Source organism: Lepidochelys olivacea (genome assembly GCF_965140295.1).
Source record: "Lepidochelys olivacea isolate rLepOli2 genome assembly, chromosome: 2".
Taxonomy (NCBI): Eukaryota; Metazoa; Chordata; order Testudines; family Cheloniidae; genus Lepidochelys; species Lepidochelys olivacea.
This window is the reverse complement of record NC_140412.1, coordinates 122,047,423-122,285,137: the sequence shown is the minus strand read 5'-3', so window position 1 is coordinate 122,285,137 and position 237,715 is coordinate 122,047,423. Positions and strand designations below refer to the sequence as shown.

At 41.7% G+C, this 237,715-nt stretch overlaps 6 protein-coding genes and 1 long non-coding RNA gene across 17 annotated transcripts; 5 read left to right on the top strand and 2 right to left on the bottom strand.

Annotated features, from left to right (window-relative positions):
• Positions 1 to 2,239: 2,239 nt before the first annotated feature.
• Positions 2,240 to 15,854, top strand: LOC311516987 (heterochromatin-associated protein MENT-like). Of its 2 annotated transcripts, none has more exons than XM_084621426.1 (8): positions 2,240 to 2,352; positions 3,195 to 3,371; positions 4,887 to 4,976; positions 6,338 to 6,475; positions 7,659 to 7,776; positions 8,572 to 8,714; positions 12,208 to 12,375; positions 13,686 to 15,854. In XM_084621426.1, exons 2-8 carry the CDS (start codon positions 3,204 to 3,206, stop codon positions 14,088 to 14,090), a joined length of 1,230 nt encoding a protein of 409 aa, XP_084477552.1. In that variant the 5' UTR covers positions 2,240 to 2,352; positions 3,195 to 3,203; the 3' UTR covers positions 14,091 to 15,854. The 2 variants fall into 2 exon arrangements, with proteins under 2 accessions (XP_084477552.1, XP_084477553.1); XM_084621427.1 differs by having other exon boundaries at positions 2,241 to 2,352; positions 4,887 to 4,934.
• Positions 11,623 to 17,846, bottom strand: LOC311516992. Its single transcript, XR_014710549.1, has 3 exons — positions 17,572 to 17,846; positions 13,155 to 13,301; positions 11,623 to 12,004 (listed from the first exon to the last, which is right to left on the bottom strand). It is a non-coding gene; the product is annotated as an uncharacterized lncRNA (long non-coding RNA).
• Positions 17,012 to 40,697, top strand: LOC311516988 (serpin B6-like). 4 transcript variants are annotated; one of them, XM_084621428.1, is made up of 7 exons: positions 17,012 to 17,614; positions 29,665 to 29,842; positions 32,540 to 32,677; positions 33,993 to 34,110; positions 34,317 to 34,459; positions 37,417 to 37,584; positions 39,274 to 40,697. In XM_084621428.1, exons 2-7 carry the CDS (start codon positions 29,675 to 29,677, stop codon positions 39,673 to 39,675), a joined length of 1,137 nt encoding a protein of 378 aa, XP_084477554.1. In that variant the 5' UTR covers positions 17,012 to 17,614; positions 29,665 to 29,674; the 3' UTR covers positions 39,676 to 40,697. The 4 variants fall into 4 exon arrangements, with proteins under 4 accessions (XP_084477554.1, XP_084477557.1, XP_084477555.1 ...); XM_084621431.1 differs by lacking the exon at positions 17,012 to 17,614 and adding an exon at positions 17,918 to 17,935; XM_084621429.1 differs by lacking the exon at positions 17,012 to 17,614 and adding an exon at positions 17,936 to 18,002.
• A 6,239-nt stretch (positions 40,698 to 46,936) lies between these two features.
• Positions 46,937 to 59,945, top strand: LOC311516990 (leukocyte elastase inhibitor-like). Of its 2 annotated transcripts, XM_084621440.1 has the most exons (8): positions 46,937 to 47,145; positions 48,226 to 48,368; positions 49,522 to 49,698; positions 53,189 to 53,326; positions 54,653 to 54,770; positions 55,426 to 55,568; positions 56,663 to 56,830; positions 58,272 to 59,945. In XM_084621440.1, exons 3-8 carry the CDS (start codon positions 49,531 to 49,533, stop codon positions 58,671 to 58,673), a joined length of 1,137 nt encoding a protein of 378 aa, XP_084477566.1. In that variant the 5' UTR covers positions 46,937 to 47,145; positions 48,226 to 48,368; positions 49,522 to 49,530; the 3' UTR covers positions 58,674 to 59,945. The 2 variants fall into 2 exon arrangements, with proteins under 2 accessions (XP_084477566.1, XP_084477565.1); XM_084621439.1 differs by lacking the exon at positions 48,226 to 48,368 and having other exon boundaries at positions 46,940 to 47,145.
• A 16,856-nt stretch (positions 59,946 to 76,801) lies between these two features.
• WRNIP1 (WRN helicase interacting protein 1) lies at positions 76,802 to 112,170 on the bottom strand. Of its 6 annotated transcripts, none has more exons than XM_084619192.1 (10): positions 112,015 to 112,170; positions 110,708 to 111,683; positions 106,723 to 106,870; positions 103,390 to 104,264; positions 93,357 to 93,548; positions 91,895 to 92,139; positions 83,040 to 83,269; positions 78,247 to 78,402; positions 77,455 to 77,534; positions 76,802 to 77,122 (listed from the first exon to the last, which is right to left on the bottom strand). In XM_084619192.1, exons 4-10 carry the CDS (start codon positions 103,987 to 103,989, stop codon positions 76,847 to 76,849), a joined length of 1,779 nt encoding a protein of 592 aa, XP_084475318.1. In that variant the 5' UTR covers positions 103,990 to 104,264; positions 106,723 to 106,870; positions 110,708 to 111,683; positions 112,015 to 112,170; the 3' UTR covers positions 76,802 to 76,846. The 6 variants fall into 6 exon arrangements, with proteins under 6 accessions (XP_084475318.1, XP_084475317.1, XP_084475320.1 ...); XM_084619191.1 differs by having other exon boundaries at positions 106,770 to 106,870; XM_084619194.1 differs by having other exon boundaries at positions 106,770 to 106,870; positions 111,411 to 111,683.
• A 1,037-nt stretch (positions 112,171 to 113,207) lies between these two features.
• MYLK4 (myosin light chain kinase family member 4) lies at positions 113,208 to 214,676 on the top strand. The gene is made up of 14 exons (XM_084620342.1): positions 113,208 to 113,357; positions 192,099 to 192,189; positions 192,739 to 193,219; positions 194,015 to 194,109; positions 196,517 to 196,622; positions 197,941 to 198,034; positions 198,874 to 198,983; positions 200,873 to 201,014; positions 203,247 to 203,317; positions 204,772 to 204,900; positions 205,796 to 205,948; positions 206,300 to 206,378; positions 208,206 to 208,281; positions 210,346 to 214,676. Exons 1-13 carry the CDS (start codon positions 113,217 to 113,219, stop codon positions 208,251 to 208,253), a joined length of 1,740 nt encoding a protein of 579 aa, XP_084476468.1. The 5' UTR covers positions 113,208 to 113,216; the 3' UTR covers positions 208,254 to 208,281; positions 210,346 to 214,676.
• LOC311515645 (myosin light chain kinase 3-like) lies at positions 176,267 to 177,844 on the top strand (the record flags this gene model as incomplete). The annotated part of the gene is made up of 2 exons (XM_084618881.1): positions 176,267 to 176,929; positions 177,839 to 177,844. 2 exons carry the CDS (start codon positions 176,267 to 176,269, stop codon positions 177,842 to 177,844), a joined length of 669 nt encoding a protein of 222 aa, XP_084475007.1.
• Positions 214,677 to 237,715: the final 23,039 nt, after the last annotated feature.

Genomic DNA, 237,715 nt, shown 5'->3' with positions numbered 1-237,715 from the left:
GGAGCCTGCACCCCTCAGCCTCTCCCCACGCCCCAACACCCTGCCGCAGCCCTGATCCCCCTCCCACCCTCTGAACCCCTCAATCCCAGCCTGGAGCAACCTCCTGCACCCCCAGCCGGAGCCCTCACCCTCCTCCCCGTACCTCTGCCCCAACCCTGATCCCCCTCCTGCAGACTGAACCTCTTGATCCCAGCCCAGAGTACCCTCCTGAACCCCAAACCTCTCATCCTCAGAGTCTGCACCCCCAGCTGGAGCCCTCACCCCGCACCCTACTCCCCCAGCCCGGAGCCCCTTCCCATACCCTGAACTCCTCATTTCTGGCCCCACCCTGGAGCCTGCACACCCAACCAGAGCCCTCACCTCCTCACGCACCCCAACCTCAGTTTTGTGAGCATTCATGGCCCACCATACAATTTCTATTCCCAGATTTAGCCCTTGGGCCAAAAAGTTTGCCCACCCCTGTACTAGGGACTAATTCTCCACTGGCTTCTTCTCGTTTTGTGGCAGAGTAACCTCACTGAAAGCAATGGAGTCACACTGGTGTAAACTAGGGCAATGGAGAATCAGGCCCTAAATATTTATCTGTAACTACCATGCAGTATATTTATGCAGAACCCATACTGTCATACATTTTGGTGTTGGAGCTCTTTGTTCAAATTCAGCAATCAGTGACAGTGGAGTAAAATACTAGAAGCACAGAGTTTTTTGAGTAATTTCCTCCCTTTTCTGGGACTGCATCTAACTCTTTGATTTCAGGGTAGAGATTAAATAAGCTGGGTACATGAGCGAACCTCCAGATATATTGAAAATATTCCCACCAGCCTGCAAGCACTTTGGAAGTCCACGCTTCTAGGAAGCAGCACACACCTTTCTTCATGGTTCTGCTTCCTGAATAGGAAAAGAACATGAAATAACATTACATAAGGGTTTATTTTATTATACTCACTATGACTGCACACACACATCCCCTCTAAATACTGTCCTGTTGAATATAACAAGATAAAGCTGTGTGCTAAAATGTAACCCCAAAGAAGTCCCTATTATGGTATAGGTCTGCACAGACACACTTTCTAGAAAAGCACTCCTTCATACAGCTAACCGCCTTAGATTTTCAAAACACAAGGCAGGGTGACGGTACCTGTGCCTTTCAGAATTCTTTTTCTGCTATCTCAGAGAGAGGGAACTCTTGGCTGCACATGAGCTATTAATTTTCATGCTGGGTCTTAGCATGAAACAAACAAACAAGCCTCTGAAGTTTAAAAAAAAATGTTTCAACATTTCAGCATCCACTTCACTGAGCATGGACCAGGGATGTTCTTTAGTCCAGCCTTTAAATTAAAAAGGGATACTAGCCCTCATCCTTCAGTACACACAGCACCCACAACTGCCTTGAATTAGAGAGAAACTTCCAACATGGGAATATTTTAGTGCGCATTCCAGGCATTCTTTGAGAAGCCCATTTTGGGAGTCTTACATCCTCCACTTAAACATCAGGTATTGGTCACTGCTGAAGGCCAAATACCAGGCCAGTTGGATGGTTAGTCTGATTTGGTGGCATGGCAGTATCTATATTCCTAAAGGTTTTAAATGAGGATGGTGGAGTCACAAGGTCTAACTGATCCCTGCCTTACTCCAGTTTTACACTGATATGCCTCAGTTGAAATCTATAGAGTTAAACTGGTTTAAAACGGGAATAATGCAGTGAAGAATCAGACCACACAGAACACCCATCCAGCAGAAAGACAGACATTTGTGGTGTTTGGTGTAAGTTAAACATTGACTGCACTTATTTTAAACAAAAGTCTCACCACTACCAAAAAGAGAGTCGCAATGGACAACATCACCAGCCATTCTTACTGTAGGCCACTCTGTGATATTTTTGCTTATCCTATGCCTAAAATAGCAGATCTTATAAGATCATTGTATTCCTCTTCTAAATCTCTAAGATTTGATGTTTAAAATACAATGGATCAATAATCAACTACAACAAAAATTTCTGGAAAGTGGTGAGGAGTAAGGGTAGGTTTAGGTGGGGAAACATATTGGGGACTAGGAGTGAAGGCTAGAAGGAGAGTGAGCCGCAATCTCATTTTTTTTCTATACGTATTTATTGCCAAAGTAATATAGGGTATGTCAACAATCGGGGCAAGCTTTACAACAGAAAGTTCTGGAAACTGGTGAGGAGGAGGGGTAAACATAGGTGGCGAAACACATAGGGCAGTAAGAGTGGAGGATGTAGGTCAGAAGGAAGCACAACTGTTTTATATTTCTAAACATGTTTATTGCCTAACAAACAGACCCAGAACCCAGCCGACGACACAAGTAATTCCTTCTCTCTCACAGAAATCTGAGGTAATGTAAATATTCATATAGACATAATTAGCTTTCTTTGAAACTTCTTCTTAACTACTTAAACCATGCCTGACAGGGCAGATTAAATTATAATAAATTAAATGTCATGCAGTAAAACAGGGATTGCACATTTGCACTGTAAATTTAATTTAGATTTCAGTTCTTAGAAAACAGAGTATAGGTATTATATATTTCAGAGTTTAAGAAAAGATGCTGATACAGGGCAAGTTAACCAATCAAAGGAAGAATTTTCTTGAGTAGATGACGATCCTGTTCCTTAAAATCTTAGATTAGATAAGTAAGGATAAATATATTCAGGTGGTAGTTCTTGCTGTGAGATGGTACAACACAGCAAATTAATGGGCCAAGCACTAAATTGTTGTTCCCCTCAGGGGGAAGAAAAAGATTTTTATTCTGTCATCCTCTTGTTAGTCTTCTCATAACAAAAGAATCCATGATTTACTATGCGTTTGGATACTCCATAATGCACCTTGTTGACAGCCTCAGAAACCAAAGAGGCCAAGGACTGAGACCCAGATGATCAAAGGTATTTAGGCACCTAAAGATGCAGAGAGGAGCCTACTGGTATTTTCAAAAGCACCAAAGCAGGTTAGGTGCCTAAGTCATTTTGAAATCTTTATATAACAGTAAAGAGAGTGCATGATATGATTTGTGTGTCATACAAGTACCTAGGGATTGATTTACAGCAGAAACTATAGGTCAGATATTCTAAGGAAGTTTGGAAAGTTAGTTTGTTATGATACAGAGAAAACAACGCATGCTAAAATCTTGGTTCCAATGAAGTCAAACTGTTACACTCTGTCTTCATATATCTGTCTTAGGTTTCAGCAATGGACTCTCTCTCAGCATCAAATGGTAGCTTTACTCTCAGCCTTTTCAAAAAGCTGAATGAATCTTTTAAAGGCAAAAACATTTTCTTTTCCCCTTGGAGTATCTCATCTGCTCTGGCCATGACTTATGTGGGTGCAAAAGGTAACACTGCAACCCAGATGGCTGAGGTAGGTTGTGAAATTTGACTATGTACTGTATATGTCTCGATATGACAAATGGTTCCTACACATGCTACAACAACCTGATATACTACAGTATTAAACACAATATCTTTGAAGGAATGGTGACTGGAAACGCTGGGTAGATTACAGGGAAGAACAAATTCACTGCAATTTTAACTAATTTCAGAGTTTCCCATCCAATTCTACCAGGAGAAAACATCTTGCTGGTAACTCTCTGTACCCCACACTGTTCAGGTACTCTGGGCCAGATCCAGTGTTCTGCTCAAAGGGAAAGCTAAAATGAAAGGTCAGGTTCTAAACTACTGGGGCAGCTCCCTGTAAAGGGGAGTTACAGGTGGCAGCTCCTGGCCCTATTGGCTTGGGAGCTTTCCTGAGGTGAATGGGGGCTTGGTTGATCCTGGGTAGTTGAGTGGCTTCTAGTAACTTTTCCAGGTGTCTCCTTACCTTCCCTAGGCAGAGATCTCCTTTATTTACCTCAGTTTGCCAGAATTCTCTTTGGATTGAGGTTCTCTGAATCCAACAGGTAACCCACTGAGGGGGAAAAGTCTTCTCCTCACACTGAGGACCCATCATTTCTCAACACCTTCACTAGCCCCTGCAACTCACTTGCTCCCATACTTCCCAGAGTGGTGCTGCTGGTTTGCCAGATAGGAGCTGCCCCAATAGTTTAGAACCTGATCTTCCATTTTAGCTTTCCCTTAAAACTCAATTTAACATGATTTTAAACATGTTTCTAAGATGTGAATATCAGCGTTCTGTACATAAATAAATGCCAATACTGAAAATGTGGCTTGGTTCGTCCATAGCTCTTCCATGACAGTTGTCTTACATGCACAACTGAAACCTTTTCTGTTTAGTCCTATTTCAGTCTATTTACATTTACCTGAATTTTGTTAATAAAAATGATAACGTTGCATAACCATTGTAATTTGCAGGGATCATACCTTGAATTGTGTTTTGTTGTTGCTGCTACCTATGTTTTGAGCGTAAATGTATCTGATCATTACCATTTGATGGCTCTGTGACTACACCTTTATATGGCCATTCCGTGTATTATGTAACTAAACTGCATTTGTATTTTTAATATAGGTTGTAAACCCTTGGGGCAGCACTGAGCCTTTATATATCATACTGCATCTAGCACAACAATGATGCCCAATAATAAACAGAGTATAATAATACATGGCTGAAGCCATCATGAATTTCACATGGTCTCACCGTATGTTTAAGTTAATTTCCACCTGATTCATAATGATGATCTGTCATTAAGCCAGCAATATGGCTGTGTGGTTATGACCTGGGTCTCAGTTACATTCAAATCGTCATTGAAAATCATAGATATAGTGTCCTTAGCAGGCTAAGTAGCAACCATCTTTGCTGACTAATTATAATAAATTTGAGGTTTTGACAATTAGGTCACTAGAAATCAATTTGTGTGTACATTTGTCTTAGATAGCTGTCTTCAAATATATTTACTATCTTTACAAACTCTGCTTGCAGGTGCTTCATTTTAAGAAAACTACAGGAACCGGAGGAGGCTGTTTGCAGGTGACAAGAACTTCTTGTGGGAGGCCAAAGAAAAGGAGGATGGTATTCTTTAGAACAAAAATATCAGAGAAACAAATCCGCTGTTCTTTGGGAATAGGAAAGTTCAACAGCAGCATCAGTTTGAATCATGCTATTGGTTGTTTGTTTTCAGCTTACATCTATATTGACTCCCCCTCCCCCAAATTGTAGTTAATAACCAATTAAGGTTGCTTAAGTGCAAAACACACACACTCAAACCTTCAAAGGCAGGAAAGGCACCTTGATTCACACTCCTGAACAGCAACGCAATACACCACTGACTCTGCACCTCCCCAGGGTGCCCTTCCACCTCACACATGTACAGATGGACAACACACACAGACAATTCCTCTAACCCACATTGCAATGCAAAACCTGAACTCTGACCTCAGAGACTGGATAGCTACAGACATATCCTGCAGGAGTATGTGCAGTTGTAAAGGGTATGATGTGTTGATATAAAGAGGGAAAGCATGATGTGGAAGTTAAGGCAGGAGAGGGATATGTGACAATATATAGGGAGTATAGGGAAGATTTGGAAAGTGCTTGTGGAAAGGTAGGAGAATGGCCAGGTGCATGTAGTGTTGGAGAGATGGGGCGGAGGAGACGATACCCTTATTTCCCCAGCAGATGCATTCTGATGGATCTGCCTTGGTTCATTAGACCAGAGTGGGGAGCTGCCTGAGGTGTTCTGCTCCTCAGACAGCCCTAAGGACAAGCCCCTTTCCTCTCATCATTTTGGGAGTGGGTCAGGGATAGGGGTGAATGTTCTTCCTGAAGATGTCTCAAAAGCCTCTGTGCCAGCATTTTCTGCAGATGAACCAGCTGTAATTCGTCAGCAGGGAATCCCTGGCTGCTGAACTAAGGATGGTTTGTTAGACAAAGTCTTCTGCTTTTTAAGAGAAACAGAAGCCTCTATCTCTCACCTTCTAAGTTCCCTAACTTGCTCCCCTTTAATAATCCCTCAGTAATAGCACTCCGTTGCTGCTTCTCATGCTGAGGGAAAGCTATTCCTCATCTCCAACACAGGTGTGCTCCATCAGAGATGTGATCTCCACCAGAGCTGGGTGACCCTGTGTTGAATATCACAGTCTTCATGGTGCAGGAGTAGAGCTCAAATTTTGAGTCCCACCTAAACTGCAGCTCTAAGTACTCACCTGATGATGTTTGTAAAGGTCTTTGCAGCAAGGGAGAAACTGATCTGCTCACTGTCCAGTAGAAACAATAAATCTGATTACAGACAATTCAGTCAAATGCACAGAGTCAATAAACAGAAAAAATAGAGTAATCCCTTCCCCCCAGTAACTTCTGACAACTGTAGTAATCTTAGTACAATACTTTAATAAAGAAATGTGATTTCCAAGTTCATTGTGTCCCTTTTAAAGGAACCTGAGGACTGCAAAACTGAAGACATTCATTCTGAGTTCCAGGAATTAATCTCTTTAATCAACAAACCCCAAACTTCTTACTCGCTTAAAACTGCCAACAGACAGTATGGGGAACAGACTTACCAATTCCTTAGTGTAAGTTGAATATTTTTATTAAGCTGAAGAGAAAGTTTTGAAAGATATTTATGACACTCAATACTGATCAAAATCCAAGATTATTAATAGAGCGGATTGAAAATTTTCCAAAGGAACAATTTGCTAATGGGAAATGCTGATGTGCTAAAACTGAAATGTTTTGTGGGAACGTATAGATTTTGTCTACATTTCTGATGAAAAATTATCAAAACTCTTAATTTCGATAAAGTCGAAGTGCTTTGTTTTGACATTATCAGTTCAACTCTTATATTAGATAATATACATTTATATTATTACTTATAGTTCATATTATATACAGTTGAAACAATAAAGCATTTCAACCATATTAAAATGGAAAATGTTCATGCATTCTAAGGCCAGAAGGGACCACAGTCATCATCTAGTTTGACTTCCATAGAACATCCCCAAAGTAATTCCTAGATCAGATCTTTTAGAAAAACATTCAGTCCTGATTTTAAAATTGTCAGGGATGGAGAATCCACCATAAGCCTTGGTAAATTGTTCCAATGGTTAATTCCTCTCACTGTTAAAAATGTACATTTTATTTCAAATCTGAATCTGTCTAGCTTCAACTTTCAGCCATTGGATTGTGTTATATCTTTCTCTGCTAGTCTGAGGAGCTCACTGTTATACATTTATTCCCTGTGTAGGTACTTATAGAATGTAATCAAGTAATCTCTTAACCTTCTCTTTGTTAAACTAAGTAGATTGAGCTCCTTGGGTCTATCACTACGTTTTCTAATCCTTTAACCCTTTTTGTGACTCTTCTCTGAACCCTCTCCAGTTTATCAACATCCTTCTTGAATTGTGGGCTCCAGAACTAGACACACAGTATTCCAGTTATTCTTATCATTACATCATTTTGATATTTCATAAAAGAATGTTTTCAGAATTATCCTTTCACAGGAAATTTCAAAATTTTAACTTTTTGTTCTGATTTGGGATGAAAGGAAATTTCCCATGGAATTGAAATAGAGATTCAATCAGTTCTAATTATCAAATATACGGTACCATAGATCTTACTTTTAAATTTTATCTAGCTTCAGTTGAATTATACTCTCTTTAGTATTGTAGCAGTTATGTTGTACAGCAATCTGAATTTTTTTTAAGTGATGCCAATTTGAATTTATTTTAATAGCAAATTTTCTCTCCTACTTTTCAGGGATACGTAGAATTTGTTAAAAAATATTACCATGCAGAGCCACAAGCGGTTAACTTTGGAAACGCTGCAGAACAAGCCAGAAAAGAAATCAATTCCTGGGTTGAAAGCCAAACTGAGGGTAAGCTAAGGATAAACCACAGCTTTGCTCTTCTCCCACTATAGTTGCTGATTCCTTTTGGGTAGGTGGCTGCATTTCTACATGTGTTCCTCCTGTAGTCAGGCACTAGTGGAGCTAATGTGGAAACTGAAGAGAGAGGTGGACAAATGAACAGTTGAACAGCTTCTAGTGCCTGATCCAGAATTTTTTGAATTCAATGGAAAGACTCCCATTGGCTTCAATGAGTTTTGGATAAAATCAAGAAAGAACGAAAGAAAGGGAGCAGCCTGTAGAACCTGATTTCCTCTAAAAAAATCAATAGCTCCCGCAGGGCCTCTGGTCTCATGGGCCACCATCACTACTGGAACTACAGGAGCAGGATTTATGATCATGGACTCCCTATTCCATGAGCCTGATTCTTCACAGCCTAGCCCCTTGTTTTATTTACTCCTGTGCAAAAGGAGGATGCAATGGGTATAAAATGCTACCATTCTGATTTGGCAGAGTTTTACACCCACTATCAACGAGTATAAATGACTTCACAAGGGGAAAAGTGGTGGAGATTCAGGCTTTATATTTTTAAGATGCTGCATAATTTTTATTTCTTTCCAACATGTCACCTTGTGCCACAATAACAAAGATTGGTTTTAGAAATGGGTTTAAAGGCCAAATTAATTAAGTTTGAAAACTCACTCAGGGATCAGAGATTCTGAGGCACATACATTCTCAATGGATAACTAAAGAGAAAGCAAGATTAGAAATAGCCACTTGCTGTACTACACTGGAATAAAAACACCACTCTTCTCCTTCTGAAAGAGAAAATCCATAATCTGTTGCCCAGAGGTGCTGTTGATGGAAATACCACACTGATCCTGGTTAATGCCATTTACTTCAAAGGAAAGTGGGAAAAGAGATTTCTGAATGAAAACACGTCTGAGAATCCTTTCAGATTGAGCAAGGTATGTCCCACCAATGCTAATGTTGTTGAGCAGTAAGAAACCTCCATATAGCATGAAAATCTTTCACCCACAGTTCATCTTCCATTGTAAAACTATTGTTAGCTCAAAGCATGGCCTAAAATAAATAGCTGTGACAATTTTAATATTTAGTTAGTACATCTACTGCATTGTTTAAGAAAAGGTTTGAAAAATGGCGTTTAGCTTCAAGAGGAGACTGTTGTTTGTTCATATAATGTTATATGAACCTAGGGCCCATATAACATAGAAACATTAGTGAATATCCTGACTGCACGTTAATGTGACAGCTGTGCAGCTCTATAGACTATGGTAACCTTTTCAAAAGCACCTACAGGACTTAGGAGCCTAAATCCCATTTTCAAAAGTGACTTAGGAGCCTAACACTCATTTAAAGTCAGTGGGACTTAGATTAAGGCTAGAAAGCACCGTTGTGATAGTCTAATCTGACTCTTGCCTAACATAGGCCACAGGACTTCTCTGTACTAAATTCCTGCTGCAAGTCCAATAACTGTACTTGAACTACTGCATATCTTTTAGAAAAATAGCCAATCTTGATTTTTTAAATTTCCAGTGATGGAGAATCCAACACAACCCTGGCAAGTTGTTCCTATGGTTAACTACTCCCGCTGTTAAATATTTGTGCCTTTATTTCTAGTCTGAATTTATCTAGCTTCAACTTCCAGCCATTGGTTCTTGTTATACCTTTATTTGCTAGGTTGAAGAGCCCTATATTATCAGTTTCTGTTCCCCATGTAGGTACCTATAATCTATGATCAAGTCACCCCTTAAAGTTCTCTATGATAAATAAATAGACTGAACTCCTAAGGTCTTTCACTATGAGACATGGTTTCCAATCTTTTAATGATTCTTGTGACTCTTTTCTGAACCCTCTCTAATTTGTCAACATCTTCTTGAAGTGTGGACACCAGGACTACACACAGAATTCCAGTAGTGGGTTGCAGCAGCACCAAATAAAGAGATAATATAACCTCTATATTCCTACTTAATAGTCTTTTGTTGATACATCCAAGTATCACTGAAGCCCTTTTGGCCACAGCATCACACTGGGAGCTCATGATCCACTATGATCCCTAAATTCTTTTTCACCATAAGGCCCCATCCTGCAAGTATGGCCTACATTCTTTGTTCTCAGATGTATGACTTTGCATTGGCCTGATTGAAATGCATATTGTTTGTCTGTGCCCAGTTTCCAAGCAATCCAGATAGGTCTGTATCAATGACCTGTCCTCTCTGTTATATACCATTCCCCCAATCTTTGTGTCATCTGCTAACTTCATCAGAAATTATTTATGTTTTTTTCCAGTCATTGATATAAATGTTTAATACCATAGAGCCAAGAACCAATCCCTGTGGGACCCCACTAGAAACACAACTGCTCATTGATGATTCAGTTTATACTTCCATTTTGAGACCTATCATTTAAAGAGTTTTAATCCATTTAATGAGGGCCATGTTGATTTTATATTGTTCTAGTTTATTAATCAAGGTGTCATGCAGTATTACTTAAACGTGTACAGAAATCTATTGTATCAACTCCATTATTTTATCCACCACACTTGTAATCTCATCAAAAAAAGATAGTAAGTTAGTTTGACAGGATCTATTTCCCACAAACCCATGTTGATTGGCATTAGTTGTATTTCCCTCCTTTGCTTCTTTCTTAATCAAGTCCAATATCAGCCCTTCCATTACTTTGCCCAGTATTGAGGTCAAGCTGACAAGCCTATAGTTACTCAGGGTCATCCTATTTACTCTTTTTTAATATCAGCACAACATTTGCTTTCTTCCAGTCCTCTGTGTTCCAAAATTTATTAAAAATCAACATTAATGGTCCACAATCTTCCCAGACAGCTCTTTTAAAATTTTTGGGTTCTATGGACCCCCTGATTTATAAATGTCTAGCTTTAGTGGCTGCTGTTTAACATTGTCCTTAGTTACTGTTGGAGTAGAAAGTATTTCATCATCATTTGATATGAATATATGTTTTTTTCCCAAATACAAAACAGAAGTATTTAACACTTCTGTCTGTTCCGCATTACTACTGACAATTCTACCATGTCCATATAGTAAAGGGCATATACCATTGCAAGAATTCCTTTTTTTCTTAATATACTTAAACTCCTTTTTTATTGTCTTTAACTCTGATGGTCATAGTTTTCTTTGTGCCCTTTGCCTTCCTTTATCAATTTTCTACACTCTATAGCTTCTAATATATATTCATTGTCCCAACTTTCTCTTCATTTGTTTTATATATTTATATATACATATATATAGGTGCTTTCACTTTTATACTAAGTCAAACTGGTTTTCTAACAAACGCACCCATATTATTTGACTGTAGGGTTGTGACTTTTCAGTATATAGAAAAATGTTCTCCAACAGTTCCCTAAGTCACTTCTGAAAATGAGATTCAGGCTTCTAAGTAAGTTAGGCATTGAAACGCTGAATGGAGCAACACCTAAATACTTTAAAAACTGGTCCTCAAATACTATAGTGATGGGTGAAGTCTATAGATCTGGATATATCAATGATACAGTTTTAAACAAATGTGGGCTTAATTTCAACCATCATGGAGGGATTTAAAAGTTTGTGTGGGAACCAAGCAAAATGTCAGGAAAAACCTGACAGTCCTGTCTGGCTTTCACAGTAAGATTCTGGGTTCCTTCACACCTAAAACTCAAACTGGAACTCAGGAGTTGCAAACACATAGGAAGTGAAATTGTAAAGGACTTCATGAAACTCCTGCAAACCAAAATTACTGACTTTCTCATGCAGCTAAATATAGCACACACACACACACCTTTTGCACAGCACTGCTCCATAACTGAAACTAAGTGATCTTCCTGCATCCATGAAACTTCACAAACACTGAGTTTTTGTATTTATTATCCATGGGGCATCATCAATATCTGTAGAATCCACTTTACAACTGCTACTACTAAGCCACCAGAGAGTCAGTCAAAGGCAATGTTTTCTGTTCTGCCGGGGTGGAGAAGAGACCAAAGTAGCCCCTGCATGCAGTGACCTTTCTCCTTGTACTTAGAAGTTCCCCAGAATTTTCAGTGTTGGGAGCTGTGAGCCTCCCCCTGCTCTGTCTCCTCAAAAGTCTTCCCTGTAATAGGAACACTTGTCAGGAAACTCATTGAGGTGATCCTTGCAGAATTTTCCGGTTCCTTTGTCCCATCTTCTGTGAGTTATTACGCATGTACTGGGGAAGAGTGGAAGATGAGTCCAGGTCACAGAAAACAGTGCTTTGAGAGAAACAACAGGACAATTAATATTTTCTCATGAAAGGAACCCTGTTAAACCATGCAATCAACTTTGGTTCATAAAACTGTATTCAAAATTTTATTCTTTTTTCATCTGAAGCAAGTCATAAAAATTTACTGCTAACCTGTATGTTTCAAAGAAAGAAGTAATATTTATTTTCTTATGGAGATATACAATTTCACAGACCAAGACTAAACCAGTGCAGATGATGTTTCTGAAAGATACATTTCCAATATGCTATTTGGAAACAATGAAGGTCAAAATTGCTGAACTTCCATATGTCAATAATGACCTCAGCATGCTCATCCTATTACCAGATGATATTGAGGATAAATCTACTGGTCTGGAACAGGTAAAACCATTATATCATATTTCTGGTCGACAAAAGTGGAATTCAATGTTTCTTCAGTGTGAGACAGCTACGGGATAATGCTCAGCATAAGTTTAGCCAACATCCTATACATTAATGCATACGGCTATAGACAAATGTATGGCATACAAGTGCCTTTTTGTGAGCAGGATAAGAACTGGGATGTGAAACTGAGCAGTTCTGATGACGATACCATCTAAGGTACAACGTTAAGAAGTATCATTGGCATAATGTATTATTATCTAGATGAAGCCCAAAAGAGTGCAAGGAATTTTCCAGAACAAACAGACCAGGTCTGTGTCCTAGAATAGCTTACAGCCTAGTTTCAGATGTGATACAATGAGAGAATAACAAATCATAAGGAAGTAGGGTGAGGAAGGAGAAAGCTTGTAGCAGGGGGATAATTGGTTTCGTTATGTGCATGTTTTGTGGATTCCATAAAGTTATATGTGTATTTAGGGAATACATGATTCTCTAGTGTGATATGCAGGATTTTCAGAATTCTGTTGAGATACCTGCATTACTCTTGAGTGGGAAGTGTAGTACTTGTTATACATTATGTGGTGATTCCCCTAAACAAGAATTCCATACTGGTTATTGAAGCCAGTTCTTTTGTCCAGTTTCTGTTGCCTGGGTAGCACAAAGTAGACCACAATCTGACTCTCTGGCCCCTTGCAGTTAATACTCTTCCAAGAGCTGTACTCCCTTTCTCTGTTTTCTGTGCTCTCTTTTTCTAGTGAAATAATTAATTAGTAACCCACCTCACAAGGGACTAAGCTCCTCACCGCAGATGCTGAGTGCCTCCAATGCAATGGGAACCGAGAGATCTTAACAACATGAAAAATCAGATGCTCCGTTTGCAAACACATCAGGGCAAGGACCATATCCTCTTACTTGTCTGCAAGACCCTGTGAACACCAATCATATATAGTTGCAATGGGAGAAGACTTCCTTGCACGCACATGTAGATGTTCTATTAACATTAACAAGAGCTCTATATGTGCATAAGGGAACATTCCCATGTATGTTTACATAGAAAAAACAAGGAACCCTTGCTCTATGGACTCAATCCTGCACGTAAGGTCACCTCCAATTTAGATAAATGGGAGTGTACATCGCTGAGCACCTTGCAGGATCAAACCGTATTTGCATGTAGCACATCCTATAATAATGGCAATAACCATAGGGGCAGCTATGTATGTTTCATGCCTTTATCAGCTTTTCTCATTTACTCATGATTTCATTTTTGCCCTTTAATTGCCTAATTCCCTCTCTTTCTTAACTCACTGTAGCTAGAGAGGGAATTGACATATGAGAAATTATCCAAGTGGACAAGCGCAGAAATGATGAAGACAACTGAAGTGGAGTTGTTTCTGCCCAGGATCAAGCTGGAAGAAAGCTATAACCTCAAGTCCACTTTGAGCAGCATGGGGATGAAAGATGCCTTCATTCTGGACAAAGCTGACTTCACAGGGATGTCTGAGCATAAGGATCTGTTTTTGTCACAAGTTTTTCACAAGTCCTTTGTTGAGGTCAATGAAGAAGGTACTGAGGCTGCAGCTTCCGGTGCAGTCGTTGTAGTAGTGAGAGCATCTGTAAATGCCGTAAGATTTAAGGCAGATCACCCTTTCCTCTTCTTCATAAGGCACAACAAAACCAAGAGCATCCTTTTCTTTGGCAGATTCTGCTCCCCCTAGAATGTGTTACTTTCCGCTACCACACAGCATCATGTGTTCACCATGCAACTGGGAAATACATATTGAAGCCTGAAATTCAAAGCATAGGTCTAGTTTGCGCTTTTAGTTAGAGCCCTGAGCATGAGCTGCCTCTGTCAGGAGTAGCCCCAGAAGTAATTGTGCCTCAGACACACACTGAGGCACATTTTCTCCTGTGCTCCTCTGCTGCACTGAGGGGACAGTAATCTACTGCAGCCCATTACAGAGTGCAGCATACTACCCACAGCACTGAGCCTGCTCTCCTGGCTAGTGTTATGGGGGCCAGTCATGGTTCTGTAGCCTCTGTCCCTCCCCACCCACTTGTTCACAAGACAGGAGAATGCACCTGGGCGTTCAGGCCATGACCTCATCCCCATGCCTGCAGACAAGATGGGGACAGGTCTAAAGCAGTCATGCAGAATGATTTTGGTGGGTGGGAGGCTCTTAATCTCTGCTACTGTTGCCCATGGACACATTAAACCCTACTACAGTCAAGTGCTTAATAATTAACTCTCTTATTCACAGGTATTGCAGGTCTGTATACAAAGGGTAATTGAAAACACAGTAAGTCTTGTTTGCAAATCCCAGGCACAAGGCCAGTTAATGATAGAGAGTCAGCATTAACTCTGAATTTCATATTTGCCTTGAGTTGTATTTATGAAGTTTCTTCCACCCAAAATATATTTTCTTTTCTTCTTTCAGAGTGTTAAAATAGAAATTTAACCTCCACACATTCTGTCCACAACATTCCATTTGGAACTAGGCCATTCTGTCTACATGACAGATGCTGGACCATTTAAGAGTCAGTCTGCTGGACAAACACTGTACATTCATAAGTGCTAAAAGAGTTGTTAAATCAGTAACAACACTGCTCATAGAAGCACAGGAAAATCAACATTAGGCCAAATCTTCCCCCCATTGATTTCATTAGGAGTGTGATCTTGCTGACTGAAATGTTATCACATAGACCGTGATGAGTTTGTTAGAGATCTTATTGTCTGACATGTAATAAACTTGGAAGTGTACAAAAATGTTAACGATCTTCAGTCTAAATTTTCACTTTGAAAATTAACATTTTGGAAATTATTGTAATTTCATAAAATCTAAGGCAAAAGCATGTGAAATTCAGTGCTCCCTAGAGGCTCTTTAAACTAAACATTTATATTTACTAAGACCATACTTTACCTCCCTAAGGGCCCAATTCAGTTTTTACTGATGTCAAAGGAAGGACTCTGGATGAGGCACTAAACATTCTGACAATGCTCTCTGACAATGTTGGCACACAGTCAGTGAACTGGCCTAGCCTCCCCAGGCAGTGAACTTATCAACTTACTGTTTCTAGAGGGCTATGTAGGTGTGTCATGTTGCTCATACTAATATTTGTTCCTGTGCCTGATCTTTGGAAAATGTTTGTAAATTAGATTGTCCAACAGATCTGATGAGGACAACTGATGAACTTTCACCAGCATGCCTCCTATCTGACTATAATGGTTATCAACATATGATCTAACACCTGCAGCATTCAAACAATAGTAACGTTAATGTAATTACTGGTTGTAATTTGCACCCATTCCTAGATACCTGTATCAATAATAAAGTAGAAAAATAGGCTTTCATTTCAAGAATGCAGTTTAGCAAAGATATCCCTGTTATTTACACAAATTGCAATGTGCTTTTAGCTGATATTTTACTCCATAACTGTAGTGTATGACTTGCAGTTAGAGCAATAAAAAAACACTGAGATTACGTTTCTACAATTCAAATTGATGATTTAGCTGATTATAGACAGTTGGGTTTTTTTTGGGGGGGGGGGGAGTTGTCAGTATTGTTTTGTTAAGCTATAATATTCTAAGCACTCTTAATAGTCACAGTATGTTTTCATTGTTACCATTCCAAAATGATAGTCACTTAACTAGGGTTGATTATGCCCAGTGCTTAATTTGTAATGAAAGAGGTGCCAGGGTTCATGCAATTTTTTATTTATTTATTTTTTTGCATACGTAATGGATGCAGTAAGCCTAGAGATGCCAGAGCGATGAACTGTCAAGCCTAGAGGTGCCGGGCTCAGCCCTGGCAAGACCTGGCATAAATTAAGCACTGATTACACTTAGCTGAGACTTTTAAAAATACCATTATCTTTGTATGCATTAGGCTGCACAATGGTATTTAAAATCATGTTATTTGAAATGTTCGCTAACACACTTGGCAAACACATCTCCTTTTCCTAGTCTAGACAGGGCCTTAGTGACTTGCTTCTATGAATCTGCCGGGAGCAGCATGTATTAAATTTAACCCTAACAGAACTCAAACCAGCAGAGAAGGCAGTGTGTGCAAGCTTCCCTGAACATAAGTAGCTCACTAATACAAAGAAAAATTCTTAAAAACTTTTTTTCTATATGTACCCAAATACATATATATAAATATAGATTCAGTACTAATTCATGTACACTGAAGTCAGTGAATTTGAATTCTATTACTGCAGGGTTCAGTTTGGCCCAGATTAAATGCTGAAAATTGTTTGTTTTGTGCCAGCTGCTTGTGACACCACTGGACCTGAGTTTTATTTGTTCAGCTGCTTAACAAGCCTGTTTTCACAGGACAGCTGTACTAGAGTCACAGATGCTGACCAGAACTATCTGTCTAAGCCGGCAGGGTTTATGCTGCCTGAAAGAAATACTGTAAAACTGATTATACCCAAACAAAAAAAAAAAATCTTACTTTTCTAGACGAGTGTACACGTCCACATAAAATATCATAATGAACCAGTTGTGCACCTCCCTCACAAGTGAAAAATACTCTGAATGTACAGTTTACACAATAAGAAAAGGAGGACTTGTGGCACCTTAGAGACTAACCAATTTATTAGAGCATAAATTGGTTAGTCTCTAAGGTGCCACAAGTCCTCCTTTTCTTTTTGCGAATACAGACTAACACGGCTGCTACTCTGAAGTTTACACAATGTACATTTGCAGCCAAACCTGACCGTACAGTACATTCCCTTTCCGCCCCTCGTCTATACAAACGAAAATAGATTTTCTTTTCCACCCGCATCACTCTCCTTCAGTTTTAAGGCGTAAAACATTATTATTATTATGGGCTTAGATCTTAGAAAGTGGGGCCGCGTTGAAACTCAATAGGCAAAAGGCAGAGAAAGGGCCCCAAGCGTCTCTCTCAGCGCGAGCAATGAGGGTGTGCGCCCGCTCGGTAGTAGGGCAGCCTCGGGCAACGCGCTGGCACCTAACTCTGCCGCATAAACATCGCTCCTGCACACCGGGCCCTGCCGCGCCCTCCGCAGATAGTGCAGGAAACCAGCGACGGGCGGAGGCTGAGGGATGAAACGCCCCGTGGGGGGCTCCGGGCGCTTCCGGGGACAGGAGGGCGGGACGCCGGGGCTCAGCGGAGCTAACACAAGCCCGAGGCCACCTCCCCTTTGCCCAGCGCCACCGGAGCCGCTTCACTCGACCTGCGCTCAGCACCGATCGACGCCGCCAGCCGCTCCCGCGCCGGTACCGCAGCCGCCGCCCCTGGTTCCAGCCCCGGCCTGGCGCCCCCTGCCGCGGTGCCCGGGGGCCGCCCGCGTGTGGGGCGGGAGCTGCCGCGCTCGCTGCCTGGGGCGCGGTGGGAACCCGGAGCCGGCCGGGGCCGGGGCTGCGACTTGTGTTTAGTTTCCAGCCTGGGGCTCGGGGTCGCTCGGGTCTGGCGGGCGGGCGGGCAGGAGACGCTGGGAGGCGGAGTCGGGCCCGGGCAGCGGCCCCAACGGGGTTGGCTCAAGCAGCCGAGGGCGGCGGCGGCGGCGGCGGCGGGGGGGAGGGTCCGGCTGGTGTCCGGTGAGTTTCGTTTCTCTTGCAGTGAGCGCTCCTGCTCGGGGCGCTGGGAGAGCGTGTGCGGTGCGGGGTGAGAGCCAGGAACCGAACCGTGAGCCCCGCGTGTGATGGAAGCCGCCAGGCCGGGGGGTGCGGCACCCTGTGCTCCTGGTGGGATGGGCGGGAGCGAGGGGGCAGCGTATGGGGGGGACAGGGGAGGAGTCAGGCTCCTAGGAGACCGGCCCCCGGAATCTTGACTCCACCACTCACAATAGGCACCTGGGGGCCTTTCCTGCCTTGAGAAGGTGGCTCAGCCTGTGGTTTCCTCCTCCCAGTAAGACCAGGTGGAGGAGGGGGGTTATTTAGCCTTATGGTTCCTCCTAACCCTGTGATTCTGTGCGCCTGGCGCTGGGTTTCTTAGTGCCAGCCAAGGACCCTTCCCTGGTTCCCTTGCCGGTGGGCTAGGGCAGACCTGGTGGGTGTGGTACACGCAGCACAGGTTGCTGGTACTTGGGATTTATTAAATCCGTTGCACATACAGGAGCCCTGCCTGGGCTGCTGACTCTTGGGGGAGAGGCTCTGGTGATGGAGGTGCCTGGCACTGCCATTCACTGAGGCAGTAAAACAGGGCAGGTGTCTCTAAATGAATCCCTGCAGCCCTGGAGTGAAGGAGGCAATAAAGCTTGCAATGAACATACTACGGTTATTTTCATAACCTCTGTATCATGGCATAAATCCGCACTACCCATGACAAAACTGAGCCTGAAGATTTTACGATCCACTGCAAGGCCTGCATGTTGTTTTGGCTGGTATTTCAATAAGTATATAATGTTGTAGCCCTGCTAGTCCCAAGATATAAGAGACAAGGTGGGTGAGGTAATAGCTTTTATTAGACCAACTTCTGTTGGTGAGAGAGACAAGCTTTCCAGCTATACAGAGCTCTTCAATACCTTTCTGAGACCTGAAGAAGTTTTAAAACTTGTCTGTCTCACCAACGGAACTTGCTCCAATAAAAGCTGTTGCCTTCCCCACCTTGTCTCTCTAATAAGTCTCTAAAACAGACAGTACAAACTCACTGGAAGGTTAGACTGTGAACCTGAATTAAATTTTAATCGAAATGTGGGGATTAATTTTTTCTGACTCATTGCTTGTATTATGCACATTCTGGGTTCCTCACTTTCTTTTCCTCGCTTTACAGATAGAGCTAACTGTATTTCTAAAGTTATGTGACATTGTGGTCACCAGATAGTCTTATGTATTAGTGTAAAACAAGCTTTTTCTTTTTGAGGGGTGGGGATAGCCACTTCTGGCTACACCCTTTAGGCCCCAGTCCTCAAGCAAACCCTGCAAAAAGGCCCACTCACTGTTTCATGGAGTCCTACCAGGCTGCAGAGGTCCAGACATGCAGACAGACTTACTGCAAGATTGTGGCCTTAGTTTTTAAGATAACTGTATATCTGCACAAACATTACAACTTGTTAAATACTGCCTTGGCTCCCATTACACTCCCACACAAGGGGAGATAGATATAGGTATGCATACGCAATATTTTATGAGATGAATTTTTAAAATTCAAAACTATTCACAGTATTCAGAGAGCAGAGAAGAGATTTTTGACATTGATTTGACAAAAACTAATCAATTGGCTGCCTTGTAGATGTCACATTTGGAATGGGCCTTAAGGAAGGATTTAAATATGGGGATTGAAGTTGCTTTGGAGACTAGTTCAAGAAGGGAGTTTCATGCATGGGAGAAGTGTCGATGTGGAGAGAAGATATTTGGTAGTAGAGATTCTTTAATTTAGCAGACAGAGGTATAACGAGATCCTATAGCTGGAAGTTGAAGCTTGACAAAATCAAATGGAAAGTAAAGTGCAAATTTTGAACAGGGAGGATAATTAATCATTGAAATAACTTACCAAAAGACTTGATGGTGTCTCAATCACTTCACATTTTTAAATTAAGATTGGCTGTATTTCTAAAAGAGATGCTGTAGTTCAACCACAAGTTATGGGGTTGATGTTGCCCTAATGAGCGTGTCTGAAGTACCTTCACATGCTCATAAGGAGAGTGAAACTCTTAGAGTTATGCGGATGGTCATGAGGGACCACTGTAATCCTTAAAATCTGAGTCCTGTACAAACTTGATGTTTGCTAGCAGGGGTAGAGTGGAGGGACTGGGGGAGTGTTGGAATGAACAGACAAAGAAGGTAGACCAGTTATGCAGGGCCTTGAAGTCAAGAACAAGAAGCTTGAACGTAATGCAGTTTGGAGGGGGAGCAAGCCCTTTGATAAACAAATCCCTCACATCTCCTAGTTTCCCATTTCTACTCCATAACTTTTTGTTTCATTCAACTGGATTTATTGAATATGTATACGTTAAGTACAGTATTTAAACAGAGATGGGCAACATGATACACACTGCTACCTGACACGTGCCTCGGATGCACTGTGAGGAACAATATGAAATTAAGTGCTCTTTTATTATTATAGCCTCTTAATATCTCTGTGATAGTTTTTAAATGTTATGTCAATTCTAAAAAAGGTAGCTCTTATTCTCCTGTATATGCAGGTTAGCAGTTATCAAATACATTGGATTTTTTCCCCTAATTTTGACTCTTTTCCCTCTTTCAGCTTCAGTAACTAGAGGAGAAATGCACTGCAAATTTGCAAGCCTGTAAAGCCTGTGGCAGCTGTCATGATTGCAGGAGTGGTTCTTTTTAGAGTGTGTTGACCATAGATCTAGAAATTTTTCTATATTACAAAAGAATTATCTGTTGTGGCATGGAAACTCACACTGTAATGCAGGGAGTTATCCTACACAGCACAGAGCAAAGGGGAAATACGAGAAATGCCATTGTCTGAGATCCCAGAATTTTATTCCCTCTGACATGTAGCCATCTTTACCAGCGCACATACAGAGTCCACTGTTTGGTAAACTAAAAAAACAGCTCCATTATCATAGTCATGAAAGGAATCTGATTGGCTAGGCCTAATAATAGGGCCCGTGATATACATAGACCTGTATACAACAGAGAGATGCTTTCCTCTAAGGGAGAGGGAGAAGAATGTTCTTTTTCCTAATAGGATTACTGTAAAATGGAAAAGGGCAGATGATTGAGTTACTCGGTAATATTGCCATCAAACCAGATGGTCAATTAATATTCTAAATCAAACAGAGTCCAAATGTATTCCTGTTATTTCCAAGTTAGCACTATCTCGGAAACAGAGTGAGTGCCCCTTTGTACGTTGATTATCTGTTTTAGGGTTTGGATAAACTTCTGTCTTCAGTAATAAGACAGCATGATCACAATAGATCAGTCTTGCAATATTTGGTCAGAGGTGTTTAGGAGCTAGCAGGTCTGCGATTTGCTTTCTTGTCTCCTAGTTTGGAGTCAAATGCCAATACAAAGAACAAATGCCAGTACTGAGTCTGTTGTTTTTCTAGAACATAATCAATTTAATTTCAATCAACTTGCAACTTAAGTTCAAGGTGCTTTTAATAGTGCCAAAAAGGTACATGATGCAAAAAGCAAATAAGCAAAAAACACCACGGGAATTAAAACTATAAAACCTGTATCACATCTACACAAGAGAGAGGGAGATCCAATTCTAGTACAGGGAGGGGGCAAATTGGCTTACACCTCATCTGTATCCTCTGGCCCTTCAGTGTGGGTTAGAGTATCCCACAGAGCTTCCCTAATTTGTTCCCTGTCTGTCTTGGATTGATAGGCCTTGTGGCAGCTGAGGAATAGCCAGTGCATAGGAATGCACTAGTCAAGCCTTCCTCCCCCAGCACACCATCAAAATTGAAAAATATGGAAAACAAAAATAAGATTGTCCATTCTCTCTCACTCTCTATGATATAAAATAGAAGAGATCTGTCTTCCCACTCCCACCCCTCAATTTTCTTGACAAGTGGGATGTGAGCAGGCCATTCCAAAGAGTGTAGTTCTTGTCCAGTGGATGCATTACTGTAAGATTACTTATCAACTGCTGATCATGAGGGCTGGAAAAAGGGAATCAGAGCGGTTACAGTGTGCAGTTTGGCACAAATGACAAGTTATAAAGGTGCAGATCAGTCATGCTGAGCTTGTATTGGTGACTTCACTCGAATTATGTGGTTTGCCTCACAGCACACAATAGATCATGAACTCTAATTTTGCAATCTTTAACTAAACCGCTCGTATTCTAGGCGGATCCATTCAGCTGTAAGTGACATGAATAAAAAAACCAGCAGGTTGGGGCAAAAGGTCTGTGTTGCAGACTCCATGCAAACTTTGAATCAGGAATTAAGCACCCCTAAGCACTGAGATTGCCCCCAACAGAGTGGTTCCTTTGAAACTTTCCATTTTAAACAGAACAACCTTTCTCACAGTGAACAACTCCTAAAAGAGACACATCCATTGATGAGAATGCATACCCTAAATTCAAAATGTTATGTCCCGATAGGAGGCATGTGGATACAATGGTCCTGGGTGACCACGTAACAACCTAGATGGATCATCTTTGCATCGCTGTTAACGTAAATGTGGTCTACAAGTTTGGACATTTGATGAGTCTGACAATTTTCTCTTCTGCCTCTTCCCAAACCCATTCACTGCACTTAGCTCTCAGACCTGTGTATTAATGGAACTATCTTGCTGGCAAATCAGAAGTCTTATCTGTATGACAGCTGTCAGGACCATGATATTCTGTAACCTAGAAACCCAACACAAATAGTAACACTGGGAATAGATAATCCAGTCCAGTGTTTCTCAAATGTGACCACCAGGGGCTTTTTGTGGGGCCACAGACCACCTGGGTGGTGATGGGGGAGAGGGAGCAAAGCATTATCTCCCCCCCCTTCCCTTCCTGTTGTTCCCTTCCAGGATGCACCATCCTGCACCGCCTCTGGAGACAGGTGAGGCACAACCCTGAAGAAGCAAGGTGAATTCTGGACCTATGGGGCAGGGGCACAGCGGGGGTTGGGCTTCAGTCTTGGGGTGGTTGGGTGGTGGGATTTAGGGAGCCGGGCTGTGTGGACCAGGGCTTCAACCACGGGGCTTTGTGCGCCAACACCTGGCTGCAGCCGCGATGTTTTGGGTGCTGACCCCTCGCTCTAGCCACGTGGCCCCAGCCTGCGGCCAGGCCCACAGGGCTTCAGGCTCCAACCCCTAGCTGTGCGGCGGCAGGCTCTGATTCCTGGCTCTGGCTCTGCGGCACCAACCCCTGGCTCCATGTTCTGACTCCCAGCCCTGATCATGAGCCCTCAATGCCAACCCCTAACCCCAGCTGTGCAACAGCAGACACCACCCTGGGTTCTGGTGGGTGCTGGTCCTGGGCGTCAATCCCTGTCAGTGATTGCCAATTCCTGATGCCAGCCCCAGCTGCGGGTCTCCAGCCCTGGCTGCTGATCACAGGAGCTGGACTGGCCACTGACCCCTAGCCCTGGCTGTGCATCAATGGATGCCAACCCCGGGCTCTAGGAGTGCAGATCTAGCCCTGGGTGCAGATTCCTGGTGGCGGGCACCAACCCCCGTCTGCGTGGTGGCAGGCTCCAACTCCAAGCCCTGGCTGCCGACCCCTAGCTCTGGACTTGCAGCAACGGCCACTGGTCCCAGGTACTGACTCCCCAGCCCCTGCCATGAGTGCCGACCTGAGCTCTGGCAGGAGCTGGCCCTGGGTGCCGATCCCCTGCCCTGGCCATGCAGCAGCGGGTGCCAACTTGGGCTCCAGCAGGTGCTGGCCCTGGGGCTGAGCCACAGCTCCAGGCACACAGCAGCAGGTTCTGACTCCGGCTCCTGACTCTGATTGAGCAGCTCCTGCCCCCGTGCTCTTGCCACTGGCACTGACCCCCTGCTACATGGCCACTGACCCCCGGGTCTGGTCACGGGGCTCACCGTCCACCCCCATCACTCCTGATCCCTGCTGCCTCACCTGGCCCTGCATCCAACCCCCCACCCCCATTGCCCCTGGACTCCACTGCCTTCCTGGTCCCACATCCATCCCCCCATTACTCCTGACCCCTGCTGATTCCCCCTCCATCCAGGGCTTAATTTGTCCTGGGGCTTGCTGCGAAAAGTGGTATTAACAAATGTGCAAATATCACTTTTCACAGCATTATTTTTATTATTGAGTCTGCAAAAAAACAAACAAACCTACATAAATAAATTACAATGATTTGGATGTCTATATGTGCATATATATTTATTTTTCCTAAAGTGAATAAAGTAATTTAGGAAATAGTGTCAGTGCGACCACCAGCAAGAGTTGGTGGCCATACTCTGAGGCCACCAAAAATTTTTTTGTGAGAACCCCTGAATTCTAGTCTCTGATAAAGGCCCAGTCGCTACATGTAGTCAATTAGACCAATGGCAGAAAAATAATCGAAGTGTAGCTGACTACAATAAGCATACTGCAAAGTATGTCTGAAAGTGGAAACTTAGGAAATTTGCAAGGGCATGATGGTATTTTTCTTCCAATACTTTAAAAATAATTGTTTAGATGTTAGCTGGATGGAATCAAAACTGAAAACTTTGTCACAAAAAATAATTTTTAAATAGCATTTTTTTTATTTCAAAATTCTGGTAGTACTAGGTTATCCCTTTCTGACAGCTCAGAGGAATAAGATGTGGAGTTACTTATCTTAGACCACAGAGAAAGTCCATTTCAGAACCAGGAAAAGAGCTTCTGGTTCCCAGTCTTTTGCTTGGATTGCTGGAACAATAAAACTTTTCGATGGAATTACATAGAAAATCTGCTGTGTTACAACAGTTCAACTGGCTAGCGTGTGTGTCTAGTAGGATTTTTGCTACTGCAGTTGTAACATACAATGTGGTTGGAGTGTGTTTTCCAGTAAGATGGCTACAAAAATTTGCATGAGTAAACTTAACTGCATTCTGTGCAGGGCAAAATTTTTTATTTTTTGTAAGTCCCACAAAGTGACATCACTAAATATTATTGTTGCTGGCACAGAGTACCCGAGGCAGGCAACAGCAAGGTTTGTTGCCCGGTGTGCGTCACCCAATAATCACAACGGGGTGGAGAAGCGGAAAAGTTTATTTGAAGCTTCAAGTGGTACAGGGAGACAGTAACCTCAAATCCTGTACACAGAGCAGGAAGTTACACAGACTTTTATACATCCTTTCTTCAACATACTTCTCCAATAGCAAGCTGCCCCAAGTATCCATATAGCCAGCCAATCCAGATACCAGCTAGTTCCCTTTTTCTTTGTACCATCTGTTAAACCATATATAAAGCTGCTTTGTTCAGCATTGTTCTGCCATATGTGCCCTGTCTGGCCTTGTTTAGTTTCAGACAGTCTGATTTTGCAACATATTGTTGCAAAATCCCCAGCATGACTGTTGTGAGTGCCTCCGGGCGGGGGGGCCAAAGACACTTGGGCCTAGTGCGAGGGGGCTTCATGGACGCTCGTGGTCTTCCATACCGTCGAGTTACCTAGTGGCCATGCCCAGTGTCCCCAACATTATCCTTAATTCAGTGTTGTAGAGTAAATGCCCTTCTTATTGCTTGAGCTCTGATAATTTTCAGAGTACACCTCAAATATCTAAAGATCAATCAGATGATAATGTAGTGTAGAAAACCCATCCTGGTTAATCTCAAATTTAAATTTTAGTTAATCATTCTCAGTGAAACAGAAAAAAAAAATCTCCAACTAAATGTTTTTCTCTTTGTGAGGGCTGGAGGGCTGTGGAGATTGGTGCTCTTATTTTTAATTTAAATGCAGTTCTTTTGCACTCTTTCCTGAGTTTAACAAAGCCTCTGTCTTGAGTCAGTTACAGTTACGTACAATATCAGACAAATATACTTGATAGTTTGGCAGGCGTGTTGAATAATGCCTTAGTTAACAGCAAAGCTGCCAGCAAGCATTTTTCTTTTGTTGAAACAAGAAGTTGGTAGGATGTGGGTTTTTTCCTCTGTGTTAGACATTGTGAGTTGGGAATGTGAATTTGGTGGAGGTTTGTGTTTTGTAGCAATAAACATACCAGTGTTAGTTGCTGCCTTAGGATAAAAGATTTGAGACATTTTGAAGTTTTTGTTACTGGCTGAGACCATAAAATGGCTGTAAATTGTTATCTGTAGTTAATCCACTATTATCATCTCAGCTGATCATGTTGTAGGTGGCTGGATCTGTAACCTCAGGTTAACATTTAACCCTCCCCCACTTCCTCCAGGTGGACTGTTCACACTTATTTTCTAACAACCTCAGAAGTGCAAGTGTTTACCTGTGTGGTGTAAAATTCTCTGTGGATTCTTTTTTTAAATTCAGTCTAAGCTTTACAGTGCACAAGTGTTTCATGTTCCAGTGGTACTTAGGGTAACCAAACATGAACTAAATCAGACTTCGAGTTTCTGGTAACAGTGCAACAGGTACCAGTTTGTAACCTCTGGATGTCATCATGACCAACAGTACTTCCTCTCCCCTCTTTTTTTTTTTTTCTTTTTCTTTCAAGAGTCAATGGGGCAATAGGATGGAGTCTGGGCTCTGGGACCCTCCCCCCTCATGGGGTCTCAGTGGCTAGACTTCAGCTTGTGCCTGAATTTTATACTGAAGTTTTATAGCCCTGCAGCCCTGAGTCAGCTGACCCATGCTAGAGACATCTGTGCCTCAGGTCTTTCACTGCAGTGTAGACATAGCCTGTGTGTCTTGCCCAAGGCCACACAGGAAGCCTGTAGCAGACCAGGGAGTTGATACTGGGTCTCCTGAGTCCCAAAATAGCACTGTAATCAACAGTCCATCCTTCTACAAAAATGATTTCTTTGCTACTGTGCTGTAACTGTGCACTTGAGAAATCCCCTAAATAGCTGAATAGTTTTAGAATATTTTTATTAGAAAGTTGCCTTGACAGTTTTGTATAGACTCTCCAGTTTCTTTTAGCTCTTTATTGCCATATCACTAACCAAATAAATCCCGCCCCCCTCCCCCGCAACAATTAATTTAAATTAGTATTGCCTGCTGGTTATAGGTTCTGAAAATACAAAACATATCAATCAGCTCTAATTCATAGAATCATAGAATAATAAGACTGGAAGGGACCTTGAGAGGTCATCTAGTCCAGTCCCCTGCACTCCTGGTAGGACTAAGTATTATCTAGGCCATTTCTGACAGAGGTTTTTATAACCTGCTGTCATTAAAAATAAAGGGAAGGGCAACTACCTTTCTGTATACAGTGCTATAAAATCCCTCCTGGCCAGAGGCAAAACCCTTTCACCTGTAAAGGGTTAAGTGAAGGTAACCTCGCTGACACCTGACCAAAATGACCAATGAGGAGACAAGATACTTTCAAATCGGGAGGAGGGGAAACAAAGGGTCTGTCTGTGTGATGCTTTTGCCGGGAACAGATCAGGAATGCAGTCTCAGAAACTCTGTAAAGTTAGTAAGTAATCTAGCTAGAAATGCGTTAGATTTCCTTTTGTTTAATGGGTGGTAAAATACACTGTACTGAATGGAATGTATATTCCTGTTTTTGTTTTTTTGTAACTTAAGGTTTTGCCTAGAGGGATTCTCTATATGTTTTGAATCTGTTTTCCCTGTAAGGTATTTACCATCCTGATTTTACAGAGGTGATTCTTTTACTTTTTCTTTAATTAAAATTCTTCTTTGAAGAACCTGATTGCTTTTTCATTGTTCTTAAGATCCAAGGGTTTGGGTCTGTGTTCACCTGTACAAATTGGTGAGGATTTTTATCAAGCCTTCCCCAGGAAAGGGGGTGTAGGGCTTGGGGGGATATTTTGGGGGAAGACATCTCCAAGTGGGTTCTTTCGCTGTTCTTTGTTTAACACGCTTGGTGGTGGCAGCATACGGTTCAAGGACAAGGCAAAGTTTGTACCTTGGGGAAGTTTTTAACCTGAGCTGGTAAAAATAAGCTTAGGGGGTCTTTCATGCAGGTCCCCACATCTGTACCCTAGAGTTCAGAGTGGGGAAGAAACCTTGATACCTGCTCTTAAAAATCTCCAATGATGGAGATTCCACAACCCCCCTAGGCAATTTATTCCAGTGCTTAACCTGACAGTTAGGAAGTTTTTCCTAATGTCCAACCTAAACGTCCCTTGCTGCAATTTAAGCCCATTGCTTCTTGTCCTATCCTCAGAGGTTAAGAAAAACTATTTTTCTCCCTCTTCCTTGTAACAACTTTTGCGTACTTGAAAACTGTTATCATGTCTTCTCTCAATCTTCTCTTTTCTAGACTAAACAAACCCAGATTTTTCAATCTTTCCTCATAAGTCATGTTTTCTAGACCTTTATTCGTTTTTGTTGCTCTTCTCTGGATTCTCTCCAATCTGTCCACCTTTCCTGAAATGTGGCACCCAGATTGGGAGCTTTCCAGTAATTTCTTTATGCATAAGTGTATTTGTAATGAGCAACTACCGGGCGGCAGCATAAAAATAAAGCCATTATGTTATGGAGATTAGTAAACAGACTGCAATGTGGGCTCCTTTTCACTGGCTGTTGGATGGAGACAACCAAATTAACTTCATATAAGCTACAGAACAGTCATCAGATGCCAACACAAACTTTTTTATTACTAGTATGTGTTCTTGGATGGGCACATATGTTTACTACTCATCTTCATTAGACTTTCTTTAATCCTAAAGAGTCTGTCATATTACAATGTGAATTAAGGATAATATTCCTTTTAAAATCCTCTTGTCATGATTGCTCCCAATTGGTTGAGTGAAAAATGCTGGAAGCAGAATCTCCTGTTGGTCACTGACACAGGAATAGATGGGCTGAGAGTATAAAACAAACCCAGTGCTGAACAATTGCCCTCTAATTGAGGTGTCAGGAAGGGAAGAGGAAAGGAAGTTAAAAATGACTGAAACATTAAAGAGAAAAGACTATTATAAAGAGCTCTTTTCTTACCTGTGTTTCCCTCCCCATCATAACCTCTCTCTCTTCCTACTGTGCCCATTATATTTTCCTATTTCTCTTCCCATTTTGCCTCAATCTCCCTATCTCTGCAGAAGGGGCACTCCACCCCTCTTAGGACATATAGTCGCAGGATCCACTTTCCATAACTCTGCTGTGAATAGAAGACAAACACTATCCTAGTGGGCTAGAAACAACCAAGTAATATGTGGATTTACCACTAATGAGTGAATAAGGCAGATGTTTATAGAACTTTAAACCCAAAATCACTTTTTAGTTGACTAAGAAAGTTACCAACCCAGATCATAAAGTACATGCAGTGAATATTCTACACCAGAGAATGTAATATAAATTCAAATACTTAGGTACTGCAGGTTGAATTAAAGTAAATTTGAGGTATTAAGTATTGCACAACTGTGACTTAAACAACGTGCCTCCAATAATGACCATTAAATATAAAACAAATTCAACATCTGCTGATAAATTTGGATCACCTGTATAAATATGAAATATAAATTGTATTCGTGTGGCTAAACAGTTCTGTAAGCTAGGTACTGAATTCCTGAAAAACTGTGTATAATGTTCTTGAAAATCGACACGAATCTTAGAGAATTGGAAAACTTTGCAATTTTTGTGAGTTTGTCCCACTTGTTATCTGAAGGCTCTTATATAAACTTGGATTTTGAGAGAGAGAGAGACAGAACACATGGTCCTTAAACTTATTTGACACTGTGCTAGATCCTGAGGTGATGTAAAACCAGTGTGGTTCCACTGACTTCAGTGGAGTTATGGTGCTTTATACCAGCTGAGAATCTGGCACATTAAATACTCCATTATATTTTAAATCTGTATCTTATATGATCTTTCCTTTGTGTTTTATAGGTTCTGAACCATGGATAACCTCAGTAAAGCAAACACCACCTTTGCACTCAACCTATTCAAAAAGCTGAGTGAAAATACCAATACACAGAACTTATTCTTTTCTCCGTTGAGTATCTCCTCTGCTTTGTCCATGGTTTTTTTGGGTGCAAAAGGTACCACTGCAGCCCAGATGGCAAAGGTATGTCTGGATAAACTTGGACCACTTAACACAACTTTGCTCTAGAAGCTGAACTACAGATCTCTATTGAATGTTCTGTACCTATGGAAAACTCCCATTATCATCCTTGTGAGCCTGAGAGTAGAATTTTGGTGGCACCATACAGCTGAGGTGCCTTGAAAAAGAGAGAGCTGTCTAGCTGCCTCAAGAGTTAGAAAAGAACTTCTTCAATTACATTCTCTGCTATTAATATCAGATTATACTAGTAACCTAAATATGTCTTAAAAACATAGCCAGGAGCATTTTCTTAAAATCAGGCCCCCTGTAAGGTGTCAAGTTGGGCAACCAAAAAAAATCACTAGTCGCTTTTGAAAATGTAGGCCTCGTTCATTTAAATTCTTAATGCCAAATCCTGCTCCAATGAGCACTCAGAACCTCGAGAGAGAAAGAGGGCCTAGGGAAGAAGAGTTGGGTGCCAAGTATGGAGCCCTGAGGTCCCACTGAAAGCTCAAGCAAAGACCTAAGAGGAGAACCAGGAGATGGAGTCACAAATGCTAAGGGAGAACAAGATTTAGAAAAGGAGAGTGATCAATAGTGGCAAAATTGGCAGGAGTCAGGGAAGATGAGCATGGAGTTGAGGCCCTGAGATCTGGCTGAAAAGAGGTTGTTAGAGGGAAGGACTTCTGTGTGGCATCTACATCCTTTTAGGTTCTCTTAGCTTGTACTTCTCTTATATTTTTAGTATAGTCTACTTGGAGTCTTGGGGTGAGAATTACAAATTTCGAAACTAGATTTATAGCTGTCCACTTAGAGCCTTATACAATATTTGGCTTGGGGAGGGGAAGAGTATGTCTAAACGTGCAGCTTCAACAGTAAAATAGGGTGGAGTTAAAACTGATTCCTTATAATCTGTAAGGACTTTTAGAATTGGCATGTATATGTCTTTTTGTTTAGAATAATGTTGCTAAAAATTACATGCACTAGTGGGTGTGCCGAAGTGGCATGACCTGTGAGTCCATGACAGTGGGTGTGAACATTCCCTTGTTCTGTGTCAGTAAAATCTGTTGCTCAAAATATCAAGCAGTACAACAGCTCTGCAATTGTCCTGGAATTCATATCATGACATTTTTTAGCAGTTATTACTTTGAAGCAAACCCAACATTTGGGAGGTAGTTTTTTTGTAAAAATTCAATCTTTTTAGTGTCACTTTAACTCAAACCAAGGATGAATTTTAAGCTTTGATACTAGGGATATTTATTTAAACTACAATGTTTAAATAAACATTAAGACAAATTCTTCTGTTGCATTGGTGTAAAACTGGAGTAACTATTAGATTTCAATGGAATTGTGTCCGATTTACATCTATGTAAATGAAAGCAAAGTTTTGCTTGATCTTGATTTTCAAAACGTTGACCTACTAGATGTGACATCAATGAATTTAGCCCAGAGACTTACCATGGGTCTCCCTCAGAGTTATCCCAGACTGCATTTGGTTGAATTGGGCCTGTTGTGTCTGATGGGGACTGTGCCTTCGATGAGCTGCCCGTCTCCCCTGTTGTCTGTTTGGTCCTTTGGGAAGCCTCTGAGGTCTTGGGCTATTTTTGTCACTTTGGGCATTTGCCTCCCCACATGCAATGAAGCACTGTAGAGCTAATGTTTTCCCTTAGAAAGGGATGTTCAGGGTGTCTTACTTCACTACAGTGTTTCCTAGTATAAGAGCCATTCTTGATCTCTAGTAAATAAATCTTGTTCATATTAAAGCAAAGGACTAATGTACTGGAGCACTAAGTCATTCCATAACATTTCTTCATTCCACTAATGTTTAAGCTCAAATAAAAGCCAGATCTGTTCTTGAATGTATTCCCAAGAGAACCTGTGCTAACTATTGTACTATAAGGTGCTTCATCTTAGTGAAGAAGGAAAAGAATGAGGAATGGAACAATGCAAACATAAAATGATGCAAGAAAAATCCATTATGGAAGGCAAAATGGAGACCCTGTTCAAAGACAGCAGCATCCTATGGTAGTGCTTGAATTGAAGGCATAGTTCCAAAACATTGCTAGAAGCTTTGGGAAAAGGACTGTTGAAAGGGATACCATCAATATAAATCTTACCTTGTCTGAATTTTTTTTAACCTCTTAGTGTTGCAAGTAACAGTTAAGATTAGGGAAAAATAAGGGACATTTCCCCCAGTTTGTATACTTGTGCATTTGACAGCACTTGGTGCTTCACTGTTTCTTCCATAGAGACATTTTCCCTGTTTGTCAGGCTCTTTTGCACAATGAAACAAATTAAAAGAAAGTAATTATAAAGCTACAAAAATCGACATGGGGATATAGAGACAAGTATAGGACCTAAAGCTACTTTAAATTCATGTATGTTTTGAAACTGAGTAGATTTCAAGTTGATGGTTTTCCTTTAAACTCTCCAGAACTGTTCATTTTATGTGCCCTAAAGCTAGGACTGAGTGAGGGGTCTCTTCAAAACAGCTATGTTTATTCCCACGGTAAAAATTTGTATGCAGTTTCTCTCTCCTCACCTGCACAATGAGTCCAAATGTGTTGGGTTTTGGGAAATCCTTTCCCTTTTAGGGCTGTCTTGGGTGTTCAGGCTGCAGCTTTCATCTCTAAGCTGCTGAAAGGCATTGTACTAACCTGTTCCAAAGTGCATGTTTCAGCACGTGTGTCATGCTGAGTGTATTTCTCTCTTTTTCTATAGGTGCTTTCTCTGGACGAAACTGAAGACATTCATGATAGATACCAGTCCCTTATTTCTGAAATTAACAAGCCAGGCACTAATTATTTGCTTAGGATTGCCAACCGGCTCTATGGGGAAAAGACGTTTACATTTCTTGCAGTAAGTCAAACGTTCAGTTTGCTTTTCTGTTATAACACATTTGCTATGCTTCCATTTCTGAGTGCAAATAAAGGTGTTGGCTTTAATCTGCAGGCAGTATGTAGTTCAGGACCTGACTAACCAAAGCCAGTCTCCTTGTAAAATCCATTCATGTGTTCAGCTGACTGTTTGACAGTCCCTAGCTCTGAACTCTAGAGAACTGGAGCAGAGCGTTGTCAATGGAAGGTCCGTCAAACCCCAACTCTTCAGCATTCCATTAATCACTCAAGTATTTTTGGCCAGGAGCTAAGATAAAGGATTTCCTTCAAATGGTGGACAGGGAGGGTAATAGGCATTATTGTGTGACTTTTTGCGGTGTCTTCCTTCCCCCTAAATTGGACAGTGCATTCAAAGGACACAGCAATGGCCACATAATTATTTTTTTAAATCAGACAGAAGAATGATTAAAAATTCTCCAAAGACTTATCTGAGAGTAACAGCTACTGGGGTATACATTTCCCTTTTAAAATGTGTCCAAAAACGTGTACCCCTAATTTTAACCTTACTCTTTCCGATACCCTTCCTTCATCTCAAAAAATTAAGAGATAACTGAAAATCTCTCAAGTTTTAGATTCTAAAAAACAAACTTGCATTTTCAGTAAGGTAATCAACCTTACCTGCCCCATTTTACAGTAATTCTATTACTAAAAGGATTGCCAGTATAAACTGGCTCCGATCAAGAGTTCCTCTTCTCAATTAAAGTTAAAACCACTGTGATTACATATTTAAACTTTGCATCTTTGGCATTTGGTCCATAAAATAGAAGACGCCAAAATACAAATTGGAGAGAGAGGGCATGATTTTGACCTAACCACATAATTACTGACCTATTGATATTTGCACAGCAGGCCTTTTATAAGGCTGAAGAGCTTGTGGTTATGGTCCACACATACTGTAGAAAAAGATATAGAAATAACCCCCCTGAGGTTTCACTTCTGAACTAGATCAGGTTTGGGTTACTCTGGGAGGGTTACAAAAAACTTTATCTAGAGATTGATTTACAAAGCCTTGTACTCTCAAACCGAAGCAAATTGATTGCATTACTCTCAGCATGCAGTCTTGTTGATCTGTCAGTAAGCCAGCTGCTTGGACTAATGTAATAATAGAAAATAAAACATTCAGTTTGAAAAGAAGTGACAACAAGTGGGTGTTAAAGACTATTTTATGACCCCTTCTAAAGGGGTGGGAGAGGAAGAGGTAGATTCTATGTTTGAGTCTTCTACAACTGCACATCAAAAAAATATATTGTTAAGACATCCTGCTTTGTTTGTCCTAGACATTTATAGATTCCTGCCAGAAATTCTACCATGCAGAGCTAGAACAACTTGACTTCTCTAGAGCTGCAGAAGATTCCAGAAAACATATAAATGCCTGGGTAGAAGAAAAAACTGAAGGTAAGTAGCTTGCAGAGTTCCAGTGTCTTTCTGAACAGCCAAAGCCTGCTTAAAAAGCATATGGTCTTAGGAGAGATACAATAAGGGAAGGAGAGGAAAAACAGAACTGAATCCTTCAGATTAAGATGTAGTTCTTGTCTTGTGCAGTAGGTAGAAGATAGATGCGTACCAGCTAAAATCTATTCTTCCTTTAATGTGTCCTAAAGGTAAAATCCAGAATCTGTTGGCTCAGGGCGTTGTTGATTCAGTGACCAGACTGGTCTTGGTGAATGCCATCTACTTCAAAGGCAACTGGGAAACCCAATTCAACAAGGATTGCACAGTGGAAAGGCAGTTTAAAATTAACAAGGTATGAAGTAGGGAAATGTCACTAATTTTGCAGTACTCTTCGCCCAGAGAAAACAAAAAATGCTTTTAATCAGGATTGCCCTAAATACACTTTACTACAATCCTCTATTCTATTCTATCCCATCCCATCCCCTCAACACAACCCCTTTGGTTAGTTTATTGCAAACATCTTTGAAACTACATTTTCAATTAAATACATTAACTTAGATGTATCCCTTGTTTTGCTTTCTGCTGCACCTCTCACTGTATCTTTTCAGTGTTGGAGGGAGGTAGCCTTTAACATAAAATTTTAACATGGAAGGGAAGAATGTGGATAAACGAGTGTCGGACTCCATAAATTGGGATCCCATAAATTGTTCAGTGGTTAGAGAACCTGGAAGTCATTTAATCTCCTCGTCCTCTAATGTGCTGCAGTTTTGTGTGCAGAACTACCACAGAATTAAGGTTACTTACAGAAACTGGTCCCTTCTGCTTCAGTTTTTACCCAGTGATAAAATTGGAACACAAATAATGCTCAAGTACCTCACGTCTTGTAAGGTTTGATTTGTGGCGATGGCTAATTCTCCTCACATCAGTGTAAATCAGGAGCAACTCTACTGCAGTCCGTGGAGGTAAATGAGTATATGCTCTTTGGGACAGGGACGGTCTTCTTGCTGGGACAGTGGTGTCCTGATCCATGGCTGGGATTCCAAGGGGTACAACAGTATAAAAAGTGTGAGAAGAATTGGGTCCTAGGGAACATACATGCGTTCAGATGCTTTGGCACATGGAACACTTCTCTTTACAACAAGCTTTAATCAAAACAAGATCATTTTTGCTTTAAAATGGATTCCACAATTAAATTGATACAAATTAGATCAGGTTTCTTTTTTTTAGCTACTCACATCATAGTGTGAAAATCTCATCTTAAAGTGCATCCATACTACCCCAAGGCATAATACAGTAATTCTCATTGTGGCAATAGGCCAGCCCTCCTCCTTGCAGAAGCTCATCCATCCTCATGGGACTGTCTCAAAATAGCACAAACAGGGACTGGTAACATGATTCTGGAGAGCTAAATCTATTTGCATACCAAGAAACTGAATGAAATGTGAGCCATCCTGTGTGACTTGTACCCATCCCTTCCTGGATGGTGAAAGACATTCAGGAGTGTCTGGAAGCATTACTGTCTCTTAATGCCATCTTTTAGAGAGAGAATTTTATCGCCCAGCCCAACACATGTTATAGTCAGGCCAGCACTCCAGAAGCCATGAATGAAACCAGACTTTACTGCTTGAGGGTCTAACTTCTTTCCCATTTGTGAATAATGTAATGAAAATGCAAGTGGATACACCTGCTTACTATCTGTATAGTTTACCTCCCCAAATCTGGGCTTCAGATCTTGATAGGTAACAGACAGCACAAGTAGTGTTGATGGATGACCTGCTCTTGTCCATGGATGAGAGACATACATTCACACTACTGGATCTCTCTGAAGCATTTGATAGAATGCTATTGTCCTGCCTTAGACCTACTGGGGAGTTCGTGCCAATCTTTACTACCAGGCCCTCCCCAGAAAGAGCCCTAACTTGTGAAGTTGCTTAGTTCTCCCTTTTCTTCTTTGGGGGTAGAGGGGAATCAGTACTATGCTGACTCTCCATTGAATACAGGGTCATATTAAGGTTTTGACCCTAATCTTCAAAGCGGTCTCTGAAACTGGGCTGAGCTACCAGAGGACTGCATTTTCTTCTTGACAAGGAATATAACATTTAAAGGAATTCATTAGGAACTACAGAACTGTCAGTCACCAAAACTCAAGTGGAAGACAGCAGATGATCCACAACTATGAAATTCACTTTATAAGGCACAGGAATGACCACAAATCTCAGTGCTTCCAGAACAAACTGTAAAACTTACTCTTTTATCCTCAGCCTGCTTACACTTACTAGTCATAATGAACTGTCAGAAATGGAGTTCAGATAAGCACTCAGAAATCCAGATGCTACCTGAGCTTTTAGGCTCCTCTCTGGTATCAACCGTGAACACTCCCAACAGCCTTTCCAGCATACTAATAGCCATTCTCTTTAATCTACTTACAGGATCACTGTTTGTTTTTGCTGCCTGCTCCTTCCCTAAAATGCGGCAAGATCCTTAAGAAAATCTGACTTTGTGCCCCTGTCCACTCAACCCGTCCTTTTCTGTATTAACAGGCAATAACAGCGATGGCCATATTTGCCATTTAGCAGTCAGAGGTTTGAAATCTCCTGCCTACTAATCTTTTAGATTTAAGTTTTGGAAAAGTTGGATTAATGGCCTTACAGTTTCAGGCTAATTCCTATTTTCTCATCTTGTTACTCATCTTGAATGAAAAGAAAATAATGAAAAAGCCTCACAAGCTTGTGCTCCATAAGAAAAAGGGTAGGAGATAGTGGATTTCAAAATGGTCATTTCAAACCATTAGTGGCTTTATAATTTTAGGATTTAATTATTTGTATAATGTCAGTAAAATATTTTATATTTCTTTTGAGATTGCATTCCGGGACCAGTAACCTAAAAGAACTAAATATTTAAGTTGAAGATGTTCCCTGTCCATTTGAAGCCAAGATTAAAATATGTTTTTAAATTAAAAGGCTTGAATCCAGGTGTGAAACTCTTTAGGCACAGAGGTCCAGTGTTTTTACAATTTTGTTGATAGGAAGCTATGCACTAAGCAACTAAAATACCTCTGTTGTTTTCCTGAAAATAAATCTCAAGGGACTGGGCATTACAAATGGGAAAAACCTGATGAAATTCTAGTTCATTCCCTCCCAACCCAATGGGCAATGGTAGGACCCTTCCCTACAGTATTTTCTAGTGCTCTGTCCAGCCTAGTTTCAGATGTCATAAGTGATTTGAATCCCAGTTCTTCTAGGTTAGTACCAACATGCTGGCTCTGTATTACTTGTTGACACTGATACTTTTTTTTTTTTTTTTTTAAAGAATGAGACCAAACCAGTGCAGATGATGTTCCAGAAAGCTAAATTTAACATGAGCTACATGGCAGATTTTCGGACCAAAATCCTTGATCTCCCTTATGTTGATAACGAGACTAGTATGATCATCCTACTTCCTGATGAAATCCAAGATAATTCCACTGGCCTGGAACAGGTAAGGCATTTGTACTGAATACAAAGGCAGCTCAAATCCTGCCAGAGAAGAGCATTTGACTAAATCTCATTTGGAGCTTGGGACTTGAATTCACAAATCTAAACTCACCAGTATTAACACAAGGTGGGAGAGCTGAGAACACATTGCATCTGTCCTCCAAGGGATGGGAATACCATGTGTTACTGTCAAGTAAACCCAACTCTCTCTGATGTCCAGGGAAATGTTAAGTTCTGAAAAGAGAGATTTCTTGACTAGAGGAGGGGTCACCAGGGAGTGGGATGAAGCCAGAATGTAGTGAGCGACAGACTGAAGGAGATCCTGCAGAGCTTCCATTCTCACAAAAATCACTTCCTGTTTGACAGATTTTCCCCATATTCCTTTCTAACTGTTGTGGGTTGGGCTCTCCCTCACTGTACCTAACAGTTGCTTCATATGGGAGTCTTCAAGTGCTCCTCCATTCAAGAGCTGATTTCTTTTCTGTACTATATTGTTACTGAGCTGGCAAGGGATGGTGAAATAGCAATGCCTCTCCCACAGTAGCCATGTGTCATAAATATAAAGGGAAGGGTAATCACCTTTCTGTATACACTGCTATAAAATCCCTTCTGGCCAGAGGCAACATCCTGTTACCTGTAAGACGCTCAGGCTAACCTGGCTGGCACCTGACCCAAAAGACCAATAAGGGGACAAGATACTTTCAAATCTTGGGGGCGAGGGGAGCCTTTTGTTTTGTGCTCTTTGTTTATGTGGTTGTTCTCTCTTGGGACTGAGAGAGACCAGACAGAAATCCATCTTCTCCAACCCATCCTAATCCAAGCCTCCAATATTGCAACCAATATAAGTCAGTCAGTCAAGGCGGATTAGTTTCTTTTGTTTTATGTGAATTTCCCCTCTGTTAAGAGGGAGGTTTATTCCTGTTTTCTGTAACTTTAAGGGTTTGCCCAGAGGGGGATCCTCTGTGTTTTGAATCCGAATACCCTGTAAAATATTCTCCATCCTGATTTTACAGATTTGATTTTCACCTTTCTTTTAAGAACCTGACTGATTTTTCCATTGTTCAAAGATCCAGTGGTTTGGGTCTTCGATGATTTTGTAACCGATTGGTTAAGATATTATTCTCAGGCCTCCCCGGGAAAGGGGGTGTGTAGGGCTTCGGGTGGGGGGGGCTGGGAAAGACGTCTCCAAGTGGTCTCTTCCTCTTTGTTTGAAACGGTTGGTGGTGGCAGCATACTGTTCAAGGACAAGGCAAAGTTTGTACCTTGGAAGTTTTTTTTTTTTAACTTAAGCTAGTAAGAATAAGCTCAGGGGGTCTTTCATGCGGGTCCCCACATCTGTACCCTAGAGTTCAGAGTGGGGAAGGAACCTTGACACCATGTCTTCCAAGTACACTTCATTACTAGTGACAACATGCAATTGTATTAACTTGTCACCACAAAAGATGGATTTGTGACAGTACTTGCATATAGTACAGTGGGGCTCTGATCCTAATTAGAGGATCTTTTGAATATACGGATATAAGAATGTATCTGAATGCCATTTATTTTTTGCTTCTGACCTCAGCAGTAGCATTCACTCCAGACCAGGAAAGGATGCTAATCCCTGCTGTGTAAACACACACAGTCGTCATTGTTTCATTAGTATAAATTCCTGGCTTTTCTTCCTCTTTAATTTTGACTCTTTTTCTTATAGCTGGAAAGAGACCTTACCTATGAGAAACTTATAGAGTGGATAAATGCAGAAATGGACTATAGTGAAGTGGAGGTATTTTTACCCAGATTTAAGCTGGAGCAAGCTTATGATCTGAAGCCTGTTCTGAAGAGCATGGGAATGGCTGATGCATTTGACAGAAAAAAGGTGGATTTATCTGGAATGTCAGCCAGCAATGACCTAGTTCTGTCTGAAGTTGTTCACAAGTCCTTTGTGGAGGTAAACGAAGAAGGCACTGAGGCAGCAGCTGCTACTGCAGCAGTGATGAATTTGCGATGTGCACTGATTGTACCACGGTTCACTGCTGACCATCCTTTCCTCTTCTTTATCCGGCACAACAAAACTGGCAACATTCTGTTCTATGGCAGATTTTGTTCCCCCTAAAAAGAAAAAATGCAGCCATTAACACAGTAAAGTTATTTCCATTGTACTATCTTGGGATTTTTTTTTTTTTGCACTCTAAGCAACAAGATTTGTACAGATGCTGTACGTTACATGGTACAACCCTACACACCCTTCTCTCTTGTGCCTGAAACCGCTTTTTGTAATCCTCTATTCAAATTTAAGCAACAGTTTTAAATAATAGGATCATTTAAGAATGTCTGTTCCAAGTGGTAAGACTTAAAATGGCATTTACCATAGTTCATTGGAAAACACCCCTTGTATCCTGTATATCTAAATAAATGCAGATTTCTTTAGCTTGAGTCCTGGCTCATCTTTAGCCATAACTACTTGCTTAATGCATCCCTCCATCTCTGTACATATTCCCCTAGAAATCTGGTTCTCATACTTGGGGTTGCTTAGCAACAAGTGGTAAGATCTTATGGGGAGAGGAAGGAAGAAAGAAAGACGACTGGCTTCTGACTGACCTCCAAATGCTTTTTGCAAATTTCCCTTCTCCCTGTCTTATTTTCCAGACTGGTTCCTTCCATGTCTAGCTGTGCAGCCATCTAACAGATTTTTATGAACACTATTAACACAACTGTCATTGGGGAATAATTGATCAAGTACTTATTCAAGACAAGGAATGAAGTCAACTCCACTGAAGTCAACGGTAAAACTTGTTATTGACTTCAGTGGGGTCAGAATTTCACTCTGCATGTATCTTATCACTCGTTAACCTGGGTTACATTAATGTTTAACACTTGTGAAATAGGACAGACATTTCTATAGATAGCAAAGATTATAATAAACTTCCAGGACACATACAGTAACTTAAATGTGAGAGCTCTCATTTGTATCTAATGTAACAAACCACAAAGGCAATATGTAACTCAGCAGTTTGTATACCTTTTTTGCTCAGACGAATAATGCTAAACTCTCCAGCCATAGTGGCTTTATACAGTGATTTTGGTCTTGCTGTTTCTGCTCCTTGAACAAAAAATAAAGGAACTGATGTGAAGTGCTATGTGGTCAGGTTTTGTTTGGTTTTAATTGTGTAATTCTTCAGCTGTAGTGTGATCAAAACAAATGTGTGAATTTTTGCCATCGATAACTACCAGGGACAGGCTCTGCCATTTTAAGACTGCACTAGCAGGGCTCCCACTCCCGTGAAGTCCAGTATGTATTGCCTCCTTTATAATACTTGGCTGCCAAGAACATGTGTAAATAGAGTCAATAGAGTGGTTAACTTGGAACACAGAATTTAGTGCTGTTCTGAGTGTTGAAGCTAATTCAGTTTCAGCGTCCGATTAGGTTTGCCAACAGCACCTCTTAACCTGGCAGAGTGAAGTCTGAGTAGGTAAGGAATAGTGTCAATGAAAACCTTGTTGCTGAAAATAACCTTTCACTGTATTATAAATTGCAATAAGATACCAGTCCTGGGTTGTATGCAAGGTTTTCATTCCCTCTGCCAACTACAAATCCTGACCCTTCACAATCTTTGCCCCTACAGGCACTGGTACAGAGTTTGGCATTATCCACAAAACTGTAAGGAAGTAGAAACACTGACTTGACTTTAAAGGAGGTGAAAAGGAACAATCCCTGTGGGCAGAGCTAGGGCATTCTAAGCTGCCCTGGGATTTGACAGTGGGCATGCACCACAGCAGTTCCTTAACTCTGGAGAAATTTAGGGAAACCCTCCTACCAGCTGAAGCAGTTCACTATTAAAACATATTTCATTATGTGTATTTCAGTAGTGCCTAGAGCTCCAACCATTACTGGGGGCCTATTGCGTTTGTACACCGCCTACTACAGAGAGACAAAATAGTCAAAACAGAAGAAGGGAGAAGTAAAGTGACTCGTCCAAAGTCACAGCAGGTCACTGGCAGAGCTGGGAGTAGCACCCACATTTCCTAACTTCCAGTCCAGTGCCCTGTATCTTAGATCTACGCTGCCTTATTGTCACCACGGAGCCAAAAATCATTGGTGGCAGGAACAACACAACTGACTTCAGATGAGTTGCTCGTGCTTCCATCAGCAATGATTTTTGGCCCATAATTCTTTCACTTGGCAGGAAAGAAATGGGAGACTGTTAGTTTCATTTATACTATTGCCTGCAACTTGTGTATTTTTTTTTTTAAATTGTCATCCATTACTCAAATGCAGTAGAAATTCTGTGCGAAAAAGTAAATGCAAGCTTAGAATTTAAGTTGCTCCATATGACTAAATTAAACTGAGTGATATTACTGCTTTACTTCCATAGTTTTGGGATTTTAAAATCCCGGAGTCACATGCTTCAGTGTCAAGTTCCAAGACCATGAAAAGAGAAAATAAAAGCAAGGGCTGTTTGCAGTGGTGTCCTGACCAAATCCCAAATTAGGTTAAGGCATTCTGAAACCTATATTAACCACTTCCTCAGTCTGTTCTAAACTAACGCTCCTATGCAATACTGAAAATCTGCTTCAGTTCAGAGGTGACTGCATTTCTATGGTAGGTAAAGTAATACCATAGACTTGCTAATTGTACCCTTTAAGATAATTTACTTCACCTCAATCTTTGGTGTATTCTAGGTGTTCCCCATAGTAAGTAAGGGAAAGTTTGGAGAATACCGAGGTAATCGTTTATAAAAGACAAAGCTGACAAATTTAAGGGGGACCACTGCCTCGGAATCACTTAATCCATCACTGAAGCATACCCACCTCTGAGGTAGAATGCTGCAGCTACTACCAGCACGTCATTCACCACATGCATCTTAAGAGCGGACCAAAAGAATTAGATACATTACAGGCTCGATTAATGTTTATGAAGTTCTCTGACACCTCCTGGATGAAAGGCAGAGTTGGCAGTGAGATTTCTCACCCAACAGAAAATCAATATCAATCTCATCTCTTATAGCATAAAGTCCTATCAACTTGTTTAGTTCTACAAATCTGTTTGAGGTCATAATGTGCAATATTGTTACCAGGAATGTTGGCCTGAAGCTTACATGAACTTTTGGCATTTTTTAATACTTCTGTAAGAACATTTCTTCATAGGGATCAAGGAGAGTAAATTTCCTCTCTCTATCTTTGGTAAGTAAGGGAAGTATTGTCCTCTTTAGGTGGTAATATTTGGACAGATTTATCCATCACTTGTCTTTTAAATAAAAAACTCCACTATTAACACCCTCTACTGCACTGACATTAATGCAAGCTGTAGAGCTTGTTTTGGACCAGTAGTTAAGTATTTATGAGAGTGAGGTCTGCACTCATGGTTACTATTTCATAGAATCATAGAATATCAGGGTTGGAAGGGACCTCAGGAGGTCATCTAGTCCAACCCCCTGCTCAAAGCAGGACCCATCCCCAATTAAATCATCCCAGCCAGGGCTTTGTCAAGCCTGACCTTAAAAACTTCTAAGGAAGGAGATTCCACCACCTCCCTAGGTAACGCATTCCAGTGTTTCACCAACCTCCTAGTGAAAAATTTTTTCCTAATATCCAACCTAAACCTCCCCCACTGCAACTTGAGACCATTACTCCTTGTCCTGTCCTCTTCTACCACTGAGAATAGTCTAGAACCATCCTCTCTGGAACCACCTCTCAGGTAGTTGAAAGCAGCTATCAAATCCCCCCTCATTCTTCTCTTCTGCAGACTAAACAATCCCAGTTCCCTCAGCCTCTCCTCATAAGTCATGTGTTCCAGACCCCTAATCGTTTTTGTTGCCCTTCGCTGGACTCTCTCCAATTTATCCACATCCTTCTTGTAGTGTGGGGCCCAAAACTGGACACAGTACTCCAGATGAGGTCTCACCAATGTCGAATAGAGGGGGATGATCACATCCCTCGATCTGCTCACTATGCCCCTACTTATACATCCCAAAATGCCATTGGCCTTCTTGGCAACAAGGGCACACTGCTGACTCATAGCCAGCTTCTCGTCCACTGTCACCCATAGGTCCTTTTCCGCAGAACTGCTGCCTAGCCATTCGGTCCCTAGTCTGTAGCTGTGCATTGGGTTCATCCGTCCTTAATGCAGGACCCTGCACTTATCCTTATTGAACCTCATCAGATTTCTTTTGGCCCAATCCTCCAATTTGTCTAGGTCCCTCTGTATCCTATCCCTGCCCTCCAGCATATCTACCACTCCTCCTAGTTTAGTATCATCCGCAAATTTGCTGAGAGTGCAATCCACACCATCCTCCAGATCATTTATGAAGATATTGAACAAAACTGGCCCCAGGACCGACCCCGGGGCACTCCACTTGACACCGGCTGCCAACTAGACATGGAGCCATTGATCACTACCTGTTGAGCCCAACAATCTAGCCAACTTTCTACCCACCTTATAGTGCATTCATCCAGCCCATACTTCTTTAACTTGCTGACAAGAATACTGTGGGAGACAGTGTCAAAAGCTTTGCTAAAAGCTTTATACTGTGACAACACCCAATGGTTCTAAGCAGAACGGGAGCCCCATTGGTAGGCACTGTACAAACTCAAGAAAGAAAGTCTCTGCCCTGAAGAGTTCAGTCAAAACAAACAAGATCTACGCAGGGAGGGGAAATGGGCTATGCTGTGCAAGCACAGTGATTGGCTGGTAGGCATGCATCTTATTAATTCCGTGGGGGCATTTGTTTTTAATGTAAACTTTCATTAATTAATCTTCCATGTAACCATAGTTAATCACTTAAAAAAAAAAAGCCTCCCCAGCTGGTGGTTTCATTACCTTTCTGAGGACAACCATCCTATACCAACACGTAAGCTGGGCTGCTTCACTATTTGCCTTCTGCTTTCCTACTTTGGACTGACTAAAATATCACTGCAGCCAGTCAGAAGAACCCTTCAACAACTATGCTGATTACACAGTCCCTGGAGCTCATCTCACCAGCTGGAAGAGAAGGGAAGATTTCCCATCTGGCTGTTGAGCAAACACACAACTATTGTCTCCAATTACATTACTCTACCTACTTTAAAAAGTGGAGGTTGTTATTGCAACAGAGAGGGGAAGGGTGCTCATCACCTGAACATCAGTGGTGTCTCCCCTATAAGACTAGACTCATGAAGGCCTGGGTAACATTTGTTGTTTCCTTAGTGTATTTCCTTTACCTGATGATGTCACAGCCAGCAGTACCCAGTGTGATTCTGCACGCTCAGAGAGGCAAAGGAAGCACTGTGGCTGGAAAAAGGCAGGTAGCTCCAGGGGTCAGGTACTTTCTGCCTTTCAGTCATGTAGCCCCATGAATTCTTCCAATGTTGTAACTACCAGATAAATAAACTAAATGAACTTGAACAAAGTTTACCATACTATATCTATGTACACATGGGCTTACCAATCTGAGCAAAAAAAAAAAAAAATTAAGAATAGAAGACTACGTTACTGGACCCCATATTATGTCATGCTAGAGTACAGCAACAAAGAAAAGGCAATGGCTGAAAAGGTGTTTCTGTGGGGGACAGCCTGCTCCCTCACTCGAGGCAGTAAAAATTGTCCACATGATTGAAGCGTGGATAATACCAGCAGTCTAGGTCTGTCCGCCTTTTTCCAGCCTACATACTGCCTCCTGCAGAGTTCATAAAATCTCACTAGCAAGAGCTCCTCTCTATTCCTCTGAAAAGGCAAACAAAAATTTCGCATGACAGTTACATATCAGGATAAGGGGCTTAGAGATCTTTCCTGCAAATGTCAGTCTCATGCATCTGAGGGAAGTAATAAACCTCCGACTGATAGAAGCTGGGAGGGGAAGACAGCAGTAGATTTCCCTAAAATTGCCCTGTTCTATACACTCCACCCGAAGCTCTGGTGCTCACCACTGGCAAGAGACAAGATATTGGGCTTGATGGACCATTGGTTGGACCCATTGGTTCTTATGCATATTCCTCTCTTTTGACACTCTTTTTGTGTAAAATTTGAAGTCATTTCCTCTCTTGATAAAGATTTTGTCATTTGTTTTAAGGGGATATTTCAGTCTGTCCTCATTGTATCATCATTGTTTCACATCTAAAGGTGTTGCCAAGCCCCTTGTGGGGGAATTATTTAAAGCTGCTGTGGTAACAATATGGGGCTAGACGTGAGATCTGAGACGTATAGACCTTGAGCAAATTATTTGACCGGTTTCCAACCCCATTCACCTATTTGTAAATAATCTCTGTATTACAAAGTTGGTTTACTTATTTGTAAAGCATTCTGAAATCCTTGGAAGGAGCTATAATGCAACATAGTACCAATTTCAGCCTTTTCTAAACCCAACTGGAGAGAGAGAAAACCATAGTTACAGTACAGGAATTTTGTGTTTGGAAACTGTTCATTCTTCAATAAAGACATTGAGCCAAGTTTTGCTCAGTTACACAGTGTGAATACGAACTAGTGGAGTAGCTCTGTATTTACAGTGCAGGGCTGAAAACAAAATTCAAGACACAATCTGCAGTTAGATAGTACAGAGAAAACTGCAGTTATGGCTGAATTTCTAGTGGAATACAACGTGGCTGTTGAACCTGCTACTACCAAGCTGCAAGCTGTGCTGTGCCTGGAAGGGAAGGGCTTCTGGCAGGTGGGTGAGGAGAAAGGTGCCCTCTCCCTGCCAACCGTCAGACAGCAATTTTCCTTGTTTCACAAACAGAAAACTGGGGCACAGACTGCAGGAAAAGAGAACACGAGAGTATGCTGTTTTCTCTCAGTCTCAGCCCCTTTCCTATACTATCTACTACTCGATTCTTTTCGAGTCTATTTATCACCCCCGGGGCAATCCCACCCCTCTTTCTTGCACCCACACGTCTCTTTTCTCCTCTTCCTCATGAGGAGTTTTCTGTTCTCTGTTTTTTCTGTCTGGTGTCTTGTCATAATTTTCTTTCACTCATTTTTTTCTTCGGAACTTTATTTTCTTCTTTTCTGCCTTCCCACCACTTCTTCCTAGCTCCCCCCCTCCCGACTTGAAGCTTGCCCCCCCCCCGCCCTTATTCCTCTCTTCTGCCCACCATTTGGCGCCCTCGCCCACAAAGGCCTTAGGGACCCTGAGAATTCACCTGCCACCAGTCTCGCCCTAGTGCCTCACCCCCAGCTCTGGCAAAGGCAGAGGCGCTGAGAACGCTGGTCGAAGAGAAGCTCTTACCTCCCACACCTGGTCCCTACCCTGGGACTCAGGGGGGCTACAACACCCCTGCACACGGAGTTCCTGCCTACACCCTTCCACCCAGCCAGCTGTAGCCGGTTCATCCCCTTCCCCACCTTTCCTTCCTCCTCCCCTCCCGAGCCAGTCCCTCCACCCTTCCTCAAGAGAGGGCCTCCCCCTCCCGCAGTAACACCGCACCCAGCTCGTCTGGCCGCGCGGCCGCGACCGGAGCCGCACCCCGCCCTAAGGCTCGTCCCGTCCCCGGCCCAGCCCGGCCTGCGCACACACTCCCCGCCCGGGGCCTGGCTAACACACGCAGGGCTGAGTCACCGGCTCACGTGTCTCTTCCACTGCCTGGAACCAGTGAATCCCCAGCCGGCTGCAGGGTAAGAAACCAGCTTGCGGTGAATTTGTCCCAGTCCGAGAGCGGGGGAGGGGGATGCTCATTGGCTCCCAGAAACGGGGCTAAGGGGACGTCCCTGCGCCACGGGCTGGCGACCGATCAGGCGCCTGCGATCTGCCCCCCTCCAGTGTATTAGAAACGTGCAGCTTGGGCTGGTCGGGACCGCCTTCGCCTGTTCTCCCCCTCCCCCCCACTTCCCCCGTATTGCTAGGGGGGACACGGAGGAAGCCGTGCCGGAGCCTCTCCCACCAGCCCCCAGGGCGGGGAAGCTGCTTCGCAATAGCCTGCCCATGGCAAGTTCTCCGCAGCCTTCCAGGGAGAGCCCTGGATGCAGTTTCTCCTCCTCTTTCCTTACGATTTGTCTCCTCGACTTTACCCCGCGGGCAGAAGCAAAACGTGCCCACACTTAAAACGGCAGCAGTTAAACATCACAACTTCAGGTTTCAGAGTAGCAGCCGTGTTAGTCTGTATTCGCAAAAAGAAAAGGAGGACTTGTGGCACCTTAGAGACTAACCAATTTATTTGAGCATGAGCTTTCGTGAGCTACAGCTCGATGAAGTGAGCTGTAGCTCACGAAAGCTTATGCTCAAATAAATTGGTTAGTCTCTAAGGTGCCACAAGTATCACAACTTCAGCGTGTGGACAGACCCCCAGAGGCCAGAGAGCCTGCCTGTGCTGCAGCAAATACCTAATGGTGGGGCAGTGGCATGATTCATGAACATATAGTTATTTGTTTTAATTAAAACATAGTTTAGTTCCACGTATGGGACAAGACACAGTTTGTTTTTAATCTGTGTCTGAAGAAAATCAGTTGTTAGCGTATTTGTTAAAGTTGATTGAAATTGGGAAAAATTCATGTTTTAATGAAAAATTGTTGCTATTTTAATGAAAGAAGGGGTTTTTTTCATTAATTTCCTACCTTCCCTTTTTTTTAAAAAATAAGCTCTAATGTGTCCTGATCTCAGTGGAGAGAGGGGGAGAAATTTATTGAAGATTGAGGCAAATACCTACAATGTTGGGGGAAAAGTAGAAACATCGTCTTTTGCTTTAAATTCATTTTTAGTGGAGAATTAGACAAAGCAGAATTGCAAAAGTTAAGAACATTAGAACGGCCTTACTGGATCAGACCAAAGGTCCATCTAGCCCAGGATCCTGTCTTCCAACAGTGGTCAGTGCCAGGTGCCCCAGAGGGAAGGAACAGAACAGGTAACCATCAAGTGATCCATCCCCTGTCACCCTGTCCCATCTTCTGGCAAACTAGCCGTTGAAAAGTTATAGAAGAGTCAGTAGCTTTCGAAACCTGAATGTGTCCCTGCTGTCAGTTAAAGGGCCTAATCATACATTTTAGAGTTTGTGTAGAACTACCATAGCAGGGCACAGTTTTATAACATGGTTTGGGGATTTGTGTGTGTGTGTGTGTATATATGGGACAAAACCATGTTTTAACAATAGTCCTGATCCTGAGCAACAACTCTGATTTGTAGTGTCAGCAACATAGACTATTGAGTTTAAAATAAATTTTAGAATGAAAAGGAATTATAAATGGCTAAATCCTGCAGTCCTTACTCCCCCTGAAATCAGTGCGGGATTTGCCTGCAGGTGTAGGCAAACAAAATAAATTGGGCAATTTAAATCAATATACAAAAGGATTTTGCAGCATCAGGCCCAGGCTTTGTATAGTCTATATTTCACTTTTGATTTCAAAACTCCAGCTCTCGTGTACACATTTGGTTCCATTCTTGGGCTCTGATCCTGCAAAGATTTAGGCACAAACTAAACATGATACACTGTGAGTAATCCCAGTAAATTCAATGAGTTCTCACAGTGCATGAAGTTAAGCAGATGTGTAAGTTTTTGGAGGGCTGGGACCTTAATATGGTGTGGTCTGCTCAACAGAAACAGATCTCAGATGAGATGGAGATTTAAGTACCTTTCACCAGCTACTATATTGGATGTCTTACTGTATTGCAATTAATAAATCCACTGGTGGGAAAACAAGGAGGAGGTCACCCACCAGTTGTCTTGACTGTCTCTGGTTTGTGAATTTGGAATAAGAGGACTATAGTGTCTATTCCTGCAAGCTCCTTAACCTTTGTTTGTTCCAAATTTAGAAATAAGAGGCTACTGAAGTTTATTATATAACATCTGTAAGGTTGGTGTAACCAATCTACTAGCTGTTATATCTTATTTATGTGAATTTGTTAATGTGTGAGGAAGGTAAACGGAAGTTAATATTCCTGATTTCCATATGGTACAAATGCTCGTTTGTTAGTTTCACCTTTGCTCTGCGTAACACAGGGCATTTAGTTTTTGTAAAATCACTACCTGGAGCCTTGATTGCACTTGTTTTGTTTTTCAGTTTGTAACCATGGAGAAACTGAGTAATGCAAACACCCATTTTGCTCTCGATCTGTTTAGAAAGTTGAATGAAACCAACGCAACAGGAAATATCTTCTTCTCGCCAGTCAGTATTTCTGCTGCACTGGCCATGGTCCTTTTAGGGGCCAAAGGTAACACAGAGACACAGCTGCTGAAGGTCAGCAAAAATTTCTTTCTTGTATAGATTTTTAATATTACAGAAAATAAGTTTTAAGAGAAAAAATATAAGAATTCATTGACCCTTCATATTGTTTCCCACTTAATTCAGTCACTGATTAATTTGATCAAAACCTCTGGAACCAAATTATTTTTTAATTTGTTTTCATGCCTTTTGATGCTAAGTTTAGGGCTGCCCCAAGCCCCCAGTTCGAAAGAGCCCACAAACTGAGCGGTGTTGCAACCTAGTATGCCAGGTCACAGTGCCTGGAGAGGGAAGCAAGGCCCAGTCCCACAGGACAGGAGTCATCGCTGTAGGGGTGAGTGCAGGGTGGGCTCACTCTCCACTCCCCGCCCTATAATTTTTTTTTGGAAGGGAGGAGAGCTTCTGTTTCAGATTTTGCCCAAAGCCCCTGTGCGACTCTGACAAAGAGATCTGTGATTTTGTAATACATAATGTTACGCATACTGCTGCCATGTTAAAAAAAACCACTCAACCCACCTCCCCCTCCTTAAATTTAAAGTATCAGAACTATGATAATGCATGATGACAATATCTTAGCATGAGATCATGAATTTTGTAAAATGACGGGATTGTTATCTCCCACAAGACACATACAAAAAGAAAAGGAGTACTTGTGGCACCTTAGTCTCTAAGGTGCCACAAGTACTCCTTTTCTTTTTGCGAATACAGATTAACACGGCTGTCACTCTGAAGACACATACAACAGTCCCTTCCAACCCTGATATTCTATGATTCTATTCTATGAACTGCTCTGTGGCAAATGCTAGATGTGAATCTTATTTTAATTCCCCTCACAGTTAATGTTGTTTGCAGTGGTGGTGTAGCCATGTTGGTCCCAAGATATTAGAAAGGCAAGGTGGGTGAGATCATATCTTTTATTGGACCAACTTGTGTTGGTGAGAGAGACAAGCTTTTGAGCTATAGAGAGCTCTTCTTCAGGTCTCGGAAAGGTACAGTTACGCTAAACAATCTGTTCCAACTTGTATTTAAGTAGTTAACACATCTTTCAAGGGACCATTCAAGGTGAAGTGGCCCATTAATACCCCTGCAGTCATAGGACAAAAAATGGACTGTTAGTGGATTACATCTTGGTGTAATAAACCATAAATCCTGACCTCTCAGTCCCCATCCTCAAACAAAACCTGCACAACACCTTCCAAAGACAAGCCTGGACACTTAAATTCATAACTTTGCCAGACACCAAAAATCATGATCTTAATAAAGACACTGGATTTATGGTTTATTACAGCAATCTGTAACCCACTAGCCCCCCCTTTTTATTCTGTGACTACAGGGGTATTAACGAGCTGCTTCACCTTGAATGGCCCCTTAGAATATGTGCTAACTATTTATGCTAAACTACCTGTTTTATCTTAAAAAGAAAAGGAGGACTTGTGGCACTTTAGAGACTAACCAATCTCTAACGTGCCACAAGTCCAATCTCTAACGTGCCACAAGTCCTCCTGTTTTTTTGCGAATACAGACTAACACGGCTGCTACTCTGAAACCTGTTTTATCTTGTATTTGGCTGTGACACTGAATACCTTTCCCAGACCTGAAGAGCTCTGTGTATCTTGAAAGCTTGTCTCTTTCACCAACAGAAGTTGGTCCAATAAAAAATATTCTCACCTACCTTCTCATTCAGAGTCAAGTCATTACCAGTCTCATATCAAAAATGATCTGAATGAGATCAGCCACAATAGTAATATGCAGCGCGTTGTAGACTAATATTTTCAAAAATTGGTGCCTAATGTTCTAAATAAGGCCCTGATTGGAGATTATTTCCTTTTCAGCACACCATTTAAGTGCTTAAGTCTTGAAGGCCTTAAACACATGCTTAACTTTAAAGGCTTACTGTATTTTGTGTTTTCACTGTATTTGCTATATTTTGCGCCTGATAGCCCTGATCCAGACCCCACAGAAATCAATGGAAAGACTCCCTTTGAGTTCCATGGGCTTTGATCAGGCATTTCCACATAGCTTTACATTAGCCATATTTTTTAATAACAAAAGCTTTAAGGTATTCAATTTTGTTTTATTACTGTGGCTGGCCCCAGTTCTAGTGAAATCAATGGGAGTACTCAGCAGGGGTTAACACTGTTGAATATAAGCAAGGGTTGAAGAATTGAGCTCTTTGTGTTCAGCCTTTATCAAATTCAGCGTGTGAACAAGCTGCAAACTGCATTAACTAGTGCAGTGAAGATTTCCTGTAGGTTAAATTCTGGTTTTAGAGATGGGAGATTTCAAAATTAGTATTTATTAATTTTAAATTACAAAAAACAATTCTGGATGGCAGTGTTGGTACTAATTTTACGTGGGATTTATTGCTTAAAAGTGATTCAGCTATTCATGGTTTTCTGTTTTATTGGAATGTCACATGCAGTTGTAAAAGGATATGTTTGAATTCACTCTGCTGGGGGTCACAATATATTTGTTTAAGAATATTGTCTCCTTTGTATTGTTGGCTTTAGGGGCGGCTCTTTTAGGTTATGAGGCAGTATTGCGTTATCCATTAGAACAGTAAAACTATTTAATCACTACATGTCAGACCTGAACTTTGTACAGAAACTAACAGCCCAACCCAGGTTGAACCTATTCAGAGTAGAAATAGCATGAAAAGGGGCTAAAAAACCTACACTGAGACAACTTTCAACATGCTTATCTGTGATACTTTATGTTCTAATTCAAAGTACTTTGTAATATTTGTGAAAATACATTACAACCATCATCGGGGGGGGGGGGCAGAGAATCTTGTGGGAAAGGTTATAGCTACCAAAGATTTTGAGTTGCATGTGGATATTTGTTTCTGTGGGTCATGGACCCATTTCATAGTGCCTTAATACTGCATCTTTTCACCTATACTAAGCAGATTGAAACTCCCCAGGACACCTAGGCCTGATGCAAAGCCCATTGAAGTCAATAGGAATCTTTCCATAGAGTTAAATGGGCTTTGGATCAGGTCCCTAGACCGTGTCCTATGTGTGGACTCTGGTTTAGTTTAGCTTTATCCAAATATTTCTCTGTGCATTGAAGATCCTTGGTACACTCTCATTGGCCCATCTAGATTCAGGTAGATCTCTCCATAATGCATATATCCTGTTGAGTAACTTGTCTCTGAGAAGTACTTGTGGCATAAGCTTTTGTGGGGGGCCGTCAGGGAACAGGGGTTTGGATGGGGCAGGTGTTCGGGGGGCCTGTCAGGGGTCCAGAAGCAGTGGGAGGGGGGTTTAATGGGGAGGGCCGGGCCATGCCCCCGTCCCCTAATCGGCCCGCTATACAATTTCCAAAACCCGATGCGGCCCTCAGGCCAAAAAGTTTGCCCACCCCTGCACTAGCTGAAGTTTTCAAATAGCTTACAATTAGAAGGCAAGCAGTGGTTGTTTGTTTTTCCTCCTGACTCCAAGGGCCTGATCATTCAAACACTTACCAAGTATTCTGTATTAATTGATAATTTCTTTTAATCCAGACCTTTCATTTTGATGTTGTTGAAGAGCTTCATCCAAGATTTCAGACCCTGACCTCTGACATAAACAGAAGTGGAGCTTCCTATCTGTTGAAGCTTGCCAGTCGGCTTTATGGAGAGAAGACCTACACTTTTTTAGCAGTAAGTTCATGCAGAAACTCATGTGACAGAATTCCTGTAGAATTTTTCAAAACTCAATCATCAGTTACTTCCCATTTCCGTTAGGGCCTGGTCCTGCCCCTCTTGAAGTCAGTGGCAAAACTCCCACTGGAACAGGATTTATATAAAACCTTAATACAATTTGGAATTAATTTAGTAAACTGCATAACTGCCATGTTATTGATTGATTCCAAGCAGAATAACTTAATTATTTGCATATTTATGAGGTAAAAATTTTGAGGTCAGTTGAAGGACCCACAAGGCAAACTATTTTTGGCTACAAATTTAGCATCCTGTTTTGGGAAGTAGCAGTCTGATATCCACTTGTGCTTCTGGCTCTCAAACTGATAAATCTGTAAATATGAGGGGTGTGGGGGAAGAGGGAGATTTTTAAGGGCACAAATGGTTTTCAGTGGGGCTTGTGCTGCTATGTCACGGAGGTATTTTTGAAAATTCCATCCACTAGCTATATCAGTGGTACACCACCTGATGTACTTTAAAACCAGCATATCTTCAACTGGTGAAATTCACCCCTATGCAGAGAGCCTACATGAGGGCTGATGGCCACTTATGTCCCACTTACACTCTGAGTGGGAGTTCACTAGTGCCTAGGCTTGTATGGGCCTGTTGCACGGGGGTGAACATCAACCAATTTAAAAAAAGTCTAAACACTGAAACATCAGTAATAAGTCATCAGTTCATATTCGTGCATGATGGGAGCATTGAAATATTAGCGTTGTTCACCTGTATCTGTCAGAAACAAAAATAATAAAATGCAAGATCAGTTCCTCCAACCCTTGAGATAGACAGATTCTTTAGCTGACCTAAGTTAGTGTTGTTTCACTAGGCTCTAAATAGGCTTGGCAGAATTTTATTTTTATTTTTTTATAATTTTGGCAGATAATATTTTTAAACATTTTTTCCTTTATATTTATCAATTTAAATTTTTAGTTGTTGGAAATTATAGGGGGGTTCTAACAATGGGCGGATCAGACAGTAATGATTTAATGACGGTAGAGATTCAAAAAGTTAAGCTACATAACAGTTAAAATACAAATTGTCAACATCATATGTCAAAATATACAAACCAAAGATCCTTAAATCAAACTCTAGCAAGCAACATTTTTTGTGCTGTGCCTATCCGTAAATTTCAATTATTATTGATGGAAATGTCTTTTCATCAGTTTGTATATGTAGGATGAAATAGATGTTTACCGACAAGTACTGAAAAAAGTCTAATTCTTCCAAACATAGCTATAAAGATATCTATGTGCAATGAAAGCTATTCTTTCTGACTGTGTATTCTAGGACTTCTTGACTAAGACTCAGAAATTATATGCAGCTGATTTGGCTACGGTTGACTTTCTACATGCTTCAGATGAAGCAAGGAAACAAATTAACCAGTGGGTAGGGGAGCAGACTGAAGGTAAGAGATTTTGGTTAGTTAAATAAATCTTTTTGTGGCTACTCAATAGGAATATGTCCTCATTTTCTGCTGCCATTAGAATTGTTCCATCTTGTTATGGGATATCCAATAACATGGCTGGTAAAACCAGAGAATGCATGAGCATGGTGTTTATGGCAGCTAGATAACTCAAAAGACATTTACATTTTCATACATTAAGGCCAACAATTGTTGCCTAAATATGGATTTAGGAGCCTAAGTTTAGGCATCTGGTTTTGAAAATCTTGGTCTTATTATAGATTTCTAAATCATGTAGCCCTAATTTTTGGGTGCCCAACTGCAGGTTCCTTAAAGAAGCCCTGTTGCCAGATGGCATATGCTCACCACTTTCTGAAAATCAGGCCCCTTTAAGTTGTCTTGAGTTGAGCACCCAAAAATTGAAGCATTTCTGAAAATTTAGGCCGTAAGGGTTTACACTTTTGTGAAATTATATATGGACTGTTATGATATGCAGCATAATGAAGTACAGTACAATAGAGAATGGCACTTAAATATATTGTATTTGAATCAGGGGAAAATATCAGAAATCTTTTCTTGAATTAAGACAGTGGATTTTTTAAAATGTAAATATGTATAGTGTAAAATAATGTTGTAATGATTTTTTATTTCTTTGAAGGTAAAATCCCCAACCTGTTGTCTGAGGGCTCGGTTAGTAATATGACCAAACTAGTGTTGGTGAATGCTATTTATTTCAAAGGAAATTGGGCTGAGAAATTTAAAGAAGCAGACACGACACAAATGCCATTTCGATTAAATAAGGTAATGTAGATACATTCGGTTATCTTTTTGCTTGTAGAATATCTATAAAGGGAAGCTGTCAGGTAATTTAGGCCCCAAATTAAAGTTTTTGTAAAAGATTTTAAAATTACAAACCAAATACGAATAGAAGCATTTTCATGTTTTTGGTTTTTTTAAATGTGTTCAAACAGTTTTTTGTTTGGATATATAAACATTTTCCTGCAGTCAGTGGGCTAGACTCTGTGTTTCACTGCTCGTCCATTTTCTGCAGGAATGTAAGAGTGGAGGAAAATGTGGCATGTAGGTACATTTGCCTCTCCCATACTCTGTCTCTGGTGAGGGACCTGTTTTCTCCAAATACAATTTAGTGTAGCTTTAAATTATGCTTTTAATGCCTCCCTGGAAGCAGTTATGCTATCTGAGCGTAGCTGAATCACCATATACTTTGGCCAAGGCTTCTTTCCTTGTCATATATGCCCCTTATGCCAGGGACTGTGGGAAGAACCATGCTAGGGTTGCTAATTTTGCTTGGACGTATTCCTGAAGGTTTCCTCACATGACAATAATCTTTAATTAAAGATGAATTCTTGGAGATTCCAGGACAGTCCTGGAGGGTTGGCAATGCAGAGCAATCTATTAGTTCTACAGTGCCTGGGGATAGCTTTTACACTGGGGATATTTCTCACAGGCCGTTAACACAGTTTGTGGCCCCTCTTGCTATTGGAGGAGCATAGAGGAGCTACAGTTGAATGAAGAATCTGGGCTAGTTTCTACAATCGAAGAAGGAAGCATTATGCTAGGCAAGAGAAACCAAAAGCAAAACTGAACATAATAATTCTTAGCATTTACATAGTACCAAGTCTTCAAATAATTGTTAATAAATCCAGCATTAGTGAATCTGACCTGTGTATATGTTCATTGCCTAAGATGACGGAGGTGGGCAGAGAGAGTAAACCATACAGTGAAAAGTAATTTAGATTTTAAAAGTCAATTTTAATCTAAGATATTGTTAAAAACATAGGTAAAGAAATCTGAGTTTTAATTTGTCAGTCTTCTTTTAATTTACGAAAAATATTAATTAAAAAAATTTTCTTTATTTTTTGTAAACCATTCAGAATGAAAAAAAGACAGTGCAAATGATGTATCAGAAAAATACATTTCCTTTTGGATACATCTCTGAACTGAAATGTTGTATGCTAGAGCTTCCCTATGACGGAAAAGAACTTAGCATGATCATCTTGTTACCTGATGACATTGATGATAACTCCACTGGACTCCAGCAGGTGATTTATACAAGCCAATCTCAGTTTCTGCTTGGATGGCATTTCACAGTTTTACTGTAATATAGAACCTTGTTTTTAGTCTGCCTCTCACCCATTCAAAAGCCCACAAATTTTAACCTTCAACATTATGCCTTCACCTGTTTGACCTACCAATAGAACAGTAAAGAATTAATCACAAAAGGGGAAAATCCTGCTGTTTCCATCACCATCCTCGGATAGTCCTTAAGTACTTTCATTGTTTATTTTAGAAGTGTAGTAGGAGTTTTACTTATCAAATAGAATGATGTAGGGCCAGTTTCCAGTGGTGCATCTGCTATCCAAAGCGGTGCATCTGCTTTGTGTCACACTGTTGGAGGAATCTGGCCGTGGAGACTGTCTAACTATCCACAAGAGGGTCAGTTCTGAGTAAGGGAGTCTTCTCAAGTTGAGTGGATGCTATGCTAGTCCTCTCCCTTCTGGTGGCATGGGGGTTTGCCCGGAGTCAGTGGCAGATTAATGATTTTGCCGTCCTGGCCCCATATGAACTTGTTTTAGGTTTTTTTTACAAATTCATTTGAACCCAGCGGCAGCTCCTCACGGCCCCCCCAGCTCACCTCCACTCCGCCTCCACCTCCTCCCCCGAGCGTGCCGCTGCCACTCCGCTTCTACCCCCTCCCTCCCAGGCTTGCTGGAAATGGCAAGCCTGGGTGGGAGGGGGTAGAAGCGGAGCAGCGGCACACTCGGAGAAGGAGGCGGCGGTGGAGCAGAGGTGAGCTGGGATGGGAAGCGGTTCCTCTTCCTCCTTCCCCTTCCCCCCCCCCGGGTTACTTCCTGGGGCCCACCCCATGCCGCAGCTCACCTCCGCTCCGCCTCCTCCCCTGAACGCACCACCGCTCCGCTTCTCACCCCTCCCTCCCAGCGCTTTCACGCAGCAACCCTGAGCAGGAGGGCGAAGGAGGGGAAACATGGCACGCCTGGGGGAGGAGGCGGGGCCAGGGATTTGGGGAAGGGGCGGAGTTGAGGCAGAGCCGGGTGCGCACGAGCACCCACCGGAGCCAGGTCAAGTCGGCGCCTATGGCTATTATACATTTGCTGCCCCTGCAAATTTGCCGCCCTAGGCCTAGGCGATAATATGCCGCTGCCTGGAGTAGGGCAGAAGTTTCCATACACTCTGCTGATGGTCAGTTCAGTCCTTTAGAATTCCATTGGCAGCCCCTGTTACTTACAGCAGCCTTCACTTTGTCAAAGTGCTGCAGAAGCTTTAACCAATTAATTAATCCTCAGAACTGAGCCAGGAGGTAGTTGACAAAGTCTATATTTACTTTACTTTGTATACATATATCATTATAGACCATGTTTTCAATATTGCATTTTACATGTTTTTGGAAGAGAAATACTTTTACACTGGTGGTATTCAGAATCTCTCTGCACAATTTAATGATCTCTGTGCTTGTAATTCCAGCTAGAGAAGCAGCTCACCTTAGAAAAGCTCCAGGAATGGACACAGCCACAAAATATGCGTCCCATTGATGTTCATGTGCATCTGCCTAAATTTAAGATGGAAAACAGCTATGACCTTAAATCAGATTTATCAGGTCTGGGCCTGCAGGATATATTTGACAGTGGCAAGGCTGACTTGTCTGGAATGTCAGGCTCACAAGACCTCTTTCTATCTGAAATTGTACACAAGTCTTTCATAGAAGTGAATGAAGAAGGCACAGAGGCTGCAGCTGCCACTGCTGGCATTGCTGTGTTCTGCATGCTTCTGGAAGAGGATTTCAATGCTGATCACCCTTTCCTTTACTTCATCCGTCACAACCCAACACAAAGCATACTTTTCTTTGGCAGGTATGCTTCTCCATAAAAGAAGACAGAGCTACAGTTGAGGACCTGATCCTAGTTCCACTTTAACCAGTGGGAACCTGTAATTAAGTTCTTACTATTTTCATTTCAATTCTGCATTTCACAACAGAATGACTACTCAGAAATTGATACCTAAGATCCTTCCTGGGCTTTTTTGCCAATTCCTTAGCACTGATATCTGTTTGGGTACAGTAAAATATGCCTTATGCAATGACTCGCAGGCTGAAAAAGTCTGGTTGCTCAGCACGGTTGATCTTCTAATAAAGGTGAACCAGAATTGAACATAGTACTTCTGAGGATTCTTCAAGGCAGTTACTTGAGTCAGAAAATTCCCTAAAGTATGAACATCCTCTTGTGTCGGTTTTGCAATGTTATTGTGAACTGGCAGTGACTTCCCTTTGGTGTAATTCCCCTCTCTGCTGACTTTGATCCTGTACTTCAATGTGCTTGCTCAGCAGGATAAGTTTGCAAGGCTTTTCCTTTCTTAGAGTCTCTTCTTTTAGAGGCCTTTGAACATAATGTTGTTTGGCATCAGAAGGCACTCAACAGCCGAATGGGCGTTATTATATTTTGGGATAAAAGGTCAATTAGCATTTGTCTAGAGACACTTTCTATTCTTAGAGAAAGCATTAAGCTGTTTTAAACACATGCAACCCTTACAATCACTGTTTCAGAACTCTAGTATGATATTGCTTCTGAGTGAGGAGGTGGAAACGGGACAGGCAATTTCTTAATAGTTTTTTAAGAAATGTTAACACTTCTGTACATTTTAAACAAAAATTTTAAAACTGTTTTATCCATTTAAAATGTATGGAGATTTTGAGAGGTCTTGAAAGATTTTTCAGATAGTTGAAACTAACTTTCCAAAAGGGCATGCAATCTTGGCCTAAAACTATAATAGCAACACAGGAAGGATTCCTGCTTTCCAGGGAACTGCTTTGTCCGTGTTCCAAATGTCTTAAGTGCAGTTTATGTATATTAATGCTACAGTGAGTTCTCGCCCACGTGGCTGCCTACTGCCTCTTTACAAGCTGAGTTTTGCACCAAATAACAGTTTGACTTCTAGGAACTGGTGTACTTATGTACTCGTAATGTCCTGCTGTTGCTTCCTCTTAGTATTAGTAGCCTGTATAATTTCATGTACATTCTGCGCGGTTATGTCTATGCATTAACAGTATAACCTCAGGTATATTCTGTATCCCTAATTCTGTATTCCTTTGTGAACCTCACTATAACTTTGCCTTGGAACTACAAATAAACGGTTGTATTTTAAAAAAAAAAAAAAGTATCTGTTTGTCCACAGCAGGCAATTTTATGCACAAAATGTGGCATTTGACAGCACAAAAACAGTTGTATACCTAAGTGATAACACCAAAGTAAGCAAGTGGGTTGGTGGTGTGGTTTGCTATATAAGTTCTCCTTTTGCATTTTCAGAATAGTTGGCTCTAGGCAACAGCCTGTTGCAATGGGAGAGGGAGAGCTGAGAACTGGAGATTAACCCTGGGAAGGGGAGGGCAGAAGTGTTGAGAGAACCAGGAGCCGCTGTACTACCTGTGGGCTAAATGCACCTGTAAATATTTGGAATGATGCCTGGAACTGAAGGAGTGATTGGTGGGCAGAACACTGATGCTGGCAGCTAAACAGACTCATTCTGTGGGTCAGGAAATTATGGTGTGGGTGTTCAGGAAACTGGCACTTCCTTAAATAATTTTTTAACTTCCTCTGGAAGTTCGTAAGACTAACTGTCAATGTAACAGACTGCAGCTAATACTTTTGAGAACTTAAAAGCAACGTGGGGAGAACAACTAACTGTTTAACAGTATAGTCTCCGCATCAGTAAAAAATAAGGTTGAATCTGTTACTAACATCTTGGTTTCAAAAGCTGTGGTTTGTTTGAACCAGATCAGAGGAGGAGCTGCTAGAATCTTTGTATGTAGAGTAGTCCAGATATGAGGGGCTATGGAAGGCCATATTGGACAGTATGGATCTGTAAGCACAATGACCTATCCCTGAAGATTTAGAAACTCTGATATACTGAGTACATTTTTTTTTTTTAGGAATAAGATAAGTCTGCAAAATGCCTCATATAGAATTATTTGCAGTTGTACTAGGTTCATTGGTTTCCCTTCTGAAAATAATTCTGGGCCTGATTGTTCAGTCTTTAAAAGTCAAACTTCTGTTGATAACAAGCGGGGCTTTTGTCAAAGTAATGATTAGGTTCTGTTTCATTGCACACTCTTTCCCTTACTTTACACTTAGGCCTGGTCTACGTTTGAAAGTTATACCATGTATCTGTTAGGAGTGTGATTATTTCACTGATATTGGTATATCTCTACAAGCCCTAGTGTAGATGTCATTATACCAATAAATTCGTATAGTTTTCAGAGTAACAGCCGTGTTAGTCTGTATTCGCAAAAAGAAAAGGAGTACTTGTGGCACCTTAGAGACTAACCAATTTATTTGAGCATAAGCTTTTGTGAGCTACAGCTCACTTCTTCGGATGCGTCCGATGAAGTGAGCTGTAGCTCACGAAAGCTTATGCTCAAATAAATTGATTAGTCTCTAAGGTGCCACAAGTACTCCTATTTGTATAGTTATCACCTTCCTGTATGGGGAGAAGCTATACCCATAAAAAGCCCCTTTACACTGATATAATGGCATTGCTTTAATTATACTGGTTAAAGAAGTACAACTTTTTAGTGTAGAAAAGACCATAAAACAGTTTGAAAAATATTGCCCTGAATGTAGAAACAAATTACGTGTCATGTTAAGTTGTTCAAACTTGCCCTGTCTTTGGACTGTTATGTAGGGATTTAGGGAACAGAAACCCTCTTCTTAAATCCTTCCTTTGGCTTTGGTTGTTTGGTGATTGTGAGGTACAAATATGTCTACTTTCTCCAGCAACATGATATGCAGAGTCCAAATGGTTGTAATACAACAACTGATAAAAGTAAAAGCATCTACTTCTTGAAAGATAGTCAATTTTAAAAAAGGTAAGGATTTTGCCATATTACACTTGTCCCTGAATCTCCTTGCTGAGTTTTATGGTTCCACAATCAAATTTTCCTATTTTTTTTAAGATGGTCTCCCCTGATCTCATGTCAGAAATTTACTCAGAGGGAAAACTGATTATACAGGAGAATGGGTAAAGTGACTATAGCCATAGGCAAGATATATAAAAATGGTGCTTAAAGTCAGGCTAAAGCCTGATTTAGGTGTCTAGATAAGTGACCTAATTTTTAAAACTTGAGCATACACCACCTCCAATTTAAGACAGTGGGAGACTCTAGGTCTGTGGGATTTTTGAAAATCAGGTCACTCATTTGGGCTCTTAATCAGGCACTATGGGTGAAATCGGAGCCCCACTGAAATCAATGGCAAAACTCCCATTGACTTCACTGAAGCCAGCATTTCATCCTAGAGGCCTAAATATGGAATGAGGGGTATAACTTCAGGCACACGTCTTGGCCAAAGCACAGTCACACACACAAAACCTACAAAATATATATATATTTTTCTCTTTTTTAAAAAAACTCATTTATACTAGTCCTATGTGTTATTGGAAAATAGTAAGCCAAGTGTACTTGTTTCCCTTTAAAGGATTGGTAAATGTTTGAAAATTAGCTTTTCCATTCAGCCCCGGATCATAGGACGGTACAATATAGGAAGCCACAACTACAAATTTCTGTAGCATAGGGTTGAGGATTTCTAAAGGATACCAGTTTGCTTCATGTTGGGATCTCCTGATCAGACACTACCATGTGTCACAAAATGCAGAACATAACGTATGCTGATTTTGGAATGATGAGTAAGTTGGACTTAGTCTTGCTGCTTGCATGGCCTCTTTACGACACTCTTTGCTTCTAACAGTGTCAACATACATGCCTATGAGATACCAGAGGAATGTTGACATTTGGTCATTGTCGGATCTGTACACTTTGAACAGCCCTTTCTGCAAACCAAGCAGTGCATCCTGCATAAGGACTTTCGATATCTCCAGGTTAAAGTCTTCTGAAATTAGAAATGAACTAAATTGTGTTGATTAAAGATCTAATTCATAGAAGATTTAATATTAAACTACATACACCATTAAACATTTGATATCATTTGCATATGAGCAACTATATCAGGGGCAGGCAAACTTTTTGGCCTGAGGGCTGCATTGGGTTTTGGAAATTGTATGGAGGGCCGATTAGGGGAGGCTGTGCCAGACTGTGCCCCGGCCCCCATCTGGCCCCCCCGCCCCCGCTTCTCGCCCCCTGACAGCCCCTCTCCCGGGACTCCTGCTCCATCCAAGCTGCCCCCCTGTTCCCTGACAGCCCCCCAGGACCTCTACTCCACCCCCCCCACTCCCTGTTCCCTGATTGCCCCCAGAACCCCACCACCCTGTCCAACCCCCCCTCGTTCCTGACTGGCCCCCCCCCGGGATCCCTGCCCCCATTCAAACCTCCACTCCGTTCCCTGCCCTCTGACTGCCCCAACCCCTATCCACACCCCCGCCCCCTGACCACCACCCCGAACTCCCCTGCCCTCTATCCAACCGCCCCCCCTACCTCCCACCGCTCCCTGCCTCCTTACGGCACTGCCTGGACCACTGGTGGTGCTACAGCCATGCTGCCCACAGCACCGGGTCAGGCCGCAGCTCTGCAACTGCGCTGCCAGGCCACCCAGACCATTGTGCCGGCAGTGTGGCATGCTGAGGCTGCGGGGGAGAGGGGACAGCAGGGGAAGGGCCGGGGCCTAGCTTCCCTGGCCAGAAGCTCAGGGGCCAGGCAGGAGGGTCCCAGGGGCCGAATGTGGCTCACGGGCCATAGTTTGCCCACCTCTGAACAATATGGTCAACTGTATCAAGCTGGCTGGCCAAGTTATGAAAATATCTTGGAAAGAGACATTTGACCAGATTCTGCTTTCAGTTACAATGGTATAAATCCAGAGCAACTCAGCTGAAACCACTTAATTTGGGATTTACTGTGGTGCAACTGACATCAGGATCTGGCTCTTGGACTCTATTTCTTACCATAGTTAAACCCTAGCTAGCTCTGGCAGGCTATTTAGAGCTTCCCACATGGTTGGCTGGGTTATATATATAATCCTACATGTACCTATGAGAATTGTTCCATAGCTGTCACTTACATTACACGGGGGGCGGGGTGGAAGTGGAATAAAAGACCTACTTCCTTTCATGTTAGTGGGAATGCCTAAAGACACATGCGTTTGAGGATAATGTATTTGCAGCTCTGAATTCAACTGCCTGGTGCTCAGCTCACGTCTGTTAGGAGAGAGAGAGTGAACAAATCCAGAGATCCGCAGAACACAAAGCGAATGCTCCTTCTGCACCCTTAAAAGGTGACCAGGAAATCTGGCATTTTCAAAGGACCAGCAGCCGGTTCACCCTGCTTGGATGGATCTACCCAGCTAGATTTTATTTTTACATATAATTATGAAAAATATTATGTTGCTTCTGCAAACAAGAACTTTAAACGAATGAGCGAATCTCCTTAACAGATAAAATGGTACAGTCCATAGGCTAATTGAGGAGTAACTCTTTTTCAGAAAATAGCACAAGGAAATTGTGGGAAAAAAGGGTTTTACAAATATTTATTACAGAACTTCTGCACAACTTCCCCCTCCCCTGCATGTTTTAACAAGTTGGTTCTCTCATCTGGTAGTGCAGAGCTGGGCAAATAATGGAAAGACAATCCATTAGCTACTTTATTAGAGCAATATCACTTTATTCATCCATTAGATTATTCAACTACTACTACTATTGTTGGCCTCTCTCTATTTTTGAGGTTTGTGGGTTACTATTTGGGTCAGCTGCGGTCCTTATTTTTTTTAATTTGTTATTTTATATCCTGGTTACAAGTTGTTCTTTACTGTCCATCAAATTTTGATGACAATTCAATAAATTTGAAAGTCCCGCTTATGATTTTTTGATCCAGTCTCATTTTGGAGGGGCCTGATTTATGATTTTTGAATGTTTGGGTTTGGCAATATTGCCGAAAATTGAAAAAAATAGGGGAGATATCAGAGTGGGGAAGTGGACATTTTGGCCTTATATCTATCTCAGACTTTATAGGGGAGAGGAAGTGGTTCAAAGTTAAATGTCCATTTCCAACTTTGTCTGATAATTAAGGACTCTGTCATCTAGCAGGCACATGTATAACAAAAGCCAAAGAAAGGTTGGAAGATGAAGCTAGACAAATTCAAATGGGAAATAAAGTGCAAATATTTAACAGTGAAACTAATTAGTCATGGGGATAGGTTATCAAGGGACATGGTGGATTTTCCATCATCTTAGTTATAATGGTCCCATCTGATCTTAAAAATCAATGAGTGTGAATTGATCACCTATGCAAGAACAAGCTTTAAAAATATCTTATTTCAGTTTGCCAATATTGTGGATTGTCATTCACTACAAATTACAGTTTGCTTTCACATGAGAGACTCAGAAATATAGCAGAACAGGATGTTGAAACCGTTTACTTTTTAAAAACTTATGCCCTCTGGTGGCTGACACATTTTACTCCGCTGACTAACATAAAAAATGTTGTACCTCTGACTGATGGTACCTAACTTAACCCAGAAATGTAACTGGCAAAGCAGAGTGAGGCCTCACGTGCAACTCAATGGCATTTCTCTGTTTGTCTGTCTCACTGCGATGTGAAAACTTTCAAACACCACAGCCAATAAATTCCAAAATTTTAGGGGCTGTTTTAGGCATTAATGGACTGATTTTGGTGAAGACTAGAAAATCAGAGAAGAGGGACACATGGCATATGGTTAGAGGAGCCAGCAGCTTCAGCCACCCCTGTACTTGTCTATAGATCAAAGAACTTGTTGATGGCAGCTATGAGCATCTTCCAGCATAAAAACACTCCATCTCATCTCTGCCCATCTTCCAAATATGATTTTTAAATGTTGACACGCTGAATGACACACCCCTTCTGCTCCAGTCAGAAACAAAAAGTAAAAATAGGTGAGGGTGAAGGGAGGAATGGAGGCTCACACAGAGTGGAGGGGGGGGGGAGAAAGAAAATGTGGGAGCCTGGTGTGTGGGAGGATTAATGGGAGACACACAGAGCCCCTGGCATGAGGGTGGGTATAGGAGAGTTTCAGGGTATCTCTGAAATAAAGTGGGATGGGAAAGTGATACATAAGGAGTTTGTGGGAGAGAATGGACAGCTGCAAGTATGAGATTGTGATCTAATTTAATGACAATATAATTGATTTTTTGTTCTAGACTGCAGAATCTCACTGTAAGGTACTGCATGTATCCATAAGTGAATTAGCAAATGTCAAGCACTCGGAAGTGATTTAATAAAAATGCAATGTCATCTTCACTGTACGCAGTGGGGACCAAAGAAAACTAGCCTTCACAGCAGGGTAGTGCTTAACTGCCCAATATATTTCCCTATTTAATAATGGTAATAAGTGCTTTCTAGCCTCTTAATTTCTAGACTGCTGCACTGGACAAAACTGATGCTCTTTCACTGTGGGCTCAGTCTTCTACCAGAACTAAGTCAGGGTCATGCCTTAAATGCGGCTATTCCGAAGTAGTACCCTGTGTGATTCTGCAGGAAACCTGCATTCCAGTTGTATTTCCTGTAGGAAAGGTTTTCACAGCAGCTGTGGAATAATTTGCAGCATGCTATGGAAACAACGACATTTCGAGTGGGTCACACATTTGTGTGCCCTTCAGTCAAGTCTTGATGGCAGCAACATTTGCCAGATTCAATCTATCCAGGAGTCCTTTTATAAAATAAATAAAACTATGGCTCAAGTGCCCACCCAGAGTTGTACTATTTCTGTCTCTGGGACATAAATAAATAAAACCTCCCTGGTCATACTGAAAGGTTTCCTCCTCACATGCAATCATTCAAAAGTCTTTTCAGAACATGGCACGTTGTATGTTTTTATCTGGGGCGGGAAGGTGGGGAGGAATCAGTAAAAAGAAACATGGAAACTCAGTATTAGATTTGCATATAAGAAACTGAGCAACCCTAATTAATACAAATCCTCAGTCCTAAATAATGAATATCCAGTTTATGTAGATCCAAAACTCTGTCTCACCACATACCCACCCACCTAAAACCACACTCACAGGTTGAGTTAGTCTCAGTGTTGTCAAAGGCATCTGAGGGTGACTGTCCCCCACTGATCTGCTCAAGGCCTGACAGAACTGCTCCTCTTGCTCCGACGTACAGCTCTCTGGTCCAGTTTTGTGATTTCAGCTCTGCTTCCACCAGCCAGGAGGAAGTCAGCTCAGCAGCCAGTGCTGCTCCAGTCACTCCTTGCCCTGAAATCATCTCTACTTGCCACCACTGGTCCAAATGAATCCCCTCAGTCCTCACTGTCAGCTGTGCTTCTATAGCCACTGGTATGGTCCAGTCCAGTCCAGGAAATTCTTCCATAGAGAGTTCAGGTGAGGAACCCAAAATAAAACAGGTTGCTTGGATAGAGTTCATGAGATACCATTCTTCATCTCCAGGATAGAACCTTTTACCATCCTTTTGCCTAGCCTAAGCTTCATTACCCAACCAACATCCATTACTCATAAAATCAGGTTGATCCCTCACCTAGAGTATATCCTACACAATTCCTGTGTCCTTTTATGAGTACCATAAAATAATAATCTATTGTCACATTTATTCATCAAATCATAAGCAAATTCCAACCAAAACAGCAACATTTGGCAGGTGGAATTATGGGTAAAAAACACTGTAATTCAAGTGAAGCTGACCTGAGAGCTCCATCCCACTAGTTATTCTAGCCCAGAGGCTTACTCTCAAATGTCTAACTAAGGCATTCCTCCAACCATTAGTGGTCAGCTGGTAACGATCTAATGTAACATGATTGCTACCATTACTTTTGAGGAATATCTGAAACTGACTGTGAAGAGTTCCATTGTTACAACCTGTTCAAGACACACCCCCCACCCACACCAATCCTTGAAAATAATAGTTTTTACACCTCCACAATCTCCATTGAATTAGTTGAGGTCATTACGTCAAGGCCTTTAGAATGGGAATCTACTGCAATAAAAAACATCTGTCCCATATGTGGCTCAGCACAGACTATATATATGCATTGCTATTCATAGTTAGCCACTCCCAGGGATGCAATGGAGCATGTGGGGCATGTGTTAGGTTTGCTGACAACTTTGATGTTGTTTTGCCAGTTCCTCTATTTGTGTGTCAATCCCTTGCTACCTCACAAAACTCCTGGTCAGGACTGTCACTGTTACCATTCCCAAATGGTCTTCATGTAATTCTTGGAGTACTCATGACTGGAATGTCATAGGAATAACCAATTTGGGGCCACATATCAGGCAACCTTGATATACACATAGCTGTTCTTTCTGATCAAAGAAAGCTAGAAACAGTGTTTGTGGAGGCAGGCTGTCTCTTCCTCTTCCTCAAGGCTCGGGGGAGGTGGGAAATGCCACCAGTGGGAGCACTGGAAGCAAGGAAAGACAGTCTCCCTACTCTCAGTTCCTGCACCTGGTGCCACAGTGCCCCCCACCCCTCCAGGTCCTGGAAGGAGCAATTGCAGGGAAAGTCCTGATCAATCCTTGCTGCCCTGGGCTGGAGCAAGCCCTGTACAAACAGAATCATCAGAAAACATAGCTGCAAAGTCTCTATGGAGCACATGCAAACTGTAGTTTTTCAAAGATTTATAAATTGGCCAAATTTTGGAGGAATTTTCATGGGGATAGCCACAGGCACATCCCTGCCACTAGGGAGAGCCTCTTGCCAAATTTTCATGTCCTTGCTCCAATGTCTGAGGCCACTATAGCTTCTCAGTGAAGGGGTTGTAAGACTTTAATATGGGCAAAGTAACACTTTTTTTCTCCTATTTTTGCTGAAACATTCCCAGAAAATTGCCACAGGGAGACACCCCAGCATGGAACATTTCAGCTCCAATGGCCAACGTTTGACAAAGGTATAAGTAGCTGAACACAGGGTCTAATCATGGAAAGCATTAGGCAACCATGATGATAGATGTAGCTACCAGCTTTCCCTAAAACAGGTAAGAAACTACAGTGTGGTGTTGCCCTGTGACTGCCACAGGTGAAAAGTGTTAGCTGATGCAGTCTGAGCTTTGGTCAGGCACATAGAGGCTCCTTTACTCAACTTGTTTTAAGCTAAGAAAACTGAATTAATTATTTTAAGGGAACCAGTTGAGTAAAGAAACCTATATGTCAGAATAGTTCAGCCTGCATTAGCTAACCCTTTTCACCTGTGAGTTGGGTTAGCATTAACAACACTGGTTTCTTGTACAGTTGTAAGGAAAAATGCCTTTACATGACTCAGCTCTACTTATTTTGGGGTTCATTTGTTTTCCTGAAGGGGCGGGGAAGGGACAATAGTTATCTGGCACATTTTAAAACAATAGTTATGCTGACGCTATCTCTTAGGGAAAAAAATGAAAATGTTCATTGTACAAGTGTGTATGTAGTTTTACACAGAGGAGAGGTTAAAAAAAATTAATGTAAAACACCAAAATTGAAGCATTTTTGCCTTTAGTTTACAGGCTATTCAATAGATGCCTGCAGATACCTAAATAGCCTTTGAAATAGGTGGAACAAACTTGATTTGTGCTCGCCGTTCCTCCTTTAATAAATAAGGGCATGGTCTTGCCAACTTTTACTTATAGAAGCTGTCCAAATGTTAGTAAGCAGTGCCATTGTAGTAAATGGGCCTGCTCTTTTGAGTAAGTACTTCCATGAGTAAAAGTTTATAGGATCTGGCCCTCGGCCTCCTACAAACACCTAAGAGATCTGTATAATAAGTGCCCTTTTTGTAATATTATCCCCTATATTTTTAAAGGGTTACATAGGGTTTTGGCCCTGATTCAGCAAAGTAGTTTTAAGCATATGACTAATTCTATTAACATCAATGTAATTACATGCTTAAAGTTATGCATCTGCTCAGGTATCTTGCTGAATTGGAACCCTACCCATTTATCTTCTCTTGTATGTTCAAATGCATATAAAGAGCTAAAAGTTCCATGGTTGATTCCATAGCTACGGAGTCCTGGCATTCCCGGTAGCTGTCCACCAGATGGCTGGGTTGCAGCACACATATGGCATGGAACAGAAGCAAGGGGTTTAATACTGCTTCCAACAGTCTTACCTTGTCAAATGCTTTATCTTTTACCATTTATCTTCATGGTGTGGCATATGGCCATCCCTTTTTTGTTGTCATTTGTTTTTAATCTTTGCATGAAATATTACAAAGAGGCAACAGTGGGTTTTCATTGAATCATATATTTAACACCCCCAAAAAGGAGAAGCTACAAGCTTTTTCCCCAGAGTACAAAGCAACATGCTAATATTTTCTTATATCTTTCTTATGTGATTAACAAGTATAATACAAAAGAAAAGAACATAAAAACCACCATACTGGGTCAGACCAAAGGTCCATCTAGCCCAGTATCCTGTCTTCTGACAGTCGCCAATGCCAGATGCCCCAGAGGGAATGAACAGAACATGTAATCATCAAAGTGATCCATCCCCTGAAACCCATTCCCAGCTTCTGGCAAACAGAGCCTAGGGATACCATCCCTGCCCATCCTGGCTAATAGCCATTGATGGACCTATCCTCCATGAATTTATCTAGTTCTTTTTTGAACCATTATGGTCTTGGCCTTCACAACATCCTCTGGCAAAGAGTTCCAAAGACTGCACTATGTGAAGAAAAAAAAACCCCTTCCTTTTGTTTGTTTTAAACCTGCTGCCTATTAATTTCATTTGGTGATTCCTAGTTCTTGTGTTATGAGGAGTAAATATCACTTCCTTATTTACTTTCTCCACACCAGTCATGATTTTATAGACCTCTATCATATTCCCCCTTAGTCATCTCTTTTCCTAGCTGAAAAGTCCCAGTCTTATTAATCTCTCCTCACACGGCAACTGGTCCATACCCCCAATTATTTTTGTTGCCCTTTTCTGAACCTTTTCCAATTCCACTATATATATTTTTGAGATGGGACAGCAAGGGCAGGAGGAGTTAATCTTGAATTATAAGTAAAATCTACGCTCAGTGGCCTTCTTGGTGACAGCACAATGACTTGTTACAGCCTCTCTGACATCTTTGGGGGACATAAGCAGGTGCATGTCCTCCCTCTTTTGAGATCTGAACATTCTCAGTTAAATTTCTGATCAAAGGAGATTGGAATTCTTATCCCCTTCAAAACAGGTGTAAGAAGCATCTCATTGTGAGAGATGCTGTCATAACTTAGGCTCTGTCTGCATTAAGGAAATGCATTCCATTGTAACAATATTAGTATCAATGTACTTATGCCAGCAAACCCCTAAAGCAGACAAGCTGCACTGGTGAAGCTCACTTCAGAGTCACACTGGTATGAATTGTCTTAATGTTGACAAAGTCCAAATCACAGAAACAAGTTATTAGGCAAAAAACCTTTACAGGAAAGGAATTCTTTATTAAATGACTTGATCCACAGGAGGTCAAATCCAAAGCATGGCCCTTGTACACAGATATTTCTCTCTACGAAGGCTGGCCTTGCTGCATGCAGGAGTCATTGATAATTAGTATGAAGTTCAATTCTATTATATGCAATCGGAGGAGGAAAGAATCATTCCACATCCAAACAGCTGTGGAGTAGACTAAGCCAGGTTGAGTGAGTCCGTATTACTAGCACATCCAGAAAGGGAACTTCATAAAAAAAAAAATTAAGGACACAATCCTGTCACTGGGACTATTCACAGCATGAGGAACATTTCAGTGTGAATGATGGCATCATCATCTGCCTCTATACTATTTATGACAAAAACTGAAGGGGAAATCTTTACATCTGAGAAAATTAAAGAAGAGATCTCTCAGCTTTCTGGTCAATTAGACATGTCAAAATATAAACAGCAATAATGGAAGGCCTGGATTTTTCTGACCCACGTTCTCTCTCCATGGCACAGAATTCACTGGGAAAACAGCACTTGTTCATTTTGCGCTTCCCAGGTCACAACTGACACAGCAGTCTCAAACCCAAGACTACCCAAGCTATGTCCCCAATGTTCAGAACAGAAAAAAAAAAAACAGCTTCCTGCTCTTCATCAACAGTAACCTGTGAAAACTGCTAATGAAACCATCAAAAGGATAAAACTACAAAAGGATGCAACTGTGCCATAACCACTATAATGCTATTTTGTTAAAATGAGATGGAGTATTTAAAGTGAAGTTGCTGAGATTGACATTCTTGTTCAATGATCTGGTCATATAATATTGGATGCATCATAAATTTATTATAAAATTTGGCCACTAACCCTTTCAGGAATTAAAGATAATCTGCCAGTATGGTTTTGTGTAGTGTATGGTTGTTGAACTTAGTTTTCATTAGCCTCCCATGCAGCTCAGGATTTAAGTTCTTAGCTTTTGATGAAACACATACAATTACTCATAGCCTTCAGATTTTTCACTAGGAGTTGTTCTCTCATCAAATCTCTCAAGCTAAGCAGGGGCAGTGTGACTCTGTACTTGGATAGACCTCCAAGGAAAATCCAGGTAATACAGGAATCATTGTAACGATTCAGTAGATTTTGCTCTTTTGAGTCAGTCTTGAACCTAGACTGACTCATGTTACTGATGCATTATACTATTGAAAGTGGTATCTTTCAGTGGAGACTTCATACAAGTCCTGGCCAAACTATTTCATGGCACTTTCACAAGGTGAGGGCAATTTAGCATTGTGTCCATGCCCAGTTTGTGTATGCATAATAAAATCCTTCCAATTTCGTTTCCTTCTCTCACTCCAATTGAGTAAGTTCTCTTCAGCTACCCAACATGGATGTGTAGTAGTGTTATGCTCTATTTAACAGTTGCCAGCATTTCACCAGATAGCTGGCTATACGATTCCTGTATATAGTGTGACAAAGTCAGACCTGACAGCTACAGGAGTTAAAGCCCTTTTCTCTATGCACTGATAAGAGGTTACCTCAGGTTAATTAGAGTAACACCTGAGCCCAATTAAGGACTTGCTGGTGACCTTTAAAAACCTCTTCCCATGGGAGAGAGAGGAGAGCAGGGACAAGAAACAAGCTGCGGAAGGATGGCAGGGAGAAAAGGTTCCACCTAGGGGGAGAGCCGTTCGCCTCCCTACTGGGGAAATACTGAGTTTACTATGGTTTGAGGAGGGGTTGAGGACCAGGAGCCAGCATAAGAAGGATCAGTGCTCTGGTGGGAGCAAGGAAATGAATTTGTGTTAGAAGTTATGCTTAAGGAAGCAATTCAGGCCAACTCTGAGGCCTAGCTTGTGAAAACTGTATATAAACTACTGTTAAGAATTATAAACCCCTAGAGAAGGACTGATTTAATCCAGCCACAGCCCCCACCCCCAGCCTGCTGACAGAGTGAGAACTGTTGAGGCTGACGTGGTGATAGAGATGCATTGCCACAATTTTATATAAAAAGTTTGGAAGAGGCAATATGTAAATAAAGGGACACTGTTAAGGTCCAAATATTCCTTCCCCTGCACAAATTGCTTGATGGCCTGTGTTGTTCAGGAGGTGAGAGTAGATGATCATATCGATCCCTTCTGGCTTTAAAATGAAAGTCAATATATGCCTATGGTCACATGTGAAAATGATGAAATCCCTTAATTTAAATGTCAGAATTCTTAGTCTGTTATTGTGAGACACTGAGTGGTGGGCAATATGCCAGATACACATTGGAGTGAAGGGCAGTATCCACAAAGGAGTAACTCCATCTAGCGATGTTGCCTTGCAGCAACTGTGTGTCTACATAAAGGCTAGGGGAGAAATCTCTAGCGCAGAAAACATCAGGCGGTTGGCCCTGCAAGTCAGCTCTATCGTCCGACATCTCCTGTAGATGTGTTGGCTTCCAAATGTCTCAGCCTCCAAGCTTTTGGGCTCAGTCAGTATCACCAAGAGGGGTTTTGGTCTTAAGACGAGCTTCTGCCTCCTTATTTATTTCTGCCTAGGCATATATGCAGCAGGTTCAGGTACAATGGTCGCCCTCTTTAAACTTGCTTGTTGGAATGTGAGGACAAAGTACACGATATGCCAATGACCCTATGAAGTCCACCATCACAGACTGCAAGCTGAAGAAACCTGACTGATGTAGCCCCTCTATCTGAAACCAGACTAGATGACAGGTTCTCTACACGAGATGCAGTACAATTTTTTCAGGCATGGAAAAATCAAACAAGACTGCTGTGAGCACAGGATAGGTTTGGCAGTTAAAAATTCATTAGCATCCAGGGGCAAATGTCTTGTTACAACATCAAAATGCATCATAGCATTAAGAATATCTACCACAGGTGGCTTTGCTAAAATCAGGATATATACCCCAATACTTTCATCTGTGAACAGAAGGACTTGCTCCGTCAGCAACTTGAGAGCATTACCAAAAGGCTACCACTGGGAGATTTCAACACTAGAATCGGCTCAGCTCATGAGATAGGGCCACTATGCACTGGCCACCACAGAGAGGGAAAAAATGAACCACAATGGGCAAAGACCACAGGAGCTCTGCACTCACTGGGGGCTGTGCATTGCAAACTGTAAGGAACTTATGCAGCCTGTGCAAGGCCCGTCACTGAAGTAATTTGGCTTACCCTGGTTCGTCATCATCCACAAGAAACTGCCCACGCAGGCTATATAAGAACTCAACAAGTGCCAGTCTGTGTCTGCCAAACCCAGCAGCAGCCTGACTCCCTACTCGCTAAGTGCTGTGTTGTGCTTTTTGAAATAAAGTCTGATTCTGCTTCAGTTGAAGCAGAGTCTGTTGTGAGTGCTATCTTGTCCAGTGACATCAACACCTACTTCCAAGATGGTCGTTGCCAGTGCTGGTCATGGAGACACCTCAGATTTGAACACTGGCACCAACTGGATTTAACTGTCACCTGTAGAAAACACCTACAGGATGTTCTCCATACTTGCAGTTTTCACAGTGAAGTCTGGGCTGTGCTGCAAAATAAGGCTTTTACTATGGAAAATTCATTGTACTGAACACCACTGCCACCTATACAGTATCAGCTCAAAAGACCAAACAAGGTGTCTTCAATTCATTGCAAATCTCAGGGAAGCTATGTCATTGATTCCATTTTCCCTGAATGCTGATGTAGCATGGAACACAGTCAGAATGAATATCCATATATAACTGCAACTTTGGCTTTTGGTAAAAAGACTGTAGAAGATAAAGACTGGTTAGCAGCATACTCTGAGAAATACTTCCAGTTATTGAAACAAAATGCACAGCATATCTTTACCACAAAATGAACTCCTCTCCTGAGATAAGTGCTAACCTCAGGCTGGCCAAGAACGCATTGCAATGAACAACAAGGCAATGTGCACGATGACACTGGATCAAACTGTGAGAGAAGGTAAAAATGTCCTTTGAAAATGGAGAGCTAAGAGGTATGTATGATGGATTCAACCAAGCAATATATCCTTCAGCCAAGAAGGCTGTCCTGCTCAAATCTCTTAATGGAAACATATTGTTGACAGAAGCAAACAGATGCTATGCTGGATGGAACACTATCACAAACTCTATGCACGTGAAATCACTGTTTCGGAAGAAGCACTAAATGTGATCCCCAGAGTCCAGATTATCGAAGAGCTAGATATAGAATCATCTATGAATGAGCTTGAAAAGGCAATCACTTCCCAGGAAAGGTGACAAGAAAAGATGGAATTCCAGGTGACATAGTGAAACAAGGAGGACAGATTGTGCTTAAATATCTGCCAATGTTCTGTTTGCCTGTTGGAGGGAAGGAGGTGTGCCACAAGGCATGAAGAATGCCACCATCACAACATTGTACAAAAACCAAAGGAGATCAAAATGATTGCAACAGCTACAGGGGAATCTCTCTCCTTAGAGTTGCTGGCAAGACATTAGCACAGGTCACTCAAGACTGCAAGTTCTTTTGCATCTATGCCAGTAGATCAATTATCCATCACTGTTGCACTAAGGCAACTGCCAGAAACATTGACACCACCAACTGGGAAGACGCAGCTAGCAACAGCCCATACTGAAAGGCTGTACCAGGAAGTCAGAGAGACCAAAGAGAGTGAAAGTGAGGAGAGCAAAGAGGAAAGCGCAACAGGCCTCAAACACCAGTCATGCTCCAGCTTCATTTTCTGGCCATGCCCCTTATGCATGCATTATCTGTGGCAAGGACTGTTGCTCGAGAATTGGACTTTTTAGCCACTCACGATGTTGCAGGAGTGCACACAGAAACTGAACTGTTTTGATATAGTTAAACCATTGTCTTTCAAGACAGACAGTTGCCATTCCATTCCGATCATAAGACAAGTCAAATCTGTGCCTCCCAACTATCTTGACTCGAGGCTATTGGAAACTCTTGAGCAAGACTGGAAGTATTTAGCAGATAATTTAGTATTATAGGGTCTTGCATCTCAAAAAGCTATATTTAAAGAAAGCATCACATTATCAAAAACAAAATAAAGAGAGCTACAAGTAAAATGTCAGTTATTTTTCAACATGATGTGGTCATTCTACTTTCAACCTCAATTAGTCAACCAGCAAATGATTTGAATTTGCTATAGAAGCTGGTTATTAGAAATAAAAAACACCAGAATAATGTTAAGAACTCCATCACTACCATAACAAGATTTCACACACATACATATAAATAACTTACAATAATTTTGTAACAGTTTTATTGATTTATGACATCTTGCCATATCAAAAACAGTTTAGAACACAGTATAATGAGCATTATATTGTAAATACATTTTGTTTTACCATAGGATTTTATATTTTACTCTGTGCAATTTCAGTTTCTTTTTAAAATAGCATCCTCAAAATATGAAGTAAATTAAGGTGGCTTTTAAAATATATAATATTCCTTCATTGTGTTGTTCTGACAGTTGTAGTCTGTTCTCCTCAGTATTACATTTATTTTCCTTAAAGGGCAAAAGCCATGTTGCTTCAACCACAAAATGTTATTAAGTTAATAAAAGCCACCTTTGGTTTCCTAATTTGTGCAACTGTAGATTGTTTTAAAAACATCCTCTAAAATGTTTACAAAACAGAAGGACAACAGTGTCATCATGGGCCCAATAGTTTCATCATGTCAGCCCAGGAGGCACATGTCTGAAGTAAGAAGAGATTTTCAATCCAATTGCAAAAAACCAAAAACTTTATTAATAAAGTCACAGTAAGACTATTACGTTTTTCGTCCCTTAAAAAAGTCCACTCCTTTCAGTGCTTCAGGCAGATATTCTTGCTCTGCAGGTTCCTTGTACATCGGGTTATATTTATAATCTTTACCATAGCCCAAGTCCTTCATGAGCCTGGTTGGAGCATTTCTCAAGTGCAGTGGAACTGGTGGAAGTGGTCCCTGGTGGTTTCTCAAACATGCTTTGACATTGCTGTATGCACTGTACACCTCAATAGACTTGGGTGCTCTAGCAAAGTAGACTACACATTGGGCTAGTATGACCTGCAAAACAGAGGGAGAACAATATTACTTCACTTTTAGATTGTAAACTCTTTGGAACAAGGACCATCATTTAGTTTGTTTGTACAGCATGTAGCACCAGGGACCAGGTCCTTGTCTGGCCTGTAGTTGCTATTGCACTATGACTGTTTAATAATAAATAATAATAATAATAACAACACTTCCTCTTGCTTCTGGCTGATTAAGAAGCAAAAGAATAGTTAACTTAGAGTACAAAGTTTTAAATATTATACAAAGAAACCAAGAGTGACAAGACAAAATAAAACTGGTTGAAAATGTGCGTATGGTCATACAAACAAGTTTGACAGCCTTACCTCACATTCTGGCATTCCAATAAAATGACAGCCTTGGTATGCAGCAACTGCTTGTGTTAATGCCAAAGGATCTCCCAGTCCTACAACAAAAAGGATCATATGTGAGTAAATTAAAAACAGCAAGTACTGTCTTTCTTCAGCTACGCTACGAAGTCATACCTCTGCTACTAAAGCGAAGGTATGTATGTCTATTTTGGGGTGGCTTTTTCAGATAACAGGTTATTTTAGATAATATATGTATATGGTTTCCCCAAGACTGCAAACATCACATCTTTAGTAAAGTATCATAAGGGAAGTTTTGGTGAATCAGTCAGCTGCGGATAAGCCAGCAAGGTGTTTACAACTGGGAAAATAGCTAGCAGGCTTTGAAGTCAGGGTGATTATTATAGAGTTAGTTTCCTCAACTACCAGAAAATATGGGTGTCCCTAACACCCTCTGGATAATTTACGTTCAAATGAAAATACATTTTTAATCAAAACAATTTTATTTTATTTAACTATCTACTGAAACTTAAAAATTCAGGGATCTGTGTTTTTCCTGTAAGAGTTTATCAGATCACTAACACCAAAAGTGGAATACTGAATGCAGTCACCCACTTAATCTGAGGTGTCAATTATATCATCATTTGTTGCAAAAGAAAAAGTTTAGCCCTGAACTCTAGTTATGGCAACAGACTTTGATTTGTTGTTTTTTTTAAGCAAACAGATTTTTCCAAAAGTAACTGATGCAAACTGAAGAATGTTTAGATATTATTTTTTAAAATGTTCCGGTACTATTATTGTGGTGCCCACCTATATCTTCGCTTGCAAATCTCACCAGCCTTCTTGCCACATACAGTGGATCCTCACCACCTTCAAGCATTCGGGCAAGCCAGTAAAGGGAAGCATTTTCATCGGAGCCTCGCATAGATTTATGAAGTGCAGAAATACAGTTGTAATGCTCTTCACCTATTTAGAGAGGGGGAAGAAATGGCGAGACATGTTATGTACAGAAATGTAACTGAACAAACCCACAAAACATCTATTTGTTTATTACTTGTGCTTTCACTGGTAAATACATTTTAAGGGATTTTTTTAAAACTGTGTAATAATTAGATATGGGCCAAAACTCCAGATTAAAACCCTAAATCTGTGCATGTATATTGTGTCTGATATGCAGCAGGTTTTTTTTTTTTTTTTTTTTTTTTTTTTTAAAGTTTTTACCTTTTCTTTATACACTGAAAAACAAAATTGTTTTTGTAGTTCTCCTTTAAAATCTGTCTTCAATAAGAAAAAATTAATAAATTTTAGGGCAATTAGGAATCAGGAAAGCCATATAGAATATTCATGAGGCCCAAGAAAGGGAAAACATATTCCAGGCAATTGGTGAGTATTACTGGGGAAGGAATTAGTCAACAAGCTTACTGTACCACCATTTTTGAATATTCATGGAAAACTGTGGAAGTGACAGAAGACTGGACAAAAAACAAACACTGTACTACTGATCTAACAAAGAGAAAAGGAGCCTAGCAATTATGTTCCCATAAATTGAACAATATCTCTGACAACATACAGCAAAAATTAAGGGAAAGTATTTCACTCCTGTGCCAATTTTTTCCAATTAAGACAGGGAGAAACCTGGAAAGATGCAATACTGAAAGATCTACAGATGACAGAAGATAGTAAATCAGATGTGAATTTGCAGTATTAGATATCAACAAAGAAACCAATGCAATTTATGATGAATACATAGAGATGTCATATCACAAAGTCTGGAGGAAATAGTTTTTCTCTACAGTGCTGGTGCAACTGCATCCTGAAATACTGGATTCAGTTACAGGCACTTTCTTTACCAGACAGACACTGACAAATGGATGGGAGCTCAGGAGGGAAGAAAGCGATTACATATGGAGCTAGAAGGATTGAAATGCAAAGAAAGTTTAATATATAGAGATTGGCTAACTAACTCTCCCAGGGAGACAACTGAGGAACGGGAATTTTTGAGCAAAGCAAAAGTGGATACAACTAAGAATAAGAAGGGGGAAATTAAGAAAGGGAAAGTTTCTATTTACAAATGTGTGTGTACTTGATTAGCAAGTTTTTTTAAAAAAATAGGTATGTGTTTTAACTTTCCTTATCATCTGCAATTTTTTTTGGCTAAGTGTCTGGTGTGCTTTGGTTTACAGATACCATAAATATAACATGCATTATTAAGACAACTGACTGCACATAAAAGCAACTGTTACATTTCTCTTCCTCCTCTACCCCCAAAAATTCACAACCACAGGGCCATATCTTTAGCATTCATAGGTGCACGTTAGTTTGAGTATAGTTGAGTAACCTTCTGCCATTGAACTGAAAAGGAAAACACAGACTTCCATGGCCGCAAGACCGGACCCATGTCCCATATGGTTATTGTAATCATCATATTGTTATTCTATCTGGATTTTAGACTCACAAGTGTGGTCTTCTAGAACATACAAGCCTGCAGACAGCTATTTTTAATAAGTATTCCACACAGAGTTCACTGGTATGCAGTCATTATCATGCCAACATACGCAGCATATCTGTGCTCCATCATAGCACTCAAGCTTTCAACTTCAGCTGGTAGCAATAAACCCAAGCAGCTGAACTCGCATCATGCTCTTGGAAGAGGCGTCTCTTTGTCTCTTATAAGTAAAGACGACACACTTGCCCATCTTTTTCTAATGAAAGTGCTTTCGTGTGCTGTTTGGGCTGCTAGATGGGAGTTCACTTTGTAATACAACACCAGATGGGGAGAATCCACACATGTATATAAACCCTGAAACACAACAAGGTATGTATTTCACAGCAGATGACTAAGTCCTGTTGGCATAGAAAAGGCCATACTACTATTCTACATTTACATTACAGTCACAGCTAGAGACCTCAACCAGGTCAGCATCTCATTGTGCTAGGCACTGTACAGACAAAACAAGCAATAGTCCCTGCCGCACGCATATTCTGCCCTTTTCAGCCAGAGAAGAATGTAGCCAGCCTGTGGATAAGGGATAGCAAGTACACAGTAAAAGGGAGACCACAATAATAGAACACTATATACCTAAAGCGTCACTGAACTACAGTGACCGCTAGCACAGAGGGAAATGGTCAAGCAGCATACATGACACTTCACAGACTAGGGAGAAGGGAAATGTTGGAGGAGGATACAGGAGGGCAAATTGCGACTCTTAAAAAATTCATCATGGGCTCTTAAAAATTGTTTGCTCTGTGTGTTAATCTTTCAAAGGCAATATCTGATAAACTCAAACAGGTAAACTGCATGGAACCCAGTGCATTTACCTCAGGGACGAGCAATTGACCTAATATGTTTATATTTGAACTAGTGGCTTCAGACAGACACATACTATGGCACCTGGATACATTCTAACTAGACAGACAGAGGACTGGAAGTTGAGGGCACTCAACACCCCACAAGACGTGTTGAGCATTTCAAAGGACTGGGCCATAAAGAGATAGCAAATTGATAAAGGGTGGGGAAAGGTATAACACCACGCTAGTGAATCCCGGGACGTGAAATTTGGCATTTGTCTCCTTACTGTCACAATATCCTCTCCTTTCTTTTTTTTTTTTTTGGCTGTCTACCACTAGTCTTGTGTCTCTCCCCAATCAAATCAGTTGCTGGCTGGGTGTCCTTTACCCAAAGATTGTAACAGAAACCTTAAAAGCACCATACAAAGTTTAAAAAAACCCAAACCTACAAATCTCTCATTACAAATTTTGGTAAGTGTAATTACAGATAATCCATTACATTTGATCTACTGGAAAATTAAGTCAATCCATTTTCCAAACTTTTCTTGGCATAATTTTCAGAAGCTAAGATGCAGTGTCATTCACATATTTCCAAAACACTAGCATATAAATCGTTAAATATAAAGAAACTCATCTAATCCTTAATACTCAATCTCTAATTCCCACACATACGGCATAAAAAGGTACAAATAGCCAGCATTTGAGACACACAGTGTTGCCAAGTCACTAATTTAGCAAGAGCTGGTATCAAATTAGGAATCCTTACATGCAGTTACACGTACATGGCCTGACATTAGCAAACTACAAAATTCATTACCTTATAAAGCAACTCCAAAAATAAAGTGAACCATTCAGATTTTCAAACTGCATTTTGTTGTGAATATGAGCACTGAAAGACTTTTCAGAACGAATAAAAATGCCACTGAAGCATTCCATCTCCCCCACAAAATAAACTGTTAATTAAAAAAAATCCTTTTCTCTCAAACACCTACCAAACAACAAACCAACCAAGCAAAATACATAACATTAGTTGACACTGGCCTGCCTAAAGGTCATTTAGAAACTCTACAATAGTTATGTTGTTGCTGGTATATAATATGTAAAGTGCTTCTGGACAGCAGAAGCTGTATACATATTAAATTTCTAAGCACCCTCTGCTCTGCCATTCCAGCGATTCCATTCCAGGCCTTACACATCACCCTGATACAATGCTTCTCCAGGGCTCAAACGAGACCTAGAGTTAGCGGAAAGGAAAGTCTCTCTCACTGGCATTGGAAAGACTCCCAACTCTTGCCTGCCTCCAGAAACCAGCACTCTGGGATTAGGCAGGGACTCAGAGCACTGGTGTTTCACAGCTGGCAGCCTCTGCCAGATCGACAGTCTGCAGGCACCCACATCAAGACATGAGCAGTGGACTATTTCACTGAAACCATGTGCTGTGATAGGTGCTGGAACTAGAGGTGCTGGCTTGAAGTGGTTTCCATTATATACATCGTTTATAGTTTGGTTCAAAGGCTCTCCGCAACCCCACTACACAAGTTGTTCCAGCACCGCTGTATGGCGCTCTCTTTTGTGAGACCGGCACACCACTTTAGGTCATGTGATTTGGGGTCAACCAACCAAATTACATTTAAAAAACTGAGGTTAATAAACATTAGGTTAAGTCTTAAAGTATCTGAAATGGAATCTGTGCTCTGTGACAAAAATGTGCAAACTGCTCCCTCAATTTCCCAGCAACATTTTAACTACTCACATGATTTTGTTTATTTGAAACCGCATTTTTGGATGCTTACCAGAAAAAAAATCCATGCATCCCCATCAACCCTGACCAAACCTATATTACTACCTTGCAGCAAAATACATAATGGGCTTCAATGGCTTCTTCTAGGCTCCAGATGGAGGAGAGATTTTAGTCACTTGCCCTCTCTGGCAAATTTTCCACATCAGGGGGCCTAGGTTTATGCCAACATAAGCCTCGGTGAACCTCATCTGAATTTGGCCCACATGTGAAATGGAAAGAGCCCAGCTTTACTCAGTTCTCAGGACAAGTTTGTAGGGCTGGCAGTTAGAATAAAGTTGGAAACTGAGCACATCTGATCTGGTCATTAAGAGAGATAAGAAACCAGAATATCTTTTTTGGGGGGAGTGGGGGGGTGGGGGGAAGAGGGGAAAACAGACCTTTTTTCAGAGTAGAACCACAATTCAAGACTAGTTTTTTAATCAGTGACAGCTGGGAAAAAATAAATAATTCAAAAGATATACAAGTATATCCTCAGTCCTTGCTGCACAGCACTACCTTCAGGGTAACCGCTCACCTGCTTGGTCATACAGGATATGGGATCGCTGTAGTCCTTCCTTCACATGGTCTTCCGTTATAAAAACTCCATCCACAGAGCAACCTTGTGTGCTAGCCTGATGAGAGGTCTTCCCTGCAGTTAATCTGGCCTGAACAGCCAACTGGAGTCCATTCAGTCCAGTTCTTGCATCACCATCACAAAGGTAAGCTAGAGTGCTTACAGCTTTTTCCTCTATGTACACAGTTGACCTACAATAGAATTAGACCACACTGTTTTCATATTCACATTACATCCTTTTCATTGCAAATTACTCACAACGTTATGTGTTTTTGTTTGTTTGTCTGTTTTGTTTTTTTTACAGCATTTATTGAGAAGTATCTGGGTTTAAAGAGCTGTCCTTTATTTCATGCCATTGTGCTGAAGTATGGCAGGGACTCTGAGAACTGTATGTGACCTATGTGCCATGTGTGTTATAATGCTTAAGCACAATGGTATGTGTAAAAGCCGGAATGGAAGATTTCAACCATCTCTGAACTTCCTTGTTTTAGATTCGACAGGGAAGTTTATTTAATGGTAGATTAGATGATTTTAAAGCTCATCCTGTCTGTCCTGGGACTGTTGTGGACTTCACTCAATCAATATTTAATAAAACACTGACACCCTTGGATGGAAGGCACTTCAGAACTATTCTTATGCACAAAAATGTGGTACTTTTAGCATGAAATTATCCAACTGCACATTATAGACTAATGAGGCATTATGCAATCACTATGACCTTTGAAACTACTGTAAACAAGAATTGACACCAGATCACCTTTTTAAAGTTAAAAAGTGTAAAAGTGTATAAAAGTCTTAGACCATAGAAAACAGATAACAGGCAATTTGTCTTGGGGCCAAATCTTCATGGGTGTGCACATAAAACTAAGGAATAAAAAAGTCATTATTATGACCATAATTTGTATTATAGTAAAATATAATTTTATTTTTTATTTATTTCAGCAGGAGAGTGAATTTGTGTGGGGGGGTGGAGGGTGAGAAAACCTGGATTTGTGCTGGAAATCACTTTAGATAAGCTATTACCAGCAGGACAGTGGGGTGGGAATAGGTATTGTTTCATATTCTCTGTGTATATATAAAGCCTGCTGCAGTTTCCACGATATGCATCTGAGGAAGTGAGCTGTAGCTCACGAAAGCTTATGCTCTAATAAATTGGTTAGTCTCTAAGGTGCCACAAGTCCTCCTTTTCTTTTTGCGAATACAGACTAACACGGCTGCTACTCTGAAACCTGTATTATAGTAATTGTACTAACACTGTACAAACACACAGAAAGAGACATTCCCAGTCCCAAAGAACACAATATAAACAGACAAGACAGACCGAGGGTTGGAGGAGAATGAGAAGCATAAAGTAAAGTGACTTGCCCCAGGTCATACAGCAGATCAATGGCAAACTGGAAACAGAGCCCTGTTCTCCTCCTGACTTTCAATCAAGTGTCCTATCCAATACATAGCAGAAGCTACTGTAATTAAAAGTGCAGCATGAACAATGACTAACTGTGCCATTTCCAGTAGTCGACTGAAAATAAATAAGTTCATCAACTGGGGATTAACGCATGGGGACAGGAGAGAGAGAGAGAGAGAGAGAGGTGATTCCACACTGAGTGCCCTGACACTCCAAACAATTTAGGATTCACCCACAGCTCTGTACTTCATTCACTGAAAGATTTATCGCTATTATCAGAAATGATGCATGTCGAGGCCAGCTACCAAGGCCAGCATTTCCAGACACACTGATCTGCTAATCTTTATTATTTGACCTGGGTCTTTATAGGGTTATGATAAATAGCTTAGCCGAACCGGCAACAGCTGCAAGGGCTCTGAAATTATACGTACAAGGGCAGCAGTAACTCTCTCTCGTTTTAGCCTAGTCAGAAGCAGACCTGAATGGCAACACCAGATATATATATCAGGTTTTTATTCCTCTCATACTAAACGCTTGCTGCACACCCCCAAACCAGAAGGCCATTTTTACTAAGAAAAAGATAACATAACACGCACGCCCTCAGCTATCACCCTCCTCCACACCTTAGTACTTTTATCTGAGGGACACAAATACAGAACACTAAACAGGTGTTGCTAATGCCTCAGTGGTGTAGTCTGTAGCTTACGTGTCCCATCTCCTTTATGTGGTGGATTTGAGGGATTGGGAATGGCCTATGGATCTGCATATTCTTGTGTCCACACCATCCCCAGTCTCTAATCCAATGCTGCACAAGGATCCCCACAGAACCATGCTCTGCAGTGTGCAGGGAATGCACATCTGCCACACTGAGATAACTTTACTTTTTCCAATGACATTTCAGGGGAGGGGGAGCTGTGGAATGAAGGAAGCACTGTGCAGTACATCTCATTGTAATAATGCATCATCACAGTCTCTTTAAATATTAAGGTATCAGGATTCATCCTTCAGAGCTACAGTTGGCCACTGGGTTTTGTTATGTTTTGAAACAAATCAGTAGGTGCTAATCAGTCGTAGCTGAATAAAAGGTTATTTTTAAAGCACAGCAGGCAGCAAACACACTTATACTACAAGTGCCTACGTCAATGGAGAGCAAGAGCAAACAACATGCTGTATGTTTAAAAAACAAAATACTTTGGCTTTCCCAGTGGGGAAGATTAGAGAGGAGGATTCACAGAATAGTTCCTACAGAGACCAGGCATTTGCCTGATTAAAAAATGGCATGAGGCATTTCAGGCTTCTTGCTTTCAGAATATAGGCTGAAACTGAACCCACATCCAGTGGCTAGGGCAGCAGACTGGGAGTCAAGAGAGCTCTTAGGGGCAGGGATTATCACTTACTATGTTTGGATAGGCCCCAACCTTGCTGAGGCCTACCAGCCCTATTGCAATGTAACTGTTAAATAAGAATACATTTGAGTTCTATTCTTGGCTCTGCCATGGACTCATTGTATGACCTCAGTCTCTCAGTTTTACTGATAAGGTGTTTATGTATCCCACTCCATTGTAACGACAGGGACAATAACCTTTACCCTTCTTGGTAAAGTGCTTTGAGATTTATTGATGGTGTAGAAGTACTGGTCTTATTTCCACGAAAGCAACATTATACCAAATGTGACCCAATATAGCTATTTTAAATAAAAAGGTTCAGTACTGCACTGCAGAAAATTTAGACTATTATACAACAAATTCTTATCAGCTCCATTATTATTTATTAAAAGTCAATAATATGCTTAATGCTGTAACATGATCGAGACAACAGGCTCTCGCCCGAAAAGCTTACTATTTATTAGGCTAAAATCCACCAGGGCAATAGGGAGAACATCTTGATTAAAGCCAGAAGTATCAGTGACATTGCTCTCTTAGTTTTCAGGTGAAGGTATTTTAGGCAGGCAATAATAGGACTCCACAATAGGGCATTGAGAGCACAGATGAGGGTGTAAATAAAAAAAATCTGCTTCAAAAGGGAGAGAAGACTGAAAAATATTATATTTCACTAAGCACATTTAAAAAAATTATTGCATATTGAACGTGAGTTAAAACAGAAATGAGTGGAGAAATTGCCATGCATGAAACAGTCATGCTTACAATACAGTGCAGTCAGTGGTTTTAAATAAGGTTGGGATTCCTTCCCATCCCCCCAAAATATTTCAGTAGAAGAGAATACCCCTTCATCAGGGGAAACGAATACTTACAGTAATTCATTCAAATGCATTTCTTCCCTTGAGAATTACTATTTCAGAACAAATTGTAGCTGTGATCCAGAGACTCCAGATTAAGAGTTTCATACACAGTGCGTTTGCTAATTTTGCTTTAGCAGGCAAGATCCTGATTACAAAGTAGTGTTTAATTATGTCAACACTTCGGTTTCCAAAACCAAACTACTTTGTCTTTTTCACCCTGGCCTGCCATCCTATGCTCAGAAGCTCAAATCCATTCTCTGTGTTTTTACACAGACTTGCCCCTTACCCTACATGCCTTAACAATTGCAAGGCAGGAATACTACTCTGACCTCTCAACAGGTTCATGCTCATCTTACAAATGGACTATCTAGTATTTAACAGGGAACATACTGGATGCCAAGTCTTGGTGTTTGTACCTTGTAACTAAAGATACTTGGAGACAAACATATAAATAAACAAACAGGGATACCCCAGGAACTATCACTTACTGACAACAAGCTGGTATACCAACTAAGGTGAAGGAAAACCACAGCTAGATAGTTTTTCCAAGAGTAAATATCTCGCTAGCTTGTCTCCACTATGGAATCCATCTGAATCCCAGCATGGACTACCCTAAAAAATTGTCATCAGACCAAATTCTGAGGTGATGTGCAAGATGCTATAAGTGAGTGCAAGGGAGTCAAAGTGAGTGTAGCCTACTTGTAGAAGGGCTGGAAATACAACAAACAGCAGGGTGCAATATAAAGTAGCCCCTCATTTCTTTATTGTCTACCCTCAAACCTTACAGTCCCACAGCAAGTTACACTAGCGCAGACTCCCTTCTTAGAGCCATATAACATCAATTTTGAAGCACAATTTTCAAAGAAATAAATAAGCTCTTCATAAAAATAATAAAAATAACTGATGGTACAATACATAAGGTGGTGGAAGCTACAAGATCACTTCTGAATTTGGCCCTTCATCTCAGCTACAATGTCTGCAGGAAAGTTGGAGAGAATGTTGCGATAAGAGGGGAACAACTTTCTGAAAGGCTTGAGACCAAAAAGGAGATTTTAATCAAGAGGATTAATGAAATATTGTTCCACTTATTCGTTTTATCTTAATCACAATATACTAATTACTAGACTGAATTGCATGGCATCTAGTGGTTGCTAGTGCAGGGGACGAGAAATCAGGACTCCTACATTTTGCTTAACTCAGATACTACCTTGCTCGGTAACCTTTCTATGTGTTTATATACATGGTTATCTAAACAGACAAAGTTGGGAGGATTAAAAAAAATAAATACTTGTAAAGTCATTTGATTTCCTGACATTAATGTTACATTGCACTTATACAATGTATCAGTGTATGTAGGACAAGGCAAGAATGAATATATTTTATTGTCATATTGTATATCTGAAAGACCCCAACAAATGAAAGTGTTGGTAGACTCTCTTTACATTTCAGAAAGATGTCTAATCTTTGGTATGGACTTTTTTTTCTTCTTACTTCTCCCCCTCACATTCTTGTCTCTCTTTTCCTTTTTCCTCCTGGCTCAGGTTTACAGCGACTGAGATAATGGTGCAAAGTTACAAGGGAGTGCTTTACCTGGAGTAGTTTCTTTGAGCACAGAACTAGGACCATAGAATTTGCAACATTTTTCATCTTAGTATTTATCTTCACAGCTGGCATAAGCAGGGGCAACTTGGCTACAATGAATTTGGAGCAAGTGTAACACAGAACTTTAATAACTAAATTCAAAGGTTGTTAAAATAACATTAGGAATCTAACGTAATAATTGACAAAAATAAGGAAATAAAAATTAGGTGGACAATCCACTTAGTTGTAGTTACAGGAGGGGTCCCTAAAATGCCAGGTGTTAGACACTATGGCCAAGGTTTCAAACTTGGGTGCCTGTAGTCAGGCCTCTAAATCCATATTCAGCCACCCACATGTAAGGGGTTTGATTTTGATAGGTCCTCAGTACTCCAATGCCTACAGAAGTTGATGGGATCTGTAGCTGCTTTGCATATTTGAAAAGCATTTTACATATAAGAATCTTAACATGAATTTAGTAGTGTAATTTCATGCACCCAAGTTTGAAAACTTGGCTCATACATGCCCACTACACATAAGAGAGTGACTTCAGGAGAGAATCATGCTGAACACTGAAATCTTTCGCTTATGCTTTTTTATGACTAATCCCCCAGCTTTGTGCTTTAAACTAGTTGTCCCATCACCAACCTCCTTTGTAACCAAATACAACATACTGTATCTTTCCGTGCATGTGCTCATAATGAAAACAGGAGGGGGGGGCGGGGAGGGAGAAACAGAATAGATCAGTTGGTAGAACTCTTACCTCTGGGCCAGAAGAACAAGTTCTACACTAGGACCTGGGCTCCTACCCAATAATAAACAAACATTCTATCCAATGCTAGCAAGAGAATGAAAAGACGTTCCTGAGCTTTAATTACCACCCTCATCTATACCACAACAATTTTATTTCTTGAGGGTCATTTATGGTCCAAAGTGGGTTTTAAAAGTTGTATTAAATAGATACAGTTTTGTGGACATGAAATTTGGAGGGAACTCGACTAGAACATCCTTCAAGGAGCTCCAGAGGGCACTTCCATTGATGCAGCAGGAGGCAGCCCATCTCCTGAAGACAGAAGACCTTCAGCTAGAGCAGGGGTCCAGGGTCCCTTGGGGGGCTGCAGACAGGTTTCAGGGGGTCTGCCAAGCATGGCCAGTGTTAGACTTGATAGGACCCAGGGCAGAAAGCCAAAGCCCTGCTGTGAAGGATTGCAACCAGGGGCCCCAAGCCCCACCACCCAGGGCTGAAGCCAAAGCCTGAGCAACTTAGCTTTGTGGTCTCCCCTGTGGTGTGGGGTCCTGGGCAATTGCCCTGCTTGCTATCCTTTAACGCTGGCCCTGGCTTTTACATGCAGAAAAACAGTTGTGGCACAACTGGGCCATGGAGTTTTGATAGCTTGTTGGGAGGTGCCTCAGAAAGAAAGAGGTTGAGAACCCCTGAGCTAGAGGGCAAGAGGAAGTCCAGCATACGCTGTTATGCATTCACGTCACACTTCCCGTCAGTACCCGCCCAAGCTGGGGAAGCTAATGATTCAACCAGAGGACCAAATTCAGTGATGAATCCTGGTCACGTGCAACCTGAGGCACTAAGACAATGACCCTTTAATTTATACATCTTTTATGCACCCTAACTAGTCTGTCACATCACTCAACAGGGGGCATGTACTACTTTGGGAAATTCTGCCTTAATCTAAATTTCCCCTTCATCCCTCAATTTCAGGGAAAACTTCATTTTATATGAAAAGAAAACACCACAAAAAACTTTTTAGGCCTCGGGACTGCATCCAAACTTGTATGCTTATCTCCCAGTACAGCGTGATGAATTATCAGCTAGCTGCATCTACTGCTAGAGGTATTCTGGAGGTGATTGGATTGCTGAGAGAGAAGAATGTCAAGCAGGGATGAGATGAAAGTGGCTGGGGTGGAGGGGAAGAGGGAACATGCACTGAGAAGAGAATTAGAAGGACAACAGAAAAGCAAACAGAAGAAAAGACAAACCAGAGAGGTAAGAGACAAGATGTATAGAAAAGGATTTTTTTGGACCACTAAGAGCACCATTTGTCAGACACACAAGAAGCAGGAAGTACCAGGAAAGACCTAAAGAAATCTTTAAAGTTGGAGTTTCATCTTTACTTTTAAAAAGCTGGGCCCCCATTTTTATCACTGGTTAGGGACACTGTCTGTCATGGGCAAATTCCTGAAACTATGCTAGACAGACTTCTTTTGACTCTTTGTGCTGCTTAATTCATCCAGAGCTAGTAGAAGATTACAGATATGGAGTCGAATGAAACCTAAACCCTCACCAAATGCAAATGAAACTATGCCTTGTACTTTAATCCCATATACAAAGGAAAGCCTCCAAAACCCAGTCAGGGTGTAGTCGCAAACACAGCTGTGCTGTTACATTAAAGTTGACATGCAGCCCTCCCTCCTCCAAGCTACAATTCACATCCCTGTGTAATATATAAAAGCAACAAATGGGTAAACAACGTCAGGAATGGTGCCCTAAATAATGTAACAGAATTCACTACCGAATTCACTCATTCACTACCCTAAACTGTACAATATAGGAATTCATATTGCTCATGTAATACAACAGAAGGACAAAATACATTCTCCGGGGCTATATCTACACGGATATTCCTGCACTATTACTTACTTCCTATGAACACACTAAGTTATTAATTATAACACAGTTAAGCACTAGTATGAAAACAAATGAAATAATAACAAGCATGAAATTTAAACAGCGCTATGCACTATTTTGAAGTCATTAGTTGCCCATTTTAAAATGATGACTGCAAACAATTTCCAGTGTGGGGAAGAGGGAGCAAAATAGAGAATTTTATTTTCCAAGAAAACGTTACACTCCCCTCTACCCTTTTCACCCTCAAGATCACTCAAAAATACACCTGTAATCCCCATTGTAACCTGGGAAGAAATTGTGATTTTAGTTTCTCAGGTACGATACCCAACTTTTAGTATGGCTTTATTTTAATGCAATTGATTTGGACAATTAGAGGAAGGAAACAGGAACTATTTTAAAATATTTTATTGACTTCACACAGTGAAGAGATAAAGTCGTATGTGGCATATAGCAACTTCATTTGCTGTATAGGTTCACAAAGGTTCCAACTCATTTGAACAAGTTATGCAAAATACAGCAGCTTTTTGGCTAGTGGGCTCAAAATAAGGAACACGTGATGCCCTATCTACCACTGCACAGTAATATGATACTTTTACAACCAACAACAAAAAGTACTGCATGAGGGTATGACAGGACCCAGTTAGAGGCTTCCAAAGCAAAGCCTCAGCTGCAGAACAGATTTACATATCCTACGGGTGAGTCAGAGGTGACAAATCCAAGTATAAAACTCTTTACTAATTCAGACAGTAGGGCTGGGTTTTTTTGATCCACTGGTAGCTAATACTTTGTATTCTTCCCCCTCCCCCCAGCTAGCATCCAACATATGTTGCTACTTCTTTTCTTTACTATTAGGAGTGGTTTCCTTTCTCACCTCTAGCTCTCTCTGGCAGCCTGTCAATAGATTCCTCGGGTCGTGCGTGCTAACACATGGCAGTTTGTAAAGTACTTACTCAGACCTCTTGCTGCTGCTGCCATTCGCAGAATCAGTGTGTTGCTCGTCTTGGACTAAAACCCGGATCCCCAAGGACCTGATAGCCCGCATCAGAATAGTTTCCATCGCCTCAACAGAGAGCTTCTCGAGAACAATAACTCGACATCGACTCAGAAGAGCGGAATTGACCTGGAAGGAAGGGTTTTCTGTGGTTGCCCCGATCAGCGTCACAGTCCCACACTCAACGTGAGGAAGGAAAGTGTCCTGAACATGGGAGGCAAACAGAAAAAATTGATCAACGACAACCTGAACCATCCCAAGTGAGTAGGTTATTAGGCATTTTAAAGTACATTTTTCATGGCTTGCTATTCTCCAGCCTTCCAGTTGATATACCTTACGAGCTCACTCACAAGACAGCTCATCAGCCAGTTGCCTAAATGAATTCATTCCATTCACACAGTATATGACTGGTTATTTCACTTTAATAACCTGTTCTTTCTCCAAGAATGAACTGAGATACTGAAAAGAATGGCATTAGAAAAATGCAAGTCATTACCATTTAGTGCTGTGATTCTGTTTCATCGTTAGGCAGGCAGCAGATACCATGAAAAGCTGCCCTTATGGAAAAGTCTTATAGAATTTAGCAGTCAACGAGGATATTTCCTATAGTTTTTTGGATCAAGCTTTAAAATTCTATGGAAGGGATAATAATTCTCTATTAAATGCTACAGAATAGGTCAAAAAACTACAGAAAGAATTTATGAGAAACAGCTAACCTACCAGTTTTAAGAATGATTTCTATATAGTCATATTCCATTTCTGTCAAACTCTATTGGTTTGATGCCTACCAGTTTTTGTAGAACTTTTTCCTAAAGGCATCTGAAGTTTTGAAGCTGTGGTATTAAAGTTTTAAAGAATATGAATAAAAGAAATGATGCTCAAGAAAGAAAGATTCATATTGGCTGTGGTGAGGTACTATTCATAAATACATTTCATGTCTCAGTTCGCTTTCTTTTCTCAGTAGAAAAGAGTGGGTATGTACAAACAAAAAACAAACAAGGAATGCCTGCAGGCTTCCTAGTGACATGCTTTTAATTAAAAACCTGAATGTAATATCACTGAAATGAAGGCTCTTCTTAATAGGCAGATATATAGGAGAAGTGAAGTTGTAAGACGGCTATAAAGAAGTAAAATTTCAGGCAAAAAAAGTGTCAGATTGACAATGCATGTAAAACTTCTACAAAATCCGATTTGGTTTTGAATTAAAGTTCTTGAAAGGCCCACAATACACAACTGAGACTCCTAAATTAGAAGCCTAATTTAATTTTTAACTTCTACAATAAAGTTTCTGAATATATCAAGCAATGACTTAAAATATAAAGGTAGAAGAAACATTTATTGTTCAGCACCAAGGTACATACATTTTAGGCAAGTAATATTTTGACAGAAACTTTGTTCCTGACAGTTAGGTGGAGCAGTACCTGCTGAGATTTATTGAAACGGTGAATCTCATCAATAAAGAGGATGGTCTTCCTCTTGAGGAGTCTTTTTTCATTCTCGGCTTGCTTGATAACATCTCGGACATCATTTGTCTTGGCACTTGTTGCGGATAAAGTCACAAATCTTGTACCATTCTTCTTGCTGTTGCTGGCTATGATATGTGCTAGAGTAGTCTGAAACAGAGGAAAGAATTAGCTTTTTGAAATAATTTTGGATATATGAAGTATTTGCCTAAAGGAAAGAAGCCAAGAACAGAGCAGCATGTTAACCTAGGGAGAGTGCTGACACCTTAGAGAACAGGAAGCTCATGTTGTTCTAACACAGGGAAGATGTGAAAACATTCTGCTAGAGATCTCTGCCAGCTCCCATCCTCCACTTTCCAGAATTGCATTTTAAGTACCTACTTGGTATCAATATAGAAAGAGCCAGTGCCCCAATTTAGCACAGCTTTTGTGACAGCTGTTTTTTTCGCCCACTGAAGAAAAAGGAACCCCTTCCTCCAAATGTGCTGTTGCTACAGAGGACAGGAGATATGCTGCTCTTCATTGGGGGATATTGCTATAAGTTACCACACAGCACAACAGCTGAGGATACTGAGATGCTCACAAAAAGTTACATGAAATTAGACAGCATTTGAGTATTTTTAAAAATCAAAACACAGCATTTGCTGTTCTCATTGCCAGGAAAATGAAACAATAAATGAATAAATATTCAGCAAAAAGTAGTTCTCCATATGGCCTCAGCATTTTAATAAAGAGATGTTATAATCATGCTAAAAAAAACCTGACTCTTTACAATCTAAATAGGATATTTTCTAGGCAACCAAACCTGGCCTGGATAAATGCAATGCAATTACTACCTGCCAAACAAACTTTTGTTTTAAAGGATGGTTTTCTTGTTTTCCTCTCCATGACCCTCTCTGTACCAGCCACTCCTTCATAGCAGTTTTTATTTATAGGGATTTAAATTGCATTCATTTTAGCATGGGAGCAGCCTGCAATGCTACTTTATAGTCTGCGGTGTTGTTGCAGCTGTGTTGGTCCCAGGACACTAGATAGACAAGGTGGGTGCCATAATATCTTTTATTAGACCAGCTTCAGGACCTGAAGAAAAGCTCTGTGTAGCTCAAAAGCTTGTCTCTTTCACCAGCAGAAGTTGTTCCAATAAAAGGTATTACCTCACCCACCTTGTCTTAATTCCACTTTATAGGCAGACACACTAAACTGAATGTGCACATTTCAGATTTTTTTTTTTTCCCCAGTACCACCTTTGCTTCCTGAGAGTAGAGCACGCAGCTCTGTGTTCTGGAACACTGCAACAAAAAGCTGAGAGTTTTTTCCCTGAGCTGCCTCCTCCTTCACTAATGATGCAGGGGACAAGTACCAGCAAGCCAAAGATTGTCTTGAAAATATATTCCAAGGATCAAAATTAGTGTAGCAGGTGCACTGAACCTGATCCTCTTGCAGGGAAAGATGTGGAAACAGAGTCATCTACCAGTCTAAGAGTGACCCATAGTGCCAGCAGAAACCTGTTTGGGGTTCCTTCAGTAACAGCGCTCTCTTCCTTTAAATGGCTCCTCTCCTTGCCCCCAAGGTGGGTCTAAATCCAACTGTCCTCAAGTAGGAGAAGAGTGACTAAAGGGGATAATACACCCTTAATGGAGCAATAAGGTATCTCTCGCTTGCTCTAGTCATTGTGTGCTGATGGAAGATGCCTTCCCCATTTTCTTTAGATGAGGTTTGGTTTCAGTGTGCCTGATGTTCTGAAACCAACACAGCGTCATCTCACATACTGAGTCCACACCTCTGCCCATCCCCATTGAGCTGGTTCACTAAAGTATTAATTTCCCTGTTCGAGTGCTCTAGAAGACTATGCTAGAACACTGTAAACTGCCTGTCCTGCTCTGCTCAGGAGATCACCACCAAAGCTGCCCCTCAGACCTGCCTTCAGTCAGGAAGCAAAAACATCCAAACATACATACATACAATCGAGACACACACACATTATCGCCTTAGAAATTAAGTTGCCAAAGTAAACCCAAAGTTGGTGTGTCCCTACAAGTGGGATGATAGATTCAGAAAGCGTTGAAGGAGAGTATGCCCACACTTTAAAATACTGGGTGCACTGACTCATTGGTTCATCCAGTCTAAAGGCTGAAAACAAAAACTGATCTTCCATTTTCTTTGAAAGCAGCAGAAGAAATGGATGATTTGACCAGCTGGCTGTTCACTTTCCTGAATTTGTCCTTTAGCTCCACTCAGCGAGGTATCCCCCACTGTGAATTTAGGCAGTGATTCCACATGTTAATGGGACCACTCACACACTTAAGATTGACATACACTTAAATAACGTGCTAAATCAAAGCCTGGCAGAAGAATGCAGGGGAAGCTAGTTTTCATTTCTGACTTCTACAATTGTCAGTCAACGTATGCAGGATTCATAAATGCAGGTCAGATCTGCCACTTGTTTGCAAGGGAGGGACATAAATACAACTTTAAAAAAAAAACCCCATTCATTTCTGGTATAAAAAAAAGTTTGCAATTACTGTATTTTCCTGTGAAGCAAATTTGAGCTAGGGTCTTTGAACATGTCACCTTCAAAACAAAACATTCTCCCCCAGATATATAAATATTTTTGGATATTCTGAAAATTTATTTAGATAAAGAAAAACATTTGGGGGGAATAAACCTGAGGATAACATTAGAGTCACAGATTTCAACTGAGAACTTGATAACAGTTTTCAAGCTGATGAATCTGGATACTACTCCCTTCCCCCCCAAAGGTCAGAGGTCATGCCATTAGGATAGGGTAAACTGCATTTGAAAATTAATGCTGAAAGCAGTCATCATATTCTTGGCCTCTTCCTTATTATTCCATGCCATCAGTCCTTTAGAATTAAACTGCCTATCACATAGGTGTGGAACGTTTCCTTATTTCCCGAGTTCACTTCTTTTTCATTTATGCATTTTGATATAATGCCTGTAGCCAGAGCTAACAACATACTATACATTTTTTGTAGTGTATTAAGCTACAATGAAGCCAGGAAATATATACTGTAGTGGAAACATAATAGGATCCCAAAGTACAACTGCTCCCAAGAATGCCATTGCTTGCACAGACAAGCTCGAGGAAATGTGCCAAACTACTATGGCGTTTTCCAACAAATTTAGTTATAGTGTATTCTGGGGATGAGATGAAATCTATTACTAAAAATCCAGTACAGTATAAGGAGAAAAAAGCACTAGATATTATATGGACATCTGAAATTTAATTAAGTTCCTAAATTTTTACAACATAAGCCGGCTATATTTTTAGTGTTACACTGAAGCTTGTTTTTTAGATGAATTAACAGTATTTCCCATCAGAACACAACACAATAAATTGGAGGAGACATTTAAGCAAGGTAATAGTCTGCTTCCTCATACAGGCACAATGTACAAGTACTTCTTGTTTAGATAGTGTTCTTTGCTAATAGCCAATATGAGCACTGCTCCCACACCTATTTAATTCAATGGCATTTACTTAAGTGAGAACAGGATTGGTCCCATAGTTTGAAGTCTACAGCTTTAGCACAAACACGAAGCAAGGGGCAGGACTGGGAGCAAACGTTATTACAGACCAAGACAGCCAGCTGGGATGGAGCAGCATGAAAAGGAACTAAATGTGCTCATTTCACAGCCTTGCGACAGATACCTACCCGGCCAACAACCCCGGGACACCAGCAAGGAGAGCAGTTCCCTGGGATGGGTTTACAAAACCTGTGATCTGCCCCAGCTGAACTATGGGTTACCAGATATATTACTGAACTAACCTTGTAGCACCCCATTCTGTCTGGGAGACAAGGTCAAGTCAGCTTCAGACTAAAGGAAGCTGGCAGGATAGGAGATGAGCATGGCTCAACTGTGGCAATGGCTGTGTAAATAATAAAAATTTAAAAAATTGATAACACTTAGCTATGGGGAGATTCCAATATGCTTACTCACCTTGGATGGTATCTGACTCCAAAAATAGCCTACTATGGACTACTTGAGGAATAAGGTACTGATCACTGTGAACAACAGTTTCAGAATCTGGCTGATAGCACCTACAAAACCCAATTCAGATCAGGTGTAAACAGGCACAAGGCCACTGAATTATACTTACTGAAAACAGAGCTGTGCCTGCTTACACTAGGTCTGAATTTGTCCCTTTATATTCAAACTGCTTTACAAATACAATGGGCCGATTCTGATCTCACTTTCACCGATATCATTCCTTTGACCTCAATGAAGTTGCTCCTAATAAGAGCTGGGTAAGATTTTTTGTCCAAAATTTTTTTTGGCAAACAAAAACACAAAAAACAACAAATCAGATTTGGTGATACCAAAACGTTCTATGAATTTATGTTGGTTTCACCAAATTGTTTGTGTCTTGCCCCCCATCTCAAAAAAAAAAGTTATGAAAAAGTTGAAACACTTTCTTTAACATTTTGATTTTTTGTTTCCATATGACTTTGTTTCAAAATTTCCTTCAATTTTATTTTAAAAATTCAAAAATGTACAAATTGCTCAAAATCTAAATGACACATTTCATTTTGGATTGACCACAGCATTTAATTCAACCCCAAATGCAACATTTTCCAACTTCTTAATTATCCAAAATTTTTGGTTTTGGTCTGACCTTAAATGATTTTTTCCCCCTGGAATTACCAGCAAACTCAAAAATTCCATATTTACACAACTCTACTCCTGATTTACACCAGTGCAAGATCAGAATCAAGCCCATTATGTTTGGAGACTGGTTCTTAATGGCAGCAGAGATCATCATTTTTCCATATCTGTTTTTAATTTTAAACTCTGCGCTGTTGTAGAAGCCATCTTGATTCTTAGTTAAGATCTGAACTAAAGCTCACTGAAAGACTTTCATTGACTTCAGTGGGCTTTAGCTTAGGCCCCAAAGGATTAGGAGGGGACATAAAATGTAACCAAATATTCAAATAGTTCAGATGATAACTCATTTGCTAATTAGAAGGGGAGAGAGGAAATCATTTACAGGACATTTTACAACCAAGAGACCAGAAACCCAATCTGCAAATATTTTGTGTCTTGTCATGATGAAGTTTTGAATAAAGCAAATACAAGGGACTGGTTAAAAATAGATAAAAATAAACCCAATGAAATTTAATACAAATTGCAAGGACAGCTTGCTATGTTTTGATGTTACACGTTCCTGTCAACATTACCTACATTAACCTAGTATAGGATTGCACACACAAACCCAAGCAACAGTGGCTAAATGCTCTCTGCCCTAAAATTCTCTAAGCAACAGTGTCCCAGATACCCAGTCATTTACATTTCCCTCCCCTCCCCCCCACAGGTTAACAGCATGCTTAACCTTCCTTCCTTTTTTTTTTATTTTTATTTTTTAAATCACATTGATCTACAAAATTGTTCAGGATTTTGCAGCCCCAAAACTTATCTGTAACAGCAAAGTTATTCTGTGCTTGAGCTACTGGTATGGACATCCCCCTGCTGTCTCTTTACTAAAATTGGGTGTCCCATGGCAGACAAGCAAAAATCTAAATCCCCACATTAAAGTGTCATAAATCACAGCACAGCTTACTCAAATTGCAAACTTGGATTTAAGCAGCTGGGCCAATATAGACATTCATAAGAGTTTCTGTTTTTTTTTTGGTTTTTTTTTAATTTGAACAGTCAGGATCCATTGGTAGATAACCTTGGCATTTCTTTGAAATGTGCTATTTACATGCTGTCTGCTCATTTTTTGAAGAGCAAGGTTATTGAAATATATAAAAGAACATAAGTTACAAGCACACTTGTAAAATATAAATAATACATAATAAAATAAAATAAAATAAAAGATGGGTTAGCAAGATAGTTAGTATCTTTTTGGTTTATAAAAAAATAGAGCAAAGGGACAAAGTTGCAAACACATCCATGACCTTATCAAACCCAACTGAGAAAGCAGGCTTTTAAAGACCGTACTCCTTTTGGAAAACATGACAAACCTTCCAGTAGCAGGGAAACTTAAAAAACAATTTATCCTAAAGGTACATTAATTTGGTCCCATTAATTTTGACCACACCCCCTCAAACATATAAATTCAGTCAAGGCTGATTTCAACATAATTAGTCAAGTCTCACACACACACCTCTCTCTACCATTGTCAGCAACAGATCCCCCTGAACTGGGACCAAACGCAGATGGGATAAAAACCAATTTGAGACCTGAGATGGGTGGATATTAACTGTGCCTCTGGGTACTCCCTTTTTCTTGTTCTTGTTTTTGAAGATAAGAAAAATAATGGGATAAGACTCTTTATGGAGTGTTTTTCATATACCTTAATTGTACGTATGCTCATATTATTCAACTTCAGTTGAATGACATGATTGGGGTTCATGTGGATTTTAATATTGTTGCTATTTAGTTGGTTTGGTAGGCTGGAAAAGACTTACTTTTCTTAGCAAGAAGGATATTGAGGCTTTTCTATGAACAGGAGATGGTACAGCCCATTCTGAAGTTTACAATTTCTGTTAAGCATTCTTGATATTGCTAGTTTTGGTTTTAAGGAGGTAATGTAAGACTGCTACCTATTTCACAGGACTGAAAAAACAATGATGGGGCTTCTACAGAAAAATTCTTAACATATACTTTCATGACAATTAAGAGGCCTACAGAAATGTTGCAGAATCCTGCAACAACTGCATTCCCTGTTATGTCTACACTAGCGCGGTAAGTCAACCTACGCAATGCAACTCCAGCTACGTGAATACGTACCTTAGGTTGAGTTACCGCGGGATCTCCACCACAGAGGGGTCAACGGGAGAAAATCTCCCATCAATTTACCTTACTCTTCTCATCGGGGGGTAGAGTACAGGGGTCGACTGGAGAGTAATCTGCAGTCGATTTGTCGGGTCTTTACTAGACCTGCTAAATTGACCACCAGTGGATCGATCTCAGAGCGTTGATCCTGGCTGTAGTGTAGACATGGGCAGAAGTTGTTAATAGGTCTAGGAGTCTAACTTACCCCACCTTATGTATCACTTCTGAATTTAACCTAAGGTATCTGATGCTATTCCTATTTCAACACACGAACACTTGAGATGATTTCTCTGGCATCTACGGCTTAGAATCAAGATGCGATACACTTGAAGCTAAATTACATATGGTGTCTGTTAATATTTCTCCACTGGAAAACCCGGTTAAGAGGGTGGAGCAAAGTCTTAAGGAAACACAGGGAAGTCTGTACTGGAGACAAGACCAAAGGACAAAAAAAAGCTTAGTGGAGAATTTTGATTAAGGGCAATTCTCCCCCTCACCTCCCAAAAAGACAGAAATATGTCAAAGCTATACTGAAGTTTTCAATATTCATGTGTTATGTTTTCATTTGACATTTAAAAAGGGGAACTTTGTGATTTCTACACTCTTTGTTGAGCTTCTTGGGCAATTTTGATACTCCCCTCTGGATAATAAAGATTTTCAGGATTATTAATAAAAGGTTCTACACTTTTGTCTTTTAATTAATTGTTTTTCAGATATGATGATGCAAAAAATCATACACGACCGAGAAACCATAATGAGGTTAATTTGAAAAAGAATGGGGTATATTTTCTTCAATAACAGAAAAAGCTAACATCTTTCCTGAAGTTTCAAAGGATACTCAAGCTAGATGAAAAGCTATATTGCTTTGGGATGAACTTATTCCTTTAGTCTTTTCTGCTTTTGTATCTTTTCCAGCCAAAAGAAAGCTAGGTAGTAATCAGAAATAAATATGTTAAGAATATGTTAATGGTAAAATTTTGTTTTGTGTTTTACTTAAATTAATAATAGCAAGTGTTCCTCTGAAAAATGGGAAATACAATATTATCTGGTTCTTTGCTGCAAAATACAGTTTTTGATTTACATTGCTTAGGTTACAAATAAATATTTTAAGATAATCAGTCTTCTTTTTTCTCAAGATGTTTTGAGGTCTTTTAAGCTTTGATAAGATTTTGATGATGTGCCAAATTATTTTACCTTTATCTGCTATATTGTCCATGTAAACGGATACTGAATTATTTACTAATTTAAATGATTCTTAAAAGCTAGAAAAAGAAACGTTTAATCCTGAAGAGGTGCTTATTGGTGGATAAAGACTTTGAACAACAGAAAGCTTTCACCCTCTGACCAGTCACTGTGTGGTATGAGCAAACATCTTTCTCCATAAGGTCTTTTTGATTTTGAATACTGATTGAGGTTCTCCCTTCCCTTCTCTGAGGAGGTATTTTTTTCCCCATCCGACTAGTTTCTTAAGAGTACTGTATCCACACACAGTAAGATCCCCCATTATTTCTTTATCAAATAAGATCTTAGACTATACTTAGGTCTATCAAAGACAAAAAGCCAAGGAGGATGACAGACATCAATGTAGTCCTGTTTCTCATCATTAGAGTCATCTTGGTTTAGTAGTGTGGACCACCTGAAATTTACAGACCAGGAATTTAGGGAAGAACATTTAATTAAAAAAAAAAAAAATTTCCAGCAGTTTATATGAGAAGTGATTGAGGTATAGTTTAAGATTTTAGTAGAAGAAGGACCAAGATAAAGCTGAATTCTACCAATATTCTGGAATATTAAAGTTAGGCAGATCTGAACACAAGGAAAATGGAGAACTTAAGGGTAATGGGGCTTTGTGTGGGCACAGAAAAATGTTGCAGGACTGCAGACATACATTCACGGTCCCAAAGAGTTTACAATTCAGGTAGCTTTTTGAAATTAATCAGTCAGTGAATAAAAGGGATAGAAGAAGCATGGAAGCAGGAAGAAAGAGAGAGAGACTGTGAGACCAGAGAAAGCTGAAAGTTAACTAACTTAGAAATACATCAAATTTATTTACAAACAGAAGGGCTTGAACAAAATCAAAAGAAAACAATCCCGCCTCCCAAAAAAACCCCTCTCCCCTCAAGATTCATACAGTGAATTTCAGGTCCTATCTCTAATAGAAACTTAATTATTATACACAATACGTACATTGATAAGACGTAAATTTTAATGCGGCATAATTTTTTATCCACAGGAGCAACTAACCATAGGAACAATTTACCAAAGGTCATGGGGGATTCTCCATAACTGCCACTTTTTAATATCAAGATTGGATTTTTTCTGAACGATATGCTCCACAAATTATTTTGGGGGAAGTTTTATGGCCTGTTAGACAGGCGCTCAGATTAGATGATCACAATGATCCCTTCTGGCCTTGGAACCTATCAATTAGAAGCAAATAATTGATCAAATAGCAGACTTTTTGAGGTGAGGGAACATATTGTTGGTTATTATTGGTTGAGCGCTGGCAGCATACAGCTCAGCACCTTACAGAAGGTGAACACAGCCATTTTCTATAAGATATCCTACCAGGAACGGATACAGAGACACTGTCAGGTGTTCCGCTTATCATCACCAGTTGTTCCAGGGAAGGCCATGGAATTACCCTGGTAAGCACTGCCCCATGGCACTGAAAGCAGCACTGAGCCCTAAGGAAATGCACAGAACAATTAGAATACCTGGAGGAGCTGGCCTGCAAGGAACTGTTTCTCCCACAGTTACTGCCCCGTCCATCCCAGGGTATGAAGAGAGACTAGGTGCGGGAGACTATCTTGTATTGGACCAACTTCTGTGCTGGCGACAGAGATAAGTTTTGGAGCCACAGACACCTGAAGAGCTGTGTGTGGCTCAAAAGCTTGTCTCTCTCACCAACAGAAGTTGGTCCAATAAAACATATCACCGCCCTCACTTTACCTCCCTAGTGCACTGTTCATTTAACCAGGTGAGCAGAGAAATTCAGAGCAGGAACAGAGAATGGGAAGGAAGCTGCGTTTGGGTAAAACCTTCAATGTTGGCCGGTATTTGTGAGGCCCGTGTCAGGGTGCTGGTGCCCCGGGTGGAAGCCGGGCTGACCCTTGTGGAGGAGGCTGTGCTGCCTAGTGACATTCAGGCAGGGGCTCCCTTGGGCCGCTTAAGCGGCCCCGGCGCCACTCACCTTGCCGCAGCCAGGGGGCCCCCAGAGGACGAGCGAGGGGGTTTCGTCGGCCTCCAGCAGAGACCGCAGCAGGGTCTGTTCTCCCAGCACCTGATCCTGCCCCACGTAGTCCCCCAAGGTGCCCGGCCGCAGCTTATCGGCCAGGGGCTTCCCCTCCAGCTTCTGGGCCACGGTCTCCCCGCTCAGGACAGCCGCGTGGCTCCCGGGGCTGGCAGCCGGCCCTGGGCAGGCGGGGGCCGGGCTTGCCCCTCGCTCCTGGCCTCGGGCTGCAGCAGCAGCAGCTCCCCTGTGAGCCCCAGCGCCCGGAGTTCCCGGGGGGGCTGCGGCCGCCCGGCCCTTGTGGAACAGGGGGAACACGGGGGCGGCGGGGCCGCTCCCGCCCTCCGGCTCCTCCTCCTCGCTGCTCTCCCCCGGGGGCCCGGAGAGGCGCATTTTCTTGCTGGGGGCCTGCGGGCTCCGCTCCGCCTCGCCGCCCCTCCCCGCCTCCGAGTCCTGCAAGCACCCGTCCAGGTGCGAGTTGATGTACGCGGCGGGCAGCTCCCACAGGCACACGGGGCAGCGCACCAGCGGCCCGGCCTGCTGCGCCCCGGCCCCCTCCATGCCCCTGCGGCTCCCCGCACGGGCCGGAGCCGGAGCCGCCGCCGCCTCCGCCTCCCCCGGCCCCACCCACAAGCGGCCTCCCTTGCCAGAAGCCGGTAAATGCTCCCCCGCCCGCCTGCTCAAAGCTACAGGCCCGGGCAGGCAGATTGCTTCCTGCCGCTGCGCGCGGGAAACGAATGTGACCGGCCCGTGTCCTCCTCCTCTTGTAGGCGGCCGCAGCGTGTAGACCTTCGGGAGCTGTAGTCCTGCGGCTGTGGGCTAGCTTCGCTTCTTTCCTGCTCGAAAAGAGACACAGAAAGTTGTAACTCACCTTCTCCTCTCCCCCCCGGTTTATTTAGACCTGCTCCCTAGCAAACTTGCTGCACTGGAGGGGGGGTTTGTCTCTGCAGGGGGGCTGTAACAATTTGTGCAGTGGGGGTGCTGAGAGCCATTGGACCAAACTGTAAACCCTGTATATCATAGAATCATAGAATATCAGGGTTGGAAGGGACCTCAGGAGGTCATCTAGTCCAACCCCCTCTGCTCAAAGCAGGACCAATCTGCAATTTTTGCCCCAGATCCCTAAATGGCCCCCTCAAAGATTGAACTCACAACCCTGGGTTCAGCAGGCCAATGCTCAAACCACTGAGTATATGATGGAAACCACTGCAAGGCGGGCGGAGGGGGGTGTGGTAGCACCTGTGGTTCTCTGTGTGTCCTTTCAGGTATCTGCTGGTGAAAGAGACTGGCTTTCCAGCTGCACAGAGCTCTTAGTCTTCTTCAGGGCTGGGCGCTGGGTCAGAGGTGTCCTTGGTACCACACACAGAGCTTCCCCGAAGAGAATATGGCCCAGAGTTTTATAATGAGAAGGCGGGGGTTTGCTGGGTCTTAAGAATTGTTGGGTTGCTCCCAAAAATCCATCTTATTTGAATGTATTCAAACATATTTTTATTCCAGATTATTTTGTTTGGGGTTACTTCTGGTGCCAGTACCTAATGCTACTTAATAGTATTTTGAAAAATTAGAAAGCAGAATCCTTAAAACAAATTTTATTTGTTTTTTTTTTAAAGAGCTCAGTCTTTTAAACTCTCACATATTTAAATATTTCTAGTAGTAATTTGTCTCAGATTTAGGCCCTGATCTGCACAAGTGCACATGCTTAACTTTGCACATGCAAGTGGTCTCACTTTTCTTTTTTTCTTTTCATCTACACTCTTTCCTTTCTTTTATTATGCTATGCACTTCTGAGCAATAACTATTGTTACCACTAATACCTGTACCAATAAAACTCACTATCATACCTCAGCTTCAAACAGTGAAAAATCATGAACTTTATTAAACATCCCTGAGATGTGTAATATCACCATTGAAATTCACCAAAAGCTTGAGTTCCGCTGCACACTTCAGACATTTTAAAAATAAATCCTGACTCCTGCAGGCAAATCGTGAAGTGTAACTTCATAGAGTTCCTCTGATTTCACACTGGTGTAAGTGAAATCAGAACTGGGCCCTGTGTGTTTGCTTTGTTAGATTCACAGGCCATTTATCAAAATACCTTGATGTTTGTTTTTTTTCTTGAGAAAAGTCAGAAATGTTGTTAGGTTTTTTTTAAAAAGTCTTCCCATTGTCCTACAGTGTAAAAAACATAGCATGGGTTTTACTAGATAGGAAAGTATAATAACTAGTACAGTTACCATCATAGTTCATCAACTAAAGTTGACCTAATGGTAAATCTTTCCAGGTTATATTGGTTTTTCCTCCTATTATACATTTAGTTTTAATTATTCATTATTATATAACTGTTCCTATCTTGTAAATTTCCAGGTCAGTCTAATGTTAAAGATGTACTGTGCTGGGGTACTGAAATGTAAACAAGTCTGGCTACTATGTAATAGTACCTGTCTTCTGACTTAAATCTTGAAAGTGTCTGGCAAAATACTAGTATGTAGAAAAGGTAACAGATGAAGTTTTGGTTTGAACTCATGATGAAGGTTTATAGATTATTATTAATACAGTACCCAAAAGTTTGCAAGGCACGTTACAGAATATGGAGTAAATCAAGTCCTAGCTGAAGAGCTTACAATCTAAAGAAACAGACTGAGAAAGAAAAAGGATATACATTTTCTTAGCAGTGCCTGTATGCCTATATTATATTCCTGCCCAGCTCTAAACACTCTCTACCTTATTTCACCTGGGTTATCGATATGTTGCTATTATGCAAATGATAGAGATAACATTATACATGCCTCTTTCCCACATAATCATGCGAGCCTCTGTGGCTCTGTGCAGTTGAAAATAGCTGTGGCCTTTAGGCCTTTGTATGCCCATGAAGACAACAAATGCCTGCTCTGAGGTAAGCTATCCTGGCCAAAGTGGAATGCTGGCCTATTGAGGAAGACTGAAAGGAAAAGCCCCTCAGGAATGAGTTGGAGCAACACTTAATTCTAGGTCCATCTTCTCCGTTCTCACCAAAACAGCCCAGCCCACAGAGATTTTTTTTTCCCCATTTAAATAACATGTATATTTTCTGAATTATTTGACAGTAAAATTATGTAGGACAGACGGATTTTTGTATTGCACATGTTAACTGTTGGGACAGAGTTACAAGGTAGATTTAGGGCGGATTAAACCTGTTTCTGTGGTAACAGATGGCTCTAGGCCCAGTCTCACAGGTTTCTGCTTTATCAGATTACCAAAGAGTAGTGGGGGTGCTCTGCTGTCTATCTTATCAGTGTTGTAGTGGTGATCACTCACTGCTGTTGAATTCCATAATTGAACCCTGGAAGCCTTCCCTTGTTTACCATGTTGTTTTAGGATGGTGTGAAGATAATAATGGAGAGGAGTGACGTAACAGGTGGGCAATGGGCCCCCATCTTCTTTTCTTTCCTTGCTCCCTGCCTCTCTGTACCGGAAAGATAATGGAGCAAATAATTAAGCAATCAATTTGCAAACATCTAGAAGGTGATAAATAACAGTCCTCCCTTGTGGATGGGGGGAAGCAGTAAATTTTTAAGAGCAGGTTAGACAAATACCTGTCAGGAATGGTCTAGAGATAATACTTAGTCCTGCCATGAGTGCAGGTAACTGGACTAGGGGACCTCTTGAGGTCTCTTCCTGTCCTGTGATTCTAAAACACAGCCATGAGGATCACAACATCTTTAGGCTTGTCACCCCTTTAACATTTTCCCCAGCTGATTGAACATCAGTCAGCTAGGGAAAAATGTGCCCTTTTCATTAGGACATGTCACTGTCATTAGACAGATTGCTACATTTGGTGATCATGGGCTGGGAAAGGATGTGGTCTTTAAGTGATTACAGAGAGACTTAGGCTTTCTGTTGCCATTGGGGTACTTCTCTCTCACAGTAGGAAGCACTCTTTGCAGCTGTGTAGTCCAAAAGCATTTCAGAGTCTATGAGTAATGAGAGCCATGGGATTATTTTTACCTGGATTACAGCCTGTCATTTGTCTAACAGCTTTTAAATATTTTCCTCCACACACTTGCTTAAAGCAATCTTCAAAATATATTGTGGGCTAGATTCAGTCCTGGAATATACCAGCTAAAGTAGCTAATCATAGACTATCAGGGTTGGAAGGGACCTCAGGAGGTCATCTAGTCCAACCCCCTGCTCAAAGCAGGACCAATCCCCAACTAAATCATCCCAGCCAGGGCTTTGTAAAGCCTGACCTTAAAAAACCTCTAAGGAAGGAGATTCCACTACCTCCCTAGGTAACCCATTCCAGCACTTCACCACCCTCCTAGTGAAAATGTTTTTCCTAATATCCAACCTAAACCTTCCCCACTGTAACTTGAGACCATTACTCCTTGTTCTGTCATCTGCTACCACTTTAGAACAATTTAGATCCATCCTCTTTGGAACCTCCTTTCATGTAGTTGAAAGCAGCTATCAAATCCCCCCTCATTCTTCTCTTCTGCAGACTAAATAATCCCAGTTCCCTCAGCCTTTCCTCATTAATCATGTTCTCCAGCCCCCTAATCATTTTTGTTGCCCTCCGCTTGACTCCCCAATTTTTCCACATCCTTCTTGTAGTGTGGGGCCCAAAACTGGACACAGTACTCCAGATGAGGCCTCACCAATGCCGAATAGAGGGGAATGATCACGTCCCTGGATCTGCTGGCAATGCTCCTACTTATACAGCCCAAATGCCGTTAGCCTTCTTGGCAACAAGGGCACACTGTTGACTCATATCCAGCTTCTCGTCCACAGTAACCCCTAGGTCCACTTCTGCAGAACTTCTGCCTAGCCACTCGGTCCCTAGTCTGTAGCAGTGCATGGGATTCTTCCGTCCTTAATGCAGGACCCTGCACTTGTCCTTATTGAACCTCATCAGATTTCTTTTGGCCCAATTAGTCTAGGTCCCTCTGTATCGTGTCCCTACCCTCCAGCGTATCTACCACTCCTCCCAGTTTAGTGTCATCTGCAAACTTGCTGAGGGTGTAATCCATGCCATCCTCCAGATCATTAATGAAGATACTGAACAAAACCTGCCCCAGGACCGACCCTTGGGGCACTCTGCTGGATACTGGCTGCCAACTAGACGTGGAGCCATTGATCACTACCCGATGATCTAGCCAGCTTTCTGTCCACATTATAGTCCATTCATCCAGCCCATACTTCTTTAACTTGCTGGCAAGAATACTGTAGGAGACTGTGTCAAAAGCTTTGTAAAGTCAAGGAACAACACGTCCACTGCTTTCCCCTCATCCACAGAGCCAGTTATCTCATCATAGAAGGCTATTAGGTTAGTCAGACATGACTTGCCCTTGGTGAATCCATGCTGACTGTTCCTGATCACTTTCCTTTCCTCTAAGTGCTTCAAAATTGATTCCTTGAGGACCTACTCCATGACTTTTCCAGGTACTGAGGTGAGAGTGATTGGCCTGTAGTTCCCCGAATCCTCCTCCTCCCCTTTTTTAAAGACAGGCACTACATTAGCCTTTTTCCAGTTATCCGGGACCTCCCCTGATTGCCATGAGTTTTCAAAGATAATGACCAATGGCTCTGCAATCACATCTGCCAACTCCTTTAGCACCCTTGGATGCAGCACATCCGGCCCCATGGACTTGTGCTCGTCCAGCTTTTCTAAATAGTCCCGAACCACTTTTTTCTCCACAGAGGGCTGGTCACCTCCTCTCCATACTCTGCTGCCCAGTGCAGTAGTCTGGGAGCTGACCTTGTTCATGAAGACAGAGGCAAAAAAAGCATTGAGTACATTAGCTTTTTCCACATCCTCTGTCACTAGTTTGCGCCCCCCATTCAGTAAGGGGCCCACACTGTCCCTGACCTTCTTCTTGTTGCTAACATACCTGTAGAAACCCTTCTTTTTACTCTTAACACCCCTTGCTAGCTGCAACTCCAAGTGTGATTTGGCCTTCCTGATTTCACTCCTGCATGCCTGAGCAATATTTTTTATACTCCTCCCTGGTCATTTGTCCAAGCTTCCACTTCTTGTAAGCTTCTTTTTTGTATTTAAAATCAGCAAGGATTTCACTGTTAAGCCAAGCTGGTCGCCTGCCATATTTACTATTCTTTCTACACATCGGGATGGTTTGTCCCTGTAACCTCAATAAGGATTCTTTAAAATACAGCCAGCTCTCCTGGACTCCTTTCCCCCTCATGTTATTCTCCCAGGGGATCTTGCCTATCAGTTCCCTGAGGGAGTCAAGGTCTGCTTTTCTGAAGTCCAGGGTCTGTATTGTGCTGCTTTCCTTTCTTCCTTGTGTCAGGATCCTGAACTCGACCATCTCATGGTCACTGCCTCCCAGGTTCCCATCCAGTTTTGCTTCCCCTACTAATTCTTCCCAGTTTGTGAGCAGCAGGTCAAGAGGAAGTCACTGCATTCAAGTTGCAGTGGGGGAGGTTTAGATTGGATATTAGGAAAAACTTTTTCACTAAGAGGGTGGTGAAACACTGGAATGCGTTACCTAGGGAGGTGGTAGAATCTCCTTCCTTAGAGGTTTTTAAGGTCAGGCTTGACAAAGCCCTGGCTGGGATTATTTAACTGGGAATTGGTCCTGCTTTGAGCAGGGGGTTGGACTAGATGACCTTCTGGGGTCCCTTCCAACCCTGATATTCTATGATTCTATGATTCTAAGAGCTCTGCCCCTAGTTGGTTCCTCCAGCACTTGCACCAGGAAATTGTCCCCTACACTTTCTAAAAACTTCCTGGATTGTCTGTGCACTGCTGTATTGCTCTCCCTGCAGATATCAGGGTGATTGAAACCCCTATGATAACCAGGGCCTGTGATCTAGTAACTTCTGTTAGTTGCCTGAAGAAAGCCTCATCCACCTCATCCCCCTGGTCCGGTGGTCTATAGCAGACTCCCACCATGACATCACCCGTGTTGCTCTCACTTCTAAACTTAATCCAAGACTCTCAGGTTTTTCTGCAGTTTCATACTTGAGCTCTGAGCAGTGATACTGCTCTCTTACATTCAGTGCAACTCCCCCACCTTTTCTGCCCTGCCTGTCCTTCCTGAACAGTACTCCAGTCATGTGAGTTATCCCACCAAGTCTCTGTTATTCCAATCACATCATAATTCCTTGACTTTGCCAGGACTTCCATTTCTCCCTGCTTGTTTCCCAGGCTTCTTGAATTTGTGTATAGGCACTTAAGATAATTTGCTGATTGTCCTGCTTTCTCAGTATGAGGCAGGAGTCCTCCCCTCTTGCACTCTCCTGCTCGTGCTTCCTCCCGGTATCCCACTTCCCCACTTACCTCAGAGCTTTGGTCTCCTTCCCCCAGTGAACCTAGTTTAAAGCCCTCCTCACTAGGTTAGCCAGCCTGCTTACAAAGATGCTCTTCCTTCTTTTCGTTAGATGGAGCCCGTCTCTGCCTAGCAATCCTTCTTCTTGGAGCACCATCCCATGGTCAAAGAATCCAAAGCCTTCTCTCCAGCACCACCTGCATAGCCATTCGTTGACTTCTACATTTCGACGGTCTCTACCTGGGCCTTTTCCTTCCACAGGGAGGATGGACGAGAAGACCACTTGTGCCACAAACTCCTTTATCCTTCTTCCCAAAGCCACATAGTCTGCAGTGATCTGCTCAAGGTCATTCTTGGCAGTATCATTGGTGCCCACATGGAGAAGCAGGAAGGGGTAGTGAGCTGAGGGCATGATGAGACTTGGCAGTCTCTCCGTCACATCATGAATCCTAGCTCCTGGCAAGCAGCACGCTTCTCGGTTGTCCCGGTCGGGACGGCAGGTAAATGACTCAGTCCCCCTTAGGAGGGAGTCCCTGACCACCACCACCCACCTCCTTCTCTTGGGAGTGGTGGTCGTGGAACCCCCATCCCTAGGACAGTGCATCTCATGCCTTCCAATCGGTGGAGTCTTCTCCTGCTCCCTTCCCTCAGATGTATCATCTGTCCACTGTCCACATTCGTACCTATGGAGAGAACATGAAAACGGTTGCTCACCTGTATCTGCATTGCTGGTACATGGATGCTCCTCTTTCTTCTTCTGGAGGTCACATGCTGCTAATTTTCTTTACCGTCCTTCTGTCCCTGCTGTACAGCCTGCTCTGATTTTTCAGAATGTTGTGCCCGTAGAAGCATATCCTGATGTCTATCCAGGAAATCTTCATTTTCTCTTATGCAATGCAGGGTTGATACTTGTTTCTCCAGACTTTGAACCTTCTCTTCCAATATGGAGACCAGCTTGCACTTTGTACAGACAAAGTTGCTTCTGTCCTGTAGAAGAAAGATAAACATGGCACATCCTGTGCAGGTCACAACAGCTGATCACTCACCATCCATATTACCTTCCTTCTAAGAGCTTCTTCAGCTGTTGCAGTAACAACTCAGAGAAGCCTGCAAGATGAAAGCCTCAGTAGGCTCTCCCCAGGCGAACTCCAAGTCAAAATCCCTATGTTCACCTCTCCACTCGTTCGCAACGGGCTGCCTTTTTATAACCATCAGGCCCACTCAAGGCCCACCTGGAACAAAGCACTCCCAATTCACACTTTTCAAACAGTCAAGCACACGGACAAACTGTCCCTGCAACAGACACTCAGATACTCACCAACACAGCCCCCTAATGCAGCTCTTAGTGTACCTCCTCTCGGACAGATCCCAGTGAAACTACCTCTGTTAGCCTCGCTGCTGTTCGCGGAGGAAAAAAAGCTCCAAGAATCTCTTTCCTGCCCTGGGGAGTCAGAACACAGCAACAAGGCACTGTTCCAGGAATGAGTGGGGCAAGGTCAACTGAAAGATATGCTGACCTAACACAGCCTAGCTTAAATGCTGACAAATAAATTTTCTATTAAAGGGAAAGTGTTCACATGAACATCACATATTTAATTACTTACGTAATCCTATATTATACAAAATTACTCATCTGTGTTACTAATAACAGTGAAAGAATAATTAAAGTCTAATTTACTTTGTATAATTTATGGTGTTTGTCCAGGTTGAGCAAAATGCAAGCAATAAACAATGCAACTGGATTGGTTTGTTTCAGCTTTTTTGTTCTCATGAGCTAGCACAGTGCTATTGTATTTGGGTTTACATCACTGCTAGACAAGGCTTACAAAAATAATTCAAACATTTTATTCACTTTAGATTTTAGGTCTAAAATAAATTGAGAGTCCCTTTCCTTTACTTCTGAAATGTTAGATTCCACTGCTCCCCATCAAAATCTGTAGTACTAGGAGACATTTTTTCAATGTGTGAGTGCAACACATTTTTATACAGATGTGAAAATGGAATTTAGGGCTTGTCTACACAGGGAAGTTGACTGGCATAGCTCGCTGTGTGGACATTATTCTAGAATATAAATCACTTTATTCCAGAATAATGAGTGTGCTTTGGAATAGCTATTGCAGAGTAGCTTAATGTGCAATAGCTATTCTAGTCAATTTCTCTGTGAAATCAAGCCTTTAGGTTCCTAAGTCACTAAAAAACTGGTAATGATATCTAAGACAGGCAAAGGTTACTAATGTCAGCAATGTTTCTTTTTTGAGCCTAGCTAGTTATAGCTACAAAAAAATACCCCCACAGATTTTAAGAGGAAAAAATGTATAACATTTTTATTGCACAGTTGACTTGTTTTTAAACTAAAAATGCAAGAATCATGTTAATGTTTCATCTGTTTCTCCTCATTACAGACAAGAAAAGGAAGATGTCAAATGTCATGAGTATTCACTGATTTATGAAACCAAGCTGGAGAGAGATCAAGATGGTAACCTTATTGGATACAACACAAAGCTATTTAAGATTAACAGGATGGAAGAAATCAATACACAGTACAGCAGTACCAAACTAGGCAAAGTGGCTTTTTTTCAGTGCTTGGAAAAGGTGGAGAGGGTGAGAAGCTTTTGGGAAGAAAGAATCAGTGAACCAGAGCCTGGCACAGAAGATAAAGAGGTAACCAACTACAGAGATATTACCTTCTGTCCTGTGCTTCCCACATATGTATAGCTTAGTACAGTGAAATTTCACTTTCCATGCTATTTTTCATATTTTCCATTAAATATAATGCAGTTACTGTAGTTTTGAGAGATTTTTGAACTTGGGTGCCTAAAGTTAGGCAATTAAATCTGTATTTAGGCACATTGCCTGATTTTCAGAAGACTCATGGGAGTTGTGAGACTTCAGCACCTCTGAAAAAGCAGGCTGCTTATTTAAATGTGGATTTAGTTGCCCCTCAAGTTTAGCAAGTTCCCAATTTAGAAAATTCTGGAATAATTTTTTGAAAAATATGTAAATCTTTCCATGCTACTTAGTTAAAAATGAGACAAATGTTTTAACATCATAGATGGTGATCCTGCATGATTGAAGCTGGTGGGAGCTTATTGACTTCCATAGGAGCAGGAGCAGGTCCATAGCGTAAAGGTTTTGTGCAGAAAGATGGTTGCATGTTCAGCTAAAATTCTCCTTTCTGGTGGTTTGAAAGAATAAAATATTTCCTGACATCATTACATTTTACTAAGGAGAAAAGCCAGAGAAGCTACTGACTCTACTGACCTGTAGTTCAGACAATAGTTAGGGAGTAGTACTTAGAACCAATGCAGTGAGAAATTATTTGTTTACATACCAGTTTGTGAAAAATTACATATATTTTAGTTTTTATCTGTGGGAGGGAAATGTAAATATTCAAAGGTTATAAATGGCAACCTGAGACATTTGTATAATTTTAAAGTTATTCTGAGATGTTTTGCTTTTATATTCAAATACCAAGAAATTTAGTTTTTAATTATTTTAATCATTATTCTCATCATGATATATTTGGGGGAACTAATTATTTTACTATTAAGTGTGCTGCTACTGTTGTTAGTCATTTTTAAAAAGAAAATATTTATGTATTACAAAAACCCCCCTCTCCTTTGTATAAAATGCATTTCTAGTCAATTTCAAGGTAAAATCAAGACTCTTCTGACAGATTTCCAGGTCTCTATATAGGATTCACACATTATATTAATACAGCATTGTCACATTGTCAAAGCTACTAGTCCCCATGACTACAAGGTTAATTTCTGGGTGGTGGGTTGTTGTTTTTTTGTTTAGTTTTTTTTTTGGGGGGGGGGAATCTACTAACTCCCCAAAATGAGGGTTGTGTCAGTATTAAAGTCACAATTATTGGGCTGGAGTGTGGAAGCAGAAACCAGTAGTGTTGACTTGCACTCCGTCCGTTCTTTCTGCCTGCTGCAACATTCTTATCTGCAGGGATTTGGAATGAAGAGATTTCCTGTTGTTCTGAAGATTCTCATTCATTTCAGTCCACAGCCATGTAACAAAAATGTGGCAGGCAGGAATAGGAGGGCTGGATGAACTGTTAGCCAGTACTACAGTAAACCCAACATAGAATCATAGAATATCAGGGTTGGAAGGGACCTCAGGAGGTCATCTAGTCCAACCCTCTGCTCAAAGCAGGACCAATTCCCAATTAAATCATCCCAGCCAGGGCTTTGTCAAGCCTGACCTTAAAAACTTCTAAGGAAGGAGATTCTACCACTTCCCTAGGTAACGCATTCCAGTGTTATGTCTACCATCGTCAGTTTATTGCAAGCAGGTTGTGCATTCTAAATTGGCATTTTAAGTTTTTTGCTGGTGCCATATATATTTTACAAATATTGCTGATTCCCCAGGCAATGCAAGTAAAATATTGCTCAAGGGTAAAACTAGTTGTCGAGATTGTTATAATAACTTGCTTTAATTAACTGGGTGGCCACTATCATCGCTGAGCACTCTTTCCTTCCCAGTGGTCTGTGAGTGTCAAAAAAGGAATCAAAACCAAATCTTCTGCTTAGCAGGGCAGAGCCCTAGAGTTTCTGAGCCTTCCTGCATATAGCAGGTAGTAGTCTGGATGGTTGCAAGCTTGTTTCCCATTTCTTGGGGGGGGCTCCATTAATCATTGATTCTAACTTCATCACCTTTGATATGTTTCAAGAGTTAGTGCTTTGTTAGAAGTGTTGCTGGAACTGGTGCAAAAACTTTTGAGATTCATTGGAAGAGGTGTGACTGACTACAGGCCTCCAGGAGGAAAAGGAGCAAGTGCCGAAGCAAGGTTGTGTCCTCCTACTCTAGCCTAACAGTCTAGTCAAAAGAACAATCTTGCTCAAGCTAAAAGGTAGTATAATTCTATTCTAATGACATTCTACCATCTTTCTTGAGCAAGAATTCCAAATACATAAGCTTGAATGATGTTTTTCCTAATACTGGTCCCAAATTAACTCACATAAAAGTCATTGGCAAAACTCCCAGATCCTAATTCAGCACAGCACGTAGGCATGTGGTTAAAATTAATGCCTAAAATTTTTTGCTGAACCGATTGGGCCTAAACCATGGTGTAGGTGTAGAAGAAAAGTGAGCCCTGTATATAAAAGCTTTTAGTTTTATCCCCAAGCCTGTTGAACACTATCATAGTTTTATTATATTATACAATGAGAGGAGGAAGGAATAATTTTCCCTGCAGGAATGGGTGGCTGTGCGGGGAAAAGCAGGGGGTGGGAGTGCAGACTTAATTTCAGCATGTGGGATCTCACTCAGATTGAACTCAATGGTAAAGCTCCTATTCATTTCAGTGGGAGCAGTACTAAGCCCAGAAAATATGCCAGTGAGGTTGTGGGAGAAAATGTACAATATTCAGAATATTTATAAAAGATGTGTTCATTTGAAAGGTAAATGTTATCAGAGGCTAATTGGGCATAATTATAGAAGAAAATACACACCCCACATCCCCGGAAATAGCTGTCTTTCTAGAGATGTTACTTTTCTAAAATAAACAAACGTTATCTTATTTTCAATATTACTTATATTTTATAAAATCAAAAAGCTTAATCTGAAGACAAACACCCAAGGAACCATTAGAACAATGGAAAACAAATAACTGTGCTGCCAATTCAGTTATGTGTAATAGCTCAAAGAAAATCACTGGGAGAAAGCTGTGGTGTGCATTCCCCTTGTTGGCACTCTTCTTCAGATCTTCCGCGGGATGAAAAGTTACTCACTGAATACAAAAAGGGTTGTTCTGGCAAATTAGAATTTCTTTCTCTGTTCTTTGTATATATTTTTGTTCCCTCTGGGCCAGTGTTCAGAACAGGCCCTTCCTATTATTTTTGCAACTATATGGGTTCAAATTAAAGAACATTGAGCTACCAAAGAAGAAAAGATGGAAAGCATGAGAGTTAACAAGAAAAAAAAAAGGGTAGTTTTCTGATCAACTTTTATATGCAGAATGTTCTATTGCCCTCCCTTTCTACCTGTGGATCAAATTCTGCCCTTGGATGTGTGCACAATAGCACAAAAGCTGCACAACTGCAGTCAGGCAGAATTTGGCCCCCCAAACTATTTCTATATCTGAAGACCACTTATAGCCTGGCAATTATTTATGCCACCAGAGTTCAAGAATTTTGGAGTTAACTGATAGCATGATTACTTTCGTCAATCACAGTCAAGTTCAACCCTGTCTGATTAACTCAGTTGACTTCAGACTGCTCCAATTACAGGATGACATCCTGGCCCATTGAATTTCACCCTCAGTCTCTGCCCCTGGCCCTCAGCTGGTAGAGAAGTGTGGTTTGACAGCAAATGGAACTGAAATCCACATGTTTAAATTGGTTGCAGAGATTCAAAATGAGGGGAACCAAGCATAAAAACAGAGCACACTGTTTTAAATGATATGGGATTAGTTTCTTTAGTTGTAAACATGTTCTTTAATCTCATTTTCATGATTCTGGTGCAAGTAATTTATTTATGATTTATTTGTTAATTTTATTGATTTTTTCCAGTGCCCACTGCTCTAGCTGCCAGGCACTTGTTTACAGAATTCATACAACAATAAAACCACGCATGATGGGTGGTATTAAAAGACCATTTCTTTAGGACTACAAAACCAGCCAAACAGCTAACCCAGTCTTAAACTCAAACTCTCTAAACTCTGCCAGACTACCCAGGGGAACAAGTTTTAAAGGCAGGGCCCCTCAACTTTAAGAAAGTTCTGCTCTTGGTCCTGGAGTGATGTAATTCACCCCCACAGCCTGAAAGCAGATTTCAGTGCAGCAGCTCTCTAGCTATTATGGTCTGGAGTGGTGGCTGCGACTAGTCCAGGCTTCCGTGCAGGGTTTCTGGATTGTATGATTTTGGGCCTGGCCAACCCCCTAATTTCCTTTTCCTACCAGCTTATTTAGGGTCAGCGCAGAGTTCATCTTTGCAGTACACTGAAGGTGCAGAGACCCCTCTGTTGCCGGCACCCAGTGCCGAGAGGCTGAACAACAGCTTGAGTGGTTCGTTACCCGGTGTGCTACACCCAATAATCACAACAGGGTGGAGAAGCAGAAAAGTTTATTTGCAGCTGCAAAAAGGTACAGGGAGAATAAAATCTCAAATCCTGCACAACAGAGCAGGAAGTTACACAGGCTTTTATACATCCTTTTCCCCAGCATACTTATCCAATAGCAAGCTGCCCCAAGTATCCATATAGCCAGCCAATCCAGTTCCCAGCTAGTTCCCTGATTCTCTGTATCATTTGTTAAACTATACATAAAGCTGCTTTATTCAGCATTGTTCTTCCATATCTCCTCTGTTTGGCCTTGCTTAGTTTCAGGCAGTCTGACTCTGCAACATACTGTTGCAGATTCTCAGCATAACTGCTGTGTGTGCCTCCAGGCGGGGGGGCCAAGGACACTTGGGCCTAGCACACAGAGCTGCTGCGAGTGCCTCCAGGCAGGAGGGGGGGGGGGGGCCAAGGACACAGGGGCCTAGTGCGAGGGGGCTTCATCGACACTCGTGGTCTTCCAACCCCTCGAGTTACCTAGTGGCCATGCCCCAGTGTTCCCAACAACTCCCCCCTTTGAGAACACTCAACAGCCTTGGCTCTGAGTTTTCTCACTTGGGCTTGCTACATTGGAGATATTAACTGGACGGCAAGTTACATTTCCAAACCCCTTTTTTGTGGTAAGATTATTTGTAAGTGTTTCCCTAAAAGGGGAGGAACCATTACACCCACACTGTTGGCCTCCCCTGTTGGTCTTTATCCAATACCCATTAGCCCACTGTGTAATAACACAGGAGCTCTTTTCCCACAGGATGCCCATAGGGATCAGATTGGTTTCGGGTAAAACATAACACTTCCTTAGTGAGTACTGCAACTGAATACTCCTGGTCCTGATAGGTGGCTTGCTGTAAAGAGGTCTTGTTTGAGAACGGTGAGTTCGTTCTTTCCTGCTCTTTGGTGGTGGCTAATTCTGCTAGGGTCAAGGGCAGCATGTCAAGGGGCATTCCCGTTTTGGGGGATAGTGGAGTTGGAGCACATACCCAGCAATCAGTCTGGTTTGTTAAAGTAGCAACATGGTGTGCAAGCAAAACAAAGGAGTTATGCTCCCGATATGCACAATTTGGAAATACCAATACAAAGAATAACAATGTTACCCAATTAATTATTACCAGTCTTTTCAACCCAGGGTCTCCAGAACCTGGGTGGGCCCATTTTAGCATTAAGGTGCCCGCTATTTGTGTTTTTTAAACAGTAGCTTTAGCCCGAGATCGTCACTAGATGAGGAGTCAGCAGGTTGGACGGTCCACTGTTCTGCTGACGAGGGGGCAGGTACTGCCTTCAGACGAGAGTGATGGATCCAGTTCTTGTGTCCCTTGATTTTTGCCGCTGTATGGGAGATCAGCAGGACGGTATAGGGTCCTTTCCACTTTTCCTGGAGAGGCTCGTCTTTCCAGGTGCGAACAAGCACAGAGTCACCGGGCTGTAAGGAGTGGACGGGAGAGTCCAAGGGGAGAGGCTGGGAATCCTTGGTATACCTGTGAAGAGACAAGAGAACAGCAGACAGGGAACACATATACTGTGACAAAAAAACATTACCCAACTCCCATTCCCCTGACAGAACCGGGGTGCCATTCATGGGCCATGCCCTTCCAAACATAATTTCAAAGGGACTGAGCCCTAATCTACCCTTAGGGAGAACGCGGATACGGAGTAGGACGAGGGGCAAAGCATCAGGCCATCGCAGTGAGGCTTCTTGGCACACTTTTGAGAGATGCCGTTTAAGGGTCTGATTGGTACGCTCCACTACACCACTGGCTTGCGGTCTCCAGGGCGTATGGAGTTTCCAGGGGATTTGTAAGGCATGTGAGATGCTTTGAATGATTTTTGATGTGAAGTGTGTCCCATTGTCAGATTCCATCCACAGGGGGAGTCCAAAGCCAGGAATGATCTCCTTAACAAACTTGAGGGCCACTGTCCTGGCAGTGCAGTTACGGCATGGGAAGGCTTCTGGCCATCCGCTGAACCGATCCACTATAACAAGGAGATATTTGAACCCTTGGGTTCGGGGAAACTCAGTAAAGTCTATTTGCCACACTTGTCCGGGGCCCGGAGTGGGTTCTAGGGCAGCTGGTGGCACAGGATGTCCCGGTCGGGGGTTATTCTTTTGGCAGACTAAGCAGTCCGCTTGTACCTGGGCAGCCAGGGGTCGGAGTCCGGAAGTGATAAAGTATTTTCCCATTAGCTGGATAAGTGCTTCCCTGCCAGCATGAGTGGTTTGATGTAGTTTCTGCAGCACTGGCCGGATTAGGCCCTTTGGTAAGAGGACCTTCCCTTCTGGGGAATGGAGCCATCCCTCCTTTTCCCGGAGACTGAGTTTGTCAGTTAGCTGTCTCTCCTCCCCAGAGTACTGAGGGGTTGGAAGCTCCCCTACTGATGGGATAAGGGCATGCATATGGGCGTTCTCAGTCTGAGGGGATGGCAGGGTGGCAGCATGCTTAGCCTCTCTATCTGCCCGGGCGTTACCTCTGGCCACATCTTGATCCTCCCTTTGATGGGCTTTACAGTGTACCACCGCCACTTCCGAGGGGAGTTGTACGGCTTCTAGGAGCCGGAGGATTTGGGGCCCATACTTGACTGGGGAGCCTTGGGCTGTCAGCATTCCCCTTTGCTTCCATAGGCCAGCATGAGCATGCAGCACACCAAAAGCATACTTTGAATCAGTAAAAATGTTGACCCGCTTTCCTTTTGACAGTTCAAGTGCACGGGTCAGGGCTATTAGTTCGGCAAGCTGGGCAGAGGTCCCAGCAGGCAAACCTTCAGCTTCCACAGTGTCATGGAGGGTCACAACAGCATAACCCGCCCTCCTTTGCCCATCTATTACAGTACTGCTACCATCAGTGTACCACTCATAATCTGCATTTGGGAGAGGTACATCCTTTAAATCCGGACGGCTGGAGTACTGGACATCTATGATCTCTAAACAGTCATGTTTCTGTTCCTCTGTTTCTGGCAAGAGAGTGGCTGGGTTAAGGGAGGGGCAAGGCTGTAGGGTGACTTCAGAGTTTTCTAACAGCTTAGCCTGGTACCGAGCAATCCGAGCCTGGGTGAGCCAAAGCCCTCCCTTTGCATCCAATAAGGCTCGGACCATATGGGGAGTATAGATTTGCATAACCCCTCCCAATGTTAGCTTTTTCGCTTCCTCAAGCAATAGGGCAGTAGCTGCGACTGCCCGTAAACATGCCGGCCAACCCTTTGCAACCTGATCCAATTGCTTAGAAAAATAAGCCACAGGACGCTTCCATGCTCCTAACAGCTGTGTAAGCACTCCTAGGGCCACCCCCCTTCGTTCATGTGCATACAACTGAAACGGCTTAGAGAGATCTGGCAAGCCCAGAGCCGGGGCTTCCATTAATTTTCTTTTCAGGATTTTAAATGCCCTATCAGCCTCTGGGGTCCAATAGAAGGGGTCATGATCTGCTTCTTTTACACAGTCGTACAGGGGTTTAGCCCACAGTCCAAACTCTGGGATCCATATCCTGCAAAAGCCTGCCATACCCAGAAATGCCCTGAGCCGCTTACGGTTACTTGGGGTAGGAACTTGACAGATAGATTCCTTTCTTTTTTTTTCGCTTGAACGCTGACGCTCCCCTTGCCTTAGCTGTAACCTGATCCCTCTCCACCTCAGACAACAGGGTTCTCAGGAGGATATTACAGTCGTCTCAATCGGCTTGTGACTACTGAGGCACCCCTTAAAGACTGAAATAAACCTGCTTGCGTTCGTTGAGAATTCCCCAGCCTGTGTTTTAAAAGCTGCTTAGTCTATTGGATTGAATGGCACATGGGTTTAAACGTGCATAGTGGTAGCCTGACGTCCATCTGCCCCTGGGCAAGCCACAACAGTCTCTGTAAGCAAAGGATAGAGTCCCACCGAGGGGGCAATCTCTGTAACCCGAGGCATCCTACCCTTATACGGTGGGGGTGTGGGGGCCGAAGGGGACACCGGCTCTGCCATTACAGTGGGGGTTGGGGTCTGGGGACTAACATTAGCTGCTACCGAACCAGTCGGAGTCAGATTACAGCGCTGTAAAATATCTGGTCAAGTACATAAAGTCAGAAACAAATGCACATACATATGTTCATTCCATTTACCCATTCACTGACAAAACAAAACTAATTGGAGGATCGTGTTGTAATTAATTGACCCTCCTGGTGGCCACCACTCCTGGTCCTCTAGTTGATATTGAGGCCAGTCAACTGTACAGAATCGTTTTAATTGGCTCTTAGTCATCGGATCCGCACCAAATACCTTCCAGTTTGCTAGAATGCACTCTAGGGTCGTACACTGTGCCCTAACCTCTGAGCTCTGTCCCTGTCCCATACCTACAGGGTAACTCTGGGCGTCCCCAGGTTCCAACAGAGCATATAATCCGGATTTTAAAAGGATCCTACCTGATCCAAGGGACCGGTTCTTCACCGTGGCCCTGCAGCTGCTCCTCCCCCACGTCTAAGGGACCGGTTCTTCACCGTGGTCCACAACAGCTTCTCCACTATATGAGTGCGTTGCACCATTGTGCCCTCTGGGGTCGATCAAATCGCGTCTCCTCCGAGGCCCCCGATGAACTCACCGGTGCGCGCTGGGCGTCGGTTCTCGCCGCAATCCTCGACCTCCAGGAGGGGTCCGGGCAAGGCTAAATTGCAGCCTCGAGCCCACCCAGGGACGCCAAAAGCTGTTGCCGGCACCCAGTGCCGAGAGGCTGAACAACAGCTTGAGTGGTTCGTTACCCGGTGTGCTACACCCAATAATCACAACGGGGTGGAGAAGCAGAAAAGTTTATTTGCAGCTGCAAAAAGGTACAGGGAGAATAAAATCTCAAATCCTGCACAACAGAGCAGGAAGTTACACAGGCTTTTATACATCCTTTTTCCCAGCATACTTATCCAATAGCAAGCTGCCCCAAGTATCCATATAGCCAGCCAATCCAGTTCCCAGCTAGTTCCCTGATTCTCTGTATCATTTGTTAAACTATACATAAAGCTGCTTTATTCAGCATTGTTCTTCCATATCTCCCCTGTTTGGCCTTGCTTAGTTTCAGGCAGTCTGACTCTGCAACATACTGTTGCAGATTCTCAGCATAACTGCTGTGTGTGCCTCCAGGCGGGGGGGCCAAGGACACTTGGGCCTAGCACACAGAGCTGCTGCGAGTGCCTCCAGGCAGGAGGGGGGGGGGGCCCAAGGACACAGGGGCCTAGTGCGAGGGGGCTTCATCGACACTCGTGGTCTTCCAACCCCTCGAGTTACCTAGTGGCCATGCCCCAGTGTTCCCAACACCTCTATGCAGCCACTCTGTCAGCAGTTCCCCACGGTCTCACTGCGGCGTTATCAGTGATGTGGAAGGCCTTGGGGTAGTCCTCCATCCCATGAATCATGTTCTCCCAGCTTGACTAATGCAGTCATGGGTCCTAGCATTTGATAAACAATCCAACTATGTCATTTGCAACTGATTATTACATAAGCAATACCATAACTCATAACACCACTAGCCGAGCCTTCTTCCCTGCAAAAACAGTTACGACAGGACCATGGTCATTATATTCTGATTGTTATAACTCAGTGCCTCTTAGAATTGCATTGGTAAAGGGATTAGGACAATAAAGGTCACAAGAGAGCTTTCTGATGGCGTTTAGTGGATGGGGGCAACAGTTTCATGATAAACTCATTTTTATTCTTGAAAGATGATGTCAGAGTCCCCCTCTAAATGCCAAAGCAGCAGGTATATTTTTATAGTCATACAACATCCATCAACAAGGTTTGTTTGAATAGACAGTTGCCAGGGCAGTCCATCATGGAGTTAGTTGGAAAACATATATTTTTTTCCCCCGACAGGCAATCAAAATAAGTTTTCATTGACATTTTTTGTAGAGGATTTTGACTTTTCCATCAAAAACCTGAACTTTGTAAAGTTTTTTGGGGGGTTGATCTGTTTTCCAACAAAAAATCAACATTTTTTCACAGAAACCTGACAGGTTTTTTGGAAAAATTAGTTTAATCAAAGCTCCAATTTTCTGTTGAAAATTTATCCTTGAAACTGTTTTTCAACTAGCCCTAGTTCCAATATTTAGATATAGGACCTGATTGTAACTGGTGCGCAAACTAGGCATTTGGCATTCAAACTAGCTGCTCCATTGGTACAGCAGGTGGGGGCTGCTCATCATTCTCTCTTCTTACTCCCTGTATGGGAAAAGAGGCCAGTGGATGATCAGTGGGTCCTTCTCTTTTAAGTCATGTCAGTGATGATTGTGGGAGTGGTGGAAGCAAAGAGTCTCTTTCCAGAGCTTTGTCTATTGGGGAGAACAAATGCCTTGGGCCAGCGATCCCCTGCAAACTCCTACACTAATGGCAGCCATGTTGCCATGATGAGTCCAACATTATTGTTTGTTTTACTTAATTGCACCAGTTCCTGGAGTCATTCCATGAGAGTCTCAGCTTTCATTTCTCTGTGTGTGTGTATCTCTCATGGTTACGGAGAAAAGTCTGAAATGTGACTTGAGTACACCCTAAAGTCTCACAAGCTAGAAGCAAATAAAAAGAATGCAATATTTTTTTTTTAAAAATCTCTTGATTTTTAAGCCAATCTCATAATTTTGGGGGACCATATTCATGACTTTTGAATGTTTGAGGTTGGCAATACTGTAATTGTTGTCCTATAGAATCACAGAGGTGTAGCACTGGAAGGGACCTCAAGAGGTCATCTAGTCCAGTCCCCTGCACTCAAGGCAGGAGTAAGTATTAACTAGACCAGTGGTTCCCAAATTTGTTCCACCACTTGTGCAGGGAAAGCCCTTGGTGGGCCGGGCCGGTTCGTTTATCTGCTGTGTCCGCAGGTTCGGCCGATCTCGGCTCCCAGCGGCCGCGGTTCGCTGCTCCAATGTCCCTCGGCCTGCACTGCTTCTGGCAGCTTCCATTGGCCTGGAGCAGCGAACTGCAGCCACTGGGAGCCGCGCTCGGCCGAACCTGCGGACGCGGCAGATAAACAAACCGGCCTGGCCTGTCAGGGGCTTTCCCTGCACAAGCGGCGGAACAAGTTTGGGAACCACTGAACTAGACCATCCCTGATAGGTGTTTGTCTAACCTCTTCTTAAAAACCTCCATGAAGGAGATTCCACAACCTCCCTAGGCAATTTGTTGCAGTGCTTAACTACCCTGACAGGACATTTTCCTAATGTCTACCCTAAACCTTCCTTGCTGCAGTTTAAGCCCATTGAACCTATCCTCGGAGGCTAACAAGAACAATTTTTCACCTTCCTCTTGTAACAATCTTTTATGTACTTGAAAACTGTTGGTAGAGAAGATAATTAAGTCCTTTTCCTGCCAACCTCTGGAGAAGTGTATATACCTAAGCACAGGGAGAATTACAGTATTCTACATTCACACTGCTCTACTCTGCCCAATTAATCCTCTTTCATGTTCTTTGTCCATTTTATTTATATGCACCTGCTATGCAGTTAAGGCTTTAGCTCCAGCCAACTGAACTGCAGCTCTTATCTAACTCTACATGACATCCTTTGTCCTCCAATTTCGGCTTCTCATCCCTGGAATCGAAACAGTTTCTGTGCTTTAATTAGAGGTAGATCTGGTAGCACCGTCTGTTGTTAAGGTTGCCTAACACTTCCCTTTATAAGGCCTTGTTTTTAGTTGCTTATAACTTTGCCAAACTTCACCTGCTTAGGCCAAAAAATTTTCATCCCGGGTGTCTATCTCAAGCTGATTTTTTGTTGTTGAAAATTTCAGCTAAAATAGTCTGGCTGTTTCACAGAACGATATTTCAAATATGTTGTTTTGCTCATGTTAAAAAGAAAAATGTACTACTGCTTTTCTGAGAAGCTCCAGCACCTCTGTGCTTTGGAGCAGGGACTTTAAACTGGTCAGGAAGGTGTATATTGGGGATAGGGGGAGAGAGCCAGGAGTCAGTGTGGGGAGATGGATAGAAGGAGTGTGGGGACACAATGGTCAAAAGGGTCTATAACCATAAGAGAATACTCCCCTACAGAGCCTGGAATGGAACCCAGGAATCATTGTTCTCTCTAGTCCTCTCCTGTAAGCAAATAGTGGTGAAACTCACAGACAAAATATGTGTCTCCTTCCCCCATAGTGGCTAGTCCACATAGAAGATAACAGCCTACTATTGCTACCAATAGCTCAAGTGGTAGAGATCTGTGCTGTGGCTCTAAAGATCTGACCCCTGCTGTTGGGGGTGGTATAGTGCAACAAGATATAATTTCTGCTTTTTCAGTTTTTTGAGGGGGGTTGTTTTGGTTTGGTTATATTAGAAGAATGTCGAGTTTGCAAAGTCCAAGCACTCAAAAGTGAGGAAATATCAGAAGTAAGGTGGCCATATAGCCTTAATTCAGCCTCCTTATGCATATGCATTACCATAGTCTTTAATTACATGACACATACAATTTTTTCCCACAGTTTTACCATCCAAATGTTGCTCTTTGTGTATATTTTTTATCCCCTGCAAATTAAAAGGCAAGAAGGGATGAGCAGATGACTGACAGCATGAACTATTAACTATTATGGCTGGTGCTAATAGTTTTGGCTCATATGAGAAGTGCTGGGATGTCAGAGTAAATTACCTTGCAAGCAGTCTTGTCTCTAGGCCCCTCACACCTGTTTCTCTCTTGTCAGTAGGCCGTCACTTTTTTTCCCTTATAGGTCCAGGGAATGTGTTGAATTGTGTGACAGGATCCAGCCTACCCAGCAGCATGCCCATCCCTTCTCCAGCAAGGTAGTGCTTACTGAGCTGGGGAGGACATTTGATTGTCCAGCAAATTACTTCTAGGAAACCAAGAGACCAAAGTAAATGAGCTTAAAAAAATGGATCAATCCTTGAAGGTAGATGTCTGGATTGCAGGTAGTTTCTGCGTCTTAGCTTCATTCCTCTGGCACATGTTATGGGCTGTGCTAACCCGTGGAAGAAACAGAGAGACCTCTGCAACTGAAGATAAACAGGTAGTAGAAATACTTTTAAATGAGGTGGATTCATTTCACATATTAGCCTTGGTAGTTTTAACCAGGCAAATACTGCTTGTAAAGAGAGTTAGAATGTATATTCTATTAATCCCCTTAATATATGTTCCTTAAGGAAAAAAGACAGAGATAAATATAAGAGCATCATTCCCTTGGACCACATTCACTTCTTTCATAATCTGCAGTAAATCCTAGTAGTATTACTGTAATTTTTAAAAAAGCTACATCTCCCCTTTCATGCTATTTGTTAGTCCCTATTGAAACATTGTTCTAATGACCTCTGCTGGGTGAGACAAATAGGACTCTTGTCTTCTTTGGCCACTGCCTGAATAAGCATGTCAGGCCCTCTACTAGCTGCTGTATTATTGTCACATGACCAATGCAGGCACCCACACAAGATCCCGAAAGAGGTTTGTAAGAATTTCAACCCTTTGGGTCGACATCTATTATTTTCCCACTATTAGCAGGTGAAGATATCATCTTCCCAAAGATCCAGGAGCTGATTGATTGATTGTAGTAGATTATAATTATATTATTGGTTGGTGCAACCTAACCACTAAGTTAAACATGTGATTTCACAATGAGAAAATGAGAACAGCACGTACCAGCTGGGGTTTAGCTTGAGCATTTTTAAAAATAACTTACAATAAAAAATGTGGCTTAAATAAAAACAGATGAATTTAGGTTTAGAAAGGCAAACATAAGGGCTCTTCTCAAGTAGCTTCTATCATCCAGATTGTCAGGATGATTAGGCTTAATTACATCACTACAAACTGCTGCATTCTGTTCATGAATGCATTTGTGCAGTCTCAGAATTAGTTTCCTGTGTATAGTCTTTGAGTTCTGAAATATTGCCGGACTCCAGTTTGGCATATTCTTCTTTCCTGTTGGTATGAGCTGCAAGAGGCAATTATCTCATGCTTAATACTACAGAGTTTTACATTTTGGGAAGAAGGTCAGAGGACGGGGATAAATAAAGGATAAGTTAAATTGTGTGTCGTCAAGTCTCTTTATGTTGTTGTATTTTTAATTTAAAAAAACAGTAAAAAAAATTGTTATAAACAGAAAGTAAAGCAAAAAAGTCAACTGAAATTGTTCCTAAAAGCCTTTCAATTATTTTTGTATTTCTATAATTATATCATTTCTGTGATAAGCTGAAATGACAACTCTGAGTTAGTGTCTTATTCATCACACTTTCATAATATTGTATTAGTGACTCTCAGTGAATTTCATTGAAAAGTAGTTCTTATGCTATGAAAGTTTTTGACACAATACATTAAAATAAGTTAAAAAAACATGATGCTTCCATTTACTCTACCTCTGCTTCAAAGACAATTATGAGGAGAAAAAGGTATAAAATTATACTTTCAGGGTAAAATATACTTAAAAATACTTCTTTATGCAGTGATTAATAGATCTGATTAAATATTATTTGTTGAATAATATGTACTGTTTTTAATCAACTACCTGGTTTTATTATTTTATGTATGTGCATTATTTGACCAGCTTAATAGCTGATTGAAAAATAGCCTTTGAAGGATATATGAGGCAAATAAGATTATATTAATCACATATAACATCAATTAATCCAGTGTTTGATTAGTTTTAATTACTAACCCCACTTAAAATATATTTACTTTTCAAGTTGTATCCTGTTTATCTCGTATTCAGTTTATGCAATGACAACAGATGATTTCACTTTGTTTATAGTTACATTCTAAACAATTTGATTTTGCATTTCTCATGCACTAGCACAATGCTGTAGTTTTTGACTGCAAATGCTACAGGAATACGTTAGAATCAAGGAAACATTTCAATTGCTTGTAGGTTTTGTAAGATCTTCTTTTTCCAAAACTGAAATTTTGGAAGAAATTTGATTTGATAATGTCTCTTTAAAACCATATTATTGGGATGTTCTTTACCTATAATTTTAAAACATTTTGTATATTCTACTGTAGCATTTTCAGCTGTCTATGTTTACATTATACAGACGTACTTGATGTAAAGATAAAACTGGAAATCTTTGTCCTGGAAATTTCAGAACAGTATGAAGAAATTTAGACTTTTTTGGACTTTGAATTTATGTACTTGAGCAAATTTGGCACACACTGAGCAACAACTTACTGATGAACTTTGTATTGTGCATTCTGTCAGTATTGGGTGTCATATCTTCAAATTATATTGATGTGATACAATAACCACATTTGCTCACATACAGCTATTTTGAGAGCTGTGAGTTAAGATTTTTAGCCCACACATTGGAGGACATGCAGAAACCTTCTGAGAACTTCTGCTTGTTTTCAAATAAGACTGCTTCAGTGAGACTTCTGTGTTTCTGCTTTCTGTCATATTTTCAATGGTCTTGCTCTGCTCTTTGTCTCCTTCTCACATGTATTCACATCCACCCACACATCAAACCTTAGATCATCTCAAAACCTGGCTTCTGCAGGATCATTGTCAAAAATAAATAAAAAGTCAAGCCTGTGGGCATCATATACTCATGTCACTTCTGAGCTACACACCAGTTACTTTAGAGAGAGTTGAATTTGGAGGAAGGTCCAATTCTTTCCTCAAATACATGTGTATAACTCCCATTGAAGTCAATGAGAACAGTACTAATGTATCCAGGGGCAGAATTAGGCCTTGGGTTTACAGAGAAAGAGAAGCCAAGAATCAACAGGGTTGTTTTATAGTGCTTGTCTGTGACTTCCATGCTTTTATTTGTTCACTGACTTTGGTTTAGTTTTTTTCGGACACGCAAGATCTTTCCTCTCAGTTGGCATTTACCTCCAGTTTACTGCTCCAGTGTTATCAATGCTGGCCTGTCAATGACAGCACTTGAGTACAGCCCTTAGCGCTCATAGTGTTTCACAGGAAATGAACCAGAAATGGAAGATTTAAGACTTTATAGTACTACGGTTTGGCATCTCCAAACGTGAGCTGGAGAAAAACCAAAAATGTATTAGGTTTTAAGATAGCCTGTTTTGTCCTTTAGTGTATATGGAAGTATATACACAATAGCAAGTGGGCTGAAAGGAGTTTTCCATTATATTGCAATTCAGCAAAGATCCCACAAAAAGTGCTGTTAGCTGAATCCTGTGAGAGACAACTGTCCGTCAAGACATCCCCTTATGGCACAGTGTGGCCCTACAGATGCGCTGCTCTACTCCACCTACCTGGATTTTTGTAAAAAAATCACTTCCAGGCCAAGCTATGTTAAACTGAGATTCCCTGTGGGAGGTGGGGCCTCATTTATTAAGTCATTTACAGCATATCAATTAGTCTGTAGCCCCTTTAGTCCAGCCCTTGTTCTCCCTGGATTCAGTGTTCCCGCTGCCTTCCGCCTGGGCTTGTGTGCTACTTTGGGTTGGTCCCCTCTGAGAGCCAGGAGTCACACAGCTCTCCTTCTGGGACCTGTGTATGGTACTTCCTACATGCTTCCCCTACTTAGGTCAGGAGTCTCACAGCCCTCCTTTTGGGGCCTGTGTCAGTAACTCAGGCCAGCTGCAGCCCTGACTCAGCTTCTCTGAGTTAGTCCCTTTTGATTTTGCCTTTTCTCCCTACGCAGGCCTCTTCCAAGCTGGCTGCTCATACTCACTCCTTCTTTGGCTCTCTAGAGGCTTCTTTTTATCACTAGGCCTGGGACTGATTTTGTCACACGACCTACTTGTCATGTGGCTATGATAATTTTCCCCACCTGGGGATGAGAGAGAAGCACAGGTGGGCTGGACCTATAGCCTCTGTGAATAAATACTTAAAGAGCCACTGGGCTAGAGACAGAGTAACAGAACGATTCTAACACCTGGTGGTCAGGACACCATCTGGGCAATCCACTGTGTAGTCCTCCTGGTCCAATGGCTATTACTTATTTATATACAGTGTAGCAGCTTCAGCAGAAGAGATTGAGAGCTCCCTGTCCATCCTCCAATCCTCCACATCAGACTGTCTCATAGCTCAGTGGCTAGAGCATTCTCTGAGAGGTGTGGGAGATTCCTGTTCAAATCATTCCTTTTTCCTCAGGCAGAGGGGGAATTGAATCCAAGTCTCCTGTATCCTGGGTGAGTGCTCTAACCGCTGGATTAAAAGCTATAAGCTGGCCACCTCCTCCTCTGGCCTAATTTTTGAATGGGGTCTGATGCCATAGGCATGCTCAGAGCACACCAGTGGGATCGGGCCCCACAGTGAAGATAGGCAGGTGAACACCTGTTTTCCTCCAGTTCTTGGATTGCATTGGTGGTTAGGTGGGAGACAGGCATCTGGATACCTATAGTGAAACAGCAGTGCACATGCTCGGAGACAGAAATTTAGGCACCTAGGGAACTTTAGGTCCCGAGCAAGCTGAGGCACCAAAGGATTAGGCAAGAAGGGATTCTGTGGGTCACAGTGGAGCCTAAATCTGGGATTTAGGTGCCTATGACTGGGGTTTAGGTGCCTGAGTACCTTTGTGAACCTGGGCCCCCGTAGCAGATCTCCACTGTATATTTTGCTGGAGATTTTGTGGAACTCGTTGCCAGGTCATGTTGTGAAGGCCAAAAGTGTAACAGGTTTTTTAAAAAAACTAGATATGTTCATGGAGGATAGGTCCATCAATGGCTATTAGCCAAGATGGTCAGGGAGGCAGCCCTATGCTCTGGGTGTCCTCGCCTCTGATTATCAGAGTGGCGACAGGGGATGGATCACTCTATGGTTACCTGTTCTGTTCATTCCCTCCGAAGCATCTGACATTGGCCATTGTCAGAAGACAGGATACTAGGATAGGTGGATCAGTGGCATAGGTAGGTGGAGTGAACAGAGGGAGTGGACATAAAGAAAGATGCCACCCGCTCCAGGTCCTCGGCAGCACTGGAGGCTCTCGCCGCTGAAATGCCTCTGAGGACCCAGAGCGAGTGAAGGCCCCCGCTGCCGAAGTGCTGGACCGGCTGGCAAAGACCCGGAGCGCCGCCGGGTGAGTAAAAATTTTAAAAGGCGCCAAAAAATTAAAAAGGCGCCACATGTGCTCAGTGGGGGAGCTCCTCTCCCAGCTACGCTCCTGGGGTGGATCATTGGTCTGACCCAGTATGGTCATTCTTTTGTTCTCATGATACTTGGCTGGACTGCAGTAATTTTTGCTGAACTTTACTAGGTTTCTGCAGATAGGTTATTGAGCTATTTGTTGACTGTACTTGCACATAGTGAAAATTCATCACAGTCCCATCGTTCAAACTCCCGTGTGTCGTGTGCTTTGAATCTCACCCTTACTGAATAAAAGTTTACCTTTTATGGTCCAAAAATCCTATTTGAAGTACAAAGCACATCTAGAAATGCCAAGGTCACCCAAACCCTCATAAAAATCTAAGTTGCACTTAAAAAGTCTGTCTATACTCTCAGCATGAGTGGGAGTGGGATGTAAACAGCTGTGAATGGTTTGCTTTACTTTTCTGTGCTCTGCAGAAAAATTTGCTATAGCCTTCTGGAACGGGGTTTGGCAGAGCAATATCCTTTACTCATTATGGTGTTCCCCAAAGCAGCACCAAACAAAGGATCAACAAGAGAGCAAGTTAGACCTGTGCAAAACAACTTTCAGTTATCTCTTTTCCTTTTTGCACATGGAACCACAGCAGATATTGGTACCAGTGTCAGATCATTCTCTGTGGGAGGACTCAGATTACTAGTGCAGCGAACCAGTGACAATTATTTCACCCATTTGTGACGTGGATGTAATACTGGCCTTGTGATGACCATGCAACATACTGGTACTTGTGTGCATTGACATGTATGCTTTGTGATGTGCAGCTAATTGAGTATACAGGCACTGTGTCCATGAAAGATTTCTCTTTGGGTGGTTCAGATGTCTGTTGTGGATATGACTCCTCCATTTGTTTTACCATATAGATGATTTTTGTGACTGAATACAACCATGCACTGCATTCCCAATCCCATGTTCCTCAATGAGAGTACCTTTCCTGCGGTGACAGGCACACACAGAGACTGGATATTGCATGTGCAGCACCGTTTCACACAGTGCCAAGTCAGTAGAACATTGACTTTGAAGCCATTACGTTCTTTTCACTGGCTTTGAATTCGCCCATCTGTTCAGTGGGTGTAGTTACCGGTGTAATGAAGAGACGTTATTATTTATATTACTGGAGTGTCTAGAGGCCCCAGTTGAGATTGTGCTAGGCACTGTACCAACTCACATTAGGAGACAATCCCTGGTCCCAAGGGTTTTTAATATTAATAGACAAGTTAGAAAGTGGAAGGGGAAACAGACATACAGATGGGTGAAGTGATTTCCCCAAGGTCATATAGCAGGTCAGCGGCAGAGACATATATACAGTGAAATTGAGGTGGTTGACTCCCTGTCCAGTTTCTTGTCCCCTGGACTATAATTAGACCTGGGGAGGGACAGTTATGTGTTATCAGAATTCTCAGCCTGTCAGGTCTAAGCTTTTATTGAAGTCATTTTATAAATGTAAATGTATTTTGTGCACATCCTTCACATCTATTGTGCTAGATTATGTTGCATTTTCTTGGTTAGTGAAATCAGATACAGCAAAAAGTGGAGAAAAAATATAGCTTCAAAAATGTTTACCAACTTGATCAAGAATGTATGAATGTTGATATGAATGTAAAGAAAGGTGAAATGCAGAGTGTCATCCTTAGATGTATAGCATAGTGAAGATTCCCCCTCGCCCCCCCACTAAACCGTCAACGGTGTCCTGTTGCAGTTATCTCACCAGCCAAACTGTAATATACACTGGGAGATATATGCAGACTGCCAACCATGACCTTTCTTTCTGGCATTCATTATAGCTGTGTGATGTCTCACTGAACACGTTTAGTGATGGCCATGGTGCAGTAAAAATTACATTCTAATGCTGAGTGAATGGTCAAGGATTCTGACCAAGGGTTTTTCACATTGGAGAGGTCACATTCTAGTCACATCAGACAGGGGATGAATCTTCCTCTTGGATGATGAACAACAGAAGAAGCTGATTCTCATTTTCCCCTTAAATAGTCAGTCCACTATAGCTCTCCGTGTTTTCTCCTACAGTTGCTTAAATTCCAACTTCACCACTAGATCTCTCTCTTTCCAGTGCTTAATTTGTAATGAAAGAGGTGTTGGGGCTCAAGCAATTTTTTTACTTTCATAATGGACACGGCAAGCCCAGAGGTGCTGGGGCAATGAACTGCCAAGCCTGGAGGTGCTGTGGATCAGCCCTGGCAAAAATTAAGCACTGTCTCTTTCACCCTCCAGTGGGCCAAATTCTGATTTCAGAAACTCATGCATGGTTCCCAGCTGATTTGAGTGAGAATTGCTCATATGTGTCTGTATATAAAGGTTTCAGAGTAGCATCCGTGTTAGTCTGTATCCGTAAAAAGAAAAGGAGGACTTGTGGCACCGTAGAGACCAGCAAATTTATTAGAGCATAAGGTTTCGTGAGCTACAGCTCACTTCATCGGATGCATACGAAAGCTTATGTTCTTATAAATTTGTTAGTTTCTAAGGTGCCACAAGTACTCCTTTTCTTTTTATGTATGTAAAGATTGAGTTTTCTTCTTCATATGTATGGAAGGATCAGGATCTCTGCTTCTCCAGAACAGATGGCGGAATATTGTGGGTAAGTCTCTGGTCATAGTGTGATCCTCGGTGGGAGTGTAGAAAACTGAAGTGAATAATTAAGCAATAAACCTCTCTTCTCTAAGGGCAAGTTTACACTACGGTGCTACATTGGTGCAGCCATGCTGCTGTAGCACGTCTGGTGAAGACGCACTATGCCGAAGAGAGAGTGCTCTCCTATCAGCATAATTACTCCACCTCTCCTGCCGACATAGCGCCAGTGTGGACAGCATGAAACTTGCGTCTCTCGCGGAGGCGGAGGCTTTTTCATACCCCTGAGCGATGTAAGTTAGATGGACTTAAGCGATAGGGTAGACCTGCCCTAAGTAATCCTTTCCATCCTAGATATTCCCCATTAGCACAGTATGAATACCACAGATACCTAAAATACTTAATATTTCTCTAGCTCATCTTCAATCCAATGGAAAGCATGGACATGTCTGATGCAGTGACACGTTAATATAACTCAAACTTTTAACTATTTTGTATTATTGGAGTTTACAAATTAAACTATTGGTAGGAGGGACATGCATATGGAGTAGCTTAGGACACTGTTGTTCATGGTAGAGAAAGGACAGGACTAGATTGTAATACATCAAGGGATTCGTTACTGAAGCTTTTGAACTCAGAGTGAACCTAGTATTTCTCCCTAGCTCTTTAGCTTCCCAGCTAACCAACCACAGCCCGTGTTGCCTAATGTCACCACACAAGGAGGCCTCCCTACATCCAAGCCAGAACTAAGAAGTCATTGAAAGGGCATGTGGATCGATTTAATTTCATCTGTCACCCCCATCTAATTATGAGCATATTTATTTGAGCTCGTATATTAAATACTGTCTGGAGTTGAGGATTATAGAAGAAAACTATGGCCTATTAGCTTAATTAATGGCAGGGAAGACCATAGAAAATACAGGCTGGTTTTCTATTGGCTTGTGATGACACTACAGCCCCTAACACCCTCATTACACTTTTAGGGGGAATGCAAACCTAAAGATACTTTGGTTTTGCCAAACCAAACTCTTCTCTTACCTGCCAAAATCTATGTGAGGCCCATGTTTGATATGTCTGAGCCTGGAGAAATTTGCTAAAACACATCCAGATCCTGTCTATCCTAGGTGCTCCATAAGGTCTCTCTTTTCTTTTACACACTCTAGATTCCTTCCAACAGTAGGTTCAGGTATTAACATAAGCTTATTACGATTTCCAGACGTGCAGAGACTTACTGTATGGGCGGTGTAGCATGCTTCTGAGTGTATCTGAAGTGATCTGGAAAGTGCAAACATGAAATTAATGGGTCCCACTGATCAGTCAAGGATGGCCTCCTATTTCATCTCATATCTTGAAGGCAGTATCCTTGTATGTATTACAGAGCAGGATCTTTCTCCCATTCTGGACATCTTAGCACTGCCTCATGAAAACTCATGCTCTGATGTACACCAGTTGCTTTTTTGTAATTTTAAAAGTAATTTCCTTCATTTTAAAATGGGAGAAACATGCGTGAAACCAATAGTTCACTGCAGAAGGGTGGATTTATCCAAATACTCTCATTGCCCAAGTGGTCGCCTTCATTGTCATGCTTCACAGCATGCTTGAGATGAGATGTGAGGATAACTAATATATAACCATCTATCTTGTCATCTTTTATTGGTTAACTACACAGTACTATTTCCCTATAAGGATAGTGACAATATACACACATTATATCATTTGTACATAAAAACAAATCTGTACCACAAAGATGTCATAAATGCAAATCTATCTTTAGAAGGTTTTAACTGGTCATCTAGAGCTTGATTCTCATTTACACTAAGGCCGCTTTACAGTGTTCTACCTGTGCCTTTTGTGTGAATGAGAATCACGTACAAGTCTGGTGGGTAGAAAAATCTCCAGGTAGAAAATATGAATAGACTGCAGTGACGTAAAACTTTGTATCCTGAAACTGAGTTTGATCAGTTTTCCCTCATATTACTGATTCCCCCCTCATCATTAGTGAGAAGCTATTTTTTTTCTGGCCCAATGAAGTCTTCATTGTTTCCCATTTATGAATTGACTGTCAGGGTTTCTGAACAGCACTACAGTTAGCTTTCTTTCCTTGAAGACCTGCTGCATGTTTGCTGCTCTTTGTCTATCCTTAGTGCAGCTGCATGAGACTTGACCTTACCCAAGACAGAACACATCCCAAATTCACTTCCAGACTTAGCTCTATTCACACATCGTCACTTATTAAAGGATATAGTAGTTTACATTTGAGATTACATGGGAGAACAAATATCAAAATCTGCAGCTTGGAATACACAGCCTTAGATCACAAGTCAAAATGCATTTATTTGGTGATCTTCTTACCCAAGTCCCTAGTGGAATATCTGCTTCACAAAAACAGTTTGGTTCAAATGGCAGTCTCTTCTTGAGGCTGCAACTGGAATAGTATGAGGAAGCTTGAATGGTGCCTCCCTCACTGTGATGCTGGCAGACCAGGTGCCAGCTCATGCCAGAGCCCCTAAGATTCACTGAACACTGACAAATGCGTAGCTGGAAACCAGTCTTGCTCACCTGTTTGCTAGTATTGTTAAAATAGGTATTGAAGAGATGAGAACGTTTTTAGACTTATGAAATGCTTGTAGGATGCTGCATATATTAATCTACTTATAGCATCTGTATCCCATGTTATAAGGTTATATTAAGTGTTTGCCTTGTAATCCTCTGTAATTGTGTAAGTGATCAAACAGGAAAGGAGCATTAATTAATACAGAAATGCCAGCTTCCTTCAGAAGTGTTATGTCCTGTCCACCAAGAAGGCATATTGAAACCAAATGAGCCATTGTGAAACATCAAACAACAAGACTTTGTTGATTGCTTGCCTCTCCCCTCCCCACCCCGACTCTGCCCCAGACCCATGAAGAGGAGATATGCAGGTGGACTATCATCTTGAACTTGGGGTGGGGGAGAAAGGAATAAAAATCCCTGACAAGAAGGAACTGTATCTTTCTAGTGCTTGAACTCTGAGGGGATCAAGATTTCTAAGCATAAGCAAGAGATCCCCAGGGCATGGTTTGGGTTAGCCCTAAAGGACATATAGAACTTCCATATTACAGCAGTTTCTATTGCCCTTTCAGAATGTAAGACTGTAACTCTTTTGTGTATGTATGGTTACCTGCTTTAACCTTGTAAATAACTCTTATTTCTTTTCTTAGTAAATAAATCTTTAGTTATTTAGTATAGGATTGGCCACAAGTGTTGTCTTTGGTGTGAGATCTAAGGTGCAGTTGACCTGGGATGAGCAACTGGTCCTTTGGGACTGAGTAACCTGAATATTGTTGTTGTCAGGGACCATTTTTCACAGAGACAAGCTTGCCTGGGTGGTAAGATAGACTGGAGTATGTATGGAAACTGTCTGAGACTCTATGTTAAGACTGTTATAATGCTTGAGGAGTTCACACTTGTTACTCGGTTGGTGAAATCTAAGTATTAAACTCACAACCAGTTTGGTTTGTGCCCTGGTTCTTCACAGTCTGCCCTGAGGTTGGTATTCATGCTCCCGAGTCACTCTGAAAAGCTTGACACTCACCTTCGTGAACTGTAATTTCACACAAGTTAAAATAATAAATTAATTGCTTCAAGTTTGCTTCAAGAAGATGAATGAACTTCTAAAGATGGGCTAAATTCATCCCTGGTGAAACCTCGCTAATTTGTGCGTAAGTATTCCTGTTCCTTTTACCCTCAGATTTAATAACTCAGATTCTTCTGCAGCACAGAAGGTGCAGTTCAGGAGGAGAAAAAACAATGATAGCTTTACTCTTCCCCTATTTTGGGCCAGTATAGCCCCTGGAATAGGAGAGTAGCCTTAAGGGCCTTACCAAGCTGCCCGTGGGCTGCTCTGCAGCTCAGAATTGCTGGAATGCAGAGCACTCCAGCCACTTCCCTTCTAATTCCTGAAATAATTCCTCCCAACTTTGGCACACCCTTATCCGAAGGGCTGGGGGCGGGGGGGCAGGGAGCAAGCAGCATAAGGCCATGTACACCCGTACTCTGCTCCCCTTGCACTGGGGGGCCACTCTGCTCACTTTATGTTTGAGCAGCCCCATAAAAGGGCTGTAGCATGGGCTGGAATATGGCTGACTGTGTTTTTTTTTAACACTTGAAATAATCTCAGAGAGAAGCACAAGAAAGTGGCGATAAATTATGTGTTTATAACTTCAATAGTGCTAAGGCTGAAGGAGAGTTGTAGTTCAGGCCTTTCCAAATGTCTTTGTCAATCAAAAAACAACAACCAGTGAATCAGTTTTCTTGTTATAGCTCCAAGATTGGCATCAGTCCCTGATATGGGTTATCAACTTTTCTGCTGAATTGATATGATGATTTATGAGTTTCTTAATTAGTCCCATTAGACCTGGATTCTCATTTAGTATCACTTGATACTTTTATTACTGTTTTATCACTATGCACATTTGATTCTTATATAGTTACAGTCACGTACTCCTGATATAGAGCTGACTGCAGAATCTGTGAAAAAACAAGATTTTACACATAACTGGAAAATACTAGTTAATAACATAGGGGCTTTTATGTAACATGAGTCAGAGAATACAGTTGCAGATGAAAGAAGCAGGTGTGATGTATGAAACCTTTCATTGCAAAGGGGACATGTGGTGGTGAGATAGTCTGAAGCTCAGTGAAAAGATTCCTCATGAGGCAGTGTGGCCTACCAGAAAGGGTACTGGACTGGGAGTCAGGAGGCCTGGGTTCTGTTCTTTGCTCTGACCTACTGTGTGACCTTGGGCAAATCTCTGTGCCTCTGTTTCCCTCACAGCCTTTTTCTCTCTTGTTTTTTTAGATTGTAAGCTTATTTGTGCAGGGATTCTCTCTTACTGTGTGCATGTACAGTGCCTAGCACAGTGGAGCCATGGTCTTGGCTGAGGCCTCAAAGTTAATCTATAATCAAAATATTAAATAAGATATCATTTGGAAGCATTTGATTTAACAAATTAGACATGAGGTTACAACTAGACATCTTTTTATTGTGTGGGATTAGTGGGGAATGACACTCCATTAACTCTTCTATTCACCCCAACCTCAAAGGGCTTGTGTTGCATCAACCATCTATCCAGTCAAGAATGTCTGGATGCAACTCCCTCTGAAGCCCAGCATTGTTGCTTTAGACAGATGAGGCAGCCAGAGTAATTTAAGGTAATCTCTCCCTTCATGAACATGCCACCTACTAGCCTTTGGTGTCTCAGGAAGCTTGGGATGAATTCATACAAAGTTAAAAGGTGAAATCAGAGATAAATAAAGTATCAGAGAAATATGTTGATGCAAATGTTATCCTAGACTCTAAAATACTCAAGGAAAGATATGCTGGGTTAATGTGAATGTATATAATTAGCTTGGCAGAATTCAATTTTTATTTTTTTACAATTTTGATGGATAATATCAGTTTATTTTTAAGCAATTTTTAAATTTTTATCAATTTAAAATTTCACATTTCCCCAAAAATTGCTTGTATGCATTTTTAAATATTTTTATCCATTTAAATTTTCACAGTTGCAGGGAAATTATGGGGGTGATGTCAGCCAATAGGTGCGGGTTAGACAGGTTCGCCAACAGCAATTCTGGCCCCAGGGCAGAACAGTCAAAGCCCCCTAGGAAGGGATGGCTGAGGTTTACAACACTACTTTTTATCCTGTTGGTAACACATTAGAACCCACTATACGTAAGTTGTGACGCTGCTTGATGTAGTTAACTTTTTTTTCCAGTTACAAGCACCAGTATTAAACAAATGGCAAGCCTAAATATAAGATGTAGAATTTGTTATTTTGAATTAAATATTTACATTAAATAAATACATTATGGAATGAAATTGGAGAGAGTCCAGCAGAGGGCAACGAAAATGATTATGAGGAGAGGCTGAGGGAACTGTTCTTAGTTAGTCTGCAGAAGAGAAGAATGAGGGGGGATTTGATAGCAGCCTTCAACTAGTTGAAGGGGGGTTCCAAAGAGGATGGAGCTAGGCTGTTCTCACTGGTGGCAGATGACAGAACAAGGAGCAATGGTCTCAAGTTGCAGTGGGGGAGGTCTAGGTTGGATATTAGGAAACATTATTTCACTAGGAGGGTGGTGAAGCACTGGAATGGGTTACTTGGGGAGCTGGTGGAATCTCCATTCTTAGAGGTTTTTAAAGCCCAGTGTGTTCAGGCCCCTAATCATTTTTGTTGCCTTCTGCTGGACTATTTCCAGTTTTTCCACATCCTTCTTGTAGTGTGGGGCCCAAAACTGGACACAGTACTCCAGATGAGGCCTCACCAGTGTCAAATAGAGGGGAACGATCACGTCCCTCAATCTGCTGGCAATGCCCCTACTTATACATCCCAAAATGCCACTGGCCTTCTTGGCAACAAGGGCACACTGTTGACTCATATCCAGCTTCTGGTCCACTGTAACCCCTAGGTCCTTTTCTGCAGGACTGCTGCCGAGCCATTCGGTCCCTAGTCTGTAGCTGTGCATTGGATTCTTCCATCCTAAGTGCAGCACTCTGCACTTGTCCTTGTTGAACCTCATCAGATTTCTTTTGGCCCAATCCTCCAATTGGTCTAGGTCACTCTGGACCCTATCCCTACCTCCTAGTGCATCTACCTCTCCCCACAGCTTAGTGTCATCTGCTAACTTGCTGAGGGTGAAATCCATCACATCATCCGGATCATTAATAAAGATATTGAACGAAACCTGCCCCAGGACCGACCCTTGGGGCACTCCACTTGATACAGGCTGCCAACTAGACATGGAGCCATTGGTCACTACCCGTTGAGCCCGACAATCTAGCCAGCTTTCTACCCACCTTATAGTGCATTCATCCAGCCCATACTTCTTTAACTTGCTGGCAAGAATACTATGGGAGACCGTGTCAAAAGCTTTGCTAAAGTCAAGGAACAACACGTCCACTGCTTATCCTTCATCCACAGAATCAGTTATCTCGTCATAGAAGGCAATTAGATTAGTCAGGCATGACTTGCCCTTGGTGAATCCATGCTGACTGTTCCTGATCACTTTCCTCTCCTCTAAGTGCTTCAGAATTGATTCCTTGAGGATCTGCTCCATGATTTTTCCAGGGACTGAGGTGAGGCTGACTGGCCTGTAGTTCCCAGGATCCTCCTTCTTCCCTTTTTAAAAGATGGGCACTACATTAGCCTTTTTCCAGTCGTCCAGGACTTCCCCTGATCGCCATGAGTTTTCAAAGATAACGACCAATGGCTCTGCAATCACATCCGCCAACTCCTTTTGCACTCTCGGATGCAACGCATCTGGCCCCATGGACTTGTGGACGTCCAGCTTTTCTAAATAGTCCCGAACCACTTCTTCCTTCACAGAGGGCTGGCCACCTCCTCCCCATGCTGTGCTGCCCAATGCAGCAGTCTGGGAGCTGACCTTGTTCGTGAAGACAGAGGCAAAAAAAGCATTGAGTACGTTAGCTCTTTCCGCATCCTCTGTCACTAGGTTGCCTCCCTCATTCAGTAAGGGGCCCACACTTTCCTTGACTTTCTTCTTGTTGCTAACATACCTGAAGAAACCCTTCTTGTTACTCTTAACATCTCTTGCTAGCTGCAACTCCAAGTGTGATTTGGCCTTCCTGATTTCACTCCTGCATGCCTGAGCAATATTTTTATACTCCTCCCTGGTCATTTGTCCAGACTTCCACTTCTTCTAAGCTTCTTTTTTGTATTTAAAATCAGCAAGGATTTCACTGTTAAGCCAAGCTGGTCGCCTGCCATATTTACTATTCTTTCTACACATCGGGATGGTTTGTCCCTGTAACCTCAATAAGGATTCTTTAAAATACAGCCAGCTCTCCTGGACTCCTTTCCCCCTCATGTTATTCTCCCAGGGGATCTTGCCTATCAGTTCCCTGAGGGAGTCAAAGTCTGCTTTTCTGAAGTCCAGGGTCTGTATTGTGCTGCTTTCCTTTCTTCCTTGTGTCAGGATCCTGAACTCGACCATCTCATGGTCACTGCCTCGCAGGTTCCCATCCAGTTTTGCTTCCCCTACTAATTCTTCCCAGTTTGTGAGCAGCAGGTCAAGAAGAGCTCTGCCCCTAGTTGGTTCCTCCAGCACTTGCACCAGGAAATTGTCCCCTACATTTTCCAAAAACTTCCCGGATTGTCTGTGCACAGCAGATATCAGGGTGATTGAAGTCTCCCATGAGAACTAGAGTGTGCAATCTAGTAACTTCTGTTAGTTGCCTGAAGAAAGCCTCGTCCACCTCATCCCCCTGGTCCGGTGGTCTATAGTAGACTCCCACCACGACATCACCCTTGTTGCTCACACTTCTAAACTTAATCCAGAGACTCTCAGGTTTTTCTGCAGTTTCATACTTGAGCTCTGAGCAGTCATACTGCTCTCTTACATTCAGTGCAACTCCCCCACCTTTTCTGCCCTGCCTGTCCTTCCTGAACAGTACTCCAGTCATGTGAGTTATCCCACCAAGTCTCTGTTATTCCAATCACATCATAATTCCTTGACTTTGCCAGGACTTCCATTTCTCCCTGCTTGTTTCCCAGGCTTCGTGCATTTGTGTATAGGCACTTGAGATAACCCACTGATCGTCCCTCTTTCTCAGTATGAGGCAGGAGCCCTCCCCTCTCACGCGCTCCTGCTCGTGCTTCCTCCCGGTATCCCACTTCCCCACTTACCTCAGGGCTTTGGTCATCGATTATATCTTCAAAGTTCAATGACCTGACAAGATCTTGCTCAATAGCAAGAAGAGCAAGACCATTAAGTCTTTCTTGTCTGATTGTTGATCTTTGTATACTTTTGATTTGTTTCATTTTGCTAAAAGATCTTTTGGCTTCAGAAACAGTGACAGGTGTAGTGCAGAATATCCACAGAGCTATGGTGACATGAGGAAAAATACATTTCAACTTAAGCTCATGAATTTTATTTAACAGCTCTAATGGTTTGAGAGGTGAACTTCCCAAGTTTGCCTTATAAATTGCTTTCATGTCTTTCACCTCATCGATGATGTCCGTGGATACATAGTTGTCACACTGCAAAAAAGCAGAACACGAGTTTTCAATTTGAGTATCAGTGAATTCCAAATATAACCACAGAAAGCTGAAAAAATTGATATCTCTGGCTTTGACAAATCGCTGTGTCAACCCCTGATTACACAGTCAACAAGCTTGTAAAAAACATTCATTTAAAAATCTCTCTCTTCACTCTCTTCTCCCAGTTGGACTTCTGGTGTTTCATCGTGAAACAGCTTTCCCTTTTTTGTGCGTTTCTCGGAGATTTTAGTTTCGGTTGGCAGGTCTGTTGACATGGCTTCGGCTGCATGCTTGGCTTCTGATAGAAGAGTTTGCCACTTACCACATAACTCTTTAAACTCCTCAGTCAAGTTTTCAACGTTGTGTACTTCCACATCAAGAGTTGCCTCCAGTTGTGTTTGAAGTTCCCCTGAAAGCAAGTCCTCTCTCACCCAGGAACAAAGTAATTGACAGAATTTGGTTAAGCCAGAGGTGGGCAAACTACGGCCCGTGGGCCACATCCAGCCCGTGAGACCCTCCTGCCCGGGCCCTGAGCTCCTGGCCCGGGAGGCTAGCCCCCGGCCCCTCCCCCGCTGTTCGCCCTCCTCCGCAGCCTCAGCTCACTGTGCTGCCGGTGCAATGCTCTGGGTGGGGGGGCTGCGAGCTCCTGGGGCAGCGCAGCTGCAGAGCCTGGCCTGACCCGGGGCTCTGCGCGGCGCGGTGGCGTGGCTGGCTCCAGCCGGGCAGCACGGCTGTAGCACCGCCAGCCACCAGCGCTCCAGGCAGTGTGGTAAGGGGACAGGGAGCGGGGGAGCTTGGATAGAAGGCAGGGGAGTTCGGGGTGGTGGTCAGGGGGCGGGGGTGTGGATAGGGGGCGGGGCGGTCAGAGGGCGGGGAATAGGGGGGTTGAATGGGGGCAGGGGTCCTGGAGGGGCAGTCAGGAAGGAGGGGTGGGGTTGATGGGGCGGCGGGGGGCAGTCAGGGGCAGGGGTTCTGGGGGTGGTCAGGGGACAGGGAGAAGGGGTGGTTGGATGGGGCAGGAGTCCTGGTGGGGCAGTCAGGAATGAGAGGGGGGGTTGCGGGTGCAGTCAGGGGTGGAGGTTCCGGGGGCAGTCAGGGGACAGGGAGCAGGGGGGCGTGGATGGGGTAGGTGTCCCGGGGGGGGCATAGGGGGAAGAACCGGTGGGTGCGGGCGGATAGGAGGCGAGGCCGGGCCATGCCGGCTGTTTGGGGAGGCACAGCCTCCCCTAACCGGCCCTCCATACAGTTTCTGAAACTCGATGCGGCTCTCAGGCCAAAAAGTTTGCCCTCCCCACCCCCCGCCAGGTTAAGCAAATCCCTCCAGTACTTCGCTTTAGCTTCTATTTCTTTGTCTAGCTTTGAATTTATGTCAGTTCCTTGGGCAAGTCTTCTCTCTAAATCTCGCCATTTCAGATAACATTGCTTGTAATGATCACTGATTTTATGCGCAGGCAATTTATCATACAATTTGCACCATGACAATTCCTTTTTCCACTCGTCGTCACTTGCCAAAACTGATTTGCAAGAAATGGCGTCTGATCTGAATAAGAGAAACAAGAGAAACAAAAGACTGATTCTGCACTTTCACTCCACACAAGTCAATCCCTCTCAGAAACCTGTCCGGTTTTTTGGGTGAGTTTTTTGGTTGATTTTAATATAGAATTTGGAAACTTTCTTTTTCCGTCACTGGGAAATGTGTTTAGATGCCTAGGTGGCCCTTTTCGAACAACAGTTTTGATCAGAGTTGCAGTTAGTGCACCATTTGATAATAGTCCCATATCAAATCCACATCCTTCATTCTCTTGGAATGCAATATTACTTTCAGCAGTGCTTGTTTTTCCAGTCTCGTTTCTATCAAGTTTTTCTTCCCATGCAAGAACATTAGTTTGGACTGTTTTTGTACTTCTCACACATTTTAACAGAATCATCACAGGCTTGCTCTGAACTATTAGGCCCACTACTAGCTGTAGTGACTAGCGGTTCTGCCTGATCTTCTCTAGGCCTAACCCCACAATCAAACGACTACCCTTCCTACCTTTTTCAAGATGGGCTTCTTTTTCTTGTTTTTCTCTCCGTTTCTGAGCTCTGGACTTATGTTTGTACTCCATAATGATACTCTGCCACACTGCCAGTCACACCACCAGGGTGCAGCAGCACTCTGGGAAACTATTACTGTCCAAATGGGCTATTTTAAACCAACAGTTTAGGTGTTTTTTTTAGCAGTTGCGATGTGAATTGTGCTATTCTGGGCTTGGGCTATTTTGCTGACTCACACTCCAAAATATATTGTTTGCCAGAGAAGTGCTGCACTTCCAACTTTCACCCACCAGAGGGCGCTGATGGGTGGCCTGGCACCAAATACAGCAGGGGGTGGTGTGTGTGGTGGATATGTGCACAGCAGGGGACAGGTTGTTGAGGCAAGGAGCCATTGCTGCTGTGCATCGTGCAGGGCGAGCTGGAGCCAGGCCCCACGCTGCTGCTGGCCTGGCGTGGCGTCCCCACAATGGGCGTGAAGCTGGACCAAGTGCAGCGGCTGGTGCACGTACGCACAAGCCACGCCCACACGGACGCAGTCCGCCTGACATTTGGGTGGAGCTGTGTCTTCACTGGCTGGTGCCTAGGGAGCTGCTGCTGGACGCGCTCTTCTGGCACGGCCAGGGCTTCCACATGCCCGTCAGGCTTCCTTCGCCACCACTGGTACCACCCTGTGTACCTAGGAGCCCTGTGGCCTGCCAGGGTGATTTAAAAGGGCCCGGGGCTCCTGGTTGCTACCGCAGCAGTGGCAGCAGACGGAGGCCCTCCAGGCCCTTTTAAATCACCCGGGGCCCCTGGGCAATTAACCTCCCATGTCGGTGGGCCTGGGGTTACACAATAATTGTTTAATGATGGTACACATTGAGATTCAAAAAGTTAAAGCTTTATAACTGTTAAAACACAAGTTGTCAACATAAAAAATATGTCAAGTAAATACAGTAGAACAGAGTTATGAGCACCTCAGGAATGGAGGTTGTTTGTAACTGAATAAAACATTATTCTTTCAAAAGTTTGCAGCTGAACATTGACTTAATACAGCTTTGAAACTTTACTATGCAGAAGAAAAATGTGACTTTCTCTTTATTTTTTTTAAGTGGTTTATCTTTAATACCGTACTGTACTGTATTTGCTTTTTTTGTGTGTCTCTGCTGCTGCCTGATTGCATACTTCCGGTTCCACATAAGGTGTGTGGTTGACTGGTCAGTTCCTAACTGGTGTTCATAACTCTGAGGTTCTACTGTATTCTTAAATCAAACTAATAAGTTCTCAAGCAGCATTTTCCCTACTTTTTCTGTAAATATTTATTTTTGATGGAAGTGGGTTTTTTTTCCGTCAGTTTCTGTGTGGATGCTGAAATCAATGTTTACAAACATTTACCTCTTAAAAATCTAATCCAGTGGTTCTCAACTAGAGGTCCGGGGCCCCCTGGGGGGCTGCGAGCAGGTTTCAGGGAGTCTGCCAAGCATGGCCAGCGTTAGACTCACTGAGACCCAGGGCAGAAAACTGAAGCCCCACCGCATGGATCTTAAGCCCAGGGCTCTGAGCCCCACCACCCGGGACCGAAGCCAAAGCCTGAGCAATGTAGCTTTGCGGAGCCCCTGTGGCTTGGGGTCCCAGGCAGTTGCCCTGCTTGCTTCCCCTTAATGCCAGCCCTGGCTTTTATATGCAGAAAACCAGTTATTGTGACATAGGTGGGCCATGGAGTTTTTATAGCATGTTGTGGGGTGGGGGCTCAGAAGGAAAAAGATTGAGATCACCTAATCTAATCCTTCCTCATTTATATATAATGTATTGGTTAGTGATATATATGTGTAACACCGCCCTCTAATGGAGGGAGTCATACTTGCTTCAGTATTTGAGATTGTGTCACCTCATAGTAACTGGACTGCAACAATAATCAGCCTTAAAACTGCCAGTCGATTCTCCGTTAGCTCAACTGGCAGAGTTTTGTGCCTTCAGAACAGAAAGTCCTGGTTACTGTTCCCTGTGCCTTGTACGCTGGCGACTGTGGGGTTTGCGTAAGTGCAGTTAGTACAGTCTTGCACCAAACACCTACCCAATGTAATATAGACACAAGTCTTGATAGCTCAGTGTCTATCAAAGTTAGAAGCAAATGCTGCTTGTTCCACTAGGAATCTGGGATTCTTCACTTTCCAGTGGGATAAAGGCTCCCATTAGCTGATATGGACTGAGATTCTGAACCTTAAACATGTTGTTGTAATTAAATATTACTTATAATGAGTCTGGACACATGCTTAAAGTTAAGAATGTATTTAAATGCTTTGCTGAATCAGGGCCATCAGTTATTATTAATACTATATTTATTTATATTGAACTAGTGACTCGGATGCCAGTTAACGTCCAGGGCAGGGGTGAGCAAAATTTTTGGCCTGAGGGCCACAAATGGGTGGGGAAATTGCATGCAGGGCCATGAATGTAGGGCTGGGGCAGGGGGTTGGGGTGCAGGAGGGAGTGCGAGGTTTGGGAGGGGGTGTGGTGTGCAGGAAGGGGTGTGGGGTGCAACGGGGGCTCAGGGCAGGGGGTTGGGGTGTGGTAGGGGGCTCAGGGCAGGAGGTTGAGGCTCAGGGCACAGGGTTGGGGTGCAGGAGGGATGTGGGGTGCAGCAGGGGGTTGGGGTGCAGGGTGAAGGCAGGGTTCAGGGTGCAGGCTCCGGCCCAGTGCAGCTTACCTTGAGCGGCTCCGGGGTGGCAGCAGTGCGCAGCGGGGCTAAGGCAGGCTCCCTGCCTGCCCTGGCCCCGTGCCGCTCCCGGAAGCAGTCAGCTCCATGTCTCTGGGGGACTGACAGAGGGCTCCATACGCTGCCTTCACCTGCTGCCTTCACTTGTTCCCCATTCCCAGCCAATGGGAGCTGCAGGGGGCGGTGCCTGCAGGCAAGGGCAGCGCATGGAGCCATCCGCCCTCCTCCCCCTGCCCCCCCGTTCCCTCAGGGGCCGCAGGGACGTGGTGCCGGCCGCTTCTGGGAGTGGCGTGCAGCAAGGGCAGGCAGGAAGCCTGCCTTAGCCTTGTTGCGCCACGGGGTTGCCAATCCCGCGAGCCAGATCCAAAGCCCTGACAGGCCAGATCCAGCCCGCGGGCCATAGTTTGCCCACCCATGGTCCAGGGCCTCTCTCTAGGCTCTGTACAGACATCCAGTAAAAAGCAGTTTCAGCTCTGAAGAGCTTACAATTTAGATTATGACAAGACAGAACAGGTAGATGAAGCAAATGGGGGTTTTCCGGGTGCAGGGGGAATGAGACTCTGAAGGGGCGTCCAGGTAAAGGTGGTTGGGGCTCAGGAGGGGAGGGTCTGGGTCGGGGGGGTCAGTAGGAGGGTCCAGGTGCTGGGGGAGTTGGGCTTGGTGGAGGGGAGGTCCGGGTGCAGGTGGTTGGGGCTCAGTTGGGTGAGACCCCTCCCCCCCAGCTGAGGAGCAATGAGGGCAGGAAGCAGTTGTGGGGGAGTGTGGAGCTTCCTGCAACTGCGGAGGTTTCTGGGGTGGGTATGACGCAGCTCTGGGTGCTCCTTGCAGGGGAAGAGGAAGTCCCGTCATCCCCCCCCCCCCACCACCACCACCAGCCCAGCCCAGCCCAGCGGGGACTAGCAGCTGAGTCTGGCACAGGGTAGGAGCCACCACCAGCAAGGGCGTCTCCAGCCCGACCCCCCACCCACAGTGATTCACCTCTCTGCTGGTGGCTCTGGGCGCCCAAAATGATGCGTCTGCTCTGCTGGGGAGGGGTGCATGATCACTCTTGTGGCTTTCCTTTGCTTCGCCATCATTTTCTGCAAGGAAGCAAAGAAATGTGTGGGAGACTGAATTCTGCGCACGCGCATTGGTACAGAATTCCCACAATAGTAAAGCCAGGATCGTGCAACAGTAACAGGGATAATGACACCTGCACTTACAATGGGATCAGCAAAATTCTTAAATTCACTTGTGTTAGTCTGACTGCAGATTGAGTATAGTTTGGAGCTTGTTTGCCTCACTGGAGAATGCGGTGGCACTGTCCAGACAAACGCAGACTACATATGAGGTGAAGATGTTTGGGAAACACTGAGCCAGTTCCTCAGCTAGTGTAAATCTGCAGTTTCGACTCCAGTAGAGATATGCCCATTTACACCAGATCTGGTCCATTATGTTATATGCAGCAGAATATTAAGAAATAGGTATTGTGTTGCATTGTTTCCCACAAAGAGGAATTTCAGGAAAAAAATTCACTTTTCAGCTGAAGCTATGAATACTCCGATGTTAACATCTGTCCTGAAAATTACAGAGCAGTCTTGATTTCAGCCTTTCCTTCTGCTCTGCACATCTGCAGGACTCATATAATAAGCGAACAGAGAGCTGTTCAAAATCTAAAAGCTGTTTCTCTATTTCTCAGAGTTTATAATCATTGATGTACATAGCAGTACATGTATTTTGCTATCTAATATAGTAGGGTGAAAGTGGGTTAAAAGGCTGTCTCCCAAAAATGATTGCTGATGTAGTGAAAAGGAAATTGCTCACATTGTATCACACAGGATTTAGAACTTGAAGTTTATGGGGTTTCATGGATTCATTGGGAGCTGTTCCTAAACATCTATCTTTTGAATCCTCTAATTCTTCTGCATTCAGTTTTTGAAAAGGTGGAAATCTTATGAGATGTCAAGGAAAACCTCTTCTCAGTTACCTGTCCATCAGCTGCTAACTAGCTGGTGGTGAGATACTTGTCTGGGAGGCCTGCATACAATAGGTATATAGGCAAATGCAAAATCGTGGTTACCTGTGTGCCACGTACATACAGCCGCCTGTTTAATTTACAGTAACCTGCCAGTTGCTTTGCTTAGAATGAGTTGAAACAGGGATCCAATGAAAAGAAGAAAATCCATCTCCTTAGCTATGGGTATTTGAAGATGACTGCAGTAAGTGGTACTTAAGGTCCATTTTGTCCCTAGATGTAGGCTTTTAGCTTTTATTGCACATCTGATTTCCTTATTACTGAGGAACAGCTAAGGAATAACCAAAGTTTACAGTGACCTCCAGTGGTGAAAAATGTCTTTGGAAAAATGATGTAAGTAATATCACAGTGATATCTAAAAGCATTGAGCTGAGGGGTTGACAAGGACACAAGTTTCATTCTCAGAAAGCTGTTTATATTCAGAGTTAATTTTTTTCTTCTTCAGTATTTTGGGTTCTTTAAAATCTTGGATTTTCCTCCTTTTTCTCCCCTTCCCCTGCCAGCATCCTTTGGATCCTCTGTGCATACATCCCAAATAGTGACAGTAATATCATAGCACTGCTGCATATTTTCCTGTGACATATACTTACCAGTTGCTGATTGTATTGTGCTGATTTAATGGTATGGGATCATTTTTTTTAAAATGGCTGTTTCCCTCCTACATATTTCATCTCCACCTACATTTCATTTCTTTGTACTACAGTAGTCTCATTTTTTATATTCTTTTACTCTCCTCTGATCCTCTGCACTTACTGCTTCCTTCAGCTCCTCCCACTTTTTTGCACTTTCATTCAAGCTATTCCCTGTGTTTGAAAATGTCTCCCACTTTTTATCCACTGAGGACCTTCCTTCTTAAAACCCACTCTTCCAGGATCCTTTGTGAGCTGGCCTGTAGTTCCCTCCACTCTTCTCTTTTCTTTTTTTCCTGTATTAAGACCTGCTCCTGCAAAGTCTTATTCATCTAAGTAATCTATACCCACATGAGTATTCTCACTGCATTAACGAGTATATCTGAAGGATTTTGGCATTAGAATATAAGCTTCTTTGAACAGAGATTTTTATATGGTCTGTAATGTGGCATGTACATTTACAGCACTTTATAAATGTTTATTAATTTATTATCTTGTTTATGCCATCTCTAACTTCTGTGGATAGGTAGCAACTAACCCGATTATTGTCAAAGTAACTCTAGTGTTTACTTGACCCTCATTGGCTTCATTGTCCCTGCCCAGCTATCTGCAATCAATCATTGAAACAAAATGAAAATGAAGCTGAACTATACATGAAGCTGTAAACAGTGTACTTTATTTGGAGCTCTTGATCTTTCATGCTCTGGTTTCTAGGAGTATTTTATTCCAGATGGAGTTTTGCTGGCTATATGATACAGGAATTGTTTGCCTTTCCCCCATGATTTTCATTCTCTAACACTGCATGAACTAAATAAGTATGCATGTGTAGGATCTAAAATCATCAGACTTCAGCCAGCTGTCCTGAATATAAAACTGTGACTGCATAACACAGAAGGTTTATTGGTTCTCTGTAGCAAATGTACTAATACAGCGGACTCTCTTCTCTGTATGAAATGAAGGCAGAGGAGCAAACAGCACGGAAACAATGAATTAGAGTTAGAATTTGTAGAAGAGGAGCTGCTGCTGAGTTTCTAAGTTGAATTTTTCTGATTGTTATGGGTTATAATTCTTGTGGAACCAAAAAGATGTTTTCATTGAGATCTGATTGGACATGTTATTGTACCTGAAACTGAAGTGGATTGAATTCTGCAAGAAAAATAGATAACTAAATAAAATATCACAGCAGTCCCTGCTTGAAAGATGGATTAGTAGTTTAAACATCAACCTTGAAATACTGGGACTCCTTGAAACAAAGGGTTCAAATCCTGGCAGAGATGACTCAGGCTACATCTTGCAAGATAGATACATTCAATACTGTGTATTTTATTGTGTTAGTCTTTATAAACCAATATCCTGACTGCTTCATGTGGGTATTAAAGATGCCATGGTTCTCTTTGTAAAAGTAGAGAGTTAGCAATTTTCTTGACCAAACTTTCACTTCCCTCACTTTTGACGTTAGTGGGATTTTTATTCTTGTGAGTGAGCATTGAAAGATCAAACTCCAAGTGATATGAAGCTTTCAGTGTCAGATATGCATCTTATACCTGCTTAGTTTTCCAGTACTCTATCTTAAAGTTGCTCCTAGGAAACAGTTCAGTCTCTTGGAAGTTAAGGACATATTTTTAGTGTCCAATTAAATATATCTAAGAATAGTTTGTTCTTTCAAATTTTAAGGCAGACAAAAAGCAGGGCATGTATTGGAGCCAGGATGATAAGCTGGTAATAGACTTAGCTTTGGTTGCTTTTGAAGTGACAAACATGTGCTGCTCTCCCTGTCAGGTTTACACCAGTAATCTTTGTGTAGTGTAACACAGACATCAGGTTTCATGCCCATGTAAGAGATAACGGACCTCTGAATTGACGCTGGCAGTGTCAGAGCATCATGGAAATTTAGATGTCTATAGTTGTCAGCAGAGCAGCAGGTGCTGATATAATGAAGGTTCAAACCCACAATGTGACATATAGCGGTGTCATGCCCATGTCTGGCTCCTCTGCTATGGCTCATAAGTCTCTTTACAAATAAATCAGTTGGAAAATGGCAGTATCTGCAGGAAATGATGTCAGTTCCTGTGTTAGGCAGATTTGTAAACATGATGTACGGTGGCATGACTGTCAACTATAACAACTTCACTGGGTGCCTATTGTTTCATGTCCTTATGTGGCTTAAGCCAGGGGTGGCCAACCTGTGGCTCTGGAGCGACATGTGGTTCTTCAGAAGTTAATATGCGGCTCCTTGTACAGGCACTGACTCCGGGGCTGAATCTACAGGTGCCAACTTTCCAATGTGCCGGGGGGTGCTCACTGCTCTGCCACAGGCCTGCAATGCCCTCGCTCCTCCCGCTCCCTGCCCCGAGCCTCCTGCATACCACGAAACCGGTGATCGAGAGGTGTGGGGAAGGAGCGGGAGGCGCTGATCAGTAGGGCTGCCGGTGGGCAGGAGGCCCTGGGGGGCTGGGGAGCTGATGGAGAGCTGCTGACGTATTACTGTGGCTCTTTGGCAATGTACATTGGTAAATTTTGGCTCCTTGTCAGGCTCAGGTTGGCCCCCCTGGCTTAAGGCATGCTCTTCCATCTGTGCTAATAATAGATGGGATTTATAGATGGCCTATAGATGCCACCCTAAATACCATGCAATATCAAAATGTGTCATAGCCTCACAACAGAAGTCTGGATGCACTTTTCATGAATGTAATGGGCTCTCACATCTGTCCTGTACTGTGCTTCACAAAGTGCTTCCACAGGGCTGTATTGTGGCTTTAAAGCCTTAGGCACTGATAGAGGGCATTGAGGATGGACTGTTCCTGAGGCATGTACAGTGGGGCTGATTCTGATATCACTTACACTGTCATAAATCTGGGTAACTCTATTGAAGGTGATGGGGTTAATTGAAGTGTAAATGTGATTAGAATCAGGGCCTGTGACTTCAGGAGCACAGGAGAACAAATACAGTACTAGTCAGTGTTAGACTTGTTAGTGGGTGCTTTCCCCTGAGCCAGCTCAGTTAGGGTTCCCTCCAAATCCTCTTTGGAGTTTCTAGAGCCGTTCGTGGCATTACATTCTCCTGGTGCTTGCTCTTAAAGAGAAAGGAGTGGACCGTGTCTGGTCCTGGCACAAGTGTACAACGGAGGATGACTCCTTGCACCCTTTCCTTTCTCTTGCTCATTCACTCAGGCCTTAACACAATTTAACCTAGAAAATCACTAACAGAAAAAAATACAGTGTTCTATGGCTGCAGATCCCCTTACAGTCTAAGGCAGCCCTGATCTGATCTATCTTGATGTTATACTTGTGTTTTCCGACAACCCAGAGTAGCAAAGTTTCCACATCAGGAGAGTCCTAGACAGACTATGGCAACATTGCCTTTAGGCAAAACTAGAAAAATGTGCCTTTGATCAAACCACTATAGAGTTCCTGGGTTTTAGCCTGTCTTCTGAAGTAATTAAGATGGATTCACATAAGTTATTCGCAATTGAGCTGCACCCCAAAATGTCCATGACCTGTAATGCTTCTTAGGCTTTTTCAACTTTCATCGTCTGTTTATCCTGAACTTCTCAAAGCAGATCACACCTCTCACAGCCCTACTCAGAAAGAATGTTCAGTTCCATTGGTGACCTAAGGTCCAAACCACTTTCAAACAGTTAAAGTTAACCTTTACCACTGCTCTTATATTGGCTCATCTGGACAGCATACAGGCTTTTGTTGTAGAAGCAGATTCCTCCAGTTTGAGCAGTACTCTCACAAAGACATGGGACTGAACAGATTTTATATCCCTGTGCCTGTTTCTCCCATAATCTCACACCTACCGAGCAGAACTATGAAATCCTAGAGAAAGAACTTCTATCCATCAAAACAACCTTCAAGGAATAGCATCATTACTATGAGGGAGACCAGCATTTTGTCCAGCATTTTACTGACCATAAAAATTTAGAGTACCTGTGTAAGGCTAGAGCACTGAATCAGCGACAGCTTAAGTAGACCTTGTTCTTTTTGCAGTTCAACTTTGTTATTTTTTAACATCCTGGAATTAGAAATGGCAAAGTCAATGCCTTAGCCAGGAGACAGACTATTATACCAATCAAAAGGGTCTGAGCCAGTAACTATCTCGTATAGTTAAACCCCATAATTTCCTGAATGCTGCTCTCTAACAGAATTCATTTTCTTTAATCCGTTCTGCTTCTGCTTCAGGAATACTTTCCAATGAGTTATCTGCAATAAACAAAGAGCCACATGACACTCAGGAGGGAATCACATTTGTGAAGGGCTGTATCTATGATCTCCCTGGTCCCTCATGCACTATTCCATGATTTCCTGCTACTGGGACATCTGGGGTGCCTCAAAACCTAATGTTTGGTATCCCATTTCTTTTGGTGGCTCCAAATGCGTTCTACCACACAGTTGCTTGTTGTTTCTTGTAATGTATGTGCTTGGCCCAAGACATCACATGGTACACCCTTCAGCCTCGTTCAACCCCTGGAAATCCCACTTAGGCCTTGGGCGACTATCACACTTGGTTTTATTGTAGAGCTGCCAGAGTCCAGTGGGTTTACAATGATCCTGACAGTTGTAAACCACTTTCTGAAAATGACCCGTTTTATTCCCTGTGCCCACCTACCTACATCTGAAGAAGTACCCCAGTTATGGATAACACATGTTGTCCTTTTCCAGAGCATTATGTCCCCCAAAGCACATTATCTCTGAACATGGCCTCCAGTTCATCTCCTGTTTCTGGCAGGAGGCACTGTGAATTCTGGGGATCATCACATACCTCTCCTCTGCAAACCATTCACAGACCAGCAGCCCAATGAGAGAGTAAACCACATCTTGGCTCAGTACGTATGCTGCTACACCAGCTACCATCAGGATGATTGGTCCTCATTATTACCCTATGCGGAATTCACATACTACAGTGCAGATCATGCTTCCACAGATCAAAGCCCTTTCTATGCAAAATACGGTTTCACCCACAGTTCAACTCAGCGTTACCTGCAGCCTCTTGGACTCTACCTGCTGCTACACTGGACCCTTCCTTCTTGCCTGGATCCTGATCCCTGCATTCCTCCCTTGTTCCTGATCCTTGCCCCTGGACTCCAGATCTGGCTTGGATTCTTGGCTTGACGCTCAACTCTGACTCCTGCTCTAACCAGTAGACCAGCCACCTATGTCTTGTCCCTGACATTCTATTTCAATGAATTGACATTTTCCAATGGAAAAATGTAATGTTGGTAAATTTTTGACCAGTTCTAGAAACAATCTTTTGTAACCCTGATGTCATGTCATGTGATTGAAGCAGGACTAGGGTGACCAGATGTCCCGACTTTATAGGGACACCGATTTTTGGGTCTCTTTCCTATATAGGCTCCTATTCCCCGCCCCCATCCCGATTTTTCATATTTTCTGCCTGGTCACCCTAAGCAGGACATAAAGATCAGTTTCTTGCCGTCACTTCTATGCATCACACCTTTATTACATGATTTCAGAAGAAAATAAATCTTAGATAAAAATGCAGCAACTGAAGCCCCCTGAATCCATCAGTCTGCAAGGGAACCAGGCAGAGAAGTGGATGAAATGGTTACAGGGCTTCCAGATTTTTCCAGATGCAAGTAGTATTGAAGGGAAACCAAAGAGTGTGAAATCTCCCATGCTGCTAACCTGGCAGGCCCAGAGGCACTGAATATCTTCAGACATTCCAGTTGGAAAATAAAGAAGACTGCAAACTGTTAAAGAGAGACTTTCAAGAGTACTGAGATTCATATGAGAGTGTTATTTAGAAAAGGAAGATTTTCTTTACAAGAAATGAGCAGCCTCAAGAGACCATGGAACATTATGTTACACTGACTTCCATATTAATGCTAAATCATCTATATTAAAGCTAATATAATTAACAGACTAATCAGAAAAGAAATTAGGTATTATAGCTGACAACCAGATCAAAGCAAGAGTATTGTGCGAAATGGACTTGACTTTGCAAAAGAAGTGGATTCTCGCAGGCTAGTGAAATGAAAATGAAAGATGTTACATTAGTTACAAGATTCATTTGATAGGGTAAAACCTTTAATTACTTTGACTCCTCTCATGTGGCTGCTCCTTAGAAATAACAGCCAATCTCCTACTAACCTGTCATACAACCTGACATATACAAAGTCTATTTCAACATGATTGTTGCTAACACCATTTCCCTGTCCTGCATCAATGGGATGTTTTTTAAACATGTGCTAACAGAAATTGTGCCAAATACTATCCTTACCCCCATCCCTCAACAAATCTCTAGTCTTACTGATTCAACCAAAATTAGTCTTGTTAAACCAGCCAGTATAGAAGAGCTAAATGGTGTTACAAAGTCCTGGCTCTCCCCCAAGATTTACGCTAGAGCCTGGTTTCAAAACCTCCTAGCTGTGGAAATGTGTTTTGGTATATAGTCCATATAGAGAAACAATTTTGGGAAGATTAGGACAAATTTTAACACCAAAGTAAGTGATTTCCTGCATATTTGAAATGGAAAGTGTTGAAACTGAGAGGGATTAGGTCTTGTGGATACATCCATTGCTTGCCATTTATTTCAGTTAATGTGAAAACCAGAGATCTCTCCAAAAATGTCACCTACACTCAATAAGGATGGAATCAATGGTGATGGATTCTTCAGTAGTACAACAATGTCATAAGCATATCAACTGATTTTGTATTCTTCCCTGTTTATTGTCCCATCCTCAATGGTTGAGAATTTGTGTATGTGTATTGCCAGTGATTCAAGAGACAGATTAAAAAGGAGGGGTGACGGATACCCCTGTCATGTCTTCTTTCTAGTTGAAATGCAGGAGAAAAAATATAATTTGTTAATAGTGAAGCAAGGGGACAGTTGTATAATACATTGATCCAATTCAGGAATATTGGTTCAAATCCAAATTTTTCTTAGGATAGCCATCAGATAAGGTTATTCAACCCTATCAAAGGTCTTCTCTGCATCTAGATATAAGGCTGTGGAGGGAATATCTGACTTCTGATGTTGCTGGATCAAGTGAGAGATTTCCCTTCTATTATCAGCAACCAATCCATCCTTTCAGGAGGATACCACTCCCATCTTCTTGTAAGGAAGAAATATGATTGCTGGATAATTCCAGCTTAAGCATTCGGGCGAGTAGTTTACCTGCTTTGTATTCCCATTCATAATATCTTTGTTTGACCCTGTTGAGTGTAAATTAGATTTGGCTGGTTAAGCATTCAGTACATCTATATTTGGAGTTGATTAGAGAATGTAGGAAGTTTTCATCATTTGGGTCAGTCTTGTGTGTTCTCTCCAAATCATGTTTCCTTAGCCAGATAGTTTAGTAACTTGTCTTTCTCTCTTCTTTTGGGGGCACACTTTATGTATTCATCCCTTACAGTAGCTTTAAGAGCTTCCCAAAAGATGGTATATTTTCTCGTATGAAGTTAGAGATGACTGACTCAACTGTACAACAAAATTTTGCATCTTTTGGTAGCAGAGTGTTCAGCAGCCACCTATATATTAAAACAAATTTCCAATGAAATACCCACACTCTTAAGGAAAAATCTAATATTTGCATCTACACGGGGCATACTGCAATGTATTAAGATTATTACAGCATCCAATTTTACTAATTCTCCTCTCATACCATCATGGGATAACCCATTCCTCAGGCTCAAGGCCAACTCCACGCTTAAGACAATTTGGATAGAAAAAAGGATTAACAAAATTTAAAGAGATAATACAAAATGATAGACTGGCCTCCTTCAATTACATGTGTAACGAATACCAGCTACTGCCATCTCACAATTCCCTCTTTCAGTGACTACACTCAAGGCTTGATGCCCGGATGGGGAACAGCTGGTCTGTGTCAACTCACTCTTCTCTAGAATAACACGTTAAGAAACATGGAAACAAAAGTCACTATGTAGGAATTATTAATAGGGGCTTAATGCTTTGCAGTACCCTCTCAATCTCAGTCTCAAAGAAAAATCTATACGACAAACATTTAAAGCAACCGTCCCTTTTTGCTTCCTAAAAAAAATTAATAATCTGGCTTCACGTGAAAGATACTTCAAGTTCTTTATCCTTGCAGTTCTTTCAGAACAAGACATTAAAGAGGTACTACTGGACTCCAGAGCGTTTGTTAAAGGCTAGATCAGCAACAGACTGAGTGTTGGAGAGACAAAAAGCCACATGCCGGCCTTTCCCACATTCCCTGTACCTGTCAAAAATGTATATGTTCTGGAACACGACATTCAGTGCTCTCTCCACAACTGTAATGTCACTATTTTCCCTTCTCTAAACTTGTGTATTTTAGGGGTTCTGGAATTACTAGTTAACATTAAGAAATGGATTGCAGTAACTATTCTAGTGGCCAAAAAGAGAGATTTCTGAGAAAATGGAAATCTGCAATTCCTCCCTCATATGCAGACTGACTGACTGAGCTCTCTGCTACTGCATACTGGAAAAAATGACTCATAGAAACGTGGAAAAAATAGGAGGATGTCTGGTCACACAATAAAACCTTTGCAATTTAGTATATGTTAGTCCCCGTTACTCATAGACTATGTGCTCACTTATTTATTTATTTAGTCACTATAATAATTAATGCCTTGTATTACCTTTACAGATTCAGTTCCCACCCCCAACCCCGCAGGTTTTGCAAATAATGACTTGCTGAACTTTATTATTTATATGCTCTTTCCACTTTGTGGAATATGTATTATGTAATTATGTAAAATGCATATTTGTATTTATATAGGGTTGGTTTTGTTATATGCTTATATTTTATATAAAATAAAATAAAAAATCCTTCTGGCTTACCAGACTGTGCTGGAACCCAATTTAATCACATCTGAATTTTAAACTATGTTGAAGTTTTCAGTTAAAAACCCTATGTAGCAGAGACTAAAGCATGGGTGTGAACACATAACTTCTATAATAATTTTAGATATGGACACAAAATGTTTTACAAACCTAATGGCCGATTCTCCTCCTGCTTACACCAGTTTTACACCCCTGTAACTCTGCTCATTGTGGATAGTTCTGTGAAAACAACCGCTCAATCTGCAGCAGCAGTTAAAAAAAGCTAACAACGTCGGGAACCATTAGGAAAGTGATAGAATATAAAACAGAAAATATCATAATGTCACTAAATAAATCCATGACACACCCACACCTGGTGTGTGCAGTTCTGGTCGCCTCATCCCAAAAAAGGTATATTAGAATTGGAAAAGACACAGAGAAGGGCAACAAGAATGATTAGAGGTATAGAACAGCCTCCATACAAAGAGAGATTAAAAAGACTCAGACTGTTCAGTTTAGCAAAGAGACAACTAAGGGGTGAGGATATGAGTTCTATAAAATCATTAATGGTGTGGAGAAAGTGAATAGGGAACAGTAATTTACCCATTCACATAACATAAAGACTTGGGGGTCACCTGTTGAAATTTAATAGGCAGCAGATTTAAAACAAACATAAGGAAGTACTTCTTTACATAGCACACACTTAACCTGTGAAACTCATTGCCATGGGATACTGGGAAGGCCAAACAAGAGAACCAGGCAGTAGTGTCAGTGGGGCCTATCTCTCTGCTTCTTTTCCTCCCAAACAAGGACTTGTTATCTGTGAACCCAAAGAGCTGTTACATTTTGTAAAGTGAAAAGACGTTATGAATCTTTCTCCAGAAGGGACTGTTACGATCATCTATTCTGACCTTCTTTATTACACAGGCTATAGAATTTCACCCAGTGATTCCTGCACCAAGTCCAACAACTTGTGGTCGAATTAGACCAAGTAATATTATTTTAGTTCTACAAATAGAAGAAGAGAGCAGATGGGGATAGGTCAGGGAAGGGCGAAGAGGGCCTCTGAGGTAAGAAGAGAGTCTGTTTCATAACAAGATGTTGCTCTTCTCATGTTTCCCAATCTCAAGAGTAGAGTCACTGGACATTTGGGCATCTAAAATTAGTCTTTCATTAACATCTATACAACAAACATTTAAAGCAACTTTAAGTTTACTCTTTTTGCTTCCTAAAAAAAATTAATGATTAACACTGAGAAACAAAAGGAAGTGCAAAGAATCTGGATCCTGCAGCGATGTTAACCAGCCTACACTGCACATTCAGAGTTTCTCTTATTCCTGCTGTTTTTGAAATTGTAGTTTCATATTTTTGGGAGGGGGTTAGGTGTATACTACAAAAGAAGCAGGATGGTCAGTGTTGTCAGATGTATGATGCTGCAGGAGCCTTAATCTTTTCTATTTCTTATCTTAACTGTGCAAATATATGGTTAGATTGTGGCTAGCCTTGTGCTGACACACAGGGAGGGAGCAGGTGCAAGAAACCTAGTCATAATCACAGTCTTTACACTTCCCAAGTCAGAGGATTGATTGATGCAGATGCCAATAGCAGCACTAGTCCTCCTAGATGGGGCAAGGAGGAAAAGGGAAAGGAGAGGATGAGGCCATAGCCCCAGATCCCTTCTGACTGGCCACAGGAGAGTATGGGGCAGACCTCGGGCACACATGCTGCCCCCTTTCCAAGGGGGTGACAGGTGTCATTCTGCTCAAAGTCATGTAGCACGGCTGAATGCATTATGCCAGAGGTATTAATGTATGCATTTTGATTCTGATCCAATGTACAAAAGAACATACTATTTTTTCTACAATCTCCCATCAGTGCACAAGATGGCTGATGAATGAGACAGTCATGAAATTAATGAAGCTGTTGATTGTCAGTCTCTTGTCTCCTCTGTTGCCGAAGCTGGCAGATATGTAGTGCGTGAGGTAGAGGCTTGCAGGAACAGAAAGAATGGTCTTGTAATTAAGGAATGTAATTGGAAATTGGGAGAGATGGTTCTCCTCCTGCTCAGCCACAGATTTCCTATATGATGTTAGACAAATCAATTGGGCCACCATGTCCAGAGGTGTCCACTAATGGTGTGTTCTTTATTTGCTGCATGTGTCTCAAGTTGGTCAGCCAATTGTTGACACCCAGATTTAGAGGACACTCTTGAAAATTTCAGCCTTAATCTCTGTGCCTCAGTTCCCTATCAATAATAACACTTCTCTGCCTCACAAAGATACTACAGTGCTGAATACAATAACTCCCATGGGAGTTAGGCCCATAGGCACTTTAGGCATTTATCTGCATTTTAAGTGTCCAAATACCTTTACAAAGCTGGTCCTAAATGATGTAGGAGCTTAAATCTCATTGAATAGTCCCTTTTGAAAATGGGACTTAGACATTTAAGTCACTTTTGAAAACTTTATCCTATATCATAATTCAGATGCACTAGAGAACAGAATTAAGCTATTTAAATCTGAATATTCCTGACTTGAATACTTGGCTTTGCAAACTTAACATTCTTTTAATGTAGATTTTTGGTATGGAATACAAAATACAGCACCTTTTCTCAGAGCATCTCAATCCGCTTTACAAAGATGGGCAAGCATTCTTACTCCCCACTTTTTTTTTACATAAATAAGGAATGGAGGCACAGGCAGTTTAAGTAATTTGCCAAGGTCACTCATGTAGTCAGTGGCTGAGTTAGGGTAGCACCTGCATCTCCTGAATGCCAGTGCCTGCTTTAACCACGAGACCACACTGTCTTCCTAATAGACTTGGCCTATTTGCCAGAGCATATGGCTTTGGTCCTATATTATTGTATTGTATTATATTATATTTTATATTTATTTGGTCCTATTGTATGTGCCATTTTGAAATTCTATGGAAGAATGATGACCTCACATTATCTGAAAGAGAAAATGGAGAAGGCTCTTCCTTAGTTCCATGGGATTAATAGCTGTTGGGTATAGGCAGTAATATGGGACTAATAGGAAGTACTGTTCATAGGCAGTACCGTGGGATGGATAGGCAGTGCTCCTATGTAGGCAGTAGCATATCTCTAATAAGACAGTTCCTCTTATTAAATATTTCCACAATAAAAAAAAAAAGGGGGGGGGGGAGAAAATATGCAGATTTCCTCACTGCAACATGAAGGAATAAGCAAGCTCTGTTTTCCTTTTGCTTTGGATGAGTTGGTTTCATTTAGCTAAGTGTGCTTTATTGTTTGTTTGAGCCACAAATGTATCTAGGCTTATACTTCTCTGAATTCTTTAAAAAGTAACTTCCAGCTGGGACAAACTTTCAGTTTCGGCTTGGCCAAAGAAATGACCCCTTTTGCTGCTGCTAAAGGTTGCGTAGGTCACATCTTGGTATGTTTATGTGCATTCTGTATAGTAATGTATGAGAGAAACAATACCTCTGTTCTTGGGACTGTAATGAAGCATTGTGGCCTTCAGGTCATTGGGCTCACACTGTTCCCACATGCACCTCTGCCAGCAACTGCCTCAGAGCGCTATTAGGAAGTGGAATCACAACCCATTTTGCCCTTGACTGGGTGCCTACGCTGCTGCTTCACTCCTCACTCAGTATCCCTTCAGTTTAGATAGTGTTTGAGTTCATTAGGCTGCACAGTAAATTTCAGTTTTCTTAAACAAATGCAAAAGACAGGACGCAATAAAGAAAAGAAATAGTAAAAAAAATTACAGATAATTGGAAATAAATACATCTATTTGAACATGATCAAAAGCTCTGCTGGAGGAGGGGGTCTAAGGCCTGCCTTACAAAATATCACAGGAATTACCTACTGCATGGCACAGTTACATCTCTCCAAAAAGCTATTTCCTAATGCCAGTGAGTCTGCCAGTGAAGGGTCTCATCATACCTCAAGGAAGGCCTGTATGGTGTCCCAGGTTTTTCTTCCATGTTAACCAGGAGCCACCACTCATACACTCCTATTTCTATTTATGTACATATGACCGTTGCCATAGCTCAGTAAACTACTGTGCGGTGACATCATTGTTCTTGAGTAAAAATAATACTAATATACTTAGCTTCTTCCTGTTACTCTCCTAACTTCATTAAGTTAAATTTCATATATACTGTTGCCCTCTCATACAAGTTTATCTTAACTGGTCTTTCAGGTGCAATGAATATCAATGTATGCTTTAATAAAAAGGGTTTATGCTGACTAGGTTTGATCTAAATAGGTAGTCGTAGGTGCTTCATTTGAAAACTTATTATCTGGTTGATTGCCCGAAACACCATCTTGAGAAATTGTTTCAATACTATGGAAATTGTAAAAGCTGCTTTCTTTCCATGCAGAACACAAATATAGAAATTAAATAATAAATGACACACAAAAAGCTACATAAAAAATGAACATTGCAAAGTCAAGCTCTCAAATGTTAGGAAATGCCAGAACTAAGGTTGCCTGTGTCAGAATTAAAATGGTCTGTGCAACCTTAGTACACCTGTTTATGCTTAGGAATTATGATACAATCTTTAATTTCATGATCACATACTGTTTTTCCACAGGATCCTGCCTCATTCAGTGTGCAGGATTGATGGTGCTTCCTGAATGAGCAACTATTAAATACATTGTTTATTTCCTCATTATTCACTGTGTGGCCCAATGCCAGTACTGTACAGCACTCAAACCAATTCTTCAACCCTCTGCATTCTAGGCAGGCTGCTTCCTCCTTTTCTTCCAGGCTACCTAGGCACCATAAGAGAGAGCACAGAAGAAAAATAGTCTTCTGCACTTAGATTTTGTGCCTGGTGCCACAGCAGTCCCTGGCAGTTGGAAGGAGGAAATTATGGGGAAAGTCCTGCCAGGCCCTGTTGTCCAGGGATGGAACATGTTCTGCGCAGATGGAATATTCAGAGAATGTAGCTGCCAAACTCTAACAAGTGTACTGAGCACATGGAAACAGATTTTCAGAAGCTCATAAATTGCCCAAACTTAGGTGATTTTTCTTATGGAAATGGCATAATGTGACACCTCCCCCCCTTGCCAAATTTATGTTCTTGCTTCAAATCATGGAGATGCTCTAGCATCTCCATGAAATCACGGTAAGAATTTTTTTAACGATGTATTTTTATCCAGGCTTTTTATCAGAAATGGTGGAGACTTTTTAGCTGAAACTTCAGTCAGAGGCAGATAGCCAATATGGGGCTGCAACTTCAATCAGAGGCAGATAGCCAATATGGGGACTTTCAGCCTGAACATTTAAAGTTCTGGTAAAGTTATAAGTGACTGAAAAGAGGTCACTAGCTAAGATTTATATTGCAAGTACAATTCATATTGGACAGACTGTTTCGCAGGCACAAAATTGAATCTGTGGGATTTTTTGACTGAAAAATCTTGCTGCTTTATAGATCTGAACCAGGAAAATAGGTATTTTACTATTAATTAAAATAAGGTGTACAGAATGTGGACGGTTATATTTTTTTTCCATGCCTGAAAAAAATGCTGCCATTGTAGTAAATAAGAGCTGAGTGCTCAGCACCAATGAAAATCAGATCATTTTTATTTAGGAGTCTAAATATGAATTTAGTTGCCTAACTTGATGCACCCAAATTTGAACATTGTGGCCTAAGGTCTTTTAAAGGAGACAAAGAAATTGCTACTCTGAAACTTGATTTAGCTTGGTGGGAAATCAGGCTTATACTATGCTTTAGGATGTGAGGAATGGAATCCACTATTAGTTCCAAAGTACAAATTATTTGGTGAGAGTAATCATGATATAATTTGGGAATTATGAATGTGTGACTATTTGGACACCAGCCCCTCCTAAAGTACTTGAAGTTGAAAGTAATGTTGAAAGTTATTAGAAAGGTAGATTCCTTAAGATTTGCTATTGAGCCTTCCATTTCATGTGTAACCTAGCAATCTCAGTAATTTGAGCATTGAGCGCCTGTTCCTCAAACTGGTTGTTACAACTAATTAGGCAGGCATAATGGTTGTTAACAAGTGGGATTTTCAAAAACAACTCGCTCTCCTAAATCAGTTAGGCACTTTTGAACATCTCACCGAACGGTTTTTGCTGTAACGCTTTTAACGAACAACTGCCAATTTCTTCCCTGCCTCTCTTCCCTGATTCCTCATTTCCTTGACATTTAGGCCCCCCCGGAATGAAGCAGCAGGGGTGGTTCTACTCGGAATCTAATTTACTAACTTAAATTGCATGGAGTAGCAACAGAACATTTTTCTCCCTTATGGAAGCCTCAGGTGAATTTAAGCATTAGAGTATCTTTCAAAGTTTTGGAACATAGCAGGTCTCCTCCTGGACCTCACAAGTTAGCTCAGAGTCTCCATTAGGAATTCAAGAGATGCCACTAGTTTTGGTTATTCTAAAGGAAGCTGCTGACATTGATAATTTCCCAAGTGTCTTTGAAGTGGGGTTCTTTGGTGCAGATAACATTTGCAGTTTTGTGGCCTGCCATCTGGAGCCATCATTTAGTTGGACCATGCAGTGGTTAAAGTAGATAAAAACAGAGGATGGTGGTTATGATGTGTCTCACAGTTGAGAAGTTATTAAATAGCATCATCTTGTGTTGATGGGATGCACCATGCAAAAGATAATGGGGGACCAAAGGAGAAATGTATCTGAATGGAATTTCTGTCCCCAAATACCAAGCCCATAGCCAGCCAAGTAAGAATATATATGTGCATCTGTTGCGCATAGCGTTGAGGAGGAGGGTTTCTGGTGAGCCCTTACCTCACTCCCATAAATACCATCATTTGTAATTGACCAGGACCAAGGGAACACGTTGAAATATTTGATGCAATTTCCTGCATTTGAGGACATTTTTATATAGCTCACACCCCTCCTCCTCTTGCTGAATAAATCTACTCCTCCAGAGGCAAGTTATGTTTTATTAAAATAACAAATATAAATCAGCCTAAAGCTTCGGTTTCCCCAGACATGAAGAAGAGCTCTGTGTGGCTCGAAAGCATGTCTTTCTCACCAACAGAAGTGGGTCCAATAAAAGATATTACCTCACCCACTTTGTCTCTCTAATATCCTGGGGCTGACATAGCTACCACTACACTGCATACAAATATATACCAAAGCCACCAAAATCAGCAGCCATCTCAATATAAAAGTATATCGGGCTACCCTTCTCCTATCTCTAAAAATAAAGGACCCCTCTTCATCCACCACCTACATAATCACGTTCTCTGACATCCATATTAAATATGAATGTGCCATTTATTGCAGTACTTTGGTACTAGACTTTCTACACAAAGAAGTGGTGAGTTATGGTAGTTAGGTCTTGCCTACACACAGCTTTTGCACTGATTTAACTAAATTGTTAGAAAAAACGATTTGCTTAAGTTGGCTCAACCCCCTACTATGGCTGCACTCAAAATGGTATAAAGGTATTTGTATCGGAATAGGTTCTTTCAGTAAATTAACAATCCCGCAGTGCAGCTGCAGAATTAATGCATTCCCACTTTTGGTCCAACACACAAATTTTAAAATGTGGGTATATCACTATGGTGCAGTTGGGGGCAATTCATCTCTTAAAAATATGTTATGAATACATAGGCAAACATGGTCACTGTTGAGAACTATTTTAATTAACACCTGATATTTGCTTTTTTATTTTTAACTTCACCCTTCTTCCATATTCCCATAACATGAGTTTTGTAACAAGCAGAGAAGGTTCTACCCAAAATGAAAAGAACTAATACAGAGTTTACTAGAAGACCACTAGTCCCCTCTAGTTGCATGGCATTGTATTGCCACAGAGATACCTCTGCTAGTCTAGGTATTCTATCTCTATAGTATTTTCACAGTTATAGAAGATACTAGAGGAGCTCTCAGTGAATGCAAAATTAACTGTTTGTTTTATAAAGCCAGCTGGACACAGATTGATAGCCTGAAACAGATTGAGGTTCTGTCTAGCTCTGTATCTCCCTCACTTGTTAAGATTGCCTGTGGTGTAAAAGGTCATCACACTGTGTCCATAAATTCTGACGTGGGCTGCACAGTTATGGACTAGAGAGTGGAGTCATTTTGAAAATGAATGAAAAACTCAATGTTGATATTCATCAATATATTTCTGTTGGAAGAGCTGATATGTTACTTTGTAAAAGTGCTACATCCCAAAAGGCTAAGTGGCAGTTTTGGAACTCTTCTCCACAGCTGTTTTAAAGGAATTTTCATCGGTACAGTTTCCCTTCACACTGAAATCACATTCACTGTGTTTTTAGGGTGTTCTGAGGGAGTGAATGGAGTTACTTACATCCCATTTTCCATATAACCACTTCTGATGACAGTCCCTTTTAAGTTTTTCAGGCTATCCATCCTGCATTAACTTTTTTTTTGTAAGAAAAGGTCTTTCGTGGTTTATAAATTTTTAATACAGGATGCTAACTGCCAGAAAAGTTTTGGAAGGCAACCAAAGATTTTAACCAGTCTCCCTAGCACATGAAATGAGGTACAACATTGGTGCACCTGGAGACAGTGCTGCTTTCATTCCTCCATTTCAGAACTATGACACCTTTGGCTTTAGCCTCAGAAAGTCAGGAATTTTCCTTTAAACTGGCTTCCTGGAAATAGAGTTCTGTGCTATTAATGGGTAATTTATCACACTATATTCTTCAGCCTTGAGAAAATCTTTTTTTTTTTTAAATGGGTGAAAAAACAGGGACTACTAAGCAGAGGTAAGAATCTTCAGATGGGGTCTGACATCTCGGGTGGCTGGGGACATCATTAGTGGAGTCTAACCAGCAATAAAGAAGTCACCGACTTTGCCATTTATGCTTTAATATCAGACATTAGATTATTTCTGTGCATAAGACTGCTGATTAGGAGCGTGAAATTATAATCCTTACTCAACCTTTGAAGCATTTCACAAAGAGTTCCATTTACAGCAGTGTAGTCACCTAGTGTGAATTCTATTTGAACTGAGTAAATATTACTTGGTGTGACTGCAGTGATACTCACCTGAGTAAATGCTACTCAGTATGAGTTAGGTTTGTAGGATCAGGCCACAGAAGATTATATTCTTAGGACATCTTCTTAGTAAATGTCTTCCATTACAGTATTCTGGGAGCCAAGCATTTTCCAGAGTGAGGTGTGCATTATGGCAAGCATCTTTTTGTAAAAAGTTATATGTTAAAAGCCTTTGCAGGGTTTCAGAAGCTACTTTATAACAAGTGAAGCCTTAAAGGAAGGTCCTCTACATGTCTTATAATTATGTGTCTTTCTATTTGCCTTTTCAAGGTAATTTGAGTCAATAAAGACACAAAATTTTGGAGAGACCGAGCCAGCTACATTGAGAATGGTTACCAGACACTATTTCATGTTTATTGAGGCTGTATGACATGTAGGGACTTTTCAGTTAAAAAAAAAAAAAAAAAAAAAAAAAGCCTCCTCCAGTCATTAGGTGGTTTCTAAAGATTCATCAGAGGACTCTGTTGATGATCATCTTTTAGTTTGTTTCAGGCACTTACTGTTGTGATTTATCACTAGGGGCATCTATAGAATATCTTGTTGCCAGAGAGATTATGGAAAGGGAGGTCAGAATTCATAATTAACAGGTAATAAAGATACAAATAAATGCAGAGAGCCCTATGGGGCTATAAATTCCCTAGTCATACCTCATGAAGCTCAGTGCCAAAATTTTCTTGCTATATGCTCCTAACTCGTGTGAAGCAGTTTCCTTTTCAAACCCTAAGTGGAGTTCCAGATGAGTTTTTTGGGTGGATCCCATGGGATCCATAAACATATGTCACGTATGATACAGTATGTCACTTACTTTTAGGGATATGATTATTTCAGCTGCTTACGCTGAGGTACTCTATGTAGCTATTGGTCTTTGAAATGAGTTGATGTGGATAAACCCCTTGATCCATGTTGATCTGTTTTTGTTGTTGTTGTTTGATTTTGGGGGGTTGAGAGTGTTCCTGAAATCTGTGAACTTTCAGTAAACAGCATGACTTTCTGAATCTGCTTCATAGCTTTCATGCTTTCTTTCTAGTCTTTCAGTTTCTGTAAGTTTATATTGTTTAGGGAGCCATTGCCATATATTAGAGCAGGAGCAGACATGCTTTAACCAAATCTATCTTTATGACACTACTGTATATAGTAGTCTCTCAGCTCCTACTCCAGCATATACAAATTTATATTTTTGGATAGTGGATCTCTTGTGCCTAAAAGCTGAAATGCGTTTCTCATTTGAGACCCTAGAGTTCTCTATAACAAATTCAGTAAGCATGAGGGGCTTTTTCAGTGATGTCTTTCTTTTGCATAAGGATAAAAGAAAACAGTTTTCTTTGTAAATTACCTATAAAATCTGTGACTGAGGAAAAAATGCCAGGGTCATAAATTATACAAGTTACACAGATATGGCTTCTAATGTTATAGATGTTAATATAATTTCTCTGCAAAAAAACCCCCAACCCCCGCCCCCCCAAAACCTGCAAAATGTACAGTACTTTCTCTATTAGAAGATGAAAAAGGTAAAAAAAAGACTTTCTAATTATAATATTTTTTATTATTTATAAAAGTTATTTATGTAGCCTGGTGAATTTTACAGCACTTTAAAAAGGTAGATTAAGATATGTTCCCTGTCCTGAATAGTTTGTAACCGAAGCTTCACAAAATGGACAAACAGAAGCCAAGACACAGGGTAAGAGCTGGAGGGAGAGAGGTAGTGGGGATTGCTGAAATAATTGGATTTTAAGAGAGAAGAGGAATACTCTTCCAGGTATATAGGGCAACATGATAAAAGGCATAGAACTGACTGTGGGACAATGAGACAAAAAGAGGATTAGGATGGAAGGCTTGGGAAGAGTAAGGGGAAGTCAGCAGAAACTGAGAACAGAGTTGTATATGAGGGCAGGATTATGAAGAGCTTCGTATAAAAATATAAATCAGATTTTCATTTTTTGTCATTAAAAATGAATATTTGGAAAATTTTGACCTGCTCTAGCAAATAGTAATATACGTATGTGCATATGTATCTAAATGTACATTATATGTACTACAACCAACCAAAGCTATTATATGTGTTATACTAGTTTAGAAACTTTAGCTGCTGTGCAGTATTTTTTTTTATTTATTTTTTTTTTTTTTGCTTCTTAAAAGGTGCATATTTTCCACTCGGGTTCTCCCTAATAATCTTAATAGTAACTGTGAACTGTAAACCTGATCTCCTGCTATTGAAGTCAATGGGAGTAGGATCAGGCCCTATCTACCTACAGTGTGAGTTTCACAAAATAATGCCTATCTACACAAGTGAGGTTTTTTGCTGCTACTTTTTTCTGAAGTGTGGAAGGTGGAGATCACAGTGGCCTGGGGCTGGTAAGCCAAAGCTACTTGCACTTGTGTTATTTTTCTTAATATACACCCCTCCAAAACTGATCCATGCCAGAATTTAGAAACAGAAATGTCAGAAGGATTTGTGTTGCTTGCACAGATGACTAAGCAATGACTGGAATGTGCAGTGTTCACCATACACGTGCTGCAAACTCATGAGTGGCAGGTGTTGGTGTTTTGTTTGGGGAGGGTGGGAAAAATAAATCCTCTTTAAAAAAAGGAAAGAGAACAGTAAAATATTGCTCTGGATATGGAAACTTTGGAGACACATTGTGTAAAACAATTTGGTATTGATGACAAGGCATTTTGCTTTATATATGATAAAGTATAGAGACAGCAGTCTTACATGAATTATAGCATAACCCAATGCTTGGCTTACAGCCAGAGAAAATTGGAATCAGACTCTACTACTCAAACATTTCCACTTGAGCTCTTGTTTATGATGTTTGGTGCCAGCAGCCATAAATTTATGAGGTGCTCTGTCTAGGCTTGTAATGAATAGGAAATATGAAATAACTAATCTGAAAGGACATGGGGAGGAGGGAAAGTAGGAGGGGAACCCCTTTTGGAATTGTGCCTTTAGAAGAAAACAAGATAATGCCAGGAAGTTGGCATCTCAGTCGCACCACCAAGGGTGCTAGGCAAACACTGAAGATGATATGAATGACTTGTTTAGAAGAAAACGTTCTCTAGCTTTCCACTTGCTGATAGAAATGCAAAGAGCAGATATTTTCCCATTTTACTGACTGGTAACTCTTGTAGATTCTCAGGATTTACTGAGATATCAGTATTTTTCTAACTACTTTGAGCCTGATCAAAATCCCATTGACTCAATAAAAACGACTCCCATTGTGTTCAACTGGCTTTGGATCAGAGTTGGGAGCGAGCATCTCTGAAGCTGAGATTGAATGTTTAGAAGCAGATGGATACATTGATAACCAGACCTGCTGTGGCATATTGAATCATGTAGACTAATTTTTCCAAAATAATAGCCACAAAATTTCCATTGAAATGAACTAAGAACATAATTTTGACAGGAGTTTGAGTGAGTTCAAGGGTGTGAACAAAATCATAACTCTAGCTTTCTAACCAGTCCATTCAGACACCTTCTTCTGTTATGCTCAGCTCCTTTTATCTGTGCTTGAAGAATTTGTCCCTAAATGTATATCCATTCCACAAGTACACTTGGGGATGAACTTATTCTAAATACAGAATTATCACTTCCTTTAAAAACCTGTTTTGTCCTATTCACACCAGCTGCTTGTTGTCACATACTGGCTGGACAGTAAAATATAGAAAGTTACAAGTACTTTTGTACTGTAAAAAAAAGGAGGAGGAAAAACGCACTCCCCACTCCCAACTCCACATGAGTTTTTTATATTTCTTTCAAAATTTGTATGTGACTTCTCTACTCACCTGCAAAATTATATATGCAACGTTAAAGCCAGTTTTGACCTGTTTGTAAAAGGTCCTTTGTGTCAGTGCAGAAACAAAGATGGAAGGAAATGCAGGGGTATCTTGGGGGTAAACTTCTAATACATAAAATTCCTTTAAAAGAATGCAGCATCAGTAGACCACCAAATACAGATAGTCTTCTAAAAATATTTTCATTTCTTATTAAATACTGTGAATTTTCACAGGTAATTAACACTAAGTTATTTAGCATAGGTGTTTCTGTTATTCTGTGGAAAATCTCCCAATGTTCACTAGCCTTCTGGCCAACACTGTCACCGTATGGTGTGGTGGCTGAGTGTTAATATTCTGAGCTATAATATAAAACACATGGGAAATGGTGGCTTGCTCAAAACCTGCAGAAAGGTTTCTTTTTACATAATCATATGGGTGAGTTTCTTTGTTTCAACATCCATAAAACACAACCACTGCCAAAGTTGAAACAGTTCATCTCTTATAGGCTGGTTAGAAACTTGTCTGCAGAGCAAATGTATATGCTTTTTTCACTAGAGCACAGTATCACCTAGAGCTGATGAAAAGATGGCAAAAAGATATGGGTTTGCCATTTTTTTTCATCAACGTGCAACATTTTATTGAAAATGTTCACTGAAATTTCACAATGCAGAAAATTTAAACATGTCATATCATTAAACCTAAGTTTAGGAAATCCGAGAAAAAAGGTGATCGTGAGTCAAATTCTGCTCTTTGCTTGCAGTCTGGAAGACAACAGTTATTGGGGTTACTTTGGATGAAAACAGGTGTAAATAAGAGTAAAAATGTGGTCTCTTTTTTAAAGCTAGTTTTTTTATCAATATTTAATGGAAGCAGAAATCCAAAAGGCAGCAATGCTGAAAGAGACTTGGGGCTGATAGCGCAATGTGTTAGGGTAGCAACAAAGATCACTGCAATTTTGGGCTGCATCCATTGGCGCATTACTTCTCAGGACAGGGAGACCCTTCTCTCTATGGCTGTGGCGCAATCTGGAACGTTGCATTCAGTTCTGAGCATCTCATTACCAGAAGGATATTGACAAATAGTTGCAGGTTAGGTAAGTGCAATCAAAATACATGAGGTTGGCGATGTGTTGATTGTAAGGATTGGTTTATGAGAACAGAATGAAAGAATTAAATGTGCACTGAATGGCTAAGCAAAGACTCAGAGTGCAGGGTGAAGCAGCCTACAAATACTGAAGAATGTGAACACCCAGGATGGAAATTCATTCTGTATCGTAATAAAGTCAGTCATAGCTGGGAGTAATAGGATTAAATTAAGAAAGAGCTTGTAAAGCACTTTGAGAGCTGCTGATTAAAAGTGCTATATAAGAGCTAGGTATTATTATTATTTTATTATTCTATTAATAGAGTGCATTGATGTAAGTGCTTGGGGAAAACCTTTCTAATTTTTGGTGATAGAATTACAATAATAATCCATATAATAGTGCTGTAAAGGAAAATAGTGTCCCTGCCCCCAGGAGCTTAAAATTTATATAAGTTCATCAAATTGGCTTATTCGTGTGTTTGTGCTGCTAAGTTTTTAAACATACATACTACGCTGATTTTATTAAAGTACTCAGTAAACGACCATTTTGATGTATTTCTAATGACATTTCCCTGGGTAAGTGTTATGAGAGATTTAAATGTTTAGTACGTGTGGCCTAGTGTATAAGTTAGATTTTAGATTTACTATCAGTGTAGCTGACCCCTCTTTTTATCATTTCCCTGCTCCCGCAAAAGAACATCCATTTTAAAGAAGAACCTCATGACTGACATGCTTTGACTGAGACGTCCACCACAACCATCCTGGCTGGATGGGTGATGACATATAATAAACCATTGGTCTTTTGTGTGCAGAAGGAAAAAGCTCCAAAGTTAGAATTGTGAACCTCTGTACAGACATTACAGCTGAGATGAATGGCTCTGCAAATCTGGCCATTTTGCAGATGGTGCAAACACCTCTGCTGGAATTTTGTAACTAACAGGGGCTTCTGCAGATGTGTAACTGTCAAGAGAATTTAGTTTATGTTTCTAGCGGAGATGAATGGAAGAACACTAGGGGCCTCAAACGTAACTGTTCTTTACTGGAATCTCCATGATGCTCTTGTTTCAGCATTCTTTTTAGTGATGTCTGGTGTATTATTCTTTTCATGAAATAGGGATCCCTAAACTCTCTTTTTCTACCCACTTGCCTGCTTTTAAATCATTGCGTCTTTTAAATCAATGCAGTGGAGGTACTGTTAACCATAACATATGATTGCAATCTCTCAATAATATCTGCTGTGTAAAGAGGAGATCTTAATCCAAGTTTCAGGGTCATGCCTGGGCTCACTTCAAGTTTCACTCAGGGTGACAAGCTGCTGTCATGAGGGGGCTAATATACCTTGGAACCTTTCTTAAAAACATATGATAACCTGAAAGCAAATAAAAGCTCCTGAATCAATTCAGTGCATTATCAACACTAAGTGTACGTTAATTCTTAAATGACTAAAATAGGTTTCAGTGGAAAGCTTTTAAAAATCCATTTGTGAGTGGTTATGAGAGATAGAGCTCAGGCAATTAAAAATGGAGAACATTTTAAACACTACAGGCAGAAAACAAAGTAAGTTTAAAATATGTAGCACTTTATATATATAAAACTCTCTGTGCATGCTATCTAATTATTTCTCACCATCTCCATTTAACATATGTGAAAACTGAGACAGGGAAAGGAAATTATTTACCCATATCACAAAATAAGGCCTAGATCCTGCAAGTTGATCGATGTGGACAGACCTCTTGCTGCCTCCAAAGTCCCTCTGACTTCACATTAGTAGTGTAGCTAAACTGGGATTGGAACCCCAACTCTGGGTTAATTCTTCTAGCCAATATGCATTGCTGAACAGGGATTAGAACCTGGGGATTCCAGACTCCCAGTCATGTGATTCTTCCTCTAGACCCCACACTGACTTTATGAAAAGTGAAAGCCCTCAGGAAAACATTTCTGATAGTAAAATAATGACTGGTTTTAAGGGAGCCGTTTTCAGGTAGGCAATAAAAAGAATGGAACTAGAAATCGTTGCTAGTGAACTTCATTTTCTGAATTTTGTAGTCAGATCATTGTAAATGATAAGAGGCTTCATTGGTGTTATATTTAACTACACTGGATAACACACACGATTAAGCTAAAGCTCTGGTTATGGGGGGAAAGACTCTTTAAATTTTGGATTGCCTGTGTCTGATTTGTTGTGGTGATTGCCCAGTTTAAAGAAAAAGGCTGTGGCTTTCTATAGTGTCTGCATACCAGTGTCTCTCTCACGTTCTCCTATGTATTATTTGTATATCACATCTCTCTCTCTTGCTCTTTAATGCTGCCTTTGATAAGAGGTTTCTCAAGCAACTGCAGGTTTGAATCTGAACAATTTACATTAAGCTGTAAAAATTTCAAGAGCCCAAATTTAGCTTCCCCTTAAGGGCCCCTATTCTCTTCAGAACAGAGATCACATTGCATACTAGATTCATGTTTCTGACAAGCAGTAACACTACTGCTAAAGTGTCTTTACCCATAGTGGCTTCTCAGATATCTTGTAGCCTTTACACTGTCAAATTCCATTCCCTCCTCCCCACAGGTTTACGTCACTGAGCAGAATGCATTTAGGTTGCTCAGCAAATGTCTGTCTCTATATCCATTTCACTTTAAAACAAGTAAAAAAAAAAAAATGAACAGGAGTGTTTTTTCCTTTCTAAGTAATCCAGCTGTCTCATTACTTTGTGATAGTAAAATGTATTTGGATGTTTTTCAAATAGCTTGAGCCTGATTTGCCAAACCTGGATTTTGTGTCTGAGAAGACTGGATGTGGAGCTTTCTGAGCAGATATTGGCCTTAAATAGCTGACCATCAGAGTATTTTCTTCCCCTAACTAGACCAGCATAATGACCACCTCCAGTAGGACGATTGCTGCTACATCCAGGGTAAACTCCTTGGTCAAAATATTTGATCCGAGTGCCTTACAAAACCAGGGGCTTGCTAATGAAGTGGAAACTACGCAAATTCCTCTTGCTGCAAGCAAACATGTCAGCTCCTCTGAAAGTTTTAACACCTTGGATGTGAAGTTTGCCTCCCTTGGTCAGAAAATAGATAAGTTGTTGACTGTGCAGGACAATGTCCTTCAGACGCTAAACAGTGTTTCCCAGGAAATGTGTTGCATTGAAAAAGACATTGAGATGTTAAAGGCAAAAGCAACTGAACCTGGACCCACCACAGAAACAAGTGAAAAGCTAAATAACTCTGAAATGAAGGGGCTGTGCATAGAAATGACCAATACCCTTTCTGACATGAACAAGAGTGCAGAACAGCAAGCTAAAAGATTAGATGGAATGGAACAAATAGTGCTGGGGTTACAGGAGCTTATAGGGTTTGTGACTGAGAAGTTTAAAACGTGTAAAATCACTGATTTAATTCTCAGAAACAAAGCTCCTCCTAAGCTTGTCAAGGTTGGTGGTTACATAAAGAAATATAAGGTTGGAAACAATTTCAGAATGCAGACTTTCTCAGACAAAAGGGATATGGGCACGTCCAGCAACAGAAACGAAAAGGTGAGCCCAGGTTTGTTTTTCATTTTGCTGAGGACCATTAAATTGTATGGTTGTATTTTGCTTTGCGCTCGGTATTTTAATTTATTTCACCTTAACACAACCAAACCTGTATGCTTTAATATTGAACTGTATTAGACAAAACTGAGCAACTTTTAATGAAAATGAGTCAGAAAATCTAGTCAATGGTGACTGCGGTCATTTTCTGTAATGCTCTATTTACAGTTTCCTTGTGTTAGAAAACATAGTTAGGGGCCCAATTCTGCACCTATTGAAGTCAATACAAACTTGATATTGATTTCACTGGGAGCAGGATCTGGCCATGGATTTTGCTATGATATTCTCTGGGTTTATAATTATTTGGGAAAAGCAGTTCAGTGAAGATCTTATGTGGCCTCATTCAAAGCTCATTGAAGTTGGTGGAAAAACTCTCACTTGCTTCAGTGAGCTTGAAATCAGTCCCATACAAGTCACTTCATTACATGTATTTTGCTGCAGTACTTATACACTTCTGCTGACTTTCAGGGGAGTTTTATCTGAGTAAGAATTCCAGGTCTTGGCCCTAAGAAGGTTAGGTTCACTGTAAATGGAACTTCAGTTTGTATAAAATCCCCTGAAATAAAACTTTTCACTCCGCTTCACTGGAAATGGAGCTTTTCTAGGTTTTCCATGAGCCTGATCTAAAGCCCATTGGAATCTATGAAACAATGTCCATTAACGCTAATGGGCTTTGGATCACTCCTGCAAGCTTGTTTCATTGTGCTCAGATCTGGTAACATTGATATTAGCCTCTTAAGTTTAGATGTTTTATAAAATTGCTCTGACAAGTGATTTTCAACATTAACTACAATAAAATGAATTAAAATGGGTGTTCCCAAATCTTTGCTGCTTTATTTTTCATTTTGTTTAAAGGTGTAAAACTTTTTAGGGTTTCATACATTAGAAGACCCATTCTTCAATATCACAAGCTTTTTAGCAAAGGAAAAAAAATGTGTGAAGTTACTAACAGGAAATGGTGCTACTTGTATTGAGAAGTTTCCACATGACTTCAGAATGTCCCCCGAATGGCTAACCAGATGCCTGACTATCTTTAAACAGCTCTACTTCCTAGTTAGCTAAGTAGTGCTAGAGCCAACATATGTAACTTAGTAGAGGCTAATGGAATCTGAATAGCAAGAGAGGAACAACTCATAAAGCTCTTTCTTCCAGTCAGTTAGTCCAGTTCTCCCCTGTGTCTTGTGCAAACTTGTTTTCAGAACATAACTGGATAGAAAAACTACAGCTGTATAAAACAATGAAATGACAAATGATATTTTTACAGCAGGATCTTTTTGAGTGTCAGAAATTCTAATAAAAAAAGGCTTTCACCTTGGTACTGTCACCTCCATTAATGAGTTGTAGGCTGGTTGAATGGAAAAAATGTTACTTATTTATAGTATCCGAGTTTTATTTTAAACTTTTTTTTTAATGTGTAAAACACCGTGCTACAAAGCTAGACACATGGGGCCTGATTGTCCTCAAACTAGTGTAAACCAAGAGTAAAACTGCATAGATGCCAGTAGAATTACACACTTATGTAAAATTGTTGTAAGAAAGAAAAGAATCAGGCCCATGATGCTAATGAAGTGTGGTAATACCCCTAGGGCCCAGTCAGAATCAGGGCCCCATGGTGCCAGATGCGGTAGAAATATAGAGTAAGAGAAAGGATGAGAGAGTAGTGGCCTTTATTGATGAATTTATGGAGGCATGCCAGGCGTAAGGGAGAGCCTGGAAGACGGCCCAGAGATGAGTGTGAGAGAAGATGACAAGCGAGACCAGCATCCTTGGCAGATTGAGCGAAATGAGATGGAAAGACACAAAGAGAGAAGGGAGGACACGTAGAGAGAGGAAGAGTTGCTAAGGGCCTTGAAGGGGTGGAAAGGAAGCTTGAATTGGATGCAGTAAGATGGGGAAGCCAGTAAAGGGATCCAATGAGCAGAGTGATGTAGTCAGAGTGAGGACTAGGAAGATGAGCCAGGGTTTCAGTGTAGTGGATGGGGCAAGGAGTGTGTTAGGGAGAACAGAAAGGAGGAGGTTATGGGGGCCTGAATAAGAGCATTAGCTGTGTGGAGAAAAAGAAAAAAAAGAAAAAAAAGCTTGGTCTCTTAAAATGTTATGTTTGCATGTGCATGATTTATTATAAAAGGATCATCATGTGAAATTATCAAACAATCCAGTGAACAATAGCAGAACTTAATACACACACATATTCATCCGAGACTTTTAATTTAGCTCTCTGCTAAGTATAGTGGGACTTAGTAAAAGATCCTTCAGCTGGGTTTGTACATTTCTTTTGCTGAGCCTGTTGCTTTAGGGCTGCCATTTACTGATTTTGGGGGCAAATAGAATCTTCTCTCCCCTAGGGAGGACAACAGTGTGTTTGCTGCAGCATTACTGGGAATGCTGGGTCCTGAGCATGCATTGTAGCAACACTGCTTGTCTCTTTGCCCACTGCATGTTTAGAATGGAGGCACAAGTTAGGTCTTAAAATGTTCTTGCAAAAACAAAGAGAAGATTTTCCAAAAAAGAGGGGTGGTGAGATGGGGAACTAAATAACTCCTTACACTCACACATGCCCACTGTTATGCCTTATGAAGATGTATCCATGAATATCTGTGGTATAGCAGCAGAGATATTATATGCATTCCAAGTGAAATTCAGCCCTTGGCAGGGGCTTGTGTACTGTAGAGACCCTGCAGTTTCCCCTAAATGAAGGAATAGTCAGAGCAGCCAGGTGAGTGGCAGTGATGAAGTGTCTCTTTAGCCTGTTCTTCATCAGCTCTGAATAGTCCAGATTAGGCAGGCTGCATTGGGAATTGGACCAAGAAAGGCAAATCTTACATGGACCAACAGGTCAGAAGCCCCTCATTCTCAAACAGGCGGAACATTGTTTTACCAGAGCAATATATCACTTTTTCACTATTTGCCCTCAGACCCTTTCCCTCTTCCAAAATGGCTGCAAATTGTACTTCTGCTCCCACTGAACCACCACGAACCGGAATAAACATTTACAAGCCCCTGGTAACCCAAACCACACTGGGGGCTGCAGTGACATCCAAGCATTGACACAACCAAGTTCATTTTGAATGCAGACCTTTATAAACTTCTATGTGTGCAAGCCCATAGAAGATGGATAGATGAAAGCAGAAAACCCACTGCAAACTGAACTGGGCAGGGAACCCAAGATTCTAGTTACCATGAATTTGTTAGGTAACATATTGGCTTGTGAAAAAATGAATGTAGAGGTGAAATGCACTTATGGCTTGACATCACCAAGTGATAGTGGGGCTGCGGAGATGTGCCACTGTGTTTGTCAATAGGGATAAGGCTGAAGCATATAAGAGGAGAAAAAAGTCAGCAGAACTCAGAATAATTAGATACATATTGTAGGACTATTTCTAGATCTATGATTTTAAATGAAATGGACAGGGAAAGAACTTGGATGCTACACTGATGGGGCCATGTAGGAACCTAGATAAACAGATAGAGTGATAGAGTGAACTCATGTTCCCCAAAGACAATGAAAATAGACGTTTCCATCCAACACATTACTCAATTACCCAATGGTGACAAAGTGGAGAGGCCATGGCTTATGTACTCAAAAAACCCAGAATACTGCATACTGTTTTTGTTGCAAACTCTTCCAGTCTAATGTTCCAGCCACATTGGGTTCTAGGGGAACAAAGGACTGGAAAAACCTGGCTAGAAATCTGGCATGCCATGAGAAGGCAGCAAATCACCAGAGAGCATTCCATAGGTGGAAAGAGCTTGAGATGAGACTAAGGTTAAAGGCCACCATAGATGATCAGCATCAAAAGAAGATTGCATCAGAGTCTCTTTACTGGCAAAATGTTCTGAAAAGGCTCATTGCCATTGTGAGAATGCTTACTACCCAAAACCTAGCATTGTGTGGCACTTCAGATCAGCTGTATGTACCAAACAATGGAAACTTCCTTAAAATTGTGGAGCTGATGGCTGCGTTTGATGCTGTACTCCAGGAGCATCTAAGAAGAGTCACCACCCAAGAAACGTACACACATCACTACGTTGGAAAAACCGTTCAAAATGAGATCATACAGTTACTGGCAACAAAAGTCGAACAGAAGATTGGGGCAGATCTGAAGTCAGCAAGATATTACTCTGTTATTCTGGACTGCGCACCTGACATCAGCCATACGGAACAAATTACTTTAATGGTGTGTTTTGTAACAACAACAGAATGTAGTGAAAATGTCCCTGCAATGGTGACTGTCAGAGAGCATTTTCTAGAATTTATTGACATTGATACTACAGGAGCTGGTATGAAAAATGTGCTCCTTAAAAAGCTGGAAGATACGGAAATTGTGATAGCTGACATGAGAGGTCAGGGCTACGATAATGGTGCCAACATGAGAAGAAAGAACAGAGGAGTGCAGACACCTGTCTGAGAGTTAAATCCTCAAGCTTTTTTTGTCCCATGCAGTTCTCATTCATTGAACTTGGTGGTCAGTGATGCAGCATGAGCTTCTAGTGACGCTGCTGAATTTTTTAATGTAATTCAAAGCATCTATGTATTTTTGTTTCTCTGCATCAACTCATCAATGGCAAATTTTGAAGCAACATCTGGCAACATCCTCTCTGACACTGAAACCTCTGAGTGCCACACAATGGGAAAGTCGAGTGGAGGCGATAAAGCCTATCAAACACCAAATTGGGAAGATAGATGATGCCGTAGTTGCGAATTTGGAAGATAATGCTATGACAGGAACTGTGGCAGAGGGAAATGGAATCACCAGAAACATACATAACTTCAAATTTCTGTGTGGCTTAGTGTTGTGGCATGATATACTGTTTGAAATAAATGTTGTAAGCAAGAGACTCCAAGGTGTTGACCTTGATATATCTGGAGCAATGGAACAACTGGACAAAGCAAAGTCATACCTAAAGTCTTACCAGTCAGATGAGGGATTTCAAAATGTTCTGAAGAGTGCACAGAAGTTGGCAGAGGAACTTCACACTGAAGCTAATTTCCTGCTCATTCAAGAATACAAGAGTCACCGAAGAAGACATTTTGATTACGAGGCATGGGATAATCCCACAAGAGACCCCAAACAACAATGCAAAATTGAATTCTCTAACCAGGTGCTAGATTGTGCAATACAGTCAGTTGAAGAACGTTTCATGCAGCTCAAGGAACACTGCAATATATTTGGGATGTTGTATGATATTCCAAAACTCCTGACTATACCTAAAGAAGACCTACACCAACAATGCCGGGCACTAGAGACAGTGTTGACACATGATGACATGTGTGATATTGATGTGAGTGATTTAGGTGATGAACTGAAAGCCCTTTCAAGATACATTTCAGTAGAATCAACTCCAAAGGCTGTTCTGGAATATATGTGCACAAATAAGAGGACCACGCTCTTTCCAAATGCTTTTGTTGTTCTGCGCAAACTTCTAACACTTCCTGTAACAGTTGCCAGTGGAGAACGCAGCTTCTCCAAGCTGAAGTTAATAAAAACACATCTACGCTCCACAATGACACAGGAGAGGCTGGTTGGCCTTGCAACCATCTCAATAGAGTATGAGCTGGCCCAGACTGTGGACCTTCAGCAGGAAGCAGTTCAAATCTTTGCAACCAAGAAGGCATGGAAAGCACCACTTTGATTCTGAATCAAAAAAAGATAAAAATGCCAGTGTTTACTCTGCAGAAAAGAAAAGTTACATGTGCTGTTCAGGTGTTTGAAAGTTAAGTGTTACTTAAAATTTTTGAACAAGGCATTTTAAGTTGTTAGTTCTTCTTTACTGGGGTAGGTAGCAGAGTAGAACAGGAAGAGGGCAGAATTGAGACCTTTCAAAGTTTTGGCCCAAGCGAGGGGGCATGGGGGTGTCATTTGAGCTCCCCGCCTCAGGTGCCAAAATGTTGTGGGCTGGCCCTGAGATAGATCATGAGCTCATTTCTCTAGGTTTTTGTGATGCATTGCTGTGCAATAATTTATAGCACACTAAGAAAATGGACACCATTTTTGGGGTCCATTGACTCTTCCTCAAGCCTAGAAATGACCTTCTGAGATAAGAGGCAGCTGGGAACTGTGATGAAAGGAGACAGGTTATGTCAGGAGAGTGGGCAGGTGGGAAAGAGAGGGCTCCTGGAATTGAGGAAGTAGGGGCAGGATGGACTTGGGCTAAGCAAGAGTCCTGATCTGCTCCCCCTCACAGGGGTGGGAAATCCTCCTTTTGCAGGTCACGAGGTTTTAGAAATTAACCAGTTCTCAGGTGACAGCCCACCTGGGAGTGAGCTAGTTCTTTATGTGTAATTTATAATACATTTGAATATTTCGTTCAATATGTCCGTCTTTCTTTGGATTGTCAATAGAATTTTAGTTCATTGCTGGGTCTCTACCATCCCGTCTTTGAATGACGAGAGTAGTTTCTCTGAGTTAAATTAATTTGGTGTCATTCTGGCAACATCCCTCGTCCTGCACAAACACACTACTGATGAGGAGCAAAGACTGGCTGCGCAGCGGCCTCAGTGGACCCTGGGGCCATTCCAAGCACATTCCATTCAGAGTTTTGTTGCCCTCATGATAAGGTGCTGCAGGAAAAAGTGTGTCTACATAGGGAAAATAAAGAAATCCCAGATCTTTAAAAACAAACAAACAAACAAACAAACAAAAAACCCTTTGCTCATAAAATAAAGTGTGTAATTAGGAAGCCAGCCTGTGTGTGGAAATCCAGTTAAAAGGAATCATCAAAGGTGTAGGGGATGGTTTTGAAGTCTGTAACCATTTGGAAAAGTCCCGATGGAAAGCTTTCCCCTAAAACAGTGCATGGAGAAGTCTGGACATACCTGCCATGCATGACAATGCATGCTTGACTCAGATGAATCAGTAAAGCTGAGAAATGTCTTCTGACAAGGCCAGCTGCTTAATTGCTCTTGTAGCAAAAGATTGCCTGAAATGGTCTGACAGGTGAAACTCAATGTTATTTATACTACAGTACGAAAAGGGCCACTATTGCTTGGCCTTCAGGATGGATCTCTTCTCCTCCATCCTCTCCAACCTAAGCTGTGACAATATTGCAGTCCACAGGGGAAAATAAGCCCTTCTGTCGATAATTCTGGAGTATTGTACAGAGCAATTTCTTCATGATCTGATTTAGGTACACATGCAGCTGATGGGCCCATGTAAATAGTGATATACCGAGGTGTTTGTAATAAAGGTCTGACACACACAAGTGATGGTAATAGATTGGTTTTATTTCCTAGTCCCAGTCACCTGACATAGGTGAGGGTTACACATGGTTAATACTTGGGTTATAGCAAAGGTCAGTATCCACTGATTCCAGTGGCTGCTGTTTCTGTACTATTGCATGTCCTCCGGAGCCATTAGAAGTATCTTCATCAACTACTTTTAAAATCCATCTACAGATGACTGCTCTCTGAAGTGATAGCAACTAGTGTTAATGGTGAAAATCAAAATGTTTAAAAGCAGTTCATTATTATTATTACAAATAAGTTGTGTTGTGCTTCTTTTAACATATCAGAGTGCGTGTTACAGACTACAGACTCAGATTGTGAGCCTGGACACCTACACAGGGAATAAGAGGGCATTAAGAACCCCTTTACTCCCATATGCAGGCTACTCACTTTGCTAGAGATCCTCCCTAGCAGAGGAGGGAAGGGAAGGGAGAAGAGCAGTTGCCACTGGATAGCTACTCCCTCTGTCATACAGGTGGAGGGGAAGTGGGCAGGTAGGAGCAAGAAGTGGACAGAGCCTTGGCTTCACTCGTCATGCAACATAGCTGAGCCTGTGCATTGGCAGAGGTAAGCTGTGGAAGAAAAAGTCTGGTTCAAAGGGAGCAAAGGGGAAGTAATGACTGAACTGTGACTCTCAGTCATAGTTCGGTCCCAACCCCGCCCCTGGGGCAGTGTAGCTATGCACTACCCTTGATGAGGGCTGTCTTGCAAAGTGCCAGTTCCACCCTGCATGTTTCTAAATTAGAGTTTCACAGTAAAATAGTCTTTACGTATAGTATTTTAGAGCCAGCTGTTAGCTTTGCATGTTGAAAAATTTACTAAGAGCCCTCATTTTCCCATAGCTGTCTTTGATTTCCCATCCTGATTGCTACCCTCCTTCTTGAGGTATTGGGGCTATATTTAGGCATGGTTCCAACTGTGGTTTTACTGTGACAGTATTAGAAGTGCACTGCACTGCTGAACTAATATCTTTTAATAACAAGTGAGGAGCATCATTTTAGTTTTGATGGACTGCGATATATTTATTTATTCATATATTTTGCTGTTTCTGTCCTCTTGATTTTTTGTTCTTTAAGCTTGAGTACAGTGAAGTGCATTCCAAGATTTCTTGGTATGTGATGGGTGGCTTGATGCACATTTCCTTGTAAATTCTTGGTATGTGATGGGTGGCTTGATGCAAATTTCCTAGTAAATTCTGTCGTTGTTACCAAGTTATTTCAGGGCTGTTGGCCAGATATGGATTCTCAAGTATATCCTAGTATGGAATCATACTTTACATTCTTTGATATGACTGAATAGATGTTATTACTTGAAATTAGCATATACAGAATAATTATTTATTTGAGAGTACACTCAGCACTATGAAGAACATGGAAGAGAGAAGATTTCTGCATCTAGGTGCTTACGGCCTTCACAGACGAGCAATAAATAATTATTCAGTTACACTGAGTGCTATCAGACATGGAAGCAGATTTACCATATGACAGTGGAGTGTGTGTGTTTTGTTTCATGTATATAATAAGTATCAGAATTTCATTCACTGGTCATTTAACACTGCCTGTCTTTGAAGACAAAGAGTGCTTTGAGGAGGGAAATTGAAGTGGAGAGAGTGGATTCCAGCTGTTCCAGGATAGGTAGAGAGTTATGGAGCCAACTACTTTCTCAGGAAAAGAAGGCATTACATATATTCTGATTCCAAAAGTTAGTATATTGAGGATTCAGTCACATACAACAAGTTGTTGTATATAGAAATATGTACATGTAGAGAGTGCCTTACATACCAGTGCTTATGTAGTAAAATCCATGACATAGCACTGGGTGATAATGACTGGCTCAAGTACTCAGTGTCATCTCATAGATCAAGTAACTCAATCATGTCTATTCCTGGGTAATGTTCAGCTCTTACATAAAAGCTGGATAGCCAATCCTAATAAATCTATGTGAACTATCTTGGACATCCCTAACACAGACACTAATGACGTCCATCTGTTACTGTTATTAGGAAATATCTCCAACAGTTGGAGATGAGACACTAGATGGGTAGCACTCTGAGTCACTACAGGGAATTCTTTCCAAGGTGTCTGGCTGGTGGGTCTTGCCCAAATACTCACGGTCTAACTGATCACCATATTTAGGGTTGAGAAGGAATTTTTCCCCAGATCAGATTGGCAGAGACCCTGGGGGTTTCTCCTTCCTCTGCAGCATGGGACATGGGTCACTTGCTGATTTGAACTATAGTAAATGGTGGCCTCTCTGTAATTTGAAGCCTGTAAGTCAAGATTTGAGGACTTCAGTAACTCAGCCAGAGGTTAGGCACCATGTTTGTCATGGAGGTCATGGAAGTAACTGATTCTGTGACTTTCCGCAACCTCTGTGACTTCTGCAGCGGCCAATATGGCTGACCCTAGGTCCACCCAAGTAGCTGTCTCCAGGGCCAGCGGCTCAGGTGGCCCAGGGAACAGCCACACCAATTGCTGCTGGAGCAGCTCTGCAGCCGCTGCTCAGGCAGTACCCGGGGCCAGCCACACCAGCTGCTGCTCAGGTGGTCCCCAGCTAAGTTCCCTGTAGACTGCGCAGCAGCCTATTTAGTGCTGCGCAAGAGCTCAGGGAACCCGCCCGGCCGGGACCTGCCATGACTCGGGGAGGGGCACCCATCCCCTGGCCTCAACTCAGCCCCAGGGGGAGTCCTCTCTCCCCACTGTAGCCTCAGGGCAGCCTGCACCCCAAACCCCTCATCCTCGGCCCCTCCCCACACCCAGCCAGAGCCCTCCCCCTCCCACATCCCAACCCACTGCCCCAGCCCTGAGCCCCTTATCCCCAGAGCCCGCACCCCCAGCCGGAGCCCTCACAGCCCTGCACCCCAACCCTGTGCCCCAGCTCTGAGCCCCCTCCCACATTCTGAACCCCTTGGCCCCATCACCGCCATATTGTTGCACATAACAAAATTCATTCCACACATGAGTGGGAAAAATTAGAGGGAACAGTGGTCCCTGGGCAGCTGGCCCCGGAACTGCCTGAGCAGCAGCCTGTGTGGCTGGCCCTGGGGACCGCCAGAGCAGCAGCTCCTGTGGCAGCTGGAGCAGCCACTGTCACAACCCACAGCAGTGGTCCCCAGGCGGCCTGAGCTGCTGGCCCCAGCCCAACCCACCCAGCCCGCCCCCCCAATTCCCCACAGCAGCAGCCCCCCAGCTCCCCTCCAGCAATGGCTCCCCAAGATTTAGTCAGGGGTATTTATAATATAAGTCATGGACAGGTCACAGCCATGAATTTTGGTTTATTGGCTGTGACCTGTCCATGACTTCCACTAAAAATACGTGTGACTAAATCGTAGCCTTAGTAATAGGCCTACTACAGAAGTGAGTGGGTGAGGTTCTGTGGCCTGCAATATGCAAGAGGTCAGACTGGATGATCATGATCATCCCTTCTGACATCAAAGTCTATAAGCCTATGAGTCAATGAATAGAAAATGTATTTTTGCATATGCAAATTTCTATATATTACAGCCTGTTGAATGGGATCATACTGAAGCAATGAAATAGTACCTTTTGGCATCAGAAGAAATGTGATGGAGTCACAAAGGAGATCTAATTAAAACCTTAGGGCTGCTTCATGAAGCCATTTATTATAAGGTTGCCTGCAGTGGGAAGAAAATCAAAGGGTTTTATTAGGTGAATAAGAAAAGTTGAAAGTTAGATAGAAAAACATTCCAAAGTTAGCCCTGGTGCAGTATAAAGAAAGAATTTAAGTACAGCACAGCTCATTAAAAAGGAGTCAGATGTTCATAAAAAGCATTACATTAATTTCTGACTGAATCTGAAATTGCTTTTAAAATACATATTTATATCTTTTATGATTGCTTTACGCCTAATTACTAAGATTTTTTTCATCACGTAGTTTCTAATGCAACTCTGAATAGTTTCTGAAAATAGTCTTATGCATCAGTCCATACTGTAGGTTTATAAAGAGTCTTTATTCTGCTACCACGTTATTCTGCTGCCATCACATATGCTCTTACTCTGTCTGTGTTGCATGGAGTCTGAACATGGTGGATGTTGGAAGCACAAGTTTATGCCTGGAAAATGTTTTTTTGTCCGCATAACCCCAACTTGTGTTCGTGCACACACCTTTTTGCTTGTGCATATTTTTAAGCGCACAAAATATAACTTTAATATTTCCCTTTGGGGCAATTCTGGATGAAGAATGAAAACAGCATTGGAAGCTTTGGCCTCCTGTGGATGGGGGGAACAGGTGATGCTGTAAACCTCGTTGTGCATATGAAATTCTTTTTTTTTTAATTGTTTGCATAATTTCCATGCCAGTCTGAGATGCTTTAGACTGTAGAAACCCAAGACTAAGAAAATTGTTTCCTATAATTTTAGAAAATGTGAGAGAAGAAATCACCCAAATGAAAGGCTAAAACCTCCCTGTAAGGGTTTGGATTAAAGGGATCCTTAGAAGCACCCTTAACAGCTCAGGAAGCAGTATCTCTTGGGGCAAATAGGATCCGTAGGTATCCATAGTACAGTAGCAATTACATTTTGGGTATTGCAGAGGAATGAGTTGTGCCTTTAGGGTGACATTTTCAAAGGAGTCTAACGGAGTTAGATGTTCAGATCTTATTCCAATTGAAAGAGAATCGGTCGGCTAATTCCCTCTCCTTTGAAAATCCCAGTGTTAAGGCATTGCTCTGCCTTGGGGCGCAGAGGAGTCACACTCCCAATAAGAACTTGTGCCTCAGAAAAGTGCAGAGCTTCCTGCAGCTCCCACAGAATACAGCCACGAGTCCTAGGGTTGCCAACTTTGTAATATTTAAAAACTGGGCACATCTGCTGGAGTCTCCCCTACCCCTCCTCTTACCCCTGATGCCCCGCCCCTGCCCCACCTCTTCCCCCAAGGCCCTGCCCCTGCCATTGCCCCTTGTCCCTGAGGCCCTGCCCCCCATTCACTCCTCTTTCCCCCTCCGTCTGTCATTCACTGCTTTTCCCCTCTCCCCCATTGCCTGCAGAGCCAGGATTGGGAGCTGCAGCCGCCTGATGCAGGTAGGAGCTGGTCCTGGCTCAGTAGGGGCTGGCACGGGTGATAACTCAATGCCTCCTTGCCTCCCCTGGCCGCAGTAACCAGGCTTTGGGTGTCCAATAAGTAGATCTGACTGTCAGGTCTCCTTTTCAACTGGACTTTCCAGTCGAAAACCGGACACCTGGCCACCCTAACTGGTCCACCCTTTTTGAAGGACACTCCATCTACTCCCCCGGTCCCAACCAGCTCTAAAGGAGCCAGACACAGTCTGGCCCTTTGAGAAAAAGCGATGACTGAAAGTTCATATTTTTACCCCTAAGCTAAGATTTGACAAGTCAAACAAAAGGCACAATTTACCTGTAATGGCAAAAACCTCAAGTGTACAGCTTAACTTCCTGTATGTACTATGGGTACTCTCTCTCATACTTCCAGTCGTGGCATTAATTGTACTTCATCCTAGTGGCCTTACAATGTGCCACTTATTGGTCACAAACAACCAATACTTACTGAGTCTGAAGGATGCAAGTAAATGCTTCAACCTATTTCATTTTGTACCAGCTTGATTAGTTATTTCACTTAAATGAGCATGAGCTCCTCAACCCCTGCTAAAATATAAGCGTTTAAAAACTATGTTTGAATAAATACTGTAGTGATTTATGGAGCTGTCAAGCAGTTGCAGATACTGAGTATCATCCAAATTTCTACCAGGCAGATTTTCAAAAGCTGCCTTCCATTTTTCACACCTGCAGACTGCAAGAATATTTAGTGAGAAAGCACTGTATACCTGCAATTATTTTTGGATGCAGAAATGAAATTTGGCTCCATGTAAGAAAGTTCTTGAAGTCCACTTGCATGGTTATTTGCCCAGCTGACTATATTTGATTATAGTCGGTGTCCTCATCAACATTGCCGGGAGGGCATACTTACAGGAATCAGAGCGCATTAGTAATTGCATTAACTTCTCAGTCTAAGGTTTTGCCCTACCTCTTTTAGCGCTTTTCATTGCAGAGCGGAAAACCAAAGCAAGCAATGACCAATTCTTTATGATCACTTCAGAATTTAGATTCATGGAGCATTCTTAGATTTAGGTTCATTGAGCATCTTAGCTGACAAGGCTCTAGCTTGTTTTCTGAGGGAAGTTATGTGCTCATATTTATAGCTTCATGTTATAGCTTGAATGCTGCTAGGAACAACTGTATTCAAAACAGTTGCCAGTCACAGTTCTTACAGCACAGATTCCCTGTCTGTTATGGATAGGGATTTTTTGTAATAGCCAGGCTAGCTGTAGATGCAAACTCTGTATCTCACCATTTCCAACTCCTTTCATACAATTTCTTTTTTTATTATTTCTCTTCGTTTCCTGTCGAGTTCAGTATGCTTTGGATACAGTAGCTTTAGAGAGTACATGTAGTTTTCATTTGATTCCTGTTATCTGCATCGTTCTATTTAGTTTTGTAGATAAAAAACATCGTATAAAGAAGCAACCAGGGAGTGTATATAGTTGTGGCATCAAGTCATGCTCATTTGACTCCCATGAGTCAACAGTAGGATTACTTGCATGAATAAGGCAAATGGTCCAGTATACTCAGCAGAAATAGGTATCAAGCTATTTTAGTGGGTGATTCAAAGAGAAAGAGTCAGAGTAACAGCCTAATCTGGAAGAAATCCTTCTGCAAGTTACTTGGAAGTATCTAATTATTTACACCTTTTTGGACCCATTTCTATGATTAACAATATATACATTTCATTTTTACTATGAAGAGGTTAGGAGGGAGCTAGAGAAAAATGGAATATTGATGAATCATTTATGTCACAGATCGTAATGTTACCATTTTACTCATACATTAAGAATGTTTAAAGAAAAAGACAATGAACAAATTCCATAGATATATTATTACATAGCTGTAAATGTAACAATAATAGTTAAGTTTTATGGGATGTCTGTTCAGTACAAAACTCCTCTAGATGTCAGTATAACATTGTAGAATATAGACATAGTAGGCTAGAAAGCTAAGATTAGGGTTTTATATCCTTTGATTCCTGGTAACTGTTTTATCAGCTTGCAATACATTATTAAAAATGCTGTTACCAGATGTTGTATGTAGTGTAGTTATAGCCATGTTAGTCCGAGGATACTAGCGAGACAAGGTGGGTGTGGTAATATCTTTTATTGGACCAACTTCTGTTGGTGAGAGAGACAAGCTTTCGAGCCACACAGAGCTCTTCTTCGTGTCTGCTGAAGAAGACCTGAAGAAGAGCTCTGTGTGGCTTGGAAGCTTGTCTCTCTCATCTACAGAATTCAGAGTAGCAGCCGTGTTAGTCTGTATTCGCAAAAAGAAAAGGAGTACTTGTGGCACCTTAGAGACTAACCAATTTATTTGAGCATAAGCTTTCGTGAGCTACAGCTCACTTCATCGGATGCATCTACAGAAGTTACCAGATGTTGTTTAACAGCACAAATCTATTTCAAATCTATCAGTAAGGCTATTACTGAATATTTTACCACCACAATAAATATAAACTTTGTTTTAGACTAACCAACCTAATTTTTAAAAGCTGGTAAGTTATTTTTCTTGTAGATTATTTGTCAGCCCATGAGGCTTGATTCTGATTTTTTCTATGCTATTTTTACTAACTCCATTGATTTCAATCCAGTGAGTTACTCCTGATTTACATTGGTACAAACAGAATCAGGTCGATGGCACCTAGAACTGAGATACATCATGAGTACTGTCAATAACACTTAAAGGTAGATTTTGAATTAATTCATGCAAAATGTTTGGTTTGGTTCAAAAGAGGGAATGCAGTTTTGCAAATAACAGTGCAATGTGAATGTTGTGCACAGTGACTAATGTATTGCTTGCATTCCTACAGGCCATTGGGGATCAGAAAGAAAAGGAGAAGTCATGTTTAAGTGCAAAGGGAACAAAGTCTATAAAAAAGAAGAAACCACCTGATACCACAGGTTAGAGCTTTCACTCTGTATAATGTCTAAGGGCTCAGTTGTGGAACCCTTACTTACTCATACAGGTAAGTACTTACTCATATGAGTAGTCTGGCTGAAATCATTGGGGATAATCTTGTGAACAAGTGCTCACCAACATGAGAAAGGGTTGCCCAGTCGGCACCTACACACTGAAGGTGTATTTACTCTATTACTTTCAGTGCATTATGTGTTACCTTGCCTTTGTACATGGTCATAAACTTTCCAAGAAGGTGCTTTTGCTTGAATATTTTATTAAACTAGACTTAGTTCACCATGAGTTTAAGTAAGAAAAATATCTGAAAGGGCTACATCTGCAGGCCAAGAATCTATAGATGTTTTATATAATGGGTTTTAAAAAAAATTATACTTTGCTTGAAAGCTCATGACCATTACTATTGCTTAGAAAACATTTCCATTGACCTTGAAAAGTGGAGGAGAAAAGCAGGTGCTTACTCAGTAAGTAATGGAAATTATGGTAATTACATAAGTACTTAGTTAATATGCTTGGTATTCTCTGATTGTTTCCAGAGGGAGCCAACCAGGAAAACCAGTCCTGCCCTCACAAAGAAACGGTCCATATGCTCAATAAAGAAAATACTGAAAAGGCAAGTGCTTTTTTGGTTCAAAGGAGTTCTCCCAAATCTCAAGGGCCAAAGGACAAGGAAAAGGATTTAGCTTTGAAAAGCCAGAAGGAACACACAACGAGCTCTGTTCAAACATCCTTCAATACAGGAAAGAGCCAAGGAGCAGAGGTTGCTGTTGATGATGATAGCCAAAAGATAACAGGGCAAGATGAAGAGAAGGAAAGTGAGTCCCTGGAAGGTGTGAAGAGGGCTGGTGGACAGCAAGTCCCTGAAGAAGAAAGGCAAGAGGAGGAAGAAGAAGAGGATGATGCTGGTCGCTGTGGAGAAGAGGAGGAAGAATCAGCAACTGCTTCCCAAAATGAACATGAGGCAGAGGATGATGAGGGTCCAACAGAAAGCCGGGGACAAGATGCACGGCTTCAAAGGTAAGATTTAAAACCCAAAGCGTACATTAGCCTATTCTTAAAAACCCATATTCCAGAAAGCCATTTATTTCAAGCATTAAATTAAGTAAATATATTAGCGATATTTATTTGGGAGCTATGTCATAAATCCAGCCCGATATCCAAACGAAAGTGGGTTTAACAGACTGTCTCTTTCTCCAAATTGTCAACCTGCCACACATGGCAAAACCAGTACTGTCTTACATGTTTGCCATTTGCTCAGAAAGAAGGTCTGGAACAAAGAAAGGGCAGCTGGATATTCAACAGTTCTTCATCTCTAAGAAGCATCCTCCCCTTCTGTGTCATGTTTATGTTCCACACCATGTAACCTGTGGCCAAAGTAAGGTTAGAATAGAGAGTGTACTGGTTTGGAATTGCACTGCAATATCTAATAATACAAGTGATAACACAAAACTGTGACACTTGCCCAGGGAACTAAATTGATAAGCTCGTTTACTGTAATTCTTTCTGTGCTGCATTATTTATAGACCTTCAGAGATAAGTGGTTCAAGCTCTCAAGGATCTTTGTAAACAAAGAGAGTTCTCCCACTACTTTAAAGATGTTGTTGATAGTCATATATGAAATCAACAGAATTCAGGCCATTGTTTCAGAAATAGGAAATTTTCTGCTGTCAGGTTATTTTATTCTACAAAAGGAAGCTTACCCTAGTTAGTTACCATTATTACTTTACACAATAAAACAAAAATAAATAAATTTTATTTAAATGCATTCTGCTTTAAGTTTATACCAATGTAACGTAATGCTTTATCTTGCAGGTGTAAAGGCAGTGAAAAAGGCACAGGAAGCAAACCATCAGGGACGTTCTCCCAGAACCCTGAGCAGACCTGCCAGCTTGAGCATAGAGTCAGCAGTAAGTGTCGAGTGCATGAAGGTCTAATCAAAGCTGACAACAAAAAGAGCACGCAGAGAGTGCTGGTGACAAATGTAAACGTAAAGAGGCCATTAAACCAAATACTCCACAAGACAAACCAAAGGCAGCTGATTCCACTGGTACAGAGAGTGATAATCAAGCAAAGGCATCTATAGAAGATGTGGTGACTGTAATTGGTAGGAAATAGCTTTTGCTTAAAAAAAAGGCATATGTATCGTAACTATGAGCAAAACCATTTGTTCATAGGGGCCAGAGCCCTAGTTGATGCAAATCGGTGTCACTCCATTTACTTCAGTAGAGTTATGTTAATTTTTTATCAGCTGAGGATCTGATCTGACCTTTGTTTTTAGAGTATTCTGTTCTGAGAGTTGGAAAGTATAAAGTATCTTGGGGAAATCTGGCTGAAAGCAGTTGATATCGCAGGTCAGACTAGAGGCTCGTACTGGTCCTTTCAGGCCTTAACAGTTATGAAGTTAACATTTTTTAGCCCAGAAATGGTAATATTTTGTGAGTCTTTCACTCTCTCTTGGAAAGCTGTTTTCTTATGTTGTTATAAATTATACACTGGAAGTTTGCAGCTCTTCAGGGTCAAATCCTTGCTCAAAAGGAAGAGAACTTTTTTGCATGTTATAGGCCTTAGTAACATGGAAAGGCCCATGTTTAAAGTCTGCAATTCAACCCCTGCAGAATCCAAAGTAGGTGGCAGAATTCCAGGAGCCCTAGCTTTCTACAATTCCTTGACCATGAACTAACTCACTGGCCATGTAAGTTATTAACACATTAAAAAAATCTGGGTACACAGCTGGTATCCTGGAAAAATGGACATGCCCTGTGAATAAGGACAATCCAATCTTACATTAATGACCAGAGGATTCCTGCCAACTGTATGCTGTCATGGGATTTCTTTTTTATCATTTTCACTGAAGTAATGAATGGTTTTAAAATTGCTCAAAAAGTTCCACACGCAAGACAGCCAGCATTCCAAACCAAAGAGATCACATAGAAACATTACCATTCTAGCCCTTCTTTCCCTTGGTAGAAATGTTTGTCACCTTGGTCAGCCAAAGGTCATTCCGAGGAATATAAATCAATTGACAAACTATGGGCATAAAACAAAAATCTTATCACCCCACAAAAATCTAAACACAAATTTAGGGGCTCAGGGCTTGTCTACAATAGGGATTTTTGCATCAGTCAGGCTGCATGGTCCAGTGGATAGAGCACTAGAATGCAACTCAGGTGACCTGGGTTTATGACCTACAGCAAGTGATTTCACCTCTGTGCCTCTCTTTCACCTTTCAGCCTTCTGTCTGCCTTCTCTATTTAGACTGTAAGCTCTTTGGGGCAGGAACTTATGATGTGTACATACAGTGCCTACCACTGTACTGCTGGAACCTCTAGATGCCACAGGGTAGCTTTGCATCTACGTAGCTATGCCAGTGCAAACTCCCTAATGTAGATAAGCCCTAAACCTGGCCTTTAAGAACAATAGCCATGCAAGGGACAATGAAAAGCTGTACCACAGAAGTGATAGAGGCTAGAGGCATTCTGCATTGGGTATGGCAGAGGCAGACAAATCGCCTAGTGGGGCTAGAGGAGAGCACACTGAACAATGGCTCTTACTACTCCTTTAAAAAGTTGCAGCAGGTACTCCCATTTTGGTAACCTCTGGGCACTAGTAAGTGTGTGAGAGAAGACATGGTGATGCCCCCAATACACTTGTTCATGCCCCATTGTGGGTATGAAGTAATGCTGGCCAGCTATCTGCCCTCACCTGACTTGGGTGCCCAGTGTGCTGACACATGAATTCTTGGTGCCTCCTGGATGGGGAGTGTCTTCAGGGGGTGGCACAAATATAGTTGGTACAGAATTTGGCAGTACGTTAGCAGAATGAATGATGCCTCGCTAAAGAGGAAATTCTCCTAGGCAGGAACGGGTATAGGACGGAGGCCGCAAAGGCAACAGAACCACGGTAGGAAGGTGCCATGTTTGGACTGCACAGTGGCCTTTTCAGCGGGCTCCTAGAAGAATGACTTTGAGAAGGAGCACAAGGACAGCCACTGGGTCCAGTTCTATGAGGATCCACTGGCCAAAACCTAGGTACTGCAGTATCATCGATGGAATACTCTCTGCCCTAACGGTAAGGGTGGGCTCATTTTCTTCTTGTCCCTTGGATAGCTCCCTTACAAACATCACATTTACTCAGGCTGTGCTCAGGGAATAAAATTTGTCCCTAAGTCCTAAAGAGACGCCCCCGTGAATAAAACTTGCCACCTGGTCATTAAATCCGTAGATTGTTTTATTTATTAGGAAACAGGGTTTAATGTAAGTAATAAATGGTGCATGTGGGTACTAACATGCCAGCTTTCTGTTTTGTCTTTTGTAGATGATGGCCCTGCTCCTCCAGCACCATTTGATCACCGGATTGTCTCAGCAAAAAAGGCCGTGGTCAACAGTTTTTATGAAGTCAACCGGAACGAAGTTCTGGGAGGGTAAGTGGAGCTAACGCTGTCAACACAAAAATGAGCTTTCTTGAGCCACTAGGAAAAGATAGCAAATAGCCTTGTAACGGAGGGTTATGTTACAGTTGAATGGAAGCAGCATGCCTTGCTAAAGCCTAGCTCACAAAAGTGCCATCTAATTGTAAATTGGAGATAGACTAAAATCAGCAGGCTGATATTTTTGTGGGTTTTTGCGGAGGTTTTGGTGGCTTCATGCTTTGGTTTATATTTGGTATGTAAACAATTTCCTGAGGCTGCAGCATCAGTGCCAGATGGGGATTATAGTGCATTCCAACACAGAGTTTTATCATAGGCATTCCCAGGCAGGCCACCACTTGCAAGAACACTGTAGAAGACCATGATACCAGGGGCGGGGCACCTCTGTGACAGTTCAGGTAGGGCTCTTGAGCCCTCTCCCTCCCTTGTTTGTAAGAAGCTTTACAAATTACTGTTATTGCCTTTAGTTCCAGAACTACAAGACCCAAGCCTCAGTCCACTGTTCTTGGAAGAAGGTAGCAGGGGAGGCAGGGAAGGGACACAGTTGTGAAATTTTGCAAAATATTTTGGTTTTATGACATTTTGTGGAAACGAAATTATAGCTGTGATAGTGCCTAAGTGACAGAATAGTAGGCTCCATAGTCTGGATTGCTGTTTTGTAGTTACACTGAAAAAAATGCTATTGTACCCTTTAGCAATGGTTCAGATCACTACAGCCTACCATAATGACAGTGCGGGTGCTCGTGACTATTCACTATAGTCTACTAGAAAAGCCGGTGCTGAACTTGAACGGTAGTTTATTCTGCTCTAAGTTGCCTCCCAATCAGAGGAAGTATCTGAAGATGATGTAACAGGAGCACGTATCATATTTTGTTAAGAGAATTTTCAAAAGGAAAAGAACTAAGAATGTATTAAACGGATTGGGTATAGTGTAGTTAGGGCAAAGTTGTAACCCTCTTGCCCTAACCACAAATAGTCCCATTGGCTTTACTGGGAGTACTCATGTGACTAAGCGGGTCATAAACTGGCTTTCATTAATCAGTGAATATTAGTGAATCAAATAATGGATAGAGTAATAGCAATCAGAACTGTGTGTGATTTTGATGTATCTAAACGTATGGTAATAGGTGTTATTTGTGGGCTAGAATAGCATTCCAAAGACTCAAATGCAGCACGATGCGTACATCAGGATTTGCCAATGCAGGACAGAGAATAATCTGAAGTGTCTAAAATCCAGACTCCATGCTGGATTCCTATCTCATTGTCAACCCCATATGATGAGGGTTTTTTTCTTTTTTTCTTTTCCCCTTAGAGGGCGATTTGGTCAGGTGCACAAATGCGAAGAAAAAGCAACAGGTCTCAAGTTAGCAGCAAAAATTATAAAAGCCAGAGGTGCTAAAGAAAAAGTAAGCATAGACTGCATGGCCCCCACGCCATCAATACCACATGACCAGTCGGGTAATAGCTGGTTTGTAGATTCTTTTCTCTTCCCCTCCAGGACTGCAACCAGCTCATCAACCTCCTTTCAGTTTTTTCAGTTTTTTCATCTTTTTATTTTTTAATTTTCACTTTTCCAACTTTTTCTCACGTCTTTTCATTTCTTCCCCTTTTTTTCTCCTTTGTTAATTTTCTTTACAGTTTCTTAGTGAAAATGTTTGTCGACTTTTGACTTTGCATGTGTTCTCTGGTGTGCATTGCACACTCTGCTGCAATTAATTGATTTCATCTTGTTGGACTTGGTAGCAAGGATGTTCTGGGCTCCAGTCACCAATGCATAAGAGTGGAGGGGGATTTATCTGGCCATTCTGCAAACCTCAGGGCACTTCCCCCACTTTCATTTAATGAGGAAAATCAAGCAGGCATTATTGTGTGGCAGCTGTGTCATTACTAGTGCCTGCCTTTCTCCATTTCCCCATCAGTCTGACCTCACTGCCACCAAAGCCAAGAGCGCTCTCTCCTCACTGCTTCTCATTATCACTGACTGTCACATCGCCATATATGGCCTGTGCTATACAGGAGGTCAGACCAAATGATCTAATGGTCCCTTCTGATCTTAAACATGGATGAATATTCCTGTCGCCACAACAGCCATTAAAGGAAAATGCTGGGGTTAATGGGCAGAGGTGAGCATGTGGGAAAGATGTATTTACCCATGCCCCCCCCAATTCAAGCACTGACCCTATCCCATTGTGTTAGGTGTTTGCTATAAAAGCCTCAAGTATAATATTCCTTACTCTTTTCACAGGAAGAAGTAAAGAATGAAATCAATGTCATGAACCAGTTGAACCACGTGAACCTTATCCAGCTGTATGATGCCTTTGAATCCAAAAATGACATTGTTCTGGTCATGGAATAGTATGTATATCTCTCTCTTTCCCTTTTTTGCTCTTCCCTCTTTTCCTGAGGGTGCAGCATTCCATGTCCATTTCTCCTGAAAGTAGAAGTGGAGCTTCTCAGGGGTGAAAAAAGCATATGAAAAAGTTTGAGTCACAGGAAACCATATTGAAAGAAAGAGTTTTCCTGAGTAGTCGTTCATAAACCTTGTTCAATACTGTCATGATGATTTAAAGCACCGTACTCGTTACACCATCACTCAAACTCCACAGAGAGAAGGAGAGAGAGAGAGCGCTTTAGATGAGTGATCCACGGGATGTAGTTCTCTGTAATTTCCATTAGGTGGTATTGTCTGTCATCCATGAAAACAGGCCTGGTAAATCTCCAGTTATGTGAGGAGAATGCACAGCCTTACCAGAGGACAAGAAATACATGCTGGCTCTATGCCATTGAGGATTACCCTTACATTGAGCTGATCCTCAAGCTGATCTTGAGGGCCAGACTACATTGGTGGTGAAGCACAAAGCAGCTGCAGAGCACTGTAGAATCAAGTAGAGGTTGTCTAGACTCTAGAGAAAGCCAAAACTTGGTGTATCATGCACATGGAGGAGGGTGGTAAAAGGTGCAAGTTATATTGGCTTGGACTCTTCTGAACTTTCTTAGACTTAGGGCTTGTCTACACTACAGACATGGGCAGCGCATGCACCCCCCCCTTCAGGGAGGATAGCCCCCTGCCCCACCTTTTCTTCCCAAGGCCCCACCCTGCTCCGCCCCTTCTGACCCCTCCTCCCTGCCCCCCCGATCATGCTGGCCGGCCTACCGGTGCAGCCCTGAACCCCAGCCAGCGCCAGGAGCAGCCCTGAACCCCGCCAGCTCCCAGAACAGCCCTGAGCCCCAGCCGGCCCAGTGGTGCCCGGAGCAGTCTGGAGGCCTCCGGGACCAGGGCTGCAGTGGGGAGCATTAGCGGAGGTTTGGGGAGGCTTAGCTTCCTTTGACCTCCATTATCCGTCACCCATGACTACACAGCCTTTACGGTATAGCTATCCCAGCAAAGCCCTCTTGTCCAGACACAACATAAAGTGGCATAAAGACTTTTCCTACCTGCGTAGCTACACCAGCTCCCACAACAACAGTAGCTAGGCTGACAAAAGCACTCTTCTGTCGGCATAGTTGCATCTATACTGGGGGATTTGCTGACGTCAGCTGGGGGTGGGAGGGGTTGATTTTTTTCACACTGCTAACCATCATACCTATGGCAGCAAAACTTTGTAGTGTAGACTAAGTCTTTGATTTGCTTCTGAATTTGGCCTGCATACTTCAGAAATGGCAAAAGCTAAAATTCTGCAAAAAAAAAATATCTAGTGTTAAACTGAGGGTGTTCTAGAATTTTGGATGACATTTTAAAAATCTCCATTGTGAGTTGAGATGGGCTCACACTGGAATCTTGGATCCCAAATCCATCAAAGTCTGGGGAGGTTTGGATCTAGATCCAGGAGCCTGATTCTCAACTGCATTGCCTCAGCTTTATGCTGACATGACTTCGCTGATTTCACTGGCACAAAAACCATGTTAACACAGCAGAAAATTGAGCTCAGGTCCAAACTTTTAGATTTGGATTCATCTAAGATAGTTGGATCCAAGCTGGTAGACAGGATCCAGGCACCCTCAAACATGGGGAAGTTCAGGTCGGGATGGAGCTGAACCAGTTTGTAGAAGCCAACCCCATTGGGAACTCTAGGGAAATTCAGATCAGCATACAAACTTCATATTTTGGGTCAGTCTCACTTTGATCATCTGTGAAAGAGTCTCAGGAAAATGGTATTTTGGACCAGTCTCCAGTATATCTTCTGCATTAATTTCAAAACATGAATTTGGACTCAGTGACTGTTCTACCATTTTTCTCTCTGCAGTGTGGATGGAGGAGAATTGTTTGACCGAATTATTGACGATAACTACAGTTTGACAGAGATGGATACCATCTTGTTCACAAAACAGATCTGTCAAGGGATTCAATACATGCATCAGATGTACATTCTTCATTTAGACCTGAAGGTACAGAACAAGATGCATGCTTTATGCAATAGTAACTTGTCCTCTACCATAGAAATTAATTTCCCTAAGCGAAGGCACCTAAGGTTCTGTAGATTCCCATGGCATATCATGGTCTCTGTTAAATCAGTGTAAATTTACTTTAACCACATTGACTTCCATTAAATCACTCTGGATTTTTGCCACTGTAAATGAGATCAGAATCTGGAGAAGATCTCATCAAGCCCTGTGGCTTGAGCTTTTTGAGGATGATTTTCCAGCAAGTCAGCTACTGACTACAATATTTTGCACTTCTGTGTCATCTTTCACCCATGCATCTCAAGGCATCATGCAAACATTAATTCATTCAACCTCACAGTGTCTCTGTGACAAAGGTAAACATGATTATCCCAATTTTACCAGTGGGGAAAATGAAACACAAAGGGATTAAGTGGCTTGCCCCAAGTCATAAGACAGGTCAGAGACAATGAAAACCCAGTGTCCTATTCTAATGTCTAGATTTCACTGCCACTCATGAGCGTGAACAGCATCAAAGGAAGGTGTGGTTAGTGACAATTTTTTTAAAAAAATGAGGTAAAAATTAAATGAAATTAAAAATCATTGGTGATATATTGCTTTTAATCAATTTAAAAAAGCTCCTACTAGTGTGTGTATTTAAAAAAAAAAAAAAAAGCAAATGCTTCAAATTTTGGTCTAACAGTATATATGCAGAGACCAGTTAATTTTTAATGGGTTAATTGGCAAGTTCAAAACATCAGTGCTTGAATAGGTGTCTCTAGTTAGGACACAAATTTGCAGCAGATCTTTATCCCTCTCCAAGGCCAAGTTTTTTGCTGAATAATAAACTTGTCAGTTATCTCTGTTGAGAGCAGGAATAAGAGAGAGATGCTTAAATGCCCTTATTTTTATGACTAGCTATAAAACTTACTAATGATTGCCAGGTTTACAACAAAGGAGAAGGAAACAACATGTTTGGAAGTTTGTTTTTCTTGGTTTGTAATTTGCTTAAATAACTGGAAGTTAATATACTTGTATCTTCAATGTATTTAAAGCACAGTATTGCATATTTGGATCTCACAGACACTTGTGTAAGTCAGTTGCAATTCCAGAGCAAGTCCCTTTTCCTTTGTAAATATTCATAGCCTGGAAACCTATAATCAAGAAATCTGCTCTCTTAATTGAGATTAATTTCTTAGAGTTGGCACAGTTTTGATGTGAACTCAAAATGCAGAAAAGGAGGCATGCTAACATCCAGGGAGTTCTCAACAGAAACTCTTCCAGGCACATAATGACCATCAATGGTGATTCTATCCAGTTCTCCTTGCTCATAGATTACTTTGTGATATGAAGGTGTTAAAATGGAAGAATTAATGAGACTCATCAGGGCCAGTGTCTGGGACACAGAAATTCCATTATGAGAAATATGTTTTAAAAAAATGTGAAATGCAAAGTGAATTAATAATGGTGACAATGGATAACTAATGTCTTAAGTGTTTAGGCCTGTTTTATTTCAAAGAGGACACCATCAGCAACAAGACCAGGGTAGCTATAAAACTGCTGGCAGTGAACATAAGATTACATTGTAGACATTTATACTTCAAAGACAATGGTCCAGATTCTGCTCTTCATCTGGTATAAATCTGGAGTAATTCCATTGATGCTAATGGATTTATGCCAGTAAAACAGAGAGCAGAATTTGGCCCTATGAAAATCCAGAAGGGTTTAACCTATGAATCCCACCTCTAAATGTCTGAGAAGAGCGTAAAGCTGATTTGATTAGTATGATGTATCATCAGGCAGTTGCTGCCAGAACAGCAGTGAACTCAGAAATCTGGGGCACAAAGATAAACTTCAAAGCACTGCAAAATCATTTTTAAAAAGTTCTGATGTTGGCTCATTAAGGGCTGTAAAATCGCAACGCCAACATCCTGAAGCCTGTTTGGAAGCTCCTTCGCCCTCCCACTAATGAGTCCTTTCTCTGAACTGCTGCGTTATATCAAACTGAGACGCCCTGGAGAAGAAAAAGCAGTACTGGCACAGAGTCCAAAACCTCAAATGCCACATGATTGCAGAAGGAAGTACCCACAAAGTGAAACCTGCCCAGAGACGAAAGCACTGAGATGCTTATTTTATGCTTTGCAGTGCTTTTAGTTTTGATTCCGCTACAGTTCCCTACAGATCCAGTTTGTCTTTGTCATTTCTCTTAAAAGTGTGTTTTCTCTTTCCTCCTGGCAGCCTGAGAATATCCTGTGCGTGAATCGAGCTGCTTATCAAATAAAAATTATTGATTTTGGATTGGCAAGAAGGTATGTACATGTAATCATGCTAATTATAACACATGAAATAGGAAACAATCTCAAAAGTGTTATGCCTTTGGAAGGATGAAGCTGATGCATAATAGCTTCCGACCACCTTTGGAACAAGTTTAAGGTGGCTCTTTTAGTGATGAGCATCCTTAAATTAAACAATGGATAGTGGTATGGTATATTCACACAAGAACGTAGAGTAAAAAATGTTAGTTTAAAACCTGTTCTCAGCTGGTATGTCTAAAGAGGGTTGGCCATAATAGACGAGACCAGTGGTCCATCTAGTCCAGTATACTGTCTCCAAAGTTGTCTTCAGTACTAGCTGCTTCAAAGAAAGGTACAAGAAACCTGCAGTACACAATTATGGAAAAACCTGAAGTCCTTATACTAAGACTGGATGTCTTTCTAAGAGACATGCTCAAGCTCATCCTCACCATGGGCTTGATGCAGGAATTACCGATGGAAATTCTCCGGCCTGTTATGTGCAGAAGGTCACACTATATTATCATACTGGCCCTTATGTCTACATCTACATTAGACACCCTGCTGCTGGAGCCATGCGCTGCAGTGAGGAAAGGCTCTGGCAGGGGCTTTCCTGCAGCGGGGGAAGACTCCAGCAGCAGGACATTACTCTGCTAAAAAATAGAGGGGAGATGGGGAGGCATGACTTGGGTGAGTAGAGACACAGGCGCCAACTTCTCATGGCATCGGTGGGTGCTCGCACCCTCCAGCCCCACCCCCATTCCAACCCCTTCCCTCAAAGTCTCTGCCCCCTCCCTGCCCCAATTGGACCCCTCCTCAAATCCCTGCCCCAGCCCCGCCTCCTCCCCTGAGCACGCCGTGTTTCCCCTCCTCCCCCCCGCAGCTGTTTCACAGCGGCAAGCACTGGGAGGGAGGGGGAGAAAGCAGGCACGTGGCGCGCTCATGGAGGAGGTGGAGGCGGAGGTGAGCTGGGGCGGGGTGGGGCGGGGCGGTGCGGTGCCGGTGGGTGCAGAGCACGCACCAATTTTTCCCCATGGGTGCTCCAGCGCCTATGAGTAGAGAGCCATGTAGCAAGGTACATATCCTCACCCTTCAGGTGTCTCTGTACTCTACTTGCCTAACCCGTGCCTCAGTGGCTACGCAGCTGTTTTTATCTGCACTAGGGGACTGCATGTATAGGTACACTACACGCTGCTGAAAGAAGGGTGCAGTGTAGACACACCCTATTAATCTGTGAAACCTAAGTTTCTTTCTAACCCTATTACATAGAAATCATCTTATACCCTGAAGCATGAAGATTTCTCTCTCTTACAAAAACTTATTTTCATCCTTACTGTTGTACCTCTGATTGTTCTTGTTTTCCATATCAAATGTCCAGTCCTTTTCTGAATCTTACAACATTCTAAGCATCAATGTTAGAAGTTGTATTAGACGTGAAATGGGTATTGACTGTCCCTGTTTCCTTCATCTAGATATAAACCCAGAGAAAAACTTAAAGTGAACTTTGGCACTCCAGAATTCCTCGCTCCTGAAGTTGTGAACTATGACTTTGTCTCCTTTCCCACGGACATGTGGAGCGTAGGAGTCATTGCCTACATGCTGTAAGTAGGACTTGTATCTGTAATGTGCACACAGTAATTTATATCGACTTTCTGACGTTTGCTATTAAACTGGAATATTGATAAAAGCTGTATCTGGGTTTCAAATTCGTTTGCCCTTCTGAAGTCTTTATTCGGGGAAAACTCCTGTTGATTTTAATTCTCTCCTGTCACATCACACATCTCAAGTGAACACTTTTTACTCATTCTGTGCATGCATTTTCCGTTGACATCAGTAGGAATTCCGCATGCTGAATGAGTGCAGAATATGCATAGGGATCCACAGTTTAGAAAAGAGAACTGCTGTGCAGATCATAGAGTAACATTTTGCCCTTCAAAGGTGCATGATTATTTTTACTTGTTTTATTCAACCTCAACAAAGTTATAATGAGTTAAGGCCTAATCCTGCAAAGCGCTGAGTGCCCTATATTTCCATTGACTTCTGAATGTGCTCAGCACACGGTAACTCTCAAGACCAGGTCTTAATGGACAGCAACTTGCTGCGAGGGATTAGGAGAACAACCATGAACAATGAAACAATCCCAGAAAGAATATCACAAATCAAGAGTAGGAAGAAGGAACCACAGAAGAATTAACATAAACTATGTCCATTCAGATAAGAAGACGCTGGTAGTGAAGATGTGGGTTATGCAGCTATAGTGAGAGTTAAGCACTGGAAAAGGTTAGACAAAGAGATTGTGGAATCCTCATCATTGGTGGTTTTTAAGAACAGGCTACACAAACATCTGTTAAGGCTGGTCTTGGTTTACTTAATCCCACTACTGTGTGTGTGTGGCGGGAAAGGGGAGGGGAATGGACTAAATGAGCACCTGAGTTCCCTTCCAACCACATATTTCTATGATTCTGTGTTTTTCATATGCTATATAATATTCTTTAGGCTCAGTGGATTGTCTCCTTTTCTGGGTGACGATGACAATGAGACTCTCAACAATATCCTGGCTTGTAGCTGGGATTTCGAAAATGAGGAATTTCAAGATGTTTCTGAAGAAGCCAAAGACTTCCTCTCAAAGCTTCTAATCAAGGAAAAAAGGTATTCAGATTCTCACCATTCCATACCTTTGAAATCTACATTTGTGTCTACACATTACAGAACACCAGAAATGCTCTGTCACTTGTACTGCTACACTTGATGAGCACAGTAGCCATTGTGATTTTGTTTTGCCTATGTAGAATATTGTTAAATTCCACACAGTGTCCTGAGATTACATGAATGTATTTTCACAGGAGTTAACATTTCCAGTTGCCATTGTTCAGCTGCCATCTGGCACAAAGCATCACGCAATACCAAAAGGATGAACAGCACACACCACTGGCTAGGGCATAACTGTTGAATCCTAAGATCCTCTATGTATCACTTACTAGTGTTCTGTTTTTCCTTTAGCTGGAGAATGAGTGCAACTTCATCCTTAAAACATCCTTGGTTATCAGACCATAAACTCCATTGCGGACTACACAAGCAGGTCTCCAAGTTTAAATATTCTTGTTCTTTGCAGATCTGCCAGTGCTTTTTTGTTCTTGTTACCTCGTTATTTATTCTGAGATTCTCTTCTTCTGTACTTGAGTCTGTCCTGCTGCTCAATTATGTGTAATTGTGATATCTAAACATTTGTTTGCTTTTGTTTATTTTTTAAGGCTGGCATGTTTCTGTGTGTGTTCACTGGCTCTTGCATGTCTGTGTGAAGAAGTACCCATGATGTTGGTTACTGTACATTGTTGAATGGATCGATTTGTTAGCAAAATAACAGATAGATTACAACAAACCATTAAACACCGGTTGTGCAAAGTTTGCTAACTTTCTTTCAGTTTCCAAACAAACTGGGCAGGTTTGGCTTTTAAAATCTCTTCAGGTTCACTTGGGGTCCTGCATGAAATCTTTTTAAAGGTCAATCCCGCCCTTTCCCTTCTGACACCTTCCCACCTCCTAACAGAACATGGAATTCCTGCCAGGACACATCATTTACCTTAAACAACCTTCAGGGGACCATCAGACCCTCTCCAACTTCAGTGTGTTTGGGGCTGGCCAGCTCAGTGCTAATCTCAATAGGAGCATCCCTTACCTTGCTCTAAACATTCCATTTGGCTGCAACAGGGTCATTTTGATTTAAAGTAGTTTTTAACTTAACTAGTCAGTAGGTTTTGGAGGTTAAAAGCTATTGACTATCTCATCATTGGGTGAGGCTGAACCATGTGGTTTCATAACCCAAAACAGAAAAGCCTCAGAAGAAGATACCTGAGGCTGCCATACATTTAGGATTCAAAAGTTTGAGCCTTTAAAATGGATTCCTACATTTATGCAGCATTTGGAGCACAATACATCTTTGTTCTGCTTTTCTTTAGGCTTGTTATCTGCATGTAAGCAACAAAAGTCATTAAAAGGGCAACGAAAACGTAGCAGAAAAATGAAAGTAAATAAAATTACTGTAATGTACTGAGTCTAGCATATAGGTGTCAGTGGTGCCTTCTATTGAACAGAATCAGGCCTGTTCAAAATCAGAACTGTCATTAGTAGGTCAGGGTCTCTTCCTTGAGCTCAACTGGTAGAGCCCTGTGCTTTTAAAGCCAGAGGATCTGAGTTCTTTCCCTGCTGCTGAAGTTCCCATTGTGACAACCAGAGCTGGTCAGAAAATGGAAGAAATTCACAAACATTTTATTTGTCATTTTTTCATTTGCATGGAAATTTTCTGAGCTGCTCTAGAGACAAATGTGCAGTCTCAGGTGTCCATGAGCTTATTCCAATACTTAGAAATATCCACAGATGTACTGGGAGGTACAAAACACATTCTGATGGAAAATTTTTTTAAAGTAAATATGAAGGGATAGAGGGAGAGTCAAAATTAAGAATGTTACACTTTTAGGTACACCTCTAGAGGGATATCAGGATCATTTGTACCCCTATTGATATGGCTGCAGTGAAGCCATGAATATGGGGAAGAGGCTGTCATGGCGTAGAGCTGCATGAAGCCTGGACCTCCTCATGAATGGCTGGATCCTATTGCCCCTTATATGTTGGGGAAACCCCTTTCCCCCATGGAGAACCTCATAGAGATTTCCTCCACTCCGACCTCCCTGCTATAGTTTCTCTGTGCATACTCGTACTTGTTTAAAAAGTAGCTGTATTAAATAGGCAGGTGTTTGCAGTGTTTTGCTATAGAGCCAGTCTGTGTATATATATATATATATATACCTGTGCTGAATATAATATATATATGTGTGCATTATATTCAGCACAGGTAAGAGATGATGAAGCTCAACTAACTCTTCCAATAATGTTGTCTCCTTTTTTCTAGAGGAAGGCTAAGTGCCACTCAGAGTCTGAAGCACCCATGGCTCAATGACCTTTCCAAGAAAGCTGCCAAATGGAAGGTTTGTTTCAAGTCCCCTTGTTTCTCTTCAGAAATAAATGTTGCAACATCTATAGAAGGTATCAGTGGAATACGAGAAATGGCCACAGTTAATATTGCTGGAAGATTTACTCACCGGCACCATCTGCACAACTGTTTGGCAAGCAGTCTGTCACCAAAGCACCAAACTATAGGCTTGCTCTATTGATTATGACCATCGCAACAGTGTGAAAGGGAGGAACAGTGCGAAAAAAATCATAGTTTATATATGAAACTGCACATACGGCAAACTCAGTGGGTGAAATCCTGGCTCCATTGAAGTCAATGGTAAAACTCTCATTGACTGTAATAGAACCAGGTTTTCACCCAATAAATGTGCTGGAAGCTTTTGGTTTCATATATAATGGTTGTACGTCTGGTTTAAAAAGGGATAGAAATATGCTTGTATAGTAATTTCTTAACAAAAGGCTATGGGCCGTGTCCTCAACTGGTTTAATTGGTGTAGCTGCATTGACTTCAATAGTTCCAAGCTGATTTACTTGAGCTGAGGATCTAGCCTTAGATGAAGTTGCCTTGTGCTGTTGAGGAATCTGTATCAAACAGCACAGTTGAGACAGGGCATCTCTTTCCTTTTTCCCGGATCACTGTCTTTGCCCTTCCATTGGCAAACACTTAATTAGTGGTTCTCAGGCTGACGAGGTTGCCTCCCCTAAGGGGGCCAGGGCGACACAAGTCTGCTCTAATTTTCTGTCTCTGGTCTTTGGCTGAAGCGTATTCACTCAGCCACTTTGAAATTTACTTAACCACTTTCTCAGATGGCAGAACCCCCCCCATCCCCCAATACACCACTGCACCAATTCCCACAGCATCTCTTATGAACTACCATAGGACTGGTGCTTCCTTTGAAGCACTGTGGGAACCAGTGCAAATGATTTGGGGACAGATCTGAGGATGACTGGTTGTGGATCATGGTATGAAGAAAGCTGAGAAGCCATGCATCGTAATAACCACTTCCTTTTAGCATTGCACCATGAATAATGACTGAGATACCAAAATAAAAATGGTACCACTTTTCATTGTTTGTGCTAATTGTTAAGGGTATTATCATCCATCTCTTAAGAGCCAGTCTATAATTGATGTTCGCTTTTGTTTCCAATGTGTTTTGTAAAAAAAACTATCATTGTTCAGCGGGGCTATAAAATTCTTAATCTATTATGATTCACTGTCACTTGCATTTGATATCTCCTTTCCTGAGCTGCCAAAGCCACATGGTTTCTTAGTATGCTAATGTAGTCACACCAAATATTGGGGAGGGACATGTTGGACCCTCTTTCTACTGATCCTCATATCACTGGAGCGATGCCAATTTACATCAGCTGAGATTCTGTCCCATCTGGGCAACAGCCACACATTGAAAAATATTTTTATTACAAGAAAGCAATTATCTGTCTGAGGAAAAAAAATCAAGTTTGAGATAACCTTGATTATTGATGGCCAGTCCAGTGAAAAAGAAAATAAAATTTTCAAATACACTTTTTAATGCTTTATAAATAGTAGCTAACTTGCAGTCTACCTTACAGGAGGAGATGGTTTTTAAAAAATGAGTTTTTCAATTTACTCCACAAGTGGACTCAGTCGTTACTGTGTTTTGTTTTTAGAACACAATCTTTGGGGTTGCCTTATTTAATCCATGATAACAGATTCATGTGGCAATTGATTTAAGCATGGTATGGTAAATGTTTGATGTGATTGTACAAGCAAATGGAGATAATCACAGACTCCCATCCCATATGACAGCAGTGACAAAATGACAGCGTTGTTGCATTTCATGAGAAACCTCCTGAATTTTTTTTTTCATTGAACAAAGAGACCTAGTCTTTTTTATGTTGTAAATAGCATTAAATGATCTTTCACAATCTGAGGTACTGGCGGGGAGGGGGGACTCTTTGTAAGCAGTCAGATTCTGCATTGCTTTCTCTCTGTCACACAAAGAAACCACCTGTGATGTTCCTAGGGAATTGGACCAAATAATTGTATTGAAAGTATATTGCTGAATTAACTAGATTCTTGGTTTGTTTATTTGCAGAAAAGCTGCTGTGTGGTTACTGCTGGTAAGAGATTTGGAGATATCAGCAGTTCTGGTGCTTTGACCTTGTGATGACTTGAGGCTTTTACTAAGTGGACCAAGACCACTTTAGCTGCAGGAAAAGTTCCAGCATTACTGAGCTACTTTTTCTTGCTTCAGCTTTCAAAAGAGGAAAACAACTGCTGCAGTTCACAGGAACGTGTCTCTGCCAGAACACCATGTAATCTGTGTCTGAGATTGCTATGCTAGTTTGCGTTCAGAATATTATCTGTCTTGTCTTTGCTTTCTTGATTTAGCTAGTGAGAGATCTTTGGGGTTTAAATAACATTGGCTCTTTCTCATCTCAGCCCAGCAAGCAGAAGATCCCTGCGTTACAACGGTAGTTGGAGTTGATTTGAGATTGAAACCTCAAATTGCTTTTAAAAAACAGCTGGCTGTACATTTAAAACTGATTATACTCTGACAGTGGAGTCAACAAGGACTAACCCCACTAAAGTTAAAGAAGCTACGCCAGTGTATTAACAGTCTCACAGACAAGCTCTCAGTGTACGCAGGATGCCTTTAGAGTAGAGTATGCTGCATACAGGACTGCCTTTGGTATTTCCTAGCACATCACATTGGTACTGTTTTAAGTTCAGTTGAGTTAAAAACAAACGAGGATGTTTTGTTATCAGGACACCCAGATTCTCATCTCTAGTGTAAATGCAGAATTAAGCCCTTGACTTCAGTAGAGAACGACTTCAAATCAGTTACTTTGGATTTATGCCAGTGCAACTGGCTAACTTCCTTGTTGTCACTAGAATTACACTGGTGCAAAACTAGTTTGTGGGTGGAGAATCGGCCCCCTAATCCTCACAACATAGAGTGTACTGTTTGCTTCTAGGAAATGGCTTATTTAAAAGATCGCAAAAAAATTTTTTTAAATATTTTCTGTTGCTTCTCCAGATTCCAAGCTGTTCTGATACATGGCTAGAAGAGGGGACTGGGAGTCAGGCTACCTGTACTCTATTCTCAACAGTGTGTGACCATGGGCTAGTCACCTAAACAGCCTGAGCCTCAGTTGTCCCATCTGTAAAATGGAGATAATGACACTTAATTTTATATAGTGCTTTTTGGGTTAAAGACTAGATAAATCCAAAGTATCTTTATTATTTTACTTTACTGACATATTGTTGTGGCTTTGGATTTTTTTTTTTGTGACTACTAAGTTTCTAATTAAGCAACATGTCAACACAGCCCAGTATATTTTTCTTGAAATAATGGCATATCTTGTTACAAGGCAGAAGGGTAAAGGTCAACTGAGTTTAACATTAGAATGGCAATAATCCCCACGTAATGACTGTCATATCTTTGCGCTTATGAAGTGATGTTTGTATATAAAATTTCAAGGAAAGAGTCAGATGCATACATTTGTTGGACAGCATGCATATGACATCCTTGACAGCCAGTTACAGAAATCCAATTTTGTTCAGAGTTCAAAAGCTGTTTCATTTTATATACTCTTAATTTATATATACTCATATATACTCTGAGTGAAAGCTAGTGTGCTGTATTGCATGCTGCAAATACTTGCATACATACAGCAACATTACTACCACAGTACAATAAAGGAAGAACCTAGAAAGCACTGTCCCATTTTGACTGCTCCGACCTCCTGTTTAAAATCTTAGGGCCAAATCTTTAGGCCCAATTAAGGATTAGAAAGCATACCTTATACTTACCGTGATAGTGTCAAGAGCTCAATCTGTTTAGCTTAAAGAGAAGGTTAGTGGGTCACTTGATTACAGTCTGTAAGTATCTATACAGGGAACAAATATTTAACAGTGGGCTCTTCAGACTAGCAGAGAAAGGTATAACACAATCCAGTGGCTGGAAGTTGAAGCTAAAAGAATTCAGACAGGAAATAAGGCATAATTTTTTAACAATGAGAGTAATTAGCCATTGGAACAATTTCCCAAGGGTCATGCAATCCATCACTGACCATTTTAAAATCACAATTGGATGTTTTTTTAAGATGATCTGCTCTAGGAATTATTTTGGGGATATTCTGTGGCCTGTGCTATACAGGAGGTCAGACTAGATGATCAGAACGGCTCCTTCTGGACTTGGAATCTGTGACTCAATCATCATACGTAGTCCTAACTCAAATAAACTCCCACTGCCATCAGTGGGAGTTTGTCTGTGGAAGTACTGAATAAAATCTAAGCAAGGGAAATCAGGATTTTGGCCTGTCAGCTGCTTATTGTCAGTCACAATTCTCCTTTGTCTGTGCAAAATAAATGTGAAAGTTACTAGAACACCTCTCCGTAAAGCTAGAATTCATATGATGTTTCGCTGCTCTGACTGCGCGCAAGAGCCTCGACACTGCGAGCATTTCGTATGATAAACAATTCAGTGATCAGACTAAAAGCAGCAGGCTAAAACGGAAATGATGAAATTTCACTGACACAGTTCAGGGCCAGTATTGTGTTGTTTTTTCCTTAGTGTTTTTTATGTAACTTGCATGTAATTTTGAATCTTTATAATTATACTAAAATAACTGTGTGACTATAGTCTTATAACCATTACCTGCTTTAATATGAAATTCAGCTGGTGGCATTTGGTGTTTCTGGGGAATAAAGAACATGCATGCCCCTGAATAATAATAATAAAGAGCTAGAGAGTACCTTAAAGAAACAGACCCGTATTAGCAGGGTGTAGAGGGATTGCACTGAGTCGGAGTCAGCCACAATTTCTCCAGTGATGATAGGGGATTGTGGTCTCCGCTACACTCTTTTACAGAGAACAGAGTTCACTACCACCACGCCCTCTTTTGGGTACGCACACATACACATGTGAAAGCTATGGGACCCCAATATTCTCCACCCACTTTGGGAGGCTAGTACCACTGTCAACATCAGTCTAAAACACTTTTGGAGCTCCATAACCCCAAGGCTGAGATTGGCTCTAAACCAGGGGTTCTCAAACTTCAGTGCACCACCACCCTGTTCTGACGACAAAATTACTACATGATCTTGGGTGGGAGGAGAAAGGGGGCCAGAGCCTGAGCCCTACTGCCCCTGGTGGGGGGAGAGGAGGCGGAGCCCAAGGGTACCAGCCCTGGGTCCCAGCGAGTCTAATGCTGTTCCTGGAGACCCCATTAAAATGGGGCTGCAACCCACTTTGGGGCCCTGACCCACAGTTTGAGAACTGCTGCTCTAAACCATTTAAGGGTGCAGTGTAGGGGAGAGGAGCGCTTTTTGTTCTCTCCTTCATTTGTGCATGTGTGTGGGGCCAGATCCAATGTGGCCCCTAATATTGTAAATGCACTCCAGGGACGTGACTTTCACTCAGATGCTAAAATACAAGGTAAAAGCCAGATTCCAAAGTCTTGGTTATGCTAGCATTTTTAAATTTTCTACCAACGCACTGTCAGCAGTGCACCTCTGTCAGTTGTGGCAATGGTGGAAGCTGTGATGTAATCAGGCTGATGGGGTTTTAACCCAAAATCATCTGGATCTGCTATCAGTGAAGATGACATGTATTTTATCTCACCTGCTGTTGATTTACACTCATGCTTCTATTGCTGATGAAGCTGCACCAGCAACAGAGCACCAATGTGAAATATGAAGGGAAATGGTAGTGTAGCCTACATCACTGATGTGCTATTATGTTCATGTGTGCAAATGGAGTAATGGATTTATTTATTTATACTTAGTGTATCTTGCAATGAGCACTGTATGTTGCAGATTAGGATCCGACCCAAAGCATGGTTGCAGATTCACCTTCAAAGACCATAACTTCTACTGTCATGAATTCAACAAGAACTTCAAGAGATCAAGTGATCCTTTATTCATAAAACTGTTAGGGGGAACTCTTCAGACAAATTAGGACACATTTGTCCTGCCCCAAGTTGTTTACAGTCTCATTTGCACGTGCCAGTTTGTATTGATTTAATTATCATCCCATAGTTATTGAACAAAAATGTATTTTGTAACAGCTGTGTTTTTTGCAGTCTGTTAAATTTACAGCAACCAAGTTATGTACATCTGTGCGGGGGGGACACCCAAACAGCTGTATTTTTTTAAAAAACCCTACTCTCAAATGTGAGTGTTTAGCTCCCTTTAATGCCATGTATGTGCAGCTAGAGGTACAATTTGGTCCTCATGGTATAGTGTGGGGAAAATAACAGCACCGTTGTCAGTGTTTTAACATTGATAAAATACATTTAATTTCTGCAGTTGAATGTGAGACAATGAGGCAAAATGCCCCCTGTACATTGCTTTCACTATGCTTAATAACAAATGGCTTAAATAACTATTAATAATCATTAGTGCTAATAAAAGTGTCTTATAAAATGTTGTTAGAGATATTCATTTGTTTTCCAGCTGTTGAAATTTTAGTAAAATAATACTGACACAACTTCTTTCATAGAGTTTTCGAAAGGACAATTCTGTCTCATTACACTTTGAACAGCATGCTGTCTTGTTTTCTTTTCAATTCTGGTTCGTTGTTTTCTTTACTACATGATAAGTACCAGCTATAGATTGCTATATTAAATTATTCATTTGTTTAACACATAATTTTTGATTTCACACTAGCTTAAGAAAATGGATTTTAAATAACTGTCTGAATGAGTAAGCCGTCTGTGTGTTTGCTTATTGATGGTTTTGTTGTATATCGCTTTCGAGATTTCATTTGGAAACTGTGAATTCCTGTGCTTGAGAACAAGTTTGGGTGCAAAGGGCACTTTACTAGCAGGGGTAATTGCATTCAGCTGTGTCTTCATAGATGGGCAGAGATGGCTGTAGTTACTGCAGGTGTAACCAGAGAACAGGGTCGAGTAGAAGCAACGGGATGAAGGAAGAAGGTGTTAAGATGCAGCATCCAGTTAGCTTTGCTCCCAAGTTGTCCCCAAACAGCAGCACCTTTCCTAGGTCAATAAATATAAGGGCCAGCTTATGGGAACTACATTGATTTAAATCATCTGAGGATCTGGCCCTAAGCTTGATTGTAGAGAGGAAAACAACATCCATTTGTGCACATAGACAACTCTAGAAATAATACTACATAGTAATTACTTTGAGGTGCTAATCAGTGGAAAGTCAATGGGAAGTGAGGGCACTCAATGGCTGTTAAGAGTGCTCAGTAACAGTATCTGAAAGGGTTGGGACAATACAGTTCTTTACATGTTCACGTACTGTAGGACAAAAGTTCTCTCGTTAAGCCTCAGTGCCAATATGAGTTAGAAATTATTATTTCCATTTTACAGATGAGGCAGAGAAATAAAGTGACTTGCCCAAGGTGGAAGGCAGCTAGTGGCAGAGTTGGGATTAGAACTAAATGCATCCTGATTATCAACCCCAGACTCTGTTCTTTTAAGCAAGATACTGGTAGCTTCTCAATTTGTTACATGTGGTGAATACTATGTAAGTTATGAGTGAGGAAAATCTATATTGAGTCATGAGTATAGTAAAAAAAACAAAATGAAAAAGACTGAACATAAAATTATATTTAAAAAGAACCTGTAGCCATGTGTTTACCACAGCAACTTAACAGTGCTCGGTGACCATGTGATGATCTGAATATTGCAACAGAAGCTGAAGTTTTTTATTAAAATTATTACCTTTCAGATGCTTTTTGGTAGCAGCTTCTGTATGTTACTGAGCTAAGACACTGAGTTAAATTCTGCTTTTGGTTGGACCCATAAAATAGCAGTTTCACGGATCTAAATGAGATCAGTATTTGGTCCACTTTTTATAACACTACCAGGATAGAAGCAGTCTCAGAAATAGTAAAACCAGTTGCTGCCGGGCTTGATGGTCAGAAAAAAAGAAGCTTTATAGTTTAATATTGCAGAAAACTCATTTGAATGATTAACTAGAACATGTATTTTTGCAGTAGTTAAGCCAGTAAGAGAACAGGCTAGAAACTCTCTCTCTTGTTTGCAGCTCTTGTGGCTTGCATCACAAATTACTGACGGTCTTCCTCAGCAAAATGATGCACGCCACCCCCAAGCACTTTTCAATTGCTAGTGATCTGATAACATTATGGGGTGATATAAATGCTTCTCACACTGTGAACTTGCAGTACAGGATAGTGAGCAAAATGAGTGCTATTTTCCTTTAACGTCAAAAGCCACAGCAGTGATAAACTCACACTAATGTTCCAAACTCTGTTGAAAACCATTCATCCTTGCTACCCCCTGAACGGATGCTGCATCTTTACACATCATTTTGCATCATCATCAATATATAGCTGTGATTGTGTCTAGTGTAAATGAGACTTACATTGCATGAATCCATTTAGCGACATTAGACTGTCAATATCACCTTCCATGAAGGCTTATAGTGCAACAACTACCTACCTATATAAAATACTAGATGAAAACTGCATCAAGGTATCTCTTTGTAAATACGTTGTTTTAGCTACATTGCTAAAGTCACTAAACTCATGCGTGATCACACTTAGATGCAGTAGCACACATGTTTGTGTCCCATACAGCAACATTTTCTTCAAGCTCAACAATAGGTGTAATAGAGCGAGGACCTGGAAATGTGTGGATGCTTATATAACACATAATTTTATTTTTGGAATATGGTTTTATAGATTAACACTTGTATCTGGGGGATGTATTCCCTTGTGAACAATATATAGCAACAATGTACACAAATTATACATGTTAGAATAAATACTGATTTTGTTTACTCTGAGGTTCTTTGGTTTGCCGTATTTAATTTAATGTGTCTGTCCATTTTTGAGCATCAGAAAAAAAGATCTGCTCTTTTTCATATGCAAGCTACAAGGTAAATAAAGAGTAACCTGCAGCTGAGGCAAGCTTAGCTGACTGCCTAAACACAAGATCAATTTTTGGCTTTTCTGATAGTCTCAGCTCCCTCAGCAAATACAGCTAGGGCTTAATTTAAAGTCCATTCAGTGGGCTTCAGAGCTGGTGTCTGCCGATCGGGGAGGGGAATCCCTTTATTGTTTAAATACTCTCGTGACTCAAGCTGAAGTAATAACTGATTTTTTCGGTTCAATGACTGAACCAAAACATCTAGCAGAGAAATTGTTTCATTTCACAAACCACAACTGATTTTTTGTTTTGTTTTTCTCACCAAAATAAAAATCCTAAAAAAATTCATTCCAATAGAACGAAACCTTTCAAATGTCATTTTGAAACAACATTTTGAAATGAAAGTTTGTTTCAAAATGGATCGTTTATGAAGTGCCAAACTATCTCACCTTTTCTTTTAAAAAAAAATCCTCATTTCCTCTGAAAGTAGCTGCTGAATTCAACTCAAATTAGCGGTGCCAGGGTAGCTGCTCTCTGTGGATAGACTGAGCTGAGGGCCCCTGGGCTGCAGCATGTGAGCCCAATTCAGCTAATTACAGAGGGCTCAGCTACACCTGGATCTATAAAGGGCTGCTAGTAGGCAAGTGGAAGGACTGTGATAGCCTGAGCCCTAGGGAGAGGATGTCACAGTGGAGTGAAGGTAGCGTCTGTGGTGGGTCTCTGGAACCAGGGGACAGAGGCTTAGGAAAGCAGCCCTGTGGCAGCTGCTCCAACAGGGAGGAGCAGAGCTGATAGAGGGTGGGAGGCTGACAGGCTGGAGTGCCACAGATCCCTGGGTGAGGTGGCCTGAGTTAAGACTGTGTTTGTTAACCCTGTTATGAAAATAAGCTTTCTTGACTGAGACTGGGTGTGGCAGCACATGTTTTGGGGCTGGGAGAGAAGTGACAACTCTGCTGAGTCACTCTCTCTCTCCCTTCCCCTGCCCCAAATAAACACCCCTGCATTTTTTTCAGTGAAGTAACTATTTGACTAAAAAATGTTCCGCTCTGCTAGTGCCGGGCCACCATACAGGGCAGTCTGTTGCACTCTTCTCCATAAATTCTACTTTATAGCAATCAAGAAGTCAGTTATTGATTATTTGAGCATCAGATTTTTAACCTTAATTAGGCAGGGAGTTTACCTCATGTAAATCAGAAGAAAGACCTCCATTAAGAGTTGGATCTACCCTACATTGGAGTGACTGGACCAGTAACAGAAGTAAAAGAGAAAAAACAAAATATGGACATTTTATGAGCAAGGGTGTGGGGGAGCCACAAATATAGAAATGATTGGGGATGGCCTCTCATTGGCACTTGGTATCACAGCGTGCTCTAGAGCCTATAAGGTCTAACTGTTACTTTTTCTCCATAACTCATTCATAAGACTGATCACAACTCTTTTGACATTTACTATGCAAAGGACACAACACTGCTTTCCTTGCAGTAGAAAACTCCCATTTGAAGTCAGCTGGAGTTTTGGCAGAGCACCACAGGACCAGCTCAACTGGACAATATGAGCCCATCAAATTAATTTGTAAACCAAGTAATATTATGTCAATTTTTATCTTCTGATCTCAGAACTTTTTAAACGCAGTTAATGAAGCTAGTCACCAGGCACTATGGCAGTAGAGTTTAGAAGTTGGAGGCTGTGTGGAGGTGAAATCTTTCAACTCAGGATCAAGGTGCAGGATACATGGGCTGGAATAGCAGCTGCTGCCCCTCTGCATCAGTTACACAGGATGCTGAAACCACCATTCAGATCAACAAAGCTACCCTGATTTACACAAGTATGGATCTGGCCCAAAGTGACTTGTCAAACTCCACAGAGAAAGTCACCAGAAGAACTTGAAGCGGAAGTCTGGAGACCTTTCTCCAAGTTCCATGAATAATGCCAGATGCATGGCCCCCCACATAGGCTTTAAAAGCCTAGGAAACAAGTATTTCTTCCTCCCCCATGAATACTAGACTATCCTGTGGTAATGGTCCCAAACAGAAGTGACTATAATGACACAAGAGCATTTTGGGGTATTATAGTCCTAAACACTGATTATGCATTGGAACAAACGAGTGTGATGGATCTGTGTGTCCATGTGGAGTCACACTGAAATCAATAGAACCCTGCATAGGTGCAGGTGTCCATGCTAGTGCATGCCAGTGTATGTTTAGGGTCTTATATTTTTGCTATTTTATTTATATTTTTATATATATATATATATATATATATATATATATATATATATATATATAAAGACTGTTGCTATGTCTCAGCTTTGGGTGCCTTCAGTCTGCCCCAATGGGTTTCTTTTGGAAATATTAGACCTCTGCACTGCACTAGGTAGTGATGATGGTTGGCAAGGAAGACATTTTCTCTAAGAACATAAGAACGGCCATATTGGGTCAGACCAAAGGTCCATCTAACCCAGTATCCTGTCATCAGACAATGCCAGGTACCCCAGAGGGACTGAACAGAACAAGTAATCATCAAGTGATCCATCCCCTGTTGCCTATTCCCAGCTTCTGGCAAACAGAGGTTAGGGACACGATCCTATGTGTCCGATGAAGTGAGCTGTAGCCCACGAAAGCTTACGCTCTAATAAATTTGTTAGTCTCTAAGGTGCCACAAGTACTCCTGTTCTTTTTGCGGATACAAACTAACACGGCTGCTACTCTGAAACCCATCCTGGCTAACTGTAGTAGTCTGTCATCAGGCCTTTCACATACTCTCAGTGTGTGTGTGTGTATATATATATACCTCTGGCAAAAATAAAATACACATATAAAATAACAGCTCCCTGCATGTGTCTGCAAAGCAAACATACATTTTAAAAATGTGTTCACTTAGATGCATGTAATTAAAATATGTTGATTGGGTAGGAGGGAGTTCAACAGGGGACATTCATAATTCTTCATTAATTTGATAGCCAAACCTTTCTCTTCCCCAATTATTTCAAAGAACCTGTTCACAGTAAATGTCCTTTGAAATTTTTTAATGCTACTTCAATATTACCCAGAACTTCAAAACACACAGGGCTTCTCTTTATTTTTAATTATTTTCAAATTAATTATTTTCTGAATCCTTTCAACCTGTCCATTTGTTCAATAAAAGAGAATTTTAATTTTTAAAGGCCTCCCAAAACTTCCAGAGACTGCTTTATGGGTTGCTTTTAATGAAAGGCTTTGGAAAGGGACTAGAGATTTCCATAGTCCTCTTCAGCCAAAATAAGAAAAAGAAATCACTTCATGAGCTGTGACTCACTCACATCTCCTACGTACAACAGGTATTAACTTGGGAGCTAAGTCAACTTGTTCTTGGATTGCAGAACAGAACTGTATACAGAAACTATGAGCCAGCCCATGTTAGGTGCTGAGCACCCTTAATTCTATTGATTTCATTGAGAGTTAAGGGTGCTCATCACCTGGCAAGACTGGGGCACAAAGGGCTGTACCCTTGCACCATTTAAGGGCCTAATACAAAGCTCACTGAAGGACTTCAGTGGGCTTTGGGTCAGGCCCTAAGTCAATGAAAGTTTTGGCGCTAACTTCAGTGAGTGCAGCACGTGGCCCAAAGTGATAGAATTATAAAATAAGGAAGGTTTATTCAGTGGCTCACAACTTTTAGGTGCTATTGTTACATCCAGAAACTTCTTTCTCAGCGTAGCTTTTGTTGTACCAAATTGGCAATGTTACTACTTGCCCTGAGCTCATGGCAATGCTGGGGTGGTGGGAAGGAAAGCTTCAGATTTGTAATGGTTACAAGCCTAGTTTGTTATTCCTTAAAGCATTGTAGCCTGTTGCATAAGGAAGTAAAAATGAGAGACTTATAACACTGGAACAAGGCAGGTAAGGTATAGATAGACATTGTGCAGTTCTTCCCCAACCAATGCTTCTATGCATCTCTGCTATCCCACTACTGCCATATTGTCATTTATACACAACACACACACAGCTTGCTAGTACACTTATATGGGATTTGAGGCCTTTGACATCTAGTAGAGGAAGCAAAGCACTTGTAATAAGAAAGCAACAAACAAATTCACTACCTTTGATAGATCAAAGAAGGAACTAGATGCAGAATATCTGGAAGGTTATAGAGTAATTGCATCCACCCCTGTTTGCAAAGAGATAATGCCACAATTTACCATGCATTGCCATAAATGTAGGGACTTTGACCTAATTAGATGTGATGCCTGACAACTGAAGACAGGCGATGGTGAAATCTTCAGGGTGTTCTTGCTCCTTCACAGACAAAGTTTTAATGCTTTCACAGAGGAATGATATGAAGATTCCTCTATGTGAGACAGAGAAAATTGCTTGAAAGCTAATCACCCTCATTTTAATGACATTCCAGTTGTTTGGCTAAAGGATAGTAGATGAGGCATAGGATGAGGAAAGTTCTCAACCCAGACAAAGCTATGTCTGTTTTATATGGTATCTCTGTGTTACACTGTGCAAAATGTTACCTACCAAAGCATTATGTCAGCAGTTTCTTTGTAATCAGTTTGATTGTTCATCCATCCATCTCACTTCATGGGTAGCATCTCAAAACCACCAGACTGCTGAAAGGAGCTTATTTAACTGGCACCAAAATTTTGTTGGGTTTTTATTTTTGTTATATTTCAGCTGAGAGACCTTAGAAAAACTGATGTGAGAAGCAGTTGTGAGATGCTCAGCCACTTCTCTCTTATGCCAGATTTGAGGGCCTAAAAGAAACATTTATGTGGCAGAGGGTATTTTTTGTATGGCTGCTGTCTAGAAGTTTAGGAGCTTGGAATGTTAGACATAGTCCGGGGGGTAAAGGGGGCATGAATTAGCAGATAGATTATCAAAGGTGCCTGGTAAATGTCACTTGTCACATGAAGCTGCAGTTTATCCCATGGCTAGCACTACTGCACACAAATGCACCAGGGATAGTTTCTGGTATTCTACAGTACCTTTATGTACTCCCTTCATCATCTCTCTGAAATTTTACAAAGTGTTTTTTATTATTTATGTGTGGTGTTTTCCCATTGCAGGTATGTTCATCTGCACAGTTCTTAGTTCTCCCATACTTGCTGTCATCCAAGTAGCTTATGAGATCACTACACAATCTGAGAAAGAGACAGGGAGGGAATAGTACTTATAAAACATGGCTTTTTCAGTCACTTTTCAAAGGTCCATATTATCCCAACACCAGAATGCTCCTTTGCAGATCATTCTAAAAACAACATTAACTCCCTCTTCCCTCTACCACACCCTCTGCTCTCACCCAGTACTTCAGATAGTACCCTGTTTTACCAGCTTAACTTAACTGCAAGCCGGGGATGGATTTCCTAAACCATTAAAGAGAGAGGAGCAGAACTGATTTATCCATTTTGTCCCATGTTTAATGATGTAGGGGCCAAAGCAGGCAACACCTTTTTGAGCATCTCATCAGATGTCAACTATTAGCTTCTCTCAGATGTTCATTAAACATTACAGTCATTCAACAGGTAGGGATGAAACACCTTCCTTGAGAGTAGAACCAGGCGTGCAGCACCATTACTGTTTCCAGGCTGCAGATGGACAAGCTACCTAATATATTTGCAACAAGCTGTATTGCTTTGCTGAAGACAGAATACTTACCCACCTGGACAATGTTTCACAACCAAAGGTATCTAGGTGAATTCATCTCTATCAACCATGCAAACATAACTGTATTTTGTACTGTTTAACCATTCCCTCTTTCTCCAGCTTTTGACATAAATTATGTCCTTTTATGGTTTGTTCCCTTGACTAAGCCTGCTTGTCACAACTCCTGTACAAATGGGTGGATATCACTTGATCCTTGTGTATGTATTATTTAAAAGTTTCAAAAGATGAAATAAACACAAAGCTCAAGACTGTCAGGAGCACATAACCCTCATCTGTTTACAAAGATTGCTCTTCCATTGATCTCTAGTTCTTAGGTTACATTGTTTACCCCTCTTGTCATTGACTGACAGAAAACTTCATAGGTCACATTATTTCCCTTAGGTATCTTAGTTACAATTTAAGTAACACTAGCCAAGCTTGCCCAGTGAGATTCTTTCTTCTTACCATCCTTAGTAATGGACCTCTTCATGGAATGTTTGTAATTTCTTATATACAAAGGTAAGTTATGTGAATTTTCATAGTTACACAGTATATCAATGGCAGAGCTGGGACTACAATCCAAGAATCCTGTTCTATTTACTAGATACAGTATTAGTGATAAAAGTGTATCAGAGTCATTTACACTTCCTGGAGGCCTAGAGTACTATTAATATAAAGTAATCATAATACTTGCATTATGGGATATTTTTAAGGTTCACTAACAGAACAAGTTTTCTTCCTCTTTACTGAATATAGCTTTCAGCTGAGGGCTTTTTAAAAAGCCAGATAGCATAGTTAGGTCAAACTAGATGATCACAATAGTCCTGACTGGCCTTGGAATCTATGAATAGTTCATTACTATTACCAGTTCACTTTCTGCAGCTGTGAAGGGATGTACAGTTTATGTATTTCTAGGATAGATCGCCTTTCATCATGGTGCAAGGTGTACCTTATAATATCCTTTTGCTCTTCTCCCTTGCATGCTGGGAATTAACCGGTCTCCCACCAATGTACAGTTTTGATTCAGGAGACCACTTAACTTCATTCTATGCAGGATGGCACCTACGCTGGTGCTTCACCTTCAGAAGAGGTTTTAAATCCCATTTACCTCAATGAAATTTAAGCATGTGTTTAAGTAGCATCCTGAATATGTATGCTCTCTTGAATCTGGGCCCACAGTAGCAGTAATTCTGTTGAAGTCAATGAAATTACATTGTTGAAAACTGGTGCAAGAGGATTCAGGCCCTATTATTTATATCTCAAGATTAGTATGCAGATTGAGTTAATCATTTGACTTGTTCCCAAGACTTTCTCCCCAGCCTGGGGGGCGGGTGAGGGGGAGTGCAGTGATAAAGAAAGAGTCTTACCTTTGCTATTAAATGACAGACTCCTACATTTTATTAAGCAGAGATTAGGTGTTGAAGCAGATGGTTGTATTTTTCTTGCACATGGCGACAATGGTCACTAGAGGGCAGCGTTGTTGTTTTCTCATTTAATGGAATGTTCACTTCAATTTGTTTATCGAGTAACTGGAAAGTCAAATTCTTTGCGGAATTATCGTAAGTGTTTATTTGTGTTTCTGTTTGCACAGCTTGAGGGTCAGATTTGGGAAAAGGAGAATAATGGAGGTTCTATGCTCAAGCTACACACACTGTCTCAGGCTCTACTCTTAAGCCGGATGTTACGATAAAACAATTAGTGATGTGGTTATAGATTCATAAAGTATAAAGCCAAAAGGGACCACTTGGGTCATGTAGTCTAACCTCTGTATAACACAGGTCACAGTCCTTACCTGAATTAATTCCTGTTTCAAATAGAGCATATCTTTTGGGGGGGTGGGGAGAGAGGGGAACCCAGTCTTGATTTCTAAAAATGGCCAGTGATGAATAATCCATCATACCCCTCAGAAAATTGTTCTAATGGTTAATTACCCTCACTGTTAAAAATTTGCACCTTATTACTAGTCTGAATTTGTCTAGCTTCACCTTCCAGCCATTGGAAGTTGTTATACCCTTCCCTGCTAGATTGAAAATCCCCCTATTATCAAATGTTTCCCCAAGTGGATACTTTTAGACTGATCAAGTCTTCTTTTAAACCAAAGGAATTGAGGTCCTTGAGCCTTTCACTATGGCATGTGTTCCAATCCCTTTATCATTCTTTTGGCTCTTCTCTGAACCAGCTCCAATTTGAATTGGGAACACCAGAACTGAACACATTATTCCCACAGTGATCACATCAGTGCCAAGTGCAGTGATAATATAACCTCTGAACTCCCATGCAAGATTCCTCTAGTTATGCATCCAAGGATCATAGTAGCCCTTTTGGCCACAGCATCATACAGGGAGTTCATGGTCACCTGATGATCCCATGTCTTTTTCAAAGTCATTTCTTCCCAGGGTAATATCCTCCATCATGTATGTATGGCCTGCATTCTTTGTAACATTCCATTAATGATGATGGAATTGAAATTGTAATAATTAGACTCCAGAATTAATCGCATTGAGATGAGGGCCCAGTTCACACTTATCTGAGTTATTGTTTTAGTTCATCTGAAGACTCACCGAAGACAGTGATGCATTAGGCCAGTCAGAAGGTTCTAACCAAGCCATCAAGGGCTAGAAATGTATGTTTTTTGTCAAAGCTTAAATGCTGGAGGAACTGATAAGGCCAGCAGAGAACTGTTGGTATGGAAATGCAATGGCCCAATCTGATCTCTGTAAATCGAGAAGAAGTCTGTGTGCAGTTCAAGGGGAGGAAACCATAAACAGCCAGTGTTTGGGCAAAACAGGCAGTAACCCTGTCTTATCAAACTGCCGTGAAACTGCCTTTACTATAAAGATGGTGACAATGAAAAAAAACCCCTAAAAATACTCGATTTGCCCATGAAACACATGCCTTCCCTGGGGTTAGTGGAATGAATTAAAATGAGAATGAAGAACTGAGAAAAATTAATCTGTCACTCTCACTTGTGTTACAATAGGGGCCCAAAGGCTCCAACCAAAACTGGAGTCCCGTTGTGCTAGGCACTGTACAAACACACATTAAAAGACAGTCCCTTCCCTGAAGAGCTTACTCTCTAAACAGAAGAGAGAGAGAAGGGAAACTGTGGTGTGGAGTGAAAGTCATACAGTAGGTCAGTGGCAAAGCTGGGACTAGAACCCAAATCTCTTGACTCCCAGTCAATTGGCCTAGCCACTAGACCCACTGCCTACCCAATTATGGCACTCTAGTATTGCATAGATCAGAGGATGTGTTGAACATTTACAAAAGTTAATTGATGAGAACATGAATATGAGAACAATTCCCTCATTAACGTAGTCAAGCAACAACAAATTTTTGGGATGACAGGAGGACAAAACTGTCGCCAGCAAAAATTACAAAAGAACATAGTAAAAGCAAAGCAGGTGATAAAAGGTTGTAATTACAGAGTCATTGGAGTAGGGGGACTGGGCCTTGGGCATCCTACCTCAGGTGCCCTAACCACCAGGCTATAGAATCAATCTTACTCTTCTTTAGGAGGCTCCCTGTCTAGCATGCTGGCTTTTGTGGATTGGATTCTTTGGTGCCTCTCTCTCCCCATTTATCGTACATGGAGCCTTGGTGCCTAACTCAGGCTTTGTGGATCATATTGTTCCTGTGATTTTTCTAGGTATCTAGGTTCCTTTGTGGATCCTGGCCTAATGGACCATTGGCTTGATTATCCTGTTGACTGCATTCACACAGCTCCCACTGAAGTGGGATAATTGACCCCATGATGTTCCGTGGATAGTGTACCCTACTTCCACACAGGTGAGATTTCACAGATCTCAGGCTAGCAAGGGCCTGTGGAACTGGTACTCAGTCTCAATAGACAAGGGAGAGTTATGAGGAGCTTCTCTTGTATTCAGTTTATAGTAACTTTTTTTTTGGGGGGGGGGGCACTTAAACAGAGACGATAAAGAATGGAATTAAATAGGAAACAATGCAAATAGATAATATTATTAATTTGTTAAGCACCAACACAGTGCTTGAACACACAGTATTGCCATTCCTAAGAGGCCCTCAAATCTTGAGTGGCTTAAAAATCACGAGATGTTTAAAATAATAACAAATGTTAGGTTCCTTTTCTTTGCCTTCTGGTTTCTGCTGCACTTGCTTTTCTCTGCAACCATTAGAGCTGGAAACTTGCTTTTTGTTCTGAATAAACAAGCTCATGATTCCTGCTTCTGGTGATGACAGTTGGCAACACTGCAAATACAAAAGCAGTCTGTGCCCCCCAAAAACAAAGGTCCAAACGTCCTACTCAGACTCTGATTCCTGCTCTCTTTTCATGAGTGCCAGGGAGAGCTTTCTTCGCAAATGCCATATCCTGGTTAATCAGAAAAGCCCATGCTCAGATGCTTGAGTCTGCAGAAAGTGAGATTTTGGGCGAATAGCAACGGTGTTAGCAGGGCAAAATGGACATTATGGGATTAAAAATCATGGGGTAAACATCGGAGAGAGGTTGAAATGGTTTCATTTCTTATTGGAAGTAATAGACAAAAGGAGATAGGTGGGAGGGAAGTAGTTATGGGCTATACACTGGAAAGCATTTGCCACTGAAAGATATTAATGATCTGAGAGTGGATTACAAATCCACAAGGGAAATTAGAACTGAAAATGGAAAAGACAGAAAGCTAGTCTGGGGGATTTGTGTCAGGTTAAGTTGTCAACATTTAGAGATGGATGGACACTGTGGCTCAAGTAAGGAGGAATAAAAAAAACAAAGAAAAATGAAAAGCTGTATGGTACAACAGTGCAGTGAGTCCCACTGTACAGTAGTTAAGATTATCAGTATTTCTATTGTAACCTCTATTTTCATTGTTATGCAACTTGGCCTTCAATATGTGCCAGGATGTGGTGGGGCAGCTTGTTTGTTTTACAAGCTTTCAGATAATTTTTTCAGCTATTTTGACATTATCAGAAGACAACTATTGTGATTTACATGACTTGATTTTTACTGAGATGAACCTGGCCCCAAAAGGTAGTACTGTCTGAAGGTGGCTCAAAGGCTTTTCGAAAATGAGTTGATGATTGGGCAAGTTAAGCAGTGGGGTAGGGAGAGGGTCATACTGTAAAACTTGGGGGTTTTTTTTAGAGCACCAAGTCTGGATCAGATTGATCTGTTTTGATCCTGCCTCTGCTTCTCATCAGGAATCTATTATGAGATGTAATTGGTGGAAAAGAGCACCTATTTTTTCCCATCCAGCAGAGTGCATACTGCCCTTAACTTCTGACAATAACTTGGGCAAGTAAAAAGGCCACTAATTTGGGGATCTTCAGGTTTTGAATGCTCAGTATGTGAAAACTAAATGAGGACCCAAAAGCTGAGGCATTCAGAATTTGGAGTCAAATCCCTTCTCCTACTGAATCAGTGGAAGATTTTCCATTGACTTCAGTAGAAATATGTGAATTTTTGGATGCTAACTAATAATCATTCAAAAATTCACGTTTATCGAGATTTATCCAAACAGATTTGGAAATTGGTCCAGAAACTCACGAGAATGAGATTTCTTGTGGGTTCTTCAGCATTTTTTATTTCAGCTGTATGGGAAGCACAGATCCACTAGGGCTGTCTTTTTTCTGTTTCAGTATTTCTTCCAGTTCTGAAAGCATGATGTGCTGAAGTGTATGAAAAAGGCTTAAAATAAATTTACCAAACGAATAGCATAGGTCAGGAGTAATCAAGTCATTACAAGCTAAATGCTGTTTGATATTGTACATGAAATAAGTGGAGGGTTTGCAGCATTTTTCCACAGGCGGGTGTCTACATCACTAGAATTAACTTTATATATAGCACTACAGGTGGTCTCCGCAGAGACAGCCATGGATGGAATGGGAAAGAATGGCAAATGAATTTCCTCTAGTACCAGGTGGGGTAATGTGTGCCGAGCTGTCTTGTTGCTGTTTCTCAATATGCCACCTTTCATGGGCCAAAAAAGTCACTTTAAAAAATAAGCTACCGGAGAGGATAATTTGAGTTCACTTACCTCCATCCTCCCAGTCAGCTGATCACAGTTAGCCTGACAGCCTGCGAGAGAGTGAGGTGGGAACCAGAGAATTGAATAGGGGAAGGATAATTGGAGAGAGCCTTAAAAATACATTTAGAGCAAGAGATCCAAATGCAGGTGACCTACCCAGGTAAGGGAGGCATAGAAGTTCACAAGCAAAGCTGTCAACCCCGCTTGCACTGTGATGAGCAGTTACTCAGGTAGTTAATGGACTGCCTCATGTGAGTAGCTATTTCCCAGTGTGAGTGAGGGCTTCACAGTCAAGTACTTCATTCATTCGTATGGTATGTTTACACTACAAAATTAGGTTGATTTTATAGAAGTCGCTCTTTAGAAATCGATTTTATACAGTCAATTGTGTATGTCCCCACTAAGCGCATTAAGTCGGCAGAGTGCATCCTCAATACCGTGGCTAGCATTGACTCATGGAGCAGTGCACTGTGGGTAGCTATCCCACAGTTCCTGCAGTCTCCGCTGCCCATTGGAATTCTGGGTTAAGCTCCCAATGCCTGATGGGGCAAAAACATTGTTGCAGGTGGTTTTGGGTACAAGTCAACAGTCTCCCCTTCTTCTCTCCCTCCCTCCCTCCCTCCATGAAAGCAATGGCAGACAACCCTTTCACATCTTTTTTTCTGGGTTACCCGTGCAGACACCATAGCATGGCAAGCATGGAGCCCACTCAGCTCACCGCTGCTGTTGTGAGCATTGTAAACACCTTGCGCATTATTCTGGAGTATGTGTAGAACCGGACTAAGAGACGCCAGCATGAGGACGATTGTGAGGAGGACATGGACACAGACATTCCTGAAAGCATGGGTTGTGGCAATTGGGACATCTTGGCGACAGTGGGGCTGGTTGATACAGTGGAACGCTGATTCTGGGCCCGGAAAACAAGCACAGACTGGTGGGACCGCATAGTGTTGCAGGTATGGGATGATTCACAGTGGCTGCAAAACTTTTGCATGCGTAAGACCACTTTCCTTGAACTTTGTGTGTTGCTTTCCCCTGCCCTGAAGCACAGGAATACCAAATGAGAGCTGCCCTGACAGTTGAGAAGTGAGTGGCGATAGCCCTGTGGAAGCTTGCAACGCCTGATTGCTACCGGTCAGTCAAGAATCAATTTGGAGTGGGCAAATCTATTGTGGGGACTGCTGTGATCAAAGTAGCCAATGCAATCACAAATGTTCTGTTATCAAGGGTAGTGACTCTGGGAAATGTGCAGGTCATACCAGATGGCTTTGCTGCAGTGGGGTGCCCTAACGGTGGGGCGATAGATGGAACGCATATTCCTATCTTGGCACTGGACCACCTTGCCAACCAGTACTTAAGCCGCAAGGGATACTTCTCAGTGGTGCTGGTGGATCACAAGGGACATTTCACTGACATCAACATGCGATGGCTGGGAAAGGTGCATGACACTCACATCTTTAGGAACTCCGGGCTATTTGAGCAACTGCAAGAATATTCTTCCCAGACCAGAAAATTACCGTTGGGGATGTTGAAATGCCAATAGTTATCCTTTAGATAGATAACTACCCCTTGCTCCCATGGCTCATGAAGCCGTACACAGGCAGCCTGGACAGTAGTAAGGAGCAGTTCAACTATAGGCTGAGCAAGTGCAGATGGTGGTAGAATGTGCCTTTGGACATTTAAAAGGTCACTGGCACTGTTTGCTGACTAGTTTAGACCTCAGCACAACCAACATTCCCCTTGTTATTGCTGCTTGCTGTGTGCTCCGTAATATTTGTGAGAGTAAGGGGGAGACGTTTATGGTGGGGTGGGAGGTTGAGGCAAATCGCCTGGCGTCCAATTTTGAGCAGCCAGACACCAGGGCTATAAGAAGAGCACAGCTAGGTGCGCTCCGCATCAGAGAAGCTTTGAAAACCTTTTCATGACTGGCCAGGCTACGGTGTGACAGTTGTGTGTGTTTCTCCTTGCTGCAAACCTGCCCACTTTGTTGATTTTAATTCCCTGTAAGCCAACCACCCTCCCCCCTTCAACCACAGCTGGCAAAGGAAATAAAGTAACTATTGTTTTGAAACCATGCATTCTTTCTTTATTAATTAAAAAAAAATGAGATAACTGACAAGGTACCCTGGGTCGGGTGGGGTGGGGGAGGAGGGAAGGACAAGGCCACATTGCTTATTGTAGCCACACTACAAATCAAAATTGTTTGAATGACAGCCTTCTCTTCTTGGGCCATCCTCTGGAGTGGAGTGGCTGGGTGCCCGGAGCCTCCCCCCTCCCTGCATTCTTGGGTGTCTGGGTGAGGAGGATATGGAACTTGGGGAGGAGGGCAGGCGGTTATACAATGGATGCAGCAGGGGTCTGTGCTCTTGTTGGCTTTCCTACAGCTCCACCAGATGCCTCATCATATCCGTTTGCTCCCCTGTTAGCCTCTGCTCATCGCGGTCACTTAATGCTTTCCTGGCCTCTGCCACTGAATGCCTCCATGCATTAAGCTATCAGTGTGGGAGGACTGCATGAGCTCTGAAAACATGTAATTGCAAGTGCATTTTTTTCACTTTCTAATCTGCGATAACCTCAGGGACGGAGATGATAGGGGGAGCATAGAAACATTTGCACCTGCAGGGGGATAAAAAGGGAGAGTAAAATTTAAGATGATACATTTCTGAGAACAAAAGGGAGACTCTTTCACAGTGAATCAAGCAATTCACAGCAGACAGCACATGTGCTTTAGGTACAAGGTCGCATTTTGCCTTTTATATTGAGCGCCTGCCGGTATGGTGACACATCACACATGGCTGGGCAACAGAATTCGGTTTCTAGGCAGCCATGATAAGCCAAAGGGTATGCGGGGTTGGCTTCTTACGCCTTCATAACATGTGGGAATGGTTTCAAACTGCAGCACCCTCCTTTCCCATAGCAAGCAATGCTGGTTGGGTTTCACATTTAAAAGGAGGGGCTGCGGTTTTCAGGTAGATGTGCAGCACACAACTCCCCGCATGCCATCACATTGCTATTCTCTGGGATGATCCCTTCACCCCTTCCCCTGCCACGTAGCTATTCTCCAGGATGATCCCTTTTAGCCAAGTGCGAACAGCCCAGCATGAACGGAGTTCTTTTACTGTTACAAAAATTCTCCTATTTCAACCAGGTGACTATGAATAATATCACTCTTAAGGCTAACACAGAAAGATATAGACTGAATGTTGCTTGACTGCGACCAAAACCCAGGACCATTTGCTGCCATGCTTTGTGCTGCAATGGTTCCAGACTACTTGCTACTGGCTTGGTGTGGTAAAGTGTCCTACCGTCGAGGACGAAATAGGGCAGCCCTCTCCAGAAACCTTCTGCAAAGGCTTTCAGAGTACCTTCAGGAAGCTTCATGGAGATGTTCCTGGAGGATTCCTGCTCCATCCCCAGACACATTAACAGACTTTTCCAGTAGCTGTACTGGCAGCAAATGCATCCCAGTTCTTCAGGGCAAATCACACATTAAACACTATTGCTTTTAAACCCTGTATTGTAGTTACAAATGTGCATTCACCAGAGGTGCCTTCTCTGGCTTCAGAGTCAGGGATCCCACCTTGGGAGGGTATTGGCTCCAGGGTGATGAAAAGGTCCTGGATGCTGGGGAGAACGGATTCAACGCTTGCCTGCTGCACATTCTCCTTCTTCTCCTCCTCTTCCTCATCCACAAAATCCTTCTCCCTGTTGCATGAGACCCCCCTTGCAGGTGTCCACGGACAGTGGTAGTGTAATGGTAGGTCCCCCCCGCCCCCCCGAATGCCATGCAGTTGATCATAGAAGCAGCATGTATGTGGCTCTGACCTGGAGCAACCCTTTGCCTCCTTTGTCTTTTCGTAGGCTTGCTTGAGCTCCTTAACTTTCATGCGGCACTGCTGTGTGTCCCTGTTGTAGCCTCTCTCCACCATGCCCTGTGCGATTTTGGCATATATATCAGCATTTCTTCTTTTTGATTGGAGTTCGGCCTGCACAGAGTCTTCTCCCCATACAGCAATCAGATCCAGTGTCTCCCTTTCGGTCCATGCTGGAGCTTGTTTATGATTCTGGGGGGCCTGCTGCTGCGCTCACCATGCTGATCAAACAGGAAATAAAATTCAAAAGTTCCCGGGGCTTTTCCTGTGTACCTGGCTAGTACATCAGAGTTCAAAGTGCTGTCCAGAGTGGTCACATTGGAGCCCTCTGCGACAGCTCCCAGAGATCAGTTCCGTCAAATTGCATCTGCACTACCCCAAATTCGACCTAGCAAGGTCGATTTTAGTGCTACTCCCCTCGCCGGGGAGTATAGAAGTCGATTTTAAGAGCCCTTTAGGTTGACGGAATGGGGTTGGTTGTGTTGACGCAGTCATTTTAAAATCGACCTAATGTGGCTAAATTCAACCTAACCCCGTAGTGCAGACCAGGGCTCGGTAATGTTCTTTCAAGAAAGAGAACCCAAACCAACCAACAACCCACACTGAAATGTTTCTAGCACATCTAAAAGCTAAAAGATGTGCTAGAAAAGCTAAAAAGCTTTTACAGAATATATTTTCAGCAAAAATTGTAAAGGTTTCACAAAACTCAGCTTTGTCTAGACTCTCCCGTCCTCAGTGCAAGGAAATAGGGTAAATGGCTGGGCTGTGATATAGCTGCTTTTTTGTTGTTGTTTTGTTTGGATTTCAGGAAATGAACAAGATAAGCTGTGAATGGTCCTTTCCTGCTCTTGCCTTTATATTTTTTAGTTAGTCCCAATAAGAAATGCTTGGAAAAAGAAAAATCCAGCTGATTCTGTCCAAAAAAACAAATTCCAAAATCTGAAAATGAGAGATGGCCCCAAAGCAAACCCCAGAATCCAAGTACCTGGAATATATGGGAAGTCTGAAGCAAGATCTGAATTTTGCAGAAGGGGGCCTATCTTTTTTTTTTTCCCCATTCCAGTTAGAGGTTTAGGGTGCAGCACAAATATTGAGTATCTGATGGAATTAGAATATTAGTAGAATAAATCAAGCACTAATTATTCTAATTAGGATAGGAAAAAGACCCTAGGAGATCATTGCATTCATCCCCCTGCAAGTGCACACCAGTCTGAAACATCAGAATATAGGAACTTCTGGACCACATCAGATCAGTGGTCCCCCTTGTCTCTGACAGTGGCCAGCACAAACTGCATTGCAGGAAGGTGCAAGAAACACCAGGCTGGACAATTATGAACTAATGTGCCCCTGAAGGAATCTTCCTTCCAAAGTGCTGTCACCTAACTGGTTTATGGCCTGAAGCATGATGTCTTATTCCCCTTATAAAAGTACTTGTGGGTGTTCTCTTTTTCCACATCAAGCTCTGATCCTAATATACAAAATGGCTTGAAGGTTCATTAAACTGACATAATTTCAAATGCTGACTTTTTAGCATTCAAATAATGGTGTTGGTGTCATATTAAGCTGCCTATATCTGAAAATTGGTCTCTGTAAGTTTCTTCTGTTTTGTCACATTTTACAGTGGCTTGTTCAGTTGGAGGAGAGAGGAAAAACAGGTTTCTGGACAACGTGCATTTTCTCCCTTTTCTCCCTCTCCTCCTCCCTCCAGCTTCCTGGACCCTGCACCAAAAATAAATATTTGCTAGTACTGCTCTGCAGAAAGCAATAGTTTCGATCCTTGATAAACCAAATCTCTGGGCACCTGTATATGATTGCATGTTGGAAGCTGGGGAGATAAATTCTGACCCTCTGCTGAAACAAGCTGGCCTTTCTCTCCTCTTGTTTGTTTGTATGAGCTGAACTAATATCACAGTGGAAATCTATACCACCTAAAAATGTTCTAGAATTTTTTTTAAAGGATCTTTCTGCACTAACCTCCTCAGAAGTGCTGCGTGTGTGAGGGTCAATTTGGTGTGACAGTATACATTCACAGAGAGAAGTTGTCACTTCACTAGAATTGTGGGGGACCATACTTACTGGGAAAACATAAAATATTATGGAATATAAAGGATTTATGTATGAAATAGCCTGTGAAATGCTACAAAGCAAACAGAAGAGCAGTTTATAAATCAATGGTGACAAAACAAGCAGTGTATAACATAAAATCTATAATGTAGAGCCTTTGTTCCAAAGCAGTGTTATTGTTTCCTCTATAATATACTAAAAGCACTTCCCTTTCTATGTTCTGTAACAGCTAGGTTTGAGCTGGAGCCCAGGCTCTGGGACCCCATGAGGGGGAGGGTGCCAGAGCCCAGGCTCCAGTCTGAGCCTGAACGTCTGCACTACAATTTAATAGCCCCGTAGCCTGAGCCCCGTGAGCCAGAGTCAGCTGACACAAGTAATCTGCGGGTGTTTTATTGCCCCTTGATTCTAGCCCCAGCTCTCTCCCTAGCTCATTTTATCTCTCCAGGCACCTCTGTGCCTCAGTTTCTCTATCTGTAAAATGGAAATAATCTATTTCACAGGGATGTTGCGAGGTTTAATTGATGTTTTTAAAGTGTTCAGAGATCTTCAGATGAGAAGGACTGTTAAGTAAATAGTATCAGTATCCCATTAGTACCAATTAATGTCAACTGTGGTGGGTTTGTATGTGTGTGAGATGTTGTCATCTACCCACTAGAACGTGAATTGAGATCACCAATACATTCACGGAGGACTATGGAATAGTCATCAGATTGTAAAATATTTCATTACTACTCATTACCAGTTTGGCCCATTGTCAAATTAGTGAATTAGTGTCAAAAGGTTGCATAGCCTACGATCAGTTCCTCCCTCCATGTATTTTAAATGGAAATAATTTTCTTTTGCCATTCATTTTGTTACTACTTTTCTTATTGTCTTCTCACTGTTTTCGTTTCAGCCATTTATTTGTCTTTCTAATGAAATGAGAGGACAGGCTATTACAAGGAGACCTCAAGCAATCTAGGTTTTAGGATATCTTTGAAAAATGAGTGATTTGTTATTTTATTACTATTATTTATTTGTATTGTGGTAGCTCCTAGGAGTCCCAATCCTAGAGCAGGATGTCATTGTGCCAGGTGAGGTACAAACCCAGAACAAAGAAGATGGTCCCTGTATCAAACAGCTTACAAGCGAAGGGTCAAATGAAGGCAATGTCAGCCCAGTTATTCACCCAGATGCACATTTTTGTATATTTTGTCCTGCTTAATCATTGATAGTATATTTAGGCCAAATTTTCTTAAGCTCGGAGCCCAGAGTTGACATTAATGAGAATTGTGAGCATTCAGCACCTCTGAAAAGCAGGCTGATTACAGATTTAGGTGCCTAACTTTCGGTACCTATGCTTAAAGAATTTGGCTGTCGTATCCATTGCACAGTGTCTTGTACCTGTTCCTACATGTCTCAAGTGATTACTTCATGCATATCTGAAGTATTGTTGATAACAGAATGCTTTTCAATTTGTGGAAGGCATTTAGACAGAAAACCTCCATCCATCATCCCATATTCCACTCTTCTGAACATAATACTTCAATGCATGGAGAGGGGATATCAGCAATGTACTGTGTGTAGATTCAAAGATTGAGTTCCTTGACAGATTAAACAGCTTTAGTCTATGACAATTGATTACATTTCTGCTGCATGAAGGGTGCACAATGATGTTAATAGCTGGGAAAGAACACTGCATGAGAAAGTCCCTTCCCAGCCTCACTTCCTCAGGATGTTGTTTGGATTTAGAAATGTCTGCGGGCTGTAAAGCATCCACCCACATTTCTAACTCCAATCTTTCCTGGTTGCTCAAGTTCCCTTAGGACCAACCTACCATGGTTTTTTTAAAGTGTGCCCTTTGGATCAGCAATACCCTTTGGAAGAACCCTTTGTTTTGCTGGCAATCAGCACACGCATGCTGTTCAGAGCTGCAAGATCAGCAGACCAAGGAGCATTGCTCTTTAATGGCAGCTGTGGTTGTCTAATCTTAAAATACCTCTCAATATATTGACAATCAATGGCTCTACCTCTCTCCTCCTCCTGCAGAAAGCTTGCCCAGGCCTGGCACTACACAAGCGCTCATTTTACCAATCTGTCAGCTGAGATATCAGTAAGAGTTTCTTCATCCTCTGTAATTTCCGGAGGAACAATACTTCACCTAGCTCTGTAACAAAAGGTTAATCCTAGGGAAAGAAAAAAAATATATAAAACGTATTAAGGGTATAGAACAAATCCTATTTCTACATCACAGAGGAGTTTAGAGGGCAGCCCATAACCTCGGGTCTAGTCACTGCTGCTTTGAGATCTGAGACACTCCTACCAATCACCATGGTGTAAATAGCCGAACAGAATGCTGTGCTTTTGGCTGACGCTCTACTGGAAATGTGTCGCTTGATGGGACGGAGGGGATGCATGATTTTGAGCATTTGGGCAGTGCATTTCTACTGTGAAAAGTGACTCTAAGGGTATCTCGGCACTGAACTGGAGGTGTGATTACAGGACAGGTTGGCATACCTGAGTTTGTTTGGTTTTTGATGAAATTGCAGTGAAGACATGGTGGTGTGGGCTTCAGCGGAGGCTGTGAAAGCTCGCCAGGGACCCCAGGTATGTACTCAGGTTGCTAGCCCATGCTGAAGCCCCCACCACTGTGTCTTCACTTCTATTTTCAGCCATGCTAACTAAATTAAAGCTACCAGCTACACCCGTCCACGCTGCAATCACAGTGTAGACATACCAATTAAATGGCTTTGTGGGATTCCATGTCAATTGGGTCTCAGTTCAGCACTATCAAATCTGCTCCGTTTACGATTTGCAAGATGTTTTGTTCTAACTTCCAGCCTTAGGCATTCAACCCAGGAGCCGAAAATCAGCTCCTCCCCCAACCCCCACTTTGTGAATCATTGTGCGTAATAAATGTTCTGCAGACCAAATTCTATGCTCAGTTCCACATGCTTTAATGCTGGTGAAAACAACGGGGGATATGTGGGTGTAACTGAGGGCACCATTTGGCCCTGCTGTTGGAATTTAGTTAGCAATTCTGTTGATAGTGAA

Coding starts and splice junctions, on each gene's coding strand:
- LOC311516987 (XM_084621426.1), top strand. CDS start 3,204: ATGGACTCTCTCTCAGCATCAAATGGTAGCTTTACTCTCAGCCTTTTC. Junction 3,372..4,886: donor CTGCAACCCAGATGGCTGAG/GTAGGTTGTGAA, acceptor CTCTGCTTGCAG/GTGCTTCATTTTAAGAAAAC. Junction 7,777..8,571: donor GGTTGAAAGCCAAACTGAGG/GTAAGCTAAGGA, acceptor TCCTTCTGAAAG/AGAAAATCCATAATCTGTTG.
- LOC311516988 (XM_084621428.1), top strand. CDS start 29,675: ATGGATAACCTCAGTAAAGCAAACACCACCTTTGCACTCAACCTATTC. Junction 34,111..34,316: donor GGTAGAAGAAAAAACTGAAG/GTAAGTAGCTTG, acceptor TGTGTCCTAAAG/GTAAAATCCAGAATCTGTTG. Junction 34,460..37,416: donor GGCAGTTTAAAATTAACAAG/GTATGAAGTAGG, acceptor TTTTTTTTAAAG/AATGAGACCAAACCAGTGCA.
- LOC311516990 (XM_084621440.1), top strand. CDS start 49,531: ATGGAGAAACTGAGTAATGCAAACACCCATTTTGCTCTCGATCTGTTT. Junction 53,327..54,652: donor AGACCTACACTTTTTTAGCA/GTAAGTTCATGC, acceptor TGTGTATTCTAG/GACTTCTTGACTAAGACTCA. Junction 55,569..56,662: donor TGCCATTTCGATTAAATAAG/GTAATGTAGATA, acceptor TAAACCATTCAG/AATGAAAAAAAGACAGTGCA.
- WRNIP1 (XM_084619192.1), bottom strand. CDS start 103,989: ATGGAGGGGGCCGGGGCGCAGCAGGCCGGGCCGCTGGTGCGCTGCCCC. Junction 83,270..91,894: donor AGCAGCAGCAAGAGGTCTGA/GTAAGTACTTTA, acceptor ATTCTATTGTAG/GTCAACTGTGTACATAGAGG. Junction 77,535..78,246: donor ATTTGCAAGCGAAGATATAG/GTGGGCACCACA, acceptor TTTTTGTTGTAG/GACTGGGAGATCCTTTGGCA.
- MYLK4 (XM_084620342.1), top strand. CDS start 113,217: ATGGAAGAAATCAATACACAGTACAGCAGTACCAAACTAGGCAAAGTG. Junction 194,110..196,516: donor GCTTGAGCATAGAGTCAGCA/GTAAGTGTCGAG, acceptor TGTCTTTTGTAG/ATGATGGCCCTGCTCCTCCA. Junction 204,901..205,795: donor GGAGTCATTGCCTACATGCT/GTAAGTAGGACT, acceptor AATATTCTTTAG/GCTCAGTGGATTGTCTCCTT.